Source organism: Tachypleus tridentatus, chromosome 6 (genome assembly GCF_004210375.1).
Source record: "Tachypleus tridentatus isolate NWPU-2018 chromosome 6, ASM421037v1, whole genome shotgun sequence".
Classification (NCBI taxonomy): domain Eukaryota; kingdom Metazoa; phylum Arthropoda; class Merostomata; order Xiphosura; family Limulidae; genus Tachypleus; species Tachypleus tridentatus.
Window position 1 is genome coordinate 21,319,220 of NC_134830.1, and position 288,358 is coordinate 21,607,577.

The window sequence follows — 288,358 nt, forward strand, 5'->3', positions numbered from 1 at the left end:
GAACTACAATATTTCTCATTCTAAATGTCTAATACCAAATAAATCGTTATCCAGTGTTACAACAAACTGGCTCGGCATGGGTTAAGGTGTTTGACTCGTAATCTGACGGTCGCTGGTTCGAATCCTCGTCACACCAAACATGCTCGCCCTTTTAGCCGTGAGGGCGTTATTAATGTGACGGTCAATCCCACTATTTGTTGGTAAAGGAGTAGCCCAAGAGTTGGCGGTGGGTGATGATGACTAGCTGCCTTCCCTCTAGCCTTACACTACTAAATTAGGGACGGCTAGTGCAGATAGCCCTTGAGTAGCTTTGCGCGAAAAATTCAAAACCAAATACAGCAAACTACCACGTTCTTTCTCCCGCTTATTTTTTATGTGCCCTTATAACAAGCTATTACATTCTTCTTCTAGGAAATGTTTCATGCGCTGTTTCAATAAACCATTACATTTTCATGGCCGGGTGATTATGGCGCTCGACTCGTTATCTGAGGATCGCAGGTTCAAATCCCGTTCACACCAAATATGCTCGCCCTTTCAACTGTGTGGGCGTTATTAATGTGACGGTCAATCACACTATTTGTTGGTAAAAGAGTTGCCCAAGAGTTGGCGGTGGGTGATGATGACTAACTGGCCTTCCCTCTCGTTTTACACTACTACATTAGGGAGGGCTAGCGCACATAGCCTTGTGTAGCTTTGCGCGAAATTCAAACAAACACACCAACCATTACGTTTCTTCTTCTAGATGGCTTTTCACAAAGCTTGTAACATTTATAGGATTTTAATTTGCAATAAGTTCAGAAAGAAGCTATTAGATCTCTCTTTTCATTCATTTTAGTACGTCGAATATCTTCAATATTATGTTACCCTTGAGAATAAATTTATTTCTTCGGAACATTATTTATTTGTTCTTTTGATTTGATTTAATTATCGTATGTTTTGTGACGCAATAAATTTACTTCTTAAAACACATAAGAGGTCATTGTTCATTCAAAATAATTACTGACTCGTTTGTTTTGAATTTCGCGTAAAAGCTACTCGAGGGCTATCTGCGCTAGCCGTCCCTAATTTAGCTTGTTTTGTTTGTTTGTTTGTTTGGAAATTTCGCACAAAGCTACTCGAGGGCTATCTGTGCTAGCCGTCCCTAATTTAGCAGTGTAAGACTAGAGGGAAGGCAGCTAGTCATCACCACCCACCGCCAACTCTTGGGCTACTCTTTACCAACGAATAGTGGGATTGACCATAACATTTTAACGCCCCTACGGCTGAAAGGGCGAGCATGTTTGGTGCGACCGGGCTTCGAACCCGCGACCCTCGGATTACGAGTCGAACGCTTTAACACGCTTGGCCATGCCGGGCCTTATTGACTCGTATGAGCATCTATTTTCATAAAGATATGATTCTACTTCCAAAGGGTGATATTAATTAATATAGGAATGTGCACTTCCTATAACACTTACATTCACAGAGTGAAGTACAGAATGAAATCATCAAAAAGTTCTCAAAAATCTTTACAACCCTTGTGTGAACTACTTGGCTGTAAATATACACTAAACCCTTTTTCTGTGTATTCATTAGTTACTGTTACATTCTTTGTACAGTACAAAAGAGTGTGATCAGACTGAGTCAAAGCTAATTCAGGTCTGGCATGGCCAACCACGTAATGCATGCGACTCGTAATCCGAGGGTCGCGGGTTCGCTCCCACGTCGCGCTAAACATGCTCGCCCTCTCAGCCGTGGGTGCGTATAATGTGACGGTCAATCCCACTATTCGTTGGTAAAAGAGTAGCCCAAGAGTTGGCGGTGGGTGGTGATGATTAGCTGCCTTCCCTCTAGTCTTACACTGCTAAATTAGGGACGGCTAGCACAGATAGCCCTCGAGTAGCTTTGTGCGAAATTCCAAAACAAACAAACAAAGCTAGTTCATGGTTCATTCCTGTACTATCTCTCTGTGAGATAGAATGCTGTAAATATGAGGGTCACCCAAACGCACTGAAGCATAACGGAAAATGTCCTGGTAAGTACGTAGGTGTTGGATTAGGAGGTCCAGAACCCATCATCTCCAGTATGAGGCAACAGCATCTAAAACTTCCATAAAGTTATATATATATATATATGTATACAATTTTTTCAAATGAAAATCAGGTTTTATTCCATAATAATGACCCGCCACCACAAAATAACGAGGATTTAAATACAAGATAGAAGAGAATGTAAGTTTGCCACTAAAATGGCTTCCCTCAATGTGAATTCCTATAGGTAATGAGAAGACCTCACAGGAAAGATTTGGTCTATAAATTTTACCTCTTCTGGATTATAAACATGCACCTACGTGTTTCCATGCATGGCAACCTCTGAAGGGGAGAAGAGGAACTTGGTGGTTGAGTGGTACTACACACCATTTTAACTTTGTATTCGTGTAGCTGGGTGGTCTAGGAGTGGCTTTCCAAGGTTAATTTGTTGGTTCTGTTGGGATAGGGTCAGTTAAGTGCCAGTGTTGAGCCTTCCCAGTTGTTGTTGTGGACATTAGGTCTGATGCTGGTGTTTCGGTATAGTGCCCAGGAAACACTGAAGTAGGTGCAATGTTTTCGTTTAACACTATAATGTATCCCCTGCACAGTTGGTAGGATAGGTGGGTACTGAATTTTTTCTTTTGTTAGGGATAATTACCAATATAATAATCAAAACAAAAATTTAAAAACTAGTTAGGAATAGACCACGAATGGAAAACTGATACACAGTTACTATCTCCTACTATTCATGTACCTAAATTTCTTATTTTACTATATTCGTTTTCTGACAGTTCTTTTGGGTAAATATTTTCCTTTTCTATCCAGAATGGATTAGAGGGGCTTACTGGCTCTCCTAAATCACTCAAGAAGCTATAGTCTGAGAACATCTACTCCACAGCAGTCTCTAGAATTCAAAGTTCATTGGGGACATTCCCACTGAGGTTACTACCCATGGCACTTTGAACTCCTCAGAAGAGGTGATTATTGAAATGGCATGTTTAAAACCATCGAGTTGGAGATTTTTACTGATTTCTTCACCAAAAGTATTTTGATTCTCTGCTCTGATGTATCTTCATATGAAAATACACACTTTTTTTTCTACCAATGTACATGTTCCGACATTTACGTTACCACGTCCACCTTTCAGTGTCAAAACAAGTTATATTAACTATGTATGCCAGGGGTTCAGACACTCTAGAACAGCTTATGGCTTTTAGAAATGTGCTCCTTATGGTTTGTTTTGTTTGTTTTTTAATTTAGTACAAAGCTACGCGAGGGCTGTCTTCGCTAACTATCCCTAATTTTGCAGTGTAAGATAAGTCCTCATCTATTCTTCTCTATGCTCCCACCATAGCATCTAGTGAAAGCTTGAGTCCATTTCCATTGGTTCTGAGATGCAGGATTTTTATTCGGTCATGTACTGGAATTTCCTATCTTTGATAGAGACCTTCCCAAGTAACCTGGAGTCGGATCTATGGAGGTTCACATACTTCTTTCTAATAAACACAAATATCATAATTGAACATAAATCGGCTCTCTATTCAGATCCTCTACTCACAAATGAAAGTGCGCTCTTTGATACAATGCTAGTTTTGATGGAATAAAACCTTTATTTAACTCTCAAAAATAGTTAAGTATATCTGTGACTCTAAATCAGGTTAAAGATTGGTTAATTCGACAGTATACACACACTACATAAACAAATAATAACATATAAATTTTCGAAAAATCTAGTTATCATTTCAGGTCCTGACGAACAATGACAAGTTGATTTGGTAAATTTCTCTAACCTAAGTCGATATAAGAATCGTTTTAAGTATTTATTTATACATATTGACGTACTTTCTAAATATGTATGGGCTGTTTCACTCAAGGACAAGAAAGATGTAACCTTTGTGAAATATTTTGAGACAAAATTGTTTGTTTGTATTAAGCACAAAGCTACACAATGGACTATCTGTGCTTTGCCAAATACGGGTATCGAAACCCGATTTCTAGCTTTGTAAGTTCACATACGTACCTCTGTGTCACTTGGGGGGCTGAGACAAATTTTTGATCAGGGTCGAAAACCTTGTAAATTCAAACGAATGCTAGGAATTAGTTTAGTACTTGTCTTTTTCAACGATATCTCAAGGAACAATATATTCACTTCTTTACTTATGTATAACGGAACACAAACGTCTATAGTAGAAACGTTGCACTCTTAAAACTAAAATGTGGCGGAGATTATAAGTATGTCACTGTATTGAAACATCTGTTAATAATCAGTCGTATCAACGTAATATTAAAATGAGATCAATATACGTTAATCACTCTAATCAGTCTGTGTTGTGGAAAACGCTTTACAAACAGACACACAAAAATAAAAGTTCAGTTTAAAATACGCGATCAAATATGTAATAGTAAAGTGAATCGTCAGTTTAAGAAAGGTTATATAACTCAATGGACAGACGAAACATTTACGATTTACCAGAGAACAGAGATAAATCCACCACTGTGTGAACTGTAAGACTATCTATGAAAAAAATTAAATAGAACGTTATACGAACTTTAACTTCAAAGAGTTATAAAGTCTTCCAATGAACTTTACGCTGTACAATAAATATTATGTGAACGAGGAATGAAAAAAAAAAAACTATTTTGTAGAATCGGAAGGATATTGCGATAAATTCAATAGGTGGCAATAGATCTGTATCACGTGACGTCAGAAAATAATATGTGTAATTCTATTTCTCGTTATTCAACAAAGATCAGTGGTAGGTGACATTACCTACTTACGGTTTTATTATTGTGCAGATAATACACTGGAAAACTATATCATTCATCTTCCAAATCTATTAACCTTTTTGGTTCTTGTGAAGTGGACTTGGTCTAATTACAGTATCCACATAGCTGGCATAACGTGCTTGACGGTACAAGATATATATCATACATTTCAGGCTCTCACTCTGTCACTATAATAAATTATATTTTACCAGGCCGTTACTAAGTACTTTAAGATTTAAATAGAATTTCCTTAAACCAAGTAGAATATATCGAACGTATATTTACTTATAGTTCAGCTATCAGAAAAGTGAGTTTGAACATAAGTGAAGGAGCTTCTATAACATTCGATATTGTAGTATCAGTTATACTTTAATGATAACACTATTGCAAAGCCAACTATAACTCCATATACTGTTAACATGCATGGTGGATTTTGTTAACTCAGATGTTGTGGAATCTAGTATTGCTAGTGATGTATGTTTTCCATGGATTGTTCAAGTTAAAGGTCAGAATAGAGACATAATGATAGAAACATATACAAATCCTCAATACAGATCTGTTTTCTAACATATTCAGACTATAGAGATCTATATAAAGGATGACATTGGTCGACCTGTCTCATTTAAACAAGGAAGAGTGATTGTAATGCTCCATCTTCACAATCATGAGAATTCTTTACTATCAAGAACCAGTTGTAAATTTATGATGCCTATTATGATAACAAAGATGGAAATATTTTCCCTCATTATGCTGGTAGTTGGTGGGACTGGGATACATTTTGAGTAACTTTAGGAAAACAAGTTGTTCAATCAGACATAAATGTAGCATCAGATATCATACAAAGAAAGCAATGTCAGAAGACAACAAGCGATACAAGGAGCTCTGAATCTGTCTTGAGAAGTTCTACTTCATAAAGAGAAGAAACATAATGGTCCAGTGTTCAGAATATCTAAAGCTGATACACGAAGAACATTGACTCCAGATGTTTTCAACAAGTAATCACGATTCTCCTACCACGTGAAAATCCTTGTGAGTGTCCAGACTGAACTTTACTTATTTTCTCTCCCTTCCATAAAAACACTGATTGAAGAACATCAGTACACTGAATATTATTCTTTATATTCAGTGTCCAACAGAGGACTTATCGAATTTTCTATATCACGACCAGGAGATGAATATTTATTAGATCCTGCACAATCATATCTTCAGATGTAGATACCTTTGCACCTGTAAACTTGTTACTCTGTTTTCTCAAGTTTATGTACACATGTATGACAAACTCCCTTCTTTGTTTCACAACCTTTATGTGTATAAGGTTTACATAGGAACTTTACTGAGTTATAATGGTGAAGCTAACACAAGTCATTTGACATCGTCCATGTGGATAAAAGACACAGTTAGTAGTTTTAACGATAACGATTTTATAGGTACCCAAGCAGCTGACATGATCAGTCGTCTCCATTCTGATATCATTTTCCAGAACAATTTGTCTTGTCTAATGGTGTATGTTTAAAACTCCGATTCATACAAAGTAAAGATTCCTTTTGTATTATTTCAAATGATGAATTAGGATTCAAAACTGTACTACAACATGCTTTTATCTATGCTGGAAAAATCAAGACCAGTCTATCAGTCATCCTGTCACCTGCTAAAACATTTTACAAAGGAATAATTAAATATACTTTGAAATATATAATGTGTAAATTACCTTCAAACATCTGTTGATAATGCTTTTTCACATCAAATACCTACACGTCTTGTTATAAGATATGTTGATAACGATGCATTTAATGGATCTTGGAAGGAAAATCTTACACTACAATAATCCTTTTTATGATAATAATAATAGGGAGTACATGTGTGTAACAAATAGACACGCTTGCAAAATACACAAAATTAATATTTTTGGGATCCAGGACCCATCTGAAACACATTTGCAACCAGTGAAAGACCCACCTGTAAGGCCCAGCAAAGTCAAGGCACTCCACTCGTAATCTTAGGGTTGCAGGTTCGAATCCCGTCACACCAAACATGCTTGTCCTTTCAGCTAGGAAGGCGTTATAATGTTATGGTCAATCCCACTTTTTTATAAAAGAGTAGCCCAAGATTTGGCTGTGGGTGGTGATGACTAGCTGCCTTCCCTCTAGTCTTACACTGCAAAATTAGGGTTGGCTGGCACAGGCAGCCCTCATGTAGCTATGCATGAAATTCAAACCAAACCCGTCTGTGAACATGGTTGGTATAGCAGACGTTAGGAATCAACAACTAGAATCTATTATTTCACCCCTTCCTTGCACACACACAAGCAGTATTATGTGAAAAGGGTGGGGGACATTGTTTTAATTCATTTGTTTAATGATTCAGTGTGTTCAGTTATTTACATTATGTAAGTAGGACTGATTTCTTTATGGGGAGGAAGGTAAAATATTTGTGTCCCAAAGCCCTCAGCAGTCTTAATTACATCACTGAGAACTACGTAAACACCAGCCTGCAGGATCAGTGCTAATGTTCACCAACTGTGCATCTTCACATGCTTGCACATAAACTATCCTCTCACCTATCTGCAACAACGAGTTCATTACTTTTGATTTGTTTCTTCATTTGAATTTGGTTCAAAACTTGTTAAACATCCCAGAGGGCTGAGTGTTGCCTAATGGTTAATGCGTCAGTCACAAGATCAAAGATATAAGTCTCAAGATGTGACACTGTCGAACAGGCTGTACACCTTCAGGTGTAGATGTGTTATAAAAGTGAAAATCAAATCTGTAATTCAGTTTTAAAAAATTGATATTGCCCATGTGCAGCAGATGCTGCTGTCTAGCTACCCTCTCTGGTAACTAGTTACAAACTGGCATTTATTACCTCAGCAGGTTATGTTAACACAAGTTCAGTGGAGTTAATTTTTAGTTTTTCAACGATAAAGAGTAGAATAGGATTCCAAGAAAACTAAATGGTTCAACTTATACTGTTATTATCAGTTTTCTGTATAGTTGTTGTCAAACATAGTTCCACAAACAAGACAATTACAAATCTATAAGGAATGACTTTCCTGGAAATTACATGCATGTTTTTGTGAAAATGACACTTCAATCGAAAGATTTTACTCATCTATCCACACTGTGAGCTTCCCAGACATTTAATTGATGTAAATAAAGTTATGATGTCCATACACACATGTAAGTATGTAATTACTGTCATACATTGACAAGAAATCATCTGCTCCCTCATGTAACAAATAATTTAGCCATGTTAAATGTGCACATGGAATACTATCTGATGAGCTGTGTAAGTGAAGATCTCATTTAAATATATTTGATCTCTCATCTAGCTTTTGATCAGAACTAAACAAAAATGATTTAGTAAATACTGTAGCTAATTTAAAGTAACAGCCTAATTAGGAATATGCAATTTCATGATGTTAAAAAAACATGTAGGTTGATGAAGTCTTGATATAATTTAATAAAAATCCTATAACCCGAGCACTATCGAAAAGTGGACCTTTCTTAAGGGACAGAATGAATAAAAACCTTATAACTGCAGCATTTTCAAAAGGTGAACCTTTCGAGGAGAAATCTATAATGATAAGTATCTATTGATTTTTTTGTAGTGCATATTATATTCAACATTTAAAAGATTACCCGAAACATTTTGTTCTCTCCTACAAGTACAACCCATTTAATTTCTTTATTACTTTAGTATAACTAAGAAAAATAATGAAAGAAAAAAAACTACTTCCAATATGTTTGCATTTTTATCTTTGCTTTTCTTTCCATTAATCTCATATTCTCCTCAACCTCCGGACCATGTTGCCATTCTACTAGCATCTCTGATAATTAGTGTGTTGTCTTTCAAATTAAAGAAACAAAAACTATTTGTACATGAGGTTTGGGTAATGAATGCTTCTATCATGTGTGTAACAGTTGAGGACAGCATTCTTTCTTTTCTAATCATCCTCCAACATAGGAATTTATGAACAGGCAGTTCTTATATTTTCTCCATGAAGCTGTCTTCCTTCCACAGCATCAGTTTAGTGAAATCATAGACACATTTTAGCATTTTCTTTTTGCCTTGATCTATACTTTCTGATTTCATATTGTGTAAGGTGATATAGTCACACCCCAAATTTGCTGAAATGTGTAAATCCATCCTCTCACAAGTGACCGACAATACTAAGCTTTCTGAGCAATGTACTATTAATGTGCTTACATCCTGAGACAACTACTATGATTTTCTGACTTCTCTGAAAGGTGACGTAATCCTTTCTTATCACCTTAAGTGAAAAACTTATTGTTGAGAGTAATGACATTTTTGTTGCTGCTGTTATATGTTAGTTTACAGGATAAATAAATTACATAGTTTGTATTTCATTTAATCAAAAGTGAATTTCCAACATTGTAGTTCACTAAAACAATTAAAGATCATGAAGCATTATAAGCTAGCACTTCATAAAATAACTTCAAAATACAACCTTACGTATAGTTCTCTTACTTAGAGAATCAGGCATTTCAGGTTCTATCTCAATCATAAAGGAAATAACTTACATTCATAAGTTTCATGTTTTACTTCACTGATCTACTGCCTATTTACTTGAAAGTTATTATAACTGAATACTCTCAAGATTATAGCTTGAGTTTAAAGAAGGATAATTATGTGGCATCTTGTGTAAAATTATAAATTAGATGTTATAAGGCTGATTAGTTAAGATACATTTATGATTTTAACAGTTATATTACTTTGTTACATAAAGTTTTGTTGTTCTCTTAATACAGGGTTTCACTATTGTAGGAACTGGAATGCCAAATTTATGAAATAGTGTTAAGTTACCTTCAATGGTCGAGTCTTTATAATTTTCATTACTTCAACTGTGCTGGTTTCATGTTTAATTTTGAGGAAATAGCTACAGTGTATAAATTGAGCAACTACATCTATTACTACTATTAATATTACAGAAATACTACATTGTATCTCCTTTTCTGTATGTACTCTAAATACATGAATTTAGCTGTCCTTACTCTTTCTATTGTGTCTTGTTTTCCTTTACATGTCACTTATGTGAGTTTGCTACTAATGTTATTATTGGCTTCATTATTGGATGTAGGTGTCTCTAAATATGTATACGTGTGTGTGTATATATACTCAGTGACAGATTTAAGGTTGTGCAGGCCTATGTGTTAATCATTTTTGTGGGCCTCACATCCCATGTAATTTTACATAGGATAAAATTATCAATGAACCCCCATTGAGACCATGGGCCCTGGGGCTAAGCCCCCTCTAGCCCCTATATTACTGTATATACTGCCTGTACAATTTATTATCACTTCACCTATTATTACATTAGGCCATTTATTCTCTTGTAATACTGCTTGGACTCCTCTGATGCCTTGTTCAAATGTCGTACATTTGATTCATGTGTATTGTCAGGGCATTATAGTGGCAAATATAAAATTCAACTCTATTCCAAAGTTTGGTTAATATTTTATGACTGTGGTGAATTGTTTAACTGTTGTTTATGGAACAACGTCTGTCCCTCCAAGAAGAAAATGCAGCTGATGGAGTATACATATTTAGAAACAATATTTGGCTATGCTTTAAATATTATTTACTCTTTTTCTAAAAGGATCTTATGACCCAATCCTTGTCTTGAAATATTCTCCATACTATTACACCACCTCCAGCAAACAGTCATGTCGAAACAAACCAACAAAGGTGAAATGCCCTTTTGTTTTTTTTCCATATTTTTTCTTAATATCAGAATAAAAAAGCATTAAATGGTATTTATCAGGCATTTATTTCAATGTTTCATTGTCATAATGTATGCTCTTATCGCTATTAAAGCTGTGCTTCCCTGTTTACATTTGAGATAAGCAGGTTTTTCAATGTTCTTCACATTGTGCAGTTGACAGTGAGTTTCTTACTACTAAGTATTCAGTCAACTTAGGCTCAGTTGTTTTTTCTCACTGTCTGTTACCAGCAGTCAGAGGCCACAGTGTTTTCACTTGGCATGTGTATTGCTTTTAGATTTCCACTATTAACATCTTAAGTATACATGGTCCTGCAAAACTGAATTCCACTATCATGGGTCTTTGAAAGTCACAGACGTCCTTGTTCTTACTCATTTCTTGCAGATGAACAATAATGTGACTATACCTCAAAATTTATAAGGCTCAAGCAAACACCTGACACTTCATATGATCATTTAAATACATATGTAAATAAATATTCTACATATATATGTTAGGGTCCTATTAAAGTGATCAATTGCAATGTATACATATGTACATATTAGTAATAAACACTGCAACAAATTAGAACTGTTTAGAACTGTGTTTGTATTGTTGCATTTACAGTAAACACGATATTGCTGACTAAATATATACAGTTTTATTAGATGTTTACAAAATGCTAAAAAATTTTAATTCTCAACTGAAATACCAAATTTTTCTGTTCTACTATATGGTTCATAAAAAATATAACTGAGATGTAATCTCACTTGGAATTAGCCCTAATTTTGAACAGCTGTATTTAGAAATTGTAATGACACAAAGTGATTTTCAGAAAGCAAGTAAAAGTAATAAAATTCACTTTAATGTCTAAAATATGGGTAGGAGATTACAAATAAATTATATAGTAAAATAATTCTGATCCCATGTTAAGCTTTCCATTTCTTCCCTATCAAATTATTTTCATGTTAATGTGACTTTACATATTTAGTTCACACACATACAAAAAGGAATACAAAATGCAGACACAAGTTTAGGAATCTGATAGAGAAATACTTCAGTTTTAACTTCAGTATAAAGAATAAATATCCTGTTTCATATTTTCCACTGAAAACATTTCACGTGTCAATAAATATCTAAATCAGAATATAGTGTGATTTAACTGGAAAACATTTGATAAAAACTAATCCTTCAAAACTGAAAATAAGAAATTTAACTAAATATACACTATCTACTTTCAGATTTAGAGGGTCCATTTCACAACATTCAATTTTCAAAATGAGAAATTTAAAACTTTATGTTTTTCTAAAATAAATGTATCTACTTGTTAGTTAATATCATAAAATGTGTAATTACTTCTAAAAATAATGACAGCAATAACACTCATTTAATTTAATTAGCATTCCAATAACTGAACAAGTTCGATTTGTATAATTTTCTTCAACTGGTGTTTTACTCATTGCACCAATCTTCAAAAAATAATTCTTCAACAACACATTTTCCTTTTTCATACACCAGCACCTAAAGCAGTTCCTAAAGAACATTATGCTCTTGATCAGATCTGGGTTAATTATGATAGCTGAATTAAATTTAGAACCTTGTTTTTACTTGCACGTAGTACAGTAGATTTATTTACTGTACTACCGAAACTATAAGAGTTCTTCTATGTTGAGTTTTATCCATGATTCCAAGTTCTAGACTGGTAAGAAGAAAATTAAAAAATGTCGGGTTGATCTCTTCATTTACCAATGAGACTGAGTAGCTACAATGTCACAATGGACAAACAGTAACAGTATAACAGAAAGTCAAACATAATGAATATCTATCCAGAAGGTTTAATAAAGAAAAATAAAAAACACTTTATAATTAACAAGACTAAAGTAGCATTTATATCAACATTAATATCATTTGTTACTATTAATATATGTTTGTCATAAATGAAAAAAATAACAATGAAGTGCAGCATTTGAATGTAGATGTTTGTATATCATCATATTTTATTACCACTATCTGTTTTCCATTTCAGAAAATCTGAAGCACTAAAATGTTAGAAGATAATTATTTTGCTTCAATAAGCCAAACGGAAAGTAAAATTAGGACGGAAGTAAAATGGAATGTTAATGTAAAAAAAACCACCAAAAACAAATAAAACTAAAATTAAAATTACATGAAAAAACAGTTTCTAGTTAGACACACCTCTTTACTAAACAAGAATCACCCCAAATTTATAATCTCTTTACTTTATAGTAATTAAATGTTATTTTGTACATTTATGTGACACTTTTGTTTCAAACACAACAGAAGTTACAAAAATACTTGAAACATACAAGATGTTTTAAATACTTTTTATGTATATATACATATGTAATCTCATTATAGTTAGGATAAAAATATTTCAAACAGAAAATTAACAACCACACCCAAAGGTTTGATTTCTATGGGTATACTGTTCTGCTAAATAACAAAAGCTATTATTCCATGATAATTTTATTTCACAGAAGGTTTGTTTTTTAATGTTTTGCAGTAAAAAGAAAGCCTTCTTGTCTTATTCATTTCTCTCACTGTTCTTCAAAACTTTTCAATACAATGTTTCTAGTTATCCAATCTGGCATTTTTAGTACTGTATCATAAGTTCTTTTTCATTATATATATATATATGTATGGATATTAGGTGGGTTAATGCTCAAGTAACAAACTGGCTAGGTTATCCTAATAGTAATAATCTTAATATGTCAAGCTTAATTATAAGAAATTCTTCCTTGTAAAGTCTATAAAGTTATTTCATGCACCCATTAGCAATCATCACAAGTTCCACTAAGTAGGCTTACGAGAAAAATGTTCAACGTTTTTATTGTCCAAGGAAGTCGGCTAGAAGCTGAAACAAGCCAAGCTGCATTATTATTATTACTAATGTAATACAATAAATTCACCTTAGTGAAATAATATGAAGTTAATGTTTGTTTACACATGGCAATCTGAAGTAAAAAAATATTATATACAATTCTGACCAAAATTATAGTGTGAAACAAAAAGGGTTGCTGGGCCTAAAAAAAAGGCATATTAAAATCAAGCTATATACACAACAAGCACTGAAAGGGATAAAACTATAATTATTTTCGTTTGAAAAACCCTCTAAAAACACCTTTCCTGTCCTTGCCCTTATGAGCATGAGTTGCAAGTTCTCCTTCAGAAGAGCCATCTGAAGACATCTGCCTTGTTCTGGTGTCATATTGCTGGGGACGATAGCCTTCAGGAGGAATTGTACCTGGAGGTAAGGACATGTGACGAGAAACTTGGGCTGTTTGTGGACGATTTACTGGCAAGGCCTATTTGGAAAAAGCCAGTAAGTTATTTCTCTTGGATATAGTAATTAGAATTGACACAATAAAAGGTCACATGTTTGATAAAACAATGAGAAGAATTTCTTGAGGAGAGGTTGTTTGTGCAGTAACACAATGAGAATAGAAATTAGAAAAGAGAGATGGAAGTATAATGAAGTAAAAAAAAAATATTGTATGTGAGGATGTGTGTAAAGCAATGGAAGTAAGCAACAGAAAAGAGGAATATATTTAATAAAGCAATTAGGATAAGCACAATAATAAACTTCCAGTCTCTATATAGATAAATATGTTTAATATAAAACATTAGGAGTTGAAAATAGTTGATATACCTACAAACAAATTGAGGAAAGTAGGTAATAGGTGAGAAGTATTATAAAACAATAAAGGAAGTAAACACTAGGTGAGAAGTGCCCCTATAAAGAAAATGAAAGAAATAAAAACTAAGTGAGATTTGCTTTTCAAAAAAAAATAAATAAAAATAAAAACTGTTCAAGTTTTGCATCAAAAGAATATAAATATAAAACAAACAAAAACTACAGCACTTTTGCATATTGTTTAAAGGATCAAAACACTAAAACACATTACCTGCTTTCTCTCTTAAAATTACTTAATCCATCAGTAAAATATGTTCATATCTTCAGTAAGTCGTACGATTTCATCCAATATTGTACAGTTTATAATAGTGTTTAATGTGTTAACTGCTGTGATGCTTGGCATCATCTATGGCAAGTACTAATAAGAGTGTTAATGCAATATTACTGTTTTTGTAATTTAAACAACAGAAATAATAAATTTATAACATGTAGTCTTTACATGTTTTTACATATGATGCATGTGTTAAGTAATGAATTTAGCTTATTCGTTATGTATGATCTCCAAAAGCTCTTTTTTTTTAAAATAAAATTTAACTTTCATGATTCATCTCTTTTCAATACAAGGTAGATTTTTACAGTGTAATTTATTTGATTATTCCTATTCAATTGAATTTAGGAATTACTAAATCCACACTTTATGTTTACCTGCCAGTAAGAAACACCATCCACTTCACTAGTAAATCTATCATCTCTACGGTAACCTAAGAAGAACACACCAAAAGAGACAGAACATTAATAGCAATTTAAAAATAATTTACTTGTTTCAATTATTATGTCTGAAAAATTTTAACCAAAATAAACGTGACTGGTGAAATGAATGTTGATATACAATTTGTACATTTTCATTATCCAGGTATATCGAGTCCTTATAAGAATTATCATTTTCATTATTCACAAACATAACATTTTTGTTTCTGAGTGAGGTTTTCAAAGACATTTTCATTTTATTTCTAAATGTAACTGAGTAAAAAGTCAAATGTTAAAAAAGTCTATGTATTTAATAAATGAGTATTACTTGTCATAATTTGTTCTTTTCTTATTAGTTAACTGAAAGTGAATACAAATTTTGGTTTACAAAATAATGAGTTAACTTTAAAAGTACCATTAAGATCTTTGTATATATATATTGGTGTTAGTGATATAAAAGTTCAGTGTGCACAAATGTATTTTAACTGATATGGCTTTGTATTACCATTTTTTTGAAAGGTTCCCTACTCTAAAAGACCATATTTTTTGTGCATCAAAAACACAAACTAAAGGGTTCACAACTGACTATAGCATTTAAAGAAATCTGCTAAATTTACATTTTATAGGTAAGAGCACCTAATTATAGACACTTCAATACAGCAGTCACGGAGAAAAATTCTGACCAAAAAAAAAAAATCAAAAAAGGCTTGTTTCTAAAGTAGCATAACACATTTTGAAACAGATAAAGTACCTAACTGAAAAAAAAAGTATATGAGAGTTGTTTAACAAAAACAACTATATCTACAAGAAGTTCTGATGTTATGTAAGACTTCATATGTCATTAAAAGGAGACATCATACAGAAAAGTGCAATAACAACTAATGCTAGTTTTAAGTATGACTTGCAAGATATGCAGCCCACATTTTAATTCCAAAGTTTAGACAATGTACATGATACATATCTAGAATTATTTCACCTTTATTAGTTTTTGCATGAAACCTTAAATGGGCAGTGTGAAAACTAAAGACTATTAAAGAAGTTGGAAATTTTATTTCATAACTAAACCAAATCTCTTTAAACAACATTATCAAGTCTTTTCTTCTTCTTGTTAAGATTTATTCTGTTGTCACATTTGACTTCCAACTAGTCAAGCTCAGTTTTCTCACTTTGATAAACTTATTTGAAATGTCAACACATTGTACTTGTGACATCTTATGCAAGGAATATGCCTTATTTCAACATGCATTGTAAAAACTTCAAGGCTTATCTCAATTAGTCTCAGTTCAAAAATTTCATCTACATATATATATTAGGGGTGTGTATCTCACCGTAGTAATCAGTACAGTACATATCTAGATATTCATGCCATGATACAATACATATCTACTTACACAAGTTTTACCAATGGTCACAAAGTCTCACAGTCTTGTCTATATTACTCACATTATCTTATTTAAGTAATTTACACTTTACAATGATTTTTCAAATTCTAAAATTTTTCAGTTAAGTGGCAGCTGGCAAGAGAAGTAAAATAAAAAAGTTCATATCTGTCTGTTTTGTTACTGTTAATTTGTTATGTTGCATGTAATGTTTGATAAAAAAATGAACACAAGATGTAGTATTCAACAATTGTCTTCCTTTATGGAATCATTAATTTTTAGTAAAAATACTTTATTAGAAATGTTGACTTGTTCTGTAGAAAAGACTTATAATATTTACTTAAAGCTTGTCAAATGTTTTGTAAGTACATAGATCTTATTGTATTGTATCAGATGATGTATTGTTAGAATTATATCACAGCTTCAAGAAGCACACATACAACTGAATGTTTTTAGTGTATGCATATATACACACACATGCACAATACCGATTCTACAATACCGTGTAAACAGTCTTTGTCTCACTATCAAATTATCATGGATAATGCCACTTTTTAAACATGTTAATAACTACTATACTTTAATTTGTAATTCCAATTTTTCTGTTCTCAAGAACTTAATGCAAGTTGTACTCAGAATAAAACAAGTTCACATATATCTAATCCTTCCCTTTGAAGATTATTACAAAAAAGAACACAGTAGAGCTTAACAAGTACAATGTATTGATCCTAATTCCAAAAATATGTGTCATAAGATACTGTGATATTATGGCTAGAAATTAAAACTCACCTTGCCAGTCCAGGTCACTGTCAGAGCCCCCTCGGAAGTCATCATCAGATTCAGCTCTGGTGTGTTTTATTGTTGGTCGTGGTGGGGGGTTGTTGGGCAGGGGAGGAGGTATTGTGGAAGACAACACTGGAGTATCTAGAAGCAAGTGAAAACTAGTAAAATGACATTCTTAATGCACAAAGATGAAACTAGATGGTAAACCCAAACAATAAATATAACGAAGGTACAACAGAATCCTGTTCTATCCAATATAAAGAACAGAACATGTTTTGATATTTTTCTTTTGATTCTTTATTTAATGTTTGTTACTAATTTTGTTATAAAATACGTGTTATTATTTAACTTAATTTTACTTTCTCTAAAATTGCTTAATTATTTAATAATAATAATCTTCCCACTATCGTATTCAGTACTGTTGAATAATTTCTTCTAATATTTGTACAAAGTTTCAATCCACGTTCATGAAACCTCTGATTCCAATGACAAGGACTCTTCATGGCTGATATTTCATGATTTCAACATTATTGGAAAACATAAATAACAGAATACACAAGTAAGCAAAATACACACAGGACTGTTTGCAAATTTTGGGACTAAATGTTTCTTAGAAGGTAATACTTGAAAGTGTCAAAGATGAATATACATGTGTATTCTACACAATTAATTCTGAAGCTGTACTAATCTTCAACTTACAAACACCTGAATTTATTAGACAATAGTTTTTAACATTTTCACTGACTGGATATATTAACATATTTAAAAAAATATAAGTTTGACAATTAAATAATATTTTTCACTCTTTTTTCTGATTTTGATTTGAATTGTAAAGTGATTGCAAATTATGCAGTCTTGGAATTGATTCTTTTAATTCTTTAAATCCAAGATACTGCTAGCATTTGGCAGAAAATCATGATTTACCCATTGAATGATAACAGCATCTGATAACGTTTATGTATCTTTGGATGAAAACTAATCCAAACCATGCCATTACCCACCATTTATAAATAAAACGTAAATTGTATAAGGTCGGATGATAAGTATTATGAACATAATTATGACAGAACACTAAAAAAATTACGAATTAAAAGAGTTAATATTATGTGAAGGCTAAAACTTTTTTGAGCCCATGTAGTCTCATTAATTGACTTGGAAATAATTTCATTTTTGTAATCAAATATTAGTGTTTCAGTTTACTGTCTAAGCTACAACTACATATTATTTGTTACCACTACTTAACAAAATACCATTGGTACTGTAAGTATCTCGGTTTCCCAAAAGAGCTGGGTTAGATTCTCCCGATGATGATACTATTCCATTCTGACCTTGGTGATGTGAGTGTCCACTGACAGCAAATGTTGTGAAGGATGGTGACGACTGGTCTTGGATTTTGGAAACTGGAAATTATTCAAGTTAATTTTATGGAAACCCAAACAAATCTTCCATCTTCAAGTAAAATTGTAACAAACAAATGTGAGGAGTGATTAAAAGTTAAATAATTTTACACTTATAGCTGAATCTTTAATCTGCATGACATAATTCTGCTTGATATTGTCTCCAATACACCAAATAACCATTTACATCAAAATACTTGAAAAAAGAGAAAAAAAAAATGTACCATTGGAATATTCTGCATGCTCTTGGAATATCTGGATTCGACTTTTAACAGAGATTTTTTCATCAGGGCCATACAGCTGTGGAGGTTCTGAAACTGGCCTTGATGTTGTTGTTCGCGGTGGTACAGGAGGCTTAACTTTTTCTCTTTTCTGAACTGCATCACTGTACGGAGGGGGAACTGTCTGTTGTTTATTCTGAAGTTCAGGCTGACTCGTAGCATTACGAATCACACGTTGATGTTGTTCAGGAGTTGATTCTGGGCTAGATGGATATTGTTGGGTGTATGAACTGTTATCTGACTTTTGTGAAAGCAAAGGACTGCCATCTTCAAGGTTTTTTTTATCCACAGCTGAAGACAGGTTGGAACTTTTGTAAGTTTCATAGCTCATCAGCTGCATACTTGGTGGAAGAGATGCGTGAAACGACAATTTTTCTAGCCAATCATGCATTTCATTCTCCATATGTGCCATGAAAAGATATTCTGAACCATCAGACAGTTGGAGTCTGAATACATGTTTTTTCTTTGTATAATCAGTAGCCTTAGAACACTTAGCATGTGCTACTACTAGTGGTGGAGATGAGGCATTGTTCTCAATGAAGGCATCTTTACCTTTGAAAAAGCAGAGAAGTTGGCCACAGAGAACAGTATAGTAGGTCTTCCAAGAGCGTATAGTGGCTCTTTTTCCACCACTCTGTAACTCTTGTTTTCTTTCTAAAAACCCTTCCATTTCCACTGGAAGCAAGTCGTCTACCCTGCGTTGCTGACGGAAACTGGGCGTTCTTCTTCTGGTGTTGAAACTCGGTGTTCGCTTGGCTTTCTTCTGCCTCTCATCTAGTTTCACACTTTCTGATCGTTTCAAAGGAGAAAAAGCATCAGGTCTCTTTGGTGTTAGACATTCAACCCTCATGCTTTCCACTCGTTTTACTGGACTGGCCTTATCTCCGTCTAATGACCGTTGACTGGCTGGTCGGTAGAGTGTTCCAGACACACGTATTTCTGGCAATCGGGGTGATGAGCCAAATGGAGACAACTGATCTTGTGCTTCATTATCCGTGTCATACTCCTCATTCTGTCGCTTGAAAACAATTTCCTGGGTTCTTCGCCGTTCATCTTCCTTTCTTCGTTCCTGTATAAAAGAAATATTAAATGACCCTTTACCTGAAACGTGTTTTAATATTACTAAACATTATATTTCCTTAAATAGTTTTTAGCCAGAAGGAAAAAAAAGACATTACATTTTGACATAAAGCTAACTGAATGTTAGCAATCAAATAACCATAACAGTAAACTTCATTTTGTGTACGAGCTGGAGAAAGAAAACGTCAAGAGGTTAGCAACAGTAAAGTACAAAGCTTAAAATATAGTATTATTTTGAATACATCTCTGAATTCAAACTGCAATGGTCAAACTAAGGAGAATGTGGAAAAAAAATTTCATTTGTTTCATAATTTTTAAGCCTAATGGTTTCCAATATTTTGGCAGCTTTTAGCATTTAAGTCATAAGAAACTATAAAGTTATGGATGTTCTGACTTAATGAACATGTCTTAACAATTTGGAAACATTTGTAGAATAAGTCACATTGTTCTAATGTTGAGTACTAAGATGGATTAAGCATATGATTTAGAACAATTTTTTTTTAAAGAGTTCAACAGCAGATTAAATCTAAGCAACAATGCAACCATTAACATTGTTCACAGTGACAAAAAACTACTTATAGAATATTTTTGTAACAATTGTTTTATAATAAAATGTATTACTTAGAAAACTACTAGAATAACTGCATTAAATAACTACAGAGTATTTTCAGCTATGGGGATAGACGAGCCAGTAAAACAACAGCTGACTCAAAACAAAGCCCTTCAAATACATCCATGGATGTTTTTTTTTAAACACTAGCATCACAGTGAATAATCTCATTAAGTACATATGCTTATGAATGTATTTTAACGCTTTTAACCTTTATGTGAACTACTCATATGTATTGGTTTATTTCTTACATCTGTCTCCTAACCCCCCCCCAAAAAAAAAAAGATTACATTCTTTTCTATTACTTTTCTTTCCTTGTGTTTTTATCCTTGGGAGCTAATCCTTTAATTACACATGTATAAAAACATTCACAAAACAACTGGTAATTCTGTTTTCAAAGTGTAAAATAAGGTGATTCAACAGTTTTTCTGGATACTTACGTCAAGAATTCTTTTTTGTTCCTTTCGTTTCATAGCATCTACTCTTTCTTGTTCTTGCCTCTGGGCTTCTTCCTTCTTGTACACTTCTTCTTCCTGCTGCTGTTTATGGAATGCTTCTTCCAGCTGTTAAAGTTAATCTTATACAATAAAAATATCTCTGAACAGCTGCAGATAGACTATTTCGTTCAAAAGCAAAACTTACAATTTAGTTGTGTGTTTTTTTATAGCAACATAAAACGTGCAAGTCAGTGTAACTTACTTAACTGGGTATTATATTTATTATAAGTTCAACTGAATGTTTGAATAATATTTGCTGTAAATGTACTTGCATTTTTTCAGTTAACTGAAATGATACAGTATAATGTTAATGTGATGTATTGGGAGTACAAATGACACAATAAAAAGGGGGGACAGGGTATCATCTATACAAGAAGTAGGATACTACTAAATGTTCCATTATTAGAATTAAAATTAATTCCAATCAAGTACTTACTTCTGAAGCAATGAATGCATTTTGCTGTTAAGTTCATGTTTTCAATAACCATCTGATTAAGGATTCTTAATGCTCTTGATGCAATGTAGTTAATATATGTCAAATTACCCAGAATTCTTTACTTTCCCACTTTTAACATGATATATTACACATGCACAAGTCTGACATCCTCCCTTAATTCACATGTCTGTGTGATGAAAAAATAAAAAGTTACCTGGTAATAAGGAGGTAAATTGGAACATACTTCAGATGCAATAAATATAAAAACTATATCAGTTAGATTTACCTCTGAAATACTGAGGGCTAGAATATCCAAACTGAATAGAAACTGTGAGTTACAATTAGGTAAAAATATTGGTTATTATGTAGAAAGGTAAAAACCAAGACTGCACTGAAGGTACAATCAGGCAAAGTCAGAGTAGAATCCATAAGTTCTAGAATCAGGTATATTAAAAGCACTGAATTCAGTGGCAAATGAGTGGAGAGGACCATATTATATAAAGACCAGACATAAGGGCAAACATAAGAAAAAAAATTATTCTCTTTGCTCTCAGCACTCTTTAGTTCATACAAAAACACAGTCAGATAGAGTGTTGATGTCATTACCTATGGGGTTAATAATGGTGGCAACATAAACATGTAAAGGAAATACCCTGTATCACTCCTATAGTGCAAGTTCTCAGGATAACAATGCAATAAAACTTATGAGTGGTTATGCTCTTGGGGCTTTAGCCATATCCAAAAATAACAGCGAGTGATGAAATTTGTCAAATCAGTGTGCACTCAGGGTGAACCAAAGCCCCAACATGTTCCAAGAATGAGGTTTACCAACTTGAAGACAGTAAAATATGAACATTAAAATAAAAGGAAGACAAAAAAAGTATTCTTATCATTAACTATTTTTCATTGAAAAATACATTTCCAAAGTTAAAAGGAGAATCCTGATTATTTTCAAGAAATTTTCTATCTAAAAGCATTTTTTCTTGAGGCTTTAATCTAAATAATACAAAACAAACATGAAAAATAATAAAGATCATTACATACCAAAGTAACCCTTTTTAGGGTTGAAAACGATTCCTCTTGAGCCTCTATGGTTTTCTCAAAATCGTCATGTTTACGAATTAACTCTTCCACTCCAGCTATGGAGTCTCCAAACTGATTGTCACGTAGAACTGGTTCTCGGCTTTGCAGCCACAACTCAAGTTGCTCAGCATTAAGAATAAATTTCTGAGAAAGAGATACCAGTCACAACAATTTTCATGTTTTTATTAATTCCCGACAGCAGCTCAAATGCATTTAAAATGCGTGATAATCATTAAAATACATTAGACAGTCTAAAAATAATGGACTTTTGTAAAAGCTCAAATAATTTTATGTTAATTACTAATTATAACAATCTGAAAAATTGATTTCAGAGCTATGTCTAGACATTCTTTAGATAATAATGAAAAAAACCCAAAAAACTACAACATTCACTTTGTGAAGGAGTTCATAAATCCTTTCTCATAGCAGGAATATTTTAAACACATGAATCTTAGTAAAAACTTCTATACAGTATATAGTTTTGGCTTTCCAAAAGTCATATAATTTAATACACTCTATTATTTCCTACGTTGTGAAACTTCAAGAGCTTTATTCAAGGATGCTTTCACAAAAACTTTCCAAATACTTCATTTCATTTCAGAATTTCAGTTTGTTTTGTTGTTAATCAGAATGTTTATTTTATACATATAATCACTTTCAACTTGATTGACCTTAATACTTCAGTTTACTGACTGAAACAGGACTTTTCTGATTATAAATCTTGAAATACAAAGCAAACACTAACAAAAATTTATGGATGATGGTAACATGACATTAAGTTAAGCTAAGCAATATTCTTGTTTGAGATTAATTTATGTTTAATAAATATAGTTTATTTTAAATAAGAAAGGTGCTTTACTTATCTATGTTCTTTGGAAACAATACATATAGCAAAAATATTCAACAGATAAGGAAATGAATCAGTGGAATACTTTACCCTTGCCCACTGTACTCTCTAAACCTATCAAGGTTTACCTAATTTCATTTCACAGAAGACCATTTCCATAACGTTTAACCAAATATAATTCAATGCATAAGTATTTTAAGAAATGAAAAATAATGTGTAAAGAAGTTATACACAATTCCCTGATTTGTTCCTAATCATTTAACTTGTATTTTTCTGTCGCAGATACATTTAATCACTTTCCCATAAAACCATAAATAGTTTTCCTTCGCCAAAAACATATTTTTGACAAATAATTACCATATCTCGCATATATAGCTATTCTTGCTCATTGCTGCCCTCCATATGCAAAAATGTTTTCACATACCACAAGCCTTGAGCTTCCATTTACCCCATGACCAATGCGATTTAAAATCTTCTTGTGACAACTTTCTATCAATAGGAGTGAAACACAGCCTCCTGACACATGCAACTCCTTCTATGTGATTCTTCCAAACTAGTGTTTCGAATTTTGACAGAAAAGTGCAAAATGTGAGTAAAGGTAAGCACCTCTCAGAAATACATTTTCAGGATAATTAAATACTTTTGATATGTTACATTATCGATGCTCATAGCTATAACTTCACATTCAGTAGATGAAGGGACAGATGCAAAGGAAAGAAAGAAAGATCCAAAGAACACATCAAAAGGGGAGATCCTCACTCCTACACAAGACTGCACCACTTCTGTACCAGGGATACTCTTACATTTAGTATGGAAAGAGGTGTTGCAGACATGGATGGAAAATGTAAAGGAGCACATCTGTAAAGTAAAGAACAATGTTTGGATAGTAATCCAACCCATCTGATATTGAAAAAAAATCAATCCCTTTGAAGACAGTAATGTGGGAGAGGGTAAAAAGGGTGGGATCCAAAGTGTTGAGTGGCTAGGGTGCAACAGACCATACATAGCAAGTCAACTTCATCCAAAACCCAGCCACTGAGGACCAACATCTCAACATTGTGCATTTAGTGGCTATTGAAATTATAATCCTTAAGTCATCATACCTTTACAGTGAGGATTTGACTAGTTTAAGTATACTTGGATAGACACCAATCACCACAAAGTAAAATCCATAAAGAAAAAAAAAGGGGCAAGGCCCTGAAAAATAAAAGGTATATACACGAAAAGATACCTTACCTAGTGACTGTTACACTGAAGTTTGCAAAATGGCAAAAGATGGAAGACAAAAACTTGATGAGGAAGAAACCATTATCCAAAGCAGTTACTGAGAGATTAATGCATACAATGTAGTCCACATGCCCAGTCAAAGAATTTCTTCCAATGGAGATGAGGTGCCATGGAAAAAATACAGTGTCTAATCTGGGGAGAAGACACCTAGAACAAATTACAATAAGACAGAAACAAGGAAGAATAAACCAATCAAATTAAAAACTGAGCCCAACTGAGAAGAATGGAAGGAAAAAGGTCACAACCCAAAATAATTCACATGAAATGAAGAGGCAGGAACCGATTAGGAAGACATATGGGCAACATAACAATGAATAGCACATATATAAATAGTAGTCTATGTGAATCAAACCAAATGTGAGGTGGGAAATGGAAGAAAAGGAAATCAGCAAGAAGGAGGAATTATCCTCCCGAGCTGCTGAAATTTTGGGAAGAAAGGAATATTCCTATTAAAAAAGAACATAATACATGGTACATGAAACATTAATGGCAAATAAATCTGACTGGCTATGTCCACAGGTCAAAAGAAGAAGAAAATAAGTCTAAGAGATAGAGAAGAAAAAAACTGAATGCGTGGACAGAGGTTCAAGCAGAGGTAAGGTATGGCAGTAGAGAACCACATGGACATCACAATCAGGAAGGATATATGGCTGAGAAGGTCAAATAATCCAGAAGGAACAGAACAGCAGTGAGTTGTAATTCCTACTGTTGAAAGTTAAAAAAACAACTGAAATTCACTGTGATGGTAGGCTAAAATAAACTGATCTGAAATAACCACTCATCTGAGATTAAAAACTCTATGCATGAACTGGGAAGGGGGTAAGCACAAAATACTGAGAGGAAGCGATATAGTGCAACATGGAAGGAAGAAGATTCTAAGAAAGTGGGGATATTGATTGAACACATCTGAGAAATCATGCTCAAAAACATCATATTGATTCTAGCTAATTTTGCAGTGGGGGTATAAGAGAATATGGCAAAATTATGTGGAGGAAAAAGGCCATCAGTTTCTTTGCCATCCCAAACAGAAGGAAAATGGTAAACATCAAGAGAAGAAGGTTGACTCATATAATGATCAATCTGTCATTGAATGAGAGCTGATACATCTATAGTCATGTTCCATCCCCACCTGCAACCTGTGTAAGTGTGTTGGAAGAGGTAACTTGGACTTTGGAATTCATTGTTATTGATGAATAAATATATGAAAAATTACAAAAAGGAAAAGTTTTCCTTATGTTCACAATTGTTTGAAAAATAATAACAATTCCATTTCAGAATAAATTACTAAACAGTTCAATTAGCATTGAAAAAAATGCTTTAAGTTTAAAAAAAACATGACTGAAGAAATAGTTAAACCATGTTGATTGTATGATAAGTGGGAGCTAAGTCTCGTGGCATGTGAAAAAATTATTGCATATAGAGGGCAGCAATATATTTGTGAGTGAAGATAATGTACTGTATCACAATTACTTTATTTAACCCTAAATCAACATAAAGAGTTTGTATTCTCTTCGCATTGGTATTTACCCTTTTTAATGCTGAATTTAATCAATAGTTTTTCACTTTACAATACATGCAATAAGGTCGTAAAAGGAAGGAAAAAGATTCTACTAATAAAACCAGAAAAAGAGAAACAAAACCTTGAAAATTATTTGTTGTGTGATAATTTTTTTTTAACAAATATCATCCTATGATTTGAGATGTGCAAAAAAAGTATAAAAAATATCTATAAGTGGAATGTTTACAGGCAAGACTTCTTGTAGCTATGCAGAAATGTAAGTTTAAAATTTTCAAGTACCTGACAAAATGCTCACTTGTTTGGGTAGTGTAATCTAGACAATATCAATACCTTGTTAAAGATTTCATTTCTGGGAATAAATAACTTTTTAATAGCTGACTAGTAACTGATCATTTAGCTGAAACACATTTCTTAAAACTTCAAACAGTAGACTTGAACCATAGAAAAACTTTTAGAAATTATAATCATGTTTTAATTGAAAGTTAATTATTTAGTAAATTTTCTATAAAACGTTTTTTTCAGTTCTTAAGCATTTTAAAACAGCCTACCTGTGTATCAAGATTTTGCTCATACAGAACTTGTCTTTTTTCCCAAGTATCTAGCAGTTGATTCAAGTTAGTCTTCAGTTGCTCAATATGGTCCCTGACATCATCAGCCATGAAGTGTCCTGCAGTGATGATTGCCTCACCTTTCTCCTGGAAACGAAAGCAAGGTTCCATTCTTGCATCTATTTCAACTTTGTGTTCTTTATGCCGTGCAAGCAGAGCTTCGGCTCCGGGCACATCTTTAGCCAACTCATCTGCTGTGATCAGAGCCATCATCTCGTTTATCCATGACCTTTGATACAAGTGACGAAGTAAGTTCTTACAAACTGTCATAAGTTAGTGGAAGGTAAGTGCCATTCAGTATATTTCATTTACTGTTTTAACATGAAACTTCATCAAAGTTTCTTTCAAAACATAGTTTAAAAATTAATAATATAAAACAGTTCTTTACTTCTTCAACTTTTTTGTATAAATTTTCAGATCTTTTCAACATTTCACATGGCCACATTGAATATTCTGCTCACTGATACATATTATATTAAAATGATCAATTATGTATTGTTGACAGAGAGTAACAAAGAATGGAAATAAAAGCAGCACAAGTTTGTGAGAAAAGTCATGTATGCATGTAATATAACACAATTTTTAAAATCTCTGTCCCACGTCCAAACCTCCTTGATGAGATTCATGATTATAAGTGTACCTGAAATTTTGCTTTCCTTGGAAAAGTAATTTTTAAAATATAATAAGTTGAAATAGAACTTGGTTAACCTCAAAACAATGGCCACCATGCCATTAAGGGCAGGCCTTTTCAATCTTTTTCTTCTTTCTATTATTTGTAACCCAAATAAATCTTAAAATAACAGGCATCTCCATATTTTGGATTAAAAGCAGTGTCTTTAGTATCATTATCTAAACAATAACTTTATAAAGCAGGCAGTTATCTTGGTATATCTGTATGGTATACCCATAAATACCAAACAACTGAGAAGTATGACCAATATTCAAACATTTGCAATGTTTATTGGATCAGCTTCGAACCATACATTGTAAGAATAAACATTTTCACAGATTGAAAGTGCAATCTTATTACTCTGGAGAATTCTTGCTGTAAACACTGTAAACATAAGCTGATAAATTCCACATTGTGTTGTCAAAGCAGGGGTCAAATAAGCTTATTTCTGTGTATGTCCTTTGTTGCTCTTGAAAATGTCATATTACTGTGTCACACAAACAGTCTAATAACAGAAGCGGTAATTTGTTTTTCATTTCAAAAAATTAGAAAATTTCTACTTCAGTCATTGACCTTAAAATAAACACAGAAGATAAATGTGAACTGTTCTAACTCTGAATATAAGTACTTTGTGATCAATAATAAATAAAAGAGAGCAGAGATAATCCATTCCTGAAACCTTCTGTTAACAATGCTCCATGTCATAGCAATGTGCAACTCTCAAACAACTGTGTCCTGCATACACTAAACAAAGTGTGGGCCTTAAAACTGAGGAATTTATTATAGTAAATATAAAATCCAGCATTTGCATGGCCCATTTTTTTATATTAAGGGCACCTTGATACAAAAGGCACTTGGATGCGGTAGGAAGGGTGCCCTTAGTTTTGAATGTATGATATTTTCTTTATAATCATTCTGTATATAATTACAAAATTATTCCTTAAATAGGATAATAATAACATATTAACAATAAAACAGCAATGATGTTTTTTTTTTGTTTTATAATTAATGTATAAGCTTTATTTGTTGCTCATAAAAATCTTTCATGACTGTATTACTTAATCTGATTTAAGTTATGGAACTTCTATGAAGAGTTAGATTTTTTTTTATTTTTCAACTTTATTTGTATGCCACTATCATAAAAAAACTTATGTACTTTAAAATGGTTGTTGCCACTTACATTAACATCCTATATTCATCATAGTAGGCCTGTAATTTCTCAGCTTGTTGGAGTCTATCTTTCCTCTGGGCAGATTTTTCAAGGAGTTGGTTCCAAGCATCTGCTACTTCTTCATGTTTGGCACTGATGTGCTCCCTTGCATCAGGATATATACTGGCAAGACGCTGAGCTTCTTTCACTAAAGACTGAACTTGTTCTTTGACAGCTGCTAGGTCTCTCTGTGAAAGCAACATATTTATCGTTAATGACACAGGGTAACATAATACAGTTATTTAAATTTCTTAATTATTATAAATAAATTTTGTGTTATTCTAAGTAATTATTTTTCGACTGACTAAAATAACTTAACATATTTATAGACATTATGTAAACTATGCTATTTATTCTAGTCACCACTCTTAAGAAGAATATTCTTGAAAGTGAAAAAAATGGAATGTCTTTCAGCAAGTTTTAAAAGTTCTCTCAATTTGGACCTAAATACAATTTCATTTACATTTTAGATTGCCTACCAATCAGTATAGTTACTGTATTCATGAAAGCTCATCTGCTTGGTAATGTTGTATTCATTTCATTCATAATATTTCAACATAGTTTACATTCTACATGAAGAATGGTACAGAAAATATGTTTTAATATTGTGTAATAAGTACAATGGTATCTTTCTATGTTGGAAGCTGAGAGTTAAAAATGAAATGGTTTCATAAAATTCTAGTGTTTTTAATAACTTGATGACCACAAATGAAAGCAATAGGGTTTAATTGGGATTTTCTGAATGTGATTTACCAAACTCACTGACCTAGCAAATCAAACTAAAATGTTTAAGAATTTAAAAATATAGATGACCTGTGACATTTTCTCAGAAGGAAAGATAGATAAGATTTCTTTATTCAAGTTAAAAATAACAGAAAAGACAAAGCGTATGATACAAGAGATGTTACAGAGTACAACTCACCTGAAAACCTTCGTGGCGACGCAATAGTGCGAGAACACTTTCCAAATCATGACCAAATTCGTCAGTTGATAGTGTTGTATCCTTCTCACTGATCCAGCTGATTGTTTCATCAGCACTACGATCAAACGTGTGGACCTCCTTAGCTCCAACTAAGGCCTAAAAGAACAAAGAGAATGAGAAGTTACATCTGATCACAAGAAATGTCTTTGCTATAAACTTTAAATTCTAATTTCTAAATTAAGTAAAATTAGCACAAAAAATAACTGTTTACTGGTCTGTCTGATTAAAATTCATTGTATATAAAAATGTTTGAAACACATATTGAGTTCTTTTCTACGTGAAAAGTTAAAGAACAAACCTTGAATAGATTTCTCTGTGAACAAATGCAACAAAACATCGAGCAAACAGACATAATAATCATCACAAAGAGATTTGTAATCAAGCCAGACCAACAGATTCAGTTCTTTATGTAGCAATACTTATTTAAAGGCTGTCTAAAGTTAATGTGTACTCCAAAAATATGTGTTACCACACAAGTTCTAAAGCTACTCAAGTAGCACTCAATCACAGAATAAAGTCAACACATCCAAAAACATAACCCTTTCAATGTAACCATATAAATCCCTGAAGCTTGTTACAACAAACTATAAACAAAGTACCATTGTAATAACTGCTTTCCATAACCCTCATTTATTTTCTACTCCTCCAATGTTCACATTTAGTATGTCTGAAGCCTAACTGTTGGTTTTGCTTTTTTTTTTTAAATTCTTGTAAATCATAAAAAAAGCATGATTTCTGTTTCATGATATTAAACAAAATGTTAGAACTAGGGTTACATAATTATTCAACCATATTAATTTTGAAAATATAACTCTTAAATACATAAAATGTTTAAACTATGGTTACATAATATTCAACCATATTCATTTTGAAAACATAACTCTTAAAGAGACAAAATGTTAAAACTAGGGTTACATAATTATTCAATCATATTAATTTTGAAAATATAACTCTTAAATAAACAAGTTTCTTCATTTGTTTTTGAATTTTGTGCAAATTACTTGAGGGCTATCTGCACTAGCTGTCCCTAATTTTGCAGTGTAAGACTACAGGGAAGGCAGCTAGTCATCACCTCCCACCGCCAACTATTGGGCTACCCTTTTACTAACAAGTAGTGGGATTGACCGTCACATTATAATGCCTCCACGGCTAAAAGGGGCGAGCAAGTTTGGTGCAGCAGGGATTCAAACCTGCGACCCTCAGATTACAAGTTGAATGCCTTAACCCACCTGGCCATGCTGGGCCCTCAAATAAACAAAATGTTAAAACAAGGGTTACATAATTATTCAACTATATTAATTTTGAAAATATAACTCTTAAAACAACCAATGAATAATAAGCTACTCAAAATAATTGATCTTATCTCTTTCTGAAGAAGCATAACTACAGCTGGTCACAAAAATCAAACAATTTCATAAGGATACTTATTCTAATGAGAATTTATAAATCAAAATGTTGTTGGATACTGAGATGTCAAGAATTAATCTTAGTGAATATAACTACATGATTTCTTTAACAATTTCAACTATTAAGAAAGATTTGTACCATTATATAAATCAGAAAGTGAATCATTAAAGGATAAAATATCATTTCTTGAACCTTTGAGAATTGTATATAAAACTTAGCTCACCTAAGAGGTCTTGGATTTTCTTAGAAGAATGGTGAAACAGAATGTCAGAGTCATACAACTTATAAAATGTTCAGTAGACAAAACAGACTACTTTTTAATAATCGTATTGATAACATGGTAATTACTTTAATAAATGAGATAAAAATAATATGAAACTTAAACTTAAAAGCATGTCATTACACAAAATGTACACTTACCTTAATTTTAAGCTTTTTAGATGGTTTGATGTGATTTTGAAATTATAATTTTATTGGTTATTTTAATATGGAATTTTCCTGGGCACAAACATGATAAATGTTTAGTCAACAGAACTGACAAGTATAATCCATTTGACACATAATGACATCAGAGTTGCCTGCTGAAAAGTTTTAAGACTTCTATATAATATAGACATTTTATAAAATGATAGTCAGACAAAATCATATCACAGAAAAATTTGATTTTGAGGGATTTCATCATACCTCTTGTCTAGCCTCACTACATTCTTGTAACTCCTTCCATAACTGAGCAACCTGAAAACTTCGAGCTCCAATCTCTTCAGTTTGAGGATGATTTTGCTCAATCAAAACATCTGCCATTTTTTTCACTTTACCAACACGTTCCTCACTAGAGTGAAGACTGATTAGGAAACCTTCAAACTTCTGAATCAAAATCTGAAAACAACAACAAGGTGTTGGTTGTTACAATTACATGTGACATTTTGTTGCAGATTGTACACGTCTCTTCCTTACTTTCTTTAATGTTCTTAGATTTTCATAAATATCTACTTATCATTCACATATAGAAAAACTTTGTAGTATTAAGATTAACATCCTTACATGTTTATTCAAAAAAATATTTACTGCTGTAGTAAGTACTAAAACATACCAGATCTTTATTTAAAAATAATATATCCATCTATAACTGTCTTCAGTGAGACCTAACACAGGCTGTATTTTTGAAAAATTCTGCCCTAAATAACTGTATACCTTCAACAATGCATTTTTAACTTACTTCAATATGTTCGAGGTCTTTTCCAACATCTTCAGAGCTAGCAATAACCATCTGATCATGAATCCAAGCTTCCACTTCATCTGCTTCTCTCATGAACGTAAAGAATCTTCTACTGTCTTGAAGTTTTTGATCTCTCTCCTCTGCAAGCTTTTGTAGTTGTTCGTACTCTTCTTCAACTGACACCTGTAAGTAAAATTATTTATAAATACAACTAATCAGTTATTTGATGAAACCACAATTTTCTATTCACAATAAATAAAATGTTATTAAATACAACACATGATATTAAATAGTTATCAAGACAAAATCTGTCATTTCAAAATTATATAAATATTTGTACATATATTTTTTGACCAAGGAACATTTATCTACAGAAGTAATCATCATATTCCACAATGAAAATACGTTTTGCTAAATTCATACTTCACAACAATACCTACTTGCTTTTTTAAAATATTTTCATTATCAAAATGGCCTCTTTCCACAAGTCCCTGTCCTAGCTTTGCCAATTTTGCAATGTTGTTGTTAAAACTTTCAATATCTCGAACTAATCCATCTAGTTTCTTCATTAGAGTCTGCAAGATAAATTGTAAAACTTTAAGAATTTAGCTGGAATGCAAGATAATAAACCCTGAAGCTTTGCAAAAAGTATATCCAACACCCACAAATATTATTTGAAAAAGTTGGCACTACTGATTTAAATAATTCACCCTCAAAGTTTCTACACTGAAACAAATTAAAACTTCTAAAACAATTAATATAGTGAGGTTAAACATATAGCACATATGATATAAACTAACCATCCCCTATCCTATAAAATATAAGGTTAAAATGGTTAACAACTCTAATGACATTTAAAAATCAGTATGTTAATAGAGTGCTACAATAAGTCACAATCTACATTTCATATATCATATAAACTTAAGAGCCTGGAGATGTCTTAAATGGGTAGTAAAAGAAACTAGTAGAAAAATACATTTTGTATGAACGTGATGATATAAGCTTGTCAAAACATTTGTAATATTTGTAATAAAGTTGTTTTTTTTTTTGGTTTTGTGATCAAATCATATCAATATGTATATGGTTACCAACATATTTTAGAAGATAATAAAACCAATATTGTCTAGTATCTTTAATGTTTCAACATACAAATAATTATTAATTTTGTTTTAACTTTTTAAAAATGGTACAGAAAATTTACAATGCCAATGTCATTATCATGTTATCCAAAGCAATTTAATAGTCAAGCAATAATTATTCATATTTGAAGTAAAATAGAAACATGAAACTTATAATTTTAAGATTTTAAAGAATTTTCATGAAATCTGTGCATAAAATATTTTCTAAAACACTTATGATTATGCATGCTTCCTATTGGTCCCACCTGTTTCTTTAAATAGTTACATAAACTATATGATGTAGAATGTCTCAGAAAAGCAATGCTGTCATGTCATGATCTGACAAATGAGTGTCTATAAACACCTCAGCCAAACTCAGTATTAGCAAACCACGTGATTTCAATATGTCAAAAATTGCTGTGAAGTCAAAGTTAACAATCCATAAAGTACAAAAGTCAATAACTTGTATCAAATTTCTTTTTCAATAACCCACAAAAAGGTAAGTGAGAGAAACTGTGGATAATAAGAGACAGTAGATATAAGCTCTGATGTAATAAAAACTAGAAAGACCTCAAGAAGAACATATACCTCTCACCAAGTACCATGAATCATATTTAGCCCACAAGAAAATATGAAAATGTTTCCATAATCTGTCATTATCAATAGGCAAGGGCCATTTTCAGCAGAACAATGAGGAATAATTTTCTACATATGTCCACCAAGTTTCAAATCAAATTTGATCATTTTTGATTAAATTATATAGAGTGCAAAATATTGATCTTCCTGTTAAAAGATAAGGATTTTTTGGGTTTTTGAGGTCATGCTAGAATTTGACCCTTCAAAAACTAATCACTTTTAAGTTAGGCCAAACTCCAAATGCATACCAACTTTCATTCAGCCATTTTTGAGAAATTTTTTTGAAAAACACACACATATAGGGGTGAAAACATTACCTCTGTCACCTTTGTTCATAGGTTATACTGTTTTCTGGTCCTCTTCTTATCTTTCCCTACCTCTGTCAATGCTTCCTTTGTCTTCAATCTTGTTCCTTCATTGGTGTTGGTTCTCCATCTTCATATGTGAATTTTGTCCAGTCCCTTATGAAATATTCCAGACTATTCATGTGTAACTTTCCTTTTTTCTCATTATGTTTTTTTTTCTCCTCCTTCATCTACCAAAAAAAATTGACACACATTCTCTAGTTGGTCTCTGCCTTATGCTTCTTCTCCTTTCTGACCTTTTGTTTCCCCATCATTTAGGTTTTATTACATGGCTTATCACTTTCAGCCATTGCTGACTAAACAGCAGCACCATCTAATATTTAAGTTTTCTGTTACTGTCATGTCTTCTGTGGTCCAGTCCTGTCTCTGCTCTTTCATTCTCCACATCATGCAGTCCTTCATGATTTGGACTTCCATGTTGTTCTCCATGCCCTAACCATTCCTCCCTTTGAACCTTTAGCCTGTTATTCACTGTACTGTCCTTTGCTTAAACCTGTTTCTTATATTTATTTTATTTTGCCTGTGGCCATAGATTTGGTTTGAATTTTGTGCAAAGCTACTTGAGGGCTATCTGCACTAGCCTTCCCTAATTTAGCAGTATAAGACTAGAGGGAAGGCAGCTAGTTATCACCACCCACTGCCAATTCTTGGGCTACTCTTTTACTAACAAATAATGGGACTGACTGTCACATTATAATGCCCCCACAGCTGAGAGGGCGAGCATGTTTGGTGTGACAGGGATTTGAACCCATAACCCTCAGATTACAGGTCAAGTGCCTTAACCACCCGGTCATACCAGGCCGTGGCCATAGGAGAGCTGATATAAATGCAATATTCTTTCTATTACTCTAATATACTACTTTATCCTGACTATCCAGAAAATGCTTTTCTCCTTGCAACATCTGCAACTTGTTAAGAGGACAGCACATTCATCCCATTTTCCAACCATCAGTTTCTCGCATTTATTCTCATTCTCATCACAAATGTCTTCTCTGTCTCATTCATGTGATTCTCTTTATTCCTTGAAAATCCTCTTCTACCTAAGATCTTTCTTCCATTACTCTCATAGGACTGGATACTGCAGCTAATTTGTTTAGCCTATAGTTATTTGGATGTAGATTCATGTTGAGTCTCCTCTTAACAAATCTGACAACTTTCTTTCTATCTGGCTGCTCACTTCCATCATCCATTGAAGGCATGTGGATCACCCTGCATACATTTGTCACATATTATCTTCATCATTTGGCCATCTCTTCTTCACCAGAATATCAACTTCCTCCCACCCATATTCTACACACACATTACCAGCTTTGACTGGATAAGTCTTTTTTTCTATTTCTCTTACCTTTACAGGGGCCCTGTTCAAGATCCTCCTGTTAGAGTATACATGTATTTAAATCTGATGTGGCCATTAGGGTCTGTAATACTCACTGGTGAGATGGAATGTTCCACAAGACTATCAGACGTTTCCTTCTAGTATATCATTTGTTAAATAACACCCAGTCCAGACCATATCTACTCATGGATTATCGTGAGTAAAGCAGTGTCACAATATCTGTCCATCCTTGCAGTCTTAGTTGAATAAAATGGGACAGGCCTGCTTTCAAAATAGGGTTTTGTAGTATTCCACTGTGCTGTCTCAAAGTGTTGTATTCCTTCAAGCTCCCCATTGTGCATTCCATCCCCTTCTTTTAGTAATATATTGGAGTCCTTGCCACCCATCATTTCACACTCATCAGAGTGGTAGAACATGCAGGCTTCTTCCTTAGTGAGCATTTCCACTCAGTAGAGTAGGATAATGGTGTTCTTTTTGCTATAAATGATATGAAATTTCCTACTAACATTGAACAGACAGATATTCTCAATTCTGGCTGGTTTTGGACTGGTGACGGCCCACCATATAAGCTTTCCCCAATTCTGCTGTTGCCTGAATGTCAGGTTCCCAGCTGGACTAGTGTCAGATCTATGCAAGATAGGTTAACAAAACAGAGATTACTTCTGCTTTACAGTTTGAGGTGAAAATGGTTGGGACCCTCTTACTACCACAGACCAGATGAAAAATATCCAATGCCACCTAGTTTTGGACTTTAGTTGACCTAGTACATACATTCTGATGCTCTGAAGCCACACTGAACTATATGGAACATTTACATTCTACACTCAGATTCTGAATTGTACTTTTTTTCTGCCCAACTTGGAGACACTTATCTTCACTATGAGCAATGAGTATGCTTTGTAAAGAAGGGGTGTGGTATAGAATAATACACTACATGAGTTTTCTTCAAGCACATTCTGAAAAGGACTCATTTAGGTAACTTTAGCATCAGTCCCTCCACTACTTCAATGTGGAAGTCTAGTTAACATGTAGAAAGAGGTAAAGTATTGTACCTGAAGTTAACATCTTCCAACACTGAAAATGTACTTCTGATAGATATTTTCCAACATTCCTCCCAGCTTTTGGTATATCTTTTCTTCCCTATTCTCAAAGCATCAATTGAACAATCAGTATATAGGGTGTAAATTGCACTAAGATGGTGTGTTGCACTCCTGTTGGTGGAGAATTATTAAACACATATTTGCATGCTACAGTGCAGCAATAGCACATGGAAACACAAGCCTCAAGATTAATGGTGAGTGAACAACTGTGCATTCAGAGAGCAGCATAAAACTGGGGAAAGTTAATATGTGGGAGAGGTAAGTATCTATTGGAAATATATGTTTTTTGAAAAATATGTACATTAATAAGAAATTCTACAGGGAGATAAAAGATTTATCTGTTAATTATATTATAATTAGAGGATATTGTAATTTAAGGCATACAGATTGAGAAATGTTAAGAGTAAAACCATAAGGAAGAAAAGTTTTTGAAACTGTTCAGGATGTTCTTTTTAAACAACTGGTTAGGAAATCTACTAGGAACATTCTAAATTTAGATTTATTATTAACTTCTAATAAAGAAATGGCTGATAGAGTAGAGAGAAGGAGCACCTGAATGTAAGAAATCATTGCTTAGTTAGAAATGATGTTTTGCCATATACAAAGATACAGAATAATGTGGTTTTGATTCCAGATTTCAAAAAAGCAAGAGAGAGACAAAAATTATCTACTGTTAAATGGGAAACTGAATTATTTTGGGTTTCTTATCAGATGTTTATGATAGGCATGTTCTTTATAGACAAATAAGAGTGGCTGCACATAAAAAACAAAGTTGGCTCACTACAAAGAAATATATAAAGAATAATATTAAAGCATTATAAGATATTTAAACTGACTGTAGTGATAGATTTGGAGGGTTAAAAAGAGATTTAGTCAAATAAAAATTAAGAAATCATAAAGTATATAAAAAAAAAGGTTGGCTAAAGTTGTAAAATTAATTGTAAGGATTTCTTCAAATGCATTAACCTGTTGACTGCCAAGTATTTCAGCTGCTACAATACAACTCTAATGCTTCTTCACTTTGTAACTTTTTTCGTGACGCCATTTTGGATCGAAAGTGAAACAATTTGTAAGTAGGTCAAATGCATATATGGTTCTGACATCTAGCATTGAAGTTAGGTATTATTGAGAACGAATTACCTCGTCCGTGGCACTGTGTTATCGATCGGCTTGGACAAGTTATCTCGTTTATGGCACTGAACAGGTTAATGGTAAGCAAAATATTAGGATGGGAACACCACCTTTGAGGGATAATTATGAGATGGCTAGGCTATTAAATTCTATGTTTCTCTTCATTTTTATGAATAAAGATTTAAGCAGTGTTCCTCATTCTAGATAATAGATGGAAATAGACTTGAACAAAATAATTACAATAATCTCAAGCTTGATAAGAAAAAAATTAAAAATTTAAAGAATGATAAAACGTTGGGGCCTGATAATATATACCCAACAGTTTTGAAAACAGTTGATGACAGAAGACACGAGTCACTTGCTTATATTATTTCTTATGTCTTTGAATAGTGCTAAACGATTAGAAGTTGACTCCTCTTTTCAAGGGAGGTGATATAAACTGTTCCAGTAATTATAGGCCTATTTGTTTAATATTAGTGATGGGAAACATTTTTGAATGTCTGGTAAAAGATGCTTTGAAGTGTCATTTAACAAAATTCAACATATCAAGATTTTCCTTGGGGAAAATTGTGCCTCATTACTCTTTTGACATTCTTTGAAGAGGTTACTGATTATGTTAGTGAGAATATAGGGATGGATATGGTGTAGCTAGATTATTAATATGCAACTGATAAGAAGCCACATAAATGGCTTGTAAAAAATGTTATCTCTGTGAGTGTAGGGTGAGAGGCTGGCTCATTGAATAGTAAACTGGGTGGATGGAAGAAAACAGAGGGTCATTATATACAGAGTTCAATGGGTAAATGTCATGAGTGATGTACTTCAAGGCTCATTATTAGGACCTTTGTCCTTTTTGGTTTACATAAAGATGAAGGAATGGTCAATAGATTATTTACATTTACTGATGATAATGTTTTGTGTGTGTTACTGGCTATGAGGACCATGTCACTGTTATACTTTACATAAGGATTTGGATTATTTAGAGTTGAGTGAATAAATGGCAAATGATCTTTAATTATAATAAATGCAAGTGGGATATATCAATATGGATTATGAGTAAAATTTTGATGAGAATAATCTTAATAGTGTTATAGAAGAAAAATATCTTGGTGTTCTGGTTCATTAGTTTCTTAAACCACCTAAGTAGTGTGATGTTGCTAGTGGTATGGTAATTAGGAACTGAGTTAGTTTTTTTACAGAAATACTGAAAACAGGTCTGAAGAAGTTATAATGTCATTGTCTAGGCCACTTGTCAAACCACATTTGGAGTTCTGTGATCAGTTTTAAGTTAGAAAGGGCATTGAATTGTTGGAAAAGGTTGAGAGAAAAGCTACTAAACTGGTGGCTAGGATCAAGGGGTTGTCATATGAGTACAGGAAAAGATTTTTGAAGTTAAAGAGACTCTGATTGAGATGCTTAAGAATTTTAAATCAGTTGATAGTGCCAATGCATCATCTTTTTCATATTGTTTTGGTTTTTAAATTTCGCACAAAGAAGTTACATGAGAGCTATCTGTTCTAGCCACCCCTAATTTAGTAGTGTAAGACTAGAGGGGGAAGGCATATAGTTATAACCACCCATTGTCAACTCTTGGACTACTCTTTTACAAAAAAATAGTGGGATTGCCTGTAACATTATAACACCCTCATGGCTGAAAGGGTGAGAATGTTTGATGTGATGGGGATTCAAACCTGTGATCCTCCAATTGTGATTGAGCACCATAACCAAGCCACGCTAGGCCCTTTTTAACTGTAAAAATGGTAAGATAAGGGTGAAAACAAAGTATCTATTTTATCAGTTACACAGTTCTATTTTTCTAATGGATGTGGCAGATGCAGTTAATTTAAAGGTGAGTAAAGGAAAGCTTTATAAATATTTCAGTGACAAAGGCTGGCTTTGAGTTTTTAGCATTTAGTTTAATTTAGTGGATGGTACAGCCTAAATGGACCAGAAGCTCCTTTTTGTCCTTTAATTAATGCTAACAATGAGTATGAGGTGAATACAAATATCATGTACAAAACCAATCCTTACCTTTCACAGAAATATATGTCCAATAAATATTTTAACTAAAACAATTCGGAACCTTTAATATAACAAAGTTTTAGTCACTTATTGTGTCTGTAATAATACTTATCACTCTGAAACAACAACAAAAATATAAAAAATAAACTTCCAGGAATAATTATATTAAACATGAATCAATCCGGTTCTTACAGTGCATAAATATCTACAGATTTCCAATTTCCTAATTGCAAGAATATCAAGAAATAAATATACAAATAATTTCAATTACTACCTGCACAGAATCTTCATCTTTACCCAAATCTGGATTTGTGAGAAGAGGTCTCTTCTCCCTTATCCAGGCTTCTGCTTCACTAGCTTCAGTGTAAAACTAAAGGACAAGAAATACAAAAGGTGAAAGAGATAATGGTTTTAAAGAAACTGTAAATCCAAGATAATGGCAAGTTCAAACTTATTAAAATAATGTAGATGGACTACAAAAACATGATTAACAAAAAAAATGAAATAGCACATCAATCAAATACAGTTCAATAAATAGTTTAATTTCACATCAAATCATTTTGTAACTTTTATTTTCATCACAGCACTTCCTATCATAAAATTAAAACATAATATGAAATTTGTTTCTAATTTTGCAGTATTTCAGTAATTACACAACTTATTAACAAAATTCAAAGCAGCATTTCAAACAGTGATTCTCAACTTTAATGATTTGTTTATTTTTGAATTTCATGCAAAGTTACATAAGGGATATCTATGCTAGCCATCCCTAATTTAGCAGTGGGAAGAAGCGAGTCATTGTCACTCACCACCAATTCTTGGAATACCTTTTTACCAATTAATAGTAGGATTGACTGTCACATTATAACACCTAATGGGTGAAAGGGTAAACATGTTTGGAATGAAGGCAATTCAAACCCACGATCCTCAGATTACAAGTTAAGCACCCTAATCACCTATCCACACCAACTTTTATGATACCAGATATTTGCTTGCTTACTGCCTTGCTAAGTTGTTGCAGATCACCAAAATTCAAGTACAACAAAAAATTATGATTTACATGTGAATAGTTGGTCTATTTTTGTTTGTTTTTAAGAAATCCCAAAGGAAAGGTGTCTGGGATAGATTGGTGGTTGAGAAACACTGATTTAAAGTATTCATTCCCTTACTACACAAAAAATATTGGTCAAAATCTCAAGTATGACAATAAGCTTTAAATTCTTGGAATTATTTTAATTGGATAAAATAACTAGAGAGAATATAAGGATAAGGTTTGAATGACCGATTATTAGTGGTAGTAATTATAAATATTCACAGCAAAGAGTTGACTCATTATTTATCAGAATCTCTTCTTTATATGAATCACAAAACATTAAAATGGATTATCTGATGATGTACTCTTTACTTTGATTTAAATTTATTTGTAACTTTGTTAGCTAGTTATATACAAGTGTAAGATGCAAAAAACTACATCTACATGAAGAATAGGCTGGCTGATTTGAATGCTTGTTATATTGGAAAGAGGGGTGATGTTAAATATTCAGTTACCTTCAGTCACTTAGTTCATTTTTATATTTAAGTGAAATGTTTTATTTTAGCTTACACTTAAATATTTATTTATCATAATTAGTCTGTGCTTTGAAATGGTAGAGTTTAATGTACCGACTTCAAATTTGGATTTTTTAGTTTTTAAAAACAAATCTTATTTTTCTGCTTTTTAAATATATGTTTAAATTGTACAGAAACAATTGTTCAAAAAATTGATAGATATACCATTTGGGATTCCACAGCATCTTGAAGGCGCAGTCTACGAATACTAGCCAAATCTTTTAAATGATGAAGTTGTGACTGTAGCTCTTGCAGCTTTGACTCGATATCTTTTGCAGCAAAATGACTGCTGCGAATCATGTGACGGCCTTTACTGGTTACAGCAGAAACTAGTGGTTCGTGAGCATGGATTTCTGCCTCCAGTGCCTATAAAATTCAAAAATTGTTAAAATTAAAAAATTTCTCCTTTGAATATAAGTCTTAAAGTTATAAGATATGATAATTATAACAAATGTCAATCTCTTTCTTGTTTCATGTCCACTATAGCTTTGGTCATAAATCACAAAATATATGGTAGACTTTAACTCTTTTATGTCTTAGAAACAGGAAAGGTGATAATATATAAAACAAAACATTCATGATGTTAGAAAAACATGTAGGTCCAAAAATCTATTTAACACAAAACCCTATAACCTAAGTACTTTCAAAAAGTAAACCTTTCTTCATGGGAAACAGATTTGGAATGTACAATTTGTAGAAACGTTCAAAATATAATTTCACTTTTCAAATGATGAAACAAAAATTATTTAACACTACCTAATAAGATGTGGTCTTCTAAATAAAAAGTATTACATTCATTGAGCATTGATGTTTAAAGATGGTGTTTTTTACCTTTTTTTTTTAATTTCACGCAAAGCTACTCGAGGGCTATCTGTGCTACCCATCCCTAATTAAGCAGCATAAGACAAGAGGGAAAGCAGCTAGTCATCACTACCCACCGCCAGCTCTTGGGCTACTCTTTTACCAATGAATAGTGAGAATGACCATCGCATTATAACGCCCACATGGCTAAAAGAGTGAACATGTTTGGTGCAACAGGAATTTGAACTTGCGACCCTCGGATTACAAGTCAAATGCCTTAACCCACCTGGCCATGCTGGGCCTTTTTGCCTTTCTAAGGGTAGGATTAATTTTATCAGAGCTTAATATAATACAAAAGGAAGCTCACATACATGACAATGGTAAAATTGTTGTGGAAGAAAATTTCTTTTATAAATATGATTTACTAAGAGAAGCACCATTATTAAATCTTGAATCAAAATGTACTAATTTAACTAAACTACAGAAAGAAAGCCATAAATAAAGACTAGAGATTATTAAACAAAACACTTCTGACTGATTATAACTTTTTATTATCTCAAACATTACTAAGAGTCTTAGTAAGACATAGAAACATGTTTGTGCTACATACATAACATTACATGTTGTGATTTTCTCTCTGGTATTGTCAACTTGTAATATGACTACACCACAGGCTGCTTTTATAGTTCAATCTCTAATTATTAAATGAAGCTGTAATAAAATGTGACTTTATTTTAAAAAATCCAAGATGTTAGTAATTATCTTAACTTTATTATCATTGAGAAAGATGTACTTCAGTATAGAATAATTCAGTTACAATATTGTGAAGAGCATTTTTCACAGCATTTCAAATAATCAACAAAAAGTCAGTTGTTTTTTTTAATGAGTCTATTCTTATTCAAGATTTAGTTTGAAATACACCAAAATTAGTTTTAATGTCATTTTCTTAAACCGAAACTCATTTCATTAAATTATTTGATGTTTCTCAAGCTATATAAAAATATTTTCATATGAATGAATGTTCAGAGGAATTTTATTTGATTGTTAATAAAATCTTATGCATTTTTCAATGTTTTTGACATCTGAAGTTGTGCTTTCATTTTATATGGTTTTCATTCTGAATAATTAAGATATATATGTATATATATATTATATCTGCAACCATATAGCATCTAATAGATAGAATATTGATCATGATAAAGGAAATAGAGATCATGTCATTCAAAATGTCAAAGATAAGAACCGGATAAGCAACGAGTTAAATACAGTCATACTATGTATAAGCAGGCAAATTTCAAAATATGATGAAAGCCATAGCTAGTTTTTAAAAACGTTCATGAACAAAGTCAACAAACCTGATGTTTCTTTTGAAGGTTTTGTACCAAAGAAAGACTGGTACCTAATTCTGCAGATGAAGCTAAAGGTTCTTTTTCACTTATCCAGGAAAGTTCATCTTCAACATCTCTGAAAAACTGTTGTAGCATCAGGGCATCTTCAAGATTTTCTCGTCTAATCTGGGTTGGCTCATGTAAAGATTCATAGCTGTTGGAACAATATCAAAATTCTTACAAAAACATGCACAAAGGTACAACACACTCTGTTACACAAACTTTATTTCTACTGAGGAATAACTTAAGGTTTCTTCATGGGAGGGAAACTAGAAATTTTTCACAGATATAATGTGTGTAACAAATCTGGCTTTTATTTTGTACAGTTACTTTAAACAAGCAATAAGTTTTACTGAGTAATCATTGTGTTGGTATCTCAAACTGTCAAAGCTATAAAGATCACATGGAGTCATTTTTTACAATTTTTATTGAATTAAAGAAATAAACTGAATAAAACTTCTTTCATAATTTCTTATAATGACTATGTTATGATTTCAAACTAATCTGTGTAAGTAATTCACCTCACTTTTATTTGTGTGTACATAAAAACTTTCCAAATGCAATACACACTTTGAAAAATTACATTTCATGAAAATAAATTAGGCTTATCTCATTTACTAAAATGTTTAAATCCTGCCTATATACAAGAAACAAAGTTTTAATTCAGAAACAAGAAATCTTAACTTACCGATTGATAACTGCCATTGATCGCTCATTAATCTCATCTTTCATAAAGTGATTGTTGTTACAAAAGTTGGCAGCTTGATCCTTTACTTGTTCAATATTTTCTATGTGATTATTGATGTCAACTTCAAGAAGCTACGTAAGCAACATATGTGTAAATATACTGTCGCAAACACATGAAATGAGCAAAATATTAAACTACATATTAAATTAAAACAAGTTAACTACTGTATCTATTTTAAACAATTAACATTAAAATACAGTTGACCTAGAAAGTTAGCTTGATACATTTTGTATGCTTGTTTGTTTGTTTGTTTTGGAATTTCGCACAAAGCTACTCGAGGGCTATCTGTGCTAGCCGTCCCTAATTTAGCAGTGTAAGACTAGAGGGAAGGCAGCTAGTCATCACCACTCACCGCCAACTCTTAAGCTACTCTTTTACCAACGAATAGTGGGATTGACCGTCACATTATACGCCCCCACGGCTGGGAGGGTGACATTTTGTATGCCTAATAGACTGAATTATAAAAAAGTAGCTTTAGTAGTCTTCCAGTATTTTTAGTAGTTTCTTATTGTAAAGAGCTATGTGAACAGTAACAGCTTCAATTGCAGAATTTGTGCTTGTAACTGTATTTTTTTACCAGGTTCAAATCTTGTAATCTAAATACCTATTAAATTGAGATTAAATTATTTTATTTTTATGTAAAATTTATTTCTCTTTTTATTTTCCTCAACACCTTTCTTCTCATATGTTTTGTTAAAACACCTGAACAATTCTGTGTTTGACATGGGTCTGACCCATGCAACATAACCGAGAATAATCTCTATCTGGAAGAGAAATGTACATCTTACATGGTCTCATACTTCAACAGCTGCAATATGAAATGGAGTATTCAGGCCATTTCACTAAAGACATACTGGACAAGTGCCAACTAGAGTGTCTGTATATTTCTCCACAACTGGAATTTTTAAATAGGTTTGTTTGTTTTTGAAGGCAGCTAATCATCACTACCCACTGCTAACTTTTGAGCTACTCTTTTACCAAGGAACAGCAGGATTTACTGCACATTATAATGCTCCCATGGCTGAAAGGGCAAGTATGTTTGATGTGATGGGAATTCAAACCCGCGACCCTTGGATTACGAGTCAAGCGTCCTAACTGCCTGGCCATGCTGGGCCATTTAAATAGGTACTTGAAACTACTGTCTTCCTATATTAGATAGTGACATTTGTTTGTTTGATAAAGTTTTCACTTTTTGCCCATCTCAGAGAGGATAAGTTGATCATAGTTTGAGATGCAGTGAATGTAACTACTTGACTGTTCAGCTCAAGTTGTAAGTTATGAATTAGGAACACTTCTTTATTTCTTAACATCCAATCTTTCACTGAGTCTGTTATTCTGAATGCTCACTGTTTGGTTTTTCACTACAATCTTTATTTAGATTGTTGTAAATTCCAGAGTTATTGAAAGGGCTGTTATGCTAAGGTTTGAGTTGTTGACCCAATACAGACTTGCCTGCAGTAAGGACACAAATACTTTTTTTTAAGGAGGTATTTAGTATTTAAACAGGAAAAAATTATGTATCTATTTGTTCCATTTGGATATTTCTCTTACACTGATTTTGGGATAACCTGATTGCAGAATGCATTGATTTTACTTTTTAGTTTGATGACATTGGAACCAATGAAACCAGTGTATTGCTCTCCAAATTTGTAGAAGAATCTTGAGAGTAAGAATCAACAATATCTATTTCACAAAAATGCTAGCTTGTTTTTGAACACTGTTGAAACTTCAAGAAACTCGCATGAATCATATAAAAAACAGCTAGCTGAGAGACAGTAGAAGAAGAATATTATTGGTCAGCTACCATTAGTGTGCTATTAGGCCAATAAAGCTATAATTTTGATTAATATGTACTAATAAGAAAACTACAGAAATGGACCAAGAGCATTGATAGATTTACAAACTATTCAACTTTAGCATATTAAATTTGGATGTTAGTATTTTTATAAGGACATTAATTATTGTTGCCAAAAAACAAAAAAACAGTACTGTTTGTAACACTCTTGTATATAAACCATCATTTGTAAAAACTATTAGTAATAACCATTATTATAAATTGTATTGTTATTTGTATATTAAAGTATATTTCAGAGATGCCAACTATTTCAAATGACTGAGCGTAATGATTGTAGACAAGGCCCTTTCACACTTTTAGTCCTTTTAGATTTGCCAGAAACAAGACAATCTGGTGAACGAGGCCTCTTTTTTTCCATCTTGTGAACAATCGCATTGATGTTTCTATGCTACTTAGAAAACGAGAAATCTACGCGAGTGCTGATTGGCTGACAAGCACTGATGACGTAACTATGGATTCCCCCACATGCCCAGTATGGAGAAGCACTGCACTCAAACTATTGGTAGACATCTGAGATACAAATATTTTTTATTATTTCAAGCACAAACATGATTATTGCAAGTAGCCATTTGGACTATGTCTTTTATTTATTATCAAAATTTATTTGTATCTCACTAGAAATTTTCTTTTCACCCCTTTCAAGCCATGGGGGAACAATTTATCACTTCATTATATAGGCCTATATAATATATAATAATTTGGGAGTTGCAACAAGTCATAATATTTGTCTGTATGAGCATATAGTCATAATGTATACACCAGAATCGTAATGATTATGCTCAAATCGTAATGGTTGGCATCTCTGTATATTTGCATTAAGAACGAAAATTTTGTGTATCAAGCTTTTCAGCAAATATCATAAATTTGATACATATTAATATTTAATTAACCTCTAAATTCAATTTCCTGGCTATCTGAAATTGTAAAATATAACAGTTGAGACTGACAGCATCATTTCATTTATCAAATTTGATAACAATACATCATTTAAATGTTTTAGATTATTCAAAGCAAAGGATCCAGATAAAGCTATTCCTGATATTTCTGTAACAAATTTAACAAAGGTATACTCATTTTTAGTCCCAATAGATAATGGTTTAACAGTGGTTAGTAATTTTTCAAAATTTGCAAAGAAATCAGTATACTTTCCCAGAAGTGATAGCAAAGTTTATACCGTGTGACAAAACACATTTCTCAGGGCTGGTTAAAACATGATCAGAGAGATTGTATGTGATTTCAGGTAGATTCTCAATAAACGTGGTTATAGGGTACTTGCTTCTTTGTAACTTTTGCAGTTTCTTTAACTGAATTAGTTCACACTGCAATAATTATATATATAATTCAAGCAACTAGTGTGTTGTTTTAAAATTAAAATGCTGGAGACAAATGACTTAAGTAATTTATTTCTTACTTGTTTTTTTCCAGTAATTCTTTGCTTAAAAAGTTCTCTGGGCATCATGGTGTTCTTTAGTGAACCTTAGGTAGATTTTGGAAACTTTGAAATTCAAAACTTAGTATATAATTCAAAAGTTTTGGATTATTTTAGGAACTCAATGTATAATAACTTATTGTAAATCTTATGTGTGTATTTTCAGCACTTCTTTATAATGTTAATGTGTGGACACCATAGTTTACTATGGTAGTAGTGGCAGGTAGGGGGTTTGGAAACTTGGCTTTTAGAATGAACATAAAAACAAAAGTGAGAATGTGTAATTTATAGTACTTAAGGACTAGGTTACTAGATATATAAACAAACTATACAGTTACCCTGTAAATCACATAAATATACAAGTTTATCCACTTTCAACAATCTAATATTATTACACAACAAAGATTGAAAATTCAACAAGGTACATAAAACATTGTATTTAAAATGTAGAGAAAAATGTATCTCAACTACAAATATGTACATATATCTAATACATAAAAAGAGTTATATATTAGTCACAATAATGTACATATATGATATGAACTGTAAATTATGTGGTTACATATGATAAACCAGGAAAAAAAAACTTGTAGCAATTATTCTAAACAAGAGACTAGTCACATATGATATTAACAACACTGCATAGGGTTACAAACGACAAAAGACCATAACATCAGTAAAAGCAACTCTTGGAAAGAAAAAAACAAACAACAACAACAAAAATATTATCCACTCAAATTCAGTCTTAATTCTATCTCTGTGAAAAACCTTAAAAATCTAGCCATTCTGATTTTTTTGGTTTTATAACTGCTGGGTTTATTTTTTGGAGTTAAAGGTGCACCTAAATTACCAACCACCATTACTGCAAATTTATGGAAAAAACAGGTCAGCATGACAAATTCTGAATAGTAACTGTACCAGAAATAGTTGATTATGTTATGTTACAAGAAATTCTAGCTGTTTGAATACAGTTAGTTATATTTAAATGATTCAGGAAATTATTTTTTAACAAAACATAAATCCAAAATATGTTTTATTCCTATAACACATAACACATATAAAAACAGATTGCAAAAATAATATTTTGTTTGCCAAGGGAGTAAAAATCACAAGTTATTTAATTAAAAAGTATGCATGGAAAAATTAATAACTTCTTAATTAAATTAATTGTACTTTATTTTGTATGTACGCTGCACTACCATATTTCAGTACGAATATTATAATCAGTATGTCTAATTTGTACTGGTTAACATTTACACACTAGAATTACTAGTTGAATAATAACTTGCAGCTTCTTGTAGAAATAATTTAAATTGGTGGTAATATATTGCAACAAGTAGTTTAGTGACTATCCCACTCTGCCAATACACAAAATAACTGTTCTGTAAAATACAGTGTTGTTTTTGTTCAAACTTTACAAATATACTATACCTTTGATTTGTTTTATTCATCTTTAAACCTGAAATCATCACAATATGTTGAAACTAACCAGTTTAAAACCAACAAGCAATTTTAAAAGAGTATTTGCTAACTTTATATAAAGTAACTTATCAATAAGCATGATTATACCTGATGCTTCTTCAGAAGGTTCTGAACAGAAGTCAAGTCTTTGCCATGATCTTCTGACTGCAACTGATTCTCACAGTCATCAATCCATGCATCCAAGTCATCCAGCATTCTGTTAAACTGGAGTGCCTGGAGAAATTTTTTTAAAAAAATGTCAAATGCCAAATATGCTTGTGAAAAACTTTTAATTTTACCATCACTAATAGATGAAAAACTACATTGTTCACAGTTTCTTAACAATTTCAAACTACAAATAAAAAATTGCACAATACATGTAAAGAAAATAATGTAACAGTGAAAACTTAATAAACCGTATTGCCTGGACACAAAACGGAAAAATTCTAATCCTTTTCTGTCTCTAACTGCTTTTTTAAATATTTACTGTAAAATCATTCACTTCATAACCTATACTTACATCACTCATTCTTCTGCTGATAATAAGGCTTAACCTACTACTATGGGTCATAAGGTCAAAAGGTCATGCCATCATGTTTCTTGACTTACACTCAAAATTTTATTGAACTACTGTTTTATAAGCTTATGTCAATAAATTTGGTATCTAACTGTGGATTTATAATATAAATTTTAGTATTATGCAATATTAAATTTTTAATTTAAAAGTAAATATTAAGAAAAACACTTAAACATCAATTTTTGAACATCACATGGTATTTTGAATGCAGCACTGGTTCAAATTAAATGTTTGTATTGTCAAAATACAAAGTCAATACTTTTGTATGAATTATGAACCCAAATTACCAATATTAAAAAGCTGGAATATAAAATAATACCTTTTCCATATGTTGAAATATTGCTCACGTACTGAATCAAACACAGTAGCCTCGTTCACCTCTTTCCAATTTTGGAAATGGTATCTGATATATACTTACTTGTGTATATAACATGCGAATAACCAATCAAAAGTTCAGAATGTCCCCCTTATGACTTTCTCAGCCATTTTCATGTATTAGAACACCATCTTATTCTTTTGAAATAAGATTTAATATCAAGGAGGTAGGTTTAGTCTTTAATCTGCTTGAAATACAACTTAATTATTAGACTTGATAAATTATAATTGAATTCTATGGTATCAATATTGTAATTTATGATGTTTTGGTTATTCAAATATGCATATATGTATATATATAAAAAAACCTGAAAATATTATTTGATTTCAAATCCTCCACATGCTAAATTTCTTAAGGCTTAGCAAGCTATGAGAAACACCAATCAAGTACAAAAGGACCAATAAGAAGAGATAATTGTTTAATTTACTTCTTTGTTTACTGTTCTATGTTTTAATAAAATCACTCAAACTAGTAATAAAACAGACTTGATATTTTCACAAACAAATCTATAGTAAAAAACTTCATTATGAATTGTCAATTTTTGTATACAAAAGACTTGGAATCATTACTAAAACTCTACCACATTTTGTGAAGGTACGCATACAGCACTAATAGTTATAGTATAAATACTTAATGTGTACAAATGTGCATATGAATACAGGGTTAAGATGTGTGTGTGTGTGCATAAAATGATTACTAATGTTGTCAAATACAGAAAATAGCACTATGAAACAAAAAACTGTTTTGCTGTCAACCGTTAAAATTGTTTACAGTACTTGTAAATTTTATGTTAAAAGATGTTTGTACTTATTTATAACAGGGCTTATGCTACTTATATGCTGTAAACTATATAGACTAAAACTGGTCTTTACAGGTTTAATCTTGTAACAGTTATGGTAGAAAATTAATTTATTACATAATATGCATCCTGAAGTCGTTCCTTTTTTATTGCTGTCTCATCAAGAAGCTGTCGCCAGAGTGCCTCCAGCTCAGCCAATTGTGTCTGGATCTCCATGGAAGCAAAATGTCCTGCACCAATTAAATGTTCCCCTTCTTGTGTGACAGAATCTACTCGTCCTTTATTGGCTGTTAGCTCTGCTTCAAATGCTGCATGTTTCTGTATCTTGCTAAGCAGGTTTGTCGTATCACGGTAAGATTCATCTGTAGCAAGCTGGATCTTCTCATTGATCCATTTCACAACCTAATAAATCATTAAAAACGTTAAAACACCAGAATGCCTTTTTTTATTTTGAACTGTTTATATGTTTGTTTAATATAAAGTGCTATGTGAAATCTTCAAAGTTATAAAAGTAAAAAATGAATAACTTTTTAACATAACTATCTGATGCAAGAAAATGACTAATGGACAAATAATTATAAATCACATAACCTGAATAGCGTACTGTATTCATAGATGAAGTTTCTTCATGAGTTAAAATTTTGTGTTTTAAATTTTGAGACATCGTAACTATAAATATTATATTTTGAATGTATTCAATTCTGTAAATGCTAATAAAAAATGCATTTGTTTAAAAAAATCTTTATTTAGGGTACATTATTTAGTGTATTGTTTAATGACTTGAATGCTTTAATAAAAACACAAAATACTGTTATTACCTCATAGATATTTTGTAAAAATTGCTGTAAGTTTTTTGACTCTTCAAGCTTTTTGCGTCTAACCATTGCATTTTCTTTGAGTCGATCTCGTCGCTGACAGATGGCTTGACATCTGGCCTGGATAGTAACTGAGCTGTAATGCTTGTTAGCAGTTAATTCGGTAGCATACTTTTCTAGCTTATCAACTTTATCGCTTTGAGCAACCATTGTCTTCTCAAAATTATCATGTTTTCTAATCAAAACTTCAACACTACACATGGAATCCTGAAGAATAGAGAAAAATACAAAGTTTAATATTTCCATGATAAAAGATTTATTGCACCAGAAACACAAGAAATGTTCATAAATGTTGCTAAATACCCAACAATGTTAACTTTTGCTGTTGGTTATCATGTCATTGTTTTACAATATTTAGTTGTGTTAAAAAGTATTTATAATTATTTGCAGTTAAAAACTATTGAAAATGATAGCAGTTTGCTTTATGGATAAACTTACATCAAAATGATTCTTTATACAAAACAGTCATGTTTAGCTCTGTGTCATTAAATGTCACATTCTCTACACACAGCAGTCATGTTTAGTTCTGTATGGTTAGAAGTCACCTGATGGGGGATAACTTGACACTAGTTGATTTATTTTTGTGGGTGTAAAAAAACAACAACATTATCTTAGCTTTACCAAGAATTTTTAAAACTGTTACTACAGTTATACTAGTGTATAGTTACACACCACTTTTTCATATTCTGTTCTCCCGAAATCAGTGAACAATATAAGTGAAAATGTCCACATGCAATAAAAGTCTCAAAGCCAACTTCTGCAATTCGTTTTTCCACAAAATTTAAAAAAACCTTGTACATGCCATGGGAAATAACCAGATACACTTAGGCCAGGCTTTAAAATATTTTTTTTGTTTGCTACAACTCTATGTTAATATAAAATGTGGGTAGGTAGATACGTTTTTTTTTTAAACTGATTGTCAAAAACTTTTTTGAAATAACACAAGTTTTGTTATTACTTAACACATAACATGTTAATTCATGAATACAGTTATTATCAGTATATATTCTATGAAGACATTTATAGAAATTCCAAATTATTTTGCAACACACACTTGCTGGTTGATATTGACCTGGATGGATGAAGTTGAATTGACTGTTGTTGACAATTTTATGGTCTGTTCTTCTATTTTATCTTATTCATCAAATGAATATACAATTACTTCTTTCCACATGAATAAGTTTCCAGTTGGAATTAATTTGGTTTTTTATCCTAATCCTCACTCTGCAAGAACATTTGTGGAAACTCATACACTGAACAGACTTGTGCTTGCCATGTTGTTGATGTATGCTTGTCAGTAGTAAATTCTCCTCTGCTAAGTCATGTATTTATTAGTTTACCATGAAAAGGTCACAGGGACAAAAATAAGCCATATTGTTAAACCTCACTGCATTTGCCAATCAACACTGAACTGTCAATTGTTAGTCTCATGTTGGACTCCCACACTGTCTTAGGCTACATACATTTCTGATAAAAAATATTCTAACCATGATATGGTGCTACGAAAATTTATAGTTTGCAAATTTTGATAAATGGACTAGCACAGTGGAAGAAATTGGTGAAAATAAAAATTTCCCAGGTCATAATGTCATAAACTCTCTCAGTTGGCCCCAATTTCAGATGGTCGGTCAGGTTACAGCATACAGGAATATTTTAAAATTTGGCCCTACATAACCTAATTATTACCAACTACTAATTTCTGCATAGCCAATGCAAGTGTTGCTATATTTCATTTCAACAATAAAACTAGTAGATGAAATTATGTGAAACTTCATAAAAACTTTCATAAATGCATGTAGTTTAACAAATATAAAGCTTATTACTTAAATAATTTTTTTTTTTTACATTATGATCTTTCATGTCTTGGAAAATTACACAAGGAAATGGCACTTATGAGATATGATTACTAAAATTATATTTGTTTCAGATTTGGACTTCCTACTTTTTATCTATTATTCTTCAGTACATTATTTCAAAATCTCCAAAAACTTATTGTCCATAAAATGCATATTTTTTATATTTTTAATTTTTTTAATAATCATGTACTCCATTTATGGTTTTAAGTAATATACAAGACCAAAAATAATATTTCTATATAAACCTATAAAACAAACAAGTATATTTTCATTTTTAAGCAGGATTTCACATGTATCTATATAAGAAACATTTCCTTTTATAAATGTATTTTTATTTCATGTTTATGTTTCAGTGCAACTGCTCTTTTGTTTATGCTGCCAAAAAACATGAAGTTAGCAGCATTAACTTCATACATTTGCTGTTAACTATCACATCTCTTTGTAATCACCTTTGTTCAGTCCAGCACAGGCACATTTGAACATTACTGTAGATATGACAGTAACAAAGCTTTTTGGTATTTGAATATTATTTCTTGGAACTTTCAAACAATTTTACTTCAACACATGTCCTTTTATGGTGTTTCACCATCCAGAGAAAACTTTGATTGCCAAGTGAATGTATGCAATAGCTTACCATACAGGTAGTTTGAATAACTTCACCTGACCCTAGTTACATGATACATTCTGTTACAAGAGATTACCGAAAGATACAGACACTATAAATTACAAAGTAAATCACTTTAAAGCACATAAAAGATTGGTCCTGGCAACATTCGTCTCATTATAGGCATGATTTATACTGGAATTCAAAACTTAAGGCTCTTTGGTGTATTAACATTCCAATTGTGAGAATGTCACAGCTTCCCCTGCATTATTGAGACGAATGTATTTAGCCTGTTTCACAACTAACATATGGGCTTTATTAAATTTAAAACTGCTAATTTAAATGCAAAATAATAAAAAATCACAAATTCATTTGGTTCAAATTGCTAAGCCTAATTCATGTAAAGATCATGCATTTGCCACTTGATATATCTTACCCTTAAAATGTGTGAATCAACTTCTTTCCTAAAAATATATCTGTTTCAAGTTAATTTTTCAATATAATTTGTTGTTGTTGTTGTTTTGAATTAAGCACAAAGCTACACAATGAGCTATCTGTGCTCTGCCCACCACAGGTATCGAAACATGGTTTTTAGTGTTGTAAGTCAGCAGACATACCGCTGAGCCACTGGGGGGCTTCAATGTAATGATTAATATAAATAAATACATAATACAACATGATTTTAGCTAATATAGAAAATTAATAAAAGTCACATACATCACATGTAATTTTTTCTGGAAGCAAATTTTCTAAGGCTTATTGAAAGTATTATTAACCACTACTAAACAGAACCTCTTCAGAAATAAGCAATTACTATATTAAGTTACACCCACATTCACACAGTAAAATCCAGAGAATAATGTTTTATGTACTTTGCTTATTACCCCATGATTTGTCAAACATGAAATAAAGCAACTTGAAAAACATGGTACTGAAACCGACATCTTCGACTGGAATTGGCTAAAGTTTTACACTTGGGGTTTAACATACCCAGATGGTGTTTCATGAATAAAACACTCTAAAAAAAAAGATACAAATTACAGATGACAGCATCAGTGTTAAAATGCAAGGAAAACATTTTTTTCTTTTAGAGGGCATTTAATTATAGTTTTAAATGTATTTTGAGATTTTTTTATTATTAAATTTCTCTTCAAACTTCATTAAGCAATACTATTTAGTCCAAATAATTTAATGTTATGCTACTATTTACAACTATATGCATAACTTTACCCCAAGATCTTCGTTGTTCAAGAATGCTTCTTTTGACGCTAACCAGGTTTCTGCTTGTTTAGCATGTTCTTTGAACACCTGGCATTGAACACAAAGAAAAATATCAATGAAGTCAAACAAAAATGTTGCAATATATTTGTAGAAGATTTTTGTTATAATTAATTATAAAGTTACACTGACAATTATACTTCATTTTCAAAATAATCAATAACAAGACTTCACAAGTAGTACACTTTCTTACAATGTTAATTAAAGGTTATGTTAATTTTTCATTATGTAAACTTAAGTGAAAGCAAGTTTATATACTAATATCATTTTGAAGAAATCATTCTTTTCCAAAATATACTAGATAAATTGGTTAAAATTCTGTTGCAGTGTCAGGACCATTTTATTCAGCTACAATATAATGCCATAGTAGCTATTGTTTCTTTAAACACAGCTTTCTGTTGTCCTACTTACCTGTAAATCATAACACTGTGTTAACATTTGTCGTTGCTCTTCCCATGCTTGTGTCAAGGTACGTCGCAATTCTTCCAAGTATTGCAGGCTCTCTTCAATGGTTTCCTTTGCTGGATGTTTCTGTTGTAGGAGTCGGTGGCCAAATTCCTTTAGAGACTGAAATGTTTCTTTTCTGCCATCTATTTCAGCCTAGAAATTTAGAAGTGCACATAATTTTTGGATATTATTGATGCTTTAAATAAATAGCATACAGTGTTACTACTGCCTGAAAAAAAATAATCAATTCTCCACTTTTCTTACTCAAAACAATTTACAGATGTATACAAATATTAAGTTGTTTTGGAGATATTGTATTAAGTAATAGATTCAGGTATTCTGTCTTGAAAATAAAAAAGTTACAACTCTCAAATTTATTCAACCCCAATGAATCATTCATTCTTTCTTAATATCTCTAGGATCTCACAAAGTGAAAAATGTACATAATACTGGATGCAATGATTTATTTCAGAAAAATCAATTTTATGCACAAATAAATATTAGGAATGTCATTAGAGATAAATCAACTGTATAAATGACTTAACAGCTGTACCAGTACACTTATGATAAAATATAGCTACTCTCATGTTTCACTATTATTTATTATTATTATATTATTTAATATATAAATTGCTTTGGTTACTGATTTTTAGAAAAAGGAATAAACATTGCCTTAAAACTGTGAGACTTTTTCTATCTGTATTAAAATTCTATCTAGAAATAGAAGTTAATATTGTTGTGAATAACATGTTCATTTATAACACATTTGAACATTAAATTCTATAAACTGAATTAATAGATTCTGTGTTTGTTTAACACATTATTGTATATAGTTATAATAAAGAACTCACTTTGAGCTAAACAGATGCAATAAAGAAAAAAAGAAAAAATAAAATTATAGTATTTCCGAAGTCAGAATGTATTTCTAATAGGTACTTACTTCCTCTCACATTAGCTATAACTACAAACCTACTTCCCCCTCTACTGGAATTGAAAGATTTCAACACTATCAAGCATCACTTCTCCATCAATAGGAGCATGATATGCTCACATGATGCATGTGACTCCCTCTATACTCCTCTAATAAATTATCATTTTGAAGTTTGAGAGAAGACAAGCATTGGAGCAAAGTAAGGAGGAAGGGTAGGAAGTGTGAGAGGGCATAAGTACCGATCAGAAATACATTTTAAGTATAGGAAAATTATAACTTCTAATACAGTATATATCTCTTCTCACAGTATTGGCTAGAATCCCACATTTAATAGAAGGGACTGATGTGAGGAAATTATAATAGGCCTCCCCCTCTCCCCAAAAGCATCTGAAGGAAATCCTTGAAAATGAGAGAGTCAGATCCAAAGACCAGATGAGGAGAACTGCACCACTTCTGAATGAGGTATACCTTTTGCCCCTCCGTGAAATGTGGAAAGGATAAGGGCGAAAAAGGAGGGGGTCAAGTTTTGAACCATATAAATCAAATATAACACAATCTCATAAATAGAAAATTGGGTAAAACAATTAATGTACCTTCAGATGTAGAATGGCTAGAACACAATTGGCAATACTTTGTAAGTCAACTACATCCAAAACCCATGCTGATGGGAATTGGCATTCAAATGGGGGTAGGATGAGAGATCCCAATTAAAGAGGTGAACTGCATTTTGAGGTATCACTCCTTTGTCATTGCATATTGCAAAGAGGAGGACAGTACATCATCTACACCTGCAGAAAACCACTGCCCTACTCTGCACTGAACAATTATAGTGATCTTTCTGTGGAACCCATTCAGCAGAATGCCTCCACAGTCAACCACCCCAGTGGCTTGGAACTGGAAAGTGGTAAGGACTCCCATACTCCAATGGAAAAAAGGAGTATGAAGAGGCTGTGGAGAGTCTGGAGAAACATCATTACTTGCAACAGTGTAATGAGAGACAATGAAACCCTGTTTTGAAAAGTAGACCATACTAAGTTATTTACTACATGGCTGGGATGGGCTGTCATCTCCTTCTGCTTTACCCATATATTCCATGGGTAGTATGGTCCAGGATGTGCATTTTTATGAATAAAAATTATGCTAGGTTATTCACCTACAGGCAATCTTGAGGAACCTTAAATCTATGATATATAAAGTGTGAGATGACGTGGCTTTACAGTGCAAATTTCAAGTTAATGAATACCTGGTCAGGTCAGGCACCATTCACCACAGGACAGCATCCATATAATGAGGAATGAGAAGAAAGTATGTACAGAAACTTACCAGTCAGAATCATACCAAAGTCTGAAGAATGGTCAGAGATATACAATGAAAACTTGGCTGAGAATAAACTATGATATGATACAGATAATGGAAAACGAACATATTGGGCATAGTCCACATGCCAGATTGTAGAATTTCCTCTAATGTATGTCGAAAATGAGAAGTGAAGAATAAGATGAGGTGTCTAATTTCATGAGAAGACACCAAGAACACATTCTAAGAGGAAGAAAGCAAGGATTAGTAACCCAATTGGATCAAAAGTCTGATCCAATTAGTAAGGGTTGAAGATGAACGATCATGAAGAGAGGAAGACTGTCAGAGGATAAAAAGTTAGGAATGAATGACACAGAAGGAAGCTGTACAAGCAAAATACTAACAAAGAGCCCTGACCAGACATAGAATTCTATCCCGATCTGGTTGAGGGTAAAAGTGAAAAATGGAAGGAAGGGAAAAAGGTGAGAAGGAAAGGAGAAGCTACCCTCCTGAATCAACAATGTCTTTGGTAAAAAGGAACAATTTGAATAAAGGAGAAGATAGGTAGGGTAATAAAGTGTACATGAAACGTCAATGGCAAACAAATCTGACTATTGAGGCCCATAGGTTAAGAGAAGGAAATATTTTTTAGGAAACATTGAAACATGGAACACAAAGAAAGAGGTTCAAACAGAGGTAAAGTGAGGGAATGGAGTTCTACATTAACATTCCAATCCAGGAAGAAAGGTTGCTTGGGAGAGACACACAACCAGAAGGAGCACAGGTGAAGAAAAACTCTAAAGTATTGAAAACAATGAAAAGTACAGGATAAAGTGGCCTGATAATTGGACAAGAAGGTGTATGAGGATCCCCATTCAAACAGCCAAGTGATAAAAATTCTACCATCTGAGTTCCAACGTTATAAACCAATTGTGGAACACTTTCCACCTGCACTGATATACTTCCACAGAAGCAGATCATATGGATCCAGCTAAATGGAAAATGTCTCAATGGGAGAAACTGGATTTCCTTGCCAAGATACAGATAAAAGCTAGGCATGATGCTACAGGATGTAGGACCAGAGACTGAGGTTGACAAAGAAGAGGTAGAGAAGAGGAGAGTAGAAGGTGTTATAACCAGAGAAACCATGGCTGAGCCAACCAATAAGGAGTAATCAGAAGGGCCCAACAAAAAGTGGTATGGATGACAGAGATAATCTAAAAAAAATAATTGAATAGACAAATAAACATATTTGTTGGATCAATTTTGGTTGAAAGCATTAACTGCGAGAGCCTGAGTATGAGAAACTACCAACCAAAAGAGAGGGAACTTGTGATTGAGGTTTGTAACAAATTCATCTGCATGGAAAAACACCACTGACTGCAAAGCTTCCTAAAAACAAGGGGATCTAATGACCATTTTGAGAAGGACAAACCAAAGATAAGGATGAGACCAAGTTAATATGGGTATATGGAGGTGTAGGTAAGGGTTGGACAGGAGAAGAACAGGAAATGGTAATAGGTACAAACAAAAGTGCAACAACATTGGTAAGGTTAAATTGCTCTTGGACCAGTGCCACCCATGGCTCTAGTATTTCCTGGATTGTGTCAGTAAAGCATCAACTTGGAAATAGACCATATGTAAATCCCCAATTTAAGTCTATGACAAATAAATCCAAGCCAAAACTGAATTACAACCTAGAAGGTCCAAACAACTGAAAACCCATGTATACAAAGCCAGAGATGAAGATGGCAAATGATCCACTGGGGAAGAAAGAAGAAAAGAGTACTTCATAAACCTCTTCAGATTTCTATGGAGAGGATCAGAGAGGAGGTATAGAGTAGAGAAGAAAGACATTGCAAAAGAGTTGTAACAGTAAAATGTAGACAAGAATACTGAGCATGGATCACACTGACATGTGATTCGAGAACAGCCCTCCAAAGTGGCAACATCGAACCTAACAATTGTTGGTCCAAAACGAGAATCACATGATGGTATGAGGCATGCTAATCCCATCACTTAATTTTTAGGCAACTGATCAGCATGAACACAAATATCAGGGGAAGGAGGAAAAAACAAAAAAGGAGTGGAAAAATTGGTCATGTTGTAAGAAAAGTCATGGCTCCTAAGAAATAGGGGAAAAAGATAAAACATCATATAGCTGAGAAACAAATTCCAAAAAAACTGTGTAAGACTGAATTGGTTTCCCATGCAGGGGATGGGAAAGGTACAGAGAAATCAGGAGGTGAAAACAGACAGTTGAAGTCCATGTCAGTTTGAACAGACTCTGCCTGTTTGGGGAAAACTGGGGCAAGGTCAGGAAACAAAGACTGGTCCATGATACTAAAATTCTCACAAATTGAATCAATTAAAATAAGTGACAAGACTGGACCCAAAGTGTAAAATAAAATGCAAAATCTTTATTACAACACTGAATACCAAGACAATGTAATACTTGTTATTTACAAAGGATAATCACCTTGATTGGATACCTTCTTTCTCAGTAATTCCTTCTCTTATCCTGGGTATACCAAGATATGTGACAATCCAGACTGGACTGACCAAAATGTAATGATTATTGGCATACAAGAAGCTTTACATTTATCTAGGGTGAGTAATGCTACCCATATGAGGGGTCTTTCTCATTACAACACAGTTGGACCAATACTCTATAGATATCACCAAAATATATGTTGAAAGACACTGCTTTTGACATTTTTATACAATATCTCTGATCAATATGCTTCCATGGCAATAGTATATATCATATTCTATTAAGAAAAACAGTTTAGAATGAAATCCACTTAACAGTTTTCTCAACCATGTGTCACGTGAAAATAGTACATATACTGAACAAAGAATAAATTTAGAATTATAAAAAGATATATATACATGGCATATTAAAATACCATATCTCAGAGTAGGAAACTAAAATTATTTTTCTTCTCTATGTCTTGCTTTATGTAAAATTTTCCAAAGATAAAATTATCTGACAAAAGCCTGTTATGTCAAAGTCATAATTCAAGGCATTTCAAAGCTTTGCTTGTAGGTTTAGAGCAATTTTTTTCCCATCTCTGTGGGAAATAAGCTAAATATAAATGACAAATAAAGCATAATTCTGTGATTTTAGTACTGCACTTTTTGAGCCAAGGTACAGTTCCTGTTGTTTCAGTGTTGTACTCTTGGGAATTAATATACAGTTCCAGTGATATTAGTGCCATACTCTTGGGACATTAGATACTTCATTAACAAACCTGAATTACAACACCATTTTTATTACAAACATACCACCACCTGAACATATGCTATGTATCAAACAAGAAAATCCCTATAACTACATTAGTGCTATGTAATTTTTACGTAAAAAAACAAATGAAAGAAGTACCCTTTATGTTACTTGTTAATACAACCAAATCAAATATGTATGTGTATATATGTATATATCTGAACAAAACAAGCCCAAACAAAAAAACAAAATTAAAGACCCTGCATACATTAAAAGAATACCCAGGGCATTAGCTATCTATAATGTGGGATATAAAATAAACTTTGGGTTTGGAATGTAACTATAGAAGTAGGATCCCTATTGCAGTGGAGATACACCATCGAGCAGTCTTAGCATCTGTTTGCCATCAATTGCAAATAATGGTTTTCTTATAATTTTTAACAAATTAACCTAACTTTCAAAATCAGGATATAAATTTTTACAGAAATTTTCAAAATCAACCTTTTTTTCTTTCTATTTTACCTTTACCTCTATAATTATTTTGTTTATTATTACAAATATTTATCTAAAATAAATTTCTGATATATGTATTTTACTCATAGATTAAGCAGTTTTGTATCGAAAATCTATAACAAAAACATATAAATACAACTTTTCAACTAAGCATTAATAACCGAAATTAAATTCACATACTTTTCAGAGTACAAACATATTGTACAACCATGCACAGATTAAGTACATTAAAAAAATGTCCAAAAATAAATAAAATTAGTCAATATAAAATAAAAATAATATACTTTTAATATAAAATTTTATTCTGGTTATATTTTTCCTCATTATAAAAGAGATGCAAGTTTTTATCCTATAATTTTATATTTTTACTTACTTTACTTAGTACTTCTGTCCTCTTACTACTATCTGTTTAAAGCGGCACCAAAACAAGTTACAAAATATTTTTCAAGAAATAATCTTTTCAAGTTTTACATTACATTTCCAACAAGGAAAAAACATTAATATAATGGTTTTGTTTAGAATTTTAAATTTCCTCAAAATACATTTATTACAATGTTTACTATCATGGAACTTATGTAAGTTTATCCTTACTATTTGAATTATTTGTTTCACCAATACATAATTCACCACAATTGTCACATTTTAAAAGATATATTACACTTTTAATAAATGGCTATAAAACAAGTAGAAAATGTGAAAATTTGAAAACAGTTACCAAGACTAACAGAGAAGAAGAAAAAATAAAAGCATGATTTTTAACTTAAAAAGAGAAGTATATTGACTAATTCTATTTATTTTTGAACATCAATCTACATACTTTATACATGGACTACATTATATGTTTGTACATTTGGAAATTATATGTGCTTAAGTTATATTATTTATGTTGTTGTTTTTTTTGTTATAGATTCTCAGTAAAACTATTTCCTGAAGAATGACCTTTCAAGTCACAAAGCTAGCAGAAGAAATTAATTAAAAAAAAAAGTCTGATATTCCAGTATTTTCTTACATATATATATCGAAGTTCTAAAACCTCAGGAGTAAATGTACATCTGCCACATGAAATGTCAATGAGGCATTTCACCATATACCCTAGCTCATCAGGTTGGCTGGGATATAACAGACATAACTGGTGTAGGTGTTATGTATCATATAGACTAAAACCTGGACTATCCCTAAGTAACAAATTTGCAATTATATTAAAGTGTTTTTTATTAAGAGGATTATTTTACATTGTTAATTGTTAAAATGTGGAGTTAGGACTAACCTAAATCTCCTAAGATGACTGAACCTTGTGAAATATTGCATTATGGTAAAAAATAATTCTAACAGTGAAGGGTACCCAACGAATAAATAATTGCATTCTAATCTTCCAAGAGTTTGTTTTATAAAATTTGCTTACTCCTAGTTAGACTGGTATATTAAATTCCCTGCAGTAAAAATTGGCTTAATTTTTTTGTTCTGATCGACTAAGATAGCTTGCTTTGATAACAATTAACAATTGCAAGATGTATGAAATTCAAAGTTATTTAAATTGGTCTAATCAAACTATAGAAGACTTCAAAACATGTTTGATGTTACCTTTCTCTCCTGATGAAGTTGTAGCATGCTTCGGGCCTCAACATTAGAAGTTGCCAGTTGCTAATATTTTGTTCTGATCGACTAAGATAGCTTGCTTTGATAACAATTAACAATTGCAAGATGTGTGAAATTCAAAGTTATTTAAATTGGTCTAATCAAACTATAGAGGACTTCAAAACATGTCTGATCTTACCTTTCTCTCCTGATGAAGTTGTAGCATGCTTTGGGCCTCAACATTAGAAGTTGCCAGTTCGCCTGATGTCATTCGGTCAGTCATGTCATTTACCCATGATTCCTGAAATTAATAATAATTTACTTATTTTCTGGAAACCGCAAACCATGAATCAGAACAAAGATGAAAAACAGAATATCAAATCTTGTGAATATGAAAGAATACAAATCTTTCATACTGTCTTGATTTCTCTAGAAATATTTCTGCTCTGTCCACTGTAGTTTTTTAGAAATATAAACAATGCATTTTTTACTTCAGTTTTACTGATTTCTGTCACTATTTTTTAAATTAGTTTAAATATTTTACTCTAAATGAAACCAAATCTAAGTATACATGTAAAATTTATACTTACACAAACATAACAAAAAATGTATTCTGCACAATACAGCTGGGTCAAGTCCCTTATACAAGCAATGTATTTGATTATAAAACTTAATCAGAGATTTCAAGTAATTTTGGAGATTCCTATTAAGGTAGCATATGCAGTATTACATAATGTTGAATCACAAAATAAACTTACCAGTTTCTTCAAGTCAAACAAAAACTTGCATAAAGTATAAGCACTGGCCAAACGCTGTTTCCTAAATAACACAAACAAAATTAATTTATTCCAGAAAATGTAACTCATATTATATTTCACAATTTAAAGTAGAAAATGTATCAAAATGTGCTAAAAATTTAAATCCTAAGCCTTTATAATGTACACTTGGTAGACTTTGTTGTTTTTTACCTGCCATGACACAGATTTGTTAATTTTCTCCAGTTTTCTTGAATTTCAGTAACTTTAGTTCGAATAGGAGTTGCCATATCAGGGTATTTTTGTATCAACCGTCTAGCTTCAGAATCATGCTCCTGTTACAAATGAAAGTTGTTTGTAAAGAACTGTTGTTAACTGAATAAATTACAAATTAACCAAAAAACATAAATGAATGTGTAATAGGACATAAAAGATTTAATTTTTTTGTTTATTTCAATACTGCACTTTTAAAAAGTATATTTGATCCTATAAATTTCCAAGACAATTGAGAAAACTATGTTATATTTAAAAGCAAAATGGCATTACTACTTTTATTACAGAAACTATGAAAATGTAACAATAAATATAATAATATGTATAATAACAATAAATGACAGGTTTTTTTTGTAATGCTACAAATAAAAACAGATTTTTGCCGAGATCAATACATAAAAACTTTGTAGATCACAGCATTATATTTTCTATACAATAAAAAGTGCAGTACACTATTTTATGAAAAAGATGTAATAAATTTAACCAACAATTCACCTGAGCTTGGTATTATGATTCATATTTATATAAAAACAGCATTAATGGATTTTAAAAAATCACAATAAATTTGTTTTTGTATAATGTAATTACATTCAACATTAGTTTTTAAACATTTAATACAGAAAAAATCGAGAATTTTATTTATATTTTGAAAATAAATTTAATTCATTCATGCCCATTATGTGATACAATGTGTTTCATAATGAACCAAATCTGCATTTACCATTAACTCAACAACAGTATATCATAGGATAAGTGGTAAATGTAAAGTAAGATGTGCAATACAGAATAAAATTAGGAAAACAAAAAATCTTTCTATAGCTACTAATTTCAAAATCTAGCCTATCTTGCTGAACTAAAGTTTCCTTGTGACTTAGAAAACTTGCAGGAATTATTTCAGAAGTTTAGGACAATCCTTAATACCTTGAATATTTAATTTTTTTTTCATATCATTACATTTTTTATGTTTACATGCAATTTGATAACTTTATTCTTTTTGTTTAAATGCTTAGCATCAAAAACATTATAAAATGCTATGCACAATGTACAAAGTTTGGAATTTTTGCTATTTTATAATATAATTATGATAATATAACACTAAGAATAGACTAAAACATTATCTTTTGTTCCATTCAGTTCTTATTAAATACATAATATTTCCAATGGTCTTCAAAAAATATCACAGCAAGAGAGTTTATTGACCTCTTCCCAAAAATTTATCAAGCTGTCTTTTTATGTAAGAAAACTAAAGGTGAATTAATAGTCCTAGATAAAATTTATCAATCTAGCACTGTCTTTGCATCAATGATTTGATCTACACTAGATTAAATAAGTAACTATGATAAAATTCTTACTCGCAACTTTGACTCAATAGCAGTCATTTCTCTTTCTACAGCTTCCTGTTTCCGTTGTAATGCCTCTACCACATGAAGATCTTTTCCATCATCATCTACTGACAAAGTCACTGCCTAAAATATAAAACAAACCATATTCTACAAAGTACCAATGGTTTAGTCTTAAATAATAATAAAAAAGTATTTGAGATATAAGATTTTGAAAGCAGATATGTGGTATGACATCTCAACAGGAAAGACTTAAAGTAGATAGTTGTTTTTTTTTTTCAGTGAAACATAAAGAATGATCATTCCATGTTCGACATTACCTCTATATTCTACTTACTTACATGAAGAAATATTAACATCTTAGTTCTACCTATCCAATAATGTATAATGTAAAATGGAAATTACACATAAAATACCAAAGATTGCCCAATTTGTTAAAGTGTCTTGGTGCACCCACCTTCATGTTAGCTCAGCCACATTAGATGCAAGGTATATGATTCAAATATTTTTTTTTATTCATAAGAATATTTCTTCTAATGTTATGACTGCTATTTTCAAATTAATAAGAAATTTATTTACAACAAAAAATACTATACAAAACCAAAATAAACACAGTATGTGGATTATTTTCTGCATAAGTAATTTTTCCTACTCAAAAACAAACTCTTTTTATTCTTGAAAAATACATTTACCACAAAATTTAAGAAACTACATAAGGTAAAGTTTACTTGATAATCTCAGTGTTATAATATCAAATTGATGTAAGTCCAACTGCTGGTCTCATTAACACCTCACTTTTAATAAGGATTCAATACCTTTTCATTGATTCGATCATTTGTATCATCTACATCTCTGTTAAATGCATGAACCTCTGATGCCCCAGCTAGCTTTATCCTATAGTCAGCTATTGAACCTTGTAAAGCTTTCCATCTGAGGAAAGAGACAGTATTTCAATGAAAATTCATTTTAAACTTTTTTTTCAGAACTTTAATGTACCAATGAAATAAATGATTAAATACAAAAAAATGAATTTCTGAGACTGAAAATATTATAAAACCTACAGAATACTGAAGCATTGGAATAGGTACCACCTTTAAGCCTTATTTTTGTAAACATAATAATCACGTGTTTAATATATTTAATTTCAAATGATGAAAATAATAAAGTGTCATACAATAATTTACAAAAATGTTTTAATATTCATATATATCAGAAGAAATGTTTCAACATACTTATGGTTAAGTTCTTCTCGACGTTGTTGCAATGCTTGAGTATCAGACCGTCCTTGACGAATCAACTTGTCTGCTAAACTATTGATGGATTTAATCCTGGAGTCATCTACTAGCATATCCTGAAACCCAAAACAATTACAAATAAAAAATACTCAAAATGAATCATACAAATGTTTAAAATATACATAAAATGGACCAATTTAAAATACATTAAAGATTAATAAACTTTGTTATTCTCCACAATGTTGCAAATAATATTCTGCACTAGTTAAGTGTAAAAACTTAAAAGATAATGTTATTTATAATAATTCTTTTTTTATTTTGAAATAAAGAACAAGTTTCTATATAGTTACAATTTATAGTGCAAAACAGATACAGTGCAAAACAAAATATCACAATAAATATAAAGATTAACTAGTACATATCTGTATACATGCTATATTGTCTTAATTATATAATGGTTTAAATCAAATCTGAATAATATTTGAAACATAACAAATTAAATTATTAATTATAAACATTAAATAAGATTTAATCCTGAAATTAAAAAATAAAATCCATAATACAATCACATGCACCTACTCTAGACATGGAGGATCATTTTATTTTTAATCCATTTTAAATTAAAATTATGTGAGCCAAGATCCTGATTAATATTTGCAAAAAACATTTTAAATGTAAAAACAAAAATATGAGAATCTATAATCAAGAAAAACTTATGAGTAATTCTAAATGTTACCGAATCTACATCATTTAACTTCCTCTGAAGAGCCAGACAATGTTCATAATCTTTGCCTGTGTCTCCTGCTTGGACCATCATTTCCTGAAAAAGTTAAATACAAAAAAAGAAATCTAAGAGAAAAATACTCAATTTACTTTTGAGTTTATGTAATTTATATCTATTAGAATAACTTTTTGATTTTTTCAAATAAATTTTGAACTGAAAAAAGTTCTTTAGCACTATTACAGTAAACCTACTATAATGACAGTGGACAAGTACACTATTCAGATCCTTATAAAAAAAATTCCTTAAGAAAACTTGTAGAAAAACGCTAATCTATTTGGCAACTGTGACATTTTCAGATAACTAATGGTTATCCCAACGTATGTAATTACAGTAGGATAAATTATTCTGTAGGATAAATTATTCTGTTAATCTCTGCAATACATTCATTGCTTTTCTTTTATTCCATCTATCTGTTTGTGGAACAAGTCTCAAAGACAAGCATATAATGTTCAGTGTATTAAAATTTTCAACTTCTTTAACATGCCAACAAGCAGCTTCTACTTATATCTAGTCAGTACTCCAAAATGTTAACATAATTCAAATTTCTATGTCTGTATCAGCAAAGCATTTAGTTCACAAATTATACACACTAAATTGCTATATGAATCTTTGTAATGACAACATCTGATTTTCTATAAATCATTTCTTAATCTTTTAAAAGAAATTCAAAGCTAAAGGAGAATTAAGTAATTCTATATTTGGTGAAAACGAGGCACAAAAAAGTGCCATTCTTAATGCCTTCAGTTCTTTTGAAACTCCTTTATTTCACTTATTTTTTAAAGAAAGCATCATATACCTTATCCCTAATCCAAGCCTCAACCTTCTCCATCTGATTATTTAATTCAAACATGTCTTGTGCCTCTTCTAAGCCTCGTCCTCGATTAGCTGAAGCATTCAGAAGCTGGGACCATTTCATAAGAAGTTGCTCTAACTGAATCCTGATCTCTGGAGAAGATTCATGCTTCTTTGAAAGAAGAAGTTCACCTTTCTAAAACAAATTATGAATTTAACATTAGAAAATTTTCTTAATAAGATGGAAAACATAAATAAATCAAATAAGCAATAAGCATACTGAGGAATAATGTTACCACAACTGAATTACCTGTTTGATGGCTTTGATATTTTCATCATGAGCAGCAAGTTCTGCTCTGAAAGCCTGGTGTTTCTGTAGTTTTTTTATTTTATCCTCAATGCTTGCAACATCACCTTTACTTGCCTCTGCTTCTAAATTTTTCATTTTTTCTTCAATCCATGTCTCTGCCTGAAAACCAACAAAATTATACATGACTAAAGTTAACAACTATGCAAAGTGCATAACAAAACAAACATCACTGTTTGATTAACAGTAATGTTTTAATATCTTATACACGTTTCAGTATAATGGATGAGTTACAGCAACTATACCTCTCAGCATAAATAGAGAATAAATTATTTTGTATTTCAGGAAATATTTTTTCAAGGACTAATTTTTATTGTCATCAGTGTCACCATTACAATGGTGTTGGACAATGTGATTTTAGACTGATTCTGTAACTGTGCAAATATAACTTAACCATGAACAACAACTTGTTATATTACTTGTAACTTTGTTTTCAGTAACTGTGGGGTTTGTTATAGCCCACTATATACTAACTCCCCCTCCATACACAACCTTAATCCTGAATAGTTTAGGAGTGGTCTTTATTTTTGTAAGCCAAGAAGTTTTACATTCATATTTGTAATGAATACTACAAATAACTTCAGATGAATGTTTCTTTTTATTCTACCTGGCACTTTACATTACACCTACCCTTTTTAACCTGTAACATTTAAATCTCTTAAAAAGGATATAAACTGAAATGTCAAGTAAAACAAAAGAAAGAATTTATATGAGAATGTTTGTCTTCTTCATTGCAAATGGTTCCTATCCCTCAGTTAGCAGTGAAAACTTGAACAAATAATAAAAAGCTTCATTCTCGGGTGACTGACCCATTTAGCATCCATATAGGATGAGCATGTTTGGTGAAGAGGGTTCAACCTCATGAGCCTCAGACTGTGTTATAATATGAGATTAACAGAAATTATTATACATTGCATTATACTACTAGCAAATACAGAAATCATCATGAATAAACCTAAACATTTATAACTATAAAACAGTTTTAAATACTGTACCTCAGCAGAGTCTCTTTTAAATTTAGCATGAAGCAAAGCATCTGTTAATTTCTGTTTCCTTGTCACACTTAAGTTCTTTATTTTGTTTCTCCTATTGAAAAAAAAGATCTTTATAGTTGTACAAATTATAACAAAACTTTTAAACCATTATACTTTCCTAAAAGAAAATATTAAATGAAATGATTCATAATAAGACTAATTTCTCTAGTGTTTGTTTAGATGACTAGTAAAAACCTTCATAATTTGTATTAAACTATCGTATCTCTCATTTGAAAAGTGTATCACTTTACTTAACTTTCCACAGTTATGAATTTATTTACATGTTTTACAATATTTTAAATTGAAACAATTTAATTCTGTCGAAACTATTTTATTAACACTCCTACGAAAAAAATATTTACATCCACTAAAGTGATTTTGGGGCCTATCAGGCCCCATATATTTTTCGAATAGAAACACAGTGATTTAGCAACATTCATTACAAACAACTTTAGAATGGCTCTGACAAACATGTTTTTTACAATTTGAGCAAGCAATTTTCGACTGTCTATCTTTTGATCTGCCACACAAATGGCATTGTCCTCTTTTTGCCATCTTTGCAGGCGGTTCACATGAGGTTGTTTTGTCATAATCTTTGCAGTAAATTTCTTTGATTTCAAGCACCAATTGCCGTATAAATTCTCTTCTGGCTCTTGATTTATGTTGACGAAGAAATTCTGGATGTTTTGTCGAGTATAGAATGAAAACATTGTACGCAGCAAGATCTAGAATGTTATAGAATATGCAGACTGACCAGCGCTTTGATCTCCTCTTTGTTGTATAATATCTCACCAGTTGATCGAGAGTGTCGACACCTGCCTTCGTTGCATTGTAAAGATTGACGATTTCGGGCTTTCCATTCTCTTCTACTTCACCAGACTGATGCTGAGAACTCAGTAGTAGCACATATTTTCCTGGTTTGTCTGAGTGCCTGATAAGAGTGATGTCGTCATGGTAGAAAAACTTTGGTGATAACTCTCTAGATTTTGCATTTATTTCAGGAGGCAGGAAGGTTCTTGATTTCCATATGGTTCCAACAAGTCGTGTTCTTTTTGTTCGTAGGTATTTGGCAAGTGTCATTGTTCTGAAGAAATTATCTGTCGTTATTGTCCTTCCTTTTCCAAGAAATGGCTGACTCAGTTCTCTGACTATTCTTTCTCCTTGATTTGTTTCTGTTGTATTTCCAACCTTTCCAGTATAAATTTGAGCGTTGAGAAGGTAACTTGTCTTTGCATCTGTTAGGCACCAAATCTTTATTCCGTATTTGTCTGGCTTTGTCGGAATGTATGTTCTGAAGCCAACTCTTCCTTTGAAGTTACATAGTTGTTCATCCACTGTCAGGTATTCGCTTGGGTTGTAACTGTTTTTGCAATTTTCAATGAAAAAATTCCAGACTCCAGAGATGGCGGCATCTTTGATTTCTCTATTTCTTTGAGAGTGGATGTCAAATCTGATTTTTGAGCACATTTTTTTGAATTTGTCTTGTGTAATCAGTTTTAGCAAAAATGGCAAACCAAATTCGGCTGAAAACATTTCGTCTATTGTGGCATTTTTGGATTTGCTTATTCCAAGGAAAAGATTAGCTGCGATCCATTTCCAGAGGTCTTCTTCAAAAATTGGTTCTTTCATGACGGTGTTTGTTGAGTGAATGATCTGTTCCATCATATTATCAGAAATGAAAATTTTGAATGTTTCGAATGGTGTAGAGACTCTTGGAGCAGCTTGCCTTGTAATGCCTGGGTTCCCATTGAATATATTGAGAGCTGCGGTTCTCCTGTTGATCCTTGAAGGTGTTGTTGAATAACAAAAATTCTTATCTTTGGACAAAAGTTCATTCACTGGCATCGTAGTAAGATCTTCTTGATTACTTTCTTCACTTTAAGAAGGGTACGGCACGATTTGTTCATCATTTTCGGCTTCAGAAGGATCATCATCACAACTTTCAGAGTAGTCTTCGATATTATCATGTTCACTTTCATCGTGGGATGGTTTTGTCAGTAAATGTACAGCTTCATCAAGAGATATCATTTTTGACACGGTTTGAAGATTTCAGCTCCTATATATATAGAATTTGTGGATTCTTCTAGAATATTCTAAATACTTTTGTAAAGTTTCTAGAATGTTCTAGAACAGGCGTGGGCAAACTAGGCAATAATCAGGACCGTCTAAAATTATTGTTGGAGTAGAGTTATTATCCTAAATATCCATCTTTTGAAAAGAAGTTGTAAAATTAATATATTTTTACTATAATTTGCTTTTTTTGGTTGCCCAGGCCTGTTATAGAATTATTCAGAAAATAAATAAAGTCATTTTTATGTTTTTTGATCTGGGGCCTATTAGGCCCCAAAATACCCTTAGTGGATGTTTTAAAATTTTTTTTTAATATTATTTTGCAAATGTCTGAAAAGTCAAAATATTATTGCTCCTTAAAATATAAAGAGATAGGGTGAGTTAATGGCAATTTCATTTAAATACAAAATTATTAGCCTAATATTAACCTTTCAAGTTGCTCTGGAGCCTATTAGGCCCCAATTTTCGTAGGAGTGTTAAATAATCTCATTTATAAGCATGTGCTGCCATCTTTTGTGATAACTTAACAGCATAGTTCACTATCGCACATTGTGTAATGTTAGATGATGTCGTTATACCTGTTACTTAAATTTAAAATGTCACACATTTGAATAATTATGAAAGTTTGAAACAACAAAAATACACTTTTGAGTTTTTTCACAACTAAAAACTTAAGCTTCTTATCAAATCCTGGTTACTAATAATACAAATTATTCTTCTGACTTCCCTGAAAAAAGCAGCAAATTATCAGTTGAAACTTATGATCAGAAGTAGTTATTAATAGTTTACAAAAGTTTGTGATAAATAAATAACTGTTTAGTTACTCTGGAAGTATACTTCTACTGACGAACTTCACATCCAAAATAATGTTCAAAACTTATATACGTGGTAATGATGATACAGCTAATTTGAATCAAAGCAATGTCTTTTGTGAAAATATTTGTTAATAAAAAATTCTTCAGAAATTAAGCTTCTAAAAATTAAAAATAGTATGAGGTAAGTACAGCTCACAAAACTGATACATTTTCAGTTTAATGAACTTTAAATGTTGCTACTATTACAGATTTTCTTCTTGTATGGAATATTCTATAAGCACCTTACTATGTTACTTACTATGCTAATTTTCTTATAGTACATGACTTAAAACAACTGCTGTCCTGTATTCACATTCAGTTAAAACTTTAAGAAAAATGCACAAAATGTTCTTCTGACAGTGAGAAATGACCATTAGTAAAATCAGTGATTATCACAATTTTGAACAGTAGGAAAACTAAAAGCTTTTTGTGAGTTTGCTCTAAAAACTTGGTTTGAACAATTAAAAAAAACCTTAGCCTAAATAATAATAATAATACATTGTAATCAGAGCTCTCATTAGTGGCTGCAAATAAAGTTATTCACATTATAAACTCTATAATTATCATTTTTTAAGACATCCTCCATATTTTATCCTACATACAGATTCTTCAGACAAAGCCTCACCCTGTGTAACGTTTCAGCCTATTAATTATTGTTTTCTTTATTTCCATGATACCTAGATGAGAGCATCCTGCCTTCAGAGCAAAATTGTATCATTGATATTCATTATTACACCAATTAAAAAAAACAACAGTGAAGTTTATTGAGTACAAATGTTTTATTTATTCACCTTATAATATATAAAATTATTTGAAAAATGCACATTCTGATTTTAGGGTTGATTTCAGTAAACTCCAAACAATATTAATAATGTTTATGAATTCCCTAATTTTTTCTTTTCTGAACACTGCTCTCCTAGACCCTAGGAGGAAAGTCATAACAATTTTAAACAAAACAGCATGCCATCCCCCAGTGGCTCAGCGGTAACTATGCAGACATACAACACTAAAAACCGGGTTTCGATACCCATGGTGGGCAGAGCACATATAGCTCATTGTGTAACTTTGTGCTTAATTCAAAACAATAACAACAAAACAGCAATAATTTAACCTTGTAGTTTGAATACAATTTTTTGTTGTTGTTGATTGACTAATCTTGACTAATCCTTGCTTCTCAACTTCAGTTGTCAGGGTGTGATGTGATTGTTGATATGTTATAAGATAATAATCTAAACATGTCAGGAAAGTTGGTTTGCTGTTCTTTTGAAATATTAAGGTAATATTGCTTTTATTTTAGTACAGAATTATAAAGATATTGGAACAAAGTGATTAAATATTAGCTTGTTTGCTAAATTAAATAATGTTCACAAACAACTTCCATCACAATTATAGTTTTTTTAAAGCTTGGTTTATCATATTACATTTCATTTGAATTATGATGTTATAGTATGATAGAAATACCAAAAAGATACTGCATTAGGCCATTGTTTAAATTAGGTTTTACTGGTCTATGTAACTGAAGGAATGCAGTAGGAAAATCATCAAAAAAACTCCCTGTATAAAATATGCTTAAAACTTATTATATATATATAAGTTTGCTTATACCTTTGGTATGGAACAAACTAATTTGTATTTGAGTGCAAATATTGTCAAATTTGGTGTGGCATTTTTCAACTCAAAATGTAGGTAAAATTCATCGTTATTCAAATAAGAATTTTATGGGATAATCTTACAAACATGTAGAAATGTATCAAAATTAACTAAAAATTTACAAAATATTAAACATTTTTAATTTTTTCAATAAAAAACATAATAAAATACTGAATTTTCAAAATTGCAAATGCATACAAATAAGATACTTCATTTAAATAAGCTACATAATTTGTAGAAAGTTCATCTGAGGTTTCAAATATTTTCATTTAGTATTTTTTGCTTTTCTCATTGCAATAAAATAAGCATTATAACAGGTCAAAATGGCACATCCAGCTTGGTACACATGAATTAATATTGAACATTTGTTATAAAGTGTGTAAGAGATATGAATGATTATCTGAATGTTAAATTTTTATGCTGAATAAAAGAGGAAAGAAATTAATACTAAAGTTTATATTAGCTAGTAGTTTTTAACTTTCATGTCAAATAGAAAATTCAACATTTTTCTTAGTAAAAATGTCTGTCATGTGTACCGGTCAAAGCAAGAGTCATTGGCTCAAAACTTTGTTCTTGATAGCTCAATAGCTATAAAAATTCTGTTTCATTATAAAAAGCATGACACTTTCTTCACATAACAGTTGAAACATAATTTTATGCATAATGTACGAAAATGTAATTGTTATAAAAATTATCTGTTTCTTAGCTGAGTGACCACGATAGTTTCTATCAACATGTGCAAGTTGGTAAATAAGTCTTGATAATAAATTTCAACACCAACTTGTAAGATTGGCTTATCTCATAATTGTGAATGATCAAACTGGTCTTCAAGAAATATTGCAAAAGAAAAATGGATTTTGGAATAATGCATTTTCCAGGTTAAGATATCAATACTACAAAGTAAAAAATGAAGTATTGATCAAACTGGTCTTCCAGAAATACTGCAAAAGAAAAATGGTTTTGGAATAATGCATTTTCCAGGTTAAGATATCAATACTACAAAGCAAAAATGAAGTATTGATCAAACTGGTCTTCCAGAAATACTGCAAAAGAAAAATGGTTTTGGAATAATGCATTTTCCAGGTTAAGATATCAATACTACAAAGCAAAAAATTAAGTGATGCCAAATCATTTTGTGGGCTATTAGATCAAATGATTTAGCCAGACAGCATTTGTACATTAACTATATGAGCAATCCACAAACATTTAGAATAAAACATACAGCATCTATCACAATAGCAAGAAAAAGTATGTCAGAGCAGGTCCACAGCAGTAGTTTAACAAATATTCAATTCTGTAGAAAAGAATTATTAACGACATTATATATTCAATCAAATAAAAATTACTGATTCTGTTCTTCTTACATAATTCTCTCAGCTACCTAATATTCCCTACAATAACAATTACTCAAGATTTCACAGTTTATTTCTATTATATAAGTTACATCTCCAGTTTCTCCTGACAAGTCTTATAGTTATGTTTCTGTATTAAGGGGTTTTTAAATCAGGTGAACTTGGTTAGGCATGTCAAAACTTTAAAAAGCTCAATAAGCTGTTTAAACTTACCTTTGTGTTACTTCATCTATTCTGTGACGTATCATTTCACTTTCAAAATGATTCTGCTGTAATAGCTTGACACCATGTTCTTGTAAAGATGATAGCTATAATGTACATAATACACAAAGAAACAAAAATGTGTTTAAATGTTTTAGGGAAAAACACATGTTAACTACACTATAATTGACAATAAATTATTTTCCTAATTATTCTTGAGAATACAAAACTTAATTGTTACTGGTATAAAATTCTTCCAGAGCTATTAATTCTAAGTATATCAACTATAGGGAATAAAACTCTGTTTGTTATATATACATAGTTTAGTTTTACGATCTATATTAGCATCCTTTACTGCAGATGTCATTACGTTTTTGTGTCTTAAATTCAAGATTTATTTAAATTACTTTTTTATGTTATGCCAATTGATATGGTACAAAACTGTAGCTAATAATTAATATTTTAACAGTTTACAAGCTAGATTCTTAATTATATAACGAAGTATTGAAAACATATCCTGAATTTCCTCTAGGTATTCCCTTTTCTCTAATTTATTCACAACACCTCCAATAAGTACGAAATTGAACATAAATTACTCTCTATAAAATTGTAATAATTAAGACATATCATAATTTTTATTTTGTTTGATTACCAAGCCATCAAGTATAAAATTAGATCCCTGTTGCTGGTTACCAAGCCATCAAGTATAAAATTAGATCCCTGTTGCCACACTTACTTGTCACATACTCTCTTTAAGGATATGTTAGCAGTTATTTTTTATGTTTAATAATATATTATTTATAACCAATATAAAACCAAGATTTTCATCTGTTAAATAATGTATTAGATTACATTGTTTTCTGAATAGAGAACTGTTAATTTCTCTCTTGATACAAGCTTTATTCCCATAGGAAGCATAATGACTAGCTTAGATGAATTTGTAATGGCTCTTGTACATCAAGAAAGCAAGGAAATTGTTAGTTACAGAACACTGTCTGGTTTTTGAAAATTATTATTCCATGTTCCTTAATGCATTATTATATTAAATAAAAATTACTTTCTGCACTACTACCATGAATATAAAAAAAGACACATTAGGTTAAGTGCCATCCACAGTCTACACCAAAAAAACATCCAGGTAAGCACTTTATTTCTTGTTTTTCATGTGTATTCTTTATTTATTATCGTTAAAGTAACTAAATGGTAAAAAGGGGAATTGTTTTAGGTAAGTTAAAGTTATATTAGGTAAAATAACCAATTAGATAATAAAATTTTTCCACAAGCTACTTGTACATATGCCTTGTGAAATAATTTTATTATCTTATTATACAAAGTGGTTGTGTGGTTGTTCTATTCAACCAAACAAATATTGAGAAAGCTAAATGTGTTCTAATGTTTCCACAGCTCAGTCAAGAAAGTTTCTTATGATTAAATGCAACAAAACCTAAGAGGCAAATATAAAGGACTTGCCTTTTCATCCTGTGTTACCATTAGTTTCTCAAAAGCCTCATGTTTTTTCACTTGTGCATCAACTTCCTCTACTGTTGTTCCAAAATCTGACCCACAGAGGTAGACCTAAAAATACACCTGTGTGAAAACTGTACGGATTCTCATCTTATTTCTATCTCTGTTCTAACTCTTGCTAATACCCCTTAAGTTTGGAAGATACATATTTAATATGGTTGAAAGAAGATAATGTTCTTTCTATGTGAAAGACTAATTTTTTGTAATTCATTAGCTCATTTGATTTCATAAAACTTGTCACAGTAAGTTGTGTGATCCTTAATGCTGAAAAATGGAAGAGTATTATCCTACTAAAATGCAATGAATCATAAATAATTCTACCCTATAAAATAACGACTTTAACAAAGAACAGATTATAAGTAAAAAAGATTTGAACTATAATTAAAAAGAGCTATATAACATGATATGTAGATTTATTACTATCAACCAAACTTAACTGAGCTTATAATCTGAAGAATAATCATATATAAATTATATTTTCTTAAAAAGTTCTGAAAATATTATTTTTTTCTTCTAACCTCCTGCTGACCACTTAGTGTATCCAATTGTTTTGCATCTCGCAAGAAACAATGCAGGTCCAGGAGCTGATCAAGATAGACATGCTTTCTCTGCCAACCAGTATGAAGTTGTTCTCTCATCTTCAAAAGTTGGTTCAGACGTTCTCTAATCTAAAAGGAAGGAAATTTAAGTACTTGGATATTTATGAACAATAAAAGATACAATGAGACTGCAGATTATTACAATCTATAAAAATAAATTAAACAGAAACGTTTGTTTTACATAAGACATAGAAAATGTTTTTATTTTTGACAAAGTTAGATTCATCAAACTATTATAAGTTAAGCTCCAAACATTATGCTTGTAAATACAAAAAAAAATCTTAGTGCCAATAGATTTACATCATGCTTAAGAAAACGTAAAAATAAGATATTCTCACAAGCAGTGTGTTTTCTATGTCATTCAGTACTGTAAGTATGCTACATGTTCACCAAGTGATTTAAAACTTGTGTGATGAAATTATTTTTAGTTCAATGGCCAAAGAAAGAATAAAATTAAACATAAATAAAAACAATAGTAAAAACTTAGATTTCTTTTATATTTTTTATGGTGATTACAAGGTTTATGAAAATGAATGAGTCCACACAGAGTTAGGGCAAAGAAAATAACGTATAAAATATAATTTTATTTTTTTTAAAAAGATTAATATTAATTTGGAAGTTTGAAGATTTGAAGTAAAATTTGATAATTTTTCAGATGAAGAAAAGTATTTTTAACTTTAACAAGAAAACCACTTTGGACTTGAAACAGTCAACACTCTCACTTCATATATTCATGGACAAATGTTTAGTAAAAGTGCACAATTAAAACATTTTATATTTGTGTGTACAAAAATACTTGTAATGTTTACTGAAAGCTTGCTAATTTTTGTGAAGGTACACAAATCATATTAAAAGTTATAATATGGAATCTCTAATGGTTACTTTGTGATTACCAAATCAGTCACTTCGACCAACTTTGTATGGAAGTAAAAGATTTAAAAGGAAGTGCAGTAATTGGTGAAATGTATTAGATTTTCAAGGTTAAACTAAATAAGCACATTTACCTTTGTTTAAAGCTAATATTTTATATCTTATGCACTGAGCCATGATTCACTCTTAAAACTATTTTTATTGTACTTTATCTGTTTAACCTATTTATACATAAAATGAAGTAATAAACTCAAACCTCAGAACTGGCATAATGTTCCTTTTGTATCATCATCTCTCCATTTTGAACAACATTCCTGAAGTTTTCCTCTCTAGCTTCAATTTCTGCTTTCAAATGTTCATGCTCTGTTTTAAGAAGTTGTGCAGCAGTTGCATCACGTACCTTTTCTTCTGTGTTTATGGAAGAGCACAGACTCTGAGCCCATGTCTCCAGATCTCGAACCTGTAAGGTAAAAGATTGTGCTATGATAAAAAAAGTAAACACACATATTTAGGTATTGTACTTGTGGTATGATAGATTCTGAATACTATAATTGCAAAACATTAGCTCGTGTCTCTGTGGAGGTAAAGAATTTAGTTTCTCTATCACTTATAAAAGTTAAAATTATCAAGAACATTTATCACAGTTGCAGCATATAAATAATGTTTGTTTTTCTATAGAATAACAGCTACACAATGTCACTAAAAAACAGGAAGTACAAATTAATATTTCTTTAACAGCATGTTTTCAAATGATAAAGTTCTAATGTTAAACGAGTTCCTGCACATTGGTCTAAAAACAAAAGAGGGTTCCTGATTTACGCATGAAAATCTCTGACAGTCAAACATCCAAAATCCAAAAACAACTTTTAAAGTAATATAAGGCCAATAGTTAAAAAATACATTTTTAAATGGGAACATTCTTATTGGAATTTGTGTTAAAAGTAAAATATGAATACTTAAATGGCTGTAAAAATATTTTGTAAAATATATTATTTGTAAGTTGACAAAATAATATCAACACTAAGGATTGTTTGTTTACTTTTTTGGTGATTACATTTTTCCTGGTCCGGCATGGCCAGGTGGGTTAAGGCGTTTGGCTCGTAATTTGAGGGTTACGGGTTTGAATCCCCATCACACTAAACATGCTCGCCCTTTCAGCCATGCAAACATTATAATGTGATGGTCAATCGCACTATTTGTTGATAAAAGAGTAGCCCAAGAGTTGACAGTTGGTGGTGATGACTAGCTGCCTTCGCTCTAGTCTTACACTGCCAAAATTAAAGAAGGCTAGTGCAGATAGCCCTTGTGTAGCTGTGCACAAAATTCCAAAACTAACAAACATTTTTCCTTTAATCTGTCTCCCAGACGTAGAATGCTAAAAACCAGATTTCAATACTCATAGTGAACAGAGCACATATATCCTATTATGTTGCTTTATACTGAACTTAAAACAAAAATCCCTTTTAATTTTTGAAGATCCTTATTTTGCCTTTTTTTTAAATTGACAATCTTTTAATATATAAAGTTAATGCAATCAAAAATCTGAAAGTATGTGCCATGAAACTGCTGATTATGCAGAGATATATGCATTGACTGTGCAGCAAATAATGTTAAAGATGTTGGACATAATTAAATGTGGTTCTACCATCAACAGCAATTTACCACTTCTTACTCTGAATGAAATAACACAAACACACAAACTTCAAATGTACAGAAGTTTTTATCTAAACCCATTAATTAGATGGTCTGGCCAGTAGGCACTTCTCCTCAAGCAACAAGTTAAGTGATAAAAATGTGAAAAGTTATAAATGTGGCAGTGTTGACCTTGATTTGACCTTACTATGTCTAGAAATTCAGACTTTGTAAATTGTACAAAAAATGTTGTGGATGCTTAATTATGTTAAATCAAGATCCAATACAAATACAACAGATTGAAAAAGTGGAAGATATAAAAGATCTTACCAAAGCCAAGAAACGATGAAAAAGTATTGCATTTTCTATTTGTTCTTTACGCAGCTGAGCACGCTCTTGAAGTGAGTTCCAACTTTCAACAACGTAGTTTTGTTGTTCTGCAATATGTTCAGCATTTCCACCTGGATAGGTTTCTTGAAGTCTTACACTGTCGTCCACTAAAACTTGAAGCTATTGAATCAAAGGTTAAGAGTTTCTAACATTCATCAGGTTATTCAACAAAACCTTCATCATTAAAATACTATCTTATTAAACACTAGTAATTAGTTATAGAGCACCAAAAACAAAACATTTTAATAATTTGAAACTTAACCTATGTTGAATTTTAGTTTTTTGATAAGAAAGTAATGCTCTAATACTTAAAATACTAGAAAAGTGGTCTTTAATAACATTTTCAAGCATTTGTGATGTAACACCAATAGTTTTCGTGAATTTAACTATAACTTAGAAACCACATCAGAAACAAAGTTTAAAACACAAAACAACTACTCATTGTTTTCATTTCTCTGCACACCTGTGCTTCCAAAGCAACTAAATCATTTTCAAAGCCTTCATGTTTCTTTCTTAAGCTCTGAACTGAATTGAGATCCCTTCCCAAATCATCTGGAACACTGGCATATTTCTCCTGTATCCTGGAGAGAGCTTCAGCTACATCCCTATTAAATCGATGGATCTCTCCTGCTGCCTGAAGCTTCTGATCTCTGGCTTCAATATGATCCCACAACTGATCCCATGCATTCCTACATCAAATTGGGAAGCAATATACATGTGTTCAGCAGTGGAATGTTAGAAAATAAATAAAATCATTACAATTTCTTAAACATAAACTATACATATATTTCAGAAATAATATGTAAACAAAAATAAATCTATTTTATCTCAATTATTATAGTCTTTTTTATCATTTTGAAATATAAAAGCCCTAACAAAATGGTTTGTAGCATAAGCTTCAGCCATAGATAACATACAAAAAGTGAAAAGTACAGTTAAAAATCCATCTTTCATTTCAACCACACTTTAATATTGATGTATTCTAGAGAAATTAGCATTACCATGTCTGTTATAATTTACGTTTTGTACTACATAAGTTTATTTCAAAAGCAACCTTTAAATAAAATTACTTAAACCTCGGTTCTGTTGTTACATGACACATCAGTGATCCCAAATATTCATGTTTTAGCTCTGTTATTTTAATAACAGTTTATGTACACTGTAAGTACATGTGTAGGCTCACTCTACTCGTACAGCACTATTTATGCATTTCTAGTTGAAATTTCATTGAATCAACTAGAAATCAGAAAAAGATAAATCTGCCACCTGACAGTAGCCATGCTCAACACTTTATTTTGACATGATATTTCAAGCAGTATTTACTGATTTGATTGGTATATTTATAACAAACAGAAAGAGTTTATTTTTAACTACAATATCCCAATTGTTATTTTAAAACTGGCAAACTAAGTCATTACAAAGTGCAACAAACAGCTGAAGCATCGTTCGTTGTCTTTGTAGTAGCTGGTACTTATTCTTGTCTCTTGCCTACATATATAATAGTGAGATACAGAGTTAAATTGTATATAGGTTTTGCTTTTATATCTTAATTAATTATGTATTATTTATATTTTAAAATTCATATCTGAAAGGCTTAATAATTTTTAATATAACCCAAACTTCACTTTGGTTCACGAGGCTTAACTCACTATGTGAGTGCAAAAACATTTTGTTAAAGGTTTGCCTATTTCTACCAAATACATTTTAATATACTTCAAGCACACCTGTTGGGATGTGTCCAGAAAAAGCAATAAACTGTAAATGACAGGAAATGAATAAAACATTAAAAATAAACTGATAAGCAAAAAGATAAATACCTGAAATTATGATATATAAACAAAATAAAACATTTTAAGATTATTCAATGAAGAGTTAAAAAGTATGTACTATTTCTATTTCTTAGTTTGAAATATTTTGTTAAACTGTATGTTGATGATAATAGCTACAGTTAGTAATATAACTAGAAAAATGAAAATATAAAAATGCACCTTAAAAAAACTTTTGGTATTCATTTAGGAGTTTATAAAGGTTATACAAATAAAATCTGAAAAGTGTAACTTTGAAAAATGAGTATTTTTATGCTTAACATGAAAATTATCTTGTGCTTGAACTACTTAGGACCTGAATACAAATAACTAAAATAAATAAGAAGTTTTAGTAGAAATAGTAGAGAAATATAACACTTTATATTCTAAAGCTACATGTCTTTATGAAAGTTCCTTTTAAGTGTCAAACAATTTCATTCACTAGTTTTATTTTTGGAATGAAATTTGTAAGAGTTATGTAATGGTTGATGTCAAAGGGCAACTGATATATAATATAAAAGTGGGCAAATTATAAGGATTTTTTTAAAGCAGCAACTTTGATGAAGTATCACAATAACAATAAAACATTTAATATAAAGTAGTAGATACAACAAATTTAAAATAGCTATATAATACAACTATACTAGTTATTTGTATTAGGATATCATTTTATTAACAAATGTTCCGAGAGTTATAAAGAGGCATTAATATCATCTTAACTGTCATATATACCTTAAGTGCTCCTGTCTTTGTATAAGTTCTCCAGTGTAGGGGCTTTCCACTGCTGTCAGCTTTCTACACAGTTCCTCACACTGGTTGTACCTCTCAGAACCAGCTTCTATTCGATGGCGGAAGTCGTCAAACTTGCTTTGAAGCAACTACAAAAAATATGCAAAGTATAATATGCATAATAAATATTTGAATCACACCAATAGCAAATTTAATTTTCAGACACTAATATACAAAACACATTATGCTATTTAAGCTCTAAAATTGAGCCTTCTATTAAAAAAAAACAGTTTGATTAATTTGTGTGACTTACATGCTCTTCATTATTTTTAATACTGTCTAATCTTATTCTCATATGAGAAAAGTCATATAAAAAAACAAAAACAACTGGAATATTTTACAAGAGAATTTACCAATAAATGCTCATAATCTTGTCCATACTCTTCAGAAGTTGCCATCTGCATTTCTTCATTAATCCAATTTTCTAACTCTTCACTTTCTCTAAAGTACTCGTGACGATTCTTTGACTCAACAAGTTTCTGCCTTCTCACAGTTGCCAATTTCTGAAGTTTCTTCATCTCCTTCTGTATCATTTGCTTTTAAAATAAGTTAATGGATCAGTGAAATAAAACTTGCACTACATATGCTTGTATAAGTAAAACCTTACTGAATTTAATGCAACAAAACTTTCCAGAGAACATAACATCACACCACATTCAGTTAGAGATAAAAATGAATTCTTTATGAACACCTATAAATTTTACTTGTTTTGAGATGCTACATTTTCAATCATTGTAAGTCTTATTTGTATGAAAAATAAGAATATTCAATACATTTTTGATAAAAACTAACCCCATCATCCAGGGTAATGAAAGAAGAAGGGACATAGATGATAAAAAACACATGCAAAAAAAGCTTACATATATTCAAGTATCTGTAAGAAAAACAGCAAATTGAGAAATGGATTTTTTTACTTAATACAAATTATAAAGTTATACATAATAGACAACACAATAGGCTTTACTAAAATCATGTAAAATAATCAGTTAGTCTTCTGTGTTTTGTTTGACATGATTTTTCAAACTACAGTATGCAAATACAATAGCTTTCAGTTTAATCTTTTCAGTAATCCCAAGTTTTTTTTACACTGTCAATTTATTTGCTTATATTTTCATGTATTGTTCTCAATATTCAATAAACACATGAAAAAAAGATAAAATAAATAAAACATATATTAGTAAAATGATAAAAAAGAATGAAATGAAAATAAAATGAACAGGAACCGTAGTGAAAACATATCAAAGTTAAACTGAAATGCGACTGGATAATCCATTAACTGTTAATTTTGAGTTGACTGTAATTGTATGATAATAAATCAAACAATTTAGGAATAAGATCTAAAATTATAATTAATGATTAAATTTTCTCCTAGAAATATACGACTCTTTTTTTTAAATAATTCTCATTCATTATGAGACCCAATGTGATTCATGCTCCTTGATGTTACCACTCACATGTTCAGAAAAATCAACTCTTACATTGCAAGGTTTATTTTTACATGCAGAATCTAAAACAAAAAGATGTATTATTGACCTAAAGCTGCTAAACTCTGATAGGTGTTAAGGGAAATGTCCTTTATTCTTAACAGGACAAACTTCCAAACTCAAATTTCATCAATTTGACACTTTTCAAGATTTAAAGAAAGGTTACATAGTGTTCCAATGGTAATATTCTAGAAATGACACATGAGCAGTGAAAGAGTTGAAGATATTTAATGACAGTATGAAACATACTTCATAATAGTGATAAATGTAAATAAACTAACTCTTCATAATTATAGCTTTAGATAAAAACTTACAATTCTGCCATTGATGACTTTGCTCTCTGGGTGGTTCGAGTCAACCATTTTTTGTGCTTGACGAGCCATTTCACTGACTAATCCTGTATAGGTATCAATTTCTAACTCCAAGGCCTGTTATTAGACGTATGAAATAATATTTAATTTGTGAATTCTCAATTTAAAAACACTATTAAAATCATGTATAAGACATATAATAAAACTATACAAAAATAGAAAAATAAAACAACGATATAGTTACTTTAGAAAAATCATGCAAACAAAATAGTTTTACTTCAAGATCCAATGAGATATAAAAAAAAACATTAAAGAATCAGTCAGGATTCAAAATTTATAATCATTTGTATAAGTGACATTCTGCAGCTTTAAAAACAAAGTTTTTATATGAAAAAAATAATAAAACAGTCATAGTTTTAAAAAATACAAGCATTTCCTATAAAGGTCTCCTGCAACTTTAAACATATTTTTTTCAAGAACTACACTGTATCTCATGTTATTAAAAGCACACAAAAAACTAAGTTTCATTCATTAATATTTTCTTTATTTTTAAGTGCTAACTCAATGATGGAAAACATTTTCAATAAAAACAATGTTTTTTAACCTATGATATTCAAGAACCCTTGAAACAGATGCAAGACAAAATTTAGGATAGAATAAAAAAATACTTAATTAAAGTTGTTTACCTTCACATTCATTTCAGATTTACTTAATTATGACTCCAGTCAATATTATTTACCAACTTTACGTTAAATTTATCATAAGTGTATTAGTAGTAAAATAATTAAGTGTAAGCAGATAACAACAACTCTTACATAATATTTGCCCCCAAAAAATACCATACTCATTATTATTGGGTAATTAAAAGTTTGATAAGAACCTTATGCTTGGTTAAAAGCCTGACAGCTCCATCTTCGTCACGACCATAATCTGTGCGTGTCAGAATGTCATTCTTCTCTGTTATCCATGTTTCTACCTCATTTGCTTCTGAGTAAAACTAGAAAAAGGAAAAATATATTCTTGTTTCTGTAATCATACTTTTCTTCAGTAATTTTCTGAAAGTGCTACTAAGATGTTGTGAAATAATCAGAATTATGTCATAACAGAAAAAAATATATTATCATGTCTTAAAAATGCAAAAACAATATAAAAAAGTCAAAAATCTAGTTGTTGTCAAGTATTGGAATGTACAGTTTGTAGTTGTTAGACTAGTGAAAGGATAATTAAGTGAAAAATGCAGGGAAAAATACTGAATTAAATGAACATCTTGTCACTTGCACAGCATCTCAAATTCAAGCACAGGACTTATAACAAAAATTTTAGTTTTTTGACTTAAAATTGAGGTTTTTATCTGCTAAAGATTTCTTGTCATTGCAAAATAAAAAAAAGGAAAGGCTTTATGATTAAAGGACTGTATTTCAATCATATTAATTTTTAAACAGAAACCTAGTAGCTTGGTACCAGCTTAAAACCTGTGATACAGTAAAAATATATCAAATGTAGTCAACATTGTGAAAAGTTAGCTTTATGTTTTATCTCTCTGATTCTATTAAAAAAGAGATGCAATTCCAAACAGAATATTATATTATTCTCAAAATGGATTATTCTATGTAAACACCTAGCAAAACCAATTTCAGAACATAATACTACTATTTCTTCAACCATGTAGTTAATCACATGGCTGCTTATAAAATTATACTTATCACACAACATTCATACCTGTTGAGCCCTCAGAGAAAGTTCTAACTTCTTTTTCCTTTCAACAGCTAATGACAGAAGTTCCTGCCAATTCTGATGAAGTTCCTCACACTTGATTAGAATAGAAGAAGCAGCAAAATGCTTCTGGTCAGCTAGTGCTTCACCACAAGCCAAAAGTTTATCAATTATTGGTTGATGCCCATGAATTTCTCGTTCTAGTTTCTGAAAGAAAAAATACGTCACATTTTTATCATGAAATTACATTACTTAAAAGTTAAATTTGTATTCTTGTTTTCTAAGTATAACCTACGGTGGAGATGACTAAATCATCTGCATGCAGCGTTGGTCAAATTGACTGACTGTAACCACCATGTAACTATGCAACTATACATATTATAACTCTGAATATACTAAGTATTCCTTCATGAAATTTGGCAAGCTTTTAGTAAACACTATAAGATTGCGTCAATTAAAAAATCAAATTATTAGATTGTCCAGAAATAAATGTTGAAATCCTCACAATGACATTTAGAAGCTGAATATAGAGTAACTTATTATTAATTGGTTGGTTTAATCCAATGTTTATTGCTTACAAGATGTCTTAATTGTCTGCTGTTTCAACTTTACTCAAAGTACGTTTCACAACCCTCAAGAGAGCATGAACAAGAAGGACTTTCATTTTATTTTCCTCTACGACTTCAAACTTGGATGAAAAACTACCGAAACTACATGGAACATCAACCAGGCATTCGCTCAATGATCTGTTACCGAACGTAAAGTTTGGCATTGTTTCCAAAGGTTTTGACATGGAGATGAAAGTCTTGAAGACCATAAAGGTCGTAGAAAGAAGTCATCCTCAGATGAAAACACATTAAGGGAAGCAGTTGAGACAGACCCTCACACAACAGTATGTCAGCTTGCAGAAAAGCTAGCCACAAGCAAATAAAGCATTGCCAACTATCTGACTGCAATTGGAAAAATAAAGAAGTTGAATAAGTGGGTTCCACATGAGCTGACTGAAGATCAACAAAATCGATATTATCAGACCTGTCAAAGATGATGCTCCAAAAATTGAACGAATTGGGAATCGAAGTTCTGCCTCATCCACTTTATTCTCTAGACCTTTCCCCTACAGATTTTCATTTTTTTCAAGCACTGACAACTTTTTGAACAATAATGCTTTCATAACCAGACAACTGCAAAAGAAGCTTTCAGGGGGTTTATCGACTGTAGAAACTTTGATTTCTACAGCAGGGACATAAACAGCATTGTTAGATGTTGGCAAAAGTGTGTTGAAGCAAATGAAGCTTACTTTGATTAAAGCATGTTTTACAACACTGGTTTATACTTTTCCAAACTTTACAGTTCAAAAACAACATCTAATTCTTGACAACCTATTATTTAATTAATATTTTAATTAAGATTTCTCTGTAAATTTATGAAGCTTTTACTGTGCTAATCTGAGTTAAAGTTGATTTATACGTTAACAATAAAAATTATTTTCATTCTACAGTTTTTATGCTTAATTTACACAACTTCTAGAACCTCATAAATGACTATCAAAAGTTATTTTTGGTAAACGTTTGTATTTCACTTCTTGTTTTCTCTACCCTAAAAATAAATACAGCAAATGCATTAATGTAGTGAAGTAAAAAGTTAAAAAATATGTGGAAAGCAGCAAATCACAGTAGAAGCCTGCTGCATCTATTTCTCTCCCACAGAAAAAAAAAAAAAAAATCAAGTTATGTTTGGGATTGACTATCACACTATAATGCCCCCATAAATGAAAGGCAAGCATGGTTGTCTGACGGGGATTCAAACCAGCGAACCTCAGATTACAAGTCAAGTGCTATAACCACCTGGCCATGCTGGTGGTTATACATAAGTAATTCACATCAAATTTTATCCTTACTGAATAATATTTAAGATTAGTCAAAGTAATTGATATTTTATCTTACAACTCACATTATAATTGCATTTTCTGAATATCTTAGTGTTCCAGAATATTCTAAATAATTTTAAAAGGTTCTAGATTATTCTGAATTGTTCTAGCTTATTATTATGAAATATTCTAGAGTAATCCATGTTATCCAGAATGTTCAAGAATATACCTTATTAAATATTCCATGCTGTTAAGTTTTTATTCTGGATTATTTGTATGACATGAAAATAATTTCATGAATTTCTATAAGGGTATAGAAGAACTTAAGCAGATTCCTCTGTATCATTTCAACAGATCCTTGATTAGTGTATCATTACAAACAGATATTGCAACAAGAAGTGAGACTCCATTTTGGCAGCTTGGTTCAGAAAAAAGTGAACTAACAAAAAGCAAATTACCTTCATGTATTAATATAAAATTCTTCTATTTTCATAAAATATTAAAGAAAACAGTGAAAGATTTTTGTTGTTGTTGTTGTTTTTAATTTTGTGCAAAGCTACTCGAGGGCTATCTCCTCTAGCCATCCCTAATTTAGCAGCGTAAGACTAGAGGGAAGGCAGCTAGTCATCACCACCCACTGCCAACTCTTTTACCAATGAATGGTGGGATTGACCGTCACATTATAACTCCCCATACCTGAAAGGGCGAGCATATTTGGTGCAACTGAGATACGAACCTGCGACCTTCGAATTACAAGTCGAATGCCTTAACAGTGAAAGAAGGGTAAAAGGCTGCAGCTATTTGGAACAAAACTCAAATTTTAATTCGTCCAGAACATCATGTTATTATCTAATCTAGGGAAGCTTTTTGAAAAATGGAGGAAACTAAAAGTAAAATACAAAAATGAAAAGTGAAACACTTTGAGCTAATGAAGCTGGATTTGTCAGTAATTTGAATGACCTTTTTAACATCACTTACAGAGATGCTCTAGTCCTGAACAAGATCCCAGAAGGCAAAAATGTTCTTGCTCAAATGATAAAAGAACACAGTATATGCATAGGTAAGGTAAATAAACTTTTTACTTTAACCCTTAAATGGTGACCATCATCAACTGATACTGCTACCTACAACATTCCAACTGTTTAAGGGATAAAGGAATCAAGGGCTGAAAAAAAGAAGCAAAGCAAATATGGATAGAAAACAGTATACAGAGAAAGAACAACAGACTTTGAATGAAACTGTCAGTTGTTGTGAATTATCCCACAGTACCTTTGTCTTCAGTGACAAAAATAGAGAATATTGAAGAATCATCATCTTTTAAAGCTAAAAAGCTATCTTGGTCATAATGTGTGACAGCTAACCAGCAACACTCCTTTCATCTAGAAACACACCAATTCCGTGAACAATTTGTCAAAAACATAAAATAACACTTTCAGCCGAGTCTCACTTGTAGCAAGTGGATTACCAATTACTGATCCTGTCTGAAGCAAAAACAAATCAATTCCTAGGTGTTCTAAGGTTGATTTCTAGTATTGAAGATGCTCAAACTTCTGTTATGGCATATCTACTGGAAGAATGGGGAATGATTTGTTGGGTTAAAGTAGTTTGCTTTGACACAACAACAAACAACACTGGTCATATAAATGAAGCATGTATGATATTAAAAAAACAGGAAAAACAAAAATGTTCTGTTCTCGGTATGTCAACATCATACCTTACAATGGATCCAGGCTCTCTGCTCCTTACAATATCTTAGCTACTTACAATATCTTGTTAAGTATAGGAAAGTAAATTCTGCTCTTTCAAAATCTGCTTGTCAAATATTTGATGAATATCTACGGTATCTCAATGAAAAATTATTGGCTTAATATTCTTTGATTCAGTCATATCCAAAGAGACAAAACAAGCAATGGTAAAGGCACTAAATGGAAAAGAAGACATGGATAGGCAAGTGTATCTAATTGAACATCAAAAACTTTGAAGGCAAAAAAACACAAGGCTTTTTCAGATGTATCAAAATTCCATTATAATTTCAGGATTATGACCCCAAGTCACAGGAGCTGAGAGGACTACGGGGAGTTACTTCATACCATTCAACACATGAATGTTGCTGAAAGGGATGTAGTACTTATAGAGGTGTATAATGTCATCATAACAAAGAAAGAAAAACAGAAAATAGTCCTCATTCAAGTTGTCCAGAGTCACAGAAAATAGTCCTCATTCAAGTTGTCCAGAGTCACCTCGTTCAAGTTGTCCAGAGTCACAGAAAATACTCCTCGTTCAAGTTGTCCAGAGTCACAGAAGATACTTTCTTTTATAACAAATAAAAGTATATTTTTGTATCATATAATAGTACATACAATGTCAGTCTATAGCAGTCTAGAACTTCAATCAACCTCATTAAGCAACTTCTAAATATAATCCAAAACAAAAAGTTTGACAATTAGCGTTTTTTGTAAATTGAAACAAAATTATAGGATGAGAACTTTAGATTTTTTAACCTGAAAATTTACCTGCAAATAAGGATCACCTCACTGTCTATGTTTGCATGTCAAAACTAAACAACCGTAGTAAGCTTTATATAGAGAAATTTTGCTCTTCTATTGATAATTAACATGTCCATCGGCTATGTACAAATAATATATATATATATAAAATCATCTTAACAGACAGAACAGATGAGAGAGGCTTATTTGTGTGTTTGACAAATTCACTGATATCACAGCAATTCAAGAAAGTAAGTGGTTCACATTACATATTCTCGCTCATAATTACACACAGTGTGTACTTTTAATTACTAGGACACTGAAAACAGTATTATTGAAAACATAAAATATAAAGGGGAAAATTCAGTGTAGATGTGTCATATGAAAGAGGAGTGAAGACTGAGAATTTTTTAAATTAAAGTTTAGAATATATGTTTTGATACCAAGTTTATTGACATATGTTGATAATACATTTGCTTAATTAAATTATAAATGTAATAGTTCTATAAAAATATTGTGACGTGTGCAATTTGGCCCAGATTTTTAAATATGGTTAATAATTTACAAAAACAGCATAAGAACTAAATCTTGGTATTTTATCAAAAAATACTTTTAATCGTAACTTCTACATAAGTGTAGTACAACAGAAACAAATCCTAGTCATCTAATATCTTTACTTACCAGCAAGGTATAAATGTGTATCACCTGGACAAAACAATGTTTTGTAATGAAGAAAAATGAATGACAAAAATGATTAAAGTGTAGGTAGGAAAATATAATTGAAATTAGATCTTATTTTTCAAGGTCTAGGTCCATACTTCATGAGACAACACCCAGTGACCTTTAAATTTTTTTAGAACTTTACTCAATATTTTTGGTTGTAAGTGGAAGAATTGAAATATCTCATATGTTTATATAACAAATGCTGCATCTAAAAACTGTTCTCTTTACAACTCCATGACTGTATATAGTGGCTGTTTTCTCTACTCAAGATCTACAAATGCAGCAGTGCACCATAAGGTTCACAGATGACTTCTTTACTCAAACTGACTGTATATAGTGGCTGTTTACTCTACTCAAGATCTACAAATGCAGCAGTGCACCATAAGGTTCACAGATGACTTCTTTACTCAAACTGACTGTATATAGTGGCTGTTTACTCTACTCAAGATCTACAAATGCAGCAGTGCACCATAAGGTTCACAGAAAGGTGTTTGAGATCAAATGCTGCTTGTTAAACTACTTCACTCCATTGCATAAGCAAATCTAAAGTAAAGGACCACAGACCTACACTGACAGATTCAAAATTTATTTGTCGAATGACTTAATTTTATTTTAATTCCTTCAGCCATTTTCCTCGTAAAAACAGTAATTTATTTTGAGGTGTAGCTGAAAGCTTATGAGTCTTCATCTAGTTTCAAATTTTTACTTAGTATATATTAATGGTACCAGGAGATATTTCTAGCTTCATAGCAACAGCTTTTCAGATTAAATGGTTCTTAATACTACACTGTGTGAATTATATTTTTTTCCATAAGGAATATTAAAGGCTCCTTTCATCAAAATGTTATTTCTGTTGAATCACAGTTAATAGATTATCTTGCAATGCAAATATCCTTGGAAAGGATTGTGACATACTTCTCAGTCCATAAGCCTATCCTGGCAATACAACACTGACGAATGGTTGGGAATTTATTGTAAGCCAAATATGTATGTCTAAACATGTCACCTCTAGCATAACTTAATACTTGTACTTAATACATAGAAAATAATGCTCTACAGAGAATTCTATTGGTTTAATAGGTAATATAAATTTAAAGTACTCTTTGGTCTCCCTGAAAACATTTTCACATGCAAAAATACAAACCGTGTAGAAAATAGTCAAGATATAAGACTAAATACTGAAGGTACTGAAGAAACTTCATATGATGATAAGTGGTATTTAAGGATGTCAAATCACAAAATTAATATGAAAACATGGTCTATCAAAGTTTGAAAAGTGCCTTTGTGTGGTTAAAAAGTTACAAAATATGTACTTTAATTTTTAATAAAAAGAATTATAATACTACTCATGGAGAAAAATTTTGTAAACACCAACCAGATGCTTTTTGTATAAGTTCTGAGCATCAATAAGATTCTGGCCAACATCTTCTGATGATGCTGCAGGCAGGTGGTCTCTGATCCATTGCATTTCTGCATCAACATCAAAATTAAACTGATGAAATTTAAGGGATTCCTCAAGTTGGTGACGTCTTTCAGCCGCAGGAGCTTCTAGACTGGAAGACCTGTCAAAACATGCCATGTTTCATGAAAACCTTCAACTACTAAGATATTTATCAGTTACTTCTAGGCCAAAAAAACCTGTTAAAAATTTGTAATATTTTATCAAAATCTTTCCACAACTACGTTTTCAACAGGCACTTCTGGATTGAAATAAACGTCAAAAACATACTGTTTTATCAAAATCTTCAACAACCAACTTATTCACCAAAGCATTCAACACAAACACATTATTTATTAATTTATTATAATAAATATTACATACTTCGCTCTCCTACAGTTCATGTGAATATGTATATAACGTTTAAGTTTTTCTAAGTTCTGATCTGGAACACCGTAAAAATCTGATTGAGATTGTGTATGTTTAATTCAGTCTAAGGTGTTACGTTTTGTAGCTTGGCCAGCTAAGAAACGTATCAATGGTTTCACAGGATTGTTGACTTATCTCTTACCTAACTGTGTTTGAGGAATATCACATGCAGCTAAGATATTTCCCCACATTCCAGTGTCCCTTTTTCTGGATGGTAAAAATGTGGATTATGAATGTGGTTTAGGGACAATTAGAGGATATGCTTTCCAACTTTTGAGGAAGACAGTTCATTTTGTTTTAAAGAGCATCAACAAAGCTTAATCCTTGATATACTCTTTCCTATCAAGTGATTGTGCAAATTTTATTTAACTTCAATTTACTTTGAAGTTATACTTGTTTTGATCTACTTTGATTCTACATACTGTTTCATTTTCCTTTGCTATTACTTATTTTACAATGAAATAGTCCTACTACAATAAAAAATCGTTATCTAATTACCTATTATTTTGTTTTCTTTCTCTAAATAATGGATATTATTTTCTTTAGACTTCAAAACCACGCTTTGTTTCTTTCATTTTACCTGTGACAAATTTCTATACCTATTCATTTAAATATTAGATTCAGAAGCATATAGTGTTAGCAGTAATTAAGTGACTGTGTCTATCCTTTAATTACCACATTAATATATTCCTTAAATGAGATAAAAAATATTATTGGACTAAAAATCTATTTCAAAGTATTTTAATTACTTATTATTCATTTCAGTATTTACAATTAATTGAATCACTTTTGAGACCTTACTAGTATCATTATTTCAGGGTTAATTTTGTTTCACAGCATACCTCTCACTCACAGCTTTAGCAGCCTTAAGGATATTTGGAGCATCAAAGTGACCTTGTCGAGCCATCTCTTGTCCAAGATTAATCACTTCTTGGACTTTGTTTTCCCATACCCCAAGTTCTGTTTCCAGTACCTGAAATTTACATTACGTTTCATTTAATGTAAGATCTAAAATCTATATAATTTTTACATGTCAAGATATAAAAGACTGCTTAATACAGATATTATTAATTAGTTTATTTTGTGAATGAATATTTTATAATTGTTTAGTTACTTGTTATAAGAGAGATAAAAGCAGACGATTATTGGAAGTTATGTTTATAACTCATTGATGTTGAGAATATAGCAAGGAGACAAATTTGTAACAAACATTTAAATAGCATGAGATGAGTGGAAAAAGCAGAGAGACAAGTACAATATCAGCAAAGAGTAAAATCATGACCAAGAAAAAGTTTAGCAGTAAATTAATTGCAACAGAACTGTTACACCTAATGATTAACATAGGCCCAACATTTAATATGTTAGAGCAAGACTAAGAGAAGAAAAGAAGGAATAATTTATTCCATTAAAGGATGGTTCTAAGGCAACTGAATCAAGTTGAGTACACTTTGTCAAAAAAAGCATTGAATATTTTGTAGAAAAAAGACCAAATGATTACTGAAAAATCAGTATACAACAGCAGTAACTAATACCACGATTATAAGAAAATTATAGATGAAATATTAGTGTGTCAGAAATAGAGAAAGATAGGTTAGATTCTCAACTGAAATTCTAAAGCAATTCAGTGGACCTTAGTTAACTTTTAACAGGAATAAGAGAACTATATGTAATATTTATAATATGAGTATAATCTCTGTAGTGTAAATAACTTATTGTACATAAATTTAACTAGTCTGAATATACTTGTACATACATATATTATTATGTGGAGAGAGTGCTGTTTGTTTATCTTCGAACTTATCACCAACAAGTTACAGACACCTACTGTGGAATAATTCTAAGCCCAACAGTACAGTATACATTTATAGTATTACAAAGTATAAGTAAAAGCCTTCAACTGACAACTGGCAAACAGCAACACAACCTTAACATCTGACATTATGCTAAAATAGTGTTATCAAATATTTCATTTACCTTTACAATTGATATTTAAAAATATTTGATTGCACATGCATTAAAAAAAGAAAAATATTTACCTGATGTTTCTTTAAGAGTTCTTTTACACTTCTTAAGTCATGACCTCGATCATTGGATGCCAGAGATCCTTCAAGTTCATCTAGTTTACTTCGTGCACTCTCCAATGTTCTATTGTAGGAGTGTTGGGAAACAGCCTGTCTCAACTTATGACCCTTGTCTTTAGTCTGGGAGCAAAGATCATCCCACTGGGTATTTAAACGTTCTAGTAGCTCAATGACTTTGTCACTAGCAAAGTTTCCATCACTAATCAGTTCAGTGCCAGTCTGAATAAAGAAACAGTTATTAATACAAAATTGAAGTTTTCTCCAGTGAACTTGTTAGTTGCTTAAGAAAATACAGATATTAATTTTATTGGTTATAAAGCAGCAAACAAATATTTCTAGAGATATTAACCTATTAAAGAATTGCTGAAATAATTAGTTAAAATGAGAAATATATATAATTATTTTATATATCATGATTATACTGCATAAAGAGATACTACTAACTGACGTTAATGTGAAACATCATTTTTTTATTAAGCCAATAGGTATCACAACGAACAGTAAGAAACTGAACTATAATAAAAAACTTTAATACCTTGTTAATAATGTCTACTCTGGGCTCATTTGCCTTCACCTCAGCTTCAAAAGCTTCATGTTTCTGGAGCTTACGTTCAAGGTTAGTTAAATCACGGTAACATTCATCTCCAGCTGTTTTCATTTTTTCCTGCACCCATGCCATTAGCTAGAAAATAAAAATAATAGAATTTTAAAATTTTTCGTGGGTACATGTTTAATTACGTAAAATATGAGAGAAAAACAATAATTTGGAACTCATTATGCATAATCTTTTTTATGTCACTCTATGTAATTATTTCTATTTTCAGTTTAAAGATTCTTCTTTGGAAACTTTAAATCCATACTTCATATATTATTACAAAATATGCTGCTTCCAGTGACAAACCTTAGGGTTTATAATGCTGAATTTTTCATACAATCCCTGAAGTGAGTAAACAGCAGATAAACCACTGTGGTACTTTGCATTTAAAACACAAACAATTACAAAATGTACAGTAATCACTCTTTAACAACAAGTATAAAATTGTGCCTTCATTTTGATCACAATATACAGCTAGTTTTTGTTTCTTACCACATCAAATTTTGAAGCATTAGAATCTCATTCAAAATAAGATTTTTCAACTAAATGTAAACTGTGATACATGTATAAGCCTATTCACAATTCCAAATAAAATTACTTAGTGCCTACGTATAAAACTCTTAACATTTATTAAATCTACGTTTAAAGTATAAGGTCAACTAAAGTATTTCAAGGAAGTAAAATGATTCTAAATAAGGAAATATTATTGTAGTTCCCAAACTATAGTTCCAACTTTTAAAAAGAAAATTCTTAGGTAGGTGATCATATATAAAATTATATACCAATAAACACACACATTCACAAAGCATGCATGGTCAAGATTTATTTTATACTTGCAACAAAGGCAAAGATCCACTGTTATTGTATTAAATATATATAAAGCAAATTCCTAATGCAAACACTTTCTCTTACCTCATCACCTTCAGCTCTAAACTTCTGATAGACAAGAGATGTCTCTAACATGTCTTTTCTTTTTTCTGCTTTTTCCTTCACTGCTTCTCTGAGAGCCACTACCTGACATTGTCTTTCATCAATACTAAACAAAGACAAAATTACACAATATATTTGATTTCTAAACCATTTTAACCACTGCTCATTTATTCATATCAGTTACAAGATAAGGTGCAAGACAACAAACAGATAGTCTCCTGACAAGACAGCACTAAGATCAGGCACTTAAATCACTGAGGCCCAGTTTTCGATTCTCTAAGGTAAACAAAGTTTACCTGATGATAGTAACTCACTACATTAGATGGAGACTAGCTTTTCCAAATTTTATGCATGTGTCCCCATTTTATCATCTTTTTTTATCATTTTACAATTATTCCATACAACTAAAAATATTAGTGAATTTAATTTCAATCAGCAAAAATCAGAAATGTATTCATTATGCTTCAATCAGTATACTCATGTAAATAAGGAAAATAAAAGGCCTATGCAGTGACCTCTGAGGACTCCACTATTAACATCAAGGATTCAGTTTGATTAGAACCCAAAAATAACAGCCTCTTGCTTTCTTCCGTCCAACAATCTCATAATCCAATTAATTAATCTTTTCCCACTCTTACAAATGTGATTTTCTTAGCTGATTTTTTGTATGGCACCTTAACAAAAGTGTTTGGAATATCAAAGAAGATTTAACGTGGGTACATTCATGCTGATTTTCATTTATTATATCACATCTCAGTAAATAACTTTGTAAAGCTGTATTTTCTAGTCTATTGTGTTTTATCACCACATAAGTAACACTACCTGGTTTATTATTTCCATGTCAACTCTAATCACATCCTTTTAAAAATAAGAATAGCATTCTCTACTCTCCAACTCTTAAGCACCTTCCCACTGCCAATATTAACATACCATAATTGTAAGAGAGAGAAAGACAATACCAAGCAGAAAATAAAATTACACAATATATTAAAGTTTTTTCAACTATTTTAGTTATTTCAAAATTTTAATAATCAAATACTAAAAGATGCAATACATTATCACAATTTAGTGGTCAGAAAAAGCTATTTTCAGTACCTGAACTAAACAAGTATACAATAGTTGCATAACAGGTACAATCCTTCCTAGTGTCAATAAGAACATCTTTCAAGCTACACATTCTATTGTTCTATTGTTCTGCAACCTGTAATTTTCTTCTTCTATATTATCTTTATTCAAAAACTTAAATAACTCTAACTATTTACAGCAAGGTCGTGTTGATTGGAGTTCAACCACTGGTGTGGTTGGTAGATTACAAAATCACCTAAAAGTGATCATATTAGTTACAAGCCATGAAGCTAATAAAACCAAATTGTGGGCCAAATAACTTTGTTTTTCTACTTTTAAATATATTTATTAAATGAACTGCAATCTCATACTATCATTCTGAGAATATTAACAACACAACAACAACGTAACTGGATCATCCAAAAAGACAAGTGTTTACATAGCTTATCTAGTTATACTGAGTTGTATTTCTGGTTCCCTTCAAAATATGTACATCTCTGATGCATATGTTCCTCACTCTGAAACACAGACACAACTTTATGTTGGAAACTGCAAAATACAGTTAAGTTAAAATTTGCTTATAAAATTTCTGTAATTAGAAATGAAATATGAAACAAAATAATAAAATTAATATTAAAGAACTCACTATTTGCTTTCATAATGTCCAGCAGCAATCAGTTTTTCAGCCATAACAACAAAATTCTTAAGTCTTTCATCTTGAGCACTCAGAGTATTCATAAAGTTCTCATGTCGTTTTAACAAAGCCTCTACATCATCAAGCGTAGTCTGTAAGATTGAAACACTTTCAAAACTATTCTTTTAAAGCTACTTTCAGTTTTGAGTAAACATTAAATAATTTTATTTTTTGACTTAGGTTGAAATATAAAACCTGTAACTGAATAAAATTACTTTTAAGACATATGTTGTTATATACCTAAGGTATTCAAATAATATGACTGTTGGTAATTCATAATATGTGTCATTAGACATAAATATCTTTTAGAAAAAAGAAAATGTTTTGACAGTTGATAATTGATAAATTTATGTGTAAAATGACTTTAACAAAAATATTTTTTCAACAAAATCTTCAAACTCTAATGAAATAAAAATGATTTTCATTCAAATATACTTTCATACCTACCCCAAGATCTTCAAATTCCAAAAATGCATTGTGACTGTTGGTAATGCTATCAATTTGGTCTGCTTCCCTGTTGAATACCTGGTAATAACAAAGAAAAGAAAAAAGAACTATAAGGGATGGATAGTTCTACTGTACTAATTAGTAGTCTACCATCATGCATAAACTAAAACTACTAAAACTAAAATTACACTTTTTTTAACATTTTGCGCTATTATTTAGTTTTTTTTATTTTTCTTAAGAATATAAGTTTAAATATTTATTTTTTTAAAGGTGAAAACATTGTGTGCTGAACCCATCTATCAAATTTTACCTGTAGATCCATACACTGTCGTAGCCAATCATACTTCTCTTGCCAACCACGATGTATAGCATCATGTTCCTCTTTCAGTTGCACTACCATATTTCGAATGTCTGATGCTTCTGGATTTTTTCGTAGTAACATTTTCCCTAACTCCTGCACATCGTTAAACCTTAGTAGAGTGAAAAAAAACCAGAAGAAATGTGATGGTTTTGGTGACAATTATATGTACACCAGAAATCACACAAAATATTATGTCCAATTCTAAAGTCTGTGCAACATAAATGCTGATTTTAAATTGTGTAAAGACTGTCAACACACTTTATAAAATTTGATACTATTTTAAAAATCTATCATATAGGTAATGCTTGTATGAAGAATATTTCTTACTTTTAACTGGTACAGTAAATTATTTTTATTTCCTTTATACCTTATAATATTCTACTCTAATACAACCTTTTAAATGTTATAAACAGATATGTTACTACAATATACTCACTCATCTTCATGAGTTCTGATTTCATTTCCAAGATCTTCATGGTCTTTCAGTAGATTCTCTGCAGTGGTGACATCACGAGCTGGTTCATCACTGTTAAGTGACTGCTTTACACTACTAACCCAGGATAACTTGAAAAGAGGAAAATATTATATTTTCACAATAGAATATTGGAAAGGTATATGTTAAAGAAAAGAATTAACAAATATTCATTTTGTAGTTCATAGGAAACATGGCATACTAAATACATTCTTTGTTTTTTTTGTTAACCAACTTTACTTTGTTTATTGTTAGTTATGTTACTATAAACATGAGGATTAGAAGAGGAATTCAATCATTCAAAACAAAAACATTTTCAACAATGCCAGTTCTGACTTATCCTAAAGTTAAAGATGAACATCTTATATCAGTCATAAACTTAAGTCCACCAGCTAAGTGGTATATGGTATAATAACTGTGGGTTTTAAGATAAAAATATTAAATCTATCACATATGTCCATAACAATGCAACTGGCTCATGACTGAATTTAGGCAACCCCATAAACAGACAATGTTCAATGAAGGCCTTCATTTCAGTCCAGAGATGTTTAAGCTCTTTCGATCTTCAGGAATGACATAATTTCATTCTCAGATCCAATACTGGACCTCTTGATCAGTTTCTATAATAACAGGTCAATAATTGCAGATGTAAACAACAAGTTAAAGTCTCCTACAAATGAATCACACTGAGTAGCATGAGTTATATCAGGTTATTATCTGATAAGGTTTTGCACATGCCTTCTGCTGACATTTGGTGCATTATTTTGTCTAATAAAAAAAACATAGTGAGAAGGATCCAAACCAACAGATCATGTCAAATCTGATCCATTCAGCTGTGATTGGGCCTCATAACTATGGCCTTGGCCATACCTATTCCCCTAGGGTGGCTATCAGGTTGTCCTCTGTCTCTGCATCAAGAATAGGCTGATAAAGTGCATCTGACTGGTCCCTATTACCATGTTCACAAGAAGTTGATTCTGCAGTTCCATGTCAGTGTAGCCTGAAAGTTGTGAGATATGGTCATGGTTTGCATCTGAAATGTCATAATCTTTCAGATCAGAGCCTTCTTCTGATTCTGGAATAACCCTATGGGCTTGTATAGCAGTGTATTTCATAAATTTGTCTCTACCTGCTTTATTTCACTGCAATACAGATAATAACAGAACATCATTTGAATGGAACATTTTGCAAAATTAGTAATTTTGTCTGAGGTCAAAGTGCACCCAAATTGGAAATCAGATGCTTCTTTTGCACAACCAATTGAAATATGAAAGTAGCCTTTTAGATAAAACAAACTCACATCAAAAAATAAATTCATAAACCCCTAATGAAGTTGGGATATTGAAAAAGGAATGGTGTATAAAATATTTCATCTGGAGTCTGATCAGAACCCAGTCAGTTAATGACAAGGGTAGAAAAATGCATGCAAAATATTTTGCTTTTCCTGTCTTAACATGATCAAATTAAGTTATAAATGATAACTTTTTGTTATTGAAAACCTTTTTTTAATGTACAATCACACTAGAAGTGTAGCTATATTAATGCACCTAGAAAGTTTTCAGTCACACAGCAGGAGTATTCTTCTGAAGCAATTCCTCTAACATAGGCTGGTTTAATTGAGAATATCAAGAAATATATTGCCGTGTTTTGTTGAGCATATCAACAGGTCTAGGTATTGCCACATATGGTTGAATAAGAGATCTTTTTACATCCTGGTGGCCAGGTGGTTAAGGCACTCAACTCACACCAAACATGCTTGCCATTTCAGCCAAAGGGACATTATAACGTGATAGTCAATCCCACTGTTCATTGGTAAAAGAGTAGCCCAAGAGTTGGCGGTGGGTGGTGATGACTAGCTGCCTTCCTTCTCGTCTTACACTGCTAAATTAGGGACAGCTAGCACAGGTAGCCTTAATGTAGCTTTGCATGAAATTCAAAAACAAACAAACTTCCCCATCCAAATGACGAACGAAAGATGCAACAGACAACACTTAAAACATTGTAATCATTTCTTCAGATGTGGATATTTAACAAATGCATATCAACATAATGGATATGTGTTGACTCTTTTTACAGGCTGTGTTCAGAGAGAGGAGAATACTTTCAATAAAAATAAAATCTGAAAGTCTGATATACGAAATTATGAGAGGTGTTTAAGTAATCAACTTGTACAAACATTAGTGTAATTGTTAATCAAAATATTTAAGGTAAGGATGTGGATATGTCACAGATATTAATTGAAATTCAGGTCAACAATTTTAATTATTGTGTAAAAAACGTTTTTACCTAACCACAAATCCAAATCATTTAATTACTGAAATGTAAACATGAAAAAGGCAGAGATCAAGAATAGCATTACTTTCCAATAAATTTTCTGCAGCCCATGTGTGATCAAGGTGTTATAAAAATTAATAAACATGACTACCAGAAATTAAATGATAACATATGGCAAGATTTCTGTTATTACAAAGTTTAATATCCTTAAGATTGATATGTGTATAAAATTTCATACTTTTATCATAAAACCTGCAATTTTTCTCATTACTATTACACTATTTAGTTACTTTAGGTTTGAATTAAAAAGATAATTTCATGTGAAAATTTGTTTTCAATAATAATAGAAGAAAAAGGTACTTAGACCAGAAGCATCTTTATATTTCAAAATATAACAAATGTCAATATTCCATACAAAGAGCATTCTCTGCAACTTTAATGGAGTAACAAAGCTTATGGTAATGTGCACTAATATTGAAGTTTATGGTAATGTGTAATGATAATGGAGTAAAGATATGTATGGTAACAGATACTGATGATGTGTATTTAAGCCTAAGAAATGATGTCTTACAGGTAATTTTTCAGGACTGAACATACATATAAATTGCAATGAAAAAATATTAGATCATATTATGTGAGAAATTTGTATTTAGAAATTATAAAAATAATTAACAGTGTGCTTCAGAACACCAAGAATAAACTAATGTGCTAAAGTATGTATTAAACACAAAGGTTATATGTGTAGTAGGTAAAATTTAAATGCAGTAAGTATTATTTGCTTTCTAAGATATTTATATACCTAAATTGGGGTCAGGAACCCATGGCTCACAAGGCACATGACATTATTCTCATAATTACATGTAGCTGTTTATAAATACTCCTCCAAAAAATTAAAAGGGTAAATTCTCATTTGTCAGAATAAAAAAATTAAAAACTCAGGCATTTAGAAGAAATTACGATGTCAGATTTGTTTTATTTCTTTGAATGTTTTTCTTAAATAAAGAAACAGGATATAGTTTTCCATTTTACATTCAAATTCCAAAAAACTATTTCTAACAGAACAATCAATAACCACCTAGAATTTAAATATGAAGTATAAGAGAATGTATTAATGCATCATTAGCCAGATGGAAGTGCAATGTAACATAAGCCTAGTGGTTAGAGTCAGAACAAAAGTGTAAAATCAAAGTTAGGGGCACTCAAAATACAATAAAAATATTTATTTATAAAAATCTCTTCAAAAAAGAAAGAAAGAAAATGAATATTGAGAATTTCAAAATGAATGGATTGGGTCCTAGGTATTTATATCAAGGTATACCTAATTTACAGTGAAAAACTTGCAAACAACAAGAAATCAGTTGTTTTTAATCGCACGCAAAGCTACTCGAGAGCCATCTGTGTCAGCTGCCTTAATTTAGCAGTGTAAGACTAGAGGGAAGGCAGCTAGTCATCACCTCCCACTGCCAACTCTTGGGCTACTCTTTTACCAATGAATAGTGGGATTAACTGTTACATTACAATGCCCCCATGGCTAAAAGGGCAAGCATGTTTGGTGTGATGGGGATTCGAACCTGCGACCCTCGAATTACCAGTTGAGTGCCTTAACCACCTGGCCATGCCGGGCTGGTAGGGTGGGTCCCCAACACCCAGACCAGAGGTCTTTACAAACAAAATTCATGGTAAGAAGTATAAACAATAAAGAAAGACAAAAATGGAATAGTCCATACAGAAAAAATGTAAATAAATTTTGTAGGGGAATAAATAATAAGGATGTGATGATAAATGTTGAAGAAAATATAATTAACCTAAATACTGATGAATTTGTAAATATAACCCCAAGTAAACTGAAAATAGCAGACACTTATTAAGCCTAATCAAACAAGATATTTAACCTGATTAACCCAAAAGTAGAAATACAGGTGAATTGAAAATAAACAATTGTGAAGCCTGACAGAATAATACATAACAAAGAATATCACTAAGCACAAAAAAAAGCTAAACTAAACAATAAGTATGTGGAATTGTGAGATAACTTTGTGTGGATCCTGAATCAAGGATTCAACAAAAACCAAATAAATATAAAGAAAAATGAAAATGAAATAGATGTGATTGTATAAAATTATGGAAGTTTGCAGTAACAATAACTTATGTATGAGACTTAATGTATGGAAGAATAAAACAATATAGTAAAACTAAGGATAGATATACCAGGAAGATGAGTTACAGATAACAAATAGCACTGTAAACCTAAATGAATGGTATAGTACAAGGAATGGAACTAAGACTAAAGGCTAACCTAAACTTGACTATAAGTATTAACCAATCTAACAAAAATTTATGTTATGGAACACAAATAATGATAGAAAATAATATAAACAATAAGAATACCAAAAAACCATAATAGTAAAATGTCTGATATATCCAAAGTCGGTAAACTGTATTTTAAATGTGTGAGCTGCCAAACTTAAAACAAGGCCCAATGAAAGTCAGTTCATTAGATGGTCAATCTCCTGATAAAGTAACACTGAATATTATCATGCAGAGCACCATGACAAGAAGTATATGTAAATGTATTAATAAATATAACATGTAACCTCAAAAGTGACAACATAAAATTCATAAATCAAAATGAATAACCAAGCAAAGCTGTGTTTGCAGAAACAAACAAATTTTTGTTGTTATGAAGTAATAAGTCCTGTAACTTGAGAGAAGCATGAAATAATTGCACTTCAGAATACCACAACAAATTACAAATATCACAAATGTATAGTAAAGTAAACCTTTATAGAGAAATTAATACAAAGATATGGAAAAATACTAAAATAAAACAGTTGAAGAGTATAAGCTAAATATTAGAACATAAGTACTGCCAAACAAGATGTGACAACTGTGGATGACAGAGGGAGACACATGTGTCACAAGAGTGTGTCACACACTTTTTCGTGAAGGGTTGTCCTATATCATTTGCATGAGAAAGGCATAAGAATCAGTCAATTCCAGATGATGGGAAATGAAAGGTTTGTGGCATGTATAAAAACAGTTTTTGCATATAGAGGGCAGCAGTAAAGAACAAAGCTATTTATGGGAGAGGAGGTGAGTTACCATGTTGGAAGTTTTGATTTTTTACCTTCACTGCTTCACATACCCTCAGAGTTTTGTATACAGTTGCTATTGAAACACAGAAGCCTTACTGCAAGTTTTCATATACAGTATCCTTGAGCATTCAAAACTAGTTTATATGTGCTTATCATATGATATTTCAGTCTTGGGAGCCACAATTAGATCCACGCTTTTACTTCCAGATGCAATATGAATGCCTGCACTTTTATAGGTTTTATCCTAGTGTGGCACTTTATAACTGGTTGAATGGCAACCAATCACAGTTTTAAATTGTCAACAGGTGACTGTCTGTTTGTGCACTTTATTTTTAGATTATAAAGGAATAGCATTTTCAAAATATTTGCCTTTTCATACAGTTTTTTTTATGTCACCATTTACATAATTATTTCTAGTAATACACATACAAGTGTCAGTGGTCTATTCTATCATGATTCTAAACTAAACTTACCAGGCTCATGGCACTGTTGTTGAAGATTTGTCTGCCCATTGATTCATCTAACCTTGCCTTTCGTTCTGCTGCTTTGGCCTAACATTTATACGATTCTCATTAACGATGAAGATTAATAACAATGCATATAATTCTTCAGAGAAAGACTATAGATGTTTGTTGAAATGCTCAATTAATAAGAAACTATATATTTTAAACTTGAGAGTATACAAATCTGAGTTGTTAATTCTTGATATTTTTTTTACAGAAAACATACCATCAGTAACAAAGGATCTCGTCACATACTGTAATTTACATTTACGTAAAACCCACACACATTTCACACTCCAAAAATGCAAAAAGTTGTATCAATTTTAAAATAGAACAATATAAAACAATGTAAATCTAAATGCTTCTTGGATAATATCTATCTTTTAATGGCATAATATCATTATTATCTTTAATACTTTTCAACTTAAATATATTATTACTTTCACTTGATATAAGTCAGAGTATTTTTCGAGCAATGACGACACACACAGTTTTTTCATACAAAAATAATCATAAAAATGACAAAAATTGAATCTTAAATTAGAATCAAAAGCAACTTTTGTCCAGTATATGAAATTTTTGTGAACCTGATGATGACCGAAGAAGGTCAAAACGTTGTTCACTCCTCTAAGTAAAAAAAATTTCTCAACCCAAACGAGCCATTTTTACATATATATTTTTCTCTACAAGTGGGTTTTCGCGACATCACTGATTATATGAAACTTTGTTTTTATTTTGGTTTTACTCTTCAAGCAATGATGACACAGTTTTTTTCATACAAAAATAATTATAAAAATGACAAGAAATTAATTTAAAATTAGGATTAAAAGCAACATTTATTTGATATATATAAAAAATTTGTTTAATTAACCTTAATAATGACAGTGTAAATGGTTTTAATAGTAAATAATTTCATGGTTAATAATATAAGAAATTTCAAAATATTAATATACCTTGACTCTGTCCCATATACTTTGCATTTCTTTTTGTCGTAACGTAACATTGGATCGTTCACAAGGATAGGATGCCTTCACTCTGGAATAAGAATGATAATTTAGAAAAAAATATATTTTCTAATTTTGCATTGAAGACTAATCTATCACAACAATTTTGTAAGTGATTCCAAGAAATACAATAAAACTACATGGAGAATAAATTTATGAAACACATTTCATTCACAATATTTTTGAAAGTGTTTTGTCCCACATAAATTCCCACAAATACTCTATTCATTTTTTAAAATGTTTCAGATTTTGCTATGTTATTTTTTAGTCTTGAATTTTCTAACTTTTCAATAACTTTAAACATATATTGCAGGATTTTAAATGACAAGAAACAATAACACTTATTTTCTAAAAGATGCTATTAATGTTTCATCAATTTTCTTTCACAAAATGTAGAACAAAACACTGATTAACATTTGTTTAGCTGGAAAAGATCAACGACGAACAATGTTTAATGAAACAAAACATAACTATTTCTACTTTTCATAAAAGGTCTAATATTAACATCATATGGCAAGTGCAACTAATTTTAACCATGCTTTGCTAGTTTGTAAAAGGTGTTTACATCATAACAACAACTGCTGTAACAAATGGCTTATATAAATACCATTTCAACCATTACTGTATTTATTTTGTTTTAGTCAGCCTCTTGAGCTCTGGATCAAGCAAAACATATTATTGGCACTCAATTTAAATACTATTAGCATACACTCTCCCAATTCTTGAAAATCTCTGATGGACTACATAAAAAATGTAGTGTTAAAATACAATAGATCAAATACTAATTTATGGAAAAGATGTTTACCTCATAACAATCATTATTAAAATAAAACATGCTTCAGAAGAACGAACTAAAATAATTCTCAAATCAAGCCTTTAAACCCTTACCTTCTTTCACTTCAAAAAAGTACCAGAGGCTTTTACTGTTGTTGTTGAATAACTTACATTATAAAATAAAGGTAAATACTCTGATAACAATATTTAATATGCTAGAAAAATAAAATAAAAACTTTTTACAGACACAATTTTTATCTTGTAGTGGTATACAAAAAAATACTTTTTACTTAACTCTAGGTTGTTCAGCTGCTAACCTGTGATATCGTTCAACCAGTTTAACAATCACTGGGTAAAGATAAAAGAAAAAAACAACTAAAAGTATAGTTTACTTTTAATTATTTAAACTTGAAGCCTAACAACTCTTCAATTCATTATACGGTTAGTTAATATCATTAAAGTTAAAATGAAAAGCATTTTCATGAATAACTAGTTCTGACCTGACAATGCATTCAAAATACTAAGTGGTCCACCACTAACACAAAGACAATGACATTGGAAAAACCAAAAACTTACGAATCAGCTAGGAGATTCACTCTATTAAATTTTTCCTCCACTGGAGCAAGTTCTCGTTCTAAATTCTGGCCATAAAAATTACTATTTTTTATACAAAGCTCAAACATTTCCTCATCACAACTACATCTAAGTAGAAAAAAGCAGCTGATAATGTATATCTTATGCATAAAAAACAAGATCTTACATATGAACTGTTTTTAAAATAAACTCAGAACTTCCAAACTTCATTGAAATAAATTTAGGTGTGTGTGTGTGTGCATATACACATATTCATTCCATTAGTTTTGTGACTTCAAGGCATGATTTTTTATGAGAACCTTTATAAAACGTTTACATACTATTTTTATGACTTAATATATATATATATATATATAGCATCAGTAAACTACATACCTTATTTATTTACACAGAAATAAAATATATTTATTTTATCAATTGATTTAAAATATGAGTTAGGTTACATTTGTAAAATGGTTTTTTTTACTTTTCTGTTTCTTCATTTTTATTTTATAATTTTCTTTATAAATCATTTTTATGAAATAAAATTTTACCACAGTCATATTCTCTAATATTACAGAAAAATTATTTATCTGAGTAGTCTTTAACAGACTGGTTAAAGTATCTCTCACTTACTTTACTGTCCTTTCTCTAACTCCTAGTAATACTAGATACAATTGCATAATTTATATTAACATGCTCAATAAATGTTATGTCTGCTCTTTTACTTCTACCAATTTAATGTGGTACCATAAAATTTAAACATTTTTAAATGTTTTTCATAATTTTAAATTTATTCATAATAAATTAGTTAAAGTGTTTGCTGTATCTTGCATCAAATATTAATGTTAGAATTTACTAAGAAAACATATTCTGGTATGCTTTTGTTATTAATGCTAATACTAATAACAGAAGAATAATGGGGTAGTCATTTATGCTTTTAAACATTTAGGTTGACAAAAGTGTATATTAAAAACCATAATGAAAAGTTCAATAATGTCAATTATGATATAAAACTTATGTGAGCTTTATTTTCAAGAAATTTTGTAAATTTATCCTCAATCTCAACTTACTTGCTATGCTGACACAGAACTTACCACAGATTACGCATTCCACAACATAGGCATTTCTTGAATTGTAATTTAAAGAAATTACTACTAAAACCCAAAACAACTCTATTGTTTTTCTTTATGACTTTTAGTAAAATATAATGTAAATTAAGCTATATGGAGCAGAATTCCTTCTTTCATAACCACACTTTCTGTCAAATTTTTTTAAATGTTTGTTCAATAATATACTAACGTTTTTAGGCTATCATCTTGGTAAAAGAATTTAATTATCTTTGAAAACACTCTTCTGTTTTATAATTCTAATATCTGTTTTTATTGTTTGTTAACAAAAATGAAACATCAACATTTATAATTAAACAAGTCACTCCAAAACAAATAACCTTCTCTTTCGTTTTACACATTTTTCTTTCCCAGTTTCTTTCAAGAATTACTCTTAAAAACATATGAAATAATAAAATTACACTTAATTATATCTGTTACATAATTAACATAAAAGTTTTTTTTTTTGTAATTCATTGCAGGAAAGAATCTTGATAACATATGATGCCAATAACAGAACTGATATAATAAAGAAAATGTTTGAAGTCTGTATTCCTCAGTACATTTAATATTAATAATTTGTGTTGTTAAAAGTCTTAAAATACAAAGTATTTTAACACATTATTATTTACTAGTAGTTAAATTTCTTAAGATTGTCCAAAAAATGACAAATATTAATAAAAAAATTCCAGTTTTAGTATAATGTAGTTTGTTCTCCAACATTTCTTTACTGACTCCTCAGTGACTGGTTGATGAATAGATATCTTAAAGCGTAACAAAGGTATAATTTGAATCAAGAAAAATTCACTCATACAAACAAAATTATAAAACAGAATTGATGGAAGAAAAAAAAATATTTTGTAAGCTTAAAATAATTTTTCTCTTAATCTATTTAATTTACTCTTATATAAGGATTTTATTTGTGTATATTTCAAAAACTGTACAGTTAACTGGTGTGATCTGTTTCCAGATATTAAGTTGTAATAAACATTGTATCTACAAGTTTTTATAGGCTCTCATTAAAATTCACATCTTAAGGAACAACCTTCTAAGTCACAAAACTAATAAAACAAAATAAACACATAAAGAGTTAGTATGGTGTTTTATATTTGTATCAGCAGACTAAAACTTATGTGGTTTTATTATATATGCATAGAATATATCTACCAAATATACTTATATAATATTTACTATATACACTATACATAACATTTGTTGAATAAAACTACAGAATTACTATTACTTCTGACAGAAATTCAGTATCAAATATTTTAACTGGAAAAAATGGATATGATAAAAATGATTGTGCATTTTTATTGCTTCATAGAATAATCAAATCATACTATACTAATAGCAAAATTATGTTGTAAAGTTTTTATATGCTAAATGTTTTTAAATTCTATTGAGTTTTTGTTTTATTTCATCCATTATTTAAGTAAAACAAATTCTTAATTAATTACACTTGATGAAAGAAAAAGGAGATTGTTCAAACATCATTAAACTTACCAATCTCAAAACTGCAAGAATATGTTTAATTAGCAGTTATTTCTATTCTATTTGTTTATATCTATTTTAAATTTTAAAGATATCATCATTTCTTGTATTAGTTTTCTCTTCAGTAGACTCGTGGCACTTAATTGTAAAGCTCGTATCATTATATGTGCAATAAAGATAAATATCATAAACAGAAGAATAATGGGTAATCATTTATGCATTTTAAACATTCAAGTTGACAAAAGTGTATATTAAAAATCATAAAGAAAAGTTCAAATCAAAAATATTTTAATAATAATCTAGTATAAATATTTCCGCATAAAAGCTTTATATAAATTGTCTTGTAATAAATTTATAACTTCTTTTTCATCATTATGTCTAATAACCATAATCATAATAATATGTATGATAGCTTAATAATGATCAAATTGATCTATAATAAATATTTGTTTACTTTATACACACCCATCTATTCTATTTTTTAAACAAACTTACTTGATGTCTCCTCTGCAATGCTTGTACTGTCTTCATGTCTCTACCCATCTCATCTGTATCCATCTTCTCCAACTTCTCCAGCATCCAATCTCTTGCTTCGTCACATGTTCTATTGAAAAGCTCCACACTGATAGGTAAGAGAAGTCCACAAGGTTTTATTTAAAAAAAACAGATTAATTGGAAAAAAAGCATTAATATTATTATCATCTATTACTTTTTATAACATAGTGCCAGAATTATAATAATCATTAAGCTGTAAAAAAAATATTCAAATGGCATTTATGCCACATACAAACTTGAAGATGTTCATATCTTTGTAACATACTGATACACTTTTGCTTCAAATAATACAATTCAGTTCAAATGGTTATATCTCAAGTCAAAGTTCTGAGAATATAAAACAAAAATGTATTATTACATCTTTTAAGATAATGAATTCTACTTTTATTTTGTTAAGGTTTTGTCTACCATTCATTTATTATTTCTTCTATCATTTAGTTTATCTATGAAACTTGAGTTATATTAAAGTACTGACTCACCTTCTATCTAAAAGATGTTGATTTTGAGTATGTATGTATGTATTATGGAACTGATGTGAGGTTCTCCTAGCAATGGCATTTAGATGTTAATATTGTGAAAGATTACGTGTATTTATGGTAATAGTCATATAAGATGTGACCTCATGGTCTTACTAAATAAAAAACTTTCCTTTACGTCGACAATGAGTAAGTTCAGAAGATAGTCAGAAAGAACTGTCACTCAATATTGTTACTGACGTTAAGAAGTGGTTTGATTTTGAAACATTGTGTTATTCTCTGGTGAATTAGGTTTCTTTTTATTCTTTTGGTTCTTTTTCCTAACTCCCTTGATATTTATTGAAACTAATAACACTAAGATTTATGTTATATTGTTTATTAACACTTGTATCTAATCCAGACCAGGCAAGGGCATACTAACTGTTTTGGGTTTTTCTTGTAAGTGATAAAATTTTTATTTCAGTTGTTATAAAGGTTTTTAATTCCTGTTATTACATTTAATAATTTTTTGTTTAATCCTGGTTGTTATAACCTCAATGTAGTTAGGTTTATAAAATGCAACTGTACAGCATATTAAATGGTTCACTGAAAGGAAAGATAAGTAACTCAAAGTATTATACATCATAATGTATAAAACTAATAGCACATTTCTATATTAATACTATGTGTTTTGCTGAAAAAGAATTTTAAAGATACTGCCTCTGAGATACATTTTATTTTGCATTGAAAATATTAGAAAGTTATTTATATTATGTTTTAACAGAATATAAAAAGTTATTATAATAATTGTTAAAATAATCAAATAGCTCACTTTATACACACCAGATTGTAATGTCTTACCATATGCCTAAAATTACCAAATGTCAGCATACTTCCTGAACATGAAATGCTATATTTTTTGTTTTATGTAAAACATAATGTTATCTTTTATAGCAAAACAATTTGTTGATAACTTTCATAACTCCACATATTTGTTATACGTACTACTGATGCCTAAACTAGGTTTAGTCAATAAGCTTATTTTTTTTATTCATTCATATATTTAAACTAATTAAGCAAACTTCACAAAAGAAAATCTCTAAAAAAGGGTATTTAGAATCTTATGAATAATGTAGGCAGTTCTGTTTTATTAATTTTTTGCAAAGCTACTCAAGTTCTATCTGCACTGGCTATCCCTAAGTTAGAAGTTACAGATCATATAAAATATAGATAATTAACACCACTCAGTGCCAATTGTTACCAATAAAAAATAGGAATGACTGTCACATTATAACATCCCCATGACTAACCATAGGAGACAAAAAAGGAACTTTATAAACTGTTGTGTTTGAAATAATACTGTGAGCAAATCAGTGAAAAATATTATATTTTAGCGGTATTAAACTTCATATGTATGAGTTTTCTGCCTTTTTAAAATGAAGCAATTCAAATCTGTTACAATAGTGATATTTTCATATCATGTAATACACATATTCTGTAAATACATTAATAATCATCAACACACTTTTAAGTATTCAGTACAACTGACCAAAAAGTATAAAATCTGATTTAGATATAGATCATAAGACACAAATTAAATTAAAACTAATGACCTGGTGGCTCCCTCCAAGCTTCGTTCTTTCTCAGTTTTCAGCTTATTTAACCTGTTCCACCTGTTAACATACAAATATTTTGTCAGTAAATTCAATTTCATACAACCATTATTTATACTTTTATACATTTTTCAAACTTCAATTTTAGGTTAAGGAAAACCTTAAATTGTAGTTCATGGTCAAATTTCATTCATTTATATTTTCTTTTTATAACAAAGTATTCAATAAATATACATTTGATTAATCAACTTGAACAGATATCACATCATTCAACAACTTCAATCATGGCTATAATTACAAAAACAACAACAAAATCTAAACTATTTATACATTTAAAATAATAAAAGTATTTTCTTTTAACTGATTCAAAGGATAACTGCCATTTACCAGGAAAGGTATAATATTTAACTGATTAAAGAGATCCAACACATACTGTTTAATGTTTAGAAACAAATATTCTAATGAATTCTACTAAACAACACCATAAGCTATCTAACCTAATAAGTCTTCTAATTTGTAAATTTTAGTTACTCTCATAATAATAAAGAATACATGTGAAGAAAAAAAAAACGAATTTAGCACTTATTTGAGTTTTTTTTTTTCTGTGAATCCTTAACCCTACTTTCTCATATCAATGGCACTACTACATTAACTACTTTCTTATTTAATGAAATAATGTACCTATGAATAGAGAATAACAACACCTAAAAACTATTATAATTGTTCTGGTTTTCTAAATATGCAAAAACAGCCATTTAAAATCCAGTTAAACTTGTCAATATATTTCCTATGAGAATAAAGTTTGAACTGGAAGTAAAGTACACAATTCTTTGTAGAGAAGGCAATGTATTATAGTGTGTCACTTGATACATTGAAACTTTGACTTTCTATTCATTACAAATAAAAAAACCACTGGCAATTTGTGAAACAGAGGATGTAACAACTGGGAAAAAAGGGTTGAGTTTCTATTTTATGGCTCTGCAATCACAAAAGATTGAAGGTTATAAAAATCATACATTCTTTGAGTAATAACAGCATTATAATGAGAATTTTACGTTAAATTTCATACTTGTTGGAGGGGTGTTAAATAAATTAGAGAATGGGGGATACCTAGAGAGCAAATGTTACAATTCTCATAATAGAGTGAAATTAGAGATTTTTTCCTTACAGAATTAAGAACTTAAAAGTTATGTGATACAAATATTTCAGTTATTAACTTTGTTTTCTTATGTTTATTTGTATACAAGTAGTTTAATTAAATTCTTAATGTAACCCTAAAAAGGTATGACATGCTCAATTTGACCAACCCACATTGAGAGGGTTAAACATAAATTACATGTCACCACTTTATTCACTCTACATTGACATGAATAGTTTGTAATCTGTTCTATCCATTAGTAGTAAACTTCTATACCTATTTTCAAACTGTACTTCTTTAGTGTTTGTCATATCACAAACTGTGAGGTCATAAAAGAGCTAGCATGAAAGCCTGTAATAATAAATCCTTACACAAAGGCAGAAGATAACTGGAGAAGGGTGAAACAGAACTTTTTTAATTGTATTCTCAAAACATGATGCTTTCTTTCAAGTAAAAATATATGCCTCAGGATGGGCAGAAATGCTTACTGGTCCAAAAATGGTTAATGTATATTAATAAATTATTTTATATTTTCTTTTACAAAACAGTGTCTAAAAACAAAATTTTGGAAACTTTCTAACTTAAAAATATTAACATTTATTAGAAAAAAGAAAACTGTAATGGACTTACTAACATATATTTATTTTGATATCAATGTTTGTTTTAGTTAAACATATGTTTAGATGTGTAACTTGTACTGTTAAATGTATATTGCAAAATTCTCTCCCGTTCTCTAAATTTATAGATTTTTCAAGTTTAAAAATCAACAATATATGTCTTATGAAAGCACTAGCATATCTTTAATGTTGTTTCCAACTGAACTTTTGAGAACATCACCTAAAAAGTCTATAAATCGATATGCCAAGAAACAGTTTATATTATTGCTTTACTACAGTTAGTATACTGTAAACTTTCAAAGCTATAATGGTCATTAACACTTATTAATTGGGAAACTATAGATATTAGACTAGGAATGTTTAAGATTTTGAACACTACAAACTATTAAACTTCAATGAACTCACTTCAAATGTTAGTATTTCTACTACGACATTAGATATTTTCATTGGAAAAAACTTAGGTGTGAAAAAGCTACTTAGCTTCCTATCAAGTGGAGTGTACCTATGTATCAACACAGAGTTAATTCACTTATCTTGAACCATCAATAAAATATTCAGTTCCAAACCAGAAAGAAGACTCAGTATTGTTTGTAAGTTTGTAAAACTTTTTTATATAAAACATTATCTGTAATAACCATTATTATAAATTTTATTGTTGTTCATATATTACAATATATTTGTGTTAAGATATAAAACTGTGTGTATCAATCTTGTTGGCAAATATTTAATTTACTTCCAAATTAAAAATTAAAATTTGAAATTGTATAACATAATAAATTGAAGACTCATCTGGGATAAGATATAATACATAACAAAATGCAAAACTAGAGTTAAAACTAACCATAATATTTTTCACGTCATCTCTGGTACCTTTTATGTTGACAGGTTTGTACTTACAAGACGCTCATGTTTTGGGATAACTTAGATGTTTAAGGGCTCAAAAATCAACCAAAACCTCATTTCTTAAAACAAAACCTTAAAAAAAATATTATCCATTATTAAACACAATTAAAACCTTTAAACAATTCTTGACCAATAATCATTCTTTATAACCTAAAACTGAATAAAAAGTATATGTATAGCAATGCCTTGCCTGTCATGTATCTGTCTCTGCCTTGTTTTTATAGCTCCAATCTGGCTATGTTTTGTATGCACAAATTCATTGACCATTTGATCAACATCTTCTACTCGTAGACTAGTTGCTGATAAGTCAGTCAAGAAATGCTGGAAAGAAAATTACAGTATACTAAAACGCAATTTTAGTGATTCATTTTTGTAATATTTTTGGATCATATTAAGAAAAGTAACTGCCAATAAACAACATTATGTTGAGCTACTTTTTATTTTAAGACTTTTAAGAATACAAATTATTCATGTTAAATAAAACAAACAACACAGACCTCAAACTGTTTCTTCATCACATCAACACTGTCATTGGCATCATCTGTTGTCAGCATTCTTTCCTGCAGTTAATAAAAATAATTTAACTTTTATATCAACATACATGGCACATATAATATTCAGTAAATTTAGTATTTCAGACCTTTTAAATTTTTATATATTATTAATTACATACTTTAAAACTAATCAAAAACTGAAATTTAGAAAGCATACAAACAGCTACAGTCATATTTTAAAATTAAAAAATATTTTTTTCTAAATAATGTAATTTAAGAATAAATTATCTTACTGCTCCCACCTGATATTTGGTAATAAATAAAGAATACATAATTTGTTAATCTTCAGGTACATATACATTTACTGATTATCTGGTTATTATTCTGTTACAGTAGGTAATATGTTAAACTACTTTGCATTTTAACTTTTAACAACAAAATTGTACATATTAAATGAAATGAGGAATACAGAACTCACAAAATTCAAACACCAAAACAATATACAAATATTACACAATTAAAATAATGTTTCATATTTAAAAAAAAACTAAAATAAACAGAGCTTTATATCCATAAACTCAGTTTAATAGTTCAGTTTTATTGAACGAAAGTTTAACCCTTTCTCAATGGACTTAGTATAATATACACAAGTTAAGTATTTATATATAACTTTTGATGCAGTAAGTTTATCTTCAGAAAATTTAGTACACTTTAAGTAAGGATTCCAAATCCTTTTTTACACAAAATGTCAGATTTTTAATGAAGTATTTTTATAAAAGATTTGTTTGTGAAATTATTGAGAGTTTGTTTCGTTACAATTTCATACCAAACTTTCATACCATGAATTCATAAAATAGTAGTTCAATAAAATTTTGAATTTGTCAAAAAATGTGATGACATAGTCTTTGACCCATGACCTGTCACTATAAGGTTAACAAAAAAAAATTGCAAACTATTGAACTTTAATAACAGTTTTATATCAAACCTGACAATTTTTATAATGCAAACTTCCCTCCACTTCAAAGAACTTATGAAAAACACTCAGATTAACAAGTTTTAAAATGTGTACAATTATGAATTAAAACTACATGTAAGGTTTACACAAATATAATTTCAACCATTAACAATACATTGGCACATTTATTATCATCAACTTAAAAAAATTACCTTATCTTTCATCCAATTTTCAAAATCATCACAATCTCTGTAAAATCCAAAGAGTTTGAGGGCATCTTCCAAAAAGCTACGCCTAGCCTATTGAAAAAGTCATTAAAAGAATTATGCTATCTTAATCAAATAAAAGCAAATACCAGACAATATTATTATTTTTAGGAATCAAGAGACAGAAAAATATACTTGATTTAATATTAAATGACATTGAAATACACTTTTTATTGCTATTCAATAAGATTTTGTTACAATTCATACATTATTGTACACATACAGTATTATTCCAATTAGTTCTAAGTGAGCCTACAACATCACGGACAGGTATCAAAACACATTAAACAATACATAATAGTGTCAAAATGTTTATTAATCCAGTATTATTAAACATAAAATGCTATTTATGATATACTTTCAAGCCTTATATCTTTTTTTCTGAGAACAATACCTTGGCAAGGTGAACCAAGTCATCAAAAGTCTTATTTATTGCTTTTTGACGTTCCTCCACTTTCATTCCATCTTTACGACTTGAAGATCGTGATAAGGGTTTTTCTAAAAGATATACAGAAATAACAAAGCTTACTCTTTGTAATTTGATAATTATGGTATGAAATACAACCCATATCATATATTACTTTTAATGGCATTTAGAAAAACTAAGAACTGAAAGAAAACAAACATTAAAAGAATCATAACATTCACTTTATGGCCAACTTGAGTACTAACAGTTCAAAGCTTTTTAACACAGTTACTCATTTTTAGAGAAAAATAATTTCATATACAAGTAAAGTATGAAAAATATGTATTTGCTATTCTTTTACAGAAATAAAATTTTATGCTAATGTTTACCTTCTTCAAAAAAAAAACATTAAATATAAACTAAAGCCATTATTAAGTAATATAAATTTGGTTAGTCATCACAAGCAGTATACCCTTTTTGTTTTATTAATAAGTCTTTTTATTTAGGAAGGGTTAAAACACTTTCAAATTATATGCAATCAAACAGAACAACGAAAACTGTTAACATAATTTAAAATCATGAAACAAAGAGTTTGTCTAATTGAATCTGATAGTGAACAACATTTGTCTAATATTCTTTCTTACTTAACATTAAACTTTCTAAAGTAACCACATAAAGCAACTCGGAAGACTGTAAACTGATTAACCTCTCCACTCCAATTAAAAACAGAACTTTTTTTAATACAATAAGGTTGTCAAGATACATGTATACAATAGTAAATCACGTCTACATACAAATCTAAATACTCACTATTATTTGGAGACTGTTTCTTCTTTTTAACAACTTGTCGTTTCATAACTCGTTTTTTTACTCTCTCTTTCTGAGGAACTTTGACTGGCTGTTTGACAACTTTTTTAATAATTTTGGGTTCAATTTCTTTTACATAATTAGCTGGAACAAATCCATCTTGTCCATTTCCTCTACGGGCATGCCACCAGTCAGAATTTGTTTTCTGTAACAGTAGCATCACCTAAAGAAGAAATTGAAAAAAGTTGAATTTTAGATACAAGTGTTTATTTTTACACATATACGTTTTATGTCATTACTTTCAAGTTTTAAATAAGAATATATATATGTAAGTGCTTGCAATTTGTCATGAGTATATAACAAATTAACCTCTCCTTTCTGCATTTCCATTCCTTGGCCACGAAATGCATAAAGTGCTCGAACTTGGGGAATTCTCCGTTCTTCTACCGTATCCCTTAATACTTCTTGTTCAACAATTTCATCTACCCATTCTTCTGTTGGAACCATTATTACCTCTTCTACCCACTTCTCTTTCTCTGGTTCTTCTGGACCATTGTCTAAAACCTGGTAGTAGACAAAAAATAATATTTTAGCTGAATATGTCAGTAATTAAAAATATTCTTCAAGGCCTAAAAAATTGGTCACAAATGATAAAGATAACGTTTATTGTGTGACAAACAATGTAACTATATGAACTAGTGATAATAGGCATAACATTGTTGATGAAGATATAGAAGCTTCTGTGTTAATTTTATACAATGAGTGGTTGTACAGGATTGATTACATTAGATTAAAACAATTTTAAATATATATAAATCTATAAGCCTTGTGACAATCACAAGTAATACAAAGCCATGTTAGAATAAAATGTATCATCACTGTACTCTGATATTGTTTGGCATTATTTAGGTAATGTAATGCTACCAAAAACTAACTCCTTTCAGAATAGCCCTTTCTAATGCAAAACACACATGCTCAGATCATAAATATATGTTCAAGCCAGGGACCTAGGATTTCCAAGACAAAAAATATCCCTTTGTACATAATGACACTGGAAGAAAAAAAAAAAGAATACGAATCAACTTAGGACATCAGTAACACCCAGAAAGATACCTGCAACAAGTCACACCTCAGCCATTGTAAACAAAAGTATTGTATTTTGTAAAAGGTGAAAATCCACATACATAAATATTAGTGGCAAAACTGGTAACCATAGCCTAGACAACAATGCATAATATAATCAAAAACAATCTACATGTGGAAATGAAGCCAACAAAATATGGGTTCACTAAAAGTAAAGCTTTCACTGATACCTTCTGCTCCACTGCACACATATCTCAAGCAGTAAGTAAATGAGTATTCATGGTATTCCTAATGAAGGCATACCAGCCAAGTTGCTCAACACAGCACTATAGATTTCTGCACAATCAAACTGATGAAATGCATGCTGGGAAACTGTTGTCGTTGTACACTAAATAGAATATGAAAAGTAGTGAAAGGATTCATTAATTCTTTTGCAATAGAAACTAGCTAGAGGGATATTTTCAACATACACGGTCATCAGATAAGGGCAGGACCACAGTAGCAACAAAACCTGTAATAAAGTAGCAACAAACCAAAACTGTTTAATACATCATTCTAAACCCCACAACTGTGAATGTAGTGACTGCCGTATGTTGCATCTAATGGCCAAGAATAAATTTTTGAATACTTGTATAAACTACTCACAGAGAAATTAGTTAGTGTTACATAATAATTAAGCTACAGCTATATTTCATTACATATGTTACTAACTGACATATCACATATGACATTATATGTTGTTATGACAAAAAATTTACAAACATTTATTTTTGAATGCAATAAAGTTGTATAATGTCAACAATTCCATAAAAATAAACATATGATAAAAAAGGTTACTGCTTCTTATATAGACGAGGATAAGGGTGAAGATTTGGTATATCTGGATTTTCAGAGAGCATTTTATAAGATGCCATTTAAAAGGTTTGTAAGAAAATTTTCTCTAGATGTTGGGGATAAGTTAACTTATTGAACAGAAGAGTGCTTGAATGGAAGAAATCAGAAGGTTGTTATAAATGAAGTTTAGTCAAACTGAATGTGACAAGTAAGGTAGCTCAGGGCCCAGTCTTAGAAACTTTGCTTTGTTGTTGTTTTTTTTCATTTATATCAATGATATAGATAAAGTAAGAGTCAATAAATTACTTAAATTTGCAGATTATACTAAGGTATTGAGTGTTGATGGCTGTGAGAATGCTGCTGTTGTTTAAAAAGATTTGAATCATCAAGCAATTTGAACAAATATATGGCAAATGAGTTTTAATCATAACAAATGCAAGATATTGCATGCAGGTTATCATAATTTGAATTGTTAGTATAATTTGGATGGGAATAACCTTACTACTGTTATGAAAGAAATGGATCTTGCTGTAATGGTTGATAAGTCTCCTTGCTATCCAAACAATGTGCTATTGATAGTGGTAAGACAAATAGGGCATTACATCGCATCTACAGAAACGCTGAATAGAAGTCTAAAGAGGTTATAATTTCTTTATATAGATCACTGATTATGCCATATTTGGAGTACTATTCATTACTGGACTCCTTACCCTATGCAAGACATTGAATAGTTGGAAACAGTTCTGAGAAGGGCTACTAGAATGGTGCCTGGGATAAAGTGACTGTCATGTGAGGAAAGGTTATGATCTCTGAAATTGTTTTCTCTTGAAGAAAGAAGAGTTAGAGGAGATCTGATTGAAGTGTTTAGGATTGTTAAGGGAACTGATAGTGTAGGTACATATTGTTTTATAATTAATTATGAGAATGGTAGGAATATGAGACAAATATAAATTTGGACAGGGTATGTATGAGTAATCTTCAGCTAAAACAGTTTTATTTTTCTAACAAGGTGGCAAGGCTTTCAGAATGAATTGCTTTTGGATGTTGTGGAAGCAGTTAAGTTTAAGTGAGTTTAAGGGAAAAACAAAACAAAACTTGATAACCATATAGTTAATAATTTTAGTTTGGTTTACAGGATGAAAGAACTTAGATGAACCAATAGGTTATTTGTTTTCCTTAAAAATTACATTATGTTGAAAAATTACTTTCCATGTGCTGAAATATGTAATCCATTTCTTAAGTTATCTAAAACCTTCAAAAACTCACACTGAGAGTAGCAATTCCTGATTTGATCATTTTGTCTGACTGATCATTCAGTCGCTGAATGTCAGCTTCATAAGCCTTGATCTCACTCTCTAACCGGCTATGTCTCTGTAAAAGAGCCTAAAAAATACGCCATTTTACTCATTATTTCAAGGTTACTCAAAAAGTAATTTAACTTACATGCAAGTTATACAATTTTAAATATTTTTTAATCCAAATATTATGTGTTTGTTTCTAAATTTTAAAATTTTACCCAAAAAATTTAAACCTTCTTTTTAGAGCATAAAAACTCAAACAGTATATAATCAAGTAATTTTTCCATTAATATTTATAAATCAGTTTCTTACTGATTATCAATTCTGATCTTGTCCAATAAGCCTACATATTTTCTATAAAAGAAAAATAAGTTAGAAAGATTTCAATTCCTTATAAACCAAGTGAAATTAAAATGTCAAAACTGAAATACTAATTATTTTACAGCTTTATGTATATTTACTTGAAGCATAAGTTTTCAATTAAAGTCAGTTTAACACTTCATATTTTATTGATAAACCTTTTCAGTTATATTGTAACTCAACCCTAACTGGTACTCTCTCACTTTAAACAAACACTTAATTGTTAGCTTTTCCTTATGAATTATGTTGAAGCATAATGGTTTTATATTTACTAAACTTCTTTGGAGCAGAGTATGGTCCAGTAATTAGCATAATGGACTGTAGATTTTAGGTTTCTTGGTTTGCAATCTGTTATCACCAGATTAAGATCACCTTCTATACTTTGGGACTGTCAATGTGCTATGATAGTGTTGGTTAAATTCCACTATTCTCCCTGAAGTGTGGCCAAAGAATTGATAGTAGGACATGTTAACTAGTTACCTTCTCTTATCTGTTACTTAAAAGTTAAAAGAGTTTGGTTTAACTTGTTTCGAAGTTCACACAAAGCTACATGAGGGCTATCTGTGCTAGCCATCTCGAATTTAGCAGTGTAAGACTAGAGGGAAAGCAGTTAGTCATCACTACCCACTGCCAACTCTTGGGCTACTCTTTTACCAATGAATAGTGGGATTGACTGTAACATTATAATGCTTCCATGGCTGAAAGGCCAAGCATGTTTGGGTGACTGGAATTCGAACCCGCAACCCTCGGCTTGCGAGTCGAGTACCTTAACTATTTAGTCATGCAGGGTCAGCTAAGAGAGATGGCGCCAACTGTCATAATGTAACTTTGTGGAAAATTCAACAAACAAACTAAACAACGTTTCACCAAAAAATAATTCAATGATGATAATGAACTTTAACAGATTTTTAACAATTTAATTATTGCCAACGTATAGGCTAAGAATATTGGTTTATAAACTTTTATTTTAAGGCTGATATGTAGCTAATATTATAAATAAAAAACATTTCCATGGTTTGATTAAACTTAATTTTGAAAAGCAACTGCAATTACAAAGTTGCATAATCCTCTTAAACTCAAATAATAAGTAGTTTATTTACTTATACATTAAAAAAATAAGTATGTGGATATCTTCAGTTTGTACCATTCAATTTATTTGACTACATCAAAAGATCTAAAATGTAACAATATTTACATGTTGAATAGCAATCACCATTATACTACATATAATAAAGCCATTGAGTCAGGCATAAAATGTTCATCTTATAGTTTTATTTTAACTTTAATCTGAATATATGTTTCTTTTAAAAATTAAAAAGCACATGTTTTGTGGGTATTTACACTTATCTCTTTAACAATAGATTGTTATATAATGAGGAATTACAATAACTGCAAATTCCTTTATTATTATCAACTTAAAATGAACTTTGTCAGTTACACCAATAACTTTAGATGAAATAATTAAAACACAACTGATGAGAGAAAGCAAGCCAAACTTACTCTAGCACTTGGTTCATCTTCACCAAAATCTTCACTTGAAACAAGAGACATTTTTTCTCGCATCCAAGATTCTGCTTCATTTACATCAGCATAATACTATTAAAATATCAAATATCAGCAGTCTTCACAGTTGAGTGAATAAAAATTTGTTCACTAAGTAATCTTTTGAAATGTAGAAGTTTTTTGAGTCATTTTGTTCATCAGTTTTTTTCAGCAGTTTTTAAACTTTACATATCATGAATCTGTGCACTGTATTTTTAAAGCATCAAAATGAAAAGTTTAAAAATATTCTTCAAACCCTAGAAATGGTGAAACATTACTAATAAATCAATGTCAGTGATGGCTTGTTCAAGGAAAATAAATTACATGAAGGATGAAACATTACTAATAAATCAATGTCAGTGATGGCTTGTTCAAGGAAAATAAGTTACGTGAAGGATGAAACATTACTAATAAATCAATGTCAGTGATGGCTTGTTCAAGGAAAATAAATTACATGAAGGATGAAACATTACTAATAAATCAATGTCAGTGATGGCTTGTTCAAGGAAAATAAGTTACGTGAAGGATGAAACATTACTAATAAATCAATGTCAGTGATGGCTTGTTCAAGGAAAATAAATTACATGAAGGATGAAACATTACTAATAAATCAATGTTAGTGATGGCTTGTTCAAGGAAAATAAGTTACGTGAAGGATGAAACATTACTAATAAATCAATGTCAGTGATGGCTTGTTCAAGGAAATTAAGTTACATGAAGGATGAAACATTACCAATAAATCAATGTTAATGAAGGCTTGTTCAAGGAAAATAAGTTACGTGAAGAATGAAACATTACCAATAAATCAGTGTCAATGATGGCTTGCTCAAGGAAAATAAGTTACGTGAAGGATGAAACATTACTAATAAATCAATGTCAGTGATGGTTTGTTCGAGGAAAATAAGTTACGTGAAGGATGAAACATTACTAATAAATCAATGTTAGTGATGGTTTGTTCCAGGAAAATAAGTTACGTGAAGGATGAAACATCACTAATAAATCAGTGTCAATGATGGCTTGCTCAAGGAAAATAAGTTACGTGAAGGATGAAACATCACTAATAAATCAATGTTAGTGATGGTTTGTTCGAGGAAAATAAGTTACGTGAAGGATGAAACATCACTAATAAATCAGTGTCAATGATGGCTTGCTCAAGGAAAATAAGTTACGTGAAGGATGAAACATCACTAATAAATCAACGTTAGTGATGGTTTGTTCGAGGAAAATAAGTTACGTGAAGGATGAAACATTACTAATAAATCAATGTCAGTGATGGCTTGTTCAAGGAAAATAAATTACATGAAGGATGAAACATTACTAATAAATCAATGTCAGTGATGGCTTGTTCAAGGAAAATAAGTTACGTGAAGGATGAAACATTACTAATAAATCAATGTCAGTGATGGCTTGTTCAAGGAAAATAAATTACATGAAGGATGAAACATTACTAATAAATCAATGTTAGTGATGGCTTGTTCAAGGAAAATAAGTTACGTGAAGGATGAAACATTACTAATAAATCAATGTCAGTGATGGCTTGTTCAAGGAAATTAAGTTACGTGAAGGATGAAACATTACCAATAAATCAATGTTAATGAAGGCTTGTTCAAGGAAAATAAGTTACGTGAAGGATGAAACATTACCAATAAATCAGTGTCAATGATGGCTTGCTCAAGGAAAATAAGTTACGTGAAGGATGAAACATTACTAATAAATCAATGTCAGTGATGGTTTGTTCGAGGAAAATAAGTTACGTGAAGGATGAAACATTACTAATAAATCAATGTCAGTGATGGTTTGTTCGAGGAAAATAAGTTACGTGAAGGATGAAACATCACTAATAAATCAGTGTCAATGATGGCTTGCTCAGGGAAAATAAGTTACGTGAAGGATGAAACATCACTAATAAATCAATGTTAGTGATGGTTTGTTCGAGGAAAATAAGTTACGTGAAAGATGAAACATTACTAATAAATCAATGTTAGTGATGGTTTGTTCGAGGAAAATAAGTTACGTGAAGGATGAAACATTACCAATAAATCAATGTCAGTGATGGCTTGTTCAAGGAAAATAAGTTATGTGAAGGATGAAACATTACCAATAAATCAATGTCAATGATGGTTTGTTCGAGGAAAATAAGTTACGTGAAGGATGAAACATTACCAATAAATCAATGTCAGTGATGGCTTGTTCAAGGAAAATAAGTCACGTGAAGGATGAAACATTACCAATAAATCAATGTTAGTGATGGCTTGTTCAAGGAAAATAAGTTACGTGAAGGATGAAACATTACTAATAAATCAATGTTAGTGATGGTTTGTTCGAGGAAAATAAGTTACGTGAAGGATGAAACATTACCAATAAATCAATGTCAGTGATGGTTTGTTCGAGGAAAATAAGTTACATGAAAGATGAAACATTACCAATAAATCAATGTTAGTGATGGCTTGTTCAAGGAAAATAAGTTACGTGAAGGATGAAACATTACCAATAAATCAATGTTAGTGATGGCTTGTTCAAGGAAAATAAGTTACGTGAAGGATGAAACATTACTAATAAATCAATGTTAGTGATGGTTTGTTCAAGGAAAATAAGTTATGTGAAGGATGAAACATTACTAATAAATCAATGTCAGTAATGGTTTGTTCGAGGAAAATAAGTTATGTGAAGGATGAAACATTACCAATAAATCAATGTCAGTGATGGCTTGTTCAAGGAAAATAAGTCACGTGAAGGATGAAACATTACCAATAAATCAATGTTAGTGATGGCTTGTTCAAGGAAAATAAGTTACGAGAAGGATGAAACATTACTAATAAATCAATGTTAGTGATGGTTTGTTCGAGGAAAATAAGTTACGTGAAGGATGAAACATTACTAATAAATCAATGTTAGTGATGGTTTGTTCAAGGAAAATAAGTTACGTGAAGGATGAAACATTACCAATAAATCAATGTCAGTGATGGTTTGTTCGAGGAAAATAAGTTACGTGAAGGATGAAACATCACTAATAAATCAATGTTAGTGATGGTTTGTTCGAGGAAAATAAGTTACGTGAAAAATGAAACATTACCAATAAATCAATGTTAGTGATGGTTTGTTCAAGGAAAATAAGTTACGTGAAGGATGAAACATTACTAATAAATCAATGTTAGTGATGGTTTGTTCAAGGAAAATAAGTTACGTGAAGGATGAAACATTACTAATAAATCAATGTTAGTGATGGTTTGTTCGAGGAAAATAAGTTACGTGAAAAATGAAACATTACCAATAAATCAATGTCAGTGATGGCTTGTTCAAGGAAAATAAGTTACGTGAAAAATGAAACATTACTAATAAATCAATGTTAGTGATGGTTTGTTCAAGGAAAATAAATTACATGAAGGATGAAACATTACTAATAAATCAATGTTAGTGATGGCTTGTTCAAGGAAAATAAGTTACGTGAAAAATGAAACATTACTAATAAATCAATGTTAGTGATGGCTTGTTCAAAGAAAATAAGTTACATGAAGGATTAGAAAAAAATACCACAACTTTATTCCACGAAATCTTCAGACTAAACAACAGACATTCATTAAAGTAGCTCAAAGATGAATTTTGAGTAAAACAAAAGTGTACAGTGTACACAGATGTATTACACATTAGAATTAGAAAAGCAATACAAGAACTTAATACCTGATAGGCTGAAGATGCATCCTCTAGCTGTTTACGCCTTAAAGCTGTCAGTTCATGCAGGTGATCCCATTTATTCTTCAAAGTTTGAATCCTCTGTCGAACATCCCTGCTTTGTGGATGATTGGTTTGGACTAATCTTTCTCCAGCTTTGATCACCTTCTGGGTTCTTGCCCAATGAGATTTAATTTCTGCTTCCAAACCCTGTAGTATTTAAATGAAAAAAAAATTAACACTAACCAACTGTACAACAAAAAATGAAGGTACAGATTTTTTACTCAATTTTGAAGCATTAGCCACGTATTACTGTTTTTTTATGATTTTACTGTATTCACTTAAAAGTGGAAAGATATGATGAAAGTAAAAATTGAAAAAAATTTTTTTTTTCAATTTTAAACCTTGATTCCATAATATGAGCATTAGACAGATTTCAAGATAGAGTGACAGTAAGGAGAATTTTGCGTTTTATTATCCTTTAATAACTTACAATCTATAAACAGAAGAGTTGAAAATACTATCCAGAAGGTTTAAATATAATTCGCCTTGAAAACGTCCTTTGTCCTGTGGGCATTGTGGATTGCAGCGTTGTCCTGTCGAAAGATCCAGTCATTTCCACACAGGCAAGGGCCTTCAGTCAATAAGTATGCTCTCTGCAACATACCAATGTAGCCAGTTGCTGTTTGATGCCCCTGTATAACCTGAAGTTCCATTGTTCCATGGAAAGAGAAAGCACCCTGGATCATGATAGAATCTCCTCCACTGTGTCGTGTAGAAAATGTCTCCGATGGGATATCCTTATCGTGCCAGTAACGTAGGAAACCATCTGGACCATCCAGGTTAATTTTTTTCTCATCAGAGAACAAAACCTTTTTCCACTTTTCTACATCCCAAGTTTGGTGCTTCTCAGCAAAGTTTAACCGAGCTGTTTTGTGGTGTGGAAGGAGGCGTGGCCTTTGAAGACATTTACGGTTTTTAAATCCTTTCTCTTGTAGATGCCGTCTTATTATTCTTGAACTGCATTCTGCGTCCGTAAGGGCCTTAATCTGGTTCGATGATCAGCTGGTGTCTTGCTGGAAAATCCGTTGAATCCTCCTGCTCAACACCAGTGAACTTTTCTTGGGCTGACCACTTAAAATTCTTGTTCTGTGTCCCTCAGGATCTTTTAAGAAATTTGCAACAGCAGTTTTACTACACCCAATCTCACCAATGATGGCACGTTGAGAGAGACCTTGCTTTTGCAGCTCGACAATTCTGCCACGTTCAAACTCTGTCAACTTTTTAGCCTTTGCCATGTTTTTACCCAATATAACACAGAAGATGTCAGTGGGAGATCTTGACAACGCTAATGCTTGAACACAAATGACTAAATTTCGTTACGTGTTTACCAATTAACGCTTCATTTCAGTATAGTCTTAAACTTTTGACCAGCTAGTATTTAGGCTAATTTTATAGTGTTCACATTTTCCCTATTAAATGCTAAAAAAAAGTTTTTATTTTTATTTTCCCTTTTCTTATTTTCATCTTTCAAAGCTCTACTCAAATACGTGGTTGAGTCTAACAACGCAAAATGCATATTTTTTCTTTATGTTCATTGGCCTTAAGATTTAGGCCAGCAGTGTATATATATACACATGAGCTGTATCCCTTTTTCACTATTTAAACTGCATAAATTACACTGATTAAAATTATTTGTCATTTCTTTATTAAAAATTTTCATATGACATATCATTTATTTTTGACACATATTCACAAACAGTCTATGCATGACAGCAACTTTATAAACAGCTCACACAAGACTGAAGTGGTTCATGAAGACATCTGGAAAACTCACACCCAAAGATAAATGGGATCCATCATAACAACTTAGCACACAGTAGTAGATTCAATCATAACTTCCATTACATACCTGCTGTAAAAAAAAAAAAAAAAACTTGCCTTGTGTTTCTGCTGTAAAGATGTTACACCCAATAAGTCTTTCCCAGGAATCACAGTTTTGCAGATTCTTTGTCTCTCTACAACCCAGGCTTCTTCTTCCTCGTGGTCTTGAACAAACTGATAATAAGCACGAGATTCCTCCAACTTGGCTCTTCGATTATGAACCAGCTGCACAAGACTGAAAAAAACATGAAGATATTTCAGATAAAGAATCTACAATACTTACAAGTAGTCCAACTAAGACAGTCTACGCTCTAGCTTCAATACCCTGATCAAGAAATTCTATTCATAAAGGAAATTGTTATCATTGCTGGTGATCTTTATAAACATTTTATGTACAATAAATTAAAACATCATATTCATCTACCACACAAAGAAAATAACTTGACTTGTTAAAGGCCAAAACAAATTCTTAAACTTGGATATCCACCATCAAATCATGCAGGGATAAAGTAAAAATAACCTTGATCAAATTAGTTTTATCCAAAGTGAAATATCCTACTGAAAACTAAATAGCAGAAGTTTAAGATAAAAAATACTTAAATTTAAAAAATAAAGTAAAATGATTGTATATTGTTGTATCTTACAACAAAATGCATTCACTAATAATGTTTTATATATCTTTATAGATATAGGATGTACTATCTGTATTTATTCATAGTCCAATAACATGGAAAACATGACCTTAAAACACCTACTTATCATATTCTCCATTCAATTTATCCAGCCTTTTCTGCAACACAGGAGCTTCCTTGTATCCTTCTTTAATAAACAACTGTGCTTGTTTGTTCAGTTTTCGAATTGTGTCTCCTTGTGATGTGATCTGAGCTTCCATCAAGCTAAGTTTCTGTAATAGATCCTCAACTGACAACAGATGGCGACCCAGATCATCAGAGTAGATACTTCCCTGAAATGAAAACAAGTGTCAAACTAGAAGCTACTTAACCACCAAATGAACAGAACAGATTTCACCAAAGCAAAGACTACCACAAACACATACAATTTACAGAAAATAGTCTCACCTAGTGCAAAAACTAAATCAATAATAAAGCAGATGTCAACAGTAACCAGTTATAGAGAAAAAATTCAATTACATATTATATAACTATTTAAAGAGCTAAAAATGATAAAACTCTTAATTTAAAGTAGCAAAGGAATAAAATCAAATACTAACCATGATATGAGTTTCCACTTTTTTATTAGTTATATTAACTGAAGTTACATGTGTATATCAGTAATCAGCAGAAACAGCATTTCAAACTTTTTATTTTCTAGTCATACATAAAAACTTGAATTACAACTGTGAACTAACAGTACAAGGTTTTTGTTTGTTTTTTTATTTGCTTGCAATAATTACCCTGGAAATATTCATAGTTTCAAACAACTATACAAAATTTCTCAAGTTGAGTGAAATATTTTCTTTCCGATGCCTTTCCTTTTTCAAATAAAGTGTTAACAATATTAATTATGTAAGATTATACTCAAAATGTTAAGCAAGCAAATAAAATGAACCCCAGCATAAAATAATTATCCAAAAATTTAGTTTACGATAAAGAAATTTTCCTTATCATTTTTATGTTAGTTTTCACAAATAATAAATGCAGAAATCTTACTATGGCTTTGTGAAACTTCAACACTTATAAAACTCTACAAACTAATATTTTGTTTCTTCAAAATATGAAAAGAATTTCAACTGTACTAGTATGTTGTTGTTTTCCTTTCAAGGTTTAATGTTTAATAGATTATACATACAGTTTTAAATATGGGAACATCACTTGCAGATGCCTAAGTATATTGATGTTCAAAAGTTTCTTAATAACATCATTAGTTAAGCCTATACAACAATTATTGATAACTGAGTTTTTAAACTACAGTCAGAACTAAATGGTACTTATGCTCCTTTATGCCAGTGGTTCCCAACCAGGGGTGCGAGATAGCATTCTAGAGGGTGCGAGATAACATTTGTTTTGGCCACCTTCACCTTTATTCTTAAATAAATAATTACTGTGAGGGGTGTGAGAACATATTAAAATGTTTTAGTGGTGTGGGGCATAAAAAGGTTGGGAACCACTGCTTTATTCTAACATATTAATATAAATTATCACCAGTTTAGGCTAACTAAGCAATACGTATGATTACGCTAAGTACAACTAAATCATTTTACAACATTCTGAACGAATTAAAAGTTTGCTTAATTTAAATATCTAAAGTACAGTTTTAACCAATCAAATATTATCTTGATTTTTTTAAACTAAACCATAAACTACACCTTGAACTTAACAAAAGAAATGATTACCTCCATCTCCTTGATTTCATCAGTAATTGTATCAATTTCTCTCAAGATACTCATTAAGTTACTGAATCCAGTGAGAGATATCCTGTGTTTCTTTAGAAGTTCTAACAGATAATGCCAACGCTGAAGAATCTCTGTCTCTCTAAAGTCAGAAAAAAATCCAATACTCAATAAATCACTATTATAAACAATAAAACAGTCTGGTTCTTTTGCAAAGAGATGTTTCCCCATCAAAGTGGAATAAACGATGCAAAAATGACCAGAGTAAAACATATAAGGAAAATAAAATATTAAAAATAGAAATTTATCTTTGTCACCCATACAATTTTTTTCATAACATATTTAAACCACTGATTTTAAATTTAAATACCTAGAATTAATAATGAGGAGAAAGAGAAAATTAACATTATAAAATTTGTAAACAAGCTATGACCTATGAACTGCAAAACAATTTTCTAAATAAAAAGGGGATAAAAAGAGAGCTGTAATATTTATACTACAACCTTGCATGCTTTCTAACCTCCAAGATTTATAGACATATATATACTTAGCAGGCAATTTTACAAATACAAACCGTTACAGTTTTTGGACAACGTTTACAGTTACAACTTTTTGACTATTACAAGTGGATAAGTACAAAAATAACAAATTCACATGAATAAGTTAACAAACTGGATTATACATTTGCTCAACACATACCTAGCAAAGAAAATTATATGGCATAAAATACAAAGCACAAGTGGTGTTTTCATTTTGCAACAAATTAATTATGCTTAACAATACAAGAAAGTGGAGTCTGGTATTTTAATAGTAAGGACAACATCTACACACTGTGACAACGTTAAGTTTTTGAAGTATTTTCTATGTTGCATATACAAAAGTGATGTATGGAGTTGACTGTCTGAACCATTACATAATCTATTTAATTAGCTGATATTTTAGTGTATCAGAATAAACATTAGAAATGACATGGTATTATAAATATTACAGTTGTATAATTTCTGCCTCTATTAAAAAACATCCAGAAAAAAATCAATTTTAACTACCCTGTTCATAACAAAGACAAACTTATTACAGCAGTTTTATTATAACCATGTGATTTACCTGATTATTTCATATTAAGACATGTTTGACAACAACAAACCCTTTATTACATTAAACATATTTCAGTATAGTGTACTGTTAAGATACAAGGTTGGATTATTTTTCAATGAAGATTATACACATCTTTTGCAGCTCACTTCCTAAAAACTAGACAGAAGTATCAATGTAACTAACCAGTTTAATAATTTCTAAAATACAACTAATCCAAAATTCAAAGAAATACAGAGATGAAAACATTGGTAAATTATTTAATAAAGTGTATATTTCTTTACCTTTTTTTTATCTTGTCTTTGCCATGGAAATTTTCTGCCACTAGCTCATCAGCCATGACAGTCAAATTTGCAAATCTTTCTTCCTAAGATGAACAAAAAAATAATACTTGAGTTTACATTCGAAATGAGCCAATATGTAAGTATATAGCCATGATTTACTATAATTACAAGAACAATCACCCTAACTCTAATAAAGCAAAGCCCAATAACACAATGCTCAGTAGCTACAGAAAAGCAAATTAATCATGCTGATGTCTAAAGATTCATCAAAAGTAAGAAAAAGCTGCCTTTGAGTTTTTGATGTTCCAAGTCATCATTTAAAAATTCTCTGTGGAAAATTCTTTGATACTCCTTCTATGGTAATGTTCAACAATATAAATCATCACTCAGCAACAACAGAACTATCATCTGATTGTCCTTAGGCCAACTATAATGTCCATGTGGAATGCTCAGTATTCATGTTGATTTCTTAAAAAGGTCTATTTTCTTATTCTTTATATTTCTTATAGCTTTGGTGATATAACATCAAAATAGCATAATTCAGAAGTTTTATGACATGAAGTAATAGCCAAAAGCAAAGTAAAATTTACCAAACAGTGTTTCAGCTAATTTCTGTATTAAATTAGATTACAAGTAGGCCTACTATTATTAAACATACAGAGTCAGTGTTCAAAAAGGTTTAAGTGTTGAATAAATGTTAACTAATAAATATCCTTTAGTATTTTACCACATACATTATCCATCTGGTCTTAAAACAAAAAAAAATAAATGTTTATTACTACCATATATCTTTTATCTTTTGTTCAGTAAAACAGTGGAAAATCTGTGTACAAGTGCCACATTATATTTTCTACTTCCTGATCTGCAATATAGTAGAAAAGCTCAAGAGTGGTATTCAAGTCTCTTTCAGAATGCACACGTACTATTTATCATGTTAATGTTTCATTTTTCTGCACAGTTTTTATTTAAAATGTGCTGATTAAATAATTACTTCAAGACTGATTGAATAAGTGAAGTGTAAGTGCATTTTAAATTATATAACTTTCATCAATCATTCAACAATGGTCTACCCTCATTTTTTGTTGTCTTTCATACTAGTACATATATATGACTTGTTTACTAACTATAGTTGTCATTAACTTTACAGAATGGCAACTTCTAAACTTTAAAATACAAAAGCAAGAATGCTTCTCTTGTTCAGAATTCTAGGAGGTACTTTTCAAGAAAGATGTTTGTGCTCATTTGAAATTATATTTAAATTATATAAATTGAGCGTACAAAACATTTTACAACTGATAAGTGAATGGTAACTTACTGATATTTAATCTGTCATTTACAGAATATAAATCAACAATATAAATATTTACTTTTATTCTTCTATCCTTTTTTAACTGGATGCCAGTCAATTTTCTTTTAATGATAAAGTTATGAAACTTGTGTTCTTTTAGTGTTTCATGTTCATTTTGAACCCTATAATTTTAAGAACATCTGACAATTTTATAAGGTTTTATCTTTGTAAAATATGGTGGGTTTATTCAAGACTACAGGCATGAATATGCAAATATATATAGCTGAGCACACTAATGATTCATTAAAGGAAAAATAAATACAATGCACATTTTCAAATTTAGTGAATCAGACAGAAAAACAATGCCTAACTGATGCAGTGGGCACACATACACACACACCTTCAAACCAGAATTTAAAAAAAGATTTCTTAAGTCCTTTGAAAAGAAATCTGTATATATTTTTGTGGTCCCCTAGTGTATTAGCAGTAAATTTATGGGATTAAAATAACAAATCTAGGTTGACAGAGCAAAAACAGCACACTGAGTGGTTTTGTACTAGAACCTACAAATACAATGTATATATTTGGGTGTATTGACGGCATATCTGAATCCATCTGTAAGTGTTTTTCAAATTAAAGAAAAATTTCCATGATTTATGTTTCAATAAACTCTGATCAATGCATTGACAGCAAAAATAAAAAATTATGTAGCCTAAGATTAAATAGTGTACTCAAAGTGAGATATTACTCTCTTCACTAAAATCTACTGTGTTACAATCTACTCATAGTTGTTTAATACACACAGCCTTCCTGAACAATGTCTTAAAAGATTAGTTACGATATTCTGTGTAATACATACTCTTGCCATAATGTCTGCACTAATTGCTTCATGTTTCTTAACTGTTGCTTCAACTTGTGCCAGGTTGCTTCCATATCGAGGGTCAGATAAAACCTGGATCATTTCTTTCAAGTAACCTTCACGCAGCACACTCTAATAGAAACAAGTACACATTACAACAAACAAAATATAGCTAAAACAATTAACAAGAGCTGAATTGTTTTCTTTAAATACATTCACAAACAAATTTATTCATATGAAATTCTTTTGAACAATGGCAATTGTACTAATAACAAATTGATGTAAATTTCTTTAGTTATCTAGAACTTAATCTCAGTCTAATTAGTGGTTTTTATAATCATTTTATACTTTCAGCCAATGACTGGTTTTTAAATGCAATGTTAATGTTTGCATTATTCTATGTTCCTGTATTGTACAATATTGAAAATTAAATTAGCTATGGAATAATATATCTGTACTTTTTTTTGGTAGAATTTGTGCTAAGGTACAACTTACTTTGTCTACATGTGTTTTTGCTGTTTAAAGTTCAAGTGGTTATCTTGTTTTAGGTCAAATTTTAACTTCACATTTTCCTCATCAAGGAAGGGTGATTCTAGTAAATATGGAATGGCTATATCTTTGGAGGTGGGTATAGTTTAGCATCTTGCTGCCTCAAAAATCACAATCAGCAATTTGCAACCCAATGTATATTATATGAATGACAATCAAATTTCACTATTTAATCAGACAAGAGAAAATACTTTCTCTATAGTCTGTCAGTTCAAAACTAGAGATGGCTTGTGTATCTGGTTCTTTGGTAGCTTTCTATAAATATCCAAATATAACAACCTTATCCTTGCTCAAAACAAAAGGCTACAGTATTATTAAATGTAATGGAAAATCACCACCTCAGTAGAGTAAAAGTTAGCCAACTTGTAGAAAACTGGGGTATGAGCCAACACTTAAAGAAGGCAGCTACAGAACAAAAGGTAATTTTGTGCCACGTTCAAGCTTTCTAATCATTAGAAGTCATAGTGAAAAGGTACCTTTTAAGTTAAACTTTTTAAAGAATATTTATGTAAAAAGGATGATTGGACACTGGATTCAATTTTTCAAATTATACTTTAACTTATGAAAATGTTCCAAAGTAAAATTAATACATTTTCTTTTGTAGACAATTACTTAACTTGTACTTACTACACAACATTGAATAGAGCAAACTACACCAGTTTCAATAACAGGTAGCATCTAAAAACATCTAAAAGTAATACATATAACTAGAACATTCCCTTTTACCTACATTATTCAGCCAGTAGAGGCTTACTGTATTACAGATGTAAATTAGCCTTTTGAATTTTCTCATTCCTCCTACACAATAGCATAATTGGTGAATGTTCCTTACCTTTTTCTCAAATCTATAAGCTAAGTTTTCCAATCTCTTCTGCCGCAGAAGCTCTTCTCTCAGTGCTACCTCCCGTTGGTGTTCAGCTTTTTCTAACTTCTCCCAAGCTTTTTCAATATCATGTACAAGTTTGCCTTCTGGAGGAACATAGAGTGGCTGACCTAAAGCTTTCATTTTGGTTTGAATGGCAAACAATAAAGCCTCAATTTCACTCCTTTCTCTATACCTAATACGAAAAAGAAAGGTATATCAATACTAAAAAGTGTAACAGTTATTTGATGGTTCAGTATTTCCATTTTCACAGAGAATTACGACTGACCTTCTGGAATGATGAAAAAATGTTTAATTAAAGCTAACTGACAGAAAATTAGTTAATTTTATTTCTTTACTTTTGGTAATTCTATGCACTATTATTATACACACAGTACTGTGCATAAGTATTAGGGCACAAGAATATGTTGTCATTCTTTCCATTTCATGGTGCTAATTCTTCAATACTATTATAGAATGTAAATTTCAACACTATGGTAATGTTTTGCTGATTCATGTTGATAACTGAACAAGCCAGAGTCAGAATACTTATTATTCTTTAGAATTCCCATATACTTGAACATAGGACATGTCATAAGGGTTCTGCTTGAATGAGCATACTGATCAAATTTAGAACCTGGAATAACTGTCACAGTACCCTACGCAGTGTCTTAATTATATAGGAAGAAGCTAGCATGTGGTATTCTTATATGCTAGAAGAAATAAATTTAACAGCACTCCACAAATATATATCTTGATAAGAAAGTGTTAAACACTACACATTAAGTTTTGTTGTCATGCTACAACCAAAAAAGCATAGAGAACTGTCAGCAGAGCAGAGCAGAGAATTCACATAAAAGCTTTACATGACATTGACAGGACTCTTTTGCAAATTCCTGCAGACTTGAAATGCTCTCCAAACACTGTCTAGTACACCCTAGATCATGAAACTGAGACAGGTAAATTTTAAAATAGGAAAGGAAGGGTCCAAACACCTAAAATTAATGTTAGTGAAGTAAAGTATCATTGTTTATGGAGTCTTCAAAATGGAAAGAAGATGGCCACTGATCTCAACCATGAGATAAACAATCATGGAAAATGACAGAAAAGTTTCCAGATCTATAATACTAAGAAGACTCAATAAAAATGAAATATTTGGTCATGTAACATTTAAAAAACTTTACTTCAATTTCTAGCTATTGTCTAGAGACGGAAATTTGCTAATTAGTCCAAAAACAAGTTTTCATGAATAGAAAATGGTCTTACTGATGGATGAGTCCAAGTTTGAAATATCTGGTTCAAAATGTAGGTTGTACATCAGGCAGAAGAAAGGTGAAAGATATTAACCTTAATGCATAGCACCTACCATGAAGTATGAGGGAGACAGTGTAAAGGTTTGGAGTATTTTACTGCAATAGCCCCCACAGAATCCCAATCTCAAACCAAATGAGCAGATTAAAAAAACTTGATAAATCAGAAGTTACTTCCAAAAAAAAAAACCTTTATAGATGTGCATTAGACATTTTAAGTAAAATCCCAAAGGACACTTTATTAAATATGCTGCAACAATGTCTGAAAGACTGTCTGCAGTTATTAAATCAAAAAGAGGACACACAAAATATTAACATTTTGCTGAACTCAAGCACTTCCACTGAAAAATCTGATGTTTCCCCTGTGAGTTATCATCCATTGCTCTCTGAAAGTAGCCTGAAATATAATCTTTGACTTTGTACTAACACTTTTTTGCAGAGCACTGCATATAATGCTTTAACTGAATTCTTCATTGCATAAATCCTATAATAGAATATCCACTCCAATTCATATCATACTGTCATATAATTTTTGAGAACATAATTCATTATTGTGTCTTTTTTCTTTCATTTTTGACAATCATTTACATTATTTAATGATTTTTTGTTTGCTTATCTTAAATAAAAATATACTTTAATTTAAAATGTAGTTTCTTACTTTGGTGGTTTTTCAACAGTACGATATTCTTTAAACCTCAATAATTCCCTCTGAATGCCTTCAAGGGAGTTAGGAAATTTTCGATCATCCAATTCAATAATCTTTTGTTGGATCCAGTCTAGCAGACTTGATGTAAATTCCTCATAAATGTTTTTTTGCTTATCAGCATCCATCATTTGTCCAACAATCTGAAATGAAAATAATTACAAATAATTACATACAGTATTAATATTAACAAATTTTATTCAACAGAACAACTATGTTATCATTTAAACTATTTTTTTCTAATTACTAAAGTAAAGTAAAAGCTGTGATAAATGCCAACTTATTGTCTCAAAAGTAATAATGAAAAGCAAGCATAACATTATACATAATGTATGGGTACAGTAACACCCAATGTAACATATAAATGTTTATAAACTACATATTTTATAGGTTTTTTAATGATAACGTGAATGAAACTACATAACATTGCTTTAAAATTTCGTAAATAAAATTAAGTGAGAAATAATAAAATATCTTTCAGTGATCTTTTATCATAACGAATTTTGAGATTTATTAATTTGCTGAAAAGCATAGTTTGAGAAAACATACACTAACATTTCTACAGAATGACACAAAAATTCACTTTCAATTTTTCAACATAAATAAAATATCTAGATGAATAATAATATTCGTAATTAATTCATTTTTTATACACCCATGTAATTCACAGAATTGATGGAAAACAAGACAATTTTAGATCTCTTAGTGTTTTTATGTTAAAAATACAAGCAAAACACTATGTTGCATATAAATACTCATAAATTGCTCAAAATTCATTTAATTAATTTCTTTCATGTAATTAATTTCACACAGTAGTAAGTTTCATTTAAGGGAATGAATTTTAAGTTCACAAGGTTCATATTTGGTTCATTTCATTAGAAGCTATGTTTGTTCAAGCATTTTAAAAGTCACCACATAAAAGTTTCTTTCATAGTTTTCTTTTGCACATTACAATTAAAGAATTAATGAAACAATTTTAGGTCATTGACTAATCTAAGTTTGAAACACACACAAAAATTTTATAACTCATCAAATTGACCACAACAGAGCAGCCTTACATTAGCAATTCTTCTTCCTCCTTTCATTTCTGTTTTCATCCTGGCAAAGGTGTGATAGTAAGATGCCACATATGTAATGACAGACTTTTCATCTGGCCTGTTAATATCTACATCTGCAGAAATAAAGTTTATAATTTCATTAACTGTTTGTTTGTTTGTTTTGAATTTCACATAAAGCTACACGAGGGCTATCTGTGCTAGCCGTACCTAATTTAGCAGTGTGAGACTAGAGGAAAGCAGCTAGTCATCACCACCCACCGCCAACTCTTGGGCTACTCTTTTACCAACGAATAGTGGGATTGACCATCATATTATAACGCCCCCACGGCTTAAAGGGCGAGCATGTTTGGTGTGACTGGGATTCGAACCCGAATGCCTTAACACACTTGGCCATGCCTGACCCTTCATTAACTAAAACAATTTTTGTGTCATAATAAAAACTACAAAACAAATGCAATGGAGCTTATATATTCTTAATTTTGCAATTTGATCAAAAAAATTTCAAATATTTTTCATTCTACTCAGTTGTTTTATTGGTATTATTCTAATAATTCCTTTTTATTTGTATGAATTACATCTTCTTTATGCTTTCTACGTAAAAATTAAATTATAATACTGCTGTGAGGCAGCAATTTCTATTTTAATTATGATTTTTGTTTTGGCTTACTTATTTTTTTTCTGTTATTTGGTTCAGCTATATTTTTCTTAAATACTCATTCATCTGCCTTAAAGTATGTATATTAAATGGATCATTTTTATATTAAGACACCAACACCAAATTCTCTTAGCATAATAATTATATAAAAGAAAGGTTTAGTGATTAGTCATGTGAAACAAAATTGCATGGTCTAGTGAGACAATAAAAACCTAAGACTTAAAGTTACATGATCAGTGCAGTTGAACTAAAGGTTAGAGACCTGTGAAACTGTGATACATACAACATTGGATTGCTAAAAGATATTACTGCAAATATTCATATAATATTTAATTATGTCCTTTGTGAAGTGTCTAATACGATTATTATTGTCAATAATTTTATAAATTAGTTTTTCTTCTGCTTTTTTTCAATTGATTCATTTTCATCATCATTATAATTTTGTATAATTTATTATTAAAATCACAGTTGGTTTTGGTTTTTTCTAGTTCTTGTATTTGGTTTGATATTGAGATATTTATTTACCATGTTCTGGGCAGACTCTCTTTTATTAACATTTAATATTTCACAAACCTTGAATTGTGATTAAGAAATAAAAAAAAAATCATGCTTCTAGGTAATTCTACCAATGTTTGATACATTACACTGCAACTAAATATTTTTATTCTGTAGATAATTAAAGAATAGAAAAAAATTAACACAAAATAAAAACAAAAATGAAAAGCAAGAATGAAAAATAGAATTTCAAATAACGATTGTTTAATAAAACCTTTTAAATATCTTAGATTATATTTATAAATTGTTATTATTTTAACTATTTTATTTATTAGAATGTCTTATTTTTTTCTTTCTTAGTAAATTAAAAATAGGGTTTTAATATTATTCATTCATATACTTTAAACAGGACAGAAAAACATAAAATCAGACAATGATGCAGGCTTAAAGTAACAATAATACTTAATACAATGTAATATTTTTATCACAAGGGAAAGATTCTGAGCATGTACTGTCAATTGTAGAGATGGAAATGATACTAAAGTTCAAGGTTATATCATAATTACACTCATTATTAATTGCTTTAATAATATGGTATATTTCAGTATTTATTACCTTCGGCATCAAGAAGGCGAGGTATCCCCAGTTCTCTCTGAGCTATATCGAAAGCATTATTCAAGTTATCTATGTGGTCGTGGGGTTGAAGAGCCCTGAAGTTGATGAGGTCTGGTCGGTGGGCATGAATAAGAGCATTAAACCCTAACCCACTTCTCCAGCTGCTTGTAAAATCCTGGATGTTGACATGTGGGTAACTAATAAATATATCTTTCATTAGAATGACAACAGCTAAAAATATAGCTCATAAGAACTGTTTCTTATTAATGCAGTTGAAAAATCCAAAACTGATTGAAAAGACCTTTGACCTTAATGGAAAATGTAATTTTGATTAAAAAATATTACACATTTGGAAACATATATTAAATGTGTCTTTTTAAAGTTTAAGCTATGCTGAAATGATTAATTTGTAGTCTAAGTCAGTTTGGATATCTTATGTTATTCATTAAAAACAAATATATGTTTATCAATAGTTCATATGCAAATATTAGATATAACGTACATTACAGACAAACAGTCTAAATTCTCTCTAACTTATTATGTTAAAACCATTCTTATACTTTCAATACATGAATGGATTCATAAATAATATTCAGTGTTTTTCAGGTGCTACTGATGAAGATAGACACAGTCATGTTATACAATAAAATTTGTGTGATGTTAAACATAATTGGTTGTATTAAATATATATATATACTTTGTTATGTAGCCAAGATGTTTTTAAAAGTTACGAAGAAACTATTTGCATTCAGAATTTTAAAGGACCTACCAAACAGAGAACTATATGAAACATTTTTAATGCAAAGAAAGAAAAAGTCAAAAATAGGTTTATAAAAATAACATTTCACATAAATAATTAGGTATTACTGTAGTTAATCATAAAAAGTTGAATAATAGTGATTAAAAAAGTCATTCCTAACACTCATAAGTTAATAATAAATGTTTTCAGTGATTATCAGGATCTTTTTTTCTTAACTGGAATCATAAAAATTTCCTGACAGGAAATCTGTTATTAACACCTTTAGCAAGGAAACTAAAGTGGAGATTGATGACTTGAAAGAACATCAGCAGAGTGTGGAATATTCTGTGCATGAAAAAAGTAAGTAAATGCAATTGAAACTACCAGACACAGTAAATCTTCCAGAAAATGATAAATTGTCCACCAATCACATGTATTTACAAAAGTCATCATGAAGGGAAAAAAAGTAATATATTTTAGCCCATGAAAAAAACTGCCTATACTCTGTAACTAGCAAAAAAAACTAAAGATACACATTAACTTTTTTTTCAGTGGAAATATGATTGATGTGTTTACATATTCTTAGAAATTTTATTGCTGGAAGATAATCTGTATATGTGAAACTCCTTAACTGCATTTTACAGTCACTGTTTACTAAACATTATAATTCTGTAATCAAAGCCAATAAAAAATAAAATATAAATTTTCTTGATAATTGAAATATCTATCAATGAAATGCTATCATGTTAATCAGAAAAAAAATCTTAGTACTTTAATTAATTAACAAATTTCACTTGCCCCGCTGTTTTACGTTGGCACCATAATAACAGTGCATCTTTAGCTGACTTTTTTTCGCTGCTTTCATCATCTTCATTCTGTTAAATATAGGCTCTATCATTGTTGTGAGTTCTCATCAAAAATATACATTCTCATATATTTGTCTTTTTCAGTCTTAAAACAATACAAAAAATATACTTGTTAGAGACAAATGTCTTTGAAAACTGAAAAAAAAATAGTGGCACAAAATTTCTAAAATTAATAAACTTTTGTGAAGGAAATCTAAATTATGTTGTAATATACTATTTAATGTACAGATGTAAATGACATAAAAGTAATAAATGCCTGAAAAATCATATTCCACTGATTATTTTTTATATTGAAACTACTCTTTCATTCTTATCTGACAAAAAGAGAACTGTATGTATGTATGGTGTAAAAAATAAAACGTATATCTGATCTGGTTTTAAGCCACTCAAAATAAACTTCCTCACATTTCATTTCATAATCCAAACAATCACATAAATGTTTGTGATGACCTACTTTGGTCAATCTGAACACTAGAAATACTTAACACTTTCTCATTAGTTTGAAGCTCCACACATTCTTCAAACAAGGTTGTAAGGTGTAAGGTTTATGGCAGTGTGTGTAGGTTGGCTGGATTGCCACCTCTGATAGCAGCAATACCAGTTTCAATTACATCAAACTGGTTTTCCTTGTTTTTACATGGGCTTACTTCAAGAAAATGTGTGTTTATAAATATGTTTCTACAATTCCATATACTACACACACATATATAAACTTGTCAAATACAGATAGTTTCCATGAAAACTGCTGAAACATTTATGTTCATTGTGCTGTTCAGTAAAACATATGATTCATATAAATGAACAGTCAACTAGAATTGTGTATGGAAAGACAGCATTAGCAAGCAAACTGATAGACCAGTCCAGAGTTATCCTTGAAATTCCAACCTACAAAAAATACAAATTACTTTTTTCTTTTGAAACTCTAATTCTTTAACTGTAAAGATAATATTGCATAAAGAATGAAGATAAAACTATGCAAAAGCATATGTTGTTATTAACAGATTTATTTGAGATTATACAATTTAGAAATGATGCAATTCTGTTAAAAAAAGAACACTTTGAACAATAATTAAAAACAAATTGAATTTCAGACAAACTACAAAACAGAACTAATACTTATTGAATAAAGTTTGAAGAAAACTAGGAAAAGATTGCAGATTAATATTGTTATAGACAACATTCAATTTCAAACACAATATTATATTGTATGAATTTTATTTGCAACTAAAATAATAAAAATCCATTATAAATCCAACATACTACAGAATCTAATTTTAATACATAAAATTAAATAACAAGATCCTCCAATCATTCTAGTTTTACTATAAAAGGCTAACATTTAAAATATTTGATGGCTTTAAATAATGTTTAAATGAGCTATAAAAGTTTCATAGTTTAAATTTACCATTTTTATGGTTTATGAGGATTACAAAAATTACTTCAAATTTTTATTGAACAGGGTCTATAAATGAGATATTTTCGTTTGAAATATACGGTCCATACTCATTCAAAAAGGTGGGTGGTTTCTGACAAATCGATTAAATTCTAGAAACACATACTCAAATGATGAACAATTTTCTTATACTTAATATAAGTTTGACACAAAACAAAGTTGTAATTAAGAACAATACCCATGAAAAGTTTTATAAGAAATAATATGTATTTTTGTATGTCATAAATATGCATATTTAGGTCAGTGTTTAAAAATTATATATACATTCTTGAGTTTATAAGGCTCATTAAATTACTTAAGTATCATAAAACTAATAGACCTTGATCAAATACCTCAAGTATTTGGTTCTCAAAGTAATTAAATCATTAAAATTGTAAGTAATGAATATTATGCATGGTTTATTTCTTGTTTCTTTGACAGGAATTGCCACATAAGTTTCACAATGCTCAAAACAAGCCTTCTGGTGAGCCCATGTTTTGCAAAAAAATGTTGAAGTTTACTGTGCTATAGCTTATATACTTTTTGTGTGAGCCATGAAATGAAAACATCTTAAGACAAATTTCTTTCTCATTATGCATCAGTTATGCAGTCTTCTTTAGATTATTATAATGACGATAACTTGCCATGTTACATTAGAATTAAAGTTAAAAAATGGTTTGAAAGATTACACTTAGAAATATAAAAATGAGATTAAATACATTTATACAGAATTATAATCAGGCATAAATATTTACATTATATACCAGTATTCAACTGGTTATTGTAATGATGAAAACTTTGGCTTAAAAAAAAACAGCTCAAATCCAGCCTTTCTTATTTAAATATTTATTGGTCCTTCCCTTAAGCTACCTTAAATGTAACCATTACAAGAATACAAACCACACTGACCAACAAGTAATGTAATAATGAAAAAAACAACATCAGAATACAAACCACACTGACCAACAAGTAATGTAATAATGAAAAAAAACAACATCAGAATACAAACCACACTGACCAACAAGTAATGTAATAATGAAAAAAAACAACATCAGAATACAAACCACACTGACCAACAAGTAATGTAATAATGAAAAAAACAACATCAGAATACAAACCACACTGACCAACAAGTAATGTAATAATGAAAAAAAACAACATCAGAATACAAACCACACTGACCAACAAGTAATGTAATAATGAAAAAAACAACATCAGAATACAAACCACACTGACCAACAAGTAATGTAATAACGAAAAAACAACAACATCAGAATACAAACCAAACTGACCAACAAGTAATGTAATAATGAAAAAAAAACAACATCAGAATACAAACCACACTGACCAACAAGTAATGTAATAATGAAAAAACAACATCAGAATACAAACCACACTGACCAACAAGTAATGTAATAATGAAAAAAAAACAACATCAGAATACAAACCACACTGACCAACAAGTAATGTAATAATGAAAAAAACAACATCAGAATACAAACCACACTGACCAACAAGTAATGTAATAATGAAAAAAACAACATCAGAATACAAACCACACTGACCAACAAGTAATGTAATAATGAAAAAAAAAACAACAGGCATATAACAAAATAAAAAACTTATTGATTAACAAAATCACAGTACTAAACAATGGCTGACATCAGAATACAAAACACACTGATAACTGAATGAAACCTACAGTACAAAACATACTCACCAATAAGTGACATTGCAGTGCAATACCCATTGATCAGCAAGCAACATCACAATACAAGACTTATTGATCAACAAGTGATGTCACAATAGAAAATATACTAACAGGTGACACAAGAACATAAAATACATTGACCAATAAGCAGCATCAAAATACTAAACATAGTGTCTGCGTTACCTCAAACGTACAAAATAAACTGGCCAACAAACAACATCACAGTACAAAACTGAGGAATTAATAGTATTAAAATACAAATTTTTCAGCTTAACACACTAAATTATCCATATAAAATTATAATGTTTCACTAGAAAAGAAATTAAAACATCTTTAACTGATACAGACTTGAACTCACATTATTATACTTACCACATCAATTTCTATCTCTTGAATTTGGAAACGAAGAATAATTGTCCAAATCAAACCCAAGATTAATCGAGGATTACCATCCACAATGTCTTCTGCACCAATACTCTCTAATCGTACCTATACATCAACATGTAAAAAGAAACACACAGAATGACTTTAAATTGAAACAAATTATCTTATGACAAATTGTTGTTCTTAAATTATTTTATTACTCACTTATGTCATAAGAAAAAGTGATGAAGGTTTTCATGGAAAATCATACAGTTTTGACAGGTTACATTTCTTCTAAGTTAAAACTATATCATTCCAGCAGTTGAATGTCAGTTTAATTTTGAAAATTTTATTTACTGGAAAGTTTAAATGCTAAAACACCTGAACATTTTTGAGTTATGAGAGATTTAATTTACTCTAATTATCATATAAACAAATAAAGGATTCAGAATATAATATAACAAATATATACATATGTCATCACTCCATCACCTCTTCTTGTATACAACAGTAAGAAAAGGGAAAAATAATTACTGTTCACAGGAGTAAAGAAAAACAGCTTATACAGGAATTCAATGATAAAAACCACTAACACCCCATTCTAAGCCATGCATTAAAGAAACCAAATCAAACTGCTTTAGTCATTGGTAGAAAATGTGGCTCATCCATACAAAAAAAATGAAGGATTATGTTTTTGAGTCAAGAAGACCACAAAACTAAGCATCACAGTTTGCTAAAGTGATATTATAAACAATATTAAGTAAACAAAAATTTCATTAATCAAAATGTTCATGAAGTACTTATGTATTTTTCAATCATTTGTTATAACCTTGCAAACAAAATGGATCCAACTCAATAATGTTATTTCTATTAAATATTGTACATATTCTGCTATTGTTTATTGAACCTGATGAAGGTTCCTGAAGAAGTTTGAAAGCTAGCTCCATTAAACAAATATTACAAAACTGGAAGTAAGATATCAGCATGGTATGAGCCTGTTTTCACTAAGTACTTCATATTGTTTCCCAACTTCCAAATAACCTGGTGATGCATTTGCTGACATGACTTACCTCAGAATTCCTGTTAACTTGGTACTAACATATCATTTGATAAAAGAAGGAAAGATGCAGTAACAGCCATAAATAAAACTTAGAAAAAAACCTCTTGAAATTGATTTCCTTGGCACATAACTTCATATATCTAATGATTTTTCTGTCATATTTGTAATGTTCCATATTTTGAAAATGAAGGGTACATGGTATCATATCTTTAGTAAGGCATGCCAAAAGAAAAAATGTTTTAACAGATAACCATAACTGCTCTCTCAGCTTACATTATTTCTCATGCGTAGTAAGTATATAAGCATACCATGAACGTTTTACCTTCTCATTCTGATACAGTAGTTTTTAAATTAACTAGTTATTTAAAACAAGTGGAGTTTCTACCTAATATAGAGTCTTTCATCGAGAAAACATCAAGTTTCTTTCATTCTAGTTGCCTTTGTTTATTTGTCATTCTCTTGAGGCAATACTTTGTTTACCCATAAGAAATACTGCTCTAATATTATTTTGTGCAAGGATGTTGAAAGTAGTATATTTCAAGGGTATATAAGGTAAAGTCTTGAAATTACAACCTCCCTTCAGTTTGAATATGAATGACTAGACAGCGCTAGTCTCTCTAGGTAGTCTGACATTACTTTTGAACTAGCTTAAGTTAGAGTTAAACAGCCTAGTATGTAATTTCCATAATACAATTTGGAGATATGACAGTTTACAACCCAGTAAAAGGAACTTCCTAGGATCCTAAACAAATATAAATATACTTGTTTGTTTGAAGTTAAGCACATAGCTATATAATCGACTATCTGTGCTCTCATCACCATGAGTATCAAAACTCACTTTCAAGTGTTGTAAGCCCTCAAACATATCGCTATGCCACTGTGGGACCAGTAAACCTGAGTTACACAAGTTTGTCACATATAACTTGTAGATGTAACATTACAGTTGTAATGATTTACGATGATTGACCAAAACCAGTAAAAATTATATGAATAAAACACTGGCAAGCAACCAGTGACCATGAAAGTGATCACTAATAAATTATATTTTAAAATTGTAATTAGATACATTTCTAGTATATACTTTTATTAAAATAAATGTGATTATTAGACAGATCATATAAATAAAACGTAAAAAATCAATACAAAAACCCATAAGAGCAAAATACACGGTAAGGCTGTCAAGTAAAAGAACAATTAGAAATAAAGCTTAAAGCATTGCACACATGAAATGTGAGGAACCAACTTAGAAATATTGCTATTTTAAATATGAGCGTTTGTGGAGAAATAATCATCTGCTATCAATATCATAAACATTCCACATAAGCATTTACTATTTACCTTACAAACACAGGGCCTGGTATGGCCAGGTGGTTAAGGCACTCGACTCGTAATCCAAGGGTTGCAGGTTCGAATCTCTGTCACACCAAACATGCTCGCCCTTTCAGCCGTGAGGGCGTTATAATGTGACGGTCAATCCCACTATTCATTGGTAAAAGAATAACCCAAGAGTTGGTAGTGGGTGGTGATGCACTAGCTGCCTTCCCAGTAGTCTTACACTGCTAAATTATGGACGGCTAGTGCAGATAGCCCTCGAGTAGCTTTGAGCGAAATTCAAAACAAACAAACAAATCTTATGAACAATCTTCACTTAAAAGACTCAAGCCAGTAATACAAATTTAAATACGTCATACGTCGTTGACTTAGATTCAACTTAATTTTGTAGTGTGTTTATAGTTAACTTTGGAGAGATATATGTGTTGTAAACGTGACTTTTACGTATGCTGAGCAGTGACTTGTAAATACTTAACAGGGGAGATATGAAGAGTAACAGCAGTAGGTTAGCTGACTGTGTAACACTGTATGAAGAGTAACAGCAGTAGGTCAGCTGACTGTGTAACACTGTATGAAGAGTAACAGCAGTAGGTCAGCTGACTGTGTAACACTGTATGAAGGGTAACAGCAGTAGGTCAGCTGACTGTGTAACACTGTATGAAGAGTAACAGCAGTAGGTCCGCTGACTGTGTAACACTGTATGAAGAGTAACAGCAGTAGGTCAGCTGACTGTGTAACACTGTATAGGTTATATCACTTTAATGGTGCTTGTTAGTGTTATTAAAAGTATTAGTAAATTGCCTGTATTAACTCAAGTATATTTATAAATGTGTTCATTAATTTATTTATGTGAAATTTGTCCAGACTACCAGAATTAAATATTCTACAAAGTATAATGTTTAACTGAAGTTTACAGGAGCCCACAGTTAACTACAAACAACCTTGTTTCTTTTATCCATTAGAGTTTTTGTATCATTATTGTTTCTTTTATCCATTTGAGTTTTTGTATCAGTATTGTTTCTTTTATCCATTATAGTTTTTGTATCAGTATTGTTTCTTTTATCGTTTAACGTTAAGCACAAAGTGACACCATGAGCTATCTAAGCTCTGCCCACCACGGGTATCGAAACCCGGTTTCTAATGTTGTAATTTTACAGGCGTATCGCTGTATCACTGAGGGGAATATCCATATTACTCCTCCGATAGGACAGCAGTAAGGCTACAAATACAAAACGATAAAATCCGGGGTTCAGTTCCCCTGATGAACACCGCATAGAGCCCAATGTTTCTTTGCTCTAAAACAAATAGTATTTATACCATATTAAATTTTCGTATGATTTTACAATACAAAACTTTTGGAAACATAGACTGTTAATAACGTCGCATGTTTGTCTGTACACATAAGCAGATGTAGTTACGATGCGAAATGTTCCTTTTTTTTTTTGAGGCGAAGTAGGTATTTCGTCGTGCTGTATTTAGCTGTATTTTATGTAAATTACTTATAAAATTCGCATACCTGGATCTATTAGTTCCTTTCTTAAACACGATACCTGTCTTTAAAATCAAAAAGAAAATGTTTTTGTTTTCCCTGTATAACTAAGTATTCGCCCTCGAACTCAGACTTATGCTATAAATAATAGGAAACGCCTTAAACCAAAAGATTTTGACTCTAATTTGAAACCCAATTCTTGAGAAATGATGCACTAATGAACTGTTCCGTAAAGCCCTAAAACGTGACAAGCTGAAGTGGATTTGAAGCACACAGCTGGTGATTTTTATCCACTTGTCACTGAACAATATCATCTAAGGATTCTTTCGCCACGATTTTACTTTCATCAAGGCCGTTTCCATGGTAATAACTTTGTATATCACGATATTCGAAAAAGGATTTTCACGATTCGTTGATTATTTTGTGTTGCTTTTTTGCTTATATCTCACTCTTCACTTCCTGGCAAAAATTACTGAATGACAACATTGTTACCAAACGAATTTCTGCTTCACCATTAACAGACTCCAAATAATATTTTATATATTAGGTTGAGGAATAATTCGTGAGCGTTTTTAAATAATTTCATTCAAGCATTACATGCAAGACTATACAATACTTCAATGCATGAACACATTACACCCAAAACATTTATTATGATACTTTATTTCATGTAATACCTAGGTATATAGTATGCATTGTTGTAAACGAAATTGCAAGAAATTAAATGCGAAAAGCAGATGGTGTCGAAAACGCTCGATTTTGTCCACTTGACATTCCATTTAATGAGCTGAAAATGAAAGCAAAAATTAAAGACATATGAAAATCAAACACACCATCTATTAGAGCAAAAAATTATCTACCAAATGACATGAAATATTTTGCGAAAGCGTTTCATTTATGAATATATTTTTTTAACTTGAAAAAACGCTCACGAATTATTCCTCAACCCAATATAACTTGGTTTACAAATAGTCAGTGACTATATTTAACTCTTGAGCTACTCTTTAACCAACCAGCAGTGGAATTGAGCGTCACATTATAACACTCCTCCGGCTGAAAAGGCGAGCATGTTTGGCGTAATCGGGATTCGAATCCGCTACCCTCGGATTACGAGTCGAGCGCCTTAACCACCTCGCCATGCCGAGCCCGCGAATGTAGAGCTTCATTATCAGAATTCCAGCTTCAGCTTTGATACTCAGGAAAGGATCTCTGTTGAATGAACTTATGTCGTAATGGGAAATTACAGAAAAGTTTTAAAAACAGGATTTAGACCCTGCGCTTGTAAAAAAGTTAATCTGTGAAGCAAATATCAGCTAGCCAATGTACTTAAAAATAAAGAAGAATTATACATCCATAAAATGATTTTTATATCATCAAGCTCTGAAAGTGAAAGCTATTACAAATTGTTTTTGTTTTTTTAATTTAGCGCAAAGCTACACGAAAGCTGTCTGCACTAGCCATCTTTAATTTAGCTATAAAAGACAAGAGAGGAGGCAGATAATCATCATCACCCACCGCAAACTCTTGGGCTACTCTTTTACCAACAACTAGTGGGATTGACCATTACATTATAATGTGCTAATACTAGTGAAAGGGCGAGCATGTTTGGTGTGACGGGGATTCGAATCCGCGACACTCAGATTACGTGTCGAGCGCCCTAACAACCTGGCCATGCCGGGCCCCATTACAAAATATGAAGCCATTTCATAGAATTGATACATATGTTATATTTGGATGCAAGATATGAACAGGAAATGTCCAATATTCTCGTCCTGCTGGTAAATATTAGGACATATTTTCACTGATTGCATGTGAATTGTTTGCTCATATTTAAGAAAGTGAGATTCTCTGTTTATTAACGATTTGTTTGATTAGAATTCCAAGCAAAGTTACACAAAGGCTGTCTACTCATAGACGTCTCTAATTTTGAACGTAGTCATTCAAAAGAACGGCAGATAACAAGTAAACAGCAACCACAGTTAATTAATGTGGTTACTCTCTAGCCGAACAGTAAGATTAATACACGTGTCCAAAACGAAAAACAAGTTTTCTCGGCAGGAAGATGGTACAATAACGTAGATATTCATATACATAAACGTTCTTAAAGTCTGAATTATTAGGACCTGGAAGAAAAAACGGTGCGAAATTACACGTAGAAATAAACATCAAATTTTTTTATACGTAATTTTACTCTATTCTCATTTGTGATAAACAAATTGTTCACTTGTCACCTTTTATGTTTATACAATAACCATCCCTAACTTATATTTCACATTTTCGTCTAATCACAATCAGACTTCTCAGACTGAGAAATGGAAAGGAACGGAGGTGCTGGAGAACGCCTTTAAAGGAACTGATTCACCTTAAGGCTATCTACGTCGTACAAAATTCACACAAGGCAGAGGTATCAATTACTTAATTGTAGTATGGCAGTCAGTACCCAGTGGATGGTTGGAATGTGACCCTGAAACATTGCCAACATTAACTGGCCTTGCCGCTAGGCTTTAAACATTCTTCAACTTGTCTAGAGGTAGAAAAACACAAGGCATGTTGTGTAACTGTCTCAGGTTATTTTCTAAAGAAAATTCCTTTTAATAATAAATGAAAATGCTGGTGAATGAGATACTGTCATACACATGGCCAACAAAAACAGGTAAAGATATTATTGTACTAATGCATATATATATATATTTCTACGTAAGCGCTTTAATATGAACTTACATGTCAATGTCGAAATTAACAGTGGTGTCGTCAGCGTCAAATTTCTGAGTATTTGATGGGTGGGGTAAAATAAATAACTGGAATACCGTTAGATAAACTACGAGAAATAATTTTTTTCTTATCAGCAACATTGGTCAGAACCAAAACAAAACTTAGTGAGTGCTGTTGGTTCGTTTGCTTCAAAATGAGTAAAACATTTCACAATGAATTTTTCAAAACTGTAAAATGACATATCATAGTCGGTTGCGAGGTAACTACTTGTTTCGTAATCTTGTCTTCAGAGTTTCAAGTTTAAATTCACAGATTTTTGTAATTAGACAAAAATGGTTCTTTTAACTTTTATATGAGCAAAGAAACTATTTGAAACACGTCTGATACTAAGAAATCGTTACTTTTAAACAGTTTGATATTATTTTGTTGAACTAAAACGATTCTCTCACAAGCTGATGAACATAACACTGTATGTATATACTAAAGAAGATTAATCCAAGAGACATAACATCATACGGCCGGCATGGCCAGGTGGGTTAAGGCTTCTGATTCGTAATTTGAGGGTCGCGGGTTCGAATCCCGGTCGCGCCAAACGTCCTCGCCCTTTCAGCTGTGAGGGCGTTATAATGTGACGGTCAATCCCACTATTCATTGGTAAAAGAATAACCCAAGAGTTGGCGGTGGGTGGTGATGACTATCTGCCTTCCCTCTAGTCTTACACTGCTAAATTAGGGACAGATAGCCCTCGAGTAGCTTTGTGCGAAATTAAAAACAAATGTAACATTATATCGTGCAGTCAAAACGAATGTGTTGATAGTAGTACCGCGTACAGGTTTAATAAAATAAAAAGAGAGAAATATATTTAGAAAGAACAAGCAATACTTAATCCCTAACAATAAAATCTTCAAACTAAGACAAAAAAAAAACCGGAGGGGGGACTTATTTAATACACTGTAAGTTGCAAAATGTGATTTTTAACTTTTAATAATTTGTCTAAAAATGGCCTATAAGTTAGCGTGCGATTGAAGATCCGAGAGCTTCGGTTTCAAGACATGGTATAATCACTAAAGCTCTTTGTACTTTCAGCTTACGGAATTCTATGTAATAGCGAAAGACAATCCTGATTCTCAGTTTTTTAAGTAGTACTGAGTAGTTACCTTCCCTCTATTCAGCGGCTTAAAATTAGAGACTGCTATGTCAGAACACTGTGATTTCCGACTTGGTCGTTCAGCACTGTGTACATCAATTGTCATTCAGACAAACAAACAAGCACTTATCTACACTACTTTTGTCCCCATAATTTCAACTTATGTTACTGACTCTTATTAATATTTTGACATATCTTTGCTAAAATAATAGTATTAGATGTCTAATCTAGTTAATGACGAAACTCATAATTACCAGTGGAATGCTCATAAAAATTAAAGTTATAATAACAATTACACTCAAAGAATTCCATGACGCCATGTTAATCGTCTTTTCGCATCAGCCATACTTCTTGTTTTAGTAATTCATGAAAACATCACCTGAATGATTTGGTTTGAATTTCGTGCAAAGCTGCACGAGTGCTATCTGCCCTAACTGTCCCTAATGTATCAGTGTAAGACTAGACGGAAGAGAGCTAGTGATCACCACCCGTCGCCAACTCTTGGGCTACTCTTTTACCAACGAATAGTGGGATTGTTTGTAACTTATAACGTCCCCACTACTGAAAGGGCGAGCATGTCTGGTGTGAAGGGTATTCGAACCCGCGACCCTCGGATTACGAGTCGAGTGCCTTAACCACCTGGCCATGCCGAGCCTCACGTGAATGAACATCATATCTTAAAATACTCGTTTCAACTGCTTTATTTTATGTTACTTCGGTCTTACGCTACGTTGTAAACAAGAGTCATTGTTATTATTTTAAGACTCCGCGAGTTTTCCAATTCTTTCATCCAGTTTATTTGAAACTGCCTTGTAAATTTAACAACGCATACCTCGCGAAGATGAATCCATAAACACATAATTGATTAAAAATTCATTATTTTGATTGACGTGCTTATGTTTCGCCACGTGTTTATTTTTGTTACTGATTACCATATATATTATACACACACACACATACATACATACACACGAGTAACTGAAAGTACTTTTAAATTCTTAAAAACAAATAATCGAGATTTCACACTTTTATGGATATGAAGTACTGAAGCTACACCCAAATTTTACATTCTTTATTAGAAACTGATTTCACACCCACAGTAACATTATGAAATGTTAAATAGCAATATATTAAAGAAGCAATACTTCATAACATTATAAGATGTTAAATAGCAATATGTTAAAGAAGCAATACTTCATAACATTATAAGATGTTAAATAGCAATATGTTAAAGAAGCAATACTTTATAACATTATGAAATGCTAAATAGCAATATGTTAAAGAAGCAATACTTTATAACATTATAAGATGTTAAATAGCAATATGTTAAAGAAGCAATACTTCATAACATTATAAGATGTTAAATAGCACTATGTTAAAGAAGCAATACTTTATAACATTATGAAATGTTAAATAGCAATATGTTAAAGAAGCAATACTTTATAACATTATAAGATGTTAAATAGCAATATGTTAAAGAAGCAATACGTCATAACATTATAAGATGTTAAATAGCAATATGTTAAAGAAGCAAATACTTTATAACATTATGAAATGCTAAATAGCAATATGTTAAAGAAGCAATACTTTATAACATTATAAGATGTTAAATAGCAATATGTTAAAGAAGCAATACTTCATAACATTATAAGATGTTAAATAGCAATATGTTAAAGAAGCAATACTTTATAACATTATGAAATGTTAAATAGCAATATGTTAAAGAAGCAATACGTCATAACATTATGAAATGTTAAATAGCAATATGTTAAAGAAGCAATACTTTATAACATTATGAAATGTTAAATAGCAATATGTTAAAGAAGCAATACTTTATAACATTATAAGATGTTAAATAGCAATATGTTAAAGAAGCAATACTTTATAACATTATAAGATGTTAAATAGCAATATGTTAAAGAAGCAATACTTCATAACATTATGAAATGTTAAATAGCAATATGTTAAAGAAGCAATACTTTATAACATTATGAAATGTTAAATAGCAATATGTTAAAGAAGCAATACTTTATAACATTATGAAATGTTAAATAGCAATATGTTAAAGAAGCAATACTTTATAACATTATAAGATGTTAAATAGCAATATGTTAAAGAAGCAATACTTTATAACATTATGAAATGTTAAATAGCAATATGTTAAAGATGCAATACTTTATAACATTATAAGATGTTAAATAGCAATATGTTAAAGATGCAATACTTTATAACATTATGAAATGTTAAATAGCAATATGTTAAAGATGCAATACTTTATAACATTATGAAATGTTAAATAGCAATATGTTAAAGATGCAATACTTTATAACATTATAAGATGTTAAATAGCAATATGTTAAAGAAGCAATACTTTATAACATTATGAAATGTTAAATAGCAATATGTTAAAGAAGCAATACTTTATAACATTATGAAATGTTAAATAGCAATATGTTAAAGAAGCAATACTTTATAACATTATAAGATGTTAAATAGCAATATGTTAAAGATGCAATACTTTATAACATTATGAAATGTTAAATAGCAATATGTTAAAGATGCAATACTTTATAACATTATGAAATGTTAAATAGCAATATGTTAAAGATGCAATACTTTATAACATTATAAGATGTTAAATAGCAATATGTTAAAGAAGCAATACTTTATAACATTATGAAATGTTAAATAGCAATATGTTAAAGAAGCAATACTTTATAACATTATGAAATGTTAAATAGCAATATGTTAAAGAAGCAATACTTTATAACATTATAAGATGTTAAATAGCAATATGTTAAAGAAGCAATACTTTATAACATTATGAAATGTTAAATAGCAATATGTTAAAGAAGCAATACTTCATAACATTATGAAATGTTAAATCGCAATATGTTAAAGAAGCAATACTTTATAACATTATAAGATGTTAAATAGCAATATGTTAAAGAAGCAATACTTTATAACATTATGAAATGTTAAATAGCAATATGTTAAAGAAGCAATACTTCATAACATTATGAAATGTTAAATAGCAATATGTTAAAGATGCAATACTTCATAACATTATAAGATGTTAAATAGCAATATGTTAAAGATGCAATACTTCATAACATTATGAAATGTTAAATAGCAATATGTTAAAGAAGCAATACTTTATAACATTATGAAATGTTAAATAGCAATATGTTAAAGAAGCAATACTTTATAACATTATGAAATGTTAAATAGCAATATGTTAAAGAAGCAATACTTTATAACATTATGAAATGTTAAATAGCAATATGTTAAAGAAGCAATACTTTATAACATTATGAAATGTTAAATAGCAATATGTTAAAGAAGCAATACTTTATAACATTATAAGATGTTAAATAGCAATATGGTAAAGAAGCAATACTTCATAACATTATGAAATGTTAAATAGCAATATGTTAAAGAAGCAATACTTTATAACATTATAAGATGTTAAATAGCAATATGTTAAAGAAGCAATACTTTATAACATTATGAAATGTTAAATAGCAATATGTTAAAGATGCAATACTTCATAACATTATTAATTTTAAGTAGCAATATGGACTCATTTTTATTGTGTTTTTGCACATTAGTATAATTCGGTGCAGAAATTTCTAGTCAGTCCAAACTTTGTTTATATTTGCATTATATGTAAAAAAAAAAAATGTGAATATGTTTTCATTACTTTAGCAGAGGGCAGTATCTTTCCTTTTGTTGTTTGTAAATTGGGTATTGATTCTCAGGTGTTTTTACCACGAGTTTCAACGAACTTCCAAAACATACAATATCACATCCGCTACACATATTAATTCACAGCTTACTAATATTACTTATCTTCCTTCTTGGTTTAGTTTGACGAAGGTTTACATGTCAAGAAACCTGTTCTAAGGGTTTACAAGTATTGTTTGTACATTCAAATCCTGTTCAGAGGTAAACTTTCAAGCAAGCCATCGGAATTTCTATGGATAATTATTTTTACTGGGAACCAAAAGCTTTCACACTTTACGGTGGGAATCTCAAATGCACAAAAATCATAGGTTTTGCGTTATTACAAGTAACACAGAAATAATAACAAAACACGGAAAAATATACATACTTTTACGAACATACCAGTTACGAAACAAGCTGCCAGATACACACACCTAGCACACAGGTCATGTCTGCTTACAGAAGAGAGGTATGCAAGTAATCTAATACTTGTAAAATATTTCATTCCACAAGGTGTCGATTTGCGTGCGGTAAAAAAAAAAAAAAAGACAAAAAAAAAGACGAGGTCACCCAAAACAATAATCAACTTGTGAAAGAACAAAATGTACGGTCTTGTAGGCTTAACATATCGGAAAAACAAATCATTCTAAATAAATACAACAATACGCAAATCTCACAAGAAAAAATAATAAAGTTCAACCAACCTTCGTGTGCAAAAAAGCCAAACTTTTGTTGACATTTTCTATTTTATGAACTCGCATTTTTCCATGATTTGGCTTTCCAAGCTTTTCACCGGAAATAATCTCCAAAAGTTTCAGCAGTTTCTTTCCATCTGTCAGATCGGTGAACAGGTCTTCCACTTCCATTCTCGCCTGCAAATGTAAAGAAAACAACGAAGATGGACAAATTATCGGGCATACTCGAACGTGTTTCAGTACAAAGAGAGATACATTTCAAATAAATGTATTTCGATAGCTAGTGCAAGCAGTGTGGTTGGGAGAAAACCAAGAGTTATTTTCATAATAGTATCACGTAAGAAAGTATAAAACTTAATTTACGAATATTAAAACGTGTGTGTGTGTTGTTGTTGTTTTTTTCTTATAGCAAAGCCACATTGGGATATCTGTGGAGTCCATTAAAATAAGTGTAATACCAGTGTTTTATTAGAAGTTTGAAATTCTATTGTAACTTCCATCAAACCGTGATTTGCTGCCATAAAAATTATCGACAAATTGTTTTCCACGAGTCACTTTTTATTTAAACATCAGTTTATGAATAATGCACAAAATGTAGAAAGTGGAAATAACAAATCGAGAAATAAAAAAAAAAAACAAATTATGAAAGTGTTTCAAGTAACAATCCTGACTGGTTTAACTCACCATAGGTGTATTTTACTGCCTTTATACAAGTGTAATGCTTAACACGCTACTACACGACAGTGTAAAAACACTGTGGTTTAAGACAGTGTTTGCATGAGTGCTTAAACGTCGGGCCCGGCATGGCCAGGTAGTTAAGGCACTCTACTCGTAATCCGAGGGTCGTGGATTCGAATCCCCGTTAAACCAAACATGCTCGTCCTTTCAGACGTGGGGGCGTTATAGTGTTACGCTCAATCCCACTATTCGTTGGTAGAAGAATAGCCCAAAAGTTGGGCGGTGGGTGGTGATGACTAGTGCCTTCCCTCTAGTCTTACACTGCAAAATTAGGGACGGCTAGCGCAGATAGCCCTTGTGTAGCTTTGCGTGAAATTCAAAACAAACCAAAAACTTAATCAACTCCTGTTAAAAAAAAAAAACACTTCTGACCAACAAAAACGATACCCAACATACTTGCTAAATACCTTTCTCTGACTTTGATACAAATTCAGTACCTGCAAAGTTCAGTTGAGTTCAATAAACGCACCATGTTAAGGGAATTCTAACACGTTCCTCAGTCAACTCTGACTTGACTTTTATTGTGAGTTAAGGTGTTTGTTCACAAGTTCCATGGACTTAGTGCTCTGCAATCCATAACTTCTACGGCTTTTATTCGCGGTAGTATATAATACTATGCTTACCTTGTACACTTATGTAAGGTCGTACAACTGAAAAAAAAACAACGTTAACATGTCGACAAGCAGTGAATTATCCTACTACAAATCACAGCAAGAACTCCATGTCCATTCGTAGTGATGAATCCTCTAAAGAGTCACGTTCTGAACTGTGACACTGAGTATATCGTCCATATCTGACTTTCCAGACTCGACCACGTCAGTCAATATCAAAAACATGAAACTGTCTTGTTTTCAAATGAGGCAGGCGCTAAATGGCACTGTTGCTAAGATGTCTCCACAGAAGTTCTCATGGGGCTTTTCAGTGAAATATAGGGCATGAGCAGGTTAGTCTTAGATCATGAGGGACAATTTGGTGAGCACACCAGGTACTATTGTCTTGACGTCCATATTGAATACATGGGTGATGGACTAAAGGTTCGAAATGACCGTGACTTTCAGATAGAGGTCACGATGTAGAGTAGTTCATTCACCCAAACCTCAGTTAGATTGTCTCGTGTACGGGCTAAACACTAGGGGCCAAGATAAATTAAAATGAGATGTCACTCGTCTCGACGGTTGTTTGGTTTAATATACTTGAACAGCTCTGGAAAGATGTATTTCTGTCAAAAACCGTCGCTCACTATTGACACGTAATATTCTTACATTATAACGGAACAGTGAATCAGACTGAAGCTATTACTGAAAGGTCAAATGATTAAATCTAATACGATATAATAGAATGTACAAAAAGTGACAAAACACTAGGGTATTCTTATGACAGGAACATTAAAACGTGAAAATAATGAACGATATGTGTATTCTAAAATTAGGGGTAAGTGTAAGTTTCCATTTAATGTTTCCCCATTAATATACATGCAGTTAATTAACTGATAACTGTTTTAAATAGGATATATTTTTCTTTTTGTACAAGTATGATATAAAATGGTATTATTAGGTCTGTTGGTTCCTGCCCAAGCAACTGATCTGTTGTGTATTTCCCAGAATATAACATAAATTTCTACACAAGCTACAGAGATGTGGATAATTTTTTGCATGGACAGCCTTTAGGATACGTTAAATCGTGCATGAACTTTCAACGTACTATGACACCTCACACAGAACAAAGAACGGACACTCTCTGTGTGTTTGGACTCAATCCTGCACATGAGTGAGCGTAGTATGTTCAAAAAGCCTACAGTATGCATGTTTTCAAGTCACAGGTTGCACAGTAGGGCTTCATGTGGTTATAAGGCTTCTTAACAATGGAATTTACAGATGTTACCTCGTGATTTATTCGACGTTATTTCATTCCTTTATCTACGTAAGATAACCTGTGAAGGTCGAAACGATGTTCTATGCTTCATCAGTAAAAGTGTTAATACCCACACCAGCCGTTTTGAGATACATTTTCACTTCAAGTGGGTTTCTTGTCATCAAAACTTCCTCACGATTTGAGATTGATTTTGTTTTTATCAACTGACAGTTTCGCGACGGATCACGTATTTTAGCGCAAAATGAACGTAGCAGTATACTGCTTTCAGCCAAAACCAAATTATGTAACAGTCACTATGTAAAACATATGTTCGTTATGAGTATTTCTGAAGCATGAGAAGACAAAAATGCACAGAAAATATTTTCTTCCATTTCAACATTCTTAGTCTTATGTGACAGGTGGGCCCTTAAATGATTATGACCAGACAGAAGTAGATATATAAATATTCTACTTATGATCGAGGATTGAAATCACAGTCGGTTAAAAACGTATATAGTGGAAATATTCTCGTATGTAGTATATAGTTTAAGCAATATTATGCTATCTTCCACGTCACAACTATTCGAACTGCAGTTACTGATTGTTAGTGGAAAAAGTACAATGTCAAAATAAGGAGGTTTCAAACCTGATGTTCCATCAATCATAATGATATAAATAAAGGCTACAGTAACAAGTCTCCGGTAGTTTAACGTCAGCGCCATATTCGAAACTGCTAGAAAGTGTGACATCGAATTACTTACAAATGTCCCCGGTGAATTAGCGATAAGTTTATGTATTTACAACGCCCAAAATTCGGGGTTTAATTTCTCATAGCGGATAGAATGACGTAGCCTAATTTTCAGCGTTAAAACTAACATAAGTACTTCAAAACACATCTTAATAATCACACATTCTACATTCATCGAAACATCACAAAAAATTATATAAATGGTTAATGTTAACTGAGATTACATCTTCACTAGCTCTCAAAATAAGAAACAAAAATACGTAAAATTCGAAACTGATACGCCTTCCCAAATACTAAGCAAAATATATCTACATCTCAAATTGTTGGTTTTTCATGAGTCAATAGCTCGCTTTAGTTTACTTTGCAAATGTAATATTTCTATAAGTTAAAGATACATACAGTAGCAAATAAAGGCATCTGATGACAGTTACTTTTCCCTTATCTGTCATTACCTGTTTTAGCTCATGTTATTATTGAACAATCAACTTTGTTGAAGTAAAGGTAATTTATTTCTTTTGTCAAATAAAAATGTACAAACTCTAAATTACCACCAGTAATATGCAGTAAGTTATCAAACTAAACGATCTGAGACAAAATAACAGCAATCCTATGTGGATAAATGCCTGTATTAATGCTTTCTGTCCTTCTAATATACAAAGTAAAACTTACAAACCATTACAAGTATATATATAAGTCAACAGTCCATAAAGATATGAAAAAACGTAGATTTTTTGTTTTTACTACAAGTGTATTAGGACCAGTAGTTGGGAACCACTTTGCTTGCACTATAAACTCATGTTACCAATGTTTCAAACCTTGTTAGTGTGAAAACTCACTGTCACTACAATTGTCAGCTCACCACTTGAAAATAAGTATTTGTGGGAAATGTTTACCCATAAATCAGCAAATTAACATTTCTGTTCCTAAACATGGAAATGAAGACCCAATGATAGGAAAAGCAGCTTCCAATGTTCTTGAAACAGACACTTCAATTAAACTTAAAATCATGTCCTGTCCATTTGTTATTGAATAAAGCAATATGGATTTCCAAGTTATTACACAAAATCACCCTGAGCCACTGGTTACTATATACAAAAAGTGTTGGACTGGAAATTCTTTTAAAAGCCCATCCTTCTACAGTGAATTTCAAAATATGTATGCAAGACTGCAATTTCAAAATCAATGTAATTTTATTCAGTGGTAACAAAAAAAAAACGAGATACATTATGTGAAAAGTACCAGATATATTGCAAAATCACTTACAAGTTTAACCAGAGCACATTTTTATACAAGTTAATATTAGACAAAGTGAAGTTTTACTTCAATATACATTAGAATTAACACATTATCTGTGATATTACTTGATGTACTAACATCATCTGTTGTGATCTTTAACCCTGAAAAAGAATTTAACTTCGAGCAATGTACCAGTCACTGTGTTTCCTGGTCAATCAGCAGTGAGCTCACAGACTTACAATGATAAAACCTGAGTTTTTATTATCCATGGTGGATAGAGCACATATAATCCATTGTGTAGCTTTGTGCTAAAACATATTACAAAGCTGTTCATTTTTCTTTCAAAATAAAAAAGTGACCAACCATTTCATACTTGAACAATCACAGAAATTTATTGGAATTATTAAGTTTACTGAAGGTACAAACTTGTGATAGTTTCATGAAACCACTACCTTGAGAGACTATAGGTCTGGATGCAATATTCTTACCTTTAAAGGAAAGTGATTAACAGTGTTCACTTTCTTGTAAGACTTTATGACAGTTTAATTTAAGAAATAATTAACACTTTCTTCAAAATCTGACTGAAAATCATGTTTCACATGAGTTAGATGTACCAATAACAAATTCCTCTCTTGTTGATACTTTTGAAAAAAAGAAACATTAAAATTGATGAAACGTTCCACTGGAAACTAAACAATACTGAAATGAAAACAGAAGCAGCAAAACTGGAGACAGAAAAAAACTAAAAAGGTAGACAGAAGGATTTGAAAGAGAAACTGCACCTGTGACAACAGCCCATGAAAGGGAAAGTACAGCAGCATACATCACCAGGAAGAAAAAAAATATTGGCTTTAATCATAGACTAAACAGAGACTGAAAATTTCTCCCAGCTTCATGAAGTGAGGCCTATGAAAGCTGAAGAAACAAAGGTTAGGTCATCAATCTACCAGTTGGGTCTTGTGTCTGTGTTAAAAAATGTGAAGCCAAGTGTAAAAAAGCTCAAAATTCCATGCTTTATTAACCATGCACGTTTATCACTTCTTACTAAAACCAATTTACAATGATGAGTAGTTGCACTATCTATCAATACAATCTCTTTTGGTGATGCTGAATAAAAACAACTTGTGTGATTATGGAAAAGTACCCACTTGTAAGAAAGTCATTTGGGCTTTTAAAACCTATTATTCAATAGTTTTTACAATAGTTTCGTGTTGAATTTACTTTTACAGATTAAGTAAATTATATTACAATTTACAGCTTTTACAATAAGTAAAATTTGTTTTTAAACTGGTATGACGTTTCGATCATTGTATGATCATTCTCAACTACACAAAGAATTACTGCACCAGCGATCAAACCGTCTGAAAACAAATCTTACTTAGTGTAAAAGCAATACATTGTAATAATATAAAAAAAAAACATTTATAAGATAATTATTGTGGTATCATCAGACCTGGTAAACGTGTTGACCTTGTTGTTAGCTTTAACCTCATAATGTGGACCATCCACATTCGAAGGAAATACTATTATTGTTACACAAAATCATGGAAAGCTTGTTATTCCTGTAATACATATTGCTACACAAGATAATGGAAAGCTTGTTATTCCTGTAATACATATTGCTACACAAGATCATGGAAAGCTTGTTATTCCTGTAATACATATTGCTACCTAAGATCATGGAAAGCTTGTTATTCCTATAATACATATTGCTACACAAGATCATGGAAAGCTTGTTATTCCTGTAATACATATTGCTACCCAAGATCATGGAAAGCTTGTTATTCCTGTAATACATATTGCTACCCAAGATCATGGAAAGCTTGTTATTCCTGTAATACATATTGCTACCCAAGATCATGGAAAGCTTGTTATTCCTGTAATACATATTGCTACACAAGATCATGGAAAGCTTGTTATTCCTGTAATACATATTGCTACACAAGATCACGGAAAGCTTGTTATTCCTGTAATACATATTGCTACACAAGATCACGGAAAGCTTGTTATTCCTGTAATACATATTGCTACCCAAGATCACGGAAAGCTTGTTATTCCTGTAATACATATTGCTACCCAAGATCACGGAGCTTGTTATTCCTGTAATACATATTGCTACCCAAGATCACGGAAAGCTTGTTATTCCTGTAATACATATTGCTACACAAGATCACGGAAAGCTTGTTATTCCTGTAATACATATTGCTACACAAGATCACGGAAAGCTTGTTATTCCTGTAATACATATTGCTACACAAGATCACGGAAAGCTTGTTATTCCTGTAATACATATTGCTACCCAAGATCACGGAAAGCTTGTTATTCCTGTAATACATATTGCTACCCAAGATCACGGAGCTTGTTATTCCTGTAATACATATTGCTACACAAGATCACGGAAAGCTTGTTATTCCTGTAATACATATTGCTACCCAAGATCACGGAAAGCTTGTTATTCCTGTAATACATATTGCTACCCAAGATCACGGAAAGCTTGCTATTCCTGTAATACATATTGCTACCCAAGATCACGGAAAGCTTGCTATTCCTGTAATACATATTGCTACCCAAGATCACGGAAAGCTTGTTATTCCTGTAATACATATTGCTACCCAAGATCACGGAAAGCTTGTTATTCCTGTAATACATATTGCTACACAAGATCACGGAAAGCTAGTTATTCCTGTAATACATATTGCTACACAAGATCACGGAAAGCTTGTTATTCCTGTAATACATATTGCTACACAAGATCACGGAAAGCTTGTTATTCCTGTAATACATATTGCTACACAAGATCACGGAAAGCTTGTTATTCCTGTAATACATATTGCTACACAAGATCACGGAAAGCTTGTTATTCCTGTAATACATATTGCTACCCAAGATCACGGAAAGCTTGTTATTCCTGTAATACATATTGCTACCCAAGATCACGGAAAGCTTGTTATTCCTGTAATACATATTGCTACACAAGATCATGGAAAGCTTGTTATTCCTGTAATACATATTGCTACACAAGATCATGGAAAGCTTGTTATTCCTGTAATACATATTGCTACACAAGATCATGGAAAGCTTGTTATTCCTGTAATACATATTGCTACCCAAGATCATGGAAAGCTTGTTAATCCTGTAATACATATTGCTACACAAGATCATGGAAAGCTTGTTATTCCTGTAATACATATTGCTACACAAGATCATGGAAAGCTTGTTATTCCTGTAATACATATTGCTACCCAAGATCATGGAAAGCTTGTTATTCCTGTAATACATATTGCTACCCAAGATCATGGAAAGCTTGTTATTCCTGTAATACATATTGCTACCCAAGATCATGGAAAGCTTGTTATTCCTGTAATACATATTGCTACACAAGATCATGGAAAGCTTGTTATTCCTGTAATACATATTGCTACCCAAGATCATGGAAAGCTTGTTATTCATGTAATACATAAGCAAGCAACGTGTATTCCGGCATTTGACCCTTTAGAACAGAACGTGTATGCAGCGTATGTTAGAGAAGTCCGTTTTTTAAACGTAACGCTAAAAGGTGTAACGTGTATCTTAAAAAAAATGCATAAGAATTGGAACCTACTTTTCCTTAGCAATCCTAGTGAGCTGTCAAAGAGAAAAATAATGATTTAGTTCTCCCAGTGCTAAGCGTTCAGGTCTTATCATACACGATTTTTCGTGACTAGAATTATATTAATATTCGACTGACCTCAACAGATTTTAGCACCGAAACATTTAAAAAAATATATAAAATATTTAGAATAAACTGATTTGGGTATTGCATTCGACTGATCGAAAACTACAAATACAATGTCCAACAGGATTCTAAGTCAGAAAAACTAACGCCCATTACTATTCTATCCATTATATATGTAAAAACGGCTCGTTTAGGTTGAGATTTTTTTTTTTTTTTTTTACGTAGAGGAGCGAACAACATTTCGACCTTCTTCGGTCATGTGAACCTGACGATGACCGAAGAAGGTCGAAATGTTGTTCGCTCCTCTACGTAAAAATTTTTCTCAACCCAAACGAGCCGTTTTTACATATATATTTTTCTCTGCAAGTGGGTTTTCTCGATATTCTGGCCATTGTCTGTTTGTTGAATTTCGCGCAAAGCTACACCATAGGTATCTGCGTTAGTCATCCATAATTTAGCAGTGTAAGATTAAAGGGGAGGCAGCCACTTATCACTACCAACTGCCAACTCTTGGGCTACTCTTTTACCAACGAATAGTAAAATTGACTGTAACATTATAACGCCCCCACGGCTGAAAGGGCAAGTACTTTGTTGTGACGAGGATTCGAACCTGTAATCCCTCATATTAGGAGTCGAACGCTTTAACCACCTGGCCATGCTGGGCCGCATTCTAGCCTTAACAACAGTAGTTCATGTGACAATTATGGTTCGTTAAAAACAGGATATCACAATTATTATTCCAGTTCGTTAAGAATGATACCACCTGTAACAATTGTATTTTGTTACTTTCAGAATTTTAAAATAGTGATTCTAGTTCTTTAACAACAGCAATAATATTTCTCAAGAAAAGTCCAGCTCTTGAATATAAGTATTCTGCATGATGACTCTTGAGGTACAATTCTTCAGGATAATGGTTGTTTTACTGGAAAAATAATACTCGATTTCTGGCAGAAATAAAACATGGCGAACTAATGGTTACCTTTCTGGGAAAATAAAACTTCCTCTCAAGTTCTTGCATAAATAAAATTCGGTGAAGTAATGGACACTTTGTTTGAGAAAACAAAAACAAATTTTTTTAATTCTAGCATACATGAAACATGGCGGACTGGTGATTGATCGACTGAAGGCATGAAGGTGATTTGAAACAGTTAGTTGCACGAGGGTGGATAAAAAAAAAACAACTATTTCGATGTGATAGTTTGTGGCTCAAAAGGGTTCGGAATTAGATCTCAAGCACGACTTAACATTCATTCAAGAATAATCACGTACGTATATATCAGATACGTGACCATAGTGTCATTCCACCTGCTCCTAGCTTTCAGTGCACTAGGTCTCACATAGAAACCTTCATAGCCAAGTTACAAAACGGATAAAATATTTGTGTTATTTTTAATAAAGCGCCTATTCATTCATTATTCAAATGTTTCAAGCTACAACAAATGTGCAATTAAGTATGATTTGTTTTGGAATTTCGCACAAAGCTACTCGAGGGCTATCTGTGCTAGCCGTCCCTAATTTAGCAGTGTAAGACTAGAGGGAAGGCAGCTAGTCATCACCACCCACCGCCAACTCTTGAGCTACTCTTTTACCAACGAATAGTGGGATTGACCGTCACGTTATAACGCCCCCACGGCTGGGAGGGCGAGCATGTTTGGCGTGACTCGGGCGCGAACCCGCGACCCTCAGATTACGAGTCGCACACCTTACGCGCTTGGCCATGCCAGGCCACAATTAAGTATGATCTTATAATCCCAGCAAGCTACATAATTAAACCAAAAATCAAAATAAACCCATCAGTGAGTATAACTTATTAAATATACTGTTATTTTTTTAATAATATTATAAATCATTGTTTAATCAGTCAGATACTCTAGTTGTTAGAGGTAACTTCGATTATAAAAGCGCAAACTCACGAGGTTTGGCTTGCTTGAGAGACTTAGATTAGTCCTAAATGAATACACTGAGCAAAAATTAATTTGTACAAAAGTACAATAATATTTTTAAACAATAAAACTAGATACATTAAACATTTTAAACAATACTGTTTACGAAAGTAACATTAAATAAATAATACAGGAAGCCCTACTAATGACACACAAAATATTAGCTTCAAACACTGTTGTGGGTTAATGTTGGTTTAACAAGGTATCATCAGTATAAGCAAGTATGAGGTACATATAATCCTCCCTAACAACGTCTTGTGCTCAATGAAAACCCACTAAAGCCCTAACAGTGTAATTATATGTAAATATACCAATACATAAAAATTAGATAATTTGATCGTAAGTTTTCTTTGTTTGGTTTGAATTTCACGCAAAGCTACACGAGCGCTATCTGCGCTAGCTGTCCCGAATTTAGCAGTGTAAGACTAGAGGGAAAGCAGCTAGTCATCACCACCCAACGTCAAGTTTTACCAACAAATAGTGGGAATGACCGTGACATTATAGCGCCCCTATGGCTGAAAGGGCGAGCATGTTTAGTGCGATGGGGATTCCAATCCGCGACCTTCAGATTACAAGCCGAGTGCCTTAACCACCTGGCCATGCTGGGGTCGTTGGTCGTAAGTACACGTGTTAAACAGCTGCGAGATAATTGACGTTTTTTATATGCTACGTAAAACAAAACACTACTCCTGTTGTTAAATAATGTCAGTGGCACCCTTGAATTCATTTTTATAAAAAAAACAAAGTGTCACGTGGTGAATCATGTGATCTTATATGCACATTTTAGTTGCATGTACGTATGAAGAAAACACTATGTTTTCAGATACCAGTCTGAACAATACAATTTGTATAAAGGGATCCAGAATGCAAATGAGACATCTCGTTAAACAAAGACATTTGGACGTTTCCATGATGTAAAGGACAAATCGTGAAACAACAGCTAAAATGTTGACAAACTGTGGTTACTGACATGTGAACTTACTTTCTGTGATGGATTTACAATTATATATTTACTTTAGTATCAATGTTTGTTTCAGTTAAATATATAGATAGAAATACATGGAACTTATGCTGTTAAATCAGTATTGCGAAATGTCCGCCCATTCGCTAAATATTAATGATTGCCAATATTGTTGCCAACTGAAATTTCAAGAACCTTTCCTGAAGTTTATAATATGACGTGCAAAGAGATGGTATATATTGTTGGTTTTCTACAGTTGGTATATTATAAACCTCAGAAGCTATAACTGTGATTCTAGTTCTTTAACAACAGCAATAATATTTCTCAAAAAAGTCCAGCTCTTGAATATTAGTTATCTGCATGATGACTCGAGTTCTTGAGATACAATTCAGATATTTAACCAGGAATTTTTATAGGTTTCGAACATTACACACCGTTAGTATTTTTACGATGACATTGTACAACTACAGCTGTGATAAAACTCAGCTAAAAGCTAGCTAGCTCCCCGTTAAATGAAAGTACCTATATCAACCAAGAATTATATTCGCTCATCGTGAACTGTCGATAAAATATTCAGTTCCAAATCAGATATTTTATGCGTATGTGAAACCAGAACGGACAGAATTTGCATCCCTTAAACGTTTTGTAGCATTTCGCCATTGGTATGACGTCACAGGTGAAACTTCTTAGCAAACAAGCCTCGCAAGTAGAACTCTTTTCACAGCTTGACTCAAGAATAACATAAATACCTTTTCCTAATTACTGTTTAACATCAAGACTTTTAACATCGCAATCTTAGAATATCCTGTGAATAATAGCAGAGGCCTGTAGTAATTTAAGTAGCATATTATATATCACTTTCTAACCCAGAATCAATACATCCTAAGTATGCCTAAGACATAGTACTTGCTGAGAGCATAACCAACCCTAACGATGCTCTACGAATTACGCAGTAGTTGTTGTGCTACATACATCATATTATACCAATCTTTTTTTTATGATCACCTGCTTCTATTTGGAATAAACTTTTGCAACCAAAATTAAAATTACACGATAAATTGAGACATCGAAAATAAAATAAGCAACGTTTATTATACTGATTAGCAACAGAGAGAAAATAATTTCAAAGTTCTCATTAACTGAAATACCACAATATTAAAAGCTCAGATTCAAGTTTAAAATCAGGGATTAGAAACCTAATCTATTACACGTTTTAAAGACGTGAGACGTCACGAAGCCAAGTGTAAACTTCCGCAAAAACTTTTATCTAAATTAGTTATTCAAAAGCGTGCTAGTGAGAAGTACGTTATGTTAATGTTTAATTTATGGAGCACATTGCTTATAAATATAAAAGGTGTACCTTTTGAAGAAATGAATTCATCCATTTTGTGAAAGTTTTTTTCTGTATATATAAGCGTTCTTCTTGAAGAGCCTTGATACGGCCAGTTTCAAACCTCAATGCATCTTCTCGCTGAGACATCTTGGTAAAAAATGGCGTCACTTTTCCCTGGTCATCACTCTGGTGAGAAAAAAAAATTAAAACAAGTTTAGATACGCTTTTATATCCACTATTAATGAAGCTACACGCTATTAATGACTTAAAAACCACCTGAATTCAGGTAATTCTGTGACGATATGCTAAAGCTTATAACAGTAGATCTGCTTACTGGATGAAGCTCCCTCTTTGGAGAATGCCATCAATGATGAATAAAACTTTGTGACCACATACCCTCTTTTTTATGTTATATGGCATATTGCTCTGCACAATCAACAAAAGCTCCAACAAAAGAGTGTGTGTGTGTTTTCTTATAGCAAAGCCACATTAGGCTATCTGCTGAGTCCAATGAGATCATTCGAATCCCTGATTTTAGGGTTATAAATCCGTAGACTTGCCGCTGTACTAGCGGGGGACCCAACAAAAAAGAAGTTCTATACGAATATGATATGTGTGTACACAAACACACACACACACACATATATATATATTTAGTGAAACTGAATAATTACATCCAAACGTTTCTTTGTCTGTTTTAATTTCGCACAAAGTTACTCGAGGGCTATCTGTGCTAGCCGTCCCTAATTTAGCAGTGTAAGACTAGAGGGAAGGCAGCTAGTCATCGCCACCCACCGCCAACTCTTGGGCAACTGCTTTACCAAAGAATAGTGGGATTGGCCGACACATTATAACGCCCTCACGGCTGAAAGAGCGAGCATGTTTGGTGCGACCGGGATTCGAATGCGCGACCCTCAAATTACGAGTCGAGCGCCTTAACCCACCTGGCCATGCCAGGCCACATCCAAATGAAGCTAAATGAATAAACAAAATCATGAAGAAGGACTGTGTTGAAAACAGCAAATCCCAACCTCTGATTAATTATATTATAACAATAAATTTTTAAGTCATAAAAGAAACATGAAACTAAATGCACATGTTGTTGTTTTTTTAAAAATATGCAGCGTATTCTGTTTCATGTTAATGTTTCTTTTTTGGCTTAAAATATTTATAGTTATAATATATATTATATTTTGAACTAGATATTTTACGCTAACCATCTATATACAGGCTTTAAAATAGTTGGTTGATAAATGCAGATAATGAAATCAGACCAAACTTACAATTTCTGTCCCTAAATTTCAGGTTCACACCTTTATAGGTATTTATTTATTTCAAAACAAGCACTGCCCCTACTTTCTTTCTCTCAAAGCTTAAACATAGATAAAAGTAGCTGCTACTACGCCTGAACAGAGACAATATTTTAACATTAACTACTCATGAACTTGCGATAACCTTATCCAGTCGCTAATTACCTTGAATTACGAATAATTCTAATCCTCCAACCGTCAAAATTTGGAATGAAATTTAACACACATCCGAATTCCGACACTGTTGTTCACTATAGGGTGGCGTTCTTCTTGTCTATAATAGGATTTAGATCTTTGTAGCCCTGTGAGGGTCAGCTATATTTCTTGTGCATGGCTTGTTTGTTTGTTTGTTTGTTTTTGAATTTCGCACAAAGCTACTCGAGAGCTATCTGTGCTAGCCGTCCCTAATTTAACAGTGTAAGACTAGAGGGAAGGCAGCTAGTCATCGCCACCCACCGCCAACTCTTGGGCTACTCTTTTACCAACGAAATAGTGGGATTGACCGTCACATTATAACGCCCCCACGGCTGAAAGGGCGAGCATGTTTGGCGCGATGGGGATGCGAACTCTCGACCCTCAGATTACGAGTGGCACGCCTTAACACGCTTGGCCATGCCGGACCTTCTTGTGCATGGCAGTCGATTACAATATAATATTAGTGTATTTGCTGTAAGGGAATAAGAGTTTTGCTAGACTATACGAACTCTTACTCTGATAAATTTTATGGCCATGGCCGCGTAAGTAATTATAATAATATGTTAAATATTCTTTTCCGTTATTCATTAGTATAAAAGCGCAAAAGTTCCAATTGCATTTTCCACATTTTCGCCAGTTTTTTACTTTTTTAGCTTCATGTACAAATAGCCTTTTTAATACTGTTACAGTAACTTAAAACTACATTAATAACAATGTGTGAGCCTAGCATGAGGTAGTCTTAATTTATGATTATGTGTAATATAAATATTAACTGAGGAGAGGTACCTAGGGTTATCTTGGTCAAGTTTACAGTAACCATCTAGTTCTCATAATAAATTGTTTTTTGCGTCAATTTTTGGCGAACGTATTTTAAAAGCTATGTAGGAGTACATCCATTTCTAGATTTACGTAATTGCGAATGAATTTCGATGACGTAGATCTTGGTAGTTTGTATAGTGTTCTAAGAAGATAATTCTGTACTGTTTTCATTTTATATTTAATGTGTTTCCCTGACACTTCTATGCACGCGGGATATGCATATTCGATTACAAGATATACGTAGGTTTTGCATATGCTGAGGACGTTATCCTCTGATGCTCTACTGTTTCTGCTCGTACGACTCCGGGCATCGTACGTGCGGTGCAAAACTTTGGTTTTAATATACTTTATGTGTTAGGCTCATGTTAATTTTGAATATATATTAAGCCAAGGAGCTTAGCTAATGTTATAATCTGGAGAAGTTCTCCGTTCATATATAGCTGGCCCGGAATGGCCAAGTGATTAAGGCACTCGACTCGTAATCCGAGGATCGCTAGTTCGAATCTCAATCACATCAAACGTGCTCACCCTTTCAGCCGTGAAAGCGTTATAATGTGACGGTCAATCCCACTATTCGTTGGTAAAAGAGTAGCCCAAGAGTTGGTGGTGGGTGGTGATGACTAGCTGCCTTCCCTCTAGTCTTACACTGCTAAATTAGGAACGGTTAACGCAGATAGCCCTCGAGTAGCTTTGCGCGAAATCCAAATCAAAGCAAACCAATCGTATATAGTTATGGTGGATTTTTTTAATGTTTTGTCAGTTTTGTAAAAGAACAACAACATTCAATTGATTTGTCGGGGATGACATTTATTTTAATACTGCATTTTTGACACTATTGGACTACCATGTTTAATTGAGTTTGTAGATTTGTAGCTGCTATTAAAGATGTCGGAGCACCTTTTCAAACTACCACATCATCTGCGAACCGTGAAACGTATTCGTGATTCGGATTCTTTAGAGACATGTTCTTTTTAGCACATATGATGAATAGAATAGGACTAACCACCACTCCTTAAGGGACACCTGCCTCACGAATGAATGACTTCGAGAAGGTTCCCTGAACACTCATCAACAATTTGTTTTAGCAAAATGTTCGATAACCATTGAGTAATACCCAAGGCAGTTTCAATCCTGACATACGGAACCTTAGACCATTGTACCATAAATTATATCGAAAAAGCATACAACAAAGCATTCTTTTTTGTTAGAATTATCTTCGATGAAATCAGTTAATGTAGCTAAATGACCTGTAGTTTATCTGTATTTTCTGAATCCACTTTTAATTTCGGGTACTAATGATATTATTTCCAGAAATGTGGAGAGTCTATTACTTATTATTCTCTCTATAATTTTGCCTGTGCAGCAGGTTAGGCTACACAGACGGTGTTGTTCAGTTTATATTGGCTGGCTTTCCTTCTTTATAGAATATAAAGAGATTCGCTTGCTTCCAAGAATCCAGATGTTAGCGATGGGTCAAAAAGTGCTGTAAAGTGTTCAAACAATCTTCGAGTAACAATAACTTGTATATCATCTTCTCCGGGAGCTTTGTTCTTGGTTGTTTTTATTGCTTGTATAACCTCTATTACTTTTACTTCTTTAGACATTTGATAAGCCATATGTTTGTTGTCCTTATCATCGTTTATTGCTTTGTTAATGTTTGTTAGACACAGTGGTTGTACATTTTTTTATGTTTTGTGTTAGACATTGAATGACCTCATTGCAAAAATGAGTACTCACATCCGGTTCATAGTGTGTTCGAAACGTGTTCTGTTGTTGTTGCTTAAATTCTTCAGCCTTATCTTTGTTAATGTGTGCTATTGTGTTATTAGTTTTAACTGGTGGATATGTTCGTTGTCTTTCCTGCATTTGTGAATCGTCACAGATGTGTCCAGAAGTGTTTCGCATGTTTTATTTTCATTTAGTTGGTAACAGTATTGCCCCCATTGTTCTGGTTTTAAAACAGTATCGCCCCCATTGTGTTGGTTTTAAAACAGTATCGCTCCCATTGTTCTGGTTTTAAAACAGTATCGCCCCATTGTTCTGGTTTCAAAACAGTATCGCCCCCATTGTTCTGGTTTCAAAACAGTATCGCCCCATTGTTCTGGTTTTAAAACAGTATAGTCCCATTGTTCTCGTTTCAAAACAATATGCCCACATTATTCTGGTTTTAAAACAGTATTGCCCCCATTGTTCTGGTTTCAAAACAGTATCGCCCCCATTGTTCTGGTTTTAAAACAGTATTGACCCCATTGTTCTGGTTTTAAAACAGTATCGCCCCCATTGTTCTGGTTTTAAAACAGTGTCGCCCCCATTGTTCTGGTTTAAAGAAGTTTAACTTCTGTCCTTATTTTGTTCGTTTGTGTATTTATTTCGGTGATGATGGTTTCATTTCTTGTTTCTACAAATTATCTTCGTAGCTGGCGTCGTTTTTTTTATCATTGTTATCAGCTGTGTGTGGTTGCCAAGTATGGCCTGGTGTTGAGTGTTTATTTTTCAATATGGTATGCTGTGTCCTTATGTTAAGGCACTCAGTGATTGTTTGACAATATATATATATTTCAGATGGGTCACGAGCTTCGGCAACATATTATCCAGATGTGTTGCATAACCATTTCAGTTTATATTTTAATAGTTATATTTTTGGGAATGAAACTGAATACATACCAGATCGGTAGGCGATCGCCATCAATATTTTGTCCGACGTTAAAGTTTAAAATCTTTTGGCTCATACTGTGAATTTAGACATAAAGCTTGTGTATCGCTACTGATGTATAGGTCGAAGTGTCATAATCTAATAGATCAACGTTTATATCATCTATAATGTTTCACACATATCTACCATTTTTATTAATTTCCATACGTCCAAAGTTTATATATTTACTGTTGAAAACACCTATGAATATACAGTTTATGTTATGACAGTAAATACTATTTAATACTTCCACATCTATGAGCAGTACATACATAATACTGTTTAACTATATAACTTAATACACACTCATCATACATAATACTGTTTAACTATATAACTTAATACACACTCATCATACATAATACTGTTTAACTATATGACTGTTAATACACACTCATCATACATAATACTGTTTAACTATATAACTGTTAATACACACTACATACACTCATATAACTGTTAATACATATCATACATAATACTGTTTAACTATATAACTGTTAATACACACTCATCATACATAATACTGTTTAACTATATGACTGTTAATACACACTCATCATACATAATACTGTTTAACTATATAACTGTTAATACACACTCATCATACATAATACTGTTTAACTATATAAATACACACTCATCATACATAATACTGTTTAACTATATGACTGTTAATACACTCATCATACATAATACTGTTTAACTATATAACTGTTAATACACACTCATCATACATAATACTGTTTAACTATATAACTGTTAATACTCATATAATAATACTGTTAATACACACACTCATCATACATAATACTGTTTAAGTATATAACTCATATATAACATATCATACATACTGTTTAACTATATAACTGTTAATACACACTCATCATACATAATACTGTTTAACTATATAACTGTTAATACACACTCATCATACATAATACTGTTTAACTATATAACTGTCAATACACACTCATCATACATAATATTGTTTAACTATATAACTGTCAATACACACTCATCATACATAATACTGTTTAACTATATAACTGTTAATACACACTCATCATACATAATACTGTTTAACTATATAACTGTTAATACACACTCATCATACATAATACTGTTTAACTATATAACTGTTAATACACTCATCACACATAATACTGTTTAACTCATCATACATAATACTGTTTAACTATATAACTGTTTAACTATATATGTTAACTGTTAATACACACTCATCATACATAATACTGTTTAACTATATAACTGTTAATACACACTCATCATACATCATCATCATACATAATACTGTTTAACTATATAACTGTTAATACACACTCATCATACATAATACTGTTTAACTATATAACTGTTAATACACACTCATCATACATAATACTGTTTAACTATATAACTGTTAATACACACTCATCATACATAATACTGTTTAACTATATAACTGTTAATACACACTCATCATACATAATACTGTTTAACTATATAACTGTTAATACACACTCATCATACATAATACTGTTTAACTATATAACTGTTAATACACTCATCATAACTGTTTAACTATATAACTGTTAATACACACTCATCATACATAATACTGTTTAACTATATAACTGTTAATACACACTCATCATACATAATACTGTTTAACTATATAACTGTTAATACACACTCATCATACATAATACTGTTTAACTATATAACTGTTAATACACACTCATCATACATAATACTGTTTAACTATATAACTGTTAATACACACTCATCATACATAATACTGTTTAACTATATAACTGTTAATACACACTCATCATACATAATACTGTTTAACTATATAACTGTTAATACACACTCATCATACATAATACTGTTTAACTATATAACTGTTAATACACACTCATCATACATAATACTGTTTAACTATATAACTGTTAATACACACTCATCATACATAATACTGTTTAACTATATAACTGTTAATACACACTCATCATACATAATACTGTTTAACTATATAACTGTTAATACACACTCATCATACATAATACTGTTTAACTATATAACTGTTAATACACACTCATCATACATAATACTGTTTAACTATATAACTGTTTAATACACACTCATCATACATAATACTGTTTAACTATATAACTGTTAATACACACTCATCATACATAATACTGTTTAACTATATAACTGTTAATACACACTCATCATACATAATACTGTTTAACTATATAACTGTTAATACACACTCATCATACATAATACTGTTTAACTATATAACTGTTAATACACACTCATCATACATAATACTGTTTAACTATATAACTGTTAATACACACTCATCATACATAATACTGTTTAACTATATAACTGTTAATACACACTCATCATACATAATACTGTTTAACTATATAACTGTTAATACACACACTCATCATACATAATACTGTTTAACTATATAACTGTTAATACACACTCATCATACATAATACTGTTTAACTATATAACTGTTAATACACACTCATCATACATAATACTGTTTAACTATATAACTGTTAATACACACTCATCATACATAATACTGTTTAACTATATAACTGTTAATACACACTCATCATACATAATACTGTTTAACTATATAACTGTTAATACACACACTCATCATACATAATACTGTTTAACTATATAACTGTTAATACACACTCATCATACATAATACTGTTTAACTATATAACTGTTAATACACACTCATCATACATAATACTGTTTAACTATATAACTGTTAATACACACTCATCATACATAATACTGTTTAACTATATAACTGTTAATACACACTCATCATACATAATACTGTTTAACTATATAACTGTTAATACACACTCATCATACATAATACTGTTTAACTATATAACTGTTAATACACACTCATCATACATAATACTGTTTAACTATATAACTGTTAATACACACTCATACATAATACATATATAACTGTTTAACACACTCATATACACTGTTTAATACTGTTAATACACTCATCATACATACTGTTTATATATAACTGTTTAACTATATAATAATACTGTTTAATACTGTTAATACACACTCATCATACATAATACTGTTTAACTATATAACTGTTAATACACACTCATCATACATAATACTGTTTAACTATATAACTGTTAATACACACTCATCATACATAATACTGTTTAACTATATAACTGTTAATACACACTCATCATACATAATACTGTTTAACTATATAACTGTTAATACACACTCATCATACATAATACTGTTTAACTATATAACTGTTAATACACACTCATCATACATAATACTGTTTAACTATATAACTGTTAATACACACTCATCATACATAATACTGTTTAACTATATAACTGTTAATACACACTCATCATACATAATACTGTTTAACTATATAACTGTTAATACACACTCATCATACATAATACTGTTTAACTATATAACTGTTAATACACACTCATCATACATAATACTGTTTAACTATATAACTGTTAATACACACTCATCATACATAATACTGTTTAACTATATAACTGTTAATACACACTCATCATACATAATACTGTTTAACTATATAACTGTTAATACACACTCATCATACATAATACTGTTTAACTATATAACTGTTAATACACACTCATCATACATAATACCGTTTAACTATATAACTGTTAATACACGCTCATCATACATAATACCGTTTAACTATATAACTGTTAATACACACTCATCATACATAATACTGTTTAACTATATAACTGTTAATACACACTCATCATACATAATACTGTTTAACTATATAACTGTTAATACACACTCATCATACATAATACTGTTTAACTATATAACTGTTAATACACACTCATCATACATAATACTGTTTAACTATATAACTGTTAATACACACTCATCATACATAATACTGTTTAACTATATAACTGTTAATACACGCTCATCATACATAATACCGTTTAACTATATAACTGTTAATACACACTCATCATACATAATACTGTTTAACTATATAACTGTTAATACACACTCATCATACATAATACTGTTTAACTATATAACTGTTAATACACACTCATCATACATAATACTGTTTAACTATATAACTGTTAATACACACTCATCATACATAATACTGTTTAACTATATAACTGTTAATACACACTCATCATACATAATACTGTTTAACTATATAACTGTTAATACACACTCATCATACATAATACTGTTTAACTATATAACTGTTAATACACACTCATCATACATAATACTGTTTAACTATATAACTGTTAATACACACTCATCATACATAATACTGTTTAACTATATAACTGTTAATACACACTCATCATACATAATACTGTTTAACTATATAACTGTTAATACACACTCATCATACATAATACTGTTTAACTATATAACTGTTAATACACACTCATCATACATAATACTGTTTAACTATATAACTGTTAATACACACTCATCATACATAATACTGTTTAACTATATAACTGTTAATACACGCTCATCATACATAATACTGTTTAACTATATAACTGTTAATACACATACTCATCATACATAATACTGTTTAACTATATAACTGTTAATACACACTCATCATACATAATACTGTTTAACTATATAACTGTTAATACACACTCATCATACATAATACTGTTTAACTATATAACTGTTAATACACACTCATCATACATAATACTGTTTAACTATATAACTGTTAATACACACTCATCATACATAATACTGTTTAACTATATAACTGTTAATACACACTCATCATACATAATACTGTTTAACTATATAACTGTTAATACACACTCATCATACATAATACTGTTTAACTATATAACTGTTAATACACACTCATCATACATAATACTGTTTAACTATATAACTGTTAATACACACTCATCATACATAATACTGTTTAACTATATAACTGTTAATACACACTCATCATACATAATACTGTTTAAGTATATAACTGTTAATACACACTCATCATACATAATACTGTTTAACTATATAACTGTTAATACACACTCATCATACATAATACTGTTTAACTATATAACTGTTAATACACACTCATCATACATAATACTGTTTAAGTATATAACTGTTAATACACACTCATCATACATAATACTGTTTAACTATATAACTGTTAATACACACTCATCATACATAATACTGTTTAACTATATAACTGTTAATACACACTCATCATACATAATACTGTTTAAGTATATAACTGTTAATACACACTCATCATACATAATACTGTTTAACTATATAACTGTTAATACACACTCATCATACATGATACCGTTTAAGTGTATAACTGTCAATACACACTCATCATACATGATACCGTTTAAGTGTATAACTGTCAATACACACTCATCATACATAATACTGTTTAACTATATAACTGTTAATACACACTCATCATACATAATACTGTTTAAGTGTATAACTGTTAATACACACTCATCATACATAATACTGTTTAACTATATAACTGTCAATACACACTCATCATACATAATACTGTTTAACTATATAACTGTTAATACACACTCATCATACATAATACTGTTTAACTATATAACTGTCAATACACACTCATCATACATAATACTGTTTAAGTATATAACTGTCAATACACACTCATCATACATAATACTGTTTAACTATATAACTGTTAATACACACTCATTTTCGCTTCCCTCACTAATAAGCTTCCTCAATATAATAGATATAATAGAGCTATTCCTCAACTGAGAACCTGTTTATGTTCTAATAGCTGAGAAACATTGGATTTTAAGTTTCTTATTTTTGTACAGTAAAGTTTTAGTTGTATCTCGTATATTAAGTTTTGTTTTAACGTTCATTACGGTTTGTTTTGAATTTCAAGCAAAGTTACACGAGGGCTATCTGTACTAGTCGTCCCTAATTTAGCAGGGAAAGACCAGAGTGAGGGCAGTTAGTCATCATCATCCACCGCCAACTCCTGGGCTATTCGTTTTCCAACAAATAATAGAATTCACTGTTACATTATAACACGTTTAGTTAGACGGGGATACGAATCCGCGACCTGCAAGTTGCGTTTTAAGTACCCTCGCCACCAGGACATACCAAGCCCATGCACTGGCGTTCTCACTGACTATATAAAATATATACATCATTATACAGTGTCATATATATCCGAGGGTTGCGGGTTCGAATCCTCTTCACACCAAACGTGATCGCTCTTTCAGCCGTGGAGGCGTTATAATGTGCGGTCAATCCCACTATTCGTTGATAAAAGAGTAGCCCAAGAGTTGGCGGTGGGTGGTGATGACTAGTTACCTTCCATCTAGTCTTACACTGCTAAATTAGGGACGGCTAGTGCAGATAGCACTCGTGTAACTTTGCGCGAAATTCAAAACAAACCAATCCCAAAAGTGTAATCCTCAACCCTGAGACGCTCAGTCGGTAAAGAATATGCTAGGAACATTCTGTAATTATTAAAAAAAAAAAAAAGATATATATGCAAGTTGTACCAGTATTTTCATTGAAATTGTTGACACTGTATATACAAGTATAACATTCTCATTAATCTTTATTAGACTGTTGGCATCTCATAACCTCTCGAGACTATAGCCTACAGTTATAGAAACGATCAAATCTTTTAAGAGAGAGAATTTCAAACATAAAAAGTTACACGAATTCGCAAAAGACTACAAAACAGCACACAAACACAAAAAACGGAAGCTTTAAAGAAACACTTACTTAACATACTTAAAACATGACCCCGATATGAATGACCACTAACAAAGTCATGTAAATACAACTGAACAAAATAAAGATATTTTCACACCAATATTCCTGATATCTTAGTCATCACTGACAACAGAAACGGAACTACAAACCCATTAAAAACACAGATAACGAATGAACTAACGAAAACCCAATAGAAACCAAGCACCAAGAGAAGACGGCATACAGGGCCTTTTACTGAAAAAAGGCACCCAGTTGTTACTTTAAGATCTAAAAGCACTTTGTAACCTCTACCTCTCATCAGGGTATATCCTGTTACTTGGAAACAAATGAATGTTCTCATGTTTGTTAAGGAAGGTAGAAAAAAAACAGTAAAATAAATGGCAGGGCTATAGATCAATAAACCTGACGAAGTGTGTTGGCAAAAATCAGTGAAACAAACATAAACAAACGCAAAATTAAAGAAGCCTTACTTATACAACAACTTAAACCTAAAATAAACCAATTTAAAGGAACACCTTTATACCTATATTGAAAATAATATAATAAATAATATAAAAGTATATATTCAAACATCTAACACCACCCTCTACATTCTGACACTCAGTTACACAACCCCTTTCAAACATGTGGTCAGCTTCTGGTCAGTTACCTCTTTCTTTCTTTGTGAACCTGACGATGACCGAACAAGGTTGAAACGTTGTTCGCTCCTCATCGTAAAAGTATTTTCTCGACCCAAACGAGCCGTTGTTACATATATGTATTGGCAAAAAGTTCAGAAAGAGTAATAGTAATAGATTAAATACATATCTAGAAAGCAATTCAGAATCACCGGATGTAAGTAATGTTTTAGAAATTTCTACAAGGAACTGATTATTTAGTTAGATTAACTGAAGCAAATCAGAATCACCGGATGTAAGAAATGTTTCGGAAATTTCTACAAGGAACTGATTAGTTAGTTAGATTAACTGAAGCAATTCAGAATTATCGGGTGTAAGAAATGTTTCAGGAAATTTCTACAAGGAACTGATTATTTAGTTAGATTAACTGAAGCAATTCAGAATTACCAGATGTAAGAAATGTTTCAGGAAATTTCTACAAGGAACTGATTATTTAGTTAGATTAACTGAAGCAATTCAGAATTACCGGATGTAAATGTTTCAGGAAATTTCTACAAAGAACAGATTATTTAGTTAGATTAACTGAAGCAATTCAGAATTACCGGATGTAAGAAATGTTTCGGAAATTTCTACAAGGAACTGATTAGTTAGTTAGATTAACTGAAGCAATTCAGAATTACCGGATGTAAGAAATGTTTCAGAAAATTTCTACAAGGAACTGATTAGTTAGTTAGATTAACTGAAGCAATTCAGAATTACCGGATGTAAGAAATGTTTTAGGAAATTTCTACAAGGAACTGAATATTTAGTTAGATTAACTGAAGCAAATCAGAATCACCGGATGTAAGAAATGTTTCGGAAATTTCTACAAGGAACTGATTAGTTAGTTAGATTAACTGAAGCAATTCAGAATTACCGGATGTAAGAAATGTTTCAGGAAATTTCTACAAGGAACTGATTATTTTGTAAGATTAACTGAAGCAATTCAGAATTACCGGATGTAAATGTTTCAGGAAATTTCTACAAGGAACTGATTATTTAATTAGATTAACTGAAGCAATTCAGAATTACCGGATGTAAGAAATGTTTCAGGAAATTTCTACAAGGAACTGATTAGTTAGTTAGATTAACTGAAGCAATTCAGAATTACCGGATGTAAGAAATGTTTCAGGAAATTTCTACAAGGAACTGATTAGTTAGTTAGATTAACTGAAGCAATTCAGAATTACCGGATTTAAGAAATGTTTTAGGAAATTTCTACAAGGAACTGATTATTTAGTTAGATTAACTGAAGCAAATCAGAATCACCGGATGTAAGAAATGTTTCGGAAATTTCTACAAGGAACTGATTATTTAGTTAGATTAACTGAAGCAATTCAGAATTACCGGATGTAAGAAATGTTTCAGGAAATTTCTACAAGGAACTGATTATTTAGTTAGATTAACTGAAGCAATTCAGAATTACCGGATGTAAATGTTTCAGGAAATTTCTACAAAGAACAGATTATTTAGTTAGATTAACTGAAGCAATTCAGAATTACCGGATGTGAGAAATGTTTCAGGAAATTTCTACAAGTTACTGATTATTTAGTTAGATTAACTGAAGCAATTCAGAATTACCGGATGTAAATGTTTCAGGAAATTTCTACAAAGAACAGATTATTTAGTTAGATTAACTGAAGCAATTCAGAATTATCAGATGTAATAAATGTTTCAGGATATTTCTACAAGGAACTGATTATTTAGTTAGATTAACTGAAGCAATTCAGAATTATCAGATGTAATAAATGTTTCAGGATATTTCTACAAGGAACTGATTATTTAGTTAGATTAACTGAAGCAATTCAGAATTACCGGATGTAAATGTTTCAGGAAATTTCTACGAGGAACTGATTATTTAGTTAGAGTAACTGAAGCAATTCAGAATTATCAGATGTAATAAATGTTTCAGGATATTTCTACAAGGAACTGATTATTTAGTTAGATTAACTGAAGCAATTCAGAATTACCGGATGTAAGAAATGTTTCACGAAATTTCTACAAAAAACTGATTATTTAGTTAGATTAACTGAAGCAATTCAGAATTACCGAATATAAATGTTTCAGGAAATGTCTACAAGGAACTGATTATTTAGTTAGATTACCTGAAGCAATTCAGGATTACCAGATGTAAGAAATGTTTCAGGAAATTTTTACAAGGAACTGATTATTTAGTTAGATTAACTGAAGCAATTCAGAATCACCGGATGTACGAAATGTTTCAGGAAATATCTACAAGGTACTGATTATTTAGTTAGAGTAACTGAAGCAATTCAGAATCACCGGATGTACGAAATGTTTCAGGAAATATCTACAAGGTACTGATTATTTAGATTAACTGAAGCAATTCAGAATTACCTGATGTAAAAAATGTTTCAGGAAATTTCTACAAGGAACTGATTATTTAGTTAGAGTAACTGAAGCAATTCAGAATCACCGGATGTACGAAATGTTTCAGGAAATATCTACAAGGTACTGATTATTTAGATTAACTGAAGCAATTCAGAATTACCTGATGTAAAAAATGTTTCAGGAAATTTCTACAAGGAACTGATTATTTAGTTAGAGTAACTGAAGCAATTCAGAATCACCGGATGTACGAAATGTTTCAGGAAATTTCTACAAGGAACTGATTATTTAATTAGATTAACTGAAGCAATTCAGAATTACCGGATGTAAATGTTTCAGGAAATTTCTACAAAGAACAAATTATTTAATTAGATTAACTGAAGCAATTCAGAATTACCGGATGTAAGAAATGTTTCAGGAAATTTCTACGAGGAACTGATTATTTAGTTAGAGTAACTGAAGCAATTCAGAATTATCAGATGTAAGAAATGTTTCAGGATATTTCTACAAGGAACTGATTATTTAGTTAGATTAACTGAAGCAATTCAGAATTACCGGATGTAAGAAATGTTTCACGAAATTTCTACAAGGAACTGATTATTTAATGAGATTAACTGAAGCAATTCAGAATTACCGGATGTAAGAAATGTTTCAGGAAATTTCTACAAGGAACTGATTTGTTAGTTAGATTAACTGAAGCAATTCAGAATTACCGGATTTAAGAAATGTTTTAGGAAATTTCTACAAGGAACTGATTATTTAGTTAGATTAACTGAAGCAAATCAGAATCACCGGATGTAAGAAATGTTTCGGAAATTTCTACAAGGAACTGATTAGTTAGTTAGATTAACTGAAGCAATTCAGAATCACCGGATGTACGAAATGTTTCAGGAAATTTCTACAAGGAACTGATTATTTAGTTAGAGTAACTGAAGCAATTCAGAATCACCGGATGTACGAAATGTTTCAGGAAATTTCTGCAAGGAACTGATTATTTAGATTAACTGAAGCAATTCAGAATTACCTGATGTAAAAAATGTTTCAGGAAATTTCTACAAGGAACTGATTATTTAGTTAGAGTAACTGAAGCAATTCAGAATCACCGGATGTACGAAATGTTTCAGGAAATATCTACAACGTACTGATTATTTAGATTAACTGAAGCAATTCAGAATTACCTGATGTAAAAAATGTTTCAGGAAATTTCTACAAGGAACTGATTAGTTAGTTAGAGTAACTGAAGCAATTCAGAATCACCGGATGTACGAAATGTTTCAGGAAATTTCTACAAGGAACTGATTATTTAGTTAGATTAACTGAAGCAATTCAGAATTACCGGATGTAAATGTTTCAGGAAATTTCTACAAAGAACAGATTATTTAGTTAGATTAACTGAAGCAATTCAGAATTACCGGATGTAAGAAATGTTTCAGGAAATTTCTACAAGGAACTGATTATTTAGTTAGAGTAACTGAAGCAATTCAGAATTATCAGATGTAAGAAATGTTTCAGGATATTTCTACAAGGAACTGATTATTTAGTTAGATTAACTGAAGCAATTCAGAATTACCGGATGTAAGAAATGTTTCAAGAAATTTCTACAAGGAACTGATTATTTAATGAGATTAACTGAAGCAATTCAGAATTACCGGATGTAAGAAATGTTTCAGGAAATTTCTACAAAGAACTGATTATTTAGTTAGATTAACTGAAGCAATTCAGAATTACCGGATGCAAGAAATGTTTCAGGAAATTTCTACAAGGAACTGATTATTTAGTTAGATTAACTGAAGCAATTCAGAATTACCAGATGTAAGAAATGTTTCAGGAAATTTCTACAAGGAACTGATTATTTAGTTAGATTAACTGAAGCAATTCAGAATTACCGGATGTAAGAAATGTTTCAGGAAATTTCTACAAGGAACTGATTATTTAGTTAGATTAACTGAAGCAATTCAGAATTACCGGATGTAAGAAATGTTTCAGGAAATTTCTACAAGGAACTGATTATTTAGTTAGATTAACTGAAGCAATTCAGAATTACCGGATGTAAGAAATGTTTCAGGAAATTTCTACAAGGAACTGATTATTTAGTTAGATTAACTGAAGCAATTCAGAATTACCGGATGTAAGAAATGTTTCAGGAAATTTCTACAAGGAACTGATTATTTAGTTAGAGTAACTGAAGCAATTCAGAATTATCAGATGTAAGAAATGTTTCAGGATATTTCTACAAGTTACTGATTATTTAGTTAGATTAACTGAAGCAATTCAGAATTACCGGATGTAAATGTTTCAGGAAATTTCTACAAAGAACAGATTATTTAGTTAGATTAACTGAAGCAATTCAGAATTACCGGATGTAAGAAATGTTTCAGGAAATTTCTACAAGGAACTGATTATTTAGTTAGATTAACTGAAGCAATTCAGAATTACCGGATGTAAGAAATGTTTCAGGAAATTTCTACAAGTTACTGATTATTTAGTTAGATTAACTGAAGCAATTCAGAATTACCGGATGTAAATATTTCAGGAAATTTCTACAAAGAACAAATTATTTAGTTAGATTAACTGAAGCAATTCAGAATTACCGGATGTAAGAAATGTTTCAGGAAATTTCTACAAGGAACTGATTATTTAGTTAGATTAACTGAAGCAATTCAGAATTACCGGATGTAAGAAATGTTTCAGGATATTTCTACAAGGAACTGATTATTTAGTTAGATTAACTGAAGCAATTCAGAATTACCGGATGTAAGAAATGTTTCACGAAATTTCTACAAAAAACTGACTATTTAGTTAGATTAACTGAAGCAATTCAGAATTACCGAATGTAAATGTTTCAGGAAATGTCTACAAGGAACTGATTATTTAGTTAGATTACCTGAAGCAATTCAGAATTACCAGATGTGAGAAATGTTTCAGGAAATTTCTACAAGGAACTGATTATTTAGTTAGATTAACTGAAAATGTGGTAGACTGCATTAATCAGAGTGTGTACAGTCGTCTGATTGCTCGATCCAAAGTGGAAGTTTGATACAATCTGGCACTTAGAACAGTTGGTATGGGTATTAACACTTTTACTGATAAGCAGAGAACAACGTTGTGACCCTCCTGGGTCATCTTCAGGTTAGCAAAAGGTTGTTCTCTGCTTTATTAGTAAAAGTATTAATATCCATACCAACCATTCTGAGATACATTGTGATTTCAAGTGGGTTTCTCGTCACCAAGAATCTGGCACTCAGTTCTAAGGTTCAGGATATTACAACTGGAGCTGGTTATCACACTTCCTAAGTGAGAGAAAATGTCAGATAAATGTACAGAGCGACTTATTTTACTCCTGAGGCAGGTATACCTCAAGGAGGGATAGTTAGCCCCATACTAGTCAACATGTATTTAAGCGGCCTGTCATTACCCGATATAAATTTGTTTCACCTCACAATTCGCAGATGACGTTACAATATGGAAGAATTTTCACACGCCATCCATAGCAACAATAAACTTAGAACCCAGTTTTAACGAATAGAATATTGACGAAAAAGCAGAATTAAAATTACTATACGAAAAACTCAGACTTGTCAGGAAAAATATGACGAAACTTCTTTAAAACAACCCAGAACTCTATCTTCACATAATCATCCTCCAAACTACTACATCGACAAAATTTGTAAGCCTTAACGTATGACTTGAAATTAATTCAGCAAAAAACTTATAAATGTAATCACAAATTTGGAGCCAAGTAAACCAAGTTAGATGTCTCTCCGGAAATAATACAGGCATACTGCCCAACAACATACTAAAAATATAACAACAATAGAGTGATAGAACACGCCTGTCCACTATGGATCATTGTAGCGTCAAAGAAAATAGAAACAAAGCTGCAAAAATTTCAAGACATAATTCTTACAAGTGCAAAAAAGTCCCATGTTCAACGCGCTGTGTTACAGACTTATAGTACCTCTCACCCATAAATATATATTCAATTATAGATACAAAAATCAGACACCTACTGCTAAACTTACCTAATATATTTAGGTAGTGTATACACTATGTACCAAAAAGTATGCCTGTCAGTACATATCAGATATGCTACAAAATTAACAATCACTGGACTATATGGAACTAATATAGCATTTCCGAGGGTCGTGGGTTCGCGCCCGCGTCGCGCCAAACATGCTCGCCCTCCCAGCCGTGGGGGCGTTATAATGTGACGATCAATCCCACTATTCGTTGGTAAAAGAGTAGCCCAAGAGTTGGCGGTGGGTGGTGATGACTAGCTGCCTTCCCTCTTGTCTTACACTGCTAAAATAGGGACGGCTAGCACAGATGGCCCTCGAGTAGCTTTGTGCGAAATTCCAAAAACAAACAACAAACTAATATAGCAAAGTGTATAGTTCAAATAACAGCCCTAGTATGAGTGTTCAAAAATCACACAGTGACTTCAAAGCGGTAAAAACCCTATTTCTGCTGTCCTTCACATTTAACCAGTATAATAACACATCCGTGCAAGAGAGAGAGAGATGAAATATTCACCCCTGACCCTTCCAGAACCCGATGACGTTACTGTGGTCACAAAGGAAAAGGAGGAAGAGGTCGAGATTGAAGCTGATCGGACACAAATACCGACACAGACAAAGTGATGTATTGAACCAAAAATGATCCATCATAAAAAAGGTTTAGAAAATAGTACCAAAATAGATCTAATACTAGAAATAGACAATTTTTCACATTAATTTTACTTTCCACATATCGATCATTTTGGATTTATGACGTCATGAAAATTCTATAATCAGAATTTTAAAAATTCATACATTTGAGTGCATGAATATTTTAAAGTTGCATTGTTTTGTGCTTGGTGTGATTGTATGAAACCAAATAACATAATAAATATGTTTGTGCTACTGTTTATAATGACTAAAGGTAACAAATAATGTTGTATCTTTCTTGTAAATACTTCAATTGATTTCGAAGTATTTTGAAAAGGAAAAAAATAATTTAGATTAATTTGCTAAGGTTGTGCCAAGTTAAAATCTTTGTTTTGAGTTTTCTTACTGATTATTTGCATTGCATTATTATAAGTTACAGCTCCTACAGAAAGAAACAATATTTTTAGAACAGATTTCGATTACTGGTACCATGACTTTCAAGTACACAAGTTGTAACACCAATTGCCTCCTCTCTCAGTGGCACAGCGTAACGTGTGTGAATTCACATCGCTAGAAATCGGGTTTCGATACCCATGGTGGACAGAGCAGAAATAGCTCATTGTGTAGTTTTGTGTTTAACACGAACAAGATCAAATCTTAACAGCAATTACCGTTAAAACTGGCCAGGTGGTTAAGGCACTCGACTCGTAATCCGAGGGTCGCGGGTTTGAATCCCCGTCACACCAAACATGCTCGTCCTTTCAGCCGTGTGGGCGTTATAATGTAACGCTCAATCCCACTATTCGTTGGTAAAAGAGTAGCCCAGGAGTTGGCGGTGGGTGGTGATGACTAGCTGCCTTCGAGTAGCTTTACCCAAATGTCAAAACAAATCAAACTGTTGAAACTATGTTGAAATTTTTTTATGTTAAAATGTGGGAATTATTGCGCCAGTGATCGAAACATCGTGCAAGTTCTACAGATATTCTTTCTTATTGTAAAAGCTGTAACTTATATGAGATAAATTAAAATTTGGATACAATTTGTGATAAAGATCAAATAGAAATTTCATAAAATGTCCCGTGGTGGGATATGTTTACGCATCAAATAAACTGCTTAAACCTTGGTTTTTACAGACGTCTTTTCTAAAACAATTTAAAACATTTACCTGACGAAATAAAACTAATTTCAAGAAAGTTAAAATGTCTTCAGAAGTTTACAGAAATATCAATTTCAATGATAAATATCGACCTTAATGTCAAGGTATTTACGATAGGATCAAGACATGTGGATTCATTGGAAAGTTCTAGGTTCCCATTAAGTTTTCTTCCGATTAAGTTTATTTCATCAGGAAAACTCTTGTTATTTTATTGAAGGCCCTTTTGTTAACATCAAGATTTACGTAGCTTAGTTAATGTATAAGCAACAAACAAGTCACACGGAAAGACGTTTTTTACTGCATTAGCGAGATTCTTGGTTTGGTTTGTTTTGAATTTCGCGCAAAGCTACACAAGGACTATCTGCGCTAGCCGTGTAAGACTAGAGGGAAGGCAGTTAGTCATCACCACCCACCGTCAACTCTTGTACCAACGAATAGTGGGATTGACCGAACATTATAACGCCCCCACGGCTGAAAGGGCGAGCATGTTTGATGCGACGGTGGTTCGAGTCGGCGACCCTCAGGTTACAAGTCGAGTGCCTTAACTGGTTAACCTGGCTATGCTGAGCAACTAGCTTTTTACCACAAACTGAAATTTTCCGAGATAAATGTTAACTAAAACGCTGAATAGTTATTCTTATCATGTTACTTGGTCACATTTACAACAAACATTCAATTTTAATTTAGAAATGTTCACAAACACTATTCAACCTCAGAAATCGTGTTTACAACGTCATAAATCCAAAACGGATAGCATTTGAAAAAATTGCACTCGGTGAAAAGTTTCTTTTTCGCAACGAGGTTTCTTTCTATACTATCTCCAAAAAACTTCCAATATGGAAACATTCTGGACCCTTAAATCACCATGCCCTATAAGATAAAAAACAACAAATCTTAACTATCACACCATTGTGGCACCAGAATCGAGAGAACAATGCATTTATTTTATCAAGCTTGAGATAACATAGCTCTCTATAGACTTGACGAGATGTCAATGAAATTGTTTAACCTCTTTTGCTTTAAAGATTACACTATCTACGTAATCCAGCATAAAACCACAAAGGAAAAAAAAATGCTTACTGTACATACTGATATATAGAAAGAGCATACAGAACTTTTATGCCTACAAGTTTTAGCTCAAAGAATAAAAGAATCTTCATAATATAACTATGGAACTTTTTCTTCTGTTTTTTTGACCCAAGACTCTGCGTAAGATATAGTACCAACAGCTTACAACATCGTTACAATCGCTTTGATTCTCGACGTCCACTTCCACCCTCAATCCACTACCCTCTTAAGCAATCTGAGTAGCTCACAAAATATAAAATTAGCAATCAACTCATTTTTCAAGAAACGTAACTTAATGATAAAACAAAACACGAACGTGATCATATCAAGCATCTATTAAACGTTTCGGAATCTTAACAGTTCCATCACCAATAATCCAGAGGTACAAAACTAACAAACAATATTTGTTATTGCAATAGAAATATATACATAAGAGTAAAGAATTTGAATATACAAATTTTAGTGGAAAAAAGGAACAACTTTTCTTAGCAATACACAGTCTTCGTTATATTTACACATGCCACGTTCATGTATGTGTGTGTGTGTTGGGACAGCTCAGAAACACAGTTTTCTGCTCTTTAAAATCAAAGATAAAACAGAATTTGTTTAGTTTTCACTTTAATAATATTTACTTTGGTTCAGATCCTCGTTTTGTGACACTGAATACAGCTGACAAATCTTCGCTGGCGTAAAAAACCTGCTGCTCCGAATGCGATTACCAACTCACCTAATTTCCCGTTTCAATGAGAAATATTGACGTGTAGTTACTGGTAGTGTAAATTTAACTGATAAGGTCAGATGGAAGGAACTCAGGCACTTGTAATTTAAATATAAGACGAGTGTATCGCACCATAGCTTTATTAAAATCGAGATTTGGGAGGATTATATATGATGTTTCACCGCTTTCTCCCTCCCGTACTGGTGTTTAGTTGCACTATTTAAATGGTAAACAAATGGGTGTTGATATCACTGAAAGTCACTATCAGGGCCATGTCCGTTCACGTTCAACGTTCATTTACACTGGTTTGCAACTTGCTTTACTTGGTATACTATAGTATTGCATATTTCAAACAGTCCAATATCTCCCAGTCCTTGTTCATTTTGTAGCACGTCTAATATGTATTGATATATATATATATACACACACATTTTAATACATAATCTATACATTACACAAATTATATATTAGGTAAGTCTGACACTAGGTGGCTGATTCCTAAACTTACAACACAAATTTACAGGTGAGAGATACTGAGGATTATTTTCCAGCGTGCGTAATAATTAATTTTTACGCTGTTGTTTCTGGAAGTTAAGTGAACGATCTGTTTAGTGTTTAAAAGCCCGTCATACAGCGGTTGTATGTTAGAGCAGTTACGTATGAAGCGGGAGCATATTGAACATGGATATGTTAGAGCAGTTACGTATGAAGCGGGAGCATATTGAACATGGAACTTTGCATGCACTGGTGGAAATTTTTGTAGTTTGGTTTTCATTTTATTTGGCGCTATGTTGACCCATTCTCCACAGACGTATTCTACTACTGGACGTATGTATTGTTTGTACATTTTCAGTATGTTTTACTTTCGCGTAAAACTATTTACTTTTCCACATAAACTCACCCACCAAAAACATACAATATTTGTTTTGTACGTTAAATACCTCTTCGGGTTTCCTCAGGAAATTAAAACTGCCTTTCAAGAATACCATTCGCGAATAAAGTAAATGCCTTTGAACATAAGTATAAAGTGTCCGTGTTATCACAGTGAATTTGTTTTGTAATTTCGCGCAAAGCTACACGAGGGCTATCTGCGCTAGCCTTCCCTAATTTAGCAGTGTAAGACTAGAGGGAAGGCAGCTAGTCATCACCACCCACCACCAACTCTTGAACTACTCTTCTACCAACGAATAGTGGGATTGACCGTCACATTACATCGCTCCCACGGCTGAAAGGGCGAGCATGTTTGGTGCGACGGGGGATTCGAACCCGCAATCCTCGGACTACGACTCGAACGCCTTAACCCACCTGGCCATGCTGAGGTGACAGTTGTGTAAACTGTGGTTTTGACGTAGTTGTGTTAACACAGTGAAATATGTATCCTCAGTGGTTTTAAATGTGAACGTTGTCTTCATTAGTTTCCACGTGGCTGGGTTAGGTTAGTGAAAGTTGTGTTAAACGTGATTTTCACGTGGCGATATTAACAACCTGAATCCGGTGTTTATCACGGCTTTCACGTGAATATGCTAACACAATAAAAGTCATGTTAAATCTGAGTTTCACGTGGATCTGTTAATTCAGTTCAGTTTCATTAAATACTGATTTCACATGGCTGTATTAACTGATATAAGTTGTGTTCAAGTGTTGGCTTTATGTAGCTGGTTTCTACAGTTGTAAACAAACGATAGTTATCTTCAGAGTTAAATCCAGTAATGTTACAGACAATAAGTAAAATCTGGCAATGTTACGGATAACAAAAAATCTTTAAATTGATGTAAAACCAGATAACTTATATAAAAGTAGACAATGTCTTTATCGTATTGGACGTGTATCAAAGATAATTGTTATCAAACTACATACACCACAAGCAATGTGAAGCAGTGTTCACATCAGTATAAACAAGACCATTCGTGAACGATTTACACCGTAAGCCCTTCACTTTTGAAACTCGTTTTCGTAGGGCGGGATGTAGCATTGACGAGTTTACGAAAACAATCCAACGCTTGGACATTGCTTGGACATATTTTTCTTCCTCCAGAACAAAAATGAGCTGACGGCCGTATTATAGAGCCACTCTCTTTCGTATACATGTCAAAGTTAACTATATTGAAGTTAATTTTAATAATATAAATTTAATATAACTGTTGTTAAAAAATCTACAAATAATATTATGTTATTAAAACTTAAACTAAAAATCTGAACTGTAAGTGTCTTAATTTAAACTTAAAATACTTGTAATTCTATAATTTAATATGGTTCATACAAAAAACAGTCGTTGTTCGTGAGAACCGATCATATAAATAGCGCCTAAACTACTATTACGTCTATCGTATTCCAACCAGCCTGATGAGTCCGCCCCGGCATGGCCAGGTGGTTAAAGCACTCAACTCATAATGTGAGGGTCGCGGATTTGAATTCCCGTCACACCAAACATGCTCACCATTTCAGCCGTGGTGGCGTTATAATGTTACGGTCAATCCCACTATTCGTTGGTAAAAGAGTAGCCCAAGAGTTGGCAGTGGGTAGTGATGACTAGCTGCTTTTCCCTAGTCTTACACTGCTAAATTAGGGGCGGCTAGCGCAGATAGCCCTCGTGTAGATTCGCGCGAAATTCAAAACTAACTAACCTGATGACCCCTAGTATTTAATGAAAAGTCTCGCCGGACCTGAATAAGGTAGATGTTGTATGACTGATATGATTGATATATTCTTTACTTTTACACAAATTCTTAGAAACAGACGTAACTGGTACACATAGAAACTGACTGTAGACTGTCATTTCACACTAATCGAGTGTATAGTTAACAATGAATTAATTATTTAGCATTTTAATTAAAATTTGGTTGTTTGTTTCGAATTTCGCTAAAAGCTACTCAAGGGCTATTTGCGCTAGCCGTCCTTAATTTAGCAGTGTAAAACTAGAGGAAAGGCAACTAGTCATCACCACACACCGCCAACTCTTGGGCTACTTTTTTACCAACGAATAGTGGGATTGGCTGTCCCATTATAACGTCTCCACGGCTGAAAGGACAAGCATGTTTGGTGCGACGGGGATTCGAACCTGCGACCCTCGAATTACGAGTCAAACGCCTTAACCCACCTGGTCTCAATGAACGTTTAAATTAAAAGCCTATTATTCGATAGTAGTTCTTTCGTTCATAATTACAGGGAATTAGTTCGCAGTTGTCTGAATAGAAATCTGGGAGCGTATGTAAGTTAAAGTTTGTCTTGAACGTTCTTAATTGGGTTGAAATTCTTTTATTGTTAAGGAAGAGGATATGAGTGAATGACATGCTCTTTGAAACAACCGTTTCAAGTAAAAACTGTTCAAGATTTTTAAAATATCATCTTGAAAATAAAACATGTTTATCTACGTTGAACTCCAATATTATGATTGTTTGTTTGTTTTGGAATTTCGCACAAAGCTACTCGAGGGCTATCTGTGCTAGCCGTCCCTAATTTAGCAGTGTAAGACTAGAGGGAAGGCAGCTAGTCATCACCACCCACTGCCAACTCTTGGGCTACTCTTTTACCAACGAATAGTGGGATTGACCGTCACATTATAACGCCCTCACGGCTGAAAGGGCGAGCATGTTTGACGCGACCGGGATGCGAACCCGCGACCCTCAGATTAGGAGTCGCACGCCTTAACACGCATGGCCATGCCGGGCCCCAATATTATGAATATTACTTGACTAGTAAAACGATTCAGGTACACTTCCAATGTTATAGTCCTTATAAACAGTTACATATAAATGATGTCACGAAAACATTCCTTCTCCATTACGCCATGTCCAACATCTTGGATCAAGTGGTTCTTCATGTTAAAAAAGACGTAAAACGATCCACAAATCCACCTCAAGCTTCTAATCATTCGTTCTCAACAGTTTATATTATTATCATCAGTGAAGCCATGTCTTCCTGTTTGCTATTAGTTTGAGCAGTGTTAAGTGGCCGGTAACTACATATGACATTTGTAGTTTGGTTGTTATTTTATTTGGCGCTATTTTGATCCGCGTTGAACAGGCGTATTCTACTACTGGAACTATGTATCGTTTGCATATTTTCATTTTGTATTTAGGCGATTGCCTGTATTATTTCTCGACAGACTTCTAATCTGGTTAACTCGTCTCAAGATAATATTTGTGATTTTATTTATACGTTTTTGCCAACTTAATTTTGAATCAAACATAAGACCTAATGATTTATTTGTTTCATATTTTTTCGCGTAAGGCTACACAACTGATGCAGGTAAAACGGCTACTCAACAGCACCAATCAAAACCTCTTGGGCTACTCTTGTCTTAGAGAATAGTAGAATTTGATTGTCAACGCTTACAGAACACCGACGACCTCAAATAATACTACTTCAACAAGGACTCCAATGAGTCCTTGTTTTAATGATATAATTATGTTTGAGAATAACAGTCAATTGGTCCATAGTTCGTTGTTTTTAACAATCTTGTCCAAGCGTTTTCTCCCTCAACAGTCCCAAGTGACTGACAGACAGTTTCCATAATACATTTTCCTAATGATTACCACTCTCGAAAGAATTTGAAGACAGATGTATTTAAAGTACTGGTCACATAAATGGGTGTTAGTAATGACACTTGCTTGACAAGCACTTGCTACCATGCTAATAGGTCCTCACTTTGCACATACTAGCATTTGAAGTTTGTCGCATATATAGTAATATGTTAATTTATTTCGAACGGCCCGACACGGCCAGGTGCTTAAGGTATTCACCTCGTAATCTACTCGCCCTTTCAGCCATAGTGGCGTTATAATGTTACGGTCAATCCCACTATTCGTTGGTAAAAGACTAGCCCAAGAGTTGGCGGTGGGTGGTGACGACTAGCTGCCTTCCCTCTAGTCTTACACTGCAAAATTAAGGAGGCTAGCGCAGATGGCTCTCGTGTAACCTTGTGCGAAGATGGCTCTCATGTAACTTTGCGCGAAATTCGAAACAAACAAACAAACTGTTTTGAATTTTGCGCAAAGATACGCGAGGGCTATCTGCGCTATAGTACTATGTAAATTAACCAATCAGTTAGCATTAACTTCCACATTATTCGTTATAAAAAGAAAAAAATGTGCCAGAAATTGTTATAGCATAATCATTTTTATGTCTGTTATTTTACGTCAACTTCATAAATTTCATGGTGGCAGAAGTGGATTGCGTATGCACAGAGTCTCACGCAAATAAAAACATAAAGAAATACGATTACCTCCTACACCTTTGAAGTGTATGTATTCATATCTGTAAAGGTCAGACGTCGCTGTTGAAAGACCGACAACACGATAATAAACTATTTAGTTGCACAAAACTACATATGTATGGATTAAACTGAAATTGTGTTGTGGTTTTTGTGAACTTCACATAAAGAGTACTGTTTTTGGAATATTCTTGCTGTACACTTATGAGGTTATTTCTACTACAAATTGTTTGTAAACAAATGTTTAGTCTGCCTCAAAAATGTATACTGGCAAAGCGTTACTAAGATATATAATATCATGTCTTACAGAAACAGTATAATTTTTAGTAAATAAGACGTCATAGATCGTTTCTATGACTAACATATTTGAGCTTCGAAAATAACAAAAATGTCAAAAAACAATATTCCGAATTACTAAGTATTTCTCTTCTAGTACGACAAATAATACTTCTTCAGATCTCTTTTGTGGGCAAATCGTATCAAGAAAATTAGATTATTAGTACATGCCTATGTATCTACCTACTAACCCTAGGATGGAAAAAAAAAAAGAAAAATTATATCTCACGTTGGAATACAAACATAACCCCATACACTACTTAAAGTTCAAAGTGATACGACAAAAAAAAAGTTTTTTTTAGGTTACATCGTAAATCGACGGAAGAAAACAAACAAGTTTCATTTATCTTTCTACACGATTTTATCTGCCCTCGAAAGAGGCGACGTTCCAGTTAGAAATGCATTCTTCAGAAGAAAAACAAAACAACCATGGAATTCAGACTCCTACGAGATTCGAAGTTTTTTTGTTTTTTTTTTAATTTCACGCAAAGCTATACGAGGGCTATCTGCGCTAGTCGTCCTTAATTTTGCAATGTAAGACTAGAGGGAAGGCAGCGAGTCATCACCACCCACCGCCAACTTTTGCGATACTCTTTTACCAACGAATAGTAGGATTGACCGTCACATTATAATGTCCCTATGGCTGAAAGGGCGAGCATGTTTGGTGCGAGAGATTCGAAGTGAAATCAATTAGCACTTGAGAAGCACCAGATCGGAAGTGTATCAATGTAAGAAATCTTTATTTTGTGTAAATTTGTTCAAAACCTATGATTTGTTTAAATAAAATCAAAATTATACTGTAATTAATTTTAAACTTTCACTGGCGTCAATTACCATTTTCTCACTGTTCTGACACAAATTTGTTTATATCTATTAGTTTTGGATACGTCCTCAACATGCAATTGTCCTAATCAGCGAATGTAAGTTCTCGCTCTGAGTGAAACTATACGTAAACAGTAAGAACGCCTCCTTCGTCAAGTTTCATCGGACAATCGGTGATAAGAATTTGTTACCAAACATGCAGGAAATTTTCTTTTAGTTAAAGATATTTTTATAACTTTATGCACGACTGTATACTTGGAATGCGTACTAACCTAAAAGAACAAACAATGCTGCATATGGCACCAGTCCAACAACCAGAACTGTATCACGTACACACCATAAGATAACATAAATATGACATCGACTGTGCCTACCAGAACTAACATATCAGTGATATACAAATTATTTTTTATCAATATACACACTTCCGTTATATATTAAAAGCGGGCGGTGGGTCTGTAACGTTTCTACTCACTGGAACCCACATCTTCATTTAACTACAAACACGTAAAACGTTACAGCGATGGGATATAAATGCAGATACACAGGTCAAAATCCTTTCGAATGAGGGTTCTTTTTTTATATATTATTACCATGTCAAAGCCTGGAGTTATCCATTCAAAAAACAGTAGTGGCTGTAAAATGTCAAGAGACCCATGACCATTAAGAATGAGGCTAAAATACACCTGTCTCCACGTTTTGTCTCAAGAGTACATCACGACGTAGACAAAACCATATCGTTTCCGTGTCACACAACAGCAAGGATGCGGCAACTCTTTGACAAAAACTGTCAACTTCCGTTTTAATAAGAAATTCAAAGGTCAACGTCTCCTGAACACGCTGGGTGTTGGGTCGTTGCAACTCTCAAACAAAACGCTACTTTAAGGTTCGTCGACAACAAGGTGGTCGACGGTTAAACTTCCATTCAAACTAGGAAGTAAAGAGGGCGTTAGTTACCTTAACAAAATCATAATATAATCTTTCTTTCATCATGCTTCATCTCTCTCTGTCGCGAGTTTAACATCGTTTCAAATTCGGTCACCTCAACTTTTCAAGACATCACCTTCCAATTTCTGTTTGTGACTAGGCTTAGCCTAAAGATTAGCTTTCTCGTACTTTGAATCTGAAAGATCATGTTTGCGTCCAATTGCCACAATAAAGTGATGATCACATTGGGGCTGTGGACGCTCCAAAAGCATGACGTTAAAATCCCCCTATCCGGCCAGGTGAGAGAAGCCCAAAAGCCTGAATTGAGTGTTTTTAACTGGCTGTCTTACCTTTATTCTATCACTTTGTTAGGACTAATTACTCTTCAAGCCACTGTTTTTTATTCCCGTTATTTAATTTGTACAAGAGTGACTTTAGTTAAACCACTGGAGAGAGGTGAAACAACTGCTAAGGTGATGACCAATCTGAATATTAAACAAAACTTTTCATCAATAATTAAATGGGATGAATCACGTTCATATAAAACTACCTTTCTGATAATTAGCACAATAAGAAGTAACCTACATTCCCCCGACAGTCAGAGTCCAACTCGAGACCTCCCACATGCCAATCGATAACTACTCGAACGAGCTGAAAGTTGAACCACTAGCAATTACTAATAAGACTATATTAACAACAACCTAACAACTCCAACTACCACCGCAGATTCGAATCCCTGTCACACCAAACATGCTCGCCCTTTCAGCCGTGGGGTCGTTATAATGTAATGATCAATCCAACTGTTCGTTGGTAAAAGAGTAGCCCAAGAGTTGGCGGTGGGTGGTGATGACTAGCTGCCTTCCCTCTAGTCTTACACCGCAAAGTTAGGGACGGCTAGCGCAAATAGCCCTCGGGTACCTTTCCGCGAAGTTCAAACCAAACCAACAACCACAACATAAAAAAACAAACACAAGAAACGAATTTATATACACGACCATACACTGGAAATAATCTAACCAAGTAATAATAACACCAGTTTGTTGATCAGTTGTTGTTTTTTTTTTTTTAAGTCAGTTAGAGCAGATATACAAACCACTGAGTCATAAAGCTTTTAGACAAGTTATGGTACAACAGTTGAAAATATATAGATATATAACTGACAAACTTATATATATATAAGTTATAAGTTATATATATATGTATAGCTGTCGCGTAAAGCTACTAGAGGACTATCTTCGCTAGCCCTGTTACTGGTGAATAGTTGGATCAATCACACTTTATAAGGCTCCCCAATTGCACAGCGGCATGTTTGCGGAACACTATAAAGCGTGTTTCGATACCCGTTGTTGGCAGAGCAAAGATAGTCCTTTGTTAACTTTGTGCTTAATTATAAACAACAGTACTTTGTAAAACGCCCTCACGGCTGAAAGGTCGAAAACTTTTGGTGAGACGAGGACTCAAACCCGCAGCCCTCAGATTACGAGTCAAGCGCCCTAATCACCTTGTCATGTCAACCCTAAGGAGTTAAACAATATTAAACTATTACGTGAGCACGCACGTGAGGTTAACATATTGCACAATAAATTTAAGAACTTTTCATAAAATAATATTCAAACAAAGTTTTCAAACAGTGAAATGAACAAACGTAAGAGCTAATAAAGCGCTATTAAAGGAACTGGATGTACTACAGAAAGGTTAGAGAAAGTGTCCTACAGGACTTGTTGTTCAGTGAGAGATTTTCAATATAAAAAATCTATAAAATAAAATAAAATCTGTACAATGAACATCAAGGAAATAAAAAAAAATCCGAAGATTTACCGTTGTACCACCAGGGGACAATAAAATTTGTTCTTGTTTTTCTAATACCCTAAATTACAAAATCACTGAAGACCTATCAATTGGTTGTCATCGTCTTTTTCATCATTACACAAATTTATATAATAATTTTCTTTAAGTATCGATTACACAAAATTTAAAATAAACAGAGGAGTACACTTACGTACACTTACAGGTATTCCACCTGCATCAGGTATGTGTTTTGATACTGATCTGCCAAAGTTGAGTATGTGTTATAGCTTATCCAGCAAACTTTACAAAAGAAATTAGCATACGTATGTACAAAAAACGCCACGTAAGTACATTAGCAATACTAAACTACGCGCGAAATAATATAACATCATAAACAACAACAAGTGAAAGCCGCTGGGAATGTAGAAAATCAACATTAACAATAAGTTGCAATGTTTGATCACGTGGTACCTAATTTATATAGGAACCTTGCGCAACTTGATAAAACATTTAAAACTGTTGAGGCATGACACACACTTACTTGTGGGACAACAAGTATGTATAATCATGTTGGAACAAAATTCACAATCACTTTACCATAAGTAATTGGACATCTGTGTGTTAATGTGGTAGTTCAGAGGGACTAGGACAAACCAACGTATAAATAATGCTTGAAGCTATTTTCTAGTACAAAGCGTGCCTGCCCTAGAATTTTGATAGCTGGTCACAAATGTTTGACTTGTGTAAGTCATGTCTTTCTGTTCTAAAGTGATAACCAATTATGGATTTATAAAGAGGCTAGTGACGAATTATAATGAAGTTTCAACTGTAAAGGCTTTTGTTATGAGTAAGAATTTGGGTATTCATCAACTATAAATTCCCATAGATATCAAGATATATTTTATAAGCATGCTTTGGAAAACTAAATGATCAATAAAGCAGTTCTTCTTGATATGAACTACGCATAACCCACGTCTAGTTTTAAAGTAACAATAACAGCATATTGGAAAGATCAGACCACGTTTTAATATTTGCAGGACGTGTAACTATTTGTTGTGTCCATACCTAGTGCATACCACTTAATTTGATCTAAAAGTACCTCTTAATTCGAAACCAGCAGAAGAGGTTAAAACAAGTAATCCAGAAGTCACCGGATAATCCAGTTTTTAAGACAATAATGGAGTTACATTACATCATACACTCGAGAGTTACTTCAAAAAAGATGTTAGTAGAATAGCAGTAACCACCAGGGCTGTCATCTGCGATTACATATTCAGGTAGTTTTCATAAAGCAGCCGTCACACATTGATAATTGTGGTGTAGGTTCAGGCTCTCATGGCTGAACGAACACCGCACAAATCACATTATAAACAGCAACTCCACATTGGTTCTATTTGTTTGATATTCTACGCAAAGCTACACGAGGACTATCTGCGTTAGCCTTCCCTAACTTTAGCAATGATACAAGAAATGAAGGCATCTAGCTAGTCAACCACTAACCCTGAGACTCCTCGTTTATATACGCTGGAATTCACCGTAACAATGAAGAAAGGGCGATTCGAGCATCTTAACCTCCAGGACATGCTAGGGCCTAATTCAAATAATAATATTACATTCAAATTTATATCACAGTGAATCAGAATTACGGTAAAACCTAAAAAAATGTATTGACGATAATTACGAATACATAACCATTGTAACACATTAATTCTTTGGTTAGGATAAATCAGATAATGCTTGTAATATTTTTTGTGCGCTCCCTTCTTTTTAATACAGTTAAAATCATAGAGGGATTATAATTTTTCCAGAGTTGTAGTGAGTTAGTCATGGTGTATACAAGAAATACAAAATAAATATAATTTTCCGGCGCACTTATTCAGTTTCAATTGCGTCTGTTTCTACTGTATTTAATATTTTGACTTCAAAACACCTACTGATTAGTCTAGAAATAATGATGGATCGTCCATCACAAAAAGCAATTGAAACTGTATTACCACGTTTGAGAGTATTGTGTTGTCACCCGCTGGTACAGCAGTAAATCTAGGGATTTACATCATTAAAATCAAGGGTTCGATTCCCCTTGGTAAGTTCATCAGATAACTCGATGTGGCTTTGCTATAAGAAAACACACTAAAAAAATTACTTTCAAATAAAATTTACACGACTGTTAGAAAATCAAGATAATGCATCTGTTTTTTTATTCTGTTACAATTTCTTGCTCCAAACTACCAAGGCTGCCCAAACCCTGTGAAAAAATCATGGCCACGAACTTGGTTTTAGAACGCCCAACTGTGCTTTAAAAATCCACGAAACTCTGTGAACACTATTACGTAGCTTATTTAATTTCAAACACCCTGAAAGCGAATTAAATAATTTAATTTTAGAAGACACAACAAACGCCAATCTGTATCAAATTTACGATGCTTTCCAACAAGAATGATACATGCAGTTATATTTTTTAATACAAATATATTTAAACAATAGCACGGTTTACAATAATGGTTATCATTACGTTATCATACGTAATGGTATGATCTACGTACGAAAGCTTCACAAACAATAATTGAGACTTCTATCTGGTGTAAAACTTTCATATCATATCAAGAGTTCACGATGAGCAAGTTAATTTGGATTAATGTAGGTATAATTAACTTTTAACAGGGAACTAGTTAATCTTCGTTCCTTGCTAGCCCCCGTCGCACCAAACATGCTCGCCCTTTCAGCCGTGGGGGCGTTCTAATGTGACGGTCAATCCCACTATTCGTTGGTAAAAGAGTAGCCCAAGAGTTGGCGGTGGATTATGATGACTAGCTGCTTTCCTTCTAGTCGTGCACTGCTAAATTAGGGACGGCTAGCGTAGCTTTACGCGAAATTTAAAACAAATAAACAAACAAATCCTTGCCAGCCACACGTTGAGTTTCCTGTTGTTGAAATTATATAAAGTTTTCGTAAAAATACCAATGTGTGACGTGCATACATTGACGTTAAATGATTTGTAATATTCAAAATATATAAACGTTCCTGGTTGAGTTCCAGAATATCTCGACTAATAAACGTTACATTAATTACAGTTGCAGCTTCCGAGTTTTACAGCACCCCAACAATATATACTGTCTCTTGGCGCATCTCGCTGGTTACATTTATAGGCGTCGGGCGTTTCTAGAAAGTTCAGTCTGCACAGTAATATAGACGATACTCTAGTGTTTACGTATACACATATGTTGTTGATTCTTACACTCGAGAATCTTCTACAAGTTTAATGGATATGTAGACATTTCGTGATACATGTTTAACAGTACAAGTTTTGTAGAGTTATAAATATAAATTTAACTTAAATGTCGATATTAAAATAGATATATGATAGTAAATCCGTCACAACACTCAACAAATACAATGAAGTCCCTTTAAAAGTAAGATGTAAAACCAGCTTCCGATGACAAATAACGTTTACTGACTTAATCAAGAGGCTTCATAATTTACTGATTTTTTTATTTCAATTCCTCTTCTTGAAGAGGAGAAACCCACCTGAAGTAAAAATTTATTCTAAAGACAGCTGGTATGGAAACTAACTTTTATTAAAACTAACTACAGAACAGCATTTCACATTTCTTAGCTCATCGTCAAGTTTTGTTTTAGAAAACACGTCAGTTCATCTACGTGGAAGACATCTATGATATGCTTATTATTGTTTTTGGTGATTGGTTTGTTTTGTTTTGAATTTCGCTCAAAGCTATACAAGGGCTATCTGCGCTAGCCGTCCCTAATTTAGCAGTGTAAGACTAGAGGAAAGACAACTAGTACATCACTACACACCGCTAACTCTTGGGCTACTCTTTTACCAACGAATAGTGGGATTGACCGTCACATTATAGTGCCCCACAAATGAAAAGGCGAGCATGTTTGGTGTGACAGGGATTCGAACCCGCGATCCTCGGATTACGAGTGGAGTGCCTTAACCACCTGGCCATGCCAGGCCTGATTTTGATGAAGTTTATCGTAAAAACATATCGGATTGAACAGATAAACCTGTAGATGTATACAATATACAAGATCAAAAATTTTCTTAGCTTCACTAAATCATTGAAAGTAAATAAGTGATTAACTATTTCAGACATTTGCACAAAACTAACCCTACGTAATTTTGAACAGATAAAAGGAAGGCAGCTAGTTAACAGTGTCACCTCCAATTTTTAAGCTATTCCAATTGAACATTCAAAATGTGGATCGCAATTCTTTGCAACAACGAGACGCAAGCCATGAACATTCTGCCCCACAATTTAGTAAGCTAATCACTAGGCCACGCCTCTCACCACTGAAAAAGAGAAACACATATAGGCAGGCGTCTTGGCTCTGTTTTTCTAAATAAATTACGCCTCAATGCACAGCGACTTTGTACCAGTAGCCATAGAAACAGCCTATACACTCTGATACCATTCACAACCGATCCGTACGTGTCAGTAACAGCTAAACAGCACAGGCCTTTTGACCTGGAACATGTGGTTTCTGTCAATCCACGACAACTGATTTTCGCATCTTAGAAACACGTGTATAAGTAATGAGGACAGCAACCTAAGTTTGTTTATCACCAAATAAACGTTTTCTTAGAGCATCCATCGCAGGCTTGTGGGTAAGAAAATAAAAGCAAAAACATATTTCTTAAAAACACGTTCTAGGTAAATGTATTTCATTAAAAATAGTGTGTGAAAGACCGCCAAAAATGCACTGCAAACTATAACACACGATTCAAACTCTGTGACTCAAATAATAATGGTTCCATACATATTTATTGTTGTTATTTTTATTTTGTTTGCTTCGCTGTTAATCGCAAAACTACATTATTTGTTCGCTGTCTATTACAACAGTAGAAACCAAGTTTTCAGCGTTATAACCCAACAGATTTCCCACTGAACCACGTGAATACAGGAAATAAAGCCACAGGTATATTTACTAAAAGGCGGGAAATTTCGTTTTTGTTCCCTTTTTTTGCACACTTAGAATTTATAAATTAGATCTAAAATAACTTCTAACTAATGATGTATTAGAAAAAAACCAATAACAACATAATATTGTTGAAGTTATAGTGATACAATAACATTAATATTACTCAAGCAAACCATTATCAAAAATACGTTTTTTTAAAATTTCCAGTTTTCGCACATCAGTGCATGTGTGATGCCATTACACATAATGTGTGTTGTTAATGTGTAGAAGTCATGAACTGTCAATTAACAACTGATTTAAATATTTTTGGTATTAAAATAAAATATGACTTTTTCCGTAACTTTTTCCCCGTGACTTATCCCTTTCACCGAACCACTTAGAGGGATATTTTTTTAAAGAACATGAGCTATCAAAGTACTAAATTTAACTCAGATCGAGGGAAGTTTATACATATATTACAAGAATTATTTAACCCTAATATTACGTTTATTTCCTTGAAACGATATCAGAGAAGCGCTTCTTTTTTCCAGCTTAAATTTCATTATAAAATACTAATTTCATTAGTACTCGATAAGATGTAAACTTTTATATCAAGTAACAGCTGTAACCACCCATCATTCTGATTGAAACTATGTGAAAAAAAAAAAAAGCATGTTGTGCGTTACATCTCTGTACGTTACGTAGTGGAGCCAAGACATACAAGTAATTAACAAAGTATTAATGAGCAATTCTCTCATGCGTTACACGTCGTTACTGACGCGACCTTTCGCTAGACTTAACTCGTTGGCTGTGCAAGTCGTATCACACTAACAACCGGTTTATATAAGCGTTAGAGGGGTGGGGGATTTGTTAACGGAAATTACAACTCAGAGGATGACCAAAATAAAAAAAAAAAAGAATTTTGAAATTCTTTAATTCGAATCCAAATTAACATATTAATAACTGTGTTTGTCTTCTATAGATAAGCATTTTTTTTCTCTATCTGTAATAATGATTTTTCACGTTACTAAACTTATACGTGAAAGATCCAATGCTAAATCAATCCTATATTAAAACCTGTTTCAAGCACATTCTGGTATCCGAGTAATAACTTCTGTTAGTTACAATACATTTAGAAGTAACCTGAACTATGTAGGCGTGTCTGTGTATGTGTTGTACCATAGGACTATATCCAAAAGAATGTTATGGTATTTGTTGAAAAGATGTTTGTTTTTGAATTTCGTGCAAGGCTGCACGAGGGCTATCTGCGCTAGCCGTCACTAATTTAGCAGTGGTCATCACCACCCACCGCCAACTCTTCGGCTACTCTTCTACTGACGAATAGTGGGATTGACCGTAACTTTATAATGCCCACACAGCTGAAAGGGCAAGCATGTTTTGTATGACGAGGATTCGTACCCGCGACCCTCTGGTCACGAGTCGAATGTCTTAACCATCTGGCTATGTTTGAAAAGATGGCATTCGCAATTTTTATGCATTACTGAAATTACGTGATTGTGCAGAACTAGAAGCTAGTGGAAACAAAAACTTGATAATACTTATGACTGCATATAAGAGTGGCTTTGAACATAAGTTGTCAGTTAAATCTTACGACTTGCAACAGACATTTATAACTGAATACACATTGAAATGACGAAATTAAAAATGTTGTTTTAACAATTGAAGAACGTAGTCGTGTTTTGTAATAGAATTCTCTTTGCCTATCATATTCTACTTACAACTTGAATAACAGTTGTGTTGATCAACACGAAAACAGCACTGCTCTGTGCAGCTGAATAGTATAATATTATACTATTATATAGTATTTTTATAATAATATAGTATAATAGCATATGGTATTGAACTCTGGACAAAACAGACACTAATCTAAGATTACACCAGTGGTGTTTAATTTTGATAAATACTAAGGGAGTGACGACACTGTGTATCGTGAAGACGTAATAATGATACGACTGTATCGATACATCGTCCGATACAATACGATTTATGTATCTTCACGAAATTTGGCAGTCTTCCTATAAATGTTATAAGTTTTTTACACAGAAGTATTCAAAATTTCTAATAAAATAATTCTGCTAAAAATTAATGTTTTAATGCACAGAGTTAAAGTAGTTACAGCTCTGAGTATAAAGAAATTTTCATGTTAATATTACAAATACGTTTCTACACCAAAAAATCAACAACTTTCTTTTGTCTGAGCTCTAAAACTTTTGATTAAATGTCAACTTTTTGTTTATAAATCATATTTTATCTACCGTATTTCCAACCCTAACTTTATACCGGTCAGTCTGACCAGCCTCAGAACTACCACACAAAACAAAAGGTAAATCAAAATTATTCTTATTTCTTTCTAGAATTACTTCAGATTGTAGCAGGAAACTACATTTGGTTACACTAAATAACTTAAAGCTCTTACCATTATATATCTGTTTCTAATTAAATGTTATTGTTTTACTGTTCTTTGAAAAGCATTGTAAAGTGTCAAATATAGGTAATTAAGTAAGACAGCTGTAATATAAGGAAAAAAATTACAGAAAAACTGTCAAACTTTGAAACAAGCCATTGATAAAACTTTTGTATCTAGATCCGTATTGCGGAATCGACATCTTAGACATTTATTGTATCGTATTGTATCTAGATCCGTATTGCGGAATCGACATCTTAGACATTTACTGTATCGTATTGTATCTAGATCCGTATTGCGGAATCGACATCTTAGACATTTATTGTATCGTATTGTATCTAGATCCGTATTGCAGAATCGACATCTTAGACATTTATTGTATCGTATTGTATCTGGATCCGTATTGCAGAATCGACATCTTAGACATTTATTGTATCGTATTAGCCCTAATAAGCACAGTAAATGTTTAAAACGTTTCATTGAAGACAGGCTGAAACATACCTTTGGAATCAAAAGTTACAGATGGGTATACATATAAAAACAAACATCGCGAGGTAATACACATAAAAATTAATCTGATTGATCAAAATATAAAGAGTGAGAAAACATGGTACGTTCAATCAGTTATATGTAATAAATTAGCGAAACGTATTTATCGACGTTGTTTTATGTAAAATACGCTTAATAATCCACCAGCAATATCAGCTGTTACAAGTGACCATTCAAATCATTACACTACCCGTGTTTAATTAGAAATTAATCGATTTCGACGGAGCTTAAGTTAACAGTTTATTGTGAAAGTACTGTAACTGGTTTTGGTATAACGGAAGGACAACCACATGGGTTTAACCTCTAATAATAATCAACGTATGGACAGTTCTGCAACGAACACTTGTATACAGGATTGAAGTCATACAAGTTACTAAATATCCATTATTAAGTGTCCTAGTGTTCGTCATTACTTGTTTTCAAAGATGTGCACCTGATAAGTCCAGTCAGATCACATGAGCATTTCAGAGTTTGCAATATAATATGACGCGGAGTTATCAAGCATTAATCTGGTATGATCACTAAAATAAACATAGACGATCATTATCGATTGTTCGAATCCAAATCATTTAACAATAAAACTAAAAGCAACTTGAAATAAACATACTTTAAAGCTTGTTATAATTTTATCTGTGACAGTCAGTCAGGTTGTTGAGATGATGTAAGGTATATTATTATATTCTCCTCGCTATTTCCACGATGATTCTTGCAACGACTATACCATAAAGAGTCCACGTCTCAAATGTAAACAAGAAGAAATGCTACTTTATGCACGTGTATACACCTTGGTAGACGTAAAAAACCAAACAAGCACTTTCCAAGTGTATTAAAGACCACGCCCTAGCGGAGTGTATGTACAGAATCATAATTTCTTTTCTTTTACACTCCAAGCACGTCTGCGTGCTTGAACTGGAGTTTCTGACTTGTCAGACAAGTTTCACGTACACTTTCCCTCTTTATGCAAAGGATGTAACAGTCGCTGCACACAGAGACTCACCCCGACTATATAAAACTATAAAAGAGGAAGTCAGGACCTCTACTGGAACAAATAAAAAAGGTACACAAAGGTTCTCCATAGTTATGTGACCATTCAGAGCCTTGTGTACGATACTTATTGCAACTGGTGGGATTGTAGAACTTTTTTGTACGAAATAAACAAATCTCGAACCTAAAATTCATTCTACATATATATATATATATATATCTGTATTCACATTTGCTTTCTTTGAACAAATAAAGAACTAAAAATAATATTACGCCCGAGGTTTCTTGAATTTAGAAAATTTAATACCACGCGCTTTTCAAGGAGACGTTTCTTTTATTACACAGACTCCCTTCACTGGATGACTTTTGAGACTCTGAATGGTATTTTCGAATGTTTAAGTAATGTCCCAAAGTGAAAGCAAAGTAAATCAGAATACGAACTACAGGCAAACATGCCAAAAGTTCAAGATAAAGCAAAAGTGTCACAACGCTTAGATAACTGAACCTTGCTGCGCATGCGTCCCACTGTGTCTCAGCGATCCCGTGTACCCGAAAATTCTGGGGTTCGATATCCGCAGTAAGTACATCGAAGATTAGCCATTGCGTAGTTTTGCACTTTAAAACAAAGTTACGCATGCCACACTAATATATTACAGCCGCTAATATAGAGTTAGTTCATTTACAGGCATTTCTTTCCATGAAATAAACCAAACTTAATAAAACTCTTAACGATATTAATTATTAACCATGTCTAGTAGTTTATTGTGAATTAGGTGTTACATTGTAAAAGTTTATTAAATTATGATTGTTAATTAATTTCTGTTAATTTCAAAATGTCGTATTAAAAATAAACTGGCAATTAGTTTATTAAAATCAGATGTTAAATTTAAAAATATATCATTAAATTATACTTGTTAATTAAGTTAAAAATGCTGCATCAAAATAATCGGGCACGGCATGGCCAGGTGGTTAAGGCACTCGAATCGTAATCCGAAGTTTGCGGATTCGTATCCCCGTCGCACCAAACATGCTCGCCCTGTCAGCCATGTGTAATATTGTGACCATCAACCCCACTATTCGTTGATAAAAGAGTAGCCCAAGAGTTGGCGGTGGGTAGTGATGACTAGCTGCCTTCCTTCCAGTGTTACATTGCTAAATTAGGGACGGCTAGCGCAGATAGCCATCATGTAGCTTTGCACTTAATCCAACAAACAAACTTCTTTGTGCGCTTTAAAAATATTTAAATGTCAAGGACATAGCAAGTTTAATTAATGTAATAAGTTTTAGTTGTTTTTTTTTTCCATCAAGAATAAAAGCAGCCCCTGTAGTTCTGGACAAATAAAATCCAGTTTACAAAACGTTTTTTTGTTTTTTTTTTACTTTTGTGTCGTCCACTTTTTACAATATTTTTCTTATTTAATCTATTTTTAGCGTCATAAATCCTACAGTTTGCTATTGAATCACCACTGTTATATTTACCACTGTTTTACCCCGTGAGATATTTCGTTATTTTTTAACTTGAATGTTGTTTTTTTTCGTTATGAAGCGCGCAAACTCGTTCACTCAAATAAAACCTCGAATTTTGGCCTTAGAGGCCCGCAAACCTACAGCTGAACCACCGGGAAAAAAAATAAGCTTATATTAACTAACAATGACATTTTTATCTGAACGGCATCGATGTACATTTGATCCTAAATATTTGTATACATTTAATCACGTGACTACGTTGCTTATCTACTAATATGTCAGCCATTAAATTAAACAATACGTGATACTCAATGTTGTCATGGTAACAAAAGCATTTACACAGAGAACTTAAAGTTATACAAGAAACCATAAAAATGACACAAAACCTTGTAAATCTCATTAAAAATGCGTAATGACCTACCAATAACTATTATGGTATAAGCGATGATATGTCAGAATGAAAAGAAAAACACGGAAACGGTAAAGAGTTTAACAAAAGTACATATGCTGGAAGTATTATCTATTCAGAAGCCATTACCTTCGTTCTAGGCTTCTGCTTCAATAAACGTGCAGCACTGACAACAAACGCTAAAAAAATATATCCATAACAATAATTAGCGAAGAGTTAAAAGAAATCAATTTTGAAACGAAATGCTAAAGCTGCGTGACGTGTAAATACGAGTGTTTTATCAATATTACAACGCCATATTCATAACGCAATATTTATGTGTTACAAAACAAACAAAAATATTTAAAGGTAAACATACCATCATAAAAATATTTTCATTTAATATACAGAGTTAGTGAAAACGAAAATCAAAAGTTATTACGAATTTCACCTGTAAATGTGTGTGTGTCATACGAATATGGTGAGGGTTAGGTGTAAGATAAAATTTTTTGGACATTAAAAGGTATAATAATAAAAAACACATTAATCTATTGAACTAGCAAGGATATACGATTATAGGCCACTAATTAAGCAGAATATCTTCCCGTAACTAATTAATAAATTTTGATTTAGACACGAAGGGTGTTACATTTTTGACTTAGCATCAAAATCTATACTCACCAAAACAACAGCAAAAACAATGAATGAATGTAACACTTAACATTTCTAAACTATAAATAATCACAATATATATCAGCAGATCTAACAGAAGGGGCTTAAAAATCACAACTTTATATATAAAGCGTAACAAAAAGTTTACGAAAAATATTACAAAACATACAAAGAAGAGGGACTACTTTTCCCTTTCAGTTGGTTCCAGTATCAACTATTAACAAACAATAATTCTTGTATTGAGTCATTTATTTCATTTTAAAATCGTCTGTAAAACTTAAAACTCAAGAGTGAATCACATTCTTATAATTGGTGTATTATATTTCAGATTATTATCTCGTAATAATCCCATCGTACATTGTTTTAAAAATACCTATTTCATAACTGATAGAAAGCTTTCAACGTCCTACATTGTAAGATATGAAATATCCGTATTTTAAGAGTATATGTACAATATTTCTTAATGCAAACAAACGACAAAGACGAAACTTTCCAAAACATATAATTTACAAAATACAAAAAGCAATAGTGTAATATATATATATACACACACATGTATACTTACTGAACATCCATGTTCGTGTAAAGTCTTTAAAACAAAAATGTCTTCACGAATATAACAGATACATGTACAAAGACAAAAACTAAAACAAAATATTCCATATAAGTAAAGAATGTTAGCTCGTTAACAAATTGCCATGTTTTCTGTTTTAACATTTTATACCACAGTTTAGACAATGGTTTACTTTTATAAAGTATATAATTAGTCTACTGATGTGTGAACCATTGATTCTTTAGAAATTGTTTAGAAACAAAGAAGCATGACTATACTTGGTACTATATTAGCATATGACGTTTAAACCATATTTACAATGCCTTATCGACAAAGAAAAATACACGTTTCGAACGTTTGATTACTGCAATATGAAATACAATAGTATATATATAATTCCATTCTCATAAATCTAGACTATATACTCTTGCCTAAGAACAAATCAGTAGCTTTCTATTTTCATTTATATCACAACCTTTGTTGTTTCGTCACTCCAACTTCATATATAACAATGACGGTTGTCTGTCCGAAACGTCGATTATGTAATTGTACTCCGTCAAACGATTTTAATAGTTTCTTAGCATTGTTGCCAGGAATAGACAATACTTAAACACGGAACACAATGCGACGTTCATATAAATCTCAATAATGAATAAATTAGCATGTCTAAATAAAAACTTCTTCCAGACAATGCCAATTTATTCTTCGTTATCATTTATCCAGGTTTTTGTTCTCACGTCTTGCAGAACAATACTCATTCAAAAATGTAATGTTTGTTGCTTCCTTCGTGTTTTAATGAAAAATAAAGTTCGTTCTTTTTACATTTTCGCGGTTAACTTACCAATGGAATCTAGAGCAGTGGTTCCCAACCTTTTTTATGCCCCGCACCCCTAAAAAAAATTTAATATGTTCTCGCATCCCTCACAGTAATTTTTTATTTAAGAATACAGGTAGGGGTGGCCAAAACAAATTTTTATAATTAGTTTTTAATGATATATAAACAAAAACGAAACATTTGGTAAAGAAAAAAATATTACAACAAACTAAAAGTTGCATAAACCCTACATGACCTACAAAAAAATAAATTTTCATCCATGCATGAAATGAAATCTCGCACCCCCTGGAACGCTATCGCGCACCTCTGGTTGGAAATCACTGATCTAGAGAATCGATATAAAACACGTTACGTCGTTCACATAGCGTGTTCCATACACTAACGCGAGATTTTATTAAACACATTTTGGGATAATGTGGTACGTTTGTACAGTTTTACCATGTCAGTTAACAGTCCTCGCAAATTAAGCAGTGTAAAATATGGCACATTGCTCGTCCAATACATTAAAACATCATAACACATTACTCGCTTTCTAATTAATAACTGCCACCTCTTGTGATTTTCTTTGCATCCACCTTAATCCAAATTACCTGGACAGTTTTCACACTGTCTAATTAATATGTAGGGAAATACGTACGGTAAAACTGTCAAGTGAGAATTATCTTGTACAACACAAAGAGACACATTCATGATAGTATAAAAAAAAAACACGTTGAGATGGGAAAATTTGGTAAATCACATTTAAAAAAACTGCTAAAAAATTAGCGCTTTGATCTCATAATAAATGTGTGACAGAGCTATTAACACTTGTTCATTGTAAATACTTATCTTGAATATCGTTAATTAATTTTATTTCAAACATAATCAAAAAACTTTCCATTTTACTACATTAATATAAGTAATGCAAAAATGACTTTCATTAATGTTAAAATTGACGAATCTAAGTCATTTTGTTAACATTTCTAGTACCACTACACTAGTGGGTCGTGGGTTCAAATTCCGTCACGAACATAGTCGTTCTTTCAGCAGTGGGGGCGTTATAATAATACAATTAAACCCGCCTTTCGTTGATAAAGAGTAGTCCAAGAGTTGGCGATAGGTGGTGTTGATTAGCTGCCTTCCCTCTAGTCTATAATTTCAAAATTAGGGGCGGCTAGTGCAGATAGCCTGGAGTAACTTTGCGCGAAATTCATAAGCAAACAAAAGCATCTATACAGAAAACTTAAGAAGCCTATACCATAATGAACACCGGTCTCAAAAGACAAACGTTTAGAACAACACGAAACATTACGTCAAGTTATTAACTTCAATAAAATCGTAATATTGTATGTGAACTAACACTAATATTTGTTAACCCAAATTCTAGAATCTTTTTTTTAAATGTAACTACTAGACAACAAAATACTTGAGTATGAAAACATGTACACTATGGTGAGAGTTTTGATCAAAACATTGCACAGGTAACTTTGAATTTTAAGAATACGTAATATTTATTGTGCTAAACTTAGTAGTAAAGTGTGAGAAATAGAACATTACAGTGTTTAATCTAAGTTTATTGTAAACTATATCATTTGGTAGTCGTCTCCCAACTTCACTGGGCCGTGCGTGGTCTGGTAGCAAGCGTAAGGGTTACGTATGGAAAGGTTCCAGTTCACAGTAACCAGTTGAATACGCCCCACACTTTAAGGTGCAGGCAATTTATAAAGTGCAATCAATCTCGTTATTGGAATCGAAGTTACCGTTTCGTTGGCAAGACGCATCTGATAAACTGTTTAAAATCATGGATGGCTTTGTGCGAACTTTGTTTAGCCTAAATATCGCTAAAGAGGCACTAAGATTGAAATTAGAAAATAGCCAAGTTTACCATAATAAATAGCCTGTTCCTAATATCATTATAAGTCGTTTTTACTTCAGTAATCGTTAGTTATTTCATCGTATAGTAAAACATGTATTAAATATTCCATTCTAACAACGCACGTAAGATTATTTAACGCGTTACAACAGCAGTGCAGAGAAAATTACTTATCCACGTCAACTCAAGGTCAATAGCGGTCAGACGAGTGACATCATGGGTGGCAAGTTTTAGGTGCGCCCTCTACTGGTTAAGAATATCTTTACGGACAATGACCTTGCTTAGTCAACAGGTGTACTAACACGGAAAGCTGGCGAAGTTTGCAAGTTGTTTAGTGTATGTTATTTCTCATTTGACAGAACGCAGAGCTTATATTAACAGGTATTTTTACCCGCCCTAAAGACAGTTCTCATTCCAAGTTTATATAACAAACACAGTTTAAGAATTAGTAGAACTGATTCACATACGTTTTTTTAAAACGATCTTTTACCCAATCTGTAAATTTCGAGTTATTCGAAAGTTCATTAAGTACAGAGGTATTTGGTTAGATTCATTAAAGAAAGATAAAGTTTAGATGTATCTCAGGGCGGCTGGTATGGGTATTAACACTTTTATTAATAAAGCAGAGAACGTTTCGACCTTCTTGGGTCATCTTCTGGTTAACAAAGAGAATTTTGCTTTGTTAACCTGAAGATGAACTTAGACGATCGAAACGTTGTTTTCTGCTTTATTGGTAAAAAGTGTTAATACCCATACCAGCCGTCCTGAGATATTTCAAAGTGGGTTTCTCGTCATCACAAAAGATAAGGTTTAGTTCAGTGCATTCGATTTCCCTCGGTGGACTCAACAAATAGTCTGATGGGGCTTTGCTATAAGAAAACACACACACATAAGTTTAGTGTATATATATACACACAAGCTCAATTTATTATCAAATCAATGGATAATAATAAACATTCATGCATCACTGGGAAAAAAAAATAACCTTCACTTCTTATCTCTGATAAAACTAGGTTTACTTCACTTCTCTCTCTACTGAAAAAAACAGCCGTACAACAAAAATAACGCCGTCACTAGGTTGTTTCAAGTTAAGCAAACGGTCAGATTAACACTTCGCCTCGACTCACCGAAGGTCCGGAATGTCCAGGTGGATAAGGCTCTCGACTCGTAAGCTGAGGGTCGCGGGTTCGAATCCCCCGTCGCACCAAACATGCTCGCCCTAATAGCCGTGGGGGCGATATAAGGTGATGGACAATCCCACTATTCGTTGGTAAAAGAGTATCCCAAGAGCTGGCGGTGGGTGATAATGACTAGCTGCCTTCCGTCTAGCTTTTACACTGCTAAATTAGAGACGGCTAGCGCAAATAGCCCTAGAGTAGCTTTGCGCGAAATTCGAAACAAACCAAACAAATCAACACACCAAACGTATGAGGTACCTAGGATGTATGCATCTGACAGTACTTCAAAACTTATTACATATTTATTACGAACGCGTAAATAAAACATCAAAATGTTGAGGGCTATGATCTCTTAATTATACAACCCTAAATAAGCAGTAACTCGTTCACACTTTTCATTAAAGATAGGGTTAAAAATACTGAAGTGTATCATAATTTAGAAACGAATACCATTACTTAAGTACCAGACAGTAACTACAAGTCTTTAGACACTTTCAAGTCTATATGCCCCTCTGTTAATATTTGTGACTCACCTATAAACTTGTGTGATTATAACGCTAAAAAGAGGATTTCGATACCCGTGGTTGGTACAACACAAACAGTTCGTTGTGTAGCTTTGCGATTAAAAACGAATCGGGCCATTAAGTTAAAATCGGGCCTGGCATGGCCAGGTTAACCACCTGGTTAAGGTGTTCAACTCGTAATCTGAGGGTCGAGGGATCGAATCCCTGTCGCAGCAAATATGCTCGCTCTTTCAGTCGCTGGGACGTTAAAATGTAACGTTCAATCCTATTATTTGTTGGTAAAAAAGTAGCCTAAGAGTTGGTGATGGGTAGTGATGACTAGCTGCCTCCCCTCCTGTCTTACACTGCTAAGTTAGGGACGGCTAGCGCAGATAGCCCTCGTGTAGCTTTGCGCGAAATTAAAAAAAACAAACAAAACAAATTAAAATCTTAAACAGCGTACGTGAAAAATAACCTCACGCAGATTTTCAGCTATCAAAAACATTTATAACAAACGCAGCAGTGGTGAAAATCTGCAAATCAGTCGAGTAGTATTGTGAGATGTTTGTCTACAAAAGTATACAGAACTATCATATACTTATATTCAAACAAGGAAATACACGTGAAAACATAAATTTCTAAAGACATATTTCCTTCGTTTGCCAGTACGTATCCATGTAGTAAGAGAACAGATTTATTTTCATGAGATACGGGCAACGACATATGTTTGCCCTAAAGCGGGCGAAACATCTTTGCCTTCAATGCCTTGACAGCCATGGACTGGTTTCCATTTGCAAAGATTTTGGCATGGACCTGCCGGGGTCTTGATCAGTAAAAGGCGGCACAACCTCGTACAGCCTCAGGTATTGGAGCCGTGATGGCAGCTAAACTAGGATGCGCGTTAAGACCAGTTACTGTCACGTGATTAGCCTGAAGGACATCTCACCTTATTGAACAGTTTCTCTTCTTCACTTTAACTTAGGAACTTAACCAATAGTTTTTTGCTGTTTTTTTTTTTTTTTTTCCCCTCAAAGAACTATAAATTAAAGAGTTAATGTTGTTACTTTTCTGTGTAGATACTTTCTGGGGGCCCGGCATGGCCAGGTGATTAAGGCGCTCGACTCGTAAATCGCGGGTTCGAATCCCCGTTGCACCAAACATGCTCGCTTTCTCAGACGTGGAGGCGTTATGTCAGGGTCAATCCCACTATTCGTTGGCAAAAGTGTAGCGCAAGAGTTGGCGATGGGTGGTGATGCTTAGCTGCCTTCCCTCTTCTCTTACACTGCTAAATTAGGGACGGTTAGCACAGACAGCCCTCGTGTAGCTTTGCGCGAAATTCATAAACAATACTTTCAGCAAAATAATTTTAAAGTGCATATTTTTATCCGTTTGAATGCACACTTCAAAATCCAATTTTATTGCTTTCAAGATGAGAAAGTGATAAAAGCTGTATAAATTACTATAACTCAGAATCATGAATTAATGCGGTGATTAATTCATAATAAAAAACATCGTAGAATGAGAGACGATCTTTGACAAGAACAGTTTAAAAATTCAGTAAACTACAATTCACTTATACAAAATACGTTATTTTCTTTCTAAACTAATATACTGAAAATGCCTATTAACAACACATTTAAAGAGATACAATAAGAATAAATTACCTCACAATACTAGAAACAGCTCGTAACAAAGCATAACTAATTATTGCCATGAAGAACAATTACGAGACAACCTATTAATGTCTTTTAAATTCGCCAAAATTATCCAAGACCTCACAACACCTCATGCGATAAGATTGGACCCTTAAATCCTGAAAATTTTGAAACGTTAAATTAATGAACAAGAAACGTTCGTTTCGTCTCCCTGAATTACACTAATATTTATTGTTAATATCGAAATAAAAAATCGATGCAGTAGTTTTTAAAAAACAAAACAAACCTGCACATATTTATGCGATTACTTTCATTCGGTATACTTGTGGTTATGCCTTCAGTAAGAATTTTCTAAGCCTAACTGTTTTCAAAAGTGTGCACACTCAATATTTTTTAGGCTATGCCTTTCGTATGACCTTTGTTTTAGCATTTCCCAGGCCTTACTTTCTCAAGAATGTTTCCATTGAACATACCACAATGTTAAACAAAAGTTTATCCGCTTACTGTCCTTCATTATCCACAAGACCCAATCTTAAATCATAAATCAATATTTTCATTGGAAATTTCCTAAAATGTTTCGTTTGTAAATACCTTCTTCAAATTTGATGATTAAGAAACCAGATATTATCCATTTGTAGAGATTAACCATTTGTCCCTTACCTGTATCCACACATGTTTGTTTGTTTGTTTGCTTTTTAATTCGCGCAAAGCAACACGAAGGCTATATGCGCTAGCCGTCCCTAATTTAGCAGTGTAAGACTAGAGGGAAGGCAGCTGGTCATCACCACCCACCGCCAACTCTTGGGCTATTCTTTTATCAAAGTGTAGTGGGATTGACCGTAGCTTTATAGCGCCTCCACCACTGAAAGAATGAGCAGGTTTGGTACGACGGTGATTCGAACCCGAGACCCTCAGATTACAAGTCAAACGCCTTAACCACCTGGCCATGGCGAGTCCCACACATTTTGATCCCAACAGCTATACATTTGTATAGCTTCTTTCTCGCTGTCGATAAAGCTGAACACAATACCACGAATCTTGAAAATTTTTGCTTATTTGTTAAAGAGCAAAACCACACTGGTCCATCTACTGTGTCCACCGCGAGGAATCAAACTCCGAATCTTACCGTTGTAAGCCTACATGTAAAGTTGTCCCACCGCGGACAGATCTTGAAACACCAGCGACTCATTGTCCAAGTACACGAAAGACGGAAATAAATAGAAAGTGTACGCCAATTTTTAAAGAGCATTCTTTGAAACTATTATAAAAGTTACTAAGTCTTCAAATGAACAAGTTATAAGCATCTGTATCAACAAGCAGAAACTTTTAGTTATATGTTTTATTTCAAAAATTATAAAAACATAGGTATGTTCAATACAAGCGTTTTACAAAATAGTTGGTAACTTTAATAATTTGTGACTATTTAGTATTAACAGTACCTAGGTGTTGTATTAACACCTACATATATCTAAAAAAACACGCTGTTTTCGCTGTTCTAACAACCTTAATATTCTGTTCATAATAATTAAATAATTTTTATGAAATGCAGAATACACACTCGTCTGTTTTTTTAAACTATCTGAGATGTACTTTATTTCAACGTTTAAAAGCGATTGCAATAAGAGTTAACAGAATAATAGTGCTGCCTGAAAGACTGAAACAAAAGAACCTTTCTTTTAAAATGAATTTGTGTGTGTGTGTGTGTGTGTGTACAATATAGTTTCCAATCTTCAAGCTCTATTGTTAACAATTTGTAAGTGGATTTATTTTAGGAATACCAAATTGCATGCTAGACATTTTATTTCGATACTGTCCTCCGGCAGGACGGATGCCAATCTTAGAACTTACAGCGCTGAAATCCACGGTTCGATTCCCCGTGGTAGACACAGCAGATAACCCAATATGAATTTGCTCTGAGATAAACACAACCCCTATTTCGATATTCTAGTGCTGTAACTTTTAAGCCTAATTAAGAACACGTTATTAATTATTAATTATGCCGGTTTAAATGACTGACTACACCAAATCGGTGTGGATTTTTGCCACCCGGAAGTAGACATCTTACAGTCTGTACAGGGTCGCAAGACGAAACTTCCCCAGGTGAAAAAAGAAAAAGCCTTAGGGAAGCCTTCCGCCTAACGCCAGCTCAAATATTCTTTCCTGACTTCCTGTTTAAATTCATCGTCGTTTCTTGAAACTTTAAAATGTGTAATACAGGCAGACAAATTCATACGAATTTTGAGATTAATGGATGAAAACATCGATACACTTAACTCTGTTTTCCCTCTCATTGGACGAAGCATTATGTATGATTTAAAATAAGATAAGCTTCGTATCTCTTGTCAGAAAAATATTATGTATACAATTTACGGTAGTCCTAAATATACATATTTTAAAATTCTCGTTTAGAACACTATTCTATCAAGTCACTAGCAACTGTAACGTTGACAAAATTATATTTTCAACAATAATCTTACATTTTACATTCATATACTTAAAATTATAATTACAATTTAAAGTTTCTGAAAGCTCTGACAGTTTTATTGTTGTTATTTTATCGCATAAAAAAGTTATATACTCTGTAGCAAAATTATTTGAAGAAAATTAATAGCTAATAACCATAGTTTTTACAGGCTTTCAGGTTCTGTTGGAAACCAATGCTATGAAGTAAGTAAGAAATATGTACCTGTTTGCAATGTATCTATAATTTTGCTATCTTGATACTTCGTTACATTTATTACTACGAGAAGAAAATAAGCAAAATTCACTTTAACTGACACTAAAAAGTTAAAGAAACGTAAGCATTTTAACAATTATGCAATACATACTAATGCATGCTTACAGCATACTGGAGTAATTTGTAGACAAAAATGTAAATAGAGTATGACAGAATATTTCTGTAACCTGTTCAATCAAAAGGTTTGTTTTGGGATTTCAGTTACTTGTCATTTTTCTTACAATCCACTGCAACAGATTGAGTAATCCATTTTTCACACTCCAATACAACAGATCCACTTCTTATATTCGAACACATCAAACCAGACAATTCAATTTTTTCCATTAGAATGGAACAGATCAGATAATTCACATGTTGAATATAGTAAACCAACTAGGACAACTGTTGACAACTTTCACGAAATACTGATACCTCAACTGAGTTACGATTTAAGAAAGATTGCATACAAACCCAATATATTTTTTTTTTCTGACAGCAATAGGGAAATTATAACAGAAACAATTTCAATTATTGGAATGTTCTTCAAGTCTTCTAATCTAAGACTCTTAACATTTATGTTTTGTTTTACAGTAGGGTGATATGATGAATTTTCAAATTTCAAAATACCACATCACCTCTTGACATTTTTAAACTCGAATTTACAGTTATTATCACAGTTTCGTTATTTAAACCAACTTTTGTACGTGGCACAAAAAAAAACATTCTTTTTAATTATCATTCAATCAGATGTACGTACCGTATATATATAAGGACTTACAAAGGTTTCAGTCCCAATAAAAGCAAGTTAATTGCCAAACGGCGTGGATTTTGGCTCTCTTAAGAAGCCGTATCAAATACTTTGGTTAGATGACGCGTAACAGTAAAAAAATATACAGCTATCGCAGTTTCTATAATAATATATATTACTTCACTACAAACGTATTATTTTACCCAAGCAGATAACTTGAAACGGAAAATATGAAACAGGATATTTATTTCTCTTATATAATTTCAAAACACGTTCTTCATCAACTGAAAAAAAAACTAGGTATTACGAAATATTTGACTATAATATATTGCTACGTTAACTTGTATGGGTTAGTTATAACATAAAAGTACAAGTAGATTATTTTGCTAGCGCTAGTGAAGTCTACAAACTTATTGAGCGTCAAAGTAAAATATTCCTTACTTTTTGACAAGTCACACCAACCTATCATCTCATAGATGAAACATACATAATTTACTATCGACAGATACCCTATCGAGTGATGTTAAATTGTAATGATAATTTGTACTTATTAATATTTTAATGGTATTTAACCGTAGATAAGTGTACGCCTATCTAGAATTAAAGTTAATCAAAAACCTTCACCCGTAAAACAAATATGCCATACACAGTGAGCGCGAAAACTTGTTGCCTTACCGGTCTAGGGCCTTCAAGATTTTTCAATGAACAAGCATCCCTGCCCAACTTGTAAACTTTCACCTCTGGACTTTCAACAGCAGAATTTACTAGTGCAGTATAAGTTCTGTCGAGCCAGTTTTAAAGACAACCTACACTGTAAAGTTAACTTTAACCAAATTATTACTGTAATCATAAATTCGTGTTTCACTAGTTGTTAACTATACGACACCCAACAACAAATACACATTCTACCTGAATTGAAATGGTTGACGTTAAAACCGTAGGTATGCCGCGAACAGATTCAACGAAGCCACCAATCGGTGAGACAGAAGCGCCGCGCGTGTGGAATGCTTTTACTATAGCATTCAGTTTCTTTGTAAGTTAGCAGATGGCGCTATTTGCTGATATTTTGTAATTCCCTTATATTTGTATTTGTTATTTGTTTTGAGATAAAAACATATTAAATTGTCAGAATAGTTTCATCAAAAATATTTTAGCAAATATTCTATAATAATTTAAACAAAATAAAAATTTTACTTAGATACAAGTGAATAAACTTAGCTAACAGGACATATTTTCAGTTTTCGTTCATCAGTGTTTTGAATAATGATGAAAATTGGATCTAATTTCAACGTTAACACTCCTACGAAAATTGGGGCCTAATAGGCCCCAGAGCAACTTGAAAGGTTATTAATATTAGGCTAATAATTTTGTATTTAAATGAAATTGCCATTAAATGACCCTATCCCTTTATATTTTAAGGAGCAATAATATTTTGACTTTTCAGACATTTACGAAATAATATTTAAATTTTTTTTAAAACATCCACTAAGGGTATTTTGGGGCCTATTAGGCCCCAGATCAAAAAACATAAAAATGACTTTATTTATTTCCTGAATAATTCTAGAACAGGCCTGGGCAACCGAAAAAAGCAAATTATAGTAAAAATATATTAATTTTACAACTTCTTTTCAAAAGATGGATATTTAGGATAATAACTCTACTCCAACAATAATTTTAGACGGTCCTGATTATTGCCTAGTTTGCCCACGCCTGTTCTAGAACATTCTAGAAACTTTACAAAAGTATTTAGAATAATCTAGAATATTCTAGAAGAATCCACAAATCCTATATATATAGGAGCTGAAATCTTCAAACCGTGTCAAAAATGATATCTCTTGATGAAGCTGTACATTTACTGACAAAACCATCCCACGATGAAAGTGAACATGATAATATCGAAGACTACTCTGAAAGTTGTGATGATGATCCTTCTGAAGCCGAAAATGATGAACAAATCGCGCCGTACCCTTCTGAAAGTGAAGAAAGTAATCAAGAAGATCTTACTACGATGCCAGTGAACGAACTTTTGTCCAAAGATAAGAATTTTAGTTATTCAACAACACCTTATCAGTCTTACCAGACTTGAAGTTTTGTGTGGTTCTAAAAGGAGAAAATAACGTAGATTCTTATATGAATATAGTATAGAGAACAACTATGAGTTGAAATTCAAAACAATGACATTTTTTATATATCAATGAATAAATCTGAAATAGTTTATTCCATCTGTACTGGCTAAGAGTAACTGCACGTTCTAACTGGGAGAACTGAGAGAAGTTGGTCAGTTAAGTTAATATCGTTGCGACCAGGATTAATATGGCATTTTCACAAACATGGAAAGAGTTAAACCCAGAAGCAATAACTAAAATACAAACATATTTCATGATCATGAATAATAGAACGTTACGAGTGTGAAAGACCGAAATGAATTTAATAGTAATATCAATACTGTAATTGTTGAGAAAATATAAATATTTATACATCAAATTTAATTAGCCTACGTAACCTATGAAGGTAGCATCGATGAAGAATACCTACATAATTCTTATAACGATTACCAACTTCCTTTTTATAGAGATCTTAAGTGTAATATTGTTTGTATTAAATATGTGTCGCGTGATTACATGTGCTTACATTGAAATAACGTATCTCAGAAACGAGAGAGACGTCAAAGCTAAAATACAGGAACATTTATAAGGCATCGTTCGTCAAATACACCTTTTAAAAATGAGCTAACTGAGTACCACGAAAAACCCTGTGTTACTATCGCATTAAAATGCAAAGATAAAATCTGACAAAAGTTTATTTGTTTTGAATGAAGAACTTTCGTGCAAAGTCAACTGTTTTTCAACTATAAATACATTTTTCTATATTTGACGTTCTCTCATTTCAATTTTTAGCATTAAAAAAAAAGCATTTAGACAGTAGAGACAATTATTACGTGAATTTATTGTCAATAATTACTCTTAAATTGTATTTATGAAGGTGGTTTAGTAAAGTATTTATATTCAAATGTTTGATACACAAAAATATATCCATAAGAGATCACCAAAACGTAAACTGGCATTCTTAGGGTAGATTGTTAATACGGAACTTCCTTGTTAACGATAAAGGAGCCAGTTTCAGGGGCTTATGAAAACATCATTTCATGCTCTGTTTTTGTGTGTGCATTTGTTTTAGAGCAAAACCATAATAGGTTATCTGCTATGTCCATCAGGGGGACTCGAACCCTGGATTTTATTGTTTCAAGTCCGTAAACGTACCGTTGTTTCATTGGGAGACTGCTTTTTTTTTTGTCTTCGTCATTAAAACGAGTAAGAAACATTTTATAGTCTTATTCTTACCTTATCCAAAACGAAATAAATGTTGTATCGCATGATAAGCTGACAGTAAACTTGTGAATTTCCTTTAAAAAATTAAAACCATTTGCATTTAATTTCTCACGCGAAAAGAAGCTTAGTAACCATTATTTTTAAATCAATACGTAAAGTACTGATTCGAATTTTGACAAATAAGGAGAAAATAAACTTATGCCTTAATAAGATCACAAATATTAGAGACCGAAGAAAATAACGCATGATAAACCTATTGAGTGGTGTATTACTACACTGTGCACATCAACATAGATAAGTAGTTCCACAATACGAGTTCATACTTTAGCTATATTGTATTTAACAGAATAATTCAACATTTCTTTGTACTTCAATCATACATTCTCTTATACTCAACTTTCGTATCCAGATATGATAAAGACGTAGTTATAATAAAATATTTTCTGTTCAATCTAAACATCACCGGAAAGCTATACAGTAAACTGGTTTTTGCAGGGTTGGGTACGGTTTTGAATACGCAAATCCCGAGTACTATAATGACCACTGCCAATTCAAAGTTGCGACATGAATTTATCAGAAATACATTCTAACATAGCTTGGAAGTAGAGACATGAATTTATCAGAAATACATTCTAACATAGCTTGGAAGTAGAGACATGAATTTATCAGAAATACATTCTAACATAGCTTGGAAGTAGAGACATGAATTTATCAGAAATACATTCTAACATAGCTTGGAAGTAGAGACATGAATTTATCAGAAATACATTCTAACATAGCTTGGAAGTAGAGACATGAATTTATCAGAAATACATTCTAACATAGCTTGGAAGTAGAGACATGAATTTATCAGAAATACATTCTAACATAGCTTGGAAGTAGAGACATGAATTTATCAGAAATACATTCTAACATAGCTTGGAAGTAGAGACATGAATTTATCAGAAATACATTCTAACATAGCTTGGAAGTAGAGACATGAATTTATCAGAAATACATTCTAACATAGCTTGGAAGTAGAGACATGAATTTATCAGAAATACATTCTAACATAGCTTGGAAGTAGAGACATGAATTTATCAGAAATACATTCTAACATAGCTTGGAAGTAGAGACATGAATTTATCAGAAATACATTCTAACATAGCTTGGAAGTAGAGACATGAATTTATCAGAAATACATTCTAACATAGCTTGGAAGTAGAGACATGAATTTATCAGAAATACATTCTAACATAGCTTGGAAGTAGAGACATGAATTTATCAGAAATACATTCTAACATAGCTTGGAGTTTCGTTGGCGGCGTGATGGCATCGAACATTTATTGATCTTGAGAGAAGGTATTATGAGTGATCATGAAGATATGTTCGAGTTAAGGATTTAGGATTTCTGAGATCGCAATGTCTCTTGTTGATTAAACTTAGTAGAACGGACGGCAACTGCCTGCTGTGGAGACACAATTGTAGAGGATGACGTTTCGAAAGTCTTCCGCCTGCCGTCCATTCTAGAAAGTTTCATCATGAATACTCTGCCTGAACAATCTATCAAAGAATGTCTCTTGTTCTTAATGACATTTGAAAAATAATATGGAATAAGTTGGGATACCAGAACTAGAGAGAGGGAAACCTGCAACAAGTTGTACTCCAGCTGTAGCAAATAAAGTACGGTGTCTGTAAAAGGCAAGAATCCATGAGCACAAAAGTTAGTGGCTAAAACTGTCCACATATTCTAGGCAACAGTTTGCAACATTATAAAAATGAATCTTAGCCTGAAAAGTAACGTAAATCATGTGTACACAAGTTGTATCCATGACATGTTTGTTCAACTGTTTCGTACATCAAGCAGTTGGAGAATGAAACGAGCATTCGTGGTATTCCATACGAATACATATCGGTGTTCTCTGCTATTCGGTTGTTAAAGTGAGCATGGAATACTGTCGTGCTCGTACATCTGACAGTTTATGGAAAATATACCGGGATGAGAAGTGAGCTTTGGGCATGAGCACCTTACACGATGGAGTGTTTTGCAATGGAACTTAAACTGGATGCTAATTGTAAAGATATGTGATCGTAGCAATACAGATTTTAACAACGTGGTAAGACAGAAGCTCTGTTTTATTATGTTCATACTGGCTCCCCTAGTGGCATAGCTATATGTCTGCGAATTTGCAACGCTAGAAACAGGGTTTCGATACTCGTGGTGTGCAGAGCATAAACAGCCCTTTGTACTCAACTGTAAACAAATACTCTTTGTACTATTCAAGATCAATAGATAACTATGACATTTTTTTTCTTCTAGATCAAACGATCTAAGTAAAATTTATTTTGTAGCTTGTGAAACAAAGCCTAATACAGAAATTAAAGGAAGAAAGTAATACAACCACCCAGGTCGTTTTTTACTACGACAGTTTATAAGAGTATGTATTTTCTTATAACAACGCCACGTCGGGGTTATCTGCTGAGTTCGCCGAAAGGAATCGAACCACTGATTTTAGCGTTATAAATCCATAGACTTAACCACTGTACTAGCGAAGGACAGTTAACACTATTCATAAGTTTTGGTAACTATAGTACACCTGGCGTCACCTGATTTAAACTATGTGAGTAATATGTAACCTTTGACATTCTAACTTAAAAAAAAAAGAAGTGTTTGTTATACCTTTAGACTTGTAAATGTTGATGAGCCCTTCTTACATACTTCTACCTGTAATTTATATATTATATTCAAACAAAATCTTCGAATGATATTCTGGTTTTTGAAACTACCCAATGACCATTAAATTTTTTTTCATTTTCGTGAAAGGAAGATAAATTCTAAAGTAAACATCTTACATATAAAACGAATTGTTAAGAGGAAGATTTTGGAAGAATTACTAAGAATATTATACATCGGAAACAACAGACAGATTCCCAGGCTTATTCGAAGCAAAGAAAAGTTATAACTTTCAAGATGATTCTTGTGATACGAAAGGTAATTGAGAATAAATGCACAAAGGGAATCGCGTTAAATGCTATATTTATATAATTATCTGAAATGACTTGAAATGGAGGATGTTGTCGGTTCGTTTTACTAATAGGATTTTTTTTCAGTAATTTAATGCAAGTTTTAAAGTTGTTGATTTTGAAGTGTCATCCTTTATCAAAACGATTCTTTGAAGTTATTACTCAAGACCAGAGGAGAAACAGCTAGTCATCACCATCCACCGCCAACTCTTGAGCTACTCTTTTACCAACGAATAGTGGGATTGACCGTCAAATTATAACACTCCCATTGCTGAAAGGTCGAGTATATTTGGTGTGACGGGGTTTCGAACTCGACCCTCAGCTTACGAGTGGAGTGCCTTAACCACCTGGCCATGCCAGACCCAGCTAACTAGTGTGAATAATTATTGCAAGACTTCATACAAACATCTCAACAATGAAAATTGTGGGTTAGAACTCCTTTTTGCTTAGTTTGAAACCTCTTAGCAATAATCTCTAATCATGTAAACTGTGCATTGTATTTAGTAACTTAAACTATTTTATTCTATGATAAACGAATTGTTGTCACATGATAAAGTATGTAAACCCTATCATGATACACCTGATTGCTTAGAAAGCAAGGAATGCGTCTTTTTCAATGTTCTGGTTTACCAGTTGTTCCAGTTAACGATTGACCCATGTTCTAGCTCTTTGTCTGACAGTTAAGTCCACTATAACGATGTTGAAATCTCTTTTGTTATCTTAGATGACTATGAAAATTGTCACGTGGCTTCTCCACTAAGTTTTCTCATCTGACTTTTCCAACTTCCTCCTTACCACGTGAGTCGAGATTCTGCACAACTACTCTTTGTACCATAAGACTCATTGATCTCAACAAATGGTTCTATGATTCATCAACTCTCGAAGGTTCATAGTAGAGTACAGCTTTAGCGTATTTTTAAAGTTCCTATGCGTGTCATATTAACCTTGTAGCTCGTGGTTCCATGAACTGACTTCCTGAAGAAAGAGATAAAGACCAGTTGCTTCTGTACTATAAACTCCTTCAAAAACCAAATTCAGTCTCCTTCCTCGAAATATAGTTTCTTCACTGATTTATCATATCATATCTTATACTGTATGACAGTTTCTTCTAACTGTTGACTCTTAAAATTGTGTGGTACAAAATACAGGACTAAAATTGTTTCATATTTTTGCAGACACTGGTACACATGCTGTGGTACAGTCGGCATACCATACAATGCATCCACATAAACCATATTTCTTGTCCACAAATGACCATATTTCTATTCTGTTACGTGATATTCCATCATGATGTGTAATAAGCATTTGTCCCAACCAGTTTAGTCACGATTTAAACGTTCACAAGCATCTACTTGATAGACTATATTACCTGTTCTGTCAAACTGTAACACTGGGAATGGATGATATCTTAAAATGTATATCTCCACCACATTTGAAACTTTAAACACTTCAGAAAATTAATATTTGTTAAAATTATCCTATTAGTCCTTGTGGAATATTTATATACTCCGAATAGTGCTATCTAATGTTGAACCAACACATTGGCGAAGGACTGTTCTAACATAATAACCAGTTATTAAGATCTAGTGATTTTGGAAGTAGTTGATAACGCTCAAACATACCATTTTACTCTAATCTATGTCTGAAAAAAGACAAGATAATACAGAGATATTCTCTGCAACAGCAAATCAACAACATATGCCACAGTTCTCTTCTGGACAGCACACAATGTAATGTTTTTGCTATTACTAAATGTCTCAACGTGGGTGCAAAGAGAAACTCTGCTTTTGTGTGCTAGCAAATTTGCTTAGAAGACTTACTGTTGCCCAGATTAAAATTCACATCTTGGTGGCTTATGGCAATGCTACAACATACCTTCCTGTACTCGTTCTAAGTGTATGAGCGACATGTTATGGATATTTGTAGTATGCTTCTTGATCTGTGGAGTGTATGAGCGACACGTTATTGATATTTGTAGTATGCTTCTTGATCTGTGGAGTGTATGAGCGACACGTTATTGATATTTGTAGTATGCTTCTTGATCTGTGGTAGTCGTATTTCACTTTGCTTCACAGAAAATAGTATTCAGTGTAAATCTGGATTTTTCATTTGTCATTTCTTGAACTGCTAAATTGTCATTCATCATGTGCATCTTCAAGTGGAATCATTACATGATTTAAATAACTGTTGCTGTAATGATTATTACTTCAGTACAATGTCCAGGATCAAGATTGTCAACAAATGTCCAAGCTCTCACTGCTTGGCGAGACAATCCATTAACGTTTCTGTGTTTTCTGTCTGGTCTATGTTGTACAAACAAATTATACTCTCGCAACTTTGTGATCTAATATGCAATAGTAGTTACCTTTATACTATATAGGTAGTGTAAGCAATAGTTAACCAAATACAACAAATGTAAGCATTATTTGCTTTCAAGAGCCATCTGCATATGATAATTACGTGAAATAATACTTCCTCAATTCAACTATCATTGGAATCATTATCCAATAGGAATGGGCCATAGTTTCTATTAAAGAACACTTTGATGACTTAAAGGAATAGTCACAGTTCTCAGTCTGCCAAAAGTGCTTTTCAGCTTTAGTCAGAGCAGCCAATGATGCTGAAAATTTCATAAAGTTTGTTATAAAACGCAAGCATTATGACCCAAAAGTTGTGAAGCTTTAATTTGATCACAGATTAGGACTAATCTCTCACATCTGCAATTTTTGGTGTCAACACTCCATATTTCCCCACAACAGAAATGAGGAATTCCACTTTTCTACATACGTAAGTACGTGCTTTTCAGGTTTCAAATTTATGTCTGCTGCTCTTATTGAGTGAAGAACAATACCTCTGTTTACGACAGCATGCTGAAACGTGCAGCTAAATATCAAAACATTATTGACACAGATCTGACATCTATATCATTGCATCCCTCTCCGTGTAAGCTCAAATAGCCACTCCAACGTGATAACTACATTACATAGTCCAAATGGCATCATGTGACACTCACGTACCTTCTGCTGAACACATTCTTAGGCTTGTTTCATGATCTAACTAATTAATATCCAGAGTCCATGTATAAAGTTTTCACTTAATGGATGTGTTCCAGCGCACCAACATTTGATATTTGTGAGAGTGGAAAGATAACAATACGGGTCATGTTCACCTGTCTAAATAAATTTCTGTCAACACAAAACCTGGATATGATCTCCTTCTTTTGAACAGCTGCCACCGGTAGTGACAAAGTACTGGCTTGAGCACCTGTGCTCCAGCAAAACCATTCCAACAGCTTTCTTATAAGTTGTGTCACAAGAATCCATGTGGTAATGAGTTATTTTTGCCTGACCTATATGACTACCTGGTTCCACGTACACAGATTGGCATATATAACTAGCAACTCACTGGGTTTCTGTCATTGATGGTTGTGGTATCAACCAGAAACTTTTCTTCACATCTCTTCATCATTATTAGCATATGCCAACCACAGATCAAATCTCAATGTACTGGGCTAACTACCAAACCTTTCAATGTAGGTCGACCATTGCACCTTCTGAGGTTTATGGCTATGCCAGACCAAAGTTTTATTAGCTCTATAAGGCAAAACTAGAGGCAACTGTGGCTTGTTTATAACTCATTAACACTTACTGAGTAGTCAGATAAAGTAAATTATATTCTCTGTCCTGCTGAAGAGAAAGATACGAGAAGTTCACCATCAGCCCACAACCAAAGCAGAAACTTTGGTTCTTCATTGTAAAATTATACTTCCTTCCACCCCTTCCTGCGGGCGTCAGTGTGTGGTTTGAACTTAAGTCAGTTGAGCCACGTCAAAAGATTTTCACGTTAATGCTAGTAACTGTCTTGGAACTGAAGCATGTTAAACCGTTGTAGGATATTATCTTAAAGTTATGAATGAATACTGACTGTTTCGATGTGAAAGTATGTAGTATTTCCACACACACACACATATATGCGTTTATCATATGTTAACTATATCATAAAATTCAGTTAGAAGTATACAGTGTATGAAGGGTTTACCATTTATGTGATAATCCAGAAATATTTTGATTTTGATCCCATTTAAAATGGTACTACTGTTCTTAAGGAGACTATATTATTAAGTGCTGATAGAATGTATGAAGCAGGGAAATAACATGTGGTTTTCCAAACGTATGTGGTTTTGCAACTTAAGATTATTGTTTTCATCAAGGGTAAATATTTCCAGTTTAACAGAATATTGCACGACCAAGTTGGCAAAATGGTTAAATCAAAGAGTATATCTCTCCTTTTACTAATAGATTCATTTATCGTTTTCAAAGATAAAACAGTTTAACTGATCCACTTAAAATTGCTTGTTTGTTTGTTTTTGAATTTCGCACAAAGCTACTCGAGGGCTATCTGTGCTAGCCGTCCCTAATTTAGCAGTGTAAGACTAGAGAGAAGGCAACTAGTCATCACCACCCACCGCCAACTCTTGGGCTACTCTTTTATCAACGAATAGTGGGATTGACCGTCACATTATACCACCCACACGGCTGAAAGGGCGAGCATGTTTGGCGCGACGGGGATGCGAACCCTCGACCCTCAGATTACGAGTCGCACGCCTTAACACGCTTTGCCATGCCGGGCCTAATAATGTTGTTGAATTAAGTACAAAGCTACACAATGGGCTATCTGTGCGTTGCCCACCACAGGTATCGAAACCTGGTTTTTAGCCTGGTAAGTCCGCAGACATATCCGCTGAGCCACTGGAGGGCCTTAAAATTGCAAAAAGGCTGTTTTGTGTGAGAAATGGATGCCTAATCGCTTATATATAACTTAATAGGAATAATAACTGTTCACAAACCTTGAATTGCTTTACAACTGATTTAGTCTACATGTACCTAGTTTAGTAACTAGTTTACAACTTGCATAATTCTTGAAAAATCTATTATTAAAAAATTAGGCATACTTGATAGAACAATTACACATAAAAACTCATTTTTCTCGTTTTCTTTTATACAGTTGCGTCGCCTGAGAAAATAGATTTCACTTTCAAAATAATTTAACCTTTTGTTTGTTAACATTTTAAAATTTGTAACCATTTCTTGAGCGTGTCTCACGGTTTATTATATCTCTAGCATGATAATACTTACATGTGTCGTAAGACAAAAATAGCTCGCTAATAACTATAAAATATCTATTTTGTTGAATATTCTACTGTCCTATTATCCTCCTTTAAAATGTTTTATTAATATTCATGTGTTAGTCGAAATTTATTTTAGTGTTCTTATAATGCAATAATAAATGTTTTACGTTCTCACGACAAATCGGTGATCACTTACTTCTAAACTAGTTGCATATAATATTTGGACAACGGTCAATTTTAACCCAACAATTTTCAGGTAGCGATCACACATTTTAACCCCTTTCATATTACTAGGTTTTACTGCCCGGATTAAAAGTAATAGCATCTATTACTAGGTGAAATTTTAAAACTGTTGTAATTAGTTATGAGACTCATCTGTATATATAATATACATATATGAGTAATCTCACGTAGACCTGAGTGTCTTGCGTAGACGTCTGCAACTAGTTGTTGTAGAACAAGTTCTACAGTACAGGTACAAAACATGTTACCTACAAAAATATCCAGTGTAGGCGAGAATAGGTCAGCACTGTTTGGGCATTCACCATTTATGTAGAGTCAGTGGGACATAAGGCGTGGTTTAAGTGTAACCTATACTGAGTCTATGTAGCACTGTAGCAGTTCGTTAGCAGCTGTGATGCTTCCTGCCGGGATTAGTTCTGCTAATCTAGTTCTTAAACATAGGTCGACAGACATTGTTTCTTCGTGTCTGGCCCTTAAAATAATGTAATATTAGTTAAAAGGCTATTTATGCTAGTGCTGTTTGTTTGTTTGTTTTTCGTAAAGTGAAATTCACGTTGTTTCGGTAGGTAGGTCCTATTTCTGTGTTAAAGACTAAGCCTATTTTAGCGTCCTCAAATGAAAAGAACGTATATCTTTTCTTCTTATAGTAATGTTACTAAATATGATGTGATCAACTTGAGTGGCACCGAAACTTCTGGAACTGTTGCGCCATCATTACAATGTGGTCGTATTTTGTACGTTTGAAATCTCCTAGTCATATGTTTTTATTGTTTTGTTTTATTACTTTCCTCTGTTTATGGACACTGTTGTTTCTAGTTCGTACATCTGTTTTCAGTGAAAAATTAAAATGCACCGATGATACAGAAAGTTGTAGTTATAATTTTATTCCTTATGGAAATGATTCGTTAATAGACTTAAGCAATTTTCATTATACTATCAATAACAGAGTGTGTGACTCTTACAACGACGTATTTCTGGTTATTTTGATACACTCAGCCGCAAACCATTTTGAACTGAGAAAGACAATAAGACACACTTGGGGTAGACCAGAGGGAGTCAGCAAAAGAATTATTCTTGTGTTCCTGTTAGCCCAAGTATCTAACAAAACCATTCAAAATGACATTGAGCGTGAAAGTGAACAATCACAAGATATTGTTCAAGGAAGTTTTAAAGATACCTATAGAAACCTGACTTACAAACACGTGATGGGATTAAAATGGGTCTCAACTTTCTGCAAACAAGCAGAGTTTGTGATGAAAATGGACGATGACATCTTTGTGGAGATTTATCGATTAATTCACCTTCTAGGTTACAGAAAAAAGGCCGTTTTTAATGGACGACCTCGAGCGTGGCCTGCTAAAACCCTGGGTTGTTTTGTACAGGAGCATATGCCAGTTGTCCGGGACCCAACAAGTAAATGGTATGTGTCTTTTGATGAATATCCAAGAAACAATTTCATTAATTATTGTTCTGGATGGGCCTACCTCATGACTCCTGCTGTGGCTAGAACTCTAGAGAAGGAATCTAGCAAATTCAAGTACTTTTGGGTAGATGATGTCCACGTTACTGGAACCATTTCTAAGTCAGCTGGAATTAATTACAACTGGTTAAATCGTTATTACACTATTGAAACAGGAAATCTGGTGGAGTGGGCCAGAACTACTGACCATTATTCCTGGCACTATATCTTTGCACCAACTTGGGGTGATATAGAATTGATAGAAATGGCCCATAAAAAAGCTTTAAACTGTTTTAAGAATAATTGCATTTGTTGCTTTCCTACGTCTACCAAGCACAGTCTTTCGAAATCCATTTCGAATGCTACGCTTAAACTTTCAGGAAAAGCCAAAGTTGTTCGTATTGGGTAATATAATATATTAGAGATATTCTGGTGCTCTGATTGTATCTTTCAAGCATAAACACTTGTGTATAATCTGTAAGGCTAAGCAATAAACTTCTAATAGTACATCCCAACATATCTTGAATACAATTTTTAAAATATTTTTGAATCTTTATAGTTTAATAAGACGTAAATAATATTATTTATGTCTATAAAATACCTGAATGATTTCCTTGACACCAGACTGAAAGTTTAAACAATTAGATCTGGCTACCTTTACCGACTGTTTTTTCCAGGAATGAATAATATTTCAAAGCAAACTACCAATAAGTTGTTATTAATGTAACGTTAGACATGCATAAATGTATTTGCAATTTTATAACCAATGACTGATATGTGGAAAGCGATATCTAAACTCATCTCAATAATTTATTTTTTGTGTTTTTCTTTCTTTACTGGAACAAATGGTACTTCATAAACATTCCTGTTAAAATATGTTTAAATGAACATTTTGATAAGTTTTGTGTGTTGAATGTCAAAGCGTGTGTCACAGTTTCATTCTATGTTTATTCTTCAAACTGCTTTACGCTACAAACCAATCTTGATAATGATTTATCTGTAATTGTCACTATAATTTCAGTTTTACATTATCTTCAGGATATAAACTAGTAAACGTAGAACATAACAGATGTTTTATATAAATGTGCATATTCTTGCTTCACTTGAGTAATAACGTATTTAAGCATAGAACAAACAATGTTCCTAACAACACTATGTCACACGATAAAATGGGATGTCACTCCTTTGAACAATTGCTTTATACACGAAGTAACTAAAATAATAAAGCACTAGAGGCTGGAATATTGTCAAGTTATGTATTCCATAAGTTTAAATAGTCAGCCGATTTTTTGCTCAAAGTCGTTCTATGACTGATTCAACGCTATTTTGTTTCTGAAAAGTTGAAAATTGACTTGCTATTAGTTACGTTAATTACACAAACTGTATCCTCAAATAAAATGTCGGGACAATGTTTAGAATTAATAACTGAAACGACTTTGACTTATAGTCTAATATAATGAATTATAATTATTTTTGTTAAATTTTAAGTATGTGTGGGTATATATATATATATATATATATATATAAATGTTTTCGGTAAAATAGCTTTGGAAATTTTAGCATTGAGAGTGCATAATGATACTGAGATGATCAATATTTGAGAGTGTATAATGATACTGAGATGATCAATATTTGAGAGTGCATGACGATACTGAGATGATCAATATTTGAGAGTGTATAATGATACTAAGATGATCAATATTTGAGAGTGTACAATGATACTGAGATGATCAATATTTGAGAGTGTATAATGATACTGAGATGATCAATATTTGAGAGTGTATAATTATACTGAGATGATCAATATTTGAGAGTGTATAATGATACTGAGATGATCAATATTTGAGAGTGTATACTGATATCAATATTTGAGAGTGTATAATGATACTGAGATGATCAATATTTGAGAGTGTACAATGATACTGAGATGATCAATATTTGAGAGTGTATAATGACACTGAGATGATCAATATTTGATACTGAGATGTATAATGATACTGAGATGATCAATATTTGAGAGTGCATGACGATACTGAGATGATCAATATTTGAGAGTGTATAATGATACTGAGATGATCAATATTTGAGAGTGTACAATGATACTGAGATGATCAATATTTGAGAGTGTATAATGATACTGAGATGATCAATATTTGAGAGTGTATAATTATACTGAGATGATCAATATTTGAGAGTGTATAATGATACTGAGATGATCAATATTTGAGAGTGTATAATGATACTGAGATGATCAATATTTGAGAGTGTATAATGACACTGAGATGATCAATATTTGAGAGTGTATAATGATACTGAGATGATCAATATTTGAGAGTGTACAATGATACTGAGATGATCAATATTTGAGAGTGTACAATGATACTGAGATGATCAATATTTGAGAGTGTATAATGATACTGAGATGATCAATATTTGAGAGTGTATAATGATACTGAGATGATCAATATTTGAGAGTGTATAATGATACTGAGATGATCAATATTTGAGAGTGCATAATGATACTGAGATGATCAATATTTGAGAGTGTATAATGATACTGAGATGATCAATATTTGAGAGTGTATAATGATACTGAGATGATCAATATTTGAGAGTGTATAATGATACTGAGATGATCAATATTTGAGAGTGTACAATGATACTGAGATGATCAATATTTGAGAGTGTATAATGATACTGAGATGATCAATATTTGAGAGTGTACAATGATACTGAGATGATCAATATTTGAGAGTGTATAATGACACTGAGATGATCAATATTTGACATTAGTTGCTTTATAGCTTGATTATTGTACAGTCCATATGAAGTTTTGTTGAAACTTTTGTTTTAAATGAAGGTTCAAGTATTTATTTATTTGTGTGTTTGCAATAAATTAGATTTGCAAATATTTGTATATGTACATATACATTTACATGTTCATATCATAAGTTGTTCAGTCATTCAAATTAGTTATATCTCTTATCAGTCCCACGCTACAAATAATTTACTAGTGTTACAGGAAGGAGAACTGTATAATAAAATGTTTCAACATTTTCTTTTGTTTGAAGTTAGAACCAATATTTATAAATGTGAAGGTAGTAACACAAATATAACGTAATTTAATTGAAATAATAAATCATTAGTGCTCTCTAATTAGTTGTGAGCAAATAATAATCTGTTATATTACGACCAAGTTGGTTTTAGATGGTAGTGTCGATATCTGATGAAAAACACAGAGTGAATTTAGCATTTTGGAAAAACACTATCAAAACACTAGTAATTTAAGACGAAACAGTGTTTATTCACTGATTTTATATTAGCTACAGTTTGCTTGAATGACTACAAGGAAGGAAACCCTGTAAGGTCTGGTATAAGGGAAGCAATATTAAAGGACAACAGGCCCGGCATGGCCAAGTAGTTAAGGCACTCGACTCATAATCTGAGGGTTGCAGGTTCGAATCCCCATCACACCAAACATGTTCGCCCTTCCAGCTGTGGGGGCGTTTATTTAGGGACGGCTAGCGCAGATAGCTCTCTTGTAGGTTTGCGAGAAAATCAAACCAAACTAAGGGACAACTGCCACACCATGAGGATAGTTTGGAGGCAAGCTACAATGAAATAGGAAAAACAAGGAAGTTTAAAAGATATTCTCTTCACTTTTCAAACCGTCAAGTTTAACAACAACAACAAAATGTACGGGATATAAACAAGACAAATGATTCAAAAGAACACTTTCCAGAAAGGTGGTGGCGGCATAAATGCTTAACTGATGGCGACCGAAGGCAACTAATAACATGATGAATATATTAATAAACAACTTTAAGGTAGTAGAAGAGTTGAGTACATTTAAACAGAAATACAAATTTTAAAAGCCCATTAAACCAGAGCAATAAGGAAGCAGTCAGTAAATAAATATAAAATGATAGATATTGAATTTGGAGGGATCACGAAGTATTCTGTAAATACGAGAAAAGTGGAATAATTGAATGTTCAGTGGAGTATTGGTTTAGTTTGGTTTGAATTTCGGGCAAAGTTACTCGAGGGCTATCTGTGTTAGCCGTCTCTAATTTAACAGTGTAAGGTAAAAAGAAAAGCAGCTATTGATCATCACCCACCGCCAACTCTTGGGCTACTCTTTTACCAACGAATAGTGGGATTGACCGTCAAATAATAATGCCCCTACGGCTGAAAGGGTGAGCATGTTTGGTGTGACAGGGATTCTAACTTGCCACCCTTGGATTAAGAGTTGAATGCCTTAACCACCTGGCTATGCCAGTGGAGTAAACAAGCCAAAAATAAAATAAAACAACAAAAGTAAACAGTTTGGAAAATAATTATAAGTAAATTTGAGCGAGTTAAGGCAGATCCTTTGTTTTAGAGCAAAACCACATAGGGTTATTTTCTGTGTTCTCCACGGATAATCGAACTCCAGATTTTAGCGTTTTAAGTTGTTAAACTTACTGTTTAATGCTTAGGATGGGATATAAATGAGGTAGAAAAAATGGTATAGCACAATGACTTTATCATTCTCACTAAGTACGAATGACAGAAATTATCATATCTATAGCTTTTGAAGACGGCTTCATTCTCTCAGCGAAGACGACGAATAGCCATAACAGAAAAAATACCGAGCTCGAAAAGAAATATTGGAAGTGATCGAGAACAAGTATTTTTTATTAACTAATAAAACTAAAGCTACTCAGGGGCTATTTTCTCTTGACTTTCCACAATTTCGAACTGACAGACTAGAGGGAAGACAGATAGTCAAAACCATTTACCACCAACTTTGACTCTGAGATTGGTTGTCACTCTGATAATGTGCCCACGGTGTCAGTTATCAAGTTTTGATTTCACAATGGCTTCTTCAAACAATTTATCTCTGATTTCATTTTTTACACATAAAATAAATCCAGAAATGTTGAAACCTACTTACACATACATCTACAATTACATTTCTCTAAGCCATTGATCTAAACAGAAGAGTTTACAAAACTGTGACAAAATATATCGCTGTTTGTAATGTACTCTACAGGTAATGCTTAATAGATAATCACCTTGTTGCAATCTGCATATTTAACACACGTAGTCAAATTTATTAGCTACAGTTTTTGGTGAGAGAGGACCGAGACGATTGTAAATAAACGTTGGAATTAGCCACAGGGCATTACAGATAAGAGCAAATTTTCTATAATTACAATACTGTAACTACATTCAACCTATGATCATACGGAAATTAGTGAAACTTGTGAAAAAATTGTTAATACCAACTAGATTAGCAAGAATGAAAAACGTTGGGGAATAATTTGTTGGGCTTAATCGAAAAAAGAAAACGTTAAGAGAGAGAGGTTGCATCAGTTATAAGCGACTGGAGCCATTTGTGTCAAACAAAATATGTTTTTTTCTTCCCCAACTAGATTGAAATACATGCATAAACATATTACGAATAAGATTTTTTTTTCTAACTTACATCGCAAATAGCCCCAAGAATTAGATAAAATAAAACTACTATATTTTGTCATTTGGAAACTGTTCAACACGTCAGTCGTTTACTCTAATAAGATGTCAGATCTCTTCTGTTTTTCATAAGAACGTACCTATGATGTTTTGATTTCGCATTGACTCCTTCTTCAAACATGTTATCTCTGATCTCATTTTTTTCAACGCCAAACAGTATGAACGAAATGCTGAAATGCATAAAACTAGGCCTTTAGAGAAAGGCAGCTTGTGCGGCTTCCTTTCACACGTTTTTTTTTTATATACAAGAACATTTTCCTTAATCACTGGCCTAAAGTAGAGGTGTATTGGTTATATGTATTGTAACGAGAATTATTTCAAACCATAACCCTCCGTTAATTTTTTTTTTTAATTTCGCGCAAAGCTACTCGATAGCTATCTGGGCTAGCCGTCCCTAATTTAGCAGTGTAAGACTAGAGGGAAGGCAGCTAGTCATCACCACCCACCGCCAACTCTTGGGCTACTCTTTTACCAACGAGTAGTGGGATTGACCGTCACATTATAACGCCCCCACGGCTGGGAGGGCGAGCATGTTTGGTACGACCGGGATTCGAACCCGCGACCCTTGGATTACTAGTCGAACGCCTTAACCCACCTGGCCATGCCGGGGCCCATATTTTTTTTCCAGTGATTTAAGGCCAATGTTAGTAAATTTTAAAAGATTAAGATACTTTTGGCCTAACTGGCTGAGATCATAATTTCATTCTTCTACTAACAGTAGTCAAGTGTAGCATGGTTAATTTGAAATTCATTTTGCTCTGAAGTTCATCATCATTTCATCCATCTCTCACAACAAGTTATTTTGTTGCGTTACCATTTTCAGGCATATTTGGTGAAATGTTGTTTCCTGCTTATCGATAACAATGATAATCAGCCGTTCTGAGATTTCAGTACTTTGTCAATATTTCTTTTACGAGGAGAATTTCCTTCTGAAGAGACACCTGGTGGTTGACACTGAAAATTATGTAGCTTTTTTGCAATGCTTTACAGTTGAGGCAAATTTTCCGAAATAAAATGTCGAATTTTTCAATGGTTATTACCCTGTAGAATCTCTCTTCTCTCAGACAGAATTCTGTGCACTCCAAATACCTCACGTCTCAGTTTTCAGAGTAGCCACTTCTTCAAAAAGTAATTTTGATTCTTAGTTTTCTTCTTCGTTAGATAAATCGTTAAAAGCTCTCTCGCAGGTCAGCTTCCTATGAGACATTTTTTTAGCAAATGAAGCGCAAGGTTGCTCATCTCGTCAAAGAAGGTTTGAGTAAAGGGCTCTTTCTCGAGTATAATTATAGTTATGTTGATAAGCAGTTTAAAAACTGATTGGTTCTTTTCTGTGGTACTGATCAGGTGCTTTTGATAACCACTTTTTCTTTTAATTAATTACATGATAAGTTGACCACAAATAATTCTGGACACTGTTTATTTCATCTTATTGATAACTTCCAGGGTTTGACATTCCCGATTCCACTGGTCTAAATAACATGTGACCGTTTATGTCCTTCGCTTTCCGTATTGCTTCAAAATGTTTCCACTCTTCAGTGGAACAAATAAAAATGGGTGTTGGACCTCAGTGCCACAAATGCCACAGTTCACGTTAAACATTCAGTACTTGGTTTGTACTCTAAGAATCTTTGCTAAACGATGTGGCACGTCGTAGATGTTGTTACTGATGTAATTCACCGTGATTTTATCTCAGTTTTTCCCTAATAAATGCTGTAATTCAGCTACAGTATCTGGTTTAGGGTGATGGTTAGCGATTTTCTATTCAATTTTATCTAACACTTCCCAAGGGGATTAGAATCTGGAGACTTTGCTGGCCATGACAACCTTATAACATTCTTCTGGTTAAGATAACCCTGTCCAGTACGTACACTGTGGGCAGCGACATTGTCATTCTAGAATACAAAGTTATTGCTAAGCTTTGCCCTAGCATATGGCAGAAATATTGTCTCCATGTACGCCTGTAGGAGGCACCAATGATATTTTCTAAAATAGGAAGAATACATTTTTCACTATGGTAAATAGCTGCCCAAGACGTGTGCTGCGCCACCTACTGTGTGTTCCATGTAGGTAAGACACTTCCTTCACTTGCTCTCCAGGCAAATAAAGAACACGAATCCTACCATCAGCTTTAACAAGCCGGAAACAGGATTCATCCGAAAAGATAACATGTTGCCAGATTCCTAACTGTAAGTTGGTATGCTGTCTTGCCCAAATAGTACAGTGAAGATGGTTGATTCTGGTTTGCAGATAGTTCTTCTTGCAAAATAACATAGTCGCACCAAACATGCCCCCCATTTCAGCTGTGAGGGCGTTATAATGTGACAATCATTCCTACTGTTTGTTGGTAAAAGAGTATCCCAAGAGTTGGCGGTAGGTGATGATGACTTCCCTCTAGCCTAACACTGCTAAATTAGGGACGGCTAGCATAGATAGCCCTCATGTTGCTTCGCGCGAAATTAAAAAAAAAAACCAAACCAAAACAGCCAAGGAACCCCATAACGAATAAAATGTGAACTGGATCAAAACAGCCAAGGAACCCCACAACGAATAAAATATGAACTGGATCAAAACAGCCCTCTAGTCACTTGATTGGAAACTTTCGTACACTGCATTTTGTGTCTGTCTGTTGAGCATGAATTTTCAAACTGCTAGCACGGGCCTTCATCAGATCAACATTATTTGTTGAGGTTGTTGTTGTTTTGAATTAAGCACAAAGCTACACAATGGGCTATCTGTGCAATGCCCACCACGGGTATCGAAAGCCGGTTTTTAGCGTAGTAAGTCCGCAGATATACCGCCGAGCCACTGGAGGGCTATTTGTTGAGTGTAACATGAGCAGTAGATGAGGAACGAGAAATAATTTTGAAATGTGTGATTAACAACGCTAAAATTAGGGGCTCGATTACCCTCGGTTGACTCAACAGATGTGGATCTGCTCTAAGAAAACACATACTTTCCTAGACCAGAAAAACTCCACACATTAGTAAATCATTGTACTGCCACTCAATGAGATACTTAAGAACAGTTAAATGTACATGAGATTATTTTGGTCACGTACAGCATGTTCTATTATCAGTCACATTATCTTTTGAACCATACACAAAATAAATTATATATACACATTTCCTAATTTAATTATTAATGTCTATTATAACTACGCTTGATATCTGTGAAAGAAGATGTGCAGGTTTTATGGAAGTAATGTTACTAAATACATGAAATAGCAGTTGTATACTTACTTACTCTAAAACTAAATATTTATTTTAAACTTAAACTAAGTTCTCAAAATGTAAATTATCCAAGAGCTTTTGACAATTAAGTTTACATTTACAATCAATAACTTAAAACACAATTGTCAGTTCTTGATATTCTATAAAAAAAACAATTAAAATTACTAGCCCATTACCCGTGGCGCCAGTGTTCATTTAGGGTCCCAGCAATTTGCAGGAATGACAGTGAATGGTGACTGTAAACGGTTTGCAGCCTTCTATAGTAATCTATGTTGAATTTTTTTTTATTTCTTGTCCAAAGACAAAAACTTACCAAATAATCCGTAAACGTTGAATTTTCATGTAATTTCTTCGCCTTTCTTTTGATCCACTACGCGCAACAAATTTATTTGTCCTATACTTTCTGTACATTCAAATAGAGAAAAATAAAGTTCTCCGTGAAGGGAAACGGAAAAATCGTGACCCCTATTAAAAATTTACGTGCACACAGGATAAAAATTTCACGAATTTGGTGGTTGCATATCGCGTAATGAAAAGTTTTCTTTTTGTTTTTTGTTTAGTATCATGCATACAAGCAAGAGTTTCATTATTGTATGATGTTGGTACTAAGGCCTCTCCCATTATCGTTAATAAGAATAGTAAACACTAGATGACGCAACGTGCTTATCACTGCTGAAATGAATAATATGTTCTTTGACAGATTGTTTAGGCGGAATATTCATGATGAAACTTTGTAGAATGGACGGCAACTGCCTGTTGTGGAGACACAAATGTAGAGGACGACGTTTCGAAAGTCTTCCACCTTTCGTCTTCAGGTCATCGAAAAATGAGTTTTTTTTTAATTTTGCGCAAAGTTGATCGTTAGCCGACCATACGTAACAAATCAGAGAGTAATAAGTAACAAATCAGAAAATAATAAGTAACAAATCAGAGAGTAATAAGTAACAAATCAGAAAGTAATAAGTAACAAATCAGAGAGTAATAAGTAATAAATCAGAAAGTAATAAGTAACAAAGCAGAAAATAATAAGTAATAAATCAGAGAGTAATAAGTAACAAATCAGAAAGTAATAAGTAACAAATCAGAGAGTAATAAGTAACAAATCAGAAAGTAATAAGTAACAAATCAGAAAATAATAAGTAACAAATCAGAAAATAATAAGTAATAAATCAGAGAGTAATAAGTAACAAATCAGAAAGTAATAAGTAACAAATCAGAAAGTAATAAGTAACAAATTAGAAAATAATAAGTAACAAATCAGAGAGTAATAAGTAACAAATCAGAGAGTAATAAGTAACAAATCAGAAAGTAATAAGTAACAAATCACAAAATAATAAGTAATAAATAAGAGAGTAATAAGTAACAAATCAGAGAGTAATAAGTAACAAATCAGAAAGTAATAAGTAACAAATCAGAAAGTAATAAGTAACAAATTAGAAAATAATAAGTAACAAATCAGAGAGTAATAAGTAACAAATCAGAAAGTAATAAGTAACAAATCAGAAAGTAATAAGTAACAAATCAGAAAATAATAAGTAATAAATCAGAGAGTAATAAGTAACAAATCAGAAAGTAATAAGTAACAAATCAGAAAGTAATAAGTAACAAATTAGAAAATAATAAGTAACAAATCAGAGAGTAATAAGTAATAAATCAGAGAGTAATAAGTAACAAATCAGAGAGTAATAAGTAACAAATCAGAAAGTAATAAGTAACAAATCAGAAAATAATAAGTAATAAATCAGAGAGTAATAAGTAACAAATCAGAGAGTAATAAGTAACAAATCAGAAAGTAATAAGTAACAAATCAGAAAGTAATAAGTAACAAATTAGAAAATAATAAGTAACAAATCAGAGAGTAATAAGTAACAAATCAGAAAGTAATAAGTAACAAATCAGAAAGTAATAAGTAACAAATCAGAAAATAATAAGTAACAAATCAGAAAATAATAAGTAATAAATCAGAGAGTAATAAGTAACAAATCAGAAAGTAATAAGTAACAAATCAGAAAGTAATAAGTAACAAATTAGAAAATAATAAGTAACAAATCAGAGAGTAATAAGTAATAAATCAGAGAGTAATAAGTAACAAATCAGAGAGTAATAAGTAACAAATCAGAAAGTAATAAGTAACAAATCAGAAAATAATAAGTAACAAATCAGAGAGTAATAAGTAATAAATCAGAGAGTAATAAGTAACAAATCAGAGAGTAATAAGTAACAAATCAGAAAGTAATAAGTAACAAATCAGAAAATAATAAGTAATAAATCAGAGAGTAATAAGTAACAAATCAGAAAGTAATAAGTTACAAATCAGAAAGTAATAAGTAACAAATCAGAAAGTAATAAGTAACAAATCAGAAAATAATAAGTAACAAATCAGAAAATAATAAGTAATAAATCAGAAAGTAATAAGTAACAAATCAGAAAGTAATAAGTAACAAATTAGAAAATAATAAGTAACAAATCAGAGAGTAATAAGTTACAAATCAGAAAATAATAAGTAACAAATCAGAAAATAATAAGCAATAAATCAGAGAGTAATAAGTAACAAATCAGAAAGTAATAAGTAACAAATTAGAAAATAATAAGTAACAAATCAGAGAGTAATAAGTAACAAATCAGAGAGTAATAAGTAACAAATCAGAAAGTAATAAGTAACAAATCAGAAAATAATAAGTAATAAATCAGAGAGTAATAAGTAACAAATCAGAAAGTAATAAGTTACAAATCAGAAAGTAATAAGTAACAAATCAGAAAGTAATAAGTAACAAATCAGAAAATAATAAGTAATAAATCAGAGAGTAATAAGTAACAAATCAGAAAGTAATAAGTAACAAATCAGAAAGTAATAAGTAACAAATTAGAAAATAATAAGTAACAAATCAGAGAGTAATAAGTAATAAATCAGAGAGTAATAAGTAACAAATCAGAGAGTAATAAGTAACAAATCAGAAAATAATAAGTAATAAATCAGAGGGTAATAAGTAACAAATCAGAAAGTAATAAGTAACAAATTAGAAAATAATAAGTAACAAATAGGAAAATAATAACTAATAAATCAGAGAGTAATAAGTAACAAATCAGAAAGTAATAAGTAACAAATCAGAGAGTAATAAGTAGCAAATCAGAAAGTAATAAGTAACAAATCAGAAAATAATAAGTAACAAATCAGAAAGTAATAAGTAACAAATCAGAAAGTAATAAGTAACAAATTAGAAAATAATAAGTAACAAATCAGAGAGCAATAAGTAATAAATCAGAGAGTAATAAGTAACAAATCAGAGAGTAATAAGTAACAAATCAGAAAGTAATAAGTAACAAATCAGAAAGTAATAAGTAACAAATCAGAAAATAATAAGTAATAAATCAGAGAGTAATAAGTAACAAATCAGAAAGTAATAAGTAACAAATCAGAAAGTAATAAGTAACAAATTAGAAAATAATAAGTAACAAATCAGAGAGTAATAAGTAATAAATCAGAGAGTAATAAGTAACAAATCAGAAAGTAATAAGTAACAAATCAGAGAGTAATAAGTAGCAAATCAGAAAGTAATAAGTAACAAATCAGAAAGTAATAAGTAACAAATCAGAAAATAATAAGTAACAAATCAGAAAGTAATAAGTAACAAATCAGAAAATAATAAGTAACAAATCAGAAAGTAATAAGTAACAAATCAGAAAGTAATAAGTAACAAATCAGAAAATAATAAGTAACAAATCAGAAAGTAATAAGTAACAAATCAGAAAGTAATAAGTAACAAATTAGAAAATAATAAGTAACAAATCAGAGAGCAATAAGTAATAAATCAGAGAGTAATAAGTAACAAATCAGAGAGTAATAAGTAACAAATCAGAAAGTAATAAGTAACAAATCAGGAAATAATAAGTAATAAATCAGAAAGTAATAAGTAACAAATCAGAAAGTAATAAGTAACAAATCAGAAAATAATAAGTAACAAATCAGAAAATAATAAGTAATAAATCAGAGAGTAATAAGTAACAAATCAGAAAGTAATAAGTAACAAATCAGAAAGTAATAAGTAACAAATTAGAAAATAATAAGTAACAAATCAGAGAGTAATAAGTAATAAATCAGAGAGTAATAAGTAACAAATCAGAAAGTAATAAGTAACAAATCAGAAAATAATAAATAATAAATCAGAGGGTAATAAGTAACAAATCAGAAAGTAATAAGTAACAAATCAGAAAGTAATAAGTAACAAATCAGAAAATAATAAGTAACAAATCAGAAAGTAATAAGTAACAAATCAGAAAATAATAAGTAACAAATCAGAAAGTAATAAGTAACAAATCAGAAAGTAATAAGTAACAATTCAGAAAGTAATAAGTAACAAATCAGAAAATAATAAGTAACAAATCAGAAAGTAATAAGTAACAAATCAGAAAGTAATAAGTAACAAATCAGAAAGTAATAAGTAACAAATTAGAAAATAATAAGTAACAAATCAGAGAGTAATAAGTAATAAATCAGAGAGTAATAAGTAACAAATCAGAGAGTAATAAGTAACAAATCAGAAAGTAAAAAGTAACAAATCAGAAAATAATAAGTAATAAATCAGAAAGTAATAAGTAACAAATCAGAAAGTAATAAGTAACAAATCAGAAAATAATAAGTAACAAATCAGAAAATAATAAGTAATAAATCAGAGAGTAATAAGTAACAAATCAGAAAGTAATAAGTAACAAATCAGAAAGTAATAAGTAACAAATTAGAAAATAATAAGTAATAAATCAGAGGGTAATAAGTAACAAATCAGAAAGTAATAAGTAACAAATCAGAAAGTAATAAGTAACAAATCAGAAAGTAATAAGTAACAAATCAGAAAATAATAAGTAACAAATCAGAAAATAATAAGTAATAAATCAGAGAGTAATAAGTAACAAATCAGAAAGTAATAAGTAACAAATCAGAAAGTAATAAGTAACAAATTAGAAAATAATAAGTAACAAATCAGAGAGTAATAAGTAATAAATCAGAGAGTAATAAGTAACAAATCAGAGAGTAATAAGTAACAAATCAGAAAGTAATAAGTAACAAATCAGAAAATAATAAGTAACAAATCAGAGAGTAATAAGTAATAAATCAGAGAGTAATAAGTAACAAATCAGAGAGTAATAAGTAACAAATCAGAAAGTAATAAGTAACAAATCAGAAAATAATAAGTAATAAATCAGAGAGTAATAAGTAACAAATCAGAAAGTAATAAGTTACAAATCAGAAATTAATAAGTAACAAATCAGAAAGTAATAAGTAACAAATCAGAAAATAATAAGTAACAAATCAGAAAATAATAAGTAATAAATCAGAAAGTAATAAGTAACAAATCAGAAAGTAATAAGTAACAAATTAGAAAATAATAAGTAACAAATCAGAGAGTAATAAGTAACAAATCAGAAAATAATAAATAACAAATCAGAAAATAATAAGCAATAAATCAGAGAGTAATAAGTAACAAATCAGAAAGTAATAAGTAACAAATTAGAAAATAATAAGTAACAAATCAGAGAGTAATAAGTAACAAATCAGAGAGTAATAAGTAACAAATCAGAAAGTAATAAGTAACAAATCAGAAAATAATAAGTAATAAATCAGAGAGTAATAAGTAACAAATCAGAAAGTAATAAGTTACAAATCAGAAAGTAATAAGTAACAAATCAGAAAGTAATAAGTAACAAATCAGAAAATAATAAGTAATAAATCAGAGAGTAATAAGTAACAAATCAGAAAGTAATAAGTAACAAATCAGAAAGTAATAAGTAACAAATTAGAAAATAATAAGTAACAAATCAGAGAGTAATAAGTAATAAATCAGAGAGTAATAAGTAACAAATCAGAGAGTAATAAGTAACAAATCAGAAAATAATAAGTAATAAATCAGAGGGTAATAAGTAACAAATCAGAAAGTAATAAGTAACAAATAGGAAAATAATAACTAATAAATCAGAGAGTAATAAGTAACAAATCAGAAAGTAATAAGTAACAAATCAGAGAGTAATAAGTAGCAAATCAGAAAGTAATAAGTAACAAATCAGAAAATAATAAGTAACAAATCAGAAAGTAATAAGTAACAAATCAGAAAGTAATAAGTAACAAATTAGAAAATAATAAGTAACAAATCAGAGAGCAATAAGTAATAAATCAGAGAGCAATAAGTAATAAATCAGAGAGTAATAAGTAACAAATCAGAGAGTAATAAGTAACAAATCAGAAAGTAATAAGTAACAAATCAGAAAGTAATAAGTAACAAATCAGAAAATAATAAGTAATAAATCAGAGTAATAAGTAACAAATCAGAAAGTAATAAGTAACAAATCAGAAAGTAATAAGTAACAAATTAGAAAATAATAAGTAACAAATCAGAGAGTAATAAGTAATAAATCAGAGAGTAATAAGTAACAAATCAGAAAGTAATAAGTAACAAATCAGAGAGTAATAAGTAGCAAATCAGAAAGTAATAAGTAACAAATCAGAAAGTAATAAGTAACAAATCAGAAAATAATAAGTAACAAATCAGAAAGTAATAAGTAACAAATCAGAAAATAATAAGTAACAAATCAGAAAGTAATAAGTAACAAATCAGAAAGTAATAAGTAACAAATCAGAAAATAATAAGTAACAAATCAGAAAGTAATAAGTAACAAATCAGAAAGTAATAAGTAACAAATTAGAAAATAATAAGTAACAAATCAGAGAGCAATAAGTAATAAATCAGAGAGTAATAAGTAACAAATCAGAGAGTAATAAGTAACAAATCAGAAAGTAATAAGTAACAAATCAGGAAATAATAAGTAATAAATCAGAAAGTAATAAGTAACAAATCAGAAAGTAATAAGTAACAAATCAGAAAATAATAAGTAACAAATCAGAAAATAATAAGTAATAAATCAGAGAGTAATAAGTAACAAATCAGAAAGTAATAAGTAACAAATCAGAAAGTAATAAGTAACAAATTAGAAAATAATAAGTAACAAATCAGAGAGTAATAAGTAATAAATCAGAGAGTAATAAGTAACAAATCAGAAAGTAATAAGTAACAAATCAGAAAATAATAAGTAATAAATCAGAGGGTAATAAGTAACAAATCAGAAAGTAATAAGTAACAAATCAGAAAGTAATAAGTAACAAATCAGAAAATAATAAGTAACAAATCAGAAAGTAATAAGTAACAAATCAGAAAATAATAAGTAACAAATCAGAAAGTAATAAGTAACAAATCAGAAAGTAATAAGTAACAAGTCAGAAAGTAATAAGTAACAAATCAGAAAATAATAAGTAACAAATCAGAAAGTAATAAGTAACAAATCAGAAAGTAATAAGTAACAAATCAGAAAGTAATAAGTAACAAATTAGAAAATAATAAGTAACAAATCAGAGAGTAATAAGTAATAAATCAGAGAGTAATAAGTAACAAATCAGAGAGTAATAAGTAACAAATCAGAAAGTAATAAGTAACAAATTAGAAAATAATAAGTAATAAATCAGAGGGTAATAAGTAACAAATCAGAAAGTAATAAGTAACAAATTAGAAAATAATAAGTAACAAATCAGAAAATAATAAGTAATAAATAAGAGAGTAATAAGTAACAAATCAGAAAGTAATAAGTAACAAATCAGAGAGTAATAAGTAGCAAATCAGAAAGTAATAAGTAACAAATCAGAAAGTAATAAGTAACAAATCAGAAAATAATAAGTAACAAATCAGAAAATAATAAGTAATAAATCAGAGAGTAATAAGTAACAAATCAGAAAGTAATAAGTAACAAATCAGAAAGTAATAAGTAACAAATTAGAAAATAATAAGTAACAAATCAGAGAGTAATAAGTAATAAATCAGAGAGTAATAAGTAACAAATCAGAGAGTAATAAGTAACAAATCAGAAAGTAATAAGTAACAAATCAGAAAATAATAAGTAATAAATCAGAGGGTAATAAGTAACAAATCAGAAAGTAATAAGTAACAAATTAGAAAATAATAAGTAACAAATCAGAGAGTAATAAGTAACAAATCAGAGAGTAATAAGTAACAAATCAGAAAGTAATAAGTAACAAATCAGAAAATAATAAGTAATAAATCAGAGAGTAATAAGTAACAAATCAGAAAGTAATAAGTTACAAATCAGAAAGTAATAAGTAACAAATCAGAAAGTAATAAGTAACAAATCAGAAAATAATAAGTAATAAATCAGAGAGTAATAAGTAACAAATCAGAAAGTAATAAGTTAGAAATCAGAAAGTAATAAGTAACAAATTAGAAAATAATAAGTAACAAATCAGAGAGTAATAAGTAATAAATCAGAGAGTAATAAGTAACAAATCAGAGAGTAATAAGTAACAAATCAGAAAGTAATAAGTAACAAATCAGAAAATAATAAGTAATAAATCAGAGGGTAATAAGTAACAAATCAGAAAGTAATAAGTAACAAATTAGAAAATAATAAGTAACAAATCAGAAAATAATAAGTAATAAATCAGAGAGTAATAAGTAACAAATCAGAAAGTAATAAGTAACAAATCAGAGAGTAATAAGTAGCAAATCAGAAAGTAATAAGTAACAAATCAGAAAATAATAAGTAGCAAATCAGAAAGTAATAAGTAACAAATCAGAAAATAATAAGTAACAAATCAGAAAGTAATAAGTAACAAATCAGAAAGTAATAAGTAACAAATCAGAAAATAATAAGTAACAAATCAGAAAGTAATAAGTAACAAATCAGAAAGTAATAAGTAACAAATTAGAAAATAATAAGTAACAAATCAGAGAGTAATAAGTAATAAATCAGAGAGTAATAAGTAACAAATCTGAGAGTAATAAGTAACAAATCAGAAAGTAATAAGTAACAAATCAGAAAATAATAAGTAATAAATCAGAAAGTAATAAGTAACAAATCAGAAAGTAATAAGTAACAAATCAGAAAATAATAAGTAACAAATCAGAAAATAATAAGTAATAAATCAGAGAGTAATAAGTAACAAATCAGAAAGTAATAAGTAACAAATCAGAAAGTAATAAGTAACAAATCAGAAAGTAATAAGTAACAAATCAGAAAGTAATAAGTAACAAATCAGAAAGTAATAAGTAACAAATTAGAAAATAATAAGTAACAAATCAGAGAGCAATAAGTAATAAATCAGAGAGTAATAAGTAACAAATCAGAGAGTAATAAGTAACAAATCAGAAAGTAATAAGTAACAAATCAGAAAGTAATAAGTAACAAATCAGAAAATAATAAGTAATAAATCAGAGAGTAATAAGTAACAAATCAGAAAGTAATAAGTAACAAATCAGAAAGTAATAAGTAACAAATTAGAAAATAATAAGTAACAAATCAGAGTAATAAGTAATAAATCAGAGAGTAATAAGTAACAAATCAGAAAGTAATAAGTAACAAATCAGAGAGTAATAAGTAACAAATCAGAAAGTAATAAGTAACAAATCAGAAAGTAATAAGTAACAAATCAGAAAATAATAAGTAACAAATCAGAAAGTAATAAGTAACAAATCAGAAAATAATAAGTAACAAATCAGAAAGTAATAAGTAACAAATCAGAAAGTAATAAGTAACAAATCAGAAAATAATAAGTAACAAATCAGAAAGTAATAAGTAACAAATCAGAAAGTAATAAGTAACAAATTAGAAAATAATAAGTAACAAATCAGAGAGCAATAAGTAATAAATCAGAGAGTAATAAGTAACAAATCAGAGAGTAATAAGTAACAAATCAGAAAGTAATAAGTAACAAATCAGGAAATAATAAGTAATAAATCAGAAAGTAATAAGTAACAAATCAGAAAGTAATAAGTAACAAATCAGAAAATAATAAGTAACAAATCAGAAAATAATAAGTAATAAATCAGAGAGTAATAAGTAACAAATCAGAAAGTAATAAGTAACAAATCAGAAAGTAATAAGTAACAAATTAGAAAATAATAACTAACAAATCAGAGAGTAATAAGTAATAAATCAGAGAGTAATAAGTAACAAATCAGAAAGTAATAAGTAACAAATCAGAAAATAATAAGTAATAAATCAGAGGTAATAAGTAACAAATCAGAAAGTAATAAGTAACAAATCAGAAAGTAATAAGTAACAAATCAGAAAATAATAAGTAACAAATCAGAAAGTAATAAGTAACAAATTAGAAAATAATAAGTAACAAATCAGAAAATAATAAGTAATAAATAAGAGAGTAATAAGTAACAAATCAGAAAGTAATAAGTAACAAATCAGAGAGTAATAAGTAACAAATCAGAAAGTAATAAGTAACAAATCAGAAAGTAATAAGTAACAAATCAGAAAATAATAAGTAACAAATCAGAAAATAATAAGTAATAAATCAGAGAGTAATAAGTAACAAATCAGAAAGTAATAAGTAACAAATCAGAAAGTAATAAGTAACAAATTAGAAAATAATAAGTAACAAATCAGAGAGTAATAAGTAATAAATCAGAGAGTAATAAGTAACAAATCAGAGAGTAATAAGTAACAAATCAGAAAGTAATAAGTAACAAATCAGAAAATAATAAGTAATAAATCAGAGGGTAATAAGTAACAAATCAGAAAGTAATAAGTAACAAATTAGAAAATAATAAGTAACAAATCAGAGAGTAATAAGTAACAAATCAGAGAGTAATAAGTAACAAATCAGAAAGTAATAAGTAACAAATCAGAAAATAATAAGTAATAAATCAGAGAGTAATAAGTAACAAATCAGAAAGTAATAAGTAACAAATCAGAAAGTAATAAGTAACAAATCAGAAAGTAATAAGTAACAAATCAGAAAATAATAAGTAATAAATCAGAGAGTAATAAGTAACAAATCAGAAAGTAATAAGTTAGAAATCAGAAAGTAATAAGTAACAAATTAGAAAATAATAAGTTACAAATCAGAGAGTAATAAGTAATAAATCAGAGAGTAATAAGTAACAAATCAGAGAGTAATAAGTAACAAATCAGAAAGTAATAAGTAACAAATCAGAAAATAATAAGTAATAAATCAGAGGGTAATAAGTAACAAATCAGAAAGTAATAAGTAACAAATTAGAAAATAATAAGTAACAAATCAGAAAATAATAAGTAATAAATCAGAGAGTAATAAGTAACAAATCAGAAAGTAATAAGTAACAAATCAGAGAGTAATAAGTAACAAATCAGAAAGTAATAAGTAACAAATCAGAAAATAATAAGTAACAAATCAGAAAGTAATAAGTAACAAATCAGAAAATAATAAGTAACAAATCAGAAAGTAATAAGTAACAAATCAGAAAGTAATAAGTAACAAATCAGAAAATAATAAGTAACAAATCAGAAAGTAATAAGTAACAAATCAGAAAGTAATAAGTAACAAATTAGAAAATAATAAGTAACAAATCAGAGAGTAATAAGTAATAAATCAGAGAGTAATAAGTAACAAATCAGAGAGTAATAAGTAACAAATCAGAAAGTAATAAGTAACAAATCAGAAAATAATAAGTAATAAATCAGAAAGTAATAAGTAACAAATCAGAAAGTAATAAGTAACAAATCAGAAAATAATAAGTAACAAATCAGAAAATAATAAGTAATAAATCAGAGAGTAATAAGTAACAAATCAGAAAGTAATAAGTAACAAATCAGAAAGTAATAAGTAACAAATCAGAAAGTAATAAGTAACAAATCAGAAAGTAATAAGTAACAAATCAGAAAGTAATAAGTAACAAATTAGAAAATAATAAGTAACAAATCAGAGAGCAATAAGTAATAAATCAGAGAGTAATAAGTAACAAATCAGAGAGTAATAAGTAACAAATCAGAAAGTAATAAGTAACAAATCAGAAAGTAATAAGTAACAAATCAGAAAATAATAAGTAATAAATCAGAGAGTAATAAGTAACAAATCAGAAAGTAATAAGTAACAAATCAGAAAGTAATAAGTAACAAATTAGAAAATAATAAGTAACAAATCAGAGAGTAATAAGTAATAAATCAGAGAGTAATAAGTAACAAATCAGAAAGTAATAAGTAACAAATCAGAGAGTAATAAGTAGCAAATCAGAAAGTAATAAGTAACAAATCAGAAAGTAATAAGTAACAAATCAGAAAATAATAAGTAACAAATCAGAAAGTAATAAGTAACAAATCAGAAAATAATAAGTAACAAATCAGAAAGTAATAAGTAACAAATCAGAAAGTAATAAGTAACAAATCAGAAAATAATAAGTAACAAATCAGAAAGTAATAAGTAACAAATCAGAAAGTAATAAGTAACAAATTAGAAAATAATAAGTAACAAATCAGAGAGCAATAAGTAATAAATCAGAGAGTAATAAGTAACAAATCAGAGAGTAATAAGTAACAAATCAGAAAGTAATAAGTAACAAATCAGGAAATAATAAGTAATAAATCAGAAAGTAATAAGTAACAAATCAGAAAGTAATAAGTAACAAATCAGAAAATAATAAGTAACAAATCAGAAAATAATAAGTAATAAATCAGAGAGTAATAAGTAACAAATCAGAAAGTAATAAGTAACAAATCAGAAAGTAATAAGTAACAAATTAGAAAATAATAAGTAACAAATCAGAGAGTAATAAGTAATAAATCAGAGAGTAATAAGTAACAAATCAGAAAGTAATAAGTAACAAATCAGAAAATAATAAGTAATAAATCAGAGGGTAATAAGTAACAAATCAGAAAGTAATAAGTAACAAATCAGAAAGTAATAAGTAACAAATCAGAAAATAATAAGTAACAAATCAGAAAGTAATAAGTAACAAATCAGAAAATAATAAGTAACAAATCAGAAAGTAATAAGTAACAAATCAGAAAGTAATAAGTAACAATTCAGAAAGTAATAAGTAACAAATCAGAAAATAATAAGTAACAAATCAGAAAGTAATAAGTAACAAATCAGAAAGTAATAAGTAACAAATCAGAAAGTAATAAGTAACAAATTAGAAAATAATAAGTAACAAATCAGAGAGTAATAAGTAATAAATCAGAGAGTAATAAGTAACAAATCAGAGAGTAATAAGTAACAAATCAGAAAGTAAAAAGTAACAAATCAGAAAATAATAAGTAATAAATCAGAAAGTAATAAGTAACAAATCAGAAAGTAATAAGTAACAAATCAGAAAATAATAAGTAACAAATCAGAAAATAATAAGTAATAAATCAGAGAGTAATAAGTAACAAATCAGAAAGTAATAAGTAACAAATCAGAAAGTAATAAGTAACAAATTAGAAAATAATAAGTAATAAATCAGAGGGTAATAAGTAACAAATCAGAAAGTAATAAGTAACAAATCAGAAAGTAATAAGTAACAAATCAGAAAGTAATAAGTAACAAATCAGAAAATAATAAGTAACAAATCAGAAAATAATAAGTAATAAATCAGAGAGTAATAAGTAACAAATCAGAAAGTAATAAGTAACAAATCAGAAAGTAATAAGTAACAAATTAGAAAATAATAAGTAACAAATCAGAGAGTAATAAGTAATAAATCAGAGAGTAATAAGTAACAAATCAGAGAGTAATAAGTAACAAATCAGAAAGTAATAAGTAACAAATCAGAAAATAATAAGTAACAAATCAGAGAGTAATAAGTAATAAATCAGAGTAATAAGTAACAAATCAGAGAGTAATAAGTAACAAATCAGAAAGTAATAAGTAACAAATCAGAAAATAATAAGTAATAAATCAGAGAGTAATAAGTAACAAATCAGAAAGTAATAAGTTACAAATCAGAAAGTAATAAGTAACAAATCAGAAAGTAATAAGTAACAAATCAGAAAATAATAAGTAACAAATCAGAAAATAATAAGTAATAAATCAGAAAGTAATAAGTAACAAATCAGAAAGTAATAAGTAACAAATTAGAAAATAATAAGTAACAAATCAGAGAGTAATAAGTAACAAATCAGAAAATAATAAATAACAAATCAGAAAATAATAAGCAATAAATCAGAGAGTAATAAGTAACAAATCAGAAAGTAATAAGTAACAAATTAGAAAATAATAAGTAACAAATCAGAGAGTAATAAGTAACAAATCAGAGAGTAATAAGTAACAAATCAGAAAGTAATAAGTAACAAATCAGAAAATAATAAGTAATAAATCAGAGAGTAATAAGTAACAAATCAGAAAGTAATAAGTTACAAATCAGAAAGTAATAAGTAACAAATCAGAAAGTAATAAGTAACAAATCAGAAAATAATAAGTAATAAATCAGAGAGTAATAAGTAACAAATCAGAAAGTAATAAGTAACAAATCAGAAAGTAATAAGTAACAAATTAGAAAATAATAAGTAACAAATCAGAGAGTAATAAGTAATAAATCAGAGAGTAATAAGTAACAAATCAGAGAGTAATAAGTAACAAATCAGAAAATAATAAGTAATAAATCAGAGGGTAATAAGTAACAAATCAGAAAGTAATAAGTAACAAATTAGAAAATAATAAGTAACAAATAGGAAAATAATAACTAATAAATCAGAGAGTAATAAGTAACAAATCAGAAAGTAATAAGTAACAAATCAGAGAGTAATAAGTAACAAATCAGAAAGTAATAAGTAACAAATCAGAAAATAATAAGTAACAAATCAGAAAGTAATAAGTAACAAATCAGAAAGTAATAAGTAACAAATTAGAAAATAATAAGTAACAAATCAGAGAGCAATAAGTAATAAATCAGAGAGTAATAAGTAACAAATCAGAGAGTAATAAGTAACAAATCAGAAAGTAATAAGTAACAAATCAGAAAGTAATAAGTAACAAATCAGAAAATAATAAGTAATAAATCAGAGAGTAATAAGTAACAAATCAGAAAGTAATAAGTAACAAATCAGAAAGTAATAAGTAACAAATTAGAAAATAATAAGTAACAAATCAGAGAGTAATAAGTAATAAATCAGAGAGTAATAAGTAACAAATCAGAAAGTAATAAGTAACAAATCAGAGAGTAATAAGTAGCAAATCAGAAAGTAATAAGTAACAAATCAGAAAGTAATAAGTAACAAATCAGAAAATAATAAGTAACAAATCAGAAAGTAATAAGTAACAAATCAGAAAATAATAAGTAACAAATCAGAAAGTAATAAGTAACAAATCAGAAAGTAATAAGTAACAAATCAGAAAATAATAAGTAACAAATCAGAAAGTAATAAGTAACAAATCAGAAAGTAATAAGTAACAAATTAGAAAATAATAAGTAACAAATCAGAGAGCAATAAGTAATAAATCAGAGAGTAATAAGTAACAAATCAGAGAGTAATAAGTAACAAATCAGAAAGTAATAAGTAACAAATCAGAAAGTAATAAGTAACAAATCAGAAAATAATAAGTAACAAATCAGAAAATAATAAGTAATAAATCAGAGAGTAATAAGTAACAAATCAGAAAGTAATAAGTAACAAATCAGAAAGTAATAAGTAACAAATTAGAAAATAATAAGTAACAAATCAGAGAGTAATAAGTAATAAATCAGAGAGTAATAAGTAACAAATCAGAAAGTAATAAGTAACAAATCAGAAAATAATAAGTAATAAATCAGAGGGTAATAAGTAACAAATCAGAAAGTAATAAGTAACAAATCAGAAAGTAATAAGTAACAAATCAGAAAATAATAAGTAACAAATCAGAAAGTAATAAGTAACAAATCAGAAAATAATAAGTAACAAATCAGAAAGTAATAAGTAACAAATCAGAAAGTAATAAGTAACAAATCAGAAAGTAATAAGTAACAAATCAGAAAATAATAAGTAACAAATCAGAAAGTAATAAGTAACAAATCAGAAAGTAATAAGTAACAAATCAGAAAGTAATAAGTAACAAATTAGAAAATAATAAGTAACAAATCAGAGAGTAATAAGTAATAAATCAGAGAGTAATAAGTAACAAATCAGAGAGTAATAAGTAACAAATCAGAAAGTAATAAGTAACAAATTAGAGAATAATAAGTAATAAATCAGAGGGTAATAAGTAACAAATCAGAAAGTAATAAGTAACAAATTAGAAAATAATAAGTAACAAATCAGAAAATAATAAGTAATAAATAAGAGAGTAATAAGTAACAAATCAGAAAGTAATAAGTAACAAATCAGAGAGTAATAAGTAGCAAATCAGAAAGTAATAAGTAACAAATCAGAAAGTAATAAGTAACAAATCAGAAAATAATAAGTAACAAATCAGAAAATAATAAGTAATAAATCAGAGAGTAATAAGTAACAAATCAGAAAGTAATAAGTAACAAATCAGAAAGTAATAAGTAACAAATTAGAAAATAATAAGTAACAAATCAGAGAGTAATAAGTAATAAATCAGAGAGTAATAAGTAACAAATCAGAGAGTAATAAGTAACAAATCAGAAAGTAATAAGTAACAAATCAGAAAATAATAAGTAATAAATCAGAGGGTAATAAGTAACAAATCAGAAAGTAATAAGTAACAAATTAGAAAATAATAAGTAACAAATCAGAGAGTAATAAGTAACAAATCAGAGAGTAATAAGTAACAAATCAGAAAGTAATAAGTAACAAATCAGAAAATAATAAGTAATAAATCAGAGAGTAATAAGTAACAAATCAGAAAGTAATAAGTTACAAATCAGAAAGTAATAAGTAACAAATCAGAAAGTAATAAGTAACAAATCAGAAAATAATAAGTAATAAATCAGAGAGTAATAAGTAACAAATCAGAAAGTAATAAGTTAGAAATCAGAAAGTAATAAGTAACAAATTAGAAAATAATAAGTTACAAATCAGAGAGTAATAAGTAATAAATCAGAGAGTAATAAGTAACAAATCAGAGAGTAATAAGTAACAAATCAGAAAGTAATAAGTAACAAATCAGAAAATAATAAGTAATAAATCAGAGGGTAATAAGTAACAAATCAGAAAGTAATAAGTAACAAATTAGAAAATAATAAGTAACAAATCAGAAAATAATAAGTAATAAATCAGAGAGTAATAAGTAACAAATCAGAAAGTAATAAGTAACAAATCAGAGAGTAATAAGTAGCAAATCAGAAAGTAATAAGTAACAAATCAGAAAATAATAAGTAACAAATCAGAAAGTAATAAGTAACAAATCAGAAAATAATAAGTAACAAATCAGAAAGTAATAAGTAACAAATCAGAAAGTAATAAGTAACAAATCAGAAAATAATAAGTAACAAATCAGAAAGTAATAAGTAACAAATCAGAAAGTAATAAGTAACAAATTAGAAAATAATAAGTAACAAATCAGAGAGTAATAAGTAATAAATCAGAGAGTAATAAGTAACAAATCTGAGAGTAATAAGTAACAAATCAGAAAGTAATAAGTAACAAATCAGAAAATAATAAGTAATAAATCAGAAATAATAAGTAACAAATCAGAAAGTAATAAGTAACAAATCAGAAAATAATAAGTAACAAATCAGAAAATAATAAGTAATAAATCAGAGAGTAATAAGTAACAAATCAGAAAGTAATAAGTAACAAATCAGAAAGTAATAAGTAACAAATCAGAAAGTAATAAGTAACAAATCAGAAAGTAATAAGTAACAAATCAGAAAGTAATAAGTAACAAATCAGAAAATAATAAGTAATAAATCAGAGAGTAATAAGTAACAAATCAGAAAGTAATAAGTAACAAATCAGAAAGTAATAAGTAACAAATCAGAAAATAATAAGTAATAAATCAGAGAGTAATAAGTAACAAATCAGAAAATAATAAGTAACAAATCAGGAAGTAATAAGTAACAAATCAGAAAATAATAAGTAAGAAATCAGAAAGTAATAAGTAACAAATCAGAAAATAATAAGTAACAAATCAGAAAGTAATAAGTAACAAATCAGAAAGTAATAAGTAACAATTCAGAAAGTAATAAGTAACAAATCAGAAAATAATAAGTAACAAATCAGAAAGTAATAAGTAACAAATCAGAAAGTAATAAGTAACAAATCAGAAAGTAATAAGTAACAAATCAGAAAATAATAAGTAATAAATCAGAGAGTAATAAGTAACAAATCAGAAAGTAATAAGTAACAAATCAGAAAGTAATAAGTAACAAATCAGAAAATAATAAGTAATAAATCAGAGAGTAATAAGTAACAAATCAGAAAATAATAAGTAACAAATCAGGAAGTAATAAGTAACAAATCAGAAAATAATAAGTAACAAATCAGAAAGTAATAAGTAACAAATCAGAAAATAATAAGTAACAAATCAGAAAGTAATAAGTAACAAATCAGAAAGTAATAAGTAACAAATCAGAAAATAATAAGTAATAAATCAGAGAGTAATAAGTAACAAATCAGAGAGTAATAAGTAACAAATCAGAAAGTAATAAGTAACAAATCAGAAAGTAATAAGTAACAAATCAGAAAATAATAAGTAATAAATCAGAGGGTAATAAGTAACAAATCAGAAAGTAATAAGTAACAAATTAGAAAATAATAAGTAATAAATCAGAAAGTAATAAGTAACAAATCAGAAAGTAATAAGTAACAAATCAGAAAATAATAAGTAACAAATCAGAAAATAATAAGTAATAAATCAGAGAGTAATAAGTAACAAATCAGAGAGTAATAAGTAACAAATCAGAAAGGAATAAGTAACAAATCAGAAAATAATAAGTAACAAATCAGAAAGTAATAAGTAACAAATCAGAAAATAATAAGTAACAAATCAGAGAGTAATAAGTAACAAATCAGAAAGTAATAAGTAACAAATCAGAAAATAATAAGTAATAAATCAGAGAGTAATAAGTAACAAATCAGAAAGTAATAAGTAACAAATCAGAAAATAATAAGTAACAAATCAGAAAGTAATAAGTAACAAATCAGAAAGTAATAAGTAACAAATCAGAGAGTAATAAGTAACAAATCAGAAAGTAATAAGTAACAAATCAGAGAGTAATAAGTTACAAATCAGAAAGTAATAAGTAACAAATCAGAGAGTAATAAGTAACAAATCAGAAAGTAATAAGTAACAAATCAGAGAGTAATAAGTAACAAATCAGAAAATAATGAGTAACAAATCAGAAAGTAATAAGTAACAAATCAGAAAGTAATAAGTAACAAATCAGAAAATAATAAGTAACAACTCAGAAAGTAACAAGTAACAAATTAGAAAATAATAAGTAACAAATCAGAGAGTAATAAGTAATAAATCAGAGAGTAATAAGTAACAAATCAGAGAGTAATAAGTAACAAATCAGAAAGTAATAAGTAACAAATCAGAAAATAATAAGTAATAAATCAGAGAGTAATAAGTAGCAAATCAGAAAGTAATAAGTAACAAATCAGAGAGTAATAAGTAGCAAATCAGAAAGTAATAAGTAACAAATCAGAGAGTAATAAGTAACAAATCAGAAAATAATAGGTAGCAAATCAGAAAGTAATAAGTAACAAATCAGAGAGTAATAAGTAACAAATCAGAAAGTAATAAGTAACAAATCAGAGAGAAAATAATCAATTCTTTGGCTATTCTTTTACCAACGTATAGTGGAATTGATCGTAACATTGTAATACCACCATGGTTAAAAGGTTCATTATATTCAGTGATTAATTTCGCACTCGAGACCCGCAGATTGCGATTGGAGAGACCAAATCATCAGTCCTAAAATTAAAATTGGTAGTTAAAATGACAGTAGGGCATATATTATATTAATTATTATATTATATTACTTATTATACTATATTAATTATTATATTATATTACTTATTATACTATATTAATTATTATATTATATTACATTACTTATTATATTATATTACTTATTGTATTTATATTACTTATTATATTATATTAATTATTATATTTATATTAATTATTATATTATATTACTTATTATATTATATTAATCGTGAGATACATTTTCATCATTAAAATACTATATAAAAATTAAAATTATCCAACAAAATAAACTGGATTATCAAGTATACTCCCACTAAGCGAAAAACAATTTATCTGAAGTAAACCTAGCATAAGTTAGGGTTGTGTAAAGCGGTAAAACCAGTCAGGCCATGGCATGATCACTATTTCTCGACAAGTATATGTATATATATTGTATTCTATTAATTCAATACTTTACGTTGTGTGTATGCAGTATTTGTCGTTGAAAAGGCTTCAAGATTCTGTGTTAATTTTAAAAAATGTTCTGAGGTAAGTATTCCTGTCCAATCTTAAAATTGGACATTTGAGAACGGTCTGGACACTTCAAAACACCCGTCATGACCAGGTGGTTAAGAAGAAACAGTGTTTATTCACTGATTTTATATTAGCTACAGTCTGCTTGAATGACTACAAGGAAGAAAACCCTGTAAGGTCTGGTATAAGGAAAGCAATATTAAAAGACAACAGGCCCGGCATGGCCAAGCGCGTAAGGTGCGCGACTCGTAATCCGAGGGTCGCGGGTTCGTGCCCGCGTCGCGCTAAACATGCTCGCCCTCCCAGCCGTGGGGGCGTTATAATGTGACGGTCAATCCCACTTTTCGTTGGTAAAAGAGTAGCCCAAGAGTTGGCGGTGGGTGGTGATGACTAGCTGCCTTCCCTCTAGTCTTACACTGCTAAATTAGGGACGGCTAGCACAGATAGCCCTAGAGTAGCTTTGTGCGAAAATCCAAAAACCAATCATTGGTAAAAGACTAGCCCAAGAGTTTGCGGTGGGTGGTGATGACTAGCTGCCTTTCCTCTAGTCTTACACTGTTAAATTAGGGACGGCTAGCGCAGATAGCCCTTGTGTAGCTTTGCGCGAAATTGAAAAAATAAATAAATAAAGAAACAAGAAATTGACCAATTAATGAGCGGACTAAGCGATATCAAAAGTAGCATTTCAGTTTCAGACAAACAAAGACAGAAATGCGAGCTGATTAATACACATGGAAGTATATATATTTTAAAACTTATTTTTGAAACAAGAATGACAGGTAACTTTACAGAATTAAGTATTAAAGTATATAACCAAAGACGAGTTTCTAAAGAAATGATACATTTAATAGGTGAACAGGCGACTACGACAAAGTCTTTGAATCAAACATTTGAATAGTATGATGTATAAATTAGACGAGCACCAATAGCTTTAGTTAATATTACTAACGAACCAAACTGAGGAAAGAAAGGTTTACAAAACAGGAGCGGAAATATTTGTTTTAATGATAGATTCCAGAATAATCAACGACAGTTGGCATTTGCAGTGGAAAGTAGTAGTTAGCTAATAAACTAATAAAATTCAATTGAAACTGCATCGAAAAATTTACCTAGAAGAAGCGAAACGTGGCGAAACGGAATGTCAACTGTGATAGGATAACTGTAAGAGAGTGAGAAATTATGACAAACCGGAAGTAGAACACTTCGTGAATGAAAAATCATTAAGAAAAGAAAAAAAAATTATATAGCTAAGTGTGTTAATCATATGTAGATTATCTGAACACATCAAAGCCCTTATTTTGAAAAGAGTGTCATAGTGGACATCAAAGGGTTTCAGATATCGGGAGTATAAATTTTCAAGAAAATATCCGTTACGTTACTGTCGAATGAGGGCTGTATGACCCTACAGTATCTGACCTACTATTCTTAGGAGGATAATAAAAGAAGAGGACAGTCGGGATGTAACTTGGGTGTCCACGTACATGTATTTACTACGATGGGAGGAGGGGGTGTATTTTTTCTATGAACTCTATAACATTCATTGGGAGGTAGAACGCCACCACACCCAGCTGTACACAAAAGGACGGGAGAGAGTGCGGCTTCATTCCCAAATCTTTGTGATGTCCTGTATAAACCTAGAGAGACTGAATTGCCTGACCTATTCAGTTCCACTTTACAGTAAACACGTGCATCGACCAAGTTAAACTATAGACTTGTAACGTGTTGCAAAACAATAGTTGTGAAAGGCTAACGAAAACCAAACTTGAACACAACCAGTCAAGAACAATTAACATTGTCTCTATATTAGAGATAATGGAGAAGATTCTGACATAAAGTGATTCAGTTAGTGCAGGGGTCACCAAACCTTTTTCACAGAGGGCCAGATTACTTGGGAAATTAGAAGCGCGGACCACATGATCATTATATTCAATACTCATAAGTTAGAACGAAAGCTTTCTGTAAAAGACTTAACACTAAGTTTAGGATGCCACATTAGCCATGTGGGAGTAGCATGCAATACACACATATAATAAAAAACAAACAGAAATATAACCAACATTTTTATTTACCAAAAGATTATCAAAGAAGGTGACATTAGCAAAAACAATTGTCACATCGCACATAGTGAGTACATATCTGAATTTCACTAAGCCGCAAAAAAGTTAGTGAGATTTATGAAATTGGCGTTTGGCTTTCAAAATATCTTCAATGTTCAGTTTTGAATTGCTGCATCCAATCATTAGAATTGCTTTCAAATGTTCATCAGTCAACCTTGATCGATGTATCGACTTCACATACTTTATTTTTGAAGATGATTGTTCACAGACATAAGTTGTTCCGAACATTGATACCATACCAGATGCGAACTGCTTCAGCTTTGGAAAAATCATCTTCAGGTATGCAGCTGTAAAATTCAATAAGTTGTCCCTCTCTGTGTTTTGCTTTCAACAAATCATTTCCTTGCAAATCGATGACCTCCAGCTGAAGTTTCACTGGCACGTCATCAATGATACAATCAAAAGGATTGTGAAAAAGGAGAATGTCACTTTCGATTCGAAAATCTCTCTAAAATGTTTATTTAAATCACCAATAATCTTTTTCTGAAACTCCAGGTTGACATTTTCTGTGATTCCAGCATGAAACTCATTGAAACACTGAAAATGAGATAGGTTTCCTCCTTCCAAGTGTGCTTCAAACAATGACAGCTTTCTCTGAAATCCTTTAATGATTCTATAGAGATCACAGACAAGGTTATTCTTCCCCTGAAGTTTCAAGTTCAATTCATTCATGTGGGATGTGATGTCAACCAAAAATGACAACTTTGACAACCAGGTTGGATCCGACAGAAGTGGATCGGCTCTATATTTTTCGATAAGAAATATATCTATTTCTCTTCTCAGCTTATAAAAACGAGACAAGACTTTACCGCAGCTGAGCCACCTCACCACCATGTGATAAGGCAAGTCACAGAAATCCGAATAAATTTATTCAAAAAACGCCTTGAACTGGCGATGATTAAGGACATGACCCCGAATGAACTTCACTGCAGAAATGACTGGTTTCAGTACGCAAGAAATATCTGAGTCTTTTCCATAGAGTGCTTGCTGATGTATGATGCAGTGTATGAACAGAGCTTTTGGGAGTTGAAGATATTCCAACTGTTTCCTGATCAGCCCCACCAGACCCTTCTTTACTCCAGCCATGTTTTTCCCTCCATCAACTGTTACACCTCTAGGCTGATTCCACTGAAGGTTATAGTCTTGCAAAGTTTTATGCACTTCCATGAAAATGTCTTCTCCAGTTGTTCTTCCGTGCATGCTGCAAACTGATGCCAACTCTTCCGTGATCTGAAAGTCCAAATTAACTCCACGAATGAATACGAGAAGTTGTGACGTACTCGAGAGATCAGTAGACTCATCCTGTGCCAGAGAATACCATAGGAAGTTTCTAGCTTTTTGGCGTATCTGTAATGTGATGTTCTCTCCAAGTTCTTCTGCTCTCCGTACAACTGAAGTTGCTGAAAGGCTGATACTTTCAAAGAAATAGGCTTTTTCAGGACACAGCTCATTTGCTGCTTCCATCACACACTTTTTGATGAAGTTGCCGTCAGTAAAAGGTTTTCCTCGCTCTGCCATCCTATGCACTATTTTGTAACTTGTACGAGTGACAGATTCATTTTCAGCAAACTTTCTCGTTAAGAGATTCTTTTGAGATTCAAAAACACGTTTCATGGATTCAAATTTTTCAGAACGGAACTTTCCTGAAAATTCCAAATATGTTGATAGATGTTTTGTTTCATAGTGACGCCGAAGATTGTACTATTTCAAAACGGCGACACTTTCGGTGCATATCACACAAGAAGCTTTCTGGTTTTTTTGTTTCCACAAAGAAGTACTTTTCTCCCCATTCTTCATTGAAAGTACGACACTCAGAGTCCACTTATAGTCTTTTAAGAGCAGCCATAACGATGGGTAAAAAAACAGGATCTGAAAATGAAAAACACAGAATGCTGTGAGAAAAGTATTGTTCTGGTCCAAGAACGCACAAACAAAATATATTGAAATGTACGTTTGCCACGACACTTACCTAAGAACGAGTTACGAAAAGCGCCTAACCCTACTACTAATAGAAATGAGCTTGCTGAAGCGGTAACCCTAGGCCGCTGAATTTACAAGACGAGTCGATAGGACGAGGGTTAAGTCTGTACTTGTTTTCGAAATCCTAATGCTTTCATAGATACGTGCCTCGATATGAATAAATAGGCAGCAAGGACGAAAGAAGAATTTTCCTATTGGTTACAAATGCGCGTGACAGCCTTGTTTCTTTTTATCATAACGTCTTGTGTTTGCCAGCTTAAAGCGACCATCGGTGTGATTTATTTTGTTATGACAGTCGGACATTTGATGAAATGTCACTTTTTATTTCCAAGCCGCTAGCTGCTGGCGGGCCGGAAAAAATGACCTCGAGGGCCGTAGTTTGGTTACCCCTGAACTAGACGGATGTGTAAGTTTAAACACTTGGGTACAGGGATGTGAAATGCGACCTGATATCATTGTAACAGACTTACCGTTGTACACTTAATATACTTACGTGTTGACTGTGTTTTGTGCTAGTCCCGCCTCTTCTCTAAAATTGTAGATAATTTTTAAAAATGAGAAGCAGCAATACTTGTTTACGAACACGCGCTAGGTTATTGTTGAAAATTTTAGAAACTCATGTGACTGGTTTATAAAACCGACGAGCCGAGAGACAAAGAGTGTTATTATTATTATCGGACAGCTACAGTCAGTGTGCTATAGGCCTAGGAAGCTATAATTATGATTAACGCCTGCTAACCGGAAAACTACAGAAGCTGACCAGGAAAGTTTATAGATTTTGAACATTACAAACCATTCTACTTCAGTGAAATTACTTTGGACGTCAGTGTTTCTACGAGAACATTAAATACTTTTTTTCGGTAAGAAGTGAGCTTCTAACTGTGTGAGGCTAACCAAGATGGATGATGTTAACTTATGCAAGGTGCAGCAATATGAAATCAGGATTAATTTTCTCGTCGTGGACCAGAATCGTCGACAGAATATTTAGTTCTAGACAAGATATAAGACTCAGTGTTGTCTGTAGGTTTGTAAAACTCTTGTATATAAACCATTATATGTAATAACTATTAGTAATAACCGTTATTATAAACTTTATCGTTTTTATGTTTGCATATTAAAATATATTTGTGTTAAAAAAGAAAACTTGTGGTATCAATCTAGTTGGCAAATATCATAAATTTAATACATATTAACGTTTAATTAACTTCTAATTCAAATTTCCAGTTATTTGAAATAGTAATACGTAACGTACGTAACATAATAAGTCGGAAACTCGTCTGAAATAAAGTACAGGGTGGCCCGTAAGTCTCTACCCATCCATATATCTTATGCATCCAGTGTATCTGTGTGCTGTCCCTCATTCTCGCTGCATAATATTATGCGACGCCATGTTCTGTGAGACATTTTCCTTAACATAGCAGGGGTTATTGTTCCAAATGCCGCGGTAACAGCTGCCTTCAACTCATCATTAGTATAACATAATAACATATGGATGGGTAGGGACTTACAGGCCACCCTGTATAATGCGTAACGTCACTTAGAAAAATCTTTATTCAAAACAGACAATTAAAGGATGAGAAACTGTATACACAGGTAACCTTTCCAGTAATATTTTATATTAGTAAGGCCTCAGTTACCGAGTGCCAATCGTTAATGGAAGATGAGTCCACTGTAATTGCTGGACCAATCACTTAGAAATATACCCCCCTTAAGTTTGAATAGATTATGCTACCAAACAACAAAAATGATGTCTTTGGACCACAAGTGTGGTTGCTCCTGACAGCAGGTTTGCCCAACACCAGAATTGTTCCCAGCCTCAAGGTTGCCCCAGAAGGTTCCAGGTTTTGCAGTTGTGTTCAGGTGGAGTTGTGATGTATAATGCCTGAAGTAATTAAAGTTAAATAACCAATGTTGATAGGGTTAAAAATATTATGGAGCTAATACAAGCTACTGAAAGCGTAAACCTGTATGTAATCGACGCTATTGTTTGTCATGGATTATAAGCCTTCATATTTTATGTTAATAAGAGTTAATAAAATATATATCTTTTGATATAGAATTGGAGTCATTATCATTTATTCCTTGCTTTTCACTCGTAAATTTCCTGGAGCTGTTTGACTTGTGTACACACTCGCGACTGCATACTTGGGTTTGCCTATAAATCTATTGCGATTGGTGTCTTGTCATCCCAAACGATACTGTCTTACGATAGAACAGCCAGTTTGTTACAAAAAACCAACAATACGTTATTTCACAGTTTATAAGAAATGTATTTGTAACACATATATTCTTCAAGTTCATTTTAATTTGTATAAACCTTTATCAAGTGAACTTTCTTTTATCTACAAATATCTCGATGTGGATGGTTAATAATATAACTGAGACACTTTAGTAAAACATTGAAGAATAATTACCAGTTTTGCCAATACAAGAACTCACTTTTTTATATTCAAACTCCAAATGATAATTTGAGGTTTATGTGGGCATGTATTTTAACAGTGAAAGTATATTATGTTTCACCTGTAACATTCAGTACAACGTATGTTCTTTGAGTTAATGTTTTACAACAAAGTATACGTCTGATCTATATTTGTTCAATTTTACTACACTATGTTGCATGACTAGTTTTACATTATATAAGTTAGTTTTCCTATTCGTTTTGTAATAGCTGTTAAAATTTCTTACTTTCTGGCAGTAAGATGGTTCATAAGGCTTAGAACTAAAAGCTACTTCTGAAACATAAAACTTCCATTTGTATATTCTTTAATAAAATGTAGAAGACAAACTATGGTTATAGGTAAAACAGTGGCCGTATAGAACAGATAGGTTTATGAATTTCTCGAACATTATCCATATAAATCTGTACAACAGATTTCACTGGTTATGTTTCCTTATGAAGTTATTCGATATTATATTTCCTTTTTTTAAATACAAGACATCTGTTATTCAACAGACCTATCATTCCTGTTCATAATTTTAGCAGATATATCATAAAATATTATTTCTGTGTTCGATTGTGTTTTCATGCAGAGCTACTCCAGTATTAACTGAGTTAACCCTCCCTGGTGTTGAAGTGATGGATTAGAGGGAAGGTAACTAGTCAACAGTATCGGCCACCACCTCATGATCTAGTTTTTTATGAACAAATAATAGAACTAACCGTCACATCATAACGCTCCCACGACTGTGAAGGTGGACGCGATCGGTGACAAGATATGAAGCCGCGACCCTCTAGTTACTAGTCAAAGGCCATTCCATGGTCACAAGACATAAACACGTTTTCTTTATACGTACCTATGTATGTATATACATAAAGTGTTGTTGTTGTTAAAAATCGGTGAATCCGGTGCGAAGTAAAGCTTTTTCAGTCTTCTTTCGTGGTAGAAAAGATGGTGGAAATTTTAGAGGGAAGATAAAGGACAACCGTAACAGCTATATGTATCAAAAATATTGTAGAACTAACTAGCCGTACAATATATTGTACTGAAAGCTAATATAGATAGGTTGAAGACTACGAAGAGTGAACGTGAAGTTACTGAGCTTGTCTGGGTGTTACCAAACCTGACGTTCATGTGGTAACATATACTCTTGTCGAATGTTAAACCAGTTCTAATATATCTTTAAAGACCAAACTATCCCACAATCAAGTTTATTAATTATTAAAGGTAGAGGCTAGCTTAGTGTGTGAGAAATGCTGGGATCCATACCCGGAGTTTCCAAGAATATTAATTTAAAAAAATATTATAACTTTAAGAACTTACTGTACGTAAATATCTATGTATAATAGCAGTAGATGTAGCACAGTACCAAGGAAAGCCAACAATGAAGTAATGGATAAAATATATGGTTTGAAAATTTAGGAAACGGTAGGCTATGTGTAACGACACTGAACAACATAAAACCGCATATTAAAAATGATTGTGTATTATGAAATTTGTAGAATAGTATTTCTCATTCCCCTGAAACAATGGTTCGTGACATCTGATAGCGAGAGACATGTGGGGATATTTTAGTGTTGTTATTATTTGTTCAGGATGAGAAAGCGACAATGATCAACGTCATGTGGTACTACACAACATCACCATTATAATCATACAGAAATATAGCATGACTTGGTACTACACAACATCACCATTATAATCATACAGAAATATAGCATGACTTGGTACTACACAACATCACCATTATAATCATACAGAAATATAGCATGACTTGGTACTACACAACATCACCATTATAATCATACAGAAATATAGCATGACTTGGTACTACACAACATCATTATTATAATCATACTGAAATATAGCATGACTTGGTACTACACAACATCACCATTATAATCATACAGAAATATAGCATGACTTGGTACTACACAACATCATTATTATAATCATACAGAAATATAGCATGACTTGGTACTACACAACATCACCATTATAATCATACAGAAATATAGCATGACTTGGTACTACACAACATCACCATTATAATCATACAGAAATATAGCATGACTTGGTACTACACAACATCACCATTATAATCATACAGAAATATAGCATGACTAGGTACTACACAACATCACCATTATAATCATACAGAAATATAGCATGACTTGGTACTACACAACATCACCATTATAATAATACAGAAATATAGCATGACTTGGTACTACACAACATCACCATTATAATCATACAGAAATATAGCATGACTTGGTACTACACAACATCACCATTATAATCATACAGAAATATAGCATGACTTGGTACTACACAACATCACCATTATAATAATACAGAAATATAGCATGACTTGGTACTACACAACATCACCATTATAATCATACAGAAATATAGCATGACTTGGTACTACACAACATCACCATTATAATAATACAGAAATATAGCATGACTTGGTACTACACAACATCACCATTATAATCATACAGAAATATAGCATGACTTGGTACTACACAACATCACCATTATAATCATACAGAAATATAGCATGACTTGGAACTACACAACATCACCATTATAATCATACAGAAATATAGCATGACTTGGTACTACACCACATCACCTTTATAATCATACAGAAATATAGCATGACTTGGTACTACACAACAATATCACCATTATAACCATACAGAAATATAGCATGACTTGGTACTACACAACAATATCACCATTATAATCATACAGAAATATAGCATGACTTGATACTACACAACAATATCACCATTATAATCATACAGAAATAGAGCATGACTTGGTGCTGGACCACAGTATTACCATTACAATCATGCAAAAATATAGCACGACTTGATACTACACCACAATAGCATCACTATAACTGTACAAAAATTAGAACATGACTTGGTGCTAGGCCACAACATCACCGTTATAATCACGCCAAAATTAGAACATTGCTTGGTTCTAATAGAAATACAGCATGACTTGGTATTATACCACAGTATCACCATTATAATTGTATAGAAACTACAGCATAATTTGGTACTGCACCATAATATCAACATTATATTTATACAAAATATACAGCATGACTTGGTACTACACCAAAATTTCAGCAATATAATCATACAAAGGTTACAGCATGACTTAGTACTACACCAAAATATCTCCATTGTAACCATACCAAAGATACAGCATGACTTGGTACTACACCAAAATTTCAGCAATATTATGATACAAAGGTTACAGCATGACTTAGTACTACACCAAAATATCTCCATTGTAACCATACTAAAGATACAGCATGACTTGGTACTACACCAAAATTTCAGCAATATAATGATACAAAGGTTACAGCATGACTTAGTACTACACCAAAATATCTCCATTGTAACCATACTAAAGATACAGCATGACTTGGTACTACACCAAAATTTCAGCAATATAATCATACAAAGGTTACAGCATGACTTAGTACTACACCAAAATATCTCCATTGTAACCATACCAAAGATGCAGCATGACTTGGTACTACACCACAATATCACCATTGTAACCATACCAAAGATACAGCATGACTTGGTACTACACCAAAATTTCAGCAATATCATCATACAAAGGTTACAGCATGACTTAGTACTACACCAAAATATTTCCATTGTAACCATACCAAAGATGCAGCATGACTTGGTACTACACCACAATATCACCATTGTAACCATACCAAAGATACAGCATGACTTGGTACTACACCAAAATTTCAGCAATATCATCATACAAAGGTTACAGCATGACTTAGTACTACACCAAAATATCTCCATTGTAACCATACCAAAGATACAGCATGACTTGGTACTACACCAAAATTTCAGCAATATAATGATACAAAGGTTACAGCATGACTTAGTACTACACCAAAATATCTCCATTGTAACCATACTAAAGATACAGCATGACTTGGTACTACACCAAAATTTCAGCAATATAATCGTACAAAGGTTACAGCATGACTTAGTACTACACCAAAATATCTCCATTGTAACCATACTAAAAATACAGCATGACTTGGTACTACACCAAAATTTCAGCAATATAATCATACAAAGGTTACAGCATGACTTAGTACTACACCAAAATATCTCCATTGTAACCATACTAAAGATACAGCATGACTTGGTACTACACCAAAATTTCAGCAATATAATCATACAAAGGTTACAGCATGACTTAGTACTACACCAAAATATCTCCATTGTAACCATACCAAAGATACAGCATGACTTGGTACTACACCACAATATCACCATTGTAACCATACCAAAGATACAGCATGACTTGGTACTACACCAAAATTTCAGCAATATCATCATACAAAGGTTACAGCATGACTTGGTACTACACCACAATATCACCATTGTAACCATACCAAAGATACAGCATGACTTGGTACTACACCAAAATTTCAGCAATATCATCATACAAAGGTTACAGCATGACTTGGTACTACACCAAAATTTCAGCAATATAATCATACAAAGGTTACAGCATGACTTAGTACTACACCAAAATATCTCCATTGTAACCATACCAAAGATACAGCATGACTTGGTAGTACACCAAAATTTCAGCAATATAATGATACAAAGGTTACAGCATGACTTAGTACTACACCAAAATATCTCCATTGTAACCATACTAAAGATACAGCATGACTTGGTACTACACCAAAATTTCAGCAATATAATGATACAAAGGTTACAGCATGACTTAGTACTACACCAAAATATCTCCATTGTAACCATACTAAAGATACAGCATGACTTGGTACTACACCAAAATTTCAGCAATATAATCATACAAAGGTTACAACATGACTTAGTACTACACCAAAATATCTCCATTGTAACCATACTAAAAATACAGCATGACTTGGTACTACACCAAAATTTCATCAATATAATCATACAAAGGTTACAGCATGACTTAGTACTACACCAAAATATCTCCATTGTAACCATACTAAAGATACAGCATGACTTGGTACTACACCAAAATTTCAGCAATATCATCATACAATGGTTACAGCATGACTTAGTACTACACCAAAATATCTCCATTGTAACCATACCAAAGATACAGCATGACTTGGTACTACACCAAAATTTCAGCAATATAATGATACAAAGGTTACAGCATGACTTAGTACTACACCAAAATATCTCCATTGTAACCATACCAAAGATACAGCATGACTTGGTACTACACCAAAATTTCAGCAATATCATCATACAAAGGTTACAGCATGACTTAGTACTACACCAAAATATCTCCATTGTAACCATACCAAAGATACAGCATGACTTGGTACTACACCAAAATTTCAGCAATATCATCATACAAAGGTTACAGCATGACTTGGTACTACACCAAAATTTCAGCAATATAATCATACAAAGGTTACAGCATGACTTAGTACTACACCAAAATATCTCCATTGTAACCATACCAAAGATACAGCATGACTTGGTACTACACCAAAATTTCAGCAATATAATGATACAAAGGTTACAGCATGACTTAGTACTACACCAAAATATCTCCATTGTAACCATACCAAAGATACAGCATGACTTGGTACTACACCAAAATTTCAGCAATATAATGATACAAAGGTTACAGCATGACTTAGTACTACACCAAAATATCTCCATTGTAACCATACTAAAGATACAGCATGACTTGGTACTACACCAAAATTTCAGCAATATAATCATACAAAGGTTACAGCATGACTTAGTACTACACCAAAATATCTCCATTGTAACCATACCAAAGATACAGCATGACTTGGTACTACACCAAAATTTCAGCAATATCATCATACAAAGGTTACAGCATGACTTAGTACTACACCAAAATATCTCCATTGTAACCATACCAAAGATACAGCATGACTTGGTACTACACCAAAATTTCAGCAATATAATGATACAAAGGTTACAGCATGACTTAGTACTACACCAAAATATCTCCATTGTAACCATACCAAAGATACAGCATGACTTGGTACTACACCAAAATTTCAGCAATATAATCATACAAAGGTTACAGCATGACTTAGTACTACACCAAAATATCTCCATTGTAACCATACCAAAGATACAGCATGACTTGGTACTACACCACAATATCACCATTGTAACCATACCAAAGATACAGCATGACTTGGTACTACACCAAAATTTCAGCAATATCATCATACAAAGGTTACAGCATGACTTAGTACTACACCAAAATATCTGCATTGTAACCATACCAAAGATACAGCATGACTTGGTACTACACCAAAATTTCAGCAATATAATGATACAAAGGTTAAAGCATGACTTAGTACTACACCAAAATATCTCCATTGTAACCATACTAAAGATACAGCATGACTTGGTACTACACCAAAATTTCAGCAATATAATGATACAAAGGTTACAGCATGACTTAGTACTACACCAAAATATCTCCATTGTAACCATACTAAAGATACAGCATGACTTGGTACTACACCAAAATTTCAGCAATATAATCATACAAAGGTTACAGCATGACTTAGTACTACACCAAAATATCTCCATTGTAACCATACTAAAGATACAGCATGACTTGGTACTACACCAAAATTTCAGCAATATAATCATACAAAGGTTACAGCATGACTTAGTACTACACCAAAATATCTCCATTGTAACCATACCAAAGATACAGCATGACTTGGTACTACACCACAATATCACCATTGTAACCATACCAAAGATACAGCATGACTTGGTACTACACCAAAATTTCAGCAATATCATCATACAAAGGTTACAGCATGACTTAGTACTACACCAAAATATCTCCATTGTAACCATACCAAAGATACAGCATGACTTGGTACTACACCAAATTTTCAGCAATATAATGATACAAAGGTTACAGCATGACTTAGTACTATACCAAAATATCTCCATTGTAACCATACTAAAGATACAGCATGACTTGGTACTACACCAAAATTTCAGCAATATAATGATACAAAGGTTACAGCATGACTTAGTACTACACCAAAATATCTCCATTGTAACCATACTAAAGATACAGCATGACTTGGTACTACACCAAAATTTCAGCAATATAATCATACAAAGGTTACAGCATGACTTAGTACTACACCAAAATATCTCCATTGTAACCATACTAAAGATACAGCATGACTTGGTACTACACCAAAATTTCAGCAATATAATCATACAAAGGTTACAGCATGACTTAGTACTATACCACAATATCACCATTGTATCCGTTCAAAAGCTACAGTATGATTTGGTACAACACCTTAGTATGAACATTATAATCATACAAACAACATTTTAATATTGTACCCCTGTGGGTCAAGGAAAAGTTCACAGACTCTCCATGTTAAAATCCGGCGTTCAGTTGTTTGTGGAATAAATAGCAAAGATAGTCCATTATGGTGTTAAAACAGCACTTTTTATTTTATTTCCAAATGTGTAAGTTATGATAACATAACTTTTCAATGTTATTGCACTTCAAGTACGCTGCTGTTCATAAAAAGTAGACATACAGTCTGAAACATACAGTACTCTGGTAGGACAGCAGTAAGTTTACAATATTACAACCCTAACGTCCGAAGTTTGATTCCTCGCTGTGAACACAGCAGATAGAGTATTCGAGGGAGGTAATTTTGGGCCATTTCACTCTAAATTGCGCCACTTTTAACAAAAAAAAATTCAAAATTTTCTTTCCTGGTTCTCCCAGCTATAGGCCAATCATTTGGAATATTCAAGTTTGATGTGTCATCTGGCTGAATCATATAATTGATGTGTGCTGGTATTACGTGATGCTCATATCTGGGTAACGGCACCCCCTCTTCCAAAACCCTAGATTCACTACCAGTTCTAAAATATAATGTAATAATATATATACGTTGTGTGAGTGTGTGTGTTTTATTATAGCAAAGCCACATCGGGCTATCTGCTGAGCCCACGGAGGGTAATCGAACCTCTGAGTATAGCGTTGTAAATTAGACTTACCGCTATACTAGCAAGGGAGGCCGGCATGGCCAGGTAGTAAAAGCACTAGACTCGTAATCCTCGTCACACCAAACACGCTTACCCTTTCAGCCGTAGGGGCGTTATGATGGTACGGTCAATTCCAGTACTCGTTGGTAAAAGAGTAGCCAAAGAGTTGGCAGTGGGTGGTGATGACTAGCTGCCTTCCCTCTAGTCTTACACTACTAAATTAGGGACGGCTAAAGCAGATAGCCCTCGTTTAGCTTTGAGCGAAATTGAAAAAACAAACAAACAAACTAGTGGGGAGCGTATATATATAGAGAGAGAATTTAGAATTTAAAATTTTTGAGAATATTTTATTTTGTTATTTTTATGATAATCTTTTTTACTGATGGAACAACAACCAAATCGTTTGTACAGAAGTTTTTGTTAGAAATAAAATTTATTATACATTATTCATGTTGTTCAAGAACATGTTTTTATTCGAGCGTAATAAAGGGTAATAAACAGAATATATGATACACATACAAAAAAATACAAAAAATTCAAACCCGCGACCCTCAGATTACGAGTCTAGTGCCTTAACCACCTGGGACCGTCTATCATCACAAAATGTTAAAAGTGGTTATGAGATTTGTTACTCGAAAAGGCCTAGTATGATCAGGTGGTGAAGGTGTTTGACTCATAATCTGAGGGTCGCGAGTTCGAATCCCTGTCACAGCAAACATGTTGGCCATTTCAGTCGTGAGGGCGTTATAATGTGACGGTTAGTCGCACTATTCGCTGGTAAAAAGAGTAGCCCAAGAGTTAGCAATGGGTAGTGATGACTACACTGCTAAATTAGGGACGGCTAGCGTAGGTAGTCCTCGTGTAACTTTTGGCGAAATCAAAGGTGAAGGAAGCTAGTGAGCTCACTAAGGGTGACATGGTGGGTGAAGTGGATTCTTCATTTGATTAATATATTTTCCGCTCACGTTCGTATTATAAAACAATACACGTAGAACCACAATAATAAGTTCTTTTCTTCGTATATATCGAACGATATTGATTTAGTGTCATTTATTTCACTGTGATTCTCGTGTGCAACTGTTACTCCGAAGTTTGTGGACAATTCCGTGTGAATTACATGGGTTGTCGGGTTAAAAGTAAGGGTTTGAGATGTGTTGAAGAGACCATTATTTTAATAAAAGTATAGGGATTAATAATTAATAAGAAGCTTATTATTTTACATAACAACACATGTGATATAAGTATATGACAACACATGTGATATAAGTATATGCGTATTCGTAGAATTGTTCATAGTCCTGTGTATTTGTAAGAAAAATGGTAAATACAGAAATTCATATTCTAAACAAAAATCTGACTGGAGCTTTTCTTTCGTGGGCACCCCGCTAATACAGCGGTATGTCTACGGATTTACAACGCTAAAATCAGGGATTCGATTCCCCTCGGTGGGCTCAGCAGATAGCCCAATGTAGCTTTGCTATAGCAAGACACACACACACACTCCTTTCGTGGTCTGTCAGTTGTGATGGAGAAAGCATCGTGCTCCACCGAGATTTGTTTCAAAGCTTAAAAACCCAGGTTGTAAACAGAGATATCAAAACCAAATTTCTAGCGTTATAAGTTCGCAGACGTACCACTGCGTCACTGGAGGCCAATTATTTTAAAACACAATTGACAAGATAAATTATTTCTCTCTAGTCTGTTATTGAAATACAGTCTGTGATGCTTTCACTTTAGAAATCGCCACTATGCACTCTTTATGGCTAAATTCACAATCACGCAATCTAGATCTCTTTCCAGATATATATATATATAACTAATTATGTCTTTTTAAACTACATTTTGCACATATACGTATAGGCTGACGGAGGCAATGAATATTCCATACGCTACGAGACAGTATGAGGCTATAATACTTGATTAAAACAACAAGAAAAGCTTTGAAAAATCTAGTAATATGACTCAAAAATGCAAGAATCGTCCCTTCACAACAAATTAACTACACAATGTACGATTTGTACAATGTTACTCATGATATACTAAAACTACCTTAGTCATAACAGTCGTGTATATCTAACAGTCGGACACGATCGTGAACACACAGTAGTTCATATGAATAGTAGTTTCTATGTTGATAATATATGTTTATTTGTTTTTGGAATTTTGCTCAAAGCTACACGAGGACTATCTGCGCTAGCCTTCCCTAATTTAGCAGTGTAAGACTAGAATGATGGCAGCTAGTCATCATCACCCAAGGCCATCTCTTTTACCAACGAATATTGGGATTGACCGTCACGTTATAACGCACTTATGGCTGAAAGGGCGAGCATGCCTGGTGTGACAGGGATTCGAACCCGCGACCCTCGGTTTACGAGCAGAGCGCCCTAATCACCTGACCATGCCGAGCCATGATAATACATATATATCATAACTACGTAGTAATTATAACTTGTTTCTTTGTTTGTTTATTTGTTTTTAATTTCGCGCAAAGCTACTCGAGGGCTATCTGCGCTACCCGTCCCTAATTTAGCAGTGTAAGACTAGAGGGAAGGCAGCTAGTCATCATCACCCACCGCCAACTCCTTAGCTACTCTTTTACCAACGAATAGTGGGATTGACCGTAACATTATAACGCCCCAACGGCTGAAAGGGCGAGCATGTTTGGTGCAACAGGGATTTGAACCCGCGACCCTCAGATTGCGAGTTGAACGCCTTAACCCATGCCGGGCCTTTTACCTAAGATTATTTAATGTTCTCGTAGAAATACTGACGTCAGGAGATAATTCGCTGAAGTTAAACGGTTGTGATGTTTGAAACCCATAAATGTTTCTCGTCAACTATCTGTATAGTTTTCAGGTTAATAAGCGTTTGCCAGAACAATATCCCGATATCTCCCTGTGTCTTGGGATAGCTACCTTTTATACTAATTAGGCGAGCTTTTAGAAAGGTCAACTGGCAACAATATTTTACATATATCGTACATTATTGATTCTAATGCTCGAGAATTTTCTACAAATTCAGAGAACAGGTGGGACTTGCGAAATACACATTTAACAACACACGTTAAATGCATTAAACTGAAACAAACGTAGATATTAAAATAAATGTATAGCAGCAAATCCATTTCAAATCTTCTACATACTGCAAACAGAATCTAAACAAAACCCTATAAGCATTTTACACGTACTGTTGAGTACTAAACAAACCAACTGCAAAGTAGCAAACCACCAAAGCACTTGAGAAAGTAAAAATGAAAATTTGAAAAATTCACAGCTTTGTCAATCTGACTATTTGATTGACTTACTATCTATCGTTTTAAGAAAGTTATAACCCTTTCAGACCTTTGCCTTATGCGAATCTCAATGTAGATGATTGAAATATATTACCTTGAATAAAAGCATTTTCCTTAGTTTTACTTACAATCTTGTAATCTTGGACTAATTAATAACAACAAGCATTTTACAACACTACTTACAAGCTAACAGTATACTAGTAACTGCATTCTGTGATTACGAGCATGCTCTGTGAGTTGTCACTAACAACCCACTCTCATATCACGTGCAGGTGAACGATTGTTTATGTGCACATATTACATGATAAGTTTGCAGCTGTATGAGCTGAATAAAAAATGTATAGTATATAGATTCCCTGTATCTAGATTCGAACTAAAATTTTATGTTGATAAACTTGTGAATTCTTTGTCTCATTTAAGATAGCATTGCTGAAAGAATAGAGATGAGGCTAGAAATAGTAATGCTGAATATGATAAACAAGTCTTAGCCATTAATATAACCAAAACAAAAGATGCCTTCATGAATAGATGACATAAAACTACAGAAAAGGTATCTGTAAAAGCTAGGAACCACTGCTAGGAACTCTGAGAAAGGCTGTGAAACTGATAGGTCCAGAGACCAGTCACTCTTAGTGTCAAAAAAGTTGTGAGACAAGTGTAAAAAAATTCAAATAAAATTCGGAAGTATGAAAGGGAGTACCAAAATATAAGGAAACAGGGTAGGAATGAGCGAGTTAAGATTAAAAGCCGTCCCTAATTTAGCAGTGTAAGACTAGAGGGAAGACAGCTAGTCATCACCACCCACCTCCAACTCTTGGGCTACTCTTTTTATCAACGAATAGTGGGATTGACAGTCACATTATAACGCTCCCACGGCTGAAAGGGCGAGCATATTTGATGCGATCGGGATTCGAACCCGCGACCCTCGGATTACGAGTCGAACGCCTTAACACACTTGGCCATGCCGGGCCGTCTTGACGTCAATGTCCACACTGATTGTGTCTGACCTTTCTAATTCTTAAACCACTGTTTCCAGGTTGTATGAGTGTAATTTGCTGTTAATATCTCAACTTTAGACAGTCTTGTATTTCAAATAATAGCTTTGCTAATCCGTGTGTGTGCAAGTGACGTCAGTACCTCAATGATTTATATTTTATCATGTGTTATAACAAATAGCTGTCTTACTATAGACATCAGATAAGAGTTCCTTAGTTTTATGAACTTAGAAACTTGCATGTGTGTTTCATGATCTAGCTGCAGGGTTGAGTATCAGTTATTTATGATTTGTAAAACAGCGTCCTACAGAAAGTGACTGAAAAAAGCTACAAACAGTTTAAAAGTGTATTCCATAATCTCACAAGTTTTGTGTACGTTTACCAGAGATAAATGGTTATATAGAAAATGGATGAATACAGTAAATCAGTCGTTTATTATTTTTATTATAGATTAAGAGTTTTAACATAATGAAATCTAAACATTGATGACTTGAACTCACACAGTATGTGTTAGAATCCTATCGTAATAATAATGACAAACTATACGTGGAAGTCTGCCTTTGTAAAACATGTGTAGGTTATTTTGTTACAAATTAGTAAAAAGTGTTACACCATAATCAACGATGATGCAAATTGTTGTATAAGTATTAATTATTGTATGCTATTGCCCTTCTTTAGGGCGATTTAAACATACAGAAATATATTGTGTCCATAGTAAATATATCATGTCACCCCAAAAGTAATGCTCAAAAATTTATTTCAGAAAGTGCATCATCATTCCTGTCTTTGTAGAAGGCTTTAATGACTAAAATATGTAGCAGGACGTGTATAAAAATGTTCAGACAAATAAAAGAAAGTAACCCAACTCTACTTTTCAGATCATTAATCAAATAAACCCTTATCAAGATGGATGTGTCTGAGGATCACATTAGACATATAATGTTTTATGAGTTTAAAAAAGGCAATAGTGCAGCAGAAACTACACGAAACATTCAAGGTGTTTATGGTGCGGAGTCTCTCAATGAAAGAAAATGTTGAAGGTGGTTTCAAAAGTTCAGATCAGGTGACTACAGCTTAAGTGATGCGTTATTTTCAGGTCGTCCTAGATGACTTGCTGCTGGTTGCACTTGATGAAGATTGTGCTGTAACAGTTGAAGAATTAGCACGGAAGCTTAGTTCAACCCATTCAACAGTTCAGCGTCACTTGTAACAGCTTTGAAAAGTGTCAAAACTTGGAAAATGGGTCCTCATGATTTGACAGAAGCCAACCTCAGAACAAGATTGTACATTTGCACTTCTCTGCGCTCTTGTAAACGTAACTCACCCTTTTTTGGACAGGTTAGTGATTGGAGATGAAAAATGGATATTTCAAAAAAAAGGTTAAGTGCCACAGACAATGGTTCAGTACAGGTAAACTGGCTAAAGCACAGCCCAAAATGGACCTCAACCCTAGGAAAGTCTTGTTAAGCGTTTGGTGGGATATTGTTGGCGTGATCGATTTTGAGTTGCTGCTACTCAGTGTAACGATGACATCAGACTTCTATTGTCAACAGTTAGAGCCCTTGAATGTTTCACTGAAAGAAAATAGACCTGCTTTGTTCAATCGTAAAGGTGTTGTGTTACACCAGGATAATGCTCAGCCCCATACAGCAAGGATCACATGTGCAAAGACTGAAGAGCTAGACTGGGAAAACTTCCACATTCTCTTTCTTCTCCAGGCCTTGCCCCATCAGATTATAGTCTATTGCAAGGTTTGAAAAATTATCTTG

At 31.6% G+C, this 288,358-nt stretch overlaps 2 protein-coding genes across 2 annotated transcripts; one reads left to right on the top strand and one right to left on the bottom strand.

Annotated features, from left to right (window-relative positions):
* Positions 1 to 11,341: 11,341 nt before the first annotated feature.
* kst (spectrin beta chain, non-erythrocytic 5 kst) lies at positions 11,342 to 226,566 on the bottom strand. Its single transcript, XM_076503684.1, has 80 exons — positions 226,283 to 226,566; positions 172,602 to 172,760; positions 160,059 to 160,226; positions 147,898 to 148,014; positions 144,315 to 144,391; positions 142,778 to 142,974; positions 141,013 to 141,125; positions 139,910 to 140,097; positions 137,912 to 138,137; positions 136,531 to 136,662; positions 134,384 to 134,466; positions 133,011 to 133,149; positions 131,413 to 131,621; positions 130,715 to 130,892; positions 128,783 to 128,983; positions 125,063 to 125,158; positions 123,171 to 123,287; positions 120,357 to 120,551; positions 119,991 to 120,210; positions 119,169 to 119,272; positions 118,721 to 118,807; positions 117,557 to 117,619; positions 117,250 to 117,380; positions 114,402 to 114,461; positions 112,274 to 112,400; positions 109,179 to 109,243; positions 107,778 to 107,859; positions 106,795 to 106,872; positions 100,917 to 101,044; positions 100,430 to 100,589; positions 100,120 to 100,197; positions 99,625 to 99,764; positions 97,896 to 98,019; positions 96,924 to 97,070; positions 96,344 to 96,607; positions 95,150 to 95,280; positions 93,816 to 94,002; positions 87,371 to 87,571; positions 86,532 to 86,648; positions 85,655 to 85,768; positions 84,210 to 84,392; positions 83,800 to 83,945; positions 81,726 to 81,951; positions 81,203 to 81,382; positions 79,497 to 79,700; positions 78,290 to 78,439; positions 77,718 to 77,822; positions 76,260 to 76,354; positions 70,082 to 70,172; positions 69,030 to 69,188; positions 68,724 to 68,915; positions 67,880 to 67,963; positions 67,141 to 67,259; positions 66,724 to 66,838; positions 65,921 to 66,034; positions 64,509 to 64,630; positions 64,299 to 64,359; positions 63,740 to 63,841; positions 55,964 to 56,152; positions 55,505 to 55,582; positions 51,758 to 52,021; positions 51,057 to 51,341; positions 49,296 to 49,421; positions 44,383 to 44,513; positions 43,662 to 43,848; positions 41,671 to 41,871; positions 40,172 to 40,267; positions 32,630 to 32,764; positions 32,190 to 32,372; positions 31,658 to 31,849; positions 29,507 to 29,662; positions 28,555 to 28,772; positions 26,645 to 26,933; positions 22,405 to 22,587; positions 20,868 to 20,990; positions 18,681 to 19,806; positions 18,310 to 18,459; positions 17,066 to 17,200; positions 14,856 to 14,911; positions 11,342 to 13,821 (listed from the first exon to the last, which is right to left on the bottom strand). The coding sequence occupies exons 2-80, from the start codon at positions 172,719 to 172,721 to the stop codon at positions 13,606 to 13,608; spliced, it is 12,531 nt and encodes a 4,176-aa protein (XP_076359799.1). The 5' UTR covers positions 172,722 to 172,760; positions 226,283 to 226,566; the 3' UTR covers positions 11,342 to 13,605.
* Positions 226,567 to 237,586: 11,020 nt separating this feature from the next.
* LOC143252076 (beta-1,3-galactosyltransferase 5-like) lies at positions 237,587 to 240,282 on the top strand. The gene has a single exon (XM_076503685.1). The coding sequence runs from the start codon at positions 238,030 to 238,032 to the stop codon at positions 239,176 to 239,178; it is 1,149 nt and encodes a 382-aa protein (XP_076359800.1). The 5' UTR covers positions 237,587 to 238,029; the 3' UTR covers positions 239,179 to 240,282.
* Positions 240,283 to 288,358: the final 48,076 nt, after the last annotated feature.

Bases quoted from the DNA above. Each gene is read 5' to 3' on its own strand.
- kst (XM_076503684.1), bottom strand. From the start codon at position 172,721: ATGTCTCAGCGAGAAGATGCATTGAGGTTTGAAACTGGCCGTATCAAG. The intron at 148,015-160,058 runs GTTGGTTGAACT...GTTGATGTATAG, and splicing joins TGGCTTTTTTGCACACGAAG to GTACGATTAGAGAGTATTGG. The intron at 100,590-100,916 runs GTGAGTATATTG...CACTCTACTAAG, and splicing joins ATCAGAACTCATGAAGATGA to GTTTAACGATGTGCAGGAGT.
- LOC143252076 (XM_076503685.1), top strand. From the start codon at position 238,030: ATGTGGTCGTATTTTGTACGTTTGAAATCTCCTAGTCATATGTTTTTA.